The following is a 235,736-nucleotide window of genomic DNA, read 5'->3' on the forward strand; positions in this document are numbered from 1 at the left end:
GGAATAGAAGAAGGAATGAAGGGGGGCGTGTCCAAGATGGCGACCGGAGCGGCCGCATAATCCTGAGCTCCGGCGCCGAAGTGTTCAATCCGCTGTCATCCGTGCAGCAGCGGATCACGGAGAGGCAGCGGAGATCCCTGGGGACATCTCCTAGACCTGGGAGAGGGGCTCCGGGTAATATTTCTGCCCTCCGTGGCGGCGGATATCTGCGGCCTGGTGCGGCCGCGTGGGCCGGGGCTCCGACGCCTCACATCCACACCCGCTGCCATCCGGGTGGTGGGGGATCGTCCAGGGACATCCGAGGCGCCCTCTGCATCAGCTGGATCTGTGAGAGGGCGCCGCTCAGTGTTGCCACTCCCCACTGCGGCGGGCAGCTGTGGCCTGCACCATCTGACGGGGCCTTCCTCTCATCCGGTCACAGTGAGTAAGGGGGGACGGGCTGACAGTCCTCAGGTCCCCCCATTGTGATTTGGGGACTGGGTTTCACAGCTGCGGCCCCAGACGCCATCTGCCTCCGTTGCAGCGGCCCCTGTCGGGCTCCGTGGCCTACTGGAGCCCTGATACTGCTCCGAGGGGTGTTTTTTTGGATTTGCCCTGGAGGGCCCTGTGCTTGATATTGGGGGCCCTCTGCTCCACACTCTGCATCCCTCTCAGGCCCTGGGGTGGGACCTGGTGCTGTGACCCTGCTCCTGCAAGATATAAAGTGGTTACTGCGGCCTGTGTCCTCTCTGCCTTTTTACGGCCTGCTAAATATTTTTACAATATAACGTCTTCGCGGATGACCCCGACAGCATTCATGTAACTACAACCTTTAATCTATTTTGGGCGTTATAGGTCTCCTGGGGTTATTTTCTCCATTTCTTATCCAATTTACAGCTGATCACCCCCAGGAGACTCCCTGTATGCCGTCCACCAAGAAAAAAAAGGGACAAGCTCAAAAGTCCCTCACGACATACCTACTTAAGGCACAAGAGCTTTGCAGCATGTCTCCAGTCACTACAGAACGAGCATCCCTGTCCGATCCCACACAGGATACCATAGCTCCTTCCTTAGCCCTCGTCAGTGAAAATACACAGCAACTCACAAAGGGGGATCTGGAGTCTTGTCTGGAATCTATGTACACCAAGTTGGCCACCAAATTCCAATCAGAATTGCATAAAAGCACTAATGTTCTCTCTCAGGAAATAGCCACATTGGGCTCCAGGACCGACCGCTTAGAAACCAAACACGATGAACTTAGCTTAGCCTATGGTGAACTATCCAGAGAGCATGACCATCTACAAACGGCTTTTTTACAATTGCAGGCGCAGGTAGAGGACCTAGATAATCGCAACCGCAGGAATAATTTGCGAATCAGGGGAATTCCGGAGTCTATATCTGACCTCTCATTAACCACAACCAAGTTATTCAAGTCACTCCTTCCGGATCGCGACCCTGGGTCTTTTGCCTGTGACCGCATCCATAGAGCCCTGCGCCCTAAACCTCCTAATGACAAGCCGCCTAGAGATATTGTCCTGTGTATGAAGGATTTCCTGACCAAAGAAGACATACTTAGAGCTGCTCGTAATACCCCAACAATCTCCTTCGATGGCTCGGTTCTACAAATCTTTCCAGATGTTTCCCCGGCCACGTTGGAGAAACGTAGAAAAATGAAGGAAGTTACCACTGCCCTGTTCTCAGCTCGTATCCGCTACAAGTGGGGCTTCCCTTTTAAGCTGATAGTTCCACATAATGGGAGCACATATATAGCCACATCCCTTCTTGAAGGTAGGGAAATTTTGGCCAAATTGGGCCTGGCGGATGCCCCATCGCCTCGGCGTCCACCCTCCACCCCTCGTGTTTCTCCCATTTGGCATACTCCATCTCCACGAAGGGATAGAAGGAGAGTCAGACAAGCACCGGGCTGACAGGACCATTTTCACATGCCTGATACCCATTGTTTTGACGGTCCTTGGTCCTGCCTATTGTATATTATGACTTTGACAGGAACTGGGACACAGGGATTTGCTCTTTATCTCTTACACTGTCAGGATATGCATTTTTGTGGTCGCTGCTCTGATATCTTTGTGGTTCTGCGAACTATGTGTGCCTTGTATTAATAGCTGGACGAGTTAAGTTGTACAAGGGTCTGCGGGCCCTCTTAATTACGCCCATTAAACCATGGTCTCACAACTCTTGGACACGTTTCCCCACCCTGCCTCCTGACATGGCCGGAGGTGTTGCCGCCCGATTGAGGGGTGACGGCTCCGTTTTCCATGTTTTACGGAGACAGGGTCTGGGCCCATTTGGCCCGTTAATGTCTGAATTTTTTGTTTTATCGGGTATGGTAAATTTCCTGCCTGATCCATGTTCTTTAGTTACCCTCTCAACTGTAGGAGCTATTAAAGCTTCGTTTCTATTGTTTTTTGCTCATTCTCTTCACAAAACTTTAGTGTATGACGTTGGTATTGTGCTGGTCTGTGGACGTCACGACCCCCATGTTGGGGTCTGGGGGTCCCCTAGGCTGGTACTGCTGCAGGTAGATCTGTCTGATGTGGACCTGTGGGTCATCATGTCTAGCCAAATAATTTTAGGAGATATCTCTCCAGTGTGTATTTTTACGCTGATAGTGTCAAACTTTGTTTACTATGGTAATTCAATGTATCTCGCATAATGTCCAGGGTTTCAATTCGCCAAATAAGCGCAAAACAGCCTTTCTTCAATATAAGCGTCTAGGAGCTAAAATTATATTATTACAGGAAACACATTTTGCAGCCGCAAAACACCCAACATATTTTCATAAATCCTATAGGCAGGGGTATTATACCCTACATTCCTCCAAGAGTAGGGGAGTAGCCATCTTTCTACATAACTCATTCCCCTTTGAGGTTCAACATGTGTATCGTGATCCGGACAGTAGGTTTATCATTCTTAAAGGCACCCTTTCCGGTCGAGAACTTACGATTGCTAATCTTTATGCACCGAACTCGGCACAATCTTCCTTCTTTTCTAAATTTTTTGGTGCTCTGGATAGGTTTTTATCCCCTCATCTATTGGTGGGTGGTGATTTTAATCTAGTGGCAAACCCTCTTTTGGATCGTAGCTCCTCCTCACACTCTTCCCAAGCTTTCCCAAAATCCCTTACCAGGAGACTGGATGCCCTCCAGTTGGTGGATGCCTGGAGAGCGCACAACATGGGAGCCAGGGATTACACATTTTATTCTCACCCACATGACTCTTATGCCAGATTAGACTATATCTATTGTACCCCAATTTTACTAGCTAATTCTAAGACAGCTTGTATTCACTTGAGCCCCTGGTCGGATCACAATATCTTGGCTTTATCTATCACATTTATAGGATTGGCACCTACTCCCTTCTCTTGGAGACTTAATGACTCTATGCTAACTGATGTTGACTCTCGTCAAGAGGTGGTTACATCTATCCGGGAATATTTTCAATCTAATTCAACCCCTGATATATCCTCGTCCACACTATGGGTAGCCCATAAGGCGGTCCTACGAGGCCGACTTATCTCCATGGCTTCATCCAGAAATAGAAAACATTGGCAGCAAGTACTACTTCTTACCCGAGAATTAGAAGCACACTATAGAAGTCATGTTGCTAATCCATCTCTCCTCAATAAACAGTTATTGTCCCAAAAACGCTTAGAACTGAATACCCTGCTTTCTCAAAAGACTGAAAAGGCCCTCCGCTGGTCGAAGGCCTCGTTCCTATTACATAGCAACTCAGCATCTACCATGTTTGCAAGGAAATTGAACCACTCTCTGCGCCCCCCACATGTGTATAAGCTACGCACTAATTCGGGTACTATCTCATCTCTACCTCAGGAAGTCTTAGGTATTTTTGAAAACTTTTATTCTAATCTACTAGCTTCTCCGCAGTCAGATTCTGTTCCTCCATCAGACTCATGGCTGGATTCTATATCCCTCCCTGCTCTTACACCTTCTCAGATTGCCTCCCTTAATGCCCCCTGCACTTTGGAGGAAATAACTTGTGCGATTAGTGCGCTAAAACGCTCTACTGCACCGGGTCCAGATGGATTTACCGCTAGTTATTATAAGCATTTTGCCCCCACGCTGGCTCCCTATTTGATAACTTTATTCAATGATGTTTTGCAGGGGGGTAGGTTCCCTGAGGAGATGCTATTGGCTAATATGTCCCTAATACCTAAACCGCAGAAAGACCACTGTTTGCCACAAAACTATAGACCAATCTCAGTAATGAATAACGATCTGAAGATATTTAGCCGTATTTTGGCGAACAGGTTGGCCCCTATCATCTCCTCTTTGGTTTCTCCAGACCAGTCGGGTTTTATTCCCGACAGATTTATTACTGATAACATTCGCCTCACTCTAAATGTTATTCAAGATGCTAATTTACATTCCAAAGAGGTTCTGTTGATGAGTTTAGATATAAACAAGGCCTTTGACAGTGTTCTTTGGCCATATTTATTCTCCCTGCTAGGGAAAATGGGCTTTAGTGACGGGTTTTTGGCAGGCGTGCACGCCCTATACGACTCTCCTAAAACAAGAATAAGGCTTCCTGGTTGTAACTCTGACTTTTTTACATTGGGTAGAGGCACCCGCCAGGGTTGTCCTCTTTCACCCCTTCTATTTGCGCTGGTGTTGGAACCTTTGGCATTGGCGATCAGATCACATTCGGATATTTCTGGTTACTCATTATTAGTTTCACATTTTAAAATGAGCATGTATGCCGATGATGTTATGCTTTTTCTTACTAACCCATTGACTTCATTGCCTAATTTATGTGCTGTATTGAACGATTTTGCCTTAGTGTCAGGTCTCACCGTTAATTTTACCAAATCGGTGATTATGCCGGTTAATGTTCCTGACTCCCTAAGTGCATCTCTCCGTAGCTCTTTCCCATTTCGTTGGGTCAAGGACAGGATCTCCTATCTGGGGATTAATCTCACCCCTAGATACTCGGATATGTTTACTGCTAATTATCCATCATGTGTATCACGTCTCTCTACTCTATTGAAGATTTGGCATGGTTATCATATTTCCTTTCTGGGTAGAGTCACGGCGGTTAAAATTAATATTTTGCCCAAACTGCTTTATCTTTTTAGATCACTGCCAGTTCCAGTTTCAAAAACGTTTTTGGATCACTTTCAGCGGACTGTTAATAATTTTATTTGGGGAAATAAGCATCCACGTTTTGCTTCATCCATTTTGTACCGCTCACAACGGACGGGAGGTCTTGGCCTCCCCAACTTTTGGCTATATTACCTCTCTGCTCGTTTTGCGCAATTATCACAATGGGCTACTATTAATTCTCAAATCCCATGGATCAAGTTTGAGTCTCAATCAATACGCCCATTTTATTTACCGGGAATTCTATGGTCTAAAATTTCCCCCCGATCGCTTACTTTTCATAACTCCATAGTGACTCATTCGCTGACTCTCTGGTCCAAATACAAATCTAAATTGAATCTAGTCTCTCTTACCCCCCCAGGTGTTTCATTTTTTGGTGACCCCACTTTTGTTGTAGCTTTTTCTTCCCCTCAACAGTTTCGTTGGTGGTATGATCGATCCTTTATCAGATTATCGGATTTTCAAAGAGGAGGATCGTATATTACCTTTGATATGCTACGTGTGTTGTTTGATGTTCCTCTTCGCGAGTACCTTCGCTACCGACAGATTAGACATTTTTTTAATTCACACTTTGGCCTTATGCCATCTTCCCCGATTTCTTTTTTTGAACGTATCAGCCGTGACTCTCCTAGGGGTAGGGGTCTTATCTCAGATCTTTATCACCAATTTTTGATCTGCCTTTTTCATACACCCCCCTCTTATCGACAAAAATGGGAGGAGGATTGTGGTATCACTTTTTCAGAGGGGGATTGGGATTCCATGGTGGATAATATATGCAAGAGTTCTAGATCTCTTTCAGTTCGTGAGACAGCCCTTAAGGTTTTAACCAGATGGTATTACACCCCATCGAGACTACATGTATTGTTCCCACAAACGTCCCCTTTATGTTTCCGGGGCTGTGGCCTCACAGGTACTTTGGTTCATATATTCTGGGATTGCCCGACCATATCTTTGATTTGGTGTAAGATATCTGAGGTGGCTACCTCACTGTCGGGTACCCCGATACGATTGTCCATACAGACCTGTTTATTGGGGGCCACTATCCCAGGGGTCTCTGATGCCAATCTGAGATTGATACATACATTATGTATTGCCACCTTATGGTCTATTGCCTTACACTGGAGGTCCAATGCTGTACCCTTGGACTCCGTTTTACACAGAATTGATACTGTAATGCTCATGGACCGCATTCATTATACCCTACTGGATGAGATGCACTTATATGATAAAAAATGGGAGTCATGGAGAGATTGTAGACACTTATTGCATGTTTAACAATATTCTCAGTAAAAGTTGCCTGACATGTACTGTTGACGGATGTATCTTTAACTTATCTTATTGTTCACGTATTTCATGCACTCGTAATTTACTCTTTTCCTTTTTTTTTTTTTTTTCTCTCTTTCTTATGTTAATATACTTTTCTGTATTGTACATTTCAAAAGTGCCTTGTTTTCGTTGAAAATAACACTTGAAAGTGTGCTGTTGTTTTACAGTCTACTTATATTCAATAAAATCGTTTGTAAACAAAAAAAAAAGAAGAAGGAATGAAGGTAAGGAAGAAAAGGAAGGGAGAGAATGGAAGACAGAAGGAAGGAAGAAAATGGATGGAGGAAGGGGAGGGAAGGAACGTAGAAAAAGGAGGGATGAAATGGGAAAAAAGTAAAGAACGGGAGGGAGAGCGAAAGGAAAGAAAGGAGGGAGGGAGGGAAGGAAAGAATGGAGGGGATGGAGGAAGGAAGAAAAGGGAGGGAGGGAGGGAATGGATGGAGGAAGGGGGGGAATGGATGGAAGGAAGGAAGGAAATGGATGGAAGAAGGAATGAAGGAAGGGGAGGGAAGGAAGGGAGGAAGGAAGAAAAGGGAGGGAGGGAGGGAATGAATTAAGGAAGGAAGGAAGGAAGGAAAGAAGGGTGGGAAGGAAGAAAAGGAAGGGAGAGAATGGAGGAAGGAAGGAAGGAAGGAAGGAAGGAAGGAAGGAAGGAAGGAAGGAAGGAAGAAAATGGATGGATGAAGGGGAGGAAAGGAACGAAGAAAAAGGAGGGATGAAATGGATTAAAGAAAAAAGTAAAGAACGGGAGGAAGGGAAAGCGAAAGGAAAGAAAGGAGAGAGTGAGGGAGGGAAGGAAAGAATGAAGGAGGGGATGGAGGAAGGAAGAAAAGGGAGGGAGGGAATGGATGGAGAAAGGAAGGAAATGAATGAAGGAAGGGGAGGGAAGGGAGGAAGGAAGGATGGAAGAAAAGGGAGGGAGGGAGAGAATGGATGAAGGAAGGAAGGAAAGAAGGGAGGGAAGGAAGTAAGAAAAGGGAGGGAATGGATGGAGGAAGGAAGGAATGAAGGAGGGTGAGGGAAGGAGGAAGGAAGGAATGAAGGAAGGGGAGGGAAGGAAAGAAGGAAGGGAGGAAGGAAGGAAATGAAAGAAGGGGGGAGGGAAGGATGAAAGAATGTAGGGAAGGGATGGAGGAAGGAAGAGGAGGGAGGGAATGAATGGAGGAAGGAAAGAATGGATGGAAGAAGGGATGAAGGAAGAGGAGGGAAGGAAGGAGGGGAGGGAGGAAGGAAGGAAGAAAAGGGAATGGATAGAGAAAGGAAGGAAGGGAAGAGAAGGGAAGGGAAGGAAGAAAAGGGATGGAGGGAATGGGTGTAGGAAGGAAGGAAATGGATGGAGAAAAGAATGAAGGAAAGGGAGGGAAGGAAGGAGGGGAGGGAGGAAGGGAAGGAAATGAAAGGAGGGGAGGGAGGCAGGAAGGAAGTAATGAAGGGAGGGAGGAAGAGAGAAAGGAAGGATTGAAGGAAGGGGAGGGAAGGGGGAAAAAAGAATGAAGGACGAGGAGGAAGGGAATAGAAGAAGGAATGAAGGTAAGGAAAAAAAGGAAGGGAGAGAATGGAAGACAGAAGGAAGGAAGAAAATGGATGGAGGAAGGGGAGGGAAGGAACGTAGAAAAAGGAGGGATGAAATGGGAAAAAAGTAAAGAACGGGAGGGAGAGCGAAAGGAAAGAAAGGAGAGAGGGAGGGAGGGAAGGAAAGAAATGGAGGGGATGGAGGAAGGAAGAAAAGGGAGGAAGGGAGGGAATGGATGGAGGAAGGGGGGGAATGGATGGAAGGAAGGAAGGAAATGGATGGAAGAAGGAATGAAGGAAGGGGAGGGAAGGAAGGGAGGAAGGAAGAAAAGAGAGGGAGGGAATGAATTAAGGAAGGAAGGAAGGAAAGAAGGGTGGGAAGGAAGAAAAGGAAGGGAGAGAATGGAGGAAGGAAGGAAGGAAGGAAGGAAGGAAGGAAGGAAGGAAGGAAGGAAGAAATGGATGGATGAAGGGGAGGAAAGGAACGAAGAAAAAGGAGGGATGAAATGGATTAAAGAAAAAAGTAAAGAACGGGAGGAAGGGAAAGCGAAAGGAAAGAAAGGAGAGAGTGAGGGAGGGAAGGAAAGAATGAAGGAGGGGATGGGAGGAAGGAAGAAAAGGGAGGGAGGGAATGGATGGAGGAAGGAAGGAAATGGATGGAGGAACGAATGAAGGAAGGGGAGGGAAGGAAGGAAAGAAGGAAAGGGAGGAATGGATTAAGGAAGGAAGGAAGGAAAGAAGGGTGGAAAGGAAGAAAAGGGAGGGAAGGAATGGATGGAGGAAGGGAGGGTGGGAATGGATGGAGGAAGGAAGGAATGGATGGGGGAGAGAGAGAGGGAGGGGGAGAGAGATAGAGGGGGAGGGAGAGAAGGGAGGGGTGGAAGAGAGAGAGGAAAAAAAAAAGAAAGAAAGAGAAGCACTGACCTAGTACATTCATCTGGACAGGAGAGGCAGAGCAGATCCTCTCTCCTCTGCTCTGCCGTGGAGGATGGGGGGAGGGGCTGAACACTGTCAGAGAAGACGAGGCATCAGAGACCTGTGGGGGGGGGGGGGTTGGGGCCTGAGGAGCATAGAGGAGGGGGCCCCAGGAGGGAAATCCGATGCGCAGTAAGGAATGAACGGTGCAGAGGAGGGCCAGTGACAGCACCGATCTCCCTGCATGGATTGCAGTGAGGCAGCTGGAAGCCTCTCCCTCCCGCAGCTTTCATTGAAATCCATGCAGAGAGTTCGGTGCTGTCACTGGCCCTCCACTGAACTGATCACCTCCGACTTTGTTCCTGATACATATTATCCATGGTGGGGTGTGTGCAGGGTGTGTGCGGTGAACACCCCACACCCATGGATGATATGCCTCTCACCTTCCCACTGCCCACCGACTCCATCACCAGCACAGTGTCCAGACCCATCACCCGACTCACTCTGCCCCCACGTGAAGTGACAGGTGAGCTACTTCTGGATTTGAGACTGCCTCCTTCTCTGCTCCCCACACTGTCACTGGACAGTGATCCTCTCACGGGCCCCCTACTGATCGGGCATGAATGCCCGAATGGTCAGTCCACCCCTGCCCGTGAGTGTGTGCCATCTGGCTCAGGTGCTTTAGTCACCTTTATTCTGTCTAAATATGTCTGCACCATATCAATTGTGAGCCAAGGTGGATCATCTGGAGCTGTGTCAATACCATGCCCATTATGGACAAGAGCTCCCCCATGCGCCTTTGTATACACAGAGCTGAAGAAGGTATTTAACAAATTTGCCTTCTCTTTCTCCCCACTCACCTGCTCTAGATTATTTTGTAAAGGGCCTACATGCTCAGACCTGACCTTTTTACTATTAATATATTTGAAGAATTTTTGGGGGTTTGTTTTGCAATCTGTCATTCGTTTTCACTTTTTGCGGCCTTGATTTCCTTTTTACATATTCTATTATATTCTTTGTAAAGTTTAAATGGTGATAGCGTTCCTTCATTTTTATATTTTATAAAAGCTCTTTTCTTATTATTTATAGCTTTTTTACCTTTGGCCATAAGCCACATAAGTTTTAAACTTGTTACCCATGGGAACATGTTTTGAGTGTTCACTTACAGCCTTTTTGAAGAACTCCCATTTCTGTGTTGTGTTCATCAATGCTAATATTCCCTCCCAGTCTAAGTCTTAGAGAGCAGTTCTCAGCTTTGGAAAATTAGCTCTCTTAAAGTTGAGCATTTTTCCTGTATGTGGTTGTTGTTTACAGCTAGCAATAAATGAAATCATGTTATTGTCACTGCTACCCAGATGTTCTTTTATAAGGACGTTAGCAATAACCTCTGCATAGCTTGAGATTACCAGGTCCAGCAGAGCGTCATTCCTAGTTGGGGCCTCTATGATACCAGCACAATATGACAAAGCCCCTGGAGTTCAGCTTTTAAAGAGAATTAAACTACACTATAAAAAGTTATTGCATGGGCCCCCAGGGGCTTTGTCATATTGTGCTGGTATATAATGCATATAAGCACATTATGGCAGACTTACTTGTCAAATCATGCTCCCCAGTGCTGCGCTGTCAGTGCGTGCTCTCTAATGTTGTGGGTGCTTCCATTTTCTCCCAGTCTTCCTTACAGGTTGGATCTGTTTGGCCATGATGACATCACTTGCGTAATTCTTGGGAGTCACAACATCATAACACAGAGGAGGGCTGTAAATGTATGCTGAACTGCACATGTGCACTGAGAGGCAGGGAGAAGCATTTAAGACAGAAAAGAGTCTCTTCTGTCATAAAAATGCTACCTGTCATTAATCCAGCAGACTGTGATAGAATATTGGCATCCAAGCACCACTCTTGTTAGCATACTGCTAAGCCAATTAAGATCCATCCTGTAAACAAAATGTCACCTTCCCGGAAAACAACCAGATGGTTCCAACAGATCAATCACATGACCATATAGTTATAATATTTTTTGAACCACTGTGTTTCTTTTGGTAATAACCTTAACCTTTTTTTTTTTTTATGGTGTCTCAAAACCACAATGTGATCAAGAATCTGAATTTGTTATTTAAATACCATATAGCCCTGTTCTATAAAATGCTGTGGTGTGGCCTGGTCTGTTAACTTCCAAATCACTGGTCTGGTCCTTCACTCTTTGAATTACTATATCTCCTTTACATAAACTGCCCGAGCATACCTTTTAAACAATATACAACTTGCTTAACTTGAATGTCGTGTAATTTTACTTGATAAAATGTTTACCATTCATACAGTAAAGAACCACAACACTCGATATTCATTCTTACATTTTGCACATCAGAAACATGAAAATGTGCCCCTTTTTCTATTAACTAGTATGTCATACTTGTACCATTCTTCCTTGTGTCTTTTTCAACCCAAATTATTGTATCTTCTATTAGGGGAACACTTTTGTTTAACCATTTTCAATGTTCCACAATAATATTACTATTAGTTGATACTGTGTAACACATGGAATATGATGAGTTTGTGTATTTTTTTTATTTATCCCTCTTGAACTTTCAAATGATTAATGAAATTCTCAGTAGTTTTTTTGCAAGTGTTTTATAGGATTCTATATGTGATTTTCTCTGCAAACCTGGAATTTTGGTAAGCCCTCTTTGAGCTAGATGAGAAAAAAATATTACAATTTCTATCAATAGGCTTGGTGTATAAATCTGTAGTCTATTACAATCACAGTATACTAAAGTACACAACAAAATAAGTCCTTACTGTTGGAGAGATTGATAAGTGTATACAAAAACTGATTCCTCGTACATTTCCCTAAATAAATTGGTATAGGATGGTGTCACATTCAACCCCATCACTGGTCAAGTCTGTTCAAAAATTCTCAAAAAAATCCATTTAGCTACAATCTTCAAAAGTTAACCAAATAAATTTCTCTTAATGTGATAAATCAGATCTTCTATGATACAATTGTGTGGAATCAAAGTATGTAAAATCTTCACATTGAGTGTGGCTAATAAGCATGTTTTTGTGGTAACATCAACTGCTCTATAAAGGTCAGAAATATCTCAGTAGTTCAACTTCAAATACTTTTTTAAATTAAGAAAATCGATAGGCTTGGAGTTTGTTACTTTGGACCTCAAATGTTATTTCTTTCTTAATTTGTTTCCTCTGATAGATTGGTTTACAGAGAAATGTAAGACTCGGTTCCAACTCCCAATCTTAATTGTGGGACAACCTAATGTAATTAAAATAATTTGGATGCCCAATGTCTATACATATTGCGAAATACTTGTGTGGATTACTTGGACCGGATTTAAAAAAAAAAAAAAAAAAAAAAGTACTCACTTTTTAGAAATCTGGTGTGGGGGAAAAAAGGGCAGGCTAGAATTCAACTCAAAAATATGAGTGGTTCAGCATTACCTCACCACTGGAGTTATTTAGGGACCCGGTTGCAACACCCGAGTGAATGAATTATATTTAATCCACGTGGTTAACTTGTATTCCTCATACTATCTATTGTAGATGCACTGGAGGCAGATTCTCTCCAAGTCCTCTAACAGTCCAACTATACCCCTATTAACAAAATTGTGGGCAACCACCTGTTCTGTTTATTGAAATACATTGCATTTACTGTATATTCCCCTCTCTAGGATAATAATCTCCAGGAGCTCAAGGTGTTTTTGTCACTTGTAAGACCCTTGCAATTGCAAGACTAGAACAATTGCACACTGACACCATGTTGAAATTCTTTCAGGAACTCAAAGAAATATTCCTTGCTTAACCAAGCCTGTTATAAACATCTGCAGTTAAGACACGCTTTGTCCACACAGTGTAGTTCTTTCCCTTCAGTACAGAACTCTGCTCCACTCATAAGCGCATGCTAGTTCTGCAAAAGGTCTCATTTTCAATCTCAAATTAATTTTTCTTCCAGCAGCCAGATACTACTGTGGACATCCCATACAAATCACACTGGGAAGAAGACTTAGGGGAGCTGACAGAGGAGCAATGGACTTGTACACTCACCAGCCACTTTATTAGGTACATCTGTTCTATTGCTTGGAAACACAAATTGCTGATCAGCCAATCACATGGCAGCAACGCAATGCATTTAGGCATCTAGATGTGGTGTAATGACTTGCTGAAGTTCAAACCAAGCATCAGACTGGGGAAGAAAGGGTATTTAAGTGACTTTGAATGTGGCATGGTTGTTGGTGCCAGACAGGCTGATCTGAGTATTAAAAAAAACTGCTGATCTAAGGGGATTTTTGCGCACAATCATCTCTAGGGAAATCGAGACTCCCCAGACCAGGCAACATTTTCCAGTCATCTGTTGTCCAATTTTGGTGAGCCTGTGTGAATTGTAGCCTTTGCTTCCTGTAATTAGATGACAGGAGTGGCACCCGGTGTTGTCTTCTGCTGCTGTAGCCCATCTACTTGAAGGTTCAATGTGTTGTTTGTTCAGAGATGGTATTCTGCATACCTTGGTTGTAATGAGTGGTCATTTGAGCTACTGTTACCTATCATCTCAAACTCATCTGCCCATTCTCCTCTGACATCAACAAGGCATTTTCGTCCATACAACTGCCGTTCACTTGATATTTTCTCTTTTTTCGGACCATTCCCTGTAAACCCTAGAGATGGTTGTACGTGAAAATCCCAGTTGATCGTTTTTGAAATACTCAGATCAGCCCATCTGGCAACAACAACCATGCCACGTGCAAAGTCACTGAAATCCCCTTTCTTCCCCATTTTTATGCTCAGTTTGAACTTCAGCAAGTCTTCTTCACCACATCTAGATGCCTAAATGCATTGAGTTGCTGCCATGTGATTGGCTGATTAGCAATTTGTGTTACCAAGCAATTGAACAGGTGTAACAAATAAAGTGGCTGATGAGTATATGTGTTGTACTAAAATCTCTTCCCCTAATCTCTGTCAGTCATCCTGGTATAACCACTAAAGGTCCAGTGATGTACCAGTATGTCGCTAGTCCTTGTTGAGTGTATATGCTATGGTCTTTATTTTTTTTATGCAGCATGTGGGCTGAATGAAAAAGAGAAGAAATCTCTGCCAGAAAAAGTGTGTGGTATGCCCACCATTAGAATATACCGCGCTGCATCCACCCACTTCTAATGGTGGGCACACATGAAATGTTTTCAGTTAAGCCCCAGATTCCCCTATTCACATCAGTTGATGTGGATGAAGAAATTTCTGCCAAAAGTTTTTGTTTTAAATATATACCGAAGCATAGGAGCCATCTATCCACTGGCTCCCATGCTTCAGGAAATATATGTTTTTTTTTTTTTTTGTTTTTTTTTAACTGCGGATGAAAAATCTCATCCAACAGCACTGCACACACTGACTTATGTATATTCTGAGAGCAAGTTCCTGTTGATGTCAGAATAAACAGGTCAGTGCTGCAGCAATGGTTAACAATAAAACAGTAAAATTGTAACAGTAGAACAGTAATTCGACAACAACTATTTTTGGTTTAAAATTTAAAAATTTTTTTTGTACTTGTACTTTTTATTTTTATTTTTTTATTTTTTTTAACTTGAACTTAACAAGACTGTAGGGTCTCTCAAAATGCGATAGCCAGGTTTCCCGACTACCGAACATCTTTCGAGACCCTGTGCAAATATGTGCCCTGAACTGTGCCATGCTGTACCCTATAATACTCCACTAGTGTGTGGTAACGACGGAAGCAGTCCTTGAGGCAGAGTCCAGGTTAGCCAGGACAGGAAGGACAAAAAAAAAGTGGGTGTCTTGCCTAATTCCAGGTCTGCTACAGACACTTCTTTTTTGGGGTGTCCTTTGGGTTGGGGTACCAGAAATGGTATCAGGAAAATGCTTCTCATGCAGCCGGCTAACTGCGTCTGTGTTGGGAGTTTGGGCCATAGCACCTTCTGGATACAAAAGGGCCGTGATGATCTCTTCCTGGAATTTTATGAAGGAGTCACTTCGTCCAATTGCTTTGTAAAGCACAAAAGCATTATATAGAGCCAATTGAAATAAATAGAAACTTTTTTGTACCAGCGTCTGGCTTTTCAGGAAACTAAATATGGCTTGATCATCTGGTCATTGAAGTCCACCACTCCCATGTTAATGTTATAGTCATGAACACAGAGGGGCTTCTCAACACTAGCTGCCGTGGCAATTTGGATGGTCGTGTCTGCGTGAATGGAAGACAGGACGAAAACATCCCATTTGTCCTTCCACTTCACTGTGAGCAATTCCTTATTTCTCAAGCAGGCTTCCCCCCCTTTCTAAGATGGGTATTTACAAGCCGTTGGGGGAAGCCCTGGTGATTAGGTCACACTGTGCCACATGCACCAATTCCAAGTTTGTACAAATGTCTAAATAGTGGCATGCTTGAATAAAAATTGTCCACTGTGGTACCCCATATGGAAAAAGGATGACACCAAGTCCCAAACTATCTTGCCACTGCAATTCTTGAGGGCTGTGGGACAATAGTTGTGCTCACGACCGCACCAGCTTGTACTGCACTTATGGGACTCGCCAGGTCACAAAGTGAAACTGCAGTGCTGGTATGTATAAGACCAGGATGTACTAGGCCGCTGGTACTCGCCAGTTAATGAAAAGGTAGAGCAGCACTAGTACTGGAACTCTGCTGCATATGAACATCATCATGCGATTGTAACATCTCAGCAACCTGGGAACGGGGTCGGGTACGCCTGACCTTAGCAGGGACCTCTTCTCCATGGTCTGAGTTATCCGTCAGGGTGCTGCTTTCTACAGGTTCGTATCCTGAGGCTGATTGTGTCAGTGAGTCTTCCTGTTTGCTCTCACCTGACATGCTCAGAATCCTGTAGGCCTCTTCACTAGAGTACCTTTCGTTTGACATTTTGGCCACTAAATTTATAGGTACCTAGTGCGACTCATGGGGAAAAAAAAAAGAGCACCTGGCTGTCAGGGACTGCTTGAACTGCTACAAAAAAAATTTACTGGCAAGTGCCAACAGAGATTAGGCCTGATTCTGCAAACATTGCTGTTTGCAATGTATCAAGTGACAGTGACCTACTGACACTGCACTTGCTGGGGGGAGGAGGAGGGATAAGCGTAGGGGCTAAACACAGGTGCTGGGGCTGATTCCGCTAAAGTTTTTGGGGACACTATACTAATGTGAATGCTGGCATAGTGCTGATCTGATCAAAGATATTGATCCGTTCAGACACTATACCAGCAATGCAGGTTTATTGTGTATGTGAGCGTGTTCCTGGCAATCAAGGGGTTAAATGTGATGACTGGTGTAATGACAGGCAATCAGACGCTAACACTATCTGAAGTCGCCGGCGACACTGTACAGATTTTTTTTTTTGCTGATCACTGTATTACTGTACTAATGACACTGGTGACAGGGCAATGAAGGGGTTTACGGGGGGGGGGGGGGGCGATCAAGGGGTTAAATGTGACCTGAAAGTGTTCTGTGTGCAAGTGTGCTGCTTGTACTCACGGTCTTGTTTCTTATCTCTCTGGGACGGAATGTGCCCAGAGAGAAGATTTCATCATTTCCTGTACCTGTGTAAGTGTAAACATAGGTACAAGAAGATCCCTGCCAGGGCAGGGATCGATCAACCGATTTAGGCCAAACATCACTGGCCTAAATCAGATGATTCATCCCTTGGGCACAGCACCTGCGGGTCCGCAGGGGCGTAACCCCCTCCCCCCGGCCCGTGAACACTGCGGGCGTGCAAATTTTGATGAGAGAAAAACTGACATAACAGGTATGGTTGTCCTGCCAAGTTTAACAAATTATGGGGTGATTGGCTTAGTACTCCAGGCATAGCTTCAACAGCATTAAAGGCCAAGTAGGGCCAAAGGTTCTTTTTGGGTGGAGTACAGGGTAATTTTAAGGTTTTTAGATGAACACGTGAGAAAATTCAGCTCAGTGTTAGGTAACCCTTTTTTGTTGTTTGACATGTGCTCCTTGCTGTGAAGGCCAGTTTTAGACTGGGGCAATGGCCAATTTTTGTACTGTTGAATTGTTGGTCAAGGGGGCGCACTGGACACCTTAGCTGCCATTGTGCTACATGCTGGGTGTCCAATGCACTCCTGTACCTTTAACCACTTGCCGAATGCAGATAGCAGAATGACAGCTTCACTGAGGCTGGCCAGTACTGGGAGGGCATTATGACGTCCTCTCAGAACGTGTGCTACGGACATAGCGGATCACGTGAGGTGGTAAAAGGCCAATCACAGCGGCCTTTTACCATGTGATCAGCCATGTCCAATGACACAGATCACAGGTAAATGCAGTTGCCAATAACACAGGTAAATGCAGTTGCCAATAACCAGCAATTGTCAGAGGAGGGATCGGCACCGATCATCAGGGCACTGATGACCAGTGCCACCCACCTGTGCCACCTATCAGTGCCAGCTCATCAACGCATATCAAGGAGAAAAATTACCTGTTTGCAACATTTTATAATAGAAACAAAGAAAAATTAGGGGTCTCCATTATTGATAAGGGAGACACGATCCCTGATACGCTCAAAGAACTGACGTTTTGTTCTGTCCACATAAAAGCAGCCACAATAACATTTCATTAAGTAAACTATAACTGGTGTTTGACAAATGATCCTACATTTAATGCGATGAGCTAAACCATGAGGAAGATATACCTTTATGGCAGTTGGACATAAGACAACAAAAGTTACATTTGTTGCAGGAATAGGTACCTGTTCTTCCAGTTGGATTCAACTTGACTTCGGATCAATCGGTCCTTAAATCGAACATGGTCGTTTATAGGTGATAGTTTCGAAGATAAAGTATTTACTAGCTGTAGAATCGGCCAACAGAAGTGGCCAATATTTTTGCTTACTATCCCTTTTATTTGTAGATGTTGTTTGGAATAAGTAGTTCATTAACCGTACAGTACGGTCATCCTGCAAATTTTCTGTAAAGACTGGCGTTCCTGTTTTTTAACTTTATTATACGCTTTTTGTAGGCAGCTATGACTATAGCCTCTGTGTCCTAACCGAGCATAGAGAGAGCCAGCCTCCCTTACAAAATCATCATCTTTGGTGCAGTTCCGCCTTAAGCACACGTTCACATCAAGCCTGATTTTGAAATCATGCGACTTACAGTGAAGTCACCCGATTTCAAAGTTGGGTGGCTTGCCGATTTCAGGTGCGATTTGCAAGACATCTGACACAGATGTCTATGCAAATCGCACCAAAAGCAGTGCATGCACTACTTTAGAAAATCGGTGTGGCTCTGACCAAGTCGGAACTGCACCGATATGACCACTCTAATAGCGGACAATAGGGTGCAACTTGGCATACAATTCGCAAGTGTATAATAATTAAATGGTATATGTAATAACCATGTCTGATTGATCTAGGTCTTTGATATACTTGTAGACTGTACTGCGGATAACTTCTCTTCCCCTGAGGAAGCCCAGGTTGGGTGAAGCATGTAGGGAGGCACAATCTTTATGCCCCATAAAACAGCTAAGCCTGTTATGAATGTCAATTTACTGTAGTACTTGTACTCAATATAATTTGTAACAAATTGGGAAAAAAACCCTTTTAAATATTTGTATTTTTATGCACCTTCAAAATCCCATATTCTATTTTTCTTGGTCTGATTAAAGTAGTTATCCATGGCATGAATTGTAAAGGGATTTCAGAGCATACCATTGGTTTTCATCATAGTTATGGGGGGGGGGGGGGGCGCAGAGATGGCCATCATTTTATGGATTGGATCATCTCCAATACAGATTTGTTGTAGAATAGATTCAAGAAAAGGCCACCTAACTTGTTCCAATCTTAATTTGGTGTCCATTGTAAGCAAATGTAGGGGGATCAAACATTTATGGGTGATAACATTTGGTCTTTGTGGCTTTTGTGTTTTTGTTACTCACCATAAAATCCATGAGTACAGTGACAGACACAGTTTCTCTTCTTAATCCATGACCAAACAGTAATTTGTGCCTGTTTGGTCATGGATTAGGAAGAGATGCTGTGTCCATCAATGAACAGAGAGAAAACTGGCATTCATGTTACAGAAAAGTGGCTGGTAACTTCCTCACTTTGTCAGTTCTTTCCTAGGTTTAAGAATTAAAGCGATATGGGCCTCAAGTCAAGTATATATTTTATATGGGATAAAGCATGCTGGTGATCTGGACGGTATTTGGTGCGGATACCTATCAAAATTAGATACCCGCTCTACCCCCCCCCCCCAAAAAAAAACCCCCAAAAAAACAAAAACAAAATTTCCAAAAGTGGTAGTGAGGGGATTGAAGGAGAAAGTGGAAAAGGAGAACTTCCCCTTTAATACTATGCCTCCATGTTTAAGCTTTAGGGATACCCACATTCTTGATCAAAGTATATCTTCCACTGGAAAAAATTACAAGTAATTGTGACCTCTAACTTATGCTGTAATCATTTTTCATGCCCGATTGCCATGGTAGCATAAGTTGAAGTTTCTACTAAAACTTAAAAAGTACCAAAACAGCATATTGAATAATTTGCGGATCCCAAAGACTAACTTTGGAACACCAATTGGTGCCCCTACCTACAGGCCACATACATTTACCCTTGATTATGTGAGATATTCTGTATGAGGGAAAAAAAACAAAACAAAACACATGCTAGAATCATCTGGTTAATAGGTTTTATTTTTACACAATACAGAAATAAGTCTAAATATTTTACAAGTTTTATATATATATGCTTACATATAAAAAAATAATAGAGGCAGCTTTTCTTAATACACATTTACAGTCTACATTTGACTCTAGTGTTCTGGATACAAGGGTCAAAACACTCAAATTAAGAGCACGTTGACACATTAGTAACACTTCCACTTCATCTTTGATAACTACAAAAATAAATCAACATGACAAAGGGTTCTCTCAAGTACTTATTGGTAAAATTAGTTGTCTTATCGACTTCTAAAAGGACCCTTTCAACAGCTTTACAAACCTTCCAATCGAAGATCACAGTCATATCAATACAAAAATATAAAAAACACACTTGCTTAAAAGTAGAGTAGGAAACAAATGTTTCTTCTGCTCAGCTAACCTCAGCATCACCACTGCAGTCACCAAGGAAGCTGGTCAGTCTGCTCTTATCACAGTCTGACCAATGCTCTTGCAAAAGCCATTCTAGGATTAGTGGATTCCCATGCAAGTCTAAGGACCCAACACAGGCAGCTTGACCTTTTGTTCTGCATTAATCAGCAGAGGATTCAACCTAGGTGTGCATTGCTACTACCTATTTTTGCAACTCCTTTAAAAAGTAAGTTTATTTTATTTACATTTTTTTTGAATGCTGCATAAACAGTTTATGGAAAAAAGGTCACCTTACACTTCATAAAGACAACATAATGAGTTACAGTATATACAGAACTGAAAATATCAGATATAAAAAGTAAAAGGCAACTTTATGTTTTGGCTAGAGTTTTTATTGCGGTCTGTGCCAGTTAGGGAGATTTACCCTCACTATTTGGCTTTTTTACGATTATCGAAAGTGAAACTAAAAGAAAAGTTCCAAGTTTTGGGTTGACATAAAAATATTAGGGGGAAAAAAAATGCCAATAGGGATACTAGTTTTGGAGACCCTGGTGCCATGCAGGGATTCCCTCGCTATTGGACAGTAAGGAAAATCTCCCCAATGAGACACAGATGGTAAAACTGGCAGGGGTTATAACCCTTCTTTACTCTATCCAAAATGAAAAAAGTTTTGACTTTAGTTACACTTTAATTTTAGAGTTAGTTTTAAGCCATATATTAGTAGAAAACTAAACACTCACAATTTATAGCACTGGTACTAAACAGAATTAACTGAATTAAAAAGCAGCTGGTAGGCTATAATGTGCTGTGAAATGTTCAGTTCTTTTGACATTAACTGAATATAGAATGAAGGCATATGGAGCAAATGCTACATTAGAGTTAATTGAATGTGGAATGAAGGCATATGGAGTAAGTGCTAACTTTGTACATACACACGTAAATACGTTTCAAAAGCAAATGCAGTTTTGGAAGCCCTCAGGTCCTCTCTTCAAAATACATACAAATGATATACACAGTATATCACATTAGCTTTTGAATTCAGCCAACAAAAGCGTGCATAGTTGTATAGAGGTGGTATATTTAAAAGTTTTCATTACTGGAAATACACAGCTGTTGCACTAGAATTGAGCCCAAAATACATTAAGGCCTCGTTCACAATACTTGAAGAAAAAATGACGCGTAGATTTCACTTGCAGAGACATCAGTTTTCATGCGCGCTTCAATGAATTTAATACACATTGCAGATTCTTGCGCAGAAAAAAATCCGCTTATGATACTAGTGTTGTGGTGTGAACAGGGCACATAGAGAACAATTGATTTTGTAGTGCCCTGGCAGAAAAACGGATGTCTCTGCACCATGGTGTGAACAAGCCCAAAGACATTAGGCTTGATTTCAAAAGGACTTTGCAGTAACTTTGCAAGTCTGCATGAATTCCTTACATGTCACAACAGCAACAAAATAAGATTTTAAAAACAGTTATAGGGTGCAGTTTAACACTATATGGCTGCTTTTTATTAAAAAAGCGGTCTTTTTAGCTCCAAATTGCTTTGATAGGCTAAATAAATATCAGTCTGCTGCTCAGTCTCCTCTACCTCATTTATCACTCAAAGTGTAGTATTGTAAATTTTAGTGTCACAAAAAAAAAAAAAAACCTCAAACTGCAAAGGCACCAGGACTTGCATAACCGAGTCAACATCACACAATCTAGAAGTAGACTCTGGATAATACTCAAAGAAAGATGGTTTCATCCTTCTGAAGAGAACAGCAGATGAAATGCATTGTCTTTGGAACTCATTACTGGGCATGCAAGCACATATGAATATATATATATATATATATATATATATATATATATATATATATATCTATCTTTATCAGTCTCGTGTTTTTCGTAAATTTTTTTAGGTGCACTACACCAAAAAAAAAAAAAAAAAAAAAAAAACCCTGTTGGGGGTGGGGGGAAATAGAAGCCATACAGATAAACACTTTTTTTTTCAAATTTAGAATTAGACCATTCTCTGGACATTTTACAAGCTACACATCCATACCATGAAGTTACTATCACGGTGGAAACCAGGATTTATCAGATCAAACATTGCCTTACCTAATCAATAACTGTTAAGTGCTAATATTTGTTAGTCCACCCAAGGTGTTTGGTGGCGTAACAAGCACAGAAGTACCCTGTAAGGCAACTACCATTATACTCTTTATAAACCATAAGGGCAATGCATTGTTGGTTCAGATCTTGGTCACAGTTATTTGGAATTGTATTGTGATATTGATCGCTGCACTGAGAATAGCCAATTTGCAATTATGGGCACAGTGCCTCGAGCTCTAGTTCATTAACTGCAGTTTTGAAATAACCAACCTCAAAAATCCCAAATATTTTTCCCCAACACAGACACGAACCATTTTTCCAAAAACTCAAAATCATGCTTTTAGCCCACTCTCTAATCTGTATAATATACAAGTATAGAGTGGATATACTTGTGCATGGTTCTGTTTATGTAGTTCTATGTATGCAAAAGAGCAGTACCACTTTGAAAGATCATTTCTTCTCTCTCTCTCCTCCCTAATTATTTGTCATGCTAGTTTGAATTGAAGTTTTTTTAAAGGCACCTTTTACTTGTCTAAATCTGTAATATTGTGACAGGTATTTGCTCTTCTTCACTGCACAGTGGGATAATGCTTCAAGTGCCCATGTCACTGCCCAGGTGAGGTGTTCTGCGGCAGGGTCCTCTCAGAACCTGAAGACTGCAGCAGCATATTGTCACAAGGGGAAGAGTCAGCAAGGACACAGAGGGCAGCATGGGATGATCACTCCGGGCAACAGTACAGGCAAGGGACACATGACAGCAGACTTAGGCACGTATGAAAAATCAACTGAGCTATTCAAGCTGCAGGAACACGGAGGTGGGTTAAAACCAATTAAAATGTATGACAAACCAAAATGGTTTTTGAAGTTTTGGATAGAGTGGGGAAGGGCGAGAATCCCAAGGTTTTTACTGCTAGGTTTACTCGCACTTCTCAAAACTTTTCTTTATTACAGCAGGGCTAGATCTTTATTTCTGTGTCCCCATTTGGTTTCATTACACAGAAAGTGAGGGGAAATCTGCAAAGTCATCAGGACAAAGAGGAATTCCTCTAACACTTTGTTCAGACCTAGGCATGTGCATTTGTGCATGCATGCATGCATGCTGCTTGTAGGGCAGACTATTCACTTCAGTGGGCTTCCCTACACATGAGAAATGCAGGGAAAAGAAGTCCCTGGCCCTTTAAACTCTTGGCACTGGCTGCACGCAAATGTGCGGGGCCTCCCAGAATCTAGGCCTTGCCGCCGAGCAGCCGCACATTTGTGTGCAAGTAAGAAAAACTATGTGCTGAGAGCGTGCACCCTGCACGCTCCCAGCACACATCCTGTACGCACGAAAAGGTTCCGATCTCCTCTTTCGATCGGGACCTTTCCTGATCATGTGAGCGCCATGACAGTGAATCACAGCAGTCACATGACCCTAAACCGCCTCCCGGCTTCTGAAACCCTTAAAGGGCAGAGAGGCGCCGGCACCAAGGGGTTAAAATTGTGCTGCACTAAACCACCATGCAGTTTGATGTGCACAAAAACACAAAAGTACTTTGCTGATGGGTGTGGGTACCATTAAGAATTAATGGCATATCCACATGTCGCTAAAGAGCGAGTTTCTGTCTGGGTCAGGAACACATGATTTTGCGTGTGCTTCCAAGATGCACAGATCTGGACCAAGCCTAACAGAGCCTTGGATAGCAGTAAAAACCCTTCAGTGGTTCAAATTCTTCCTCACTCTATCAAAAACTATATAAAAGGGTTTTGGTTTGAAATACATACTAACAGATCAATTATGTGACACTAGAAAGAAAAATCCATGCCAAAGCCTATGGAACAATTTATAAGCTGTTACACTGCATTTCTTATCAAACCCTTTTCTGTTAGAATCACAATACATTTTAATTGAATATAAATTCTATAACTAATGCTGTAAACATGAATTCAGAGGTTTCAAAATCAGACATCTCCAGATGCGTAAAACCTAAAACACAGGTGCTTAAAACAAAAAAAAATATATACGAACAAAAAACAAAAAGTATGTAATTTATGCACTTCTAAGTATGCCTACAAATCTCTGAATGAGAAGACAGACATAGCTTGGTGACCCATAAACTACTACATGATCACTAGATCTGCTACTGAAAAAAACCAGGTGCATTGCTAACCCTGAGAATATTTACTAGCTGTATAGGGCTTATATACTAAATGCAACTCCATTCTTAAAATGTGTTGTGTTAAACATTCCTGATCTTAAGTCCCCTCAGAATGTTTAACTTGTGTGTATTTTTTAAACGATTATACATCTGACTGCCAACAGAGGACCTTACATGTTAAATTAATCAGAACCAAGCCACCTGGGGACCCCAGAAGCATATGCCATAGCATGCAAATATGCACCGCATACTTGCACAAAATGGCAAACTGACCACTTAAATTGTTACTAACCCCAGGATCCTGCATTCACTATACCTGGTCTCCCACAGTACACAGAACATGGGACATGCAATTATTTTAGTAAATATAAACTGCTAAATAGCTTTTCTCAGCAGTATATAGCAGTCTTGTGACTATCAGTGTCCAGTCGAGCACTGGTTAAAGCTTGTAGGAGGAGTTTTCATGAGGCTTCATGACCCCTGATCCTCTGTCTGGACAATGCTGATTGGACCTGTGCCAATCACATACACCCTCCCAAGAAAAGTCTAGCAATTCACATCAAAAGGAGCATGTGCAGAGTGCCTCCTAGGGCTCTGCACTATCAGCAGATAGATTGGAGACTGTGGAAGAAGGGGAGGATCAGAGGAGATGGCATCAAGCCACCTTTTTATAAAAAGGTGGAGGATTAACCCCTTAGGTTCCACAGTGAGTATAACAAGCATGCTTTACTGCATATACAGACTGATTTTACTGTTGTGGGTTTAGTAACAATTTAATTTGCCCTTTTCTTCATGGATTCTTCTTCTGGACCAATATCTCATTGCTTTGGCCAAGGGATAATTGAACTCCTACGCATGGTGGAATGACATCCCAGCGCTCAGCTGAACTCACAGATACCCAGAGTACACACTACACATGCTCCAAACAATCTACCTTCAAGCAATATTAATTTTTAGATATATTTAGTGTTTGATAATGACTATAAAGATAAACAAAGATCAGTCACCCAATGGCATTTGGGATGGCTATGCATTATGTAACATCTGTATCTTCACAATGTATGAATTGCCTCCTGGCAGAAAAGATGGACAAAACCACTTTCAGCTAAATGCAAGTTATGCACACTCACAGAAAGACTATGATTAAAGTCACTTTCTAGAATTGAAGCACCATTTTAAAATATTGCATGTCTTTCAGCATCACAATATAACCAATTTGCTGAAATTCAATTGTGCCATTCCCTGCCACTTCAGCCTTACGCTCTGCTTAGCATATATTTGTGGAACCTATTGTGATTTGTAAAAAAGCAGTCAACATTAATACCTTGAATGCCAGACAAATACTTGTATACACCTGTGTTTAAAAAAACCACCCCCAAAAAATACACACTGAATTTGTTCTATTGTGTTAAAGTACACCTGTACTAGCAGAATGAACATGAAAAGCATAATGCTTGGCTGTTACACTGGTCCATTGGCTTGAATACTAACTCTTAACAAATATTGCAGAAAAGTTAAAAATCCTTTTCTGTAAACGTTTTCCAAATCAGCCTGTAGCATAACAGCTAGGCAACTAACACTTTTAGCTAGAGGTAAACAATGGCAAAAAAAAATGTATCAAAAGCAAAAAAAAAAAAAAAAAAAAAAAAAAAAATGTTCTGGAGCAGTTAAGCTAGCCTTTTTTTAATAGGCATACTGCTTTGTGACAAAGCTCCTTATGCAAGATTCTGTACAAAAAAAGTAATAGAGTGTAGGGTGTTTTTACAGAAAGCAAGAAAACCAAGTTTAAATTCATTATACAGTACAAATAGGAAAAGGAGAAAAACCATCAGCTAATCCCCCCCCCCCCCCCAACCCAACTTCCCAGACCCACACATTCACTACCTTTGTAGTATGATTTTACCGTCACAATTCTACCCTGCATTTGAAACAATTGCCACCATATTTTTTGCTACAGTGCAGCTGTAACAATCTGTAAAATTCTTACCTTGTGTCACAGTAGGCATAGGAAAAGCAATGGAGCTAGTGCAGTTGGGGGCAGTTGTTAATGTGTTAAACCACTTCCTCCGCTTGACAGAAGAGGATTGTTTCATTTAATACTGTCAAAGGGATATGATTTTTCTATTGATTAGCAGCTGCAGCCAATGTCACAATACAATGTTCCGCCAAAGGTAGCGCCTTCTGCAGGCCATTCATGGGTCGAATTCTGAATTATTGTTCATTTTGTAATACAATGGTGTCACCATTGGTTTCAAAATTTGGCCAACCAAGCCTTCAATTTTTCCTAATGTTTCTACAGTAAAGAATTTTCATGGCTGGGAATCTTCTTTTCTTTCCAGGTCACAGCTCAAGCTCATTTCTTTTTTGATTATATTTCTCACATGATTACCTCATCATTGATTCAAAATTCATTCATTTTTCAAAAAATTTCCAACATGCCTAATCACTCAAATTCAATGCCCGCATGAAAATCATCCGATGATGTGGCCCACGGTGTGAAATTCTAAAGAAAATTTGTTTGGAATTCAACCCATGTATGGCCTGCACTACATTCCTCCATTCACCTCGTGAATGGAGGAGTCTCTTTTTTTTCCTTTCATTCAGCCAGCGGGTCAGCCCAACAGTGTAGGGCCAAATTTAGAAACTGCCTAATTTTGGACAAGGAGCTTATTTTGAACAAAGCATTGTAAGTTATCGTTTTAAACAGAAATATTAGTAGAATTAAAAACAAATGCAAATTCTATGTGTAAATAACATTAAAAAAAACATGCATGCATTTAAAAGTTTCAGCACCTTTAACATAAAGTACAAGGGACAAACATTTTTGATATAGAAGTGTTAACATGTTTTACACATCTTTTAAATATTTCAGCAATTCTTTTTGACTCACAAAAAATTACAGTGGCAACTGTTTCCTGGTGGGGGGCATGGCAGACTGCAATAAAACATTTGAGGGAAATGGCGACGGGCTTGGCAGAACACCAGGCACACAGATACTTACAAAGTTAGAGTAAACATATGTGAACTGTTTTACCAATCCATTGTACACTCCTACCAAACTGGAGAGCCAAAGTTAACTGTTCACAGATGCAAGTTCCTGTGTAACAGGTTTGCTCAGAGGACTAAGAAAGTACATGATGTTAAAGTGTTGTGTAATTCTAAAGAGCCTGACTGGCCTTGCAGTGCATATTTTCCTCCTCTCTGAGGATCAAATTTCTGTCATGTGGAGGAGTATAAAAAAAAAACACAAAACAAAAACAACAAACTAGCAATCGTTAGTGTTACTAAACCCAGGACCCTGCATTCATTATATCCGGTCTCCCACAGTACACACTACATGGAAAGGCAATTATTTTAGTAAATATAAACTGTTAAATACCTTTTCTCATCAGCAGTTAGAGCAGTCTGACTTCTATCAGTGTCCAACAGAGCACATGTTAAAGCTTGCAAGAGAAGTTTTCATTCTGCTCTAGGAGGATGCACAACCCCTGACATCTGTATGGAAAGTGCTGATTGGCCCTGTGCTGATCACATGAACTCTCCCAAGAAAAGAAAAAACAAAACAAAAACAACCTCTCTGGCAATACACACCATACTGAGCATGTGCAAAGTGACTCCATGTGATATGTCTCATCAGAGGATAAAAAGGGGGACACTGGAAGAAGGGGAGGATCAGAGAAGCCAGGATCAAACAGATTTTTTACACAATGCAGAGGATTAACCTCTTAGGTTTAACAGTGAGTATAACATGCATGCTTTACTGCATATACAGACTGATTTTACTCTTGTGGGTTTAGTAACCCTTTAAAAATTCATATATTTTCTAACTAAACGTGTAACTAAAGGGTTATTTTCAATATATTGACTTTAAACACTTTATTCCACAGTACTTTTTGTTGCATTGCAACTGCAGGAAAACATTAACACACCTTATTTACATTAGATGCTTTGTGCAGATTATGCTTGAAAAGACATACATACATGGCTTGTGTGCCACAGATATGCAACCTCATATTCAAGTCAATTAAAAAGGGTTCTTTCACAATGTGTCAAACCCATATAAAACACGACTAAAACATGAATGCATGAATTCACAAAACATAAATTTAAGACTGCATAATTTTGCAACTGGGTCCAATAGTTTCCTTAAAGTGGGGAAGAATAGGTTAGATCAAAAATATTCAATGTATCTGCATAAACCTTGTATAGCATGGAGTTCAGGCGTAGAGGAAAATAAATCAATGCAGAGAACCACCCATAAAAATACGAGTTTTATGCTGTGAGCACAAGCATTACAATAAAGTTCTCAAGGACTAGGTTATCAGACTCCTGAGCAAAATATACACTGTAAACATAAAAAGTCACTTCCTACAACACAGGAGAAGAATTTTACAGCCAAACTAAGCACGTAGCTGGCGGGAAGAACAAAATTGCCACCTTGTTGCTCAGAACAGTATGGCAAGTACAGCTAGCTAGAACTGTGCATATTAAAAAACATGCAAAAGGCAAAAAAAAAAAAAAAAAAAGAAAAAAGCCTAAGCTGTACAAAGTGTCCACCTCTCCATACAGTAGGGCTCAACAGTCTGATTCTCTGCCAACCTACAAATACAAGGTGGATGCCATCATGTGGAATCTTCCAATGCTTTGTTGGACTCTTGATTGCGACAAAGTCTGTCCATGATGCCTTGCAACATTGGCTGCACAATGCCCAAGAGAGGGCGTTGAGAGGGATCCCCATTCCAGCTTGCTTCCATCAGCTTCCAGCACTCCTCATCAAAGATAGCCAACCTCTCTGGACGCACACCTATGGCCAGGGATAAAAAAAAATATATATATATATCAGTTCCAAAGGCTTAAATTAAAAAATTAGTCACAAATCTGGGCAACTTAAACTTATATGATGAAATAATGCATAGGAGGATACCGTCTAAAAAATTTGACACAATGAACAGACCCAAACATATAAAGACAGCTAAAGTTATATACAAAATTTCAGATCTGCTTTAAGGGTTATGCTTGAACCCTTTCCCCTCCATTCCAAGGAGGTCATTGAGGTTAATGGTCACATTAACCACTTTAGGACCGTCCCATAGCAGATATACTGCTACAACAGGGTGGCCCTCCTGTGCAAAATCATGTATATAAATGTGATTGCGCACCTCCGCCTACGAGGCGTGCACGCGTGCTGCCAGCGGGTCACTTTTGCTGTGAATACTCACAACAAGAACCGATCAGTAGGTGCCGGTCAATGGATGTCTGCTGACATCCACTGATCACCAAAGACACAGAACAGAGCTCTGCCTATGTAAACAAGGCAGAGCTCCACTCTGACGGGGAGGGCAGGGGTGGGATTGAGGTAGTGATGGATCTATCTTGTGTCCCTGCGAAAAAGGGAATACAATCTATCACTTCTAGTAAAAGCAGCACATGCAGTACACACAACACATCTAGGGCAATCAAAGGGTTAACTGTGTGCCTAGCTATGTTTAACCCCTTCCAGGGGTTAAGTGCCATTAGTCCAGTGTCAGTGCATATTTTTAGCACTGATTACTATTAGTGTCACTGGTTCCCACAAAGTGTGTAAAAATGTCAGGCGAAATATCGCAGTCCCGCTATAAGATGCTGATCGCTGCCATTAATAGGAAGAAAAAAAAAATTAAAAAATAAAAAAATTCCAGTATATATCCCATAGTTCGTATATCGATTGGTCTGTACAAAAGTTACAGCGTCTACACTTATTGGGATTTTTGTTTACCAAAAGTATGTAGCAGAATACATACTGCCCTAAGTTATGAATAAATGCAATGTTTACATTTCTTGTTGGATATGCTTGATAGCAGGAAACAAAAAGTAGATTTGTTTACTTCCAACTGTCAAAAAACAAAAAGCAGTGGTGATCAAATACCACCAAAAGAAAACTATTTCTGTGAAAAAAAATGAAAAATTAAATTTATGTACAGCGATGCTTTCTCTGTGCAGCCATTGGCTCCCACTGTCAATCACAGCCAGAGAGTCAATGAGAAGAGAGAGGGCAGGTCCTAGCTATACAGTCAGGTTCATAAATATTGGGACATCGACACAATTCTAACATTTTTTCGCTCTATACACCACCACAATAGATTTGAAATGAAACGAACAAGATGTGCTTTAACTGCAGACTGTCAGCTTTAATTTGAGGGTATTTACATCCAGATCAGGTGAACGGTGTAGGAATTACAACAGTTTGCATATGTGCCTCCCACTTGTTAAGGGACCAAAAGTAATGGGACAATTGGCTTCTCAGCTGTTCCATGGCCAGGTGTGTGTTATTCCCTCATTATCCCAATTACAATGAGCAGATAAAAGGTCCAGAGTTCATTTCAAGTGTGCTATTTGCATTTGGAATCTGTTGCTGTCAACTCTCAAGATGAGATCCAAAGAGCTGTCACTATCAGTGAAGCAAGCCATCATTAGGCTTAAAAAACAATCCCATCAGAAAGATAGCAAAAACATTAGGCATGGCCAAAACAACTGTTTGGAACATTCTTAAAAAGAAGGAACGCACCGGTGAGCTCAGCAACACCAAAAGACCCGGAAGACCACGGAAAACAACTGTGGTGGATGACCGAAGAATTCTTTCCCTGGTGAAGAAAACACCCTTCACAACAGTTGGCCAGATCAAGAACACTCTCCAGGAGGTAGGTGTATGTGTGTCAAAGTCAACAATCAAGAGAAGACTTCACCAGAGTGAATACAGAGGGTTCACCACAAGATGTAAACCATTGGTGAGCCTCAAAAACAGGAAGGCCAGATTAGAGTTTGCCAAACGACATCTAAAAAAAGCCTTCACAGTTCTGGAACATCATCCTATGGACAGATAGAGACCGAGATCAACTTGTACCAGAGTGATGGGAAGAGAAGAGTATGGAGAAGGAAAGGAACTGCTCATGATCCTGAGCATACCACCTCATCAGTGAAGCATGGTGGTGGTAGTGTCATGGCGTGGGCATGTATGGCTGCCAATGGAACTGGTTCTCTTGTATTTATTGATGATGTGACTGCTGACAAAAGCAGCAGGATGAATTCTGAAGTGTTTCGGTCAATATTATCTGCTCATATTCAGCCAAATGCTTCAGAACTCATTGGACGCCGCTTCACAGTGCGGATGGACAATGACCCAAAGCATACTGCAAAAGCAACCAAAGAGTTTTTTAAGGGAAAGAAGTGGAATGTTATGCAATGGCCAAGTCAATCACCTGACCTGAATCTGATTGAGCATGCATTTCACTCGCTGAAGACAAAACTGAAGGGAAAATGCCCCAAGAACAAGCAGGAACTGAAGACAGTTGCAGTAGAGGCCTGGCAAAGCATCACCAGGGATGAAACCCAGCGTCTGGTGATGTCTATGTGTTCCAGACTTCAGGCTGTAATTGACTGCAAAGGATTTGCAACCAAGTATTAAAAAGTGAAAAGTTTGATTTATGATTATTATTCTGTCCCATTACTTTTGGTCCCTTAACAAGTGGGAGGCACATATGCAAACTGTTGTAATTCCTACACCGTTCACCTGATTTGGATGAAAATACCTTCAAATTAAAGCCGACAGTCTGCAATTAAAGCACATCTTGTTTGTTTCATTTCAAATCAATTGTGGTGGTGTATAGAGCCAAAAATATTAGAATTGTGTCGATGTCCCAATATTTATGCAGCTGACTGTAGCTCTGTGCGTAAATGGACACACGGAGCAGTGGCTGGGGAGTGTGCATGCTAGGGTGTCCCCATAGCAAGCTGCTTGCTGTGGTAGCACCTGACCGGAGGGAGGGGCCAGGAGCACCAGCACCGACAAGAGGAGGATCTGGGCTGCTCTGTGCAAAACCACTGCACACAGCAGGTAAGTATAGACTTTTTTTTTTTAATGTAAGCCTTTAGAATCACTTTAAGCTTGACATTTACAGTAATACTTGAGAGCTGTATACAATATAGCTGCCAATATGTGGATTATATGGACACATTGAATATGTGGACACTTTCACATATCATTAGGTTTATATACTACCCATTTGTGCCAGCTGCTTGGTATTATCAGTCAGCACAGGTATGCGCTTTTTTTATCTCTATTTTATTAATTTTATGTTTTCAGTATAGGTTACCTCCGTCTGCATTTTATTTCTTTTTTTTACTAGGTTCAGTTTGAATTGCCCACGTTTGGAAGATTCGTAGTCCAGACTAAAAACTTTAGTACTTGGAAATTTCATACACACAAGCATTAAAACACAAGTAACCAATTCACTATATAATTTTAGCTAAGCAACACAAAAAAAAAAAAAACAAAAAAAAAAAAAAAAACACATTTACCTTTTCTAACATTGTTCCATAGATGGTCTTTACTTGAACATCTTTCAAAAGCCTCTGGAAGTTTTATTGATCCTGAGCATATATACCAAAACAGAATCCCAAAAGCATAGACATCAACTGAATTGTCATATTTTCCTAAGAAACAAAACATAGAAAAGGTTTTAATATATACTGAACAAAATCATCATGTTTGGTTATCAGTTCAGTGTTTTAATAATGCTATATTTACCAGAGACACCAGTCAAGATCAATCAACTGCGGGTTCCAAAGGACTATGCATTAATCCTAGAAATGTTATCTTTTAGCATGCCAAAATATTTTTAATTATGTTAAAAGGAGAAGTACAGCCAAAGCTCTTTTGCCTGTACTCATGTGGATTACAGGAGTTCGCTGTCAGCTGACGTTACTCATCCAGTCCAGGCTGGGGAAAAATCCTGACATTAAAGTTGGGATACACCCCAAAGTCCGCTGAGAGCCTGAGCCAGCCACTCCCTCCCCCCCCACAGCCCAGCGCTCCAGCGTGGGGGGCAGAGCAGACAGCGGTGACTGACAGTCACTGTTCTCTGCTCACAGCAGCTTTCAGAACTCAGCAATTATGTGATCGCAGATTTCTAATCCTTAGATTCGGCATCAGACTGATGCTGCATCCACCTAGGTAAATATAATTTGGGGAAAGAAAAAAAAAACAAAAAAACACCACACTAGTGTTTTAAGTCGTGATTAATAAATTCTTCTAGTCTGCAAAGTGGTCAGACCGCCATGGTTCTTCAATCTGAAAGTTGTCAAAGCTCTAAAACTATAGAATACAAATTTAAGGCTAATTGGTGCTGCGCTCGCTCAAAGTCCTGAGGAACTCACGTGTTAGCGGGACGTAATGCGTAGGGACGTGGTGACGCAATTTCCGGCGTGGACGCCATATTGGTACTCCTATACACATCCATGCAAGTACACTCACAGCATGTAGTTCTCTGTGCTTATGTAAAGGTTTAATACATGTGAGTGGGCATTCGGTTTTACTTTAAATTAAATAACTACGGTATCACACTATGGGAGCATCTCCCTATTTTTTCTGGCTGCATGTGAATTTTCTGATCCTTTATTGTACTGCTCTGGAGAGGGTTCCTGTTGTGCCAGTATCCATCAGTGAAAAGGATTTATCCAATCGCTGTGCCGGATACTTCTGATGTGGGTCCTGGTTCCTGGTTGGTGCGATATTGTGTGAGAAAAACTTTTTGGCCCTGTAGGGTCACTCCATGGAGGTGAGGGGGCATTTTGCCTAGTTTCGGACCTCCTCCTTTTTGTGTGTAATCACCTTTTAAACACGTGCACCATTTAGAACTACAGAACACCTTCACCGTTTTACGGTGCATTGAATTTATGTTATTGGCTGCACTATATGGAGTTTATGCGATTCACTTTTTGTTGGGGCATTTATATATTTTGGGGGCTATTTCAAGTCCATATAAATCAGTCACCTATTCTATTATTTATTCATAAATCCCCGTTTTAGGGGGTCACTGTTTTTGGTTTTTCACTTCAATCCATTTGTCACTATTTTTACTTACAATCCGTAGGTTTTTTGATTATCTTCTTTAGCAACGGTTCTAGTTACATAAGTCTTGTGGCTTATTTTCACATTACAATAAGCACTGTATTTTTGGGATCCCATTTTATGGATCTTCTCACTTTTCATGTTGGCACGTTTTAATAGATATTAAGTAGTTTTATATTTTCACCCACAGTCCCCTATTTATTATCAGTGGTGTACCTAGGTTACGCCTTTGTTTAGCTGTTTTTTCACTTTTACTATCCACATTTTCAGATGTTTTAGGTCTATTCTATATTGAGATCTGGTGATAATTTCTGATTTGATATATATAACCACTTTATTTTAGTTTATATTTATGAATTCGTACATTGAGAGGGGTACGTTTTTAAAGCGATTATATTATATGTTCTTATACTTGGAGATAGCGTAGCACCAATTAGCCTTAAATTTGTACAATTTTTCCATGTGGTAATTTGTTTTGGGGGTCAGGAGCTCGGGAGGACCACATAGATAACTTTATATACAACCTTCCTGCCATCTAGACTCCTCATTCTATATTCTGCACAAAGCATTACCAAAAAGCTTTGCATTATCCTTTTCTTTCCTTTGCAACTAGGGGAGTCATTTGTGAGCCCAAAAGCCAAGTCAGAAACATTTAGTTCAAAGGTACTTTCAGATGTGAGATATCAGCTGCAGAACTTGGCTGTATTCAACTTGTATTGGAGACCATATTGGCTCAGGAACCACTCACAGATATGACTGCATAGTCCCTGCTGAGAACTAGTGAACAGAGGCAAGTTAGAATGTCTGTCCTAATTGCTACTGTCCATCCCTATAAGCTTGTGCTGGGAGAGGGAGTTTTAGAACACTCCCATATTTCCAGTTTGTATTGAAATTTATGTAGTTTAATGCCTCAATGTACTCTGAAAACAAAGCATAAAACAAACAATTGGGCATAAAAGAAATCATGGAATAATTTAGCAAAACGTAATTAAATTGAACTCAAACATTTTTGACAAATGTTTTGCAGATATAACAGCCAAACACATTTGTGGCATTCTTTCTACAGCAGATATTAAATATTTTTTGTAAACTTCTTCCCAACAATGTTGCAGAAGTTCCCACAAATATCTTGCACTTGTAGGCAGTTTTGCTTTTACCCTTCTGTCCAGTTCATCCCAAACCAGCTCAATGGGGGATAAGTCTGGAGACTGTGTTCGTTCTGACACAGCCTAGAGGTATATTTTGGGTCATCATCCTGCTGTAGGATGAACCCCTGACCAACTAGACATATTTCAGAGCATTGCATGACACTGCAAAATGCTGTGGTAGTAGTATTGATTCAGAGTACTGCATGACACTGCAGAATGCTATGGTAGTAATACTGATTGAAAGTGCCACCCACTCTGTGCAAATTGCTGACTCTGGATCCAGTAAGAGTCCCAGACCACCACTCTTCCTCCTCCATGTTTGACAGTTGGTGTCACACACTGAGGAACCATTCTTTCACCTACTCGACCGTGTATTTATAAAAAAAAAAAAAAAAAAAGAACCCATATGATGAAACAAAGTTCTCAAATTTTGACTCATCGCTCCTTAAGACCTCCTTCCAGTTTTCAGTAGTCCACTAGCAGTGCTTCATGGCCCATGGAAGCCTTTCTTATTTTGCCATCTTAGCAGAAGCTTTCTTACAGCCACTTGACATGTCACACCTGCAGCTCAAAGTCTTCTCTTCACAGCGGATACTGAGACTTGCTTACTTCAATCAGTGTTAAGCTGTGCTTGAAGCTGCTGTCCTGTGAGCCACCTGTCACACAAGCTGTTGATTCTCAGAAACTTGTCTTCTGATTCTGTTGTGGCATTGGGTCTGCCAGACGTCCTCCTGTGAGAATTTCCTCCAGTTTCCAAGTACCTTTTGATTACTTCCCTAAAAAAGGCCTTTTTTATACAACTCTAAAATGTACATTATTTTTCAGTTTTTGTTAAAGGATAAATTTCATCTTTGGAACAAGTTACATGCTCCACCCATATTTAGGGTGGAACATGTAACATGTTCCAGCTCCTGCCTTCTCTCCCCGGGATCCCCCCTCCCTATGACAGCTGGTGAGTGATCCTCTCCCTGTACCTGCTGTCAGAATTTAAAAACAGTGTGGCCATGCGGGGAATTCATTCAGCGCTCTGTGAATGAGCAAACTACAAATACTGTTGGCCGCCGCAGCCAACGGCTGTAGTTCTCAATAAACTACTTGGGCGCTGGTGAGTGCTCTTGTAGTCCACAAATTCTTCCTGTAATTCAGTAAATGTCTGCCAATATGGGAGGTACAAGCAGACCGCTGACAGTCGTCAGGAACCTGGCATAGCACGCACCAATGATCAGCAGATTGTGGATGCAATGCCCTGCAGTATACAAAAGGGAAAAAAAAAGCAAATTTTTATTGCCTGCAAAAAGATGTCCAGTTTTGTTTTTTTGTTTTTATTTTTAAATAAAAAGGTGAACTTCTCCTTTAACACTTTTTTCACCTCTGGCGGTTTACCTTTGCACCATTTCAGGTTATTCACGGGAGTTGAACTGTTTAAATTTCAACAAAACTGGAAAAATGGGGTTCTAAAACTTTTGAGGTGTAGGTGTGTGTGTGTGTGTGTGTGTGTGTGTGTGTGTGTGTGTGTGTGTATGTATGTATGTATGTATGTATGTATGTATGTATGTATGTGAATCTCCTTCCTGTCTATAGGGGCAGGAGATTCATTCCCATTGCCTGGAAAAAAAAAAAAAAAAAAAGAGTTTTGTATACAAGTAGTAAGTGAAAAGGGAGCAAGAGTAAATCCGATAAAAATACCTCAAACAAGTGCCATATGATACGGATACAGTTGATATGATCCTGGCTACAAAAAAGTGGTCTCTTTGAAACAACATTTTGAACATGATTCACAAGCCTATTGACTGTGTGATAGAAAGCAAAATACATGAAGCTTGGAGGAAAAGAGATTTAACCTTCATGTACAAAAACTGTAAGAGCTGTGGAAAATGTGAAAGACTCCTTCAAGAACCAGTTCTTGCCAGCTCAGTAGATGGGTTTAAAAAAAAAGTGCTGAATGCATTCTTAAATGCACAAAACATAACGGGATACTAAGTTTTAGAGACAATAACAGCAGGGGTAGTTAATCCAAAGAACACCATCTTGCCTCATGGGGGAAATGATCAGGAAGGATTTTTTTTTCCATCAATGGAGTGAATTGGATCATGCTATATTGGATTTCTTGCCTTCCTCTCTATCAATTGTGGATATATATATATATTTATTTTTTATTTTTTTTTTATTTCTTAGGCCCCATGTACACGGGACACTTCTGAACGATGGAAACGGACTGCTGGAAATCATAGGTTAAAAAACGTCTGTTTAGCTGCGTTTGCATAACGTGTTTACGTTTAGAAGAGCTTTTTTTTAAAGATAAGCACTTGAGAACCCCCCAAATGCACTGAAAAGTGGTAAAAAATTAGTAACTATTTCAGAGTAGAAGCAGAGAGAGCAGCATGTGTTGAGATTAGCTTAGGTGTGAGTTGCTCATTAACGTTTCTTTTGTTTCCAAGGGTGGGAAAGGTGTCTGGTGGAGTGAGTTTTGTCCATCTGAGTAACTTGAAAACGCTTTGCATGCATTTTTTCATGATGAAAAAAGGCTCTGGACAGCATCGGGAACTGGAAGAGTTAAAAAAAAAATTTCAAACGTTTATAAACGCGATTTGCCGCATTTACAAGCGGTTTTCGTTTGAAACGCTAATAAAATCGACGCTGAACACAAGTTTTCTGCATTCAAAAAAATTACTGTAAACTCAAATGCCTGTAAACGAAGATGTGTACATGGACACACAGGAAAACATTTGCAGTGTACACGAGCCCTTACCTGAAAAGAGTTCTGGTGCCATGTGTATAGGAGTTCCCACAATGCTGCCAGACATCATAGCCTCTGGCTTGCAGAAACCCAGGTCTGTGATCTTTGCTCTGTTCTTTTTGTCCAACTGTGAAAGGGAAAAAAAAAAAAAAAAAAAAAAAAAAAAAAAAGAAGAGTCAAGTACTACTACAACTCCAAAAACGTTGGGACGTTGTTTAAAGTCTACATAAAAACAGAATGCAAGGATTTGCAAATCTTATAAACCTTTATTTTATTCACAACATGTATGAAAAAAGGGGAACACTGGAGACTCTGGTGTAAAGGGGAACTCTGATTCTGGTCACCAGAGCCCCCTCACATCAGAGTCTGCAGCATTCCCCTTCACATCAGGGTTCACAGAGTTCCCTCTTGCACTGTAAGGGGTAATCTTGCAGATTCTGTAAGGGAAACTCTGTGGACTCTTGTGTAAAAGGGTGGGGGGGGGTGGTGCTCTGGTGACCATAGGCCCCCTTTACTTCAGAGTTTCCCTTAACACCAGAGTCCGCAGCATTCCCCTTTGCATCAGAGTCCACAGTGTTCCCTTTTACGTCAGGGTCCACAGAGTTCCCCCTTGCACTATAAATGGGAACACTTCAGACTTTGACGTAAGGGGTGACCCTGTGCTGGGTTAAAATAACCTGGTCTTCATGTAAAAGGATAAAAATGTTTTGCCTTTTGTTATACCTTAAGCACATTGCTAATTGCACTAGCTACAGGTTAGAAGCTAACATATTGATACTGCACTGAAAATGGTCATTTTTGCTAATTTTTGAACGGTCAGAAAAAAAAATGACTGTCAGTAAATTGTGTGACATGTCAGTAAAATTTCACTTCAGAAGGATGACAGGCCTGCTTGTCACCCAGCGGACATCTACCAAATGCAACCACATCAACCTTGTGAAAAGTAAAAAAAAAAAAAAATTCATAAAAAATGACCTGGTCAGTCTTAAAAACTAGAGACATCATGATTTGCTTTTGAAGCTCGACTTGCTTTTGCCTGCCCTAGCAGAATGAGCAAAAACTGAAAAGGGGAGTTTTAGATTTCACAGCATAAACATAGGAGATGACCCAGTAAATCCATTTAGGAATAGTAGAGGCGCAGGCTGCCATACCCTTAAAAGAACCTACTACAATGACAAACAATGAATATTTTTAGAGTTTCAGAAAACAGCAAGTACAATGTAGAAAGCAGCTTTTTTCTTCTATAGTTAGTCTATGTGAATGAGAACATAACAAATCTAAAGTGGAGGTTGACCTAATGTGGCTACAAAATTGGAAATACACTTTAAGGCAAGGTTGAGCTTTTCAGAAACAACACCATAATCCTCATTCGGGGAAAGAGCAGGCCAACAAGATTTTTCAAAAGTACGCTTCTGCAGGGCTGAAAAAACTACATTCAGATCACTAGAAGGAGGGACAGAATAAACTGGGGGAACCACACGAGTCACTCCTTCTATAAAACGTTTGACCAAGGAATGACTAGCTAAAGAATGTAGCGATAGTAACATCAGAGTAGACAACGCAACATGATAGCAAAAAAGTCTCAATGTAAGCATTGATAAACCTGTGCCTGTAAAAATGAAAAAATTCTAACACATGAAAGAGCCTGTTAATTCTCAGGGACTCACTCCAAACAAAGAAGGACCTTCCAGGTCCTAAGGAAGATTGCCCTATGTTCTTTTTACATCAATCACATAACCAATTCTGCTAGAATACCATTACTCTAAAGCTCAGCTTTAACAACAGACACCAGGGGGCATCTGTAAACAGACAGATTATATTTAATTACCAAGTGCTTTGTGTTCAATCTTAGGCTGCAAGAATAACGAGGGTATAACCCTATGAAGCAGAAGTCTCAGTATGTACATTAGACTGTACCTATGCCACACATGCACTACTCAGGCATCCATTACTTCCACTAACAAGACCTTTGTCTTTGCAAGAAAACCTGTCTCCTCTTTTCAGATGGGACACCATCAGATCTGCATCTGGTGTCCACTAGCGGACAGATCTAGTAAGATATTTCCTTGGGCAATTTTCTAGGATCCAGGGGCCACTAGCCTAGGCCCCAGGTGATCTACCTATTCATTCTCAACATGTGGTATGTACACAGCTCATAAAAGCTGGAACATGTTATTCTGCTCATAGAAGGATGTAATCAATGCAAGGAACAAAAGATTTATACAGGTTATAAAATTAAAAGAAGAAAAAAAAAGTCTGTTAAGATGAGATGTCAATATAAATTTTTAAGCGTTTTGTAGAGTAGTGAGCTTCAAACAGAACAGTGTACACACAAAGTAAATGTCCTTTAGCATCAACATAGGTATTATTGCTATTCTCACCAGAACATTCTTCAATTTGATGTCTCTATGGATCAGGCCCTGACTATGCAGAAAACGGATGCCTTCCACCACATCTAAACCAACTTGTAACCGTTCCTCTAAAGACAGACCAGCCTAGGAGAAAATGGAAGGTGGATAAGTTGCTTGTACAGTCACCAACACATTAAAAAGATATAGGACTTAAATTGTATTTTCCCAATAAACCTAAAATATATGTAACCTTCTAATAAAAAAAACATGCAACTGCTCTATGATATGCAAAATTGAAATCTAGAATTACTATGGTGGTGTCTTTTGAACAAAAAAAAATTGAAGAACACAATTTTAAAGCTGAACTCCAGGCTAAGGAAAAGTTACCCTTGCAGTGGGGCACATTTTGCCTAGGGAAAGAAATACATTTAAATACTTGCCTTATTCCTCACCACTGCAGACTTTGGCCCCTTTGTAAGATGGGGCCCCTAGGCTCCATGCACAATAGCTTAAAACACTCCTAGCAGCAGCATTTGCCATTCTCCATTTCCTGCCTCTAGAAGCAACTACTGTTATCCTACATGTCCATGCACACTTTGCAGTCTAGAGGCGTTTAAGCTCAGCATTTAGGAGCAGAAAAAAAACCTTATGGTTTGCGTTTCTGAGAGAGATTTTCTGACAGGAAAAAAAAAACAAACAAAAGACACCCTGAATGCTCCTAAATGCTGTCATGTGCTGTAAATAAAGGGTTAAGGAGCAGGCAGCTGCCGCGTCCTTAACAACCGAGGACTCATAAGCTGTCAGTGGGATTCCCAGCTGAATTATTATTATTATACAGTATTTATAAAGCGCCAATAGTTCGCTCAGCGCTGTACATTACAAAGGGAGACAGAACATGTGACAGAACAATACCAATACAATGCAAAACATGAGGGGATCAAGGGCCCTGCTCTTTCGAGCTTACAATCTAGGAGGGAGGGGGTGGTGGCACAGGAGGAGATAGCTGTGGGGGATGGAGTGGTAGGAAGAGTGGAGGAGGTCGGCAAGTTAGCAGGGGGTGGGGTAGGCTTCCCTGAAGAGATGGGTTTTCAGGGTGCGCCTAAAGGAGAGGAGAGTAGGTGATAATCTGATGGGTTGGGGCAGGGAGTTCCAGAAGGATGGGTGACACTCTGGAGAAGTCCTGGAGGCGGGCATGGGAGGAGGAGACCAGGGAACTAGAGAGAAGGAGGTCTTGTGAGGAGCGGAGTGTGCGTGTTGGGCGGTACTTGGATATTAGGTCAGAGATGTAGTACGGGGCAGTATGGTGGACAGCTTTGTACGTCAGCGTTAGGATTTTGAATTTGATCCGTTGCGCAATCGGAAGCCAGTGGAGGGATTGGCAGAGGGGGGTGGCGGAGACAGAGCGGTTGGAAAGGTGGATGAGTCTGGCAGCCGTGTTCAGGATGGACTGAAGAGGGGATAGCCAGCGGCGAGGCAGGCCAGTGAGGAGGGAGTTGCAGTAGTCGAGTCGTGATATGATGAGGGAGTGGATGAGCTGTTTAGTGGTTTCTGGGGTTAGGAACGTGCGGATTTTGGCGATGTTGCGGAGGTTGAGTCTGCACGAGTTTGTTAAAGATTGGACTTGGGGCTGGAAGGATAGGTTGGAGTCCAGAATGACACCCAGTACTCTGGCCTGCAGGGCGGGTTTGATGGTAGCGTTGTTGGATGTGACGGAGAAATCAATGGGGGGTGGTGTCCGGGCTGGGGGGGAAGACAAGAAACTCGGTTTTGGAGAGGTTCAATTTAAGGAAGTGGAGCGACATCCAGTCTGATATGTCGCTCAGTAGGTGTGTGATTCCGGCTGAGACCAAGGGGGTGAGGTGGGGGGTTGAGAGATAGATTTGTGTGTCGTCGGCATAGAGGTGTTAGTTGAAGCCGTGAGAGTGTATGAGTTGGCCAAGGGAGGAGGTATAGATGGAGAAGAGAAGGGGCCCGAGGACAGAGCCTTGAGGGACCCCAACAGAGAGGGGGAGTGAGGGGGAGGTGGTAGCATTATAGGTAACGCTGAAGGAGCGTTGTGACAGGTAGGATGAGAGCCAGGAGAGAGCAGAATCTCTGAGGCCGAGGGAGTGTAGTTTTTTGAGGAGGAGGGGGTGGTCGACTGTGTCGAAGGCCGCAGAGAGGTCAAGGAGTAGGAGCACTGAATAGTGGCCATTAGCTTTGGCGGTTAGCAGGTCGTTGGAGAGTTTGAGTAAGGCAGTTTCGGTGGAGTGTAGGGGACGGAAGCCGGACTGTAGGGGATCGAGGAGGTTGTTGTCGTTGAGGTGAGAGCATAGGCGGGTGTAGACGAGGCGCTCGAGGAGTTTAGATGTAAATGGGAGCAGGGAGATGGGTCTGAGGTTGTTCGGGTCATTGGGGTCCAGGGAGGGCTTTTTAAGTATGGGGGTGATGTGTGCATGTTTCAGAGGGGAGGGGAAAGTGCCTGAGGAGAGGGAGAGATTGAAGATGTGGGTGAGAGAGCATAGGATGGAGGAGGAGGAAGGTCGTAGGAGTTGTGAGGGGATAGGGTCGAGGGGGCAGGTGGTGAGGCGGGCATCAGAGAGGATCTTGGAGACTTCCTCGATGGTAGTAAGGTCAAAGGTGTGGAGTGATGGGGGAGCTTCAGTATGAGGAATGTAGGGTGGGGTGGAAGAGGAGGTCAGAGCAGTGGTGGGGCCGTGGGAGAGGGGTGATGAGGGGGTAGCTGAGTGAGGGTGAAGGGGGTTGGAGAGAGTTTGAGCAGCGACGAAGTCCCTGCGGGTTATGTCGAGGGGGAGGGGGGATAAGGGGGTAGCTGTGTGAGAGAGGACGGGTTGAAAGGGTGTGTGAGTTGCGGCAATGTCCTTGCGAATTGTGTCAATTTTGTTTTTGAAGTGATTGGCAATCTCAAGGGCAGTGAGTGAGGTGCTGGGTGGAGGTGGGGGTGGAGAGAGTAGAGAGTTGAAGGCAGAGAAGAGTCGGCGAGGATTGGAGGAGAGGGCCTTGATGAGGGTCAAGAAGTAGGCCTGTTTGGCAGCATGGAGGGAGGAGGTGTAGGTGCGGAAGGCAGATTTGTAGCGGATGAAGGCTTGTTGGGATTTGGTTTTGCGCCATAGTCGCTCCAGGGCACGACTTTGTCGTTTGAGGGTTTTGGTGTGATCAGTCTGCCAGGGCTGGAGCGGTCGGGGTCTGATGTTGCGTGTGGTTAAAGGCGCTAGTGAGTCGAGGGCTGTTGAGAGCGCATTGTTGTAGGCGGTCAAAGCCAAGTCGGGGCAGGACAGGGGGAGGATGCGGTCGTGGAGTTGATCAGCTGCGGAGTGGCGGGAGGCAGGGTTAAGGTTGCGGAGGTTACGGCTGGTAGTAGTGTGACATTTGGAGGGGTAGGCGTTGGAGGACGAGGAGATAGAGAAGGTGATCAGGTTGTGGTCAGAGAGAGGGAAGGGGGTGTTAGTGAGGTTGTGGGGAGCGCAGCGGTTGGAGAAGACAAGGTCCAGGATATTTCCGTCGGAGTGGGTGTTGGATTGTATGCACTGTGCAAGTGCAAAGGAGGAGGTTAGGTGGAGGAGACGGGCTGTGTCCGGGTTGTCGAGGTTGACAGGGATGTTGAAATCCCCAAGAATTATGGTGGGTAGCTCAGAGGAGAGGAAGAAGGGTAGCCAGGAGGAGAAGTCATCCAGGAAGCGGGGTATGGATCCAGGAGGCCGGTATATCACAGAAATCTTCAGGGGGGTTGGGGAGAATAGTCGGAGGCAGTGGGCCTCGAAGGAGGAGAAGGATAGGGAGGGGGGGTTTGGGAGGACTTGGAAGGTGCTCTGCGGTGACAGGAGCAGACCAACCCCGCCACCTTTACGACCGTTAGGCCTGGGTGAGTGGGTCCAGGTGAGACCTCCGTAGGAGAGTGCAGCAGGGGAGGTAGAATCAGTGGGCTGGATCCAGGTTTCCGTGATCGCTAGGATGTTGAGGGAGCGGGAAACAAAGAGGTCGTGGATGGCGGTAAGCTTGTTGCACACCGAACGGGCGTTCAGGAGTGCACATGAAAACGGGGGGGAGATTTTAGGGAGCAGGGGGACAGATACTAAGTTGTGGGGGTTGCAGTAGGACGTGGAGGTGGGAGGGTGTTGAGTGGGTGAGGGAGGTGGAGGGCCAGGATTCGGGGAGATGTCCCCCGCGGCTAGGAGGAGGAGAAGGGTGAGAAAGGTGGCATGGGAGCGGGATGTGCAGGAGCGTGAGAAACTCCTAGTGGAGGTGTTGGGGTCAGTGGGAGAGCGGAGTAATAGGAGGAGGTGGTGGGTGCCATAGAGGGGTGAGGGAAGCAGTGAGGACACGATATACAAATGTTTGGGAGGGGCAGAGGGATATAGTGAATGGATTTTGGGAACGGAGGAGAGGAAAATGAGAAGGAGGAGGAGTGGAAGAGACATTTTGGGGAGGTGAAGAGAGCAGTAGTAGGGAGATGATAGCAGTGAGGGGGAGATGTACAGGTTGTGAGGTGGAGCAGAGGGGTAAAGGAATGAGATTTGGGAACAGAGGGTAGTAATATGATAAGGAGAAGAGGGGTGTATTATATAAAGGTACACAGAGTGGGACTCAGGCATGTAAAAGGTTTCCCAAGGTGTTTGCTTGCAGTCTTCCAGCATGCAGTAGAGCTTCTTGCTGTTGTTGTGTCTTCCTGCTGCTTGAGTTCTCCCGCTTTAGTTCAACTGCTGCGTTTAACTGCTTCTTCTATGCACTCGTTCAAAGCCGCACTCAATCTGAAGCAGCACCCCATCAGAGACTGTGATGAAATCATGAGGCAGAACAGTGGCTAAGTGCCCAACCACAGGACTACCTGCCTTGGAGTTTGCATGTTCCCCCTATGTCTGTTTGGGTTTCCTCCTACACTGCAAAGACATGGCCATAAGTAATTGGATTCAGTCTAAATTGGCCCTAGTGTGTATGAATGCGAGTTAGCAAACTTTAGGCTGTACGTTCCTTGAGGGCAGAGACTGATGAAATTTGCAAAAAAATAAATAAAACACACACACACACACCTCACATTTTTGTAAATATTTTATTATATCTTTTCATGTGACAACACTGAAGAAATGACTAAACACACCTTCATGATGACCACTGCCATGCTAAAGAAGCTAAGGGTAAAGATGGACTGGCCAAGCATGTCTTCATGTGACAACACTGAAGAAATGACACTTTCCTACAATGTAAAAGTAGTGAGAGTGTACAGCTTGTATAACAGTGTAAATTTGCAGTCCCCTCAAACTAACTCAACACACAGCCATTAATGTCTAAACCGCTGGCAACAAAAGTGAGTACACCCCTAAGTTAAAATGTCCAAATTGGGCCCAAAGTGTCAATATTTTGTGTGGCCACCATTATTTCCCAGCACTGCCTTAACCCTCTTGGGCATGGAGTTCACCAGAGCTTCACAGGTTGCCACTAGAGTCCTCTTCCACTGGTGGATGTTAGAGACCTTGAGCTCCTCCACCTACCGTTTGAGGATGCCCCACAAATGCTCAATAGGGTTTAGGTCTGGAGACATGCTTGGCCAATCCATCACCTTTACCCTCAGCTTCTTTAGCAAGGCAATGGTCATCGTGACTGTGTGTTTAGTCTTTTCTTCAATGTTGTCACATGAAAAGATATAAAATATTTACAAAAATGTGAGGGGTGTACTCACGTCTGTGAGATACTGTATACACATACATACATACACATATATACACACACACACACACACACATATACATACACACACACTACCTAAAGTATTGAAAGATGCCTGCCTTTACACGCTCATGAACTTTAATGGCATCCCAGTCCGTCCGTAGGGTTTACCCACCCATTGCAGCTATAACAGCTTCAACTCTTCTAGGAAGCATGTCCACAAGGTTTAGGAGTGCCTATGGGAAGGTTTGACCATTCTTCCAGAAGCGCACTTGTGAGGTCAATGTCAGATGAGAAGGTCTACCTTGCAGACTCCGCTCTAATTCATCCTAAAAAGGTGTTGAGGTCAGGACTCTGGGGTGGAGAAACAGGACTGGCCTGCACAATTTCGCTTATCCATGTCTTTATGGACCTAGCTTTGTGCACTGGTGAGCAGTCATGTTGGAACAGGAAGGGGCCATCCACAAATGGTTCCCACAAAGTTGGGACAATGAAATTGTCCAAAATGTCTTGGCATGTCGACGCCTTAAGAGTTCCCTTCACTGGAACTAAGGGGCCAAGCCCAACCTCTGAAAAACAACCCCACATCACTATCCCCATACACCAAAACTTTACATTTGGCACAATGCAGTCAGGCTACTACCATTCTCCTAGCAACCACCAAACACAGACATGTCCATCAGACAGAGAAGCATGATTTGTCACTCCACAGAACACTTTTCCACTCCAGTGGCAGCGTGCTTTACGCCACTGCATCTGATGCTTTGCATTGCACTTGGTGATGTAAGTGCTTGGATGTACCTGCTTGGCCCTGGAAACCCATTCCATGAAGCTCTCTACACACGACTGTTTTGCTAATCTGAAGGCCACATAAAGTTTGGAGGTCTTTAGCTATTGACTCTGCAGACACTTGGCGACTTCTGCGCACTGTGCACTTCAGCATGCACTGAACCCCACTCTGTCATTTTACGTGGCCTACCACTTCCTGGCTGCGTTGTGGTTCCCAATTGCTCCCACTTTGTTATAAGACCACTAACAGTTGACCATGGAAAACTTGGTAGCAAGGAAAGTTCACGGACAGACTTATTGCACTAGTGGCAACCTATCATGGTACCATGCTTGAATTCACTGAGCTCCTGAGAGCGACCCATTCTTTCACAAATGTTTGTAAAAGCAGTCTGCATGCCTAGGTGCTTGATTTTATACACCTGTGGAGGTGATTAGAACATCTGAATCCAATGATTTGGAGGGGTGTACCAATACTTTTGGCAATATAGTGTTCATACAGCACAGTGTAAATTGACCGTGCTATACAAGTACTTGTAATAAATAAAAAAAATTAAAATAAAAGAATGCTACCAATAAAGTGTTACTAAACCCAGGACCCTGCATTCACTATTATCTGGTCTCCTACAGTAGAAAAAAATGGAAATGCAATTATTTTAGTAAATATAAACTGCTAAAAACCTTTTCTCATCAGCAGTGAATAGTAGTTTTGTGACTTCTATCAGGTCCATCGAGCACTGGTTAAAGCTTCTAGAAGTTTTCATTCTCCTCTGACTGTCCTATGAGGCTGCATGATCCCCGAAACTGTCTGGGCAGTGACGATCACATGTGCCCCCCCCAAAAAAAGAAAAACCCTCTAGCAATACACACCAAACTAAGCATGTGCAGAGTGCCTCCTAGGGCTCTGTACTATCAGCAGATAGATTGGGGAATGTGGAGGATAGAGAGGATCAGAGGAGACAGGATCAAACAGCCTTTTTTCCTACACAATGCAGAGAATTAAACCCTTAGGTTCCACAGTGTGTATAACAAGCATGTTTTACTGCATATACAGACTGATTTTACGGTTGTGGGTTTAGTTTAAAAAATAAAGCGTGGGAGGTCCTCTCGTTCAACCCCTCCTGTTGGCCTGTATGCTTGGATAAGGGTCTAGTAGGGATTTTGGAGGAGACCCCACTGTTTTGTTTACATTCAGCTGTTAGTGGGTAATCCTGCTGACAACGAGTCATTGGTTGCCAAGGACACGGTGGCCACTTGCTTCTTAAACCACTATTTGCTGCTATACACCGGCACAAAAACGCTAAATATGAAAATTTTTTAGTCTTTTTTTTTTTAAGCGCCTAGTGTGCATGGAGAGTCAAAGTCGCTTCTCTTCGCTACTGACCTGCTGCAGCTCTCAGATGTCAAAACAGTACCGCATTATACATGGAGATGTCGCCGTTGCTCCCCTCTACTCTCCAAGGAATGGGAAATAAGGTACGTATTGTGGTTGTTCCTATTCTAGACATAATGACTATTTAAAATACTCCTGCTTGTAGTTCAGCTTTAACGAAAGTCACAGTACAACTGATAAGACACCATCTTAATCTCCAGAGGAAACATTTTCTGTGGAGTTGAGACTACAAATGCATAAAATGCCCATCATCCTGACACTGCATCAAGCTAAAAAGGGCCACCAACTAGACTCCAAGGCTGTATTTACACCTTTGTGTCTTTTCCTTGATCATTGAAATCAAAAGCAAATGCATCTAAACAAAATGTGAAGGTACATGGACACACAAATGCACACTGACATGTGGTAATGGGCAATTTAATGTGCATTGTAACAAGTGTAAAAGCTCAGCAATTTGAGACAACACTCAACATGCAGTGAGAAGTGTTTTGATTTCTCATGAATATCAATGGAACAAACATCAGGCAAAAATCTGAATCAAGCAAAAAAGAGCACTTGGTGTCAGGGCCCAATCAAGCTAGGCATAAAGTATAACCTGCCTACCTTTAATGTGCAAAAAAAAAATAAAAAAATCATTTTATCATTTTTTTTTTTTTTTAGATGAATTTCGCATTTAAAGTAGAACTATAGGCATTGAGATGTGCAGGAAAATGGATGTAAAACGGAGGTCTATGCAAGTGAAATCTGCGCATCGGTTTTCTTGCGAGTATGTGAACGAGATCTAAAAAAACAAAAAAAAAAAACAAAAAACAAAAAAAAACACTTTCATGCAGTATATACTGTAATCTTTCGGCTGAGCATAGTGTTAACACAGCTTTTTTGTTTTCTTTAAGCCCGTGCAACTATTACTACCCGTTGTCAGTACAGCCTTTATTTTCCAGGCCAAACTGTTCAGCAAAAGTGGCAATTACTTAGGGTATTTACAAAGATTAGATTTTATCCATATGAATTAACCTTTTTTTTTTTTTTTAAACTGTAGCTGCAACTGCTTAAAAGTCATTAACCTGCTGTTGGGTTTAAACTTCTTCCAAATTCAAAATTTAATGTCTAATCAAAGATAACCCTGCTGAAAGTCTGAAGATTTTGCTGTGAGATTTCAATGCAAAACAAACATTATCACCTTGTAAGAAGACAGTATAAACAGGATCAGAAGCGGATGCATTTGCAGGAGCCACAAACCAAACTATGGTTTTGCCCTGATAAAATACCAGGAGGATTTTTTTCCTGCAAACAAATCCTGATCCCCACTTCATACACAACATATCTATACAGGGTACAAACAAGTCACAGTTTTTCTGAAGGCTGGAGCCAACTTTACACCTTTGTGCTGGTAAAGAAGTGAGCTGTGGCCAGAGAAGTGAACTGAAGTTGTCAGGTGCTAACTTTTTATGGGAACAACAATTTCTGCTATCCCCGAAAAATAGAAAAAGCAGTTAATCATAAAAACATTTTTCTTGCGATAGGGATCATCTCCATCTTGTAACAGGGAAATTGGTTGGTAAAGGCAAATCTAAAAGCTGAATGTGCCATTCTTGACTAGAAAACTTGAGAAACTAATATTTGTTTTGTCTCCTAGAAAGCACATGAAATGTCAAATGGTCATGAGTTTAAGACTCTAGTTTGTTAACTTGCGCAATAAAAGCTGACAATTACAGCTCAGTCTGTGTTCACTTGTTTTTTCTGGGTGTGTTCTGGAGCAATTCTCTCACATGGGTTCAGAGCTGCCTGTTAAAGTGTTACTAAACCCAGGAATCTGCATTCACTAAATCTGGTATCCCACAGTACAAAGAACATGGATGTGCAATTATTTTAGTAAATACAGGTGAAATTCGAAAAATTAGAATATCATGCAAAAGTTCATTTATTTCAGTAATGCAACTGAAAAGGTGAAACGAATATATGAGATAGACTCATTACATGCAAAGCAAGATAGTTCAAGCCATGATTTGTCATAATTGTGATGATTATGGCTTACAGCTCATGAAAACCCCAAATCCACAATCTCAGAAATTTAGAATATTGTGAAAAGGTGAAATATTCTAGGCTCAAAGTGTCCCACTCTAATCAACTAATTAAGCCATAACACCTGCAAAGGGTTCCTGAGCCTTTAAATGGTCTCTCAGTCTGGTTCAGTAGGAATCACAATCATGGGAAAGACTGCTGACCTGACAGTTGTGCAGAAAACCGTCATTGACACCCTCCATAAGGAGGGAAAGCCTCAAAAGGTAATTGCAAAAAAAGTTGGATGTTCCCGAAGTGCTGTATCAAAGCACATTAATAGAAATTATGTGGAAGGGAAAAGTGTGGAAGAAAAAGGTGCACAAGCAGCAGGGATGACCGCAGCCTGGAAAGGGTTGTCATGAAAGTCCCCAACACTTTTGAATGGTCTTTTCCTAAGGAGTGGACGGAGGCTGGTGTCAGTGCATCAAGAGCTACCACACACAGACGGATCCTGGACATGGGCTTCAAATGTCGTATTCCTCTTGTCAAGCTGTTCCTGAACAACAAACAACGTCAGAAACATCTTACTTGGACTAAAGAAAAACAGACCTGGTCTGTTACGCAGTGGTCCAAAGTCCTCTTTTCTGATGAGAGCAACTTTTGCATCTCATTTGGAAACCAAGGACCCAGAGTATGGAGGAAGAATGGAGATGCACACACTGCAAGATGCTTGAAGTCCAGTGTGAAGTTTCCACAGTCTGTGTTGATTTGGGGAGCAATGTCATCTGCTGGTGTTGGTCCACTGTGCTTCATTAAGTCCAGGGTCAACACAGCCGTCTACCAGGATTTTGGAGCACTTCATGCTTCCTTCCGCAGACGAACTTTATGGGGATGCGGACTTAATTTTCCAGCAGGACTTGGCACCTGCCCACACTGCCAAAAGCACCAAAACCTGGTTCAATGACCGTGGGATTACTGTGCTTGATTGGCCAGCAAACTTGCCTGACCTGAACCCCATAGAGAATCTATGGGGCATTGCCAAGAGAAAGATGAGAGACAGGAGACAGAACAATGCAGAAGAGCTGAATGCCGCTATTGAAGCATTCTGGTCTTCCATAACACCTCAGCAGTGCCACAGGCAGATAGCTTCCACATTGAGGCAGTAACTGCTGCAAAAGGGGCCCAAAGCAAGTACTGAGTACATATGCATGCTTATACTTTTCAGAGGTCCGATATTGTTCTATGTACAATCCTTGTTTTATTAATTGCATGTTTTATTCTAATTGTCTGAGATTGTGGATTTGGGATTTTCATGAGCTGTAAGCCATAACCACCACAATTCTGACAAATCATGGCTTGAACTATCTTGCTTTGCATGTAATGAGTCTATCTCATATGTTAGTTTCACCTTTTAAGTTGCATTACTGAAATAAATTAACTTTTGCACGATATTCTAATTTTTCGAGTTTCACCTGTATAAAATACCTTTTTTCATCATCCGTTAGAGCAGTCCTGTGACTATCAGTGTCCAGGTGAGCACATGTTAAAGTGTGTAGAAAGTTTTCATTTTGCTGTAAGAGGATGCAGAACCCCTGACCTCTGCATGGGATCAGCATAGGGCCAATCAGCACTTTCCAGACTCTCCCAGAAAAAGAAAAAAAAAAAAGAAAAATAAACAAAAACCCTCTAGCAACACACACCAAACTGAGCAAGTGCAGAGTGTCTCCACACAATATGTGTTACCAGGAGATAAGACTGGGACACTGGAAAAAGGGGAGGATAAGAGAAGTCAGGATCAAACCACGTTTTTACACAATGCAGAGGATTAAGGACCCTTAGGTTCCACAGTGATTATAACAAGCATGCTTTACTGCATATACAGACTGATTTTACTGTTGTGGGTTTAGTAACACTTTAATGTGATATAGTGGCTGGGGGTGAAAGAGAGGGCAGACAGGGTGAGAAGATTCCAACATACTCTAAAGAGACAATTTCTAATTTTATTTCCTGCATCTCTGCAAGTCAATTAAATAATTGCTCGTAGGGGCAAAAGAATGTACAAACTACTCTTATCAATAAAAATGTTTGGTTTGGCGACAGGGTCTCCAGAATTACAAAAAGGTAAAATGCTTATACTCTAACTTCTACTTCTGTTAATATAAAAACAGAACGTGCTTACCTTAAGTCCTGCGTAAAGATCTCTATGGAGACGTTCTGTGATTAGCAGAACTGCAATGCTGGAGCCTCCTCCATAATTATAGTCAATTACAGAGCCATGCAAATCGACCAAACGCTCGTGTTTAGGCAGGGACCTATAAGAGCATATTTGCACCAGTTATACATAAGTAAAGGCAGCAATCAAGCCATGATTACCAAAATCCAGAAAAATTATTTTTTTTTACCTCCTGAAATAGAGCTTGAAATCCATTATAGCTTTGCCTAGAATTCTAATTAATAAAAGCTACTCCAAAATCTACTTAGTAGAACACTCCATAAAGAGAAGCAAACTCAAAAGGGATATTTCAGTTACATGAGATATCTGGAATGTCAAGCAGTACCACTATAGTTTATTACGTTTCCCATCCTGCTTGTACTTCTGCCACGTTAGGGTTGTACCTTAATGTGTTACATTCTACCAAATATGAAATACAGGATAGGACTCCATTAGTACCATAACATATTTGGATTAAAAAAAAAAAAAAAAAACAAAAACAAAAAAAAAAAAACACATCTCCCCCTCTCACACCTACATACAGTAGGCATTCATGTTTATTTCTTTTGTTTGTATTGGTATGACACAAAGTGGAGAAACAAAAAGCCATATCAAATACATTCCACGCAAAACTGCAAGAATGGACTGGACAAAATTATTGGCACCCCCAATTTAATATTTGGTAGCATACCCCTTGGAAAAAATAACTGAAATCAAATTGCTTCCTATAACCATCAATGAGTTGTTTTTTTTTTAAATTCTTTATTTTTTTAGTAAAAGAATCTGGCAATGCGATACACAGCATAAGAGAATAAACATTAAAAAGTCCCATATGAAAAACGGATCACTGGGTACTCTAGATCATGGCATCATTGTTCAACATATACAAATAAAAGGGTGGATGGGTAACCCATGGCGATATTGTGCATGATACCTAGGAGCCGTGAACCACCAATAACAAACGTTGAATTCCAAGCCATGTTTTATATTTTACATGTAGAAAAAAAAACACAAACACACACTCTTAGATGAGTAGATTGAAAAAATAGAATACAGAGAATGCACAGTGGGGTCAGTTAGAAATAAGAATGAAAGGAAGGAAAATGCAGGAAGGAGAAAGGGGAAGAAAGAAAAAAAAAACCAAAAAAAAAAAACAGGGGTCCAAATCTTCTAATATTTGTCCTCTCTTTTCTTAAATATCATAAGATTTTCCATTTCTTGAATCTCTTCAATCCTCGCCTTCCAATAAGCTGTGGTGGTGGTGGGGCTCATACTTTTTTATAATGTTGGAATACAAGCCCTCGCAGCCATGAAGAGGTGTTTAAGTAAGGAGCGTTTGATTTTCTTATTGGATAGAGGGGTGGTATTAAGGAAGTAAGCAACTGGGTGTTTGTGGAGAGTCACTCCTTTTCGGGTCTGAATTGTGGTTTCTACCTCAAGTCCCCACAGAGCCAACAGGTATTATGGACCTGAGGAAACATACGGTTCACTTTAGCTGGAGTTCTGTATAACTGTGTGAGGACCTTACAGCTTCCCTCTTGGCATCTACTGTCAAAGGAAGCTTTAAAGGGAGAAGCGAAGGATAGTCTCCTTCTGGGCCTGCATAATGGAGGTATTGAGATCCCGTTCCCATTGATGTACGAAAGGAAGGTCGGACGCATTGCTCGAGTCAATTAAGAGAGTATAAAAAAAAAATATAAGTGTGATGGCGGTTGTCTATCCAGGCAGATCTGCTGAAAGTGGGTGGGTTGGCGTAATGTATGGTGATTGGCCGTGTAGTCAGTTGAGCACGGTGGAGGAAATCAAGTGAAGAGCGAAACTGATGTAACATCATGGATCGTCAGGAGTCTGTGATTAGAGGAGAAATGAAGGAGTCTATAATAATTACGTTTCAAAAGCACATCAAACTGAGTCTCCCATGCCCGGTGAAATGTCGGAGTGCCAAATACAGAAATTAGAGGGTTTGGGTAAAGTAAGGCGAGGGAGTGGAAGCTCAAAAAAAGATATAGCAACTCTTAGTGTCGCACCTATCATAGGGTGCTAAATAACCTCTGCAGGGCAGGAGTGAGAAGGAACCCAGGTGAGTCCCGCCAGCAGAAGGCTCACCGTACTCTGTTCCAGGTCAACCTTGTATGAGGTTATGTAACACACCATTCCATAAGTCTAGTCAGATGTGAAGCTTCATAGTATTTTACAAAGTCAGGGAAAGCAATCCCCCCTTATACTTGGGCAGTGACAATATGGATCCGCAAACTCTCAACGGTTTGTCAGCTCAAATAAAGCAAAGGAAGCATGCCCTCAAGGCCCAAATAAAGCGAAGGAAGCGTGCCCTTAAGTCTTTCAGGAAACTCTGCGGGAGTTTTACCGGCAGCGTTTGGAATAAAGAAGACGCGGCATCATGTGCATTTTAAAGACAATAGTTAGGCTGAACCAGGTAAGCGTCTACCTGTCCCAATGTTGGAGATCAGATTTGAGTTGGTTGAACATAGGAGAAAAATTAATTTCAAAAATCCTGTGAATAAAACGGAATATTCATCCCCAAGTACTGTATATGAGAAGTTGTCCATTTGAAGTTGAAGTGAGAGCTTAGTTGAAGTTGCATTGCAGGGGGTATTTCAATGCCTATCGCCTTGGACTTCTTGCAATTTATTTTAAAATTAGAGAGTTGGCCATATCTGTGTAATTCTATTAAAAGGAATGGGAGCGTAATAGTCAGGGAAGATATAGGAGAAAAAAAAAAAAAAAAAGATTAAATCATCAGCAGAAACGGCAAGCTTATGCTCCTGAGATTTGATGGCAATACCCCTTAATGTCAGGGTGGACCCGAATAGTTCTCTAGAAACAGCAGAAATATGAGCAGTGAAAGGGCACAGCCCTGGCGAGTGCCCTTATGGATTGAGAAGGTGTCCGAGAAAAAGTCATTAACCCAAACTATAGCTGAAGGAGTGGACTACAGCGATGTAATCCATCACTGCAGTCCCGCTCCAAGGCCTATAAATTCTAAAATGGTTTTCAGGAAAATCCAATCAACCCTATCAAATGCATTTTCCGCATCAAATGCCTTTTCTTTGTATAAAAGCGCCAAAGGCAAAATGATGAGTCTGGGAATAATAAATTGCAATCAGCACGTGTTGTGCATTTTCCCTGCCTTGAGTGAAACCAGACTGATCAGAGTGGACCGGGGAGGAGATATGAGGGATCAGCAGTCTGGAGGCCAAAATTTTTGAGAAGATTTTTAGATCAACGTTTAAAAGGAAAATTGTCCGCTAACTGGCTTAATGAGAAGGATCTTTCCTTCTTTCGGAATTACAGCCACATGGACGTGAAGTGTAACATCAGGGATATTTTGACAGTCTCTCAGTGAATTATAGGCGGCTACAAATAGTGGGGCCAAAGTAGCAGGGACAGTAATACAATAAAGGGGGAGAGGGGGGAGAGAGAGAGAGCGCGAGCGAGAGCGAGCGCGAGAGAGAGAGAGAGAGAGAGAGAGAGAGAGAGAGAGAGAGAGAGGGAGAGAGAGAGAGGGGGAGAGAGAGACCTACCCATGACCTCTGATGGAGACCCAACTTTCTGACACTGGACCCTACATTGCACCCCAGAATTCTTTGGTAGTCTTCAGATTTCCTAATGCCATGCACATGGTCAAGATATCCAGTGCCTGAAGCAGCAAAGCAACCCCAAAACATCAGTGAACCTCCACCATGTTTGACTGTAGGAACCATATTCTTTTCTTTAAAGGCCTCATTGTTTTTCCTGATGTACTTTTGTTTCGTCTGTCCACAGCACGTTCTCCCAAAAGGTTTTTGGCTTCCTCAGGTAAGTTTTGGCAAACTCAAAACTGGCTTTTTTAGGTTTCTGTGTCAGCAGTGGGGTCCTCCTGGGTCTCCTACCATAGCGTCCCTTTTCATTCAGGTGGCAACGTATAGTGCGAGCTAACACAGTTGTAACCTGTGCCTGAAGGTCAGCTTAAAATTTGTCTGGAAGTTGAGACCGCTTTCTTCACACAGCAAAAAACAGTGCAACAAAAAACAAACTGAAGGCAGGCTGAAACGCAACCCTTCCCTTTCAATTGTACACACCTGGATAACACTAGGACCAAGCTGAACCTCTGCTTAACAGACATAGCTGAAAGACAGAGTTCTACGCTCAAAGCAATAAACCCAACAATATGTGGGCTAGACAATTATAATGCTGTGAATACCTTGTCTCCCCGAAATGTCAGGCAACACTAGCAATCCTGTCAAAATCTTGGTAACAGCTGTCCCAGTTATATGCATAAATTCCCCCATTTTCTACTGTGAAAGATGATGCCTTCCTACAATTTCAATTTCCTACTCTCCCAACCCAATGCAAATCTACACTGAACACGGAAATTACTGAACAGGAAGTTGCTGAAGCCATTAAATCTCTTAAAACCAACAAATGGGCAGTCCCTGAGGGTTACTCCTTGCCCTTTCATAAAGTTTTTGGACATATTAGTAGCAAAACCTGAGGCATTTAATTATCTAAGAAAGGGGGGCATGGCCTGGTGCATGGAGCTGTAGCAGCGTTACCGCTGAGCTCCCAACCCGGTCCTCCATTACGGGCATCCTCTGGTCCCTCACAGGCTGCCAAGTCCACCCCATATGGGGAAGAACCATCTTCGGACCGCCCCCCCCCCCCGGTGGCAATATAAGCCGGTTTGTCACCCGAGCCAGGGCCAGGGCCTCGGGCGCCACGGCTGTCAAGATGGTGCCGGCACCTCTTCCCTCCTCATCCTCCGTGACTGCAGGGCACCTGACAGATGAAGGGCAGGTACACACAAAGCACACAGAGATCCCCGCAGCCCCTCCCCAGCATCTCTCTGCTCTGAGGATGGCTGAAATCTGCAGTCCCACATGAAATCCCTGCACTCCTACATAAATCCCTGCACTCCTACATAAAATCCCTTCCTACAAAGGCAGATTTTGAGCAATGTGTGAAACGTATTGAAAGCACATACAAGCAGGAAATTTCTGATCTTAAAAACGGGACATTTGTGAGCGCATGGAAGAGATGGAAAATACCGCTGACTGTCTGTGTAATGCTTTACAATCCCACGAGGAGACCCATACGGTTCTTATACAACAGCTCATGTACCAGCAGGATGACATTGAGAACAGGAACCGCCATAACAATATCCATATCAGGGGTATACCCGAATCTGTTGAACCTAAAGATTTGGCTGTGGCAGCTACCTCCATCTTCAATCAACTACTCCAGCAACCTAAAGACACCTACATTGAGCTAGACCGCATACATTGCACAATGGGCCCGAGACACCCTGATCCGTCTTTAGTCCGTGACACTCTCTGCAGGGTCCATTACTTTAAGGTCAAGGATGCTATTATGCGTGCGGCCAGCACGCAGGATACCATCCTATTCAAGGACGTACCAGTGATGCTCCTCCCTGATCTTTCCCTGCAGACTCTAGCCATGCATAGGGCTCTGCGTCCTCTCACTCAAATTTTGCAAGAGAGGCATATTCGCTACCAATGGCTGTTCCCATTCCAGCTTCATGCCTCACAGAACAGTAAATCTGCCCAATTCCACACTCGGAGATCTGTCCACATTTCTCAGAGTGCGCACCTGCCGCAAGTGTCCCTCCCGGACTGGCCCCTTCAACTTCCAACCCCTGGCCTCCCTCTATCCTCTTCCTGGCAGCGGTCCGACCGCAAGAAAAAGAAGCGTTCCGGATCCTCCTCTCAACAGATCCCGGAGGGATGACCCCTTATCAACATGCATTGGGGGGCTTCTCCCTTTACTCCTTTTTCTACAGTTTCTACACCTACTGATGGTTACCACTGCTGGTTCAGTATTTTATATTTGTGCCTGTTGGTTTTTTGATGTTTTCTGAGGCTGTGGCCTGTTGCTAATCCCTGGGTATCACCACTGCAGTTTTGCCGTGACGGACAGGGACGCCTTTGGCCCTAGCCTTAGGGGCTTTTCTTGTTTGTTTTATTCACACCACGTTTTTTGCCATATTTTGTTCATTTTTATTTGTTGGGGGCGGGGGTTTATTTACTTATGCCTGTTTGAGGGATTGTTGAATACGTTTTGTAAGAGGCGGTCGCCCTTATTTGTGGGTGATCTCCCTCATGTTATTTGCCTGTGGGAGGCCTGGGTCAGGATCAGATACGTGCGCCTTTGACGTTCCCCATCTGCGTAGTATTACACTGTATGTTATTTTGACAGCTTGCCTGTCTAGTAGTTTCTCTCTCTTCTTTTTCTTACTTTTATCTGCTCTTTTCTCTTGATTTTTCCCCTCTCCTCCCTTTTTTTTTTTTCCCTTTCTTTTCTGGGGTTGGGGGCGATTTGGCAGGGCTTTTTTAGTGTCACACTTTTTACCAATTTGTTCCCCTACAACCAAATTTGACTCCGATAAAATTTTCTTCTATTAATTGTAGGGGTTTTAACACTCCGGAGAAGCAAAGCCAGATGCTCTACCATTTCCATAAATATGGCACACAAATCTTACTACTTCAGGAGACTCATTTTCGCTCTGATGGTATCCCAGTCCTCCGTAATCGTTACTATACTCAGTGGTATCATAGTACTAATCCGCAGACTAAGTCTAGGGGAGTGTCGGTAGCCTTTCATCATACTTTCGACCCAGAGGTCTTGGACTCCCTAATTGACCCAACTGGTCATTACCTTTTCCTTAAATTGAAATACCAAGATTTAGTTTTTAAAGTTGCAAACATCTACACTCCCAACCTTAATCAGGCTCCGTTTCTTACATAGGTCCTTTCCCAGCTATCTGCTTTTGGGGGTTCCTGTCTCATTGTTGGAGGGGACTTCAATGTCGTACTTTCTCCAGATTTGGACACTTCAGCAGGTAAATCTCTCTCCTTCTCGACCTTATCCCAACTTAAGTCGTGCTTGCATGATTTATACCTAGTGGATATTTGGCGTATTCAACATCCTTCGGAGCGCGACTATAGATATTACTCTGCAGCTCATGCGTCATACAGTCGTATAGACTATTTCTATGTCTCGCAATCCTTGCTAGATTGCCCGACCTCATCCTCTCTTGGTCACTTCTTAGGGTCAGACCTTGCTCCGATCCATCTTGCGATTCAAGACAGGCCATCGTTGGTTTGCCTTTTTCGTGGCACCTAAGACACCCTACTCAAAGATTCTCTCTGTATCGCGGAGATAGAGAAGACTATCCAAGACTTTCTTGTTGATCACACAATGGACACTACTGGCCCTCTTACTCATTGGGAGACCCTCAAATGTGTTCTTAGAGGGGTTCTCATTAAACATGGCTCTTGCCTAAAAAAGGCTTGTACAGCGTAGATGCGGCGATTATTTTTTGCACGTTTGGAACAGTCTCACAAACGTACGTTAGACCCGGTGCTTGTGGTAGAACTAACGCTCACAGAGATTTACACCAACTTTTCCTCCCTCCCTTATTGCACGAGACAAAGCACGACATACCCATTATTCTTTAGCTAACAAATGTGGCCAACACTTGGCGCGTGTACTTCATCCCCGTCCAGTCCGCCGTCCGATTCAATGCATCCAGGCACCTGATCATTCTAAACTTTACCACAATAAGGACATCTGTTCTGCGTTTCAGCGCGATTATTCTCATTTGTATAACCTCTCCTCGACAAATCCTGATATCTCCCCCGTTTCCTCTCTGCCGGCTATGTCCCAATATATTGCGGAGACGGCGTTACCTGTCCTTGATGCCCAAGACGCTTTGGATCTAGAGGAGCCCTTCTCGGTTATGGAAGTTCTTGGGGCAATTAAGGCCCTGAAAAATGGCAAGTGCCCGGGTCCAGACAGATTCACCCCTCGCTTTTGCAAAACATTCGCCGCCCAATTAGCTCCGCTTCTGGCCCGAGCGTTTAATTCCATTGACGATTCAAGCGTGCCTTCATCAGCCTTTCTGTCCGCTACCATTTTGGTTATCACCAAACCAGATAAAGACCCCTCTCATTGCAGCAGCTATCGCCCGATTTCGCTAATTAACCTGAACGTTAAGCTTTTTGCTAAAATTTTAGGGAACAGACTCTCTCCTTTTCTACCAACCTTGATCCACCCTGACCAGGTCGGCTTTGTTCAGGGTCGCGAAGCACGGGATAATACTTCCAAAACGATCCATCTTATCTCTTACATCAAACACCACGGTTTAAAGGCTTGCCTACTATCATCTGACGCCAAGAAGGCGTTCGATCACGTCGACTGGCGCATTCTCAGTCTTACCTTGGAACAGATTGGCTTGGGACCGCAGACTCTCGCTCGGATTATGTCCCTCTACTCTCGCCCCTCAGCGTCTGTCCTGGCTAACGGTATGATGTCATCGTCCTTTCCTATATCGAATGGAACCAAACAAGGATGTCCCCTCTCCTCTTTGTTTTGGTAATGGAACATCTTGCGCGAGCCATACAAGCTAACGACTCTATACTGGGCATACTTACTCCTTCTGCGCGCCACAGGTTATCCCTATATGCCGACGACCTACTAGTTTACGTCCAACAACCACTTGTTTCCCTCCCCAGTCTTTTCCATGAATTCCGTAGATTTGGTTCCTTCAGTAACTTTAAAAACTTACTATGTCTAAAAACGGAGGCCCTCAATGTTTCTCTACCTGCCCATATCATGGCGAACCTTCGTCCACATTTTTCCTTTCAATGGCGACCTAAGGCCATTACATACCTGGGGGTCCAATTTCAGATGATCTTACTGCTTTATATTCTCTTAATCATTTACCCTTACTTTCACTGGGAATCTTGTGAAAATTGATGGCAAGATGCAGCATGTTTAAAATAATGGCAGACAATTAGCAATTTTCTGCGTGAAGCTGTGTATGGGCCACTCTTGGACTTTCCGACAATGACCCCAAGCACAAGGCCAAGTTCACTCTCCAGTGGTTACAGCATAAAAAAAAAAAAAAAAAAATAGATATACCGCTACAGGGTGGCATATATACACATTATTTTGCATCTCCAGGTAAGGGGTGTGCGTGGGCGCCATACATGCACCGCCATTCGCGGCTGTGGAAGTCAATCACCGGCGCCCGGTGATTACCGAGCATCTCCTATGGGAAGGAGGACTGCTTTGTTTACCAACAGTCCTCCTCCCCGTCAGCTCGGGCACACTGCTCTGGATTGTCAGTCTTTTTTTTTTCCAATAGCGCCAAAAATTAAAAAAAAAAAAAAAAAATTATATACAGATGATCAAATACCACCGAAAGAAAGCTCAATTCGTGGGGAAAAAAAAAGGACGTAAATTTCATTTGGGTGCAGCGTTGCATGACCGCACAATTGTCAGTTAAAGTAACGCAGCGCCGTAACGCATAAAATGGCCAGGTCAGGAAGGAGGGTAAATCCTCGGGGGCCAGTGGTAATATCATCGAGCCACTCTGGGGAGATCTCAAACTTGTGGTTTACGCAACATGACCAAAAACTTTGCATGACGTGAAGGCATTTTACCAAGATGAATGGGCAGCTATACCACCTTTAATAATATGGGGCCTCAAACAACTATTACAAAAGAATGCACAATGTCATTGATGCTAAGGGGGGAATATTTAATAACAAAGCCTTATAACAGTTACATAGTTAGTCTGGCTGCAAAAAAAAAAAAAAAAAAAAAAGAAAAGTTATAATCCTATACCCACAGTTGATCTAGAGGAAGGCAAAAATCATGATCCAATTTGCTCCTGCAGGGGAAAAAATTCCTTCCTGATCCCCCGAGCGGCAAATTGGATATTCCCTGGATCAATTTTACCTATAAATGTTAGTATCCAGTCATATTCTGTGTATCTAAGAAAGAATCCAAGCCTTTTTTAAAGCAATCCACTGAGCTGACCAGAACCAACTCTTGAGGGAGTCTATTCCACATTTTCACAGCTCTCACTGTGAAGCAACCTTTCCGTGTTTGGAGATTAAATTTCTTTTCCTCCAGACGTAAAGAGTGCCCCCTTAAATATTTAAAAATAAATCCTAGTGGCAATTAGAACATCTATCTTTATGAGGGTGCAGGTCTATGTACCAATGGCCAACTGATTAAAATACAAAATCTTTTTTAGGAATGAACATAAAATGATCTGTTCATGACTGTAAATATGTGTACCCATAGAGTAAGGAGGGCACACTTTATCAGTAACACGTGACCCTATTCAGCAGATATATGCATATCTTATTATTTCAGCCAGTCTAATTACATCTGTAGATATAAAGCCAAAATGACAAACCCCACAGAGGTTGATTACTGTTATGAAATGACCAACTCTTGTGATAAGTCACATATATGGAGGGGGCAGGTACACTGGTAGGGTGAAGTAACAAAAAACATTTTAACAGAAGCCGCCATTAGATCATCCTTCTTCCTTGTTGCATGGAAAATCCCTCCTAAATGTAACAAATCACACAGGCTGTCTTGCTACAGATATGTAATAGGAACACAATCATCCATGTGGCAATAACTTGAGCCACTAATGGATAAGCCAAATATATCACCAAATCCACAAAAAATTCCTCACCGGCAATAGGGAGCATCAAATTCTGCACAGATGTGTGCGCGTGCAATACTTCTTACCCCAGAAAATGTTTGGGGAGGAATAACCATGTGTTCTCAGAAAAACATGCTCCCAAAATTAAAGAAAATAAACCCTATATGTTTTGCTCCAAATCAGAGCTTCATCAGGGGTGAAGTAAAGTAAAAAGAAAATAGAGTGAGCAACAAAAATAGAATGATTTTCAGGTCACATGGTGTGGCAATGGTGTTGATCCTTTGTTTTCCCTTATTTATAGAATGGCCAGCCAAAATAGCCGCCACGCACATGATGCAATGACGTCATTAAACGAATGACATGACGCCATCATTTCCACACTAACTTCCACATATGCTCAGTGTGGAAGTAGATCACCATCTTGAGGATGAAAAATAAATACCAAATCCAGCATCACAATACAAATTCACTGGACTTGAACAAGTCTCAGGGGAGGGAGAAACAGGAAACAAGCCCCTTACATTTCTACTTACACAGATGTAATTTTCATAGGGTATTTCCACCATAATCCCATTATTTACTCTGACCACAGTTGATTACATCAGACCAGTGAATATTACAGTGATGTCAAGGATCATCCTCTAAAATTGTCAAACAGTTCATACAAATATCAAAAAACGGAAAATCAAGACTGCATTATCAGAAACACTAACCATATACAAAAGAGCAAAAAGGTAAAAACCCTAATTTAGCCCATACAGTGTCTGAATTTAGGCAAAAAATCCTCTTTGGCCTCAAGTTTAAAAAGGCATTTGTCTAGATCCCCCTAGGCCAAGGTTGAATTGCTCAATAATCCAGAACTGAACAATTCAACTCAACCACTGTTTTTTGCAAGCACATACCTAGCAAAAGATTTTTCCCTTTTTTGTCAGCCAATGTCAATGATGGTTTTGTTTTTTTTGTTTTTTTAAACGGCGGATACTGGAGCATGTCAAACGATAGTTTTCCCCACATACATTAGTGGAAAAACATTTCATAGTGTACACAATCCCCTCAGTACCACAATTCTAAAAAGCTCTTATTTTTATAATTTCTCCATTTCTTGGATTTTCAAAATTCCTTAATATTGGGGAAATAAGCGCAAACTACTCTATCCGACAAGTGTGCGTCGTATGTGTTCTTGGGATTTTATCCAGATGGTTGATTTTCTACAGAAGGGACATGTTGGTACGCAGAGTCTTGGGGAGAATCTGAGACCAATATCTATATTCATGCAAAACATTCCAAGATCTTGATAATAACAAATCTGGCCTGACTGACTAGAATAGGCCTATATTCTGGATTCTTGATTGGTCATCAATCTTCATTCTTTTTGGACCAAATAGGGATTCCCTCAAGACTGCATTCACTTTCTAAAATCACACACAATCGCCCCATATCCTAAATCTATCCACCAGCTTAGGCTAAGGGGGGAATACACAGTATTAAGAACTACGAGTATGAAGACTTTTGAACAGGGGTTATTTCATTTGTTCACCTGTTGCCAGTTGAATATGAATCCTATATCGGGGGAAAAAAAAAAAAAAAAAAAAAAAAAAAAAAAAAAAAAAAAAAAAAAAAAAAAAGAGTTTTGCCTGCTCACTCATGCTTTCTTTAAAAATGGTACATGCTGCATAAATTCTCCAAGGGTATGCAAACCTTTGAGCGCAACTGTATAAAGTTAACTACTCACCTTTATTTAGTGAGCTTTCACACTTACTTTCCACCTGGCATTCGTACCCACATTCTTGGTTTGGTAAAATATGCGCACTCAATGTCATACATCCCCAAATTGCTTTATTTCTTCAGGATCTTCCCAATCCCAGTTCCAGCACATGTCCTTAGAAGGAATATGCTGAAATTTGGGGGAGCCGTAGACCACATATTGCAGCCTATATTCTATACTGGAGGAAAACCCTGGGTGACTGCAATGTCCCCAACCTGTGTAAATATTACATGGCAGTACAAACTGGGCCGCTAACAAAGCTTCACACTACCACTGAACTCCCTCTAAGGGTCTGTGCGAACATTGTGTTTTGCTTACCTAGAGGCCGAGCATAACCCAATGGTCTAATGTGCAATGTCCTGTGACGTACGATTAGGAAAATGTAGCAGAAAGCAACATGGCACTGTAGGATGAGAGGGGTTATAGCCTTAAAGTAGAACTATAGGCAAAACTTTTTCTTGCCATTTTGGATACAGCAAGGGGGGTATAACCCCTATTGCAGTGGGAAAAAAAATTATTTGATACCCTGAAGATTTTGTAAACTTGCCCAGATATCAACCAAAAATCCAGAAAAAACACAATACAAATGTTAAAATTTGAGTTTCAGTTCAGTGAGTGAAATAAGCATTTCATCCCCCACCAACCAACAATAATTCTGGCTCCCACAGACTGGCTATGTGCTCATGTGGTACACAGATTAGTCCTGTCAATTTAAGAAGGTGCTCCTAACAACTTGTTATGTGTATAAAAGACACCTGCCCACAGAAATCTCTCTTCCATTCAAACCTCACCATTATGGGCAAGACCAAAGAGCTGTCAAGAATGTAAGGGACAAGATTGTAGACCTGCACAACACTGGAATGGGCTACAAGGCCATCAGCAAGAAGCTTGGTGAGAAGGACACAACTGTTGCAGCAGTTATTTGCAAATGGAAGAAATACAAAACAACCATCAATCGCCTTTGGTTTGGAGTTCCAAGCATGATTTTACCTCACTGGGTATGGCTGATCATGAGAAAAGTGAGGGATAAGCCCAGAACTACATGGGAGGAGCTTGTGAATGATCTCAAGTCAGTTGAGACCACAGTCACCAAACAAACCACTGGTAACACAACATGCCACCATGGACTGAAATCCTTCAGCCTGCAAGGTCCCCTTCCTCAAGAAGGCACAAGTACAGGCCCATCTGAAGTTTGCCAATGAACAAATGATTCCGTGAAGGATTGGAGGAAGTGCTGTAGTCAGATAAGACCAAAATTAAGCTCTTTTTGCATGAACTCGACTTGCCATGCATGGAGGAAGAAAAATGCTGACTATGACCCTAAGAACACCATCCCAACAGTCAAGCACAGACGTGAAAACATTATGCTTTGCGGCCATTTCTCTGCTAAAAACATACAGGCCGACTTCGCCGCATTGAGGATAGATGGGGCCATGTATTGTAAAATCTTGGATGAGAACCTTCCTCCCATAGCCAGAACACAGAGATGGGTCATGGATAGGTCTTCCAGCATGACAATGACACAAAACATACTGCCAAGGCAACAAAAGATGCGGCTCAAGAAGAAGCATATTAAGGTCATGGAGTGGCCTAGTCTCCAGAACTTAATCCTATAGAAATTTTATGGAGGGAGCTGTAACTTTGAGTTGCCAAGCAACAGCCAAGAAACCTTAAGGATTTAGAGAAGATCTGTAAAGAAGAGACCAAAATCCCTCCTGAGATGTGTGCAAACCTGGTAACGAACTACAAGAAACATCTTAACTCTGTGCTTGCCAACAAGAGTTTCTCCGCCAAGTACCAAGTCATGTTTTGCTTGGGGATCGAATACATATTTTACTCATTGAATTGCAAACTCAATTTATAACATTTGTATCTTGTGTTTTTCTGTATTTTTGGTTGATATTCTATCATGTAAAAGTGATGTTCTAGCATTTAAAAATACACCTATGATAAAAATGATAGACCTTTCATTTCTTTGTAAGTTGGCAAACTTACAAAAACTGCAGGGGATCAAATAATTATTTTCACCATTGTAAATTTTTTTTTCACATCTGTCTCATTTCAGAGATTTCCCTTCATTTCCTGTCCCATATCTAAACAGGAAGTGAAAGGACATTCCTACAAATTAAGGGAATCCCTTGGGAACCCCCAGCTCATCAGAATTAGTTCTTCCATTTAAAGATTTCCGCTTTATTACTTTTCCGGGGACAACCCAAAATTTGGGATTTTCTTTTACTTTCACGGATAACAGTAAACAGGACAAATACAGAGGGTGAATTTCCCTAAAGGAGGCACATAAAGCAATAAAAACTGACAGGGTTCTAAACCCTCTGCCCTCTGTGCAAACTAAAACAAAGGTCTGCCTTTAATTACACTTTAAGGGGGCTTGCCTTCTGTTTTCTATGTGCTTAGTGTCCATTTCTCTTGTTCGTGGCAGTAAAACCCTAGGTTAATTATTAAAGCGGGGTCCCTCAGAGCTATCACCAAAGTAATACTCTATAGCATTCCCTTTCACGCCTTCCAAGACAAATACATAAAGATTTATTCCATGGAGGTGAAGTGAGGGATGGAGTAGTTGGGCAAGTATGGCATGCCTCATTTTTTAACTTGGAAATCACTGGAATTCAGTGAAAAATATTAAATAAGCCAAAAACAAACATACAACCAACCACAAATACACTTCAAATAAGTTACAGATGCATGTAAACTTCCATGCAGAACCACACATTGAATACAAGGGGAAATAAGCCCTTAGGAAAAAACACTGCAAGTACAGTGAGGCATGATGCCAAGTATACTTAAAATAGAGTTTAGGTATCCTTCCCTTTGCAGTGTGTTACATGTTCTGCTGAGGGATTTAGCCAAATAGTTTTTCTTTCACAAATATTGTATTTCACATTTGGTCAACTGTTATTTAAATATCAATACGTTAAAAGGAGTGAACAAAAGCACAGTAGTAGTAAAGTTTTGATTTGGTAGTCACCTCATGTAGTGAAATTCTAGAGCAAGATCATTCCAGTGTTTTTCATCTGGAGGTACCACAGACTTCAAAGCACAGGGAAAGTGGCCACCCCAGCTGTCACACAGATAGACGACACCATACTGGCCCCTTCCTAGCTCACGTCCTAACTTTGGTTTTCCTGGCAAAGTGGGGGAAAAAAATGAATTAAAATAAGAAAGAAAAAAAAATGTATATTTATATACATACACAGCATAATAAATGGCATTCCAGTATCCCAGTCTTAGTCCGTAGGGGTAAATATTGTGTTGGCCCACCCTTTGCAGCTATAAGAGCTTCAACTGTCCTGGGAAGGCTGTCCACAAGGTTTAGGAGTGTCTATGGGAATGTTTGACCATTCTTCCAGAAGCACATTTGTGAGGTCAGGCACTGATGTCGGATGAGAAGGCCTGGCTCGCTCCTCTCCAATTCATCCCAAAGGTGTTCTATCGGGTTGAGGTCAGGACTCTGTGTAGGCCTCCACCCCAAGCTCATTCATCCATGTCTTTATGGACCTTACTCCGTGTACTGGTGTGTAGTTATGTTGGAACAGGAAGGGGCCATCTCCAAACTGTTCCCACAAAGTTGGGAGCACGAAATGGCCCAAAATATTTTGGTATGCTGACGGCTTAAGAGTTCCCTTCACTGGAACTAAGGGGCCAAGCCCAACCCTTGAATAACAACCCCACACCATAATACACCCCCCCCCTCCACAAAACTTTACACTTGGCACAATGCAATCAGGTTAGTACCGTTCTCCTGGTAACCGTCAAACCCAGACAAGGCCATTGGATTTTAGACAGAGAAGCATGATTCATTACTCCAGAGAACATTTCTCCACTGCTCTCGAGTTCAGTGGCAGAGTGCGTTACACCACTGCATTCAACTCTTTGCATTGCACTTGGTGATGTAAGGCTTGGATGCAGCTGCTTGGCCATGGAAACCAATACCATGAAGCTCTCTATGTATGGTTGTTGTGCTAATCTGAAGGCCACACGAAGTTTGGAGGTCTTTAGCTCTGGCCTCTGCAGACAGTTGGCGGCTTCTGCGCAGGTCAGCATGTATTGACCACATTCTATCATTTTACATGGCCTACCACTTAGTGGCGGAGTTGCTGCTGTTCCCAGTTTCTTCCACTTTGTTATAATACCATTAACAATTGACCATGGAATATTTAGTAGCAAGGAAATTTCACAAATGGACTTATTGCACAAGTGGCAACCTATCACGGTACCAAGCTTGAATTCATTGAGCTCCTCAGAGGGACCCATTCGGTCACAAATGTTTTTAGAAGCAGTCTGCATGCCTAGCTGCTTTAATACACCTGTGTCCAATGATTTGGAAGGGTGTCCCAATACATTTGGCAATAGAGTGTATGTACATACATAGAAATATAAGTTGACGTGACTGATGAGGAATGTTATTAGTACGAGAGTCATTCAGGGAGGGTTGGTGTCTGGCTAGGGAGGAAGGATAAGCATGTTGATGCTGTGTTAAGAAGGTTGTTGGGCAAGCATGGTACACGCACACACTATATATGTATAAGTATTATGTTCAGTCTTTTTAGTATCCTTTAATATCCCCAGGCATGATTCTTACCATGCAATAAAACATCCCTCAGAGATCTGCTCTCTAGTGACAGACGGGCCAGACGTGGTGCATGTTCTTTACGAACCTTTAGCCAAAGATCTTCAGTTTTCTCCAGCCTGCCAGAGTGACCAACTTCTAGCTAAAAGAAAGAAAATTAGTTGACTGTCAGCAATACATTGTGGCAATTATGGACTTTCCGTTAGCTTTTATTCTTGCTGCTTTGAACAATCATGGGTGCGCTGACACTTGCACTGGGCAAAAGGGAGTGGTCAAGAGCTCTGGCAGGGGGACCCAAGAAGAGGAGGATCGGGGCTGCTCTGTGAAAAACTACTGCACACAGTAAGTATAACACATTTGTAATTTTTTTTTTTATTGTCTTTAACCACTTCCTGACCAGGCCATTTTTTTGCAATACAGCGCTGCGTTACTTTAACTGACAATTGTGCAGTCATGCAATGCTGTACATAAATAAAATTTATGTCTTTTTACCCACAAACAGAGCTATATATAATCTTCATAAATTTAGGTCAAAATGTATTCTGCTACATGTCTTTGCTAACCCCCCCATAAGTGTATATTAATTGGTTTACGTGAAAATTATACCATCTACAAATGGCGGAATATATACACTGACATTTTTATTTATTTATACTAATAATGGTGGCGATTAGCAACTTATAGCGGGACTGCGGTGGGCATTCTGACATTGGGTAGGAACTGCTACTGACATCCCCAGTGACACTGTACTGACACTGGGCAGGAAGGGGTTAACATATGGAATGATCAAAGGGTTAACTGTGTGCGTATTACATTGTGTGCTGTTTTACTTGGGAGACATGCTGCTTTGTATCGCTTTGCTATGCAGAGATACAAACACAGCATGTCCATGCTGACAGGGGAGAGACCTGTGTTGTCCCCTGTCAACTTTTCCGACAATCACAGAGTCCCGGCCGGGACCCGGTGATTGACATCCCCAGCAGCCAATAGTGGCGCGGGTAGGGCGGCGTGCACGCCCCTACCTGGAAATACAAATCACGTGATTTTGCACAGCCATGCCACCCTGTAGCAGTACTTCTGCTATATGGCGGAGGGTAAGCATTTTTTAATAACATTAACTGATCCCCGCTCCATATAAATAGAGACCAAAGCAACCAAGTCAAAAATGAATGCATGATAAAAAGGCTGTATATTACACACATACTGTACATATATGCATACAATACATAAATTTAAAAGTAATAGGAACTATAGTTTACAAAAATATAGGTTTCTTAGATCATTTTTTGTCTAGATAAGATATTTATACAAAATAGTAACAAGTCACTTTCTAGTTAAAAACCAAGTTGTTTGTGTTTATGAGAAATACTGTATATCAAAACGTGCTTCCCTTTGAGACCAGCTGTCCAGGGCTTTTACAAGTTCACAAATACAGGAGGTGTAGAGTGCCACAAAATAGGTTTGGTGTCCTGTAGCATTTATTTCAATATAAAATGCAAAGTTAACAAGCCACCTTGTTTCAGGGGTCAAACTCCCCCTCCAGAGTTTTGTTTTTTTCTGTAAATGGTTGGAGTTGCACTTTTGAAAAACGGAGCTGTAATTTAGTCAAAATTATGGTACACACACTGCTGAGAAGTACAGGCAGATGCTTAACCATATATGCAGCACCTTTAGAAGTGTCTGACTCGTCCCAATTTCTTTTTGCAGCATGAAAACAAGGAACAAATGGCTAAATCAAAGAACTATGTGCAGGGCAGGAATTGTGAGGCAAAATGCTACATCTGTAACTAATAATCAGACTCCCTTAGCCCTCTAGTGAGCAGCTTCCATCAGGCAAAGAGGTAACATACTGTTCAGTCAGTGCCATTTTTTCACAGAAAAAAAAAAAAAAAAAACCTCCAAAAACAAAGACTTCAGAAAAGAAGAAGTCTAAGTGCCGGGTCACATATATGCAGATTAGATAGGGTTTGAACTGCATCCAATTTACACGACATGTGAAATAACATTGCGCCCTGTGGTGCCTGTTCACATGTGCGGTGCATTGGCAGTGTGGACTGAAAAAGTCATGTCCGATTGAGTGAGCCCCCCCCCCCCTTATGAACCATACCCAGGCCATATGCCCTCAACATGGGGGGGGGGGGGGGTTGCTTTGGGGCGGGGGGGTTGTTGATGGGGACATGGGCCTCTTCCCCACAACCCTGGCCAGTGGTTATGGGGGTCTGCGTGCCCCCAGATCTTGCCCCCTACCCCCATGTGAATGAGTATGGGGTACATGGTCTCGATACGCAATCACAAAAAACAAAAGTGTAGTGTGAATAAAGACAAAACATGGTCTTTGAGAAGTCCTTTATTAAAAAGAAAAAACTAAAAGAATGTCCCCCGCAGTAGGTCCAACGTCAATCATGATGCCCGGTGCCGACCAGAAAAAGAAAAAAAAAAAAAAAAGGTTCCGTTCACGACGATGGCTGCCATGTGACATCAATGTCACATGAGGCAGGGTCACTCAGGTGATGTCCCCGGGTGGCCCAGCCCCTTACCTATTTAAGAATTGGCAAAATCACCGAAGCAGGCAGAGGGCTGGCAGCCATCAGTGGGAACAGAACTTTTTTTTTTTTTTTTTTTCCGGGTTGGCAGCGGGCATCGTGTTTGACGTTGGAACTACTGTGGGGGACATTCTTTGAAAAGTCCTATATTAAAAGAAAAAACTAAAAGACAGTGTCCTGTCTTTTTCCACACTACACTGTTTTTTTGTGAATGAGTATCGGGACCTTGTTAACCTCCCTAACGGTATAATTATATGGGCAGCACAGTGGCTAAATGATTAGCACGTCCGCCTGGCAGTACTAGGGTCGTTGGTTCGAATCCCAGCCACGGCACCACCTGCCTGGAGCTTGCATGTTCTCCCTGTGCCTGCGTGGGTTTCCTCCGGGTACTCCGGTTTCCTCCCACACTCCAAAGACATGCTGGTAGGTGAATTGGTTCCTGTCTAAATTGGCCCTACTATGTGTATGTATGAATGCGAGTTAGGGATCTTAGATTGTACACCCCTTGAGGGTTAGGGACTGATGTGAATGTACAATAATATATATGTAAAGCGCTGCACAAATTGACGGCGCTATATAAGTACCTAAAATAAATAAATGTCAATATTTCTGTGCTCAAAGCGGTACATTTTTTTGAATGGAAATATGTAGTTTATTGTAGGCCTGTAATTTTTAGGAATAACTCACTGAAATCTGTCCGAGCAAGAGTTTAGTAAACATTCCGGGTAGGATAAAATTTGAAACACGAAATTATAAATTATAATATAACCATAAAAAATATAATAATTAATTTAATTCAATATAATAATAATAAAAAATAAAAAAAAACACTAAAATTTTAAATATAGCGCCAAGTTCGCACATCACTGAGCTTAATCGTAAAATCATTTTCAGTGTCTGATGACGAATTTCCCCACGAATCATTATTGCTCAATTCTGCAAGTGGTTCTGATTTACTAATCGCTGTATTCTAGCTGGTTTAAAACCGTCTTTGACATAAAGGGACGCTTTTTGGACGCCATGGACGTCTCAGTTTCAAGGCAGAAAGAACAGTAAAAATACAGCCTGCCTGCCTGTATTTCACATACATTTTGTCCCTAGTGCTTTGTCCTGTGCCCTGCGCACAGGACAAAGCACTAGGGACAAAATGTATGTGAAATGGTTTGATACAGTAATGTTTTACTATGTGATTTTAGTGTATTTAGTGAATGTCACTTTTTAAAATTTTCAAATTTCGGGGGGCGCATGCGCGGCCGGCTCGGGAATGGACGCGCTGTAACCAGAGCTCCGTCCACCCGCCAGCACTGAAGCGGCACACTACGACCCCAGGGAAAACCTACCGTACAAGGCAGCTCCCGGCAGGTACCCGCAGCCCACTGGACATGCCCCGCAGGAAAAAAAGCCCGTGGCAACCAGGGAAACTCACGAATTTCTTCCCGGCCGTTCAGCCGGGAATCCAAGATGGCGGCCGCCATGCGGACATACAGAGAGATGACAGAGGCCAGGAGGAGGACTACAGCTCCCAGCTTGTGGATCCCAGGCTGCAGCACCAGCTCTATCCAGGGGATCCTGGTGAGTTGTCACCCCCACTGTCACCCACATCCTGCAGCCCTGTTAAATCGCAGCCACGGCTAGACAGTGGCCCTGATGATGCATGCCAGGCCCTAAACCTTACGCCTCAGCCACCAATTCCCACCCTGCCTGATTTAGACGCATTTCCAGCATCTGATCAACCGCTGACTGAAATTTGCATGAAAAATATGCTAACGCTACTGCGCCAAACTTTGCATAATGATATTTCTGCGCCACTGACCCAAATTACTACTCTGGTGCAAAGACAGGAACGCAGGATCCGCCATATTGAAACCAACATAGCGGATATAGTAGAAGCCCATAATGATTTGATTGATGCTCATGCGGATCACGCGTCAGAAATCGAACAAATCAATCTGAAATTGGCCGATATAGAGGATAGATCGCGCCGTAATAACATCAAATTTAGAGGAATTCCAGAAACGGTGTCTAATGAAGCATTACTACCATATTTACATCACTTTAAGCTGCTAATCCCAACTCTCTCTGATGTAGAAGCCATAATCGATCGAGCACATCGACTACCTAAGCCTTCATTCCTGTCAGCAACCGTCCCTAGGGACGTGCTCGTCAGAATACACTTCTACCATATTAAGGAGAGAATTATGATGGCGGCCAGGAATTCACCTCCAATACCATCCTCACATGCAAATCTGCGCCTCTATGCCGATTTATCTAAGGCCACGCTTTCCAACAGGAAAAAAATGATACCAATCACGAAAGCGCTCAGAAATCACAATATGGCATATCAATGGGGATTCCCCACTAAAATAATAGTGCGTCATCAAGGCAGAATCTATACTATTAAAAACCTGGAGGCCGGCTTGGACTTCCTTAAGGCCTGGAGCATTTTACCAGTGGATACACAGAAGAACAACCCTGGTTCTGTTCAAAATATGGAAGCAACCTGAAGAGCTTAGCGGCATAAGCCGCGTTTATTTTTCCTTTTCTTTTTCCCTGGTTGCGCGGTCCACATACTCCGAATTCTGGCGATCAGCCCAAACCCAATGTTCTTTAATTGCAAGGTTTTGTATAGATATGACCCTATCGGAGGTCATATCCTGTTTGACTCCCCCTCCTTTGATGTAGCGATTCTGGCTACACCGTTTACTTGCTTTATGCGCAAGTGTTTTTCTATTGTTATTTTTCCCGCTTCACCCACTCCCTCCAATGGCACCAACAAATGTATATCCCTGACACAAGACTTCTCCCTTGTAACCATAACTACCACCAGACCAAACAACACCCCAAATATGTCGATACTCCGGAAATCCATTTACAAATGATTACTATCAAATCCTTTAATGTGCGAGGCCTCAACTCCCCTTTTAAGAGATCGATGTTAGCAAGAGAAATCCGAAAATCTCCAACAGATCTACTCTTCATACAAGAATCTCACTTCGCCACAGAAAAAACTCCTAAGCTCTATCTACATCGCTTCTCTCAACTATTCATGGCAACAAACATCAAAAAAAAAGAATGGAGTTATTATCGCTGTAAACGACGCCCTCTCTTTCAAACTTACTTCTACTATAATAGACCCACAAGGCCGCTATATTATCTTGCAATGCCAAATTAATGAAATCTCTCACACCTTGGTGAACGTATATGGCCCTAATAGGAAGCAACTTAAATTCTATCGGAAACTCTATAATCTCATCTCCCACCATCAGCAAGGCAGACTTATTATTGGCGGAGACTTTAATGTTCTCAGTGACTCACTCCTAGATTCTTCTTCTAATTAACAACCCAGCAATCTCAACTTCAACAGCTTCCTGCACAACCATGACCTATATGACATTTGGAGATGCCAACATGGTGCGGAAAGAGATTACACTTACTTTTCACCATCACATCTCTCATATTCTAGAACTGACATGTTCGTCACGGACAAATGGACTCTACAACATGTGACATCTTCTAACATCGGTACTATAACCTGGTCTGACCATGCACCGATCACCATATCCTTAGATGACACCCAGCGGTCAGCAATTCCACCTATTTGGAGACTCAACTCCACACTTTTGAATATCCCGGAAAATCGGAAATTTATTTTAGACGCACATGATCTCTTTTTTGAAACTAACATCTCCCCAGATATCTCTATTACCACACTTTGGTTGACATATAAGGCTTATATGAGAGGTATCCTCATCCAATTAAATTCTCGTGTTAAAAAGCAACGGTCGCAGCAAATTGACCAACTTCTCGCCTTTATACGCACAAACGAAGACATTAATAAACAAAATCCAAACGCTACCACAACCGCGGCTTTAAACCGAGATAGGGACAAACTACGCACTACTCTATTACACGCCTATGATACGAACCTCCAAAAAACAAAATCCCACTTCTATGCGCTTGGTAATAAAACTAGCTCCCTTCTTGCCAAAACCATTAAACAAAAACGGCTTAAAAACAAAATAGCCACGATTCAACATCCGATTTCAGGTGTTCCCGTGACTAACCCACAAGACATAGCTAATGCGTTTGCGTGTTACTATCAATCTCTATACAATATAAAAGATGACCCTAACACAACTCAACCAACAAACCCGTCGATCGAGAATTTCCTACGTCATACCGAACTTCCCCATATTACACCTACTCAATTAGCATCCCTCTCTGTGCCAATCTCGCCTTCAGAGATCGAGAAAACCATTAACAAGCTCCCCATGAACAAATCACCGGGAAACGACGGCTTTACCAATGAATTTTATAAAATGTTTGCGCCTAATCTCAAGCCATACCCATCTGAACTCTATAACTACGTTGCTTCTAAAAGGAGAATTTCCCCCTGACATGCTACAATCTGTAATCTCTACTATCCCGAAACCGGGTAAGGACCCCCGTTTAGTCCAGAATTATAGACCAATTTCACTACTAAACACGGATCTAAAAATATATGCCAAGATAATAGCCCAACGACTCCTCCCGTACCTTCCTACGCTAATTAAATCCGATCAAGTAGGATTTGTGCCAGGTAGGCAGGCCCCTGACGCGACTCGACGACTTATATCACTATTACACCACCTTGAATCACACAAACAACCCTCACTTCTCCTATCTCTTGACGCAGAAAAAGCATTCGATCGCATTCACTGGCGTTTCATGACACTTACTCTTCAAAAACTAGGAATTACGGACTGGATACTGTCAGCAATTTTATCGCTTTACTCCCAACCTTCAGCTAGAGTGCTCACCAATGGTACGCTCTCGCAGCCATTCCACATATCTAACGGTACTAGACAAGGCTGCCCTCTTTCCCCCATAATCTTTGCACTACTCATCGAACCACTAGCATCCACCCTTAGAAATGACCCTAATTTCTCGGGGATTAAACTTCTTCAGCACGAACATAAAATCAGCCTTTTTGCAGACGATATTATTCTAATGATTTTGAACCCCTACAAATCACTTACTTCAATACGTACACACATACAAAAATATGCAGATGTATCATATTACAAGCTCAACGAAACCAAATCCTCAATTTTAAACCTTCATACCCCTGCTCCAACCCAAAACTTCCTCACAAAACAATTCCCTTTTAAATGGGAAAAACATAGTATCCCATATTTGGGGATTAAACTTACTTCCAAAACCAACCTACTCTATATAGCTAACTTTAAACCGCTATTAGATACAATTCCCCAGGAGCTTAGGAGCCTGCGTACAACCACATTGTCAATGCTAGGTAGAGTAGCTACGATCAAAATGTGTATATTGCCTAAAATATTATATATCTTCCGTACATTGCCTATCCCTATACCCTCCTCCTTTTTCTCTGCGATGCAAAAAATTCTAAATAAATTCTTATGGAACTCTAAGCGGCCTAGATGTTCTACAAACCTTTTGATTCGCCCGCCATCTAGAGGGGGAGCCGGCCTCCCACATTTAAAATCCTATTATCAAGCGGCACTACTAGACCAGCTCTACTACTGGTGGCACCCTACCCAAGAAAAAACCTGGACTATTATAGAATCCTCCAAGTATCCGCCGAGTGCTTTAACAGATCTGCTTTTTATACCCCGTACAACACAGATTGGACATCCATACACGCACCCATGTATCCAGGCCTCTTTGACAGCTTGGCATGATTTCTTGACTTGCACTTATTCACAGAAGACTAATTTACAAATCCCGACTCCCATATCCTCGCTACAATTCTTATCTCCCCACTTGAACCTAATATCTTGGAATAAGTTGGGGATACATCATATCCAAGATATTTACAACAACCATGAACCCGAGTCATTCCAGACACTTCAGAAGAAATACCATCTTCCCGATACGGAACAATTCACTTTTATGCGAGTATTCCATTTGCTCCATAAAACGAATATACCATTTGAAATAGATCTCCCAGCTACTGCACACCATTTCTTTCACAAGACTATTTATCCAAAGAAAGGTATCTCTACCTTCTATACATTACTAACCGAAGCATATTTCACAACCCATACATCATCCCTCAATAACTGGGAGAAGAATCTCCTTCTCCCAACAACCCCACAATCATGGCAAATGACGTTTACCACTACATACAAAGCCTCAAAATGTAGCTCCCACTGGGAATCATATTTAAAAATTCTCCACCAATGCTACTTGACTCCTGCCAAATTATCCATCTATTATCCACAACAATCACAAACTTGCTGGAGACACTGTGGTGAAACTGGTTCGCTTTTCCATTTACTATGGTCCTGCAAATCCCTCAAGCCCTATTGGAATAAAGTGTTCCAATAAATTTCTTCAATCATAGAATCACCAACGACTCCTAATCCAGGGTTAGCCCTTCTACATCTAACAATAGAACAATTTCCTGTACGCTCACGCACCATTATCATACATATTCTAGCAGCAGCAAAGACTAACATTACAAGACTATGGCGATCTGCGTCGCCTCCCCTATTATCCCGACTACTTGCTGACCTCAATTTACAATGTGAAATGGAAAGAAGAACGGCCTTCCGAAACTCCTCCTACCATAAATTCACATTATACTGGTCTCGATGGCTAAAACACCCCAATTGCTCGATTACCTGATTACAAACACTAAACCTTATAAAATGATATATCGGTAGCTCATTGGTGCCCTCCTATCCCCCTCCCTCGCCTTCCTATACCCTCTTTCATCCCCTGTTTGGTTCCCTCATGGTTTTGCTCTCATCAGTACGGTCCACAATCCACTGAGAATACCTCTCTTATAAGTATGACTATGATGAATGAATTCCCAGCCGGATGGTGGGGGTTTATTATTTTATTACCTCACTTATCACTTCGTATATTGTTGCTCTGTTTATATGAACCGTTTACTTGATTGTATTCATATAATGACTTGTTTGTTTGGGAACCTTAAAATCTTTCAATAAAAACCATTTGAATATAAAATTTTCAAATTTCCTGCTGGTTCCAGCCCCCGTACGTCCCGACGCTCGCAGGGACTGGAACATGGAAGATGGATGCAGGCATCGGCCGGAGGAGATGGTCGGGGACGCTGCAGGGGACACATCGTGGGAGCGCAGGACAAGGTAAGTGAAACTGGGAATCCCTGAGCAATGCTGCAGTGTAATCCCGAGTGTAGCTCATGTTTACCGCTTTTGGCACTGATAATTAACCCCTACATTTAGGAATACCGCCAGGGAGGTTAAAGGGGACTTCCAGATTCCGAAAAGCCCTCTGCCCGCAGACCCCCACAACCACCGGCCAGAGTTGTGGGGAAGAGGCCCTTGTCCCCATCAACATATTGAGGGCATGTGGCCTGGAATGGCTCAGAAGAGGGGGGCGGGTTGTGCTCGTCCCCCCCCCCCCCTTCTTTCCTGACCTGCCGGACTGCATGCTCGGATAAGGGTCTAGTATGGATTTTGGAGGGGACCCCACCACCATTTTTTTTTTTTTTAATTTTGGCATGGGAGTTTCCTCAAAATCCATGTCAGACCCAAAGGGCTTGGTATGGATTGGAGGGGGGACCCCACGCCATTTTTTTTTTGTTTTAATTTATTATGGTGCTGTTTTTTAAATGTAGTTACCGCTTTTTTTTTTCTTCACTATAGATCAGAAATTCAGCTGTCACTTTCCCCCCAGCTAAAAGAGAGAACATTTTAGTTTATTTCCCCAAGTTTCCTTTTGGTTTCTTAAAAGAAACAAAGTTTCCCGTAACTTTAGGGAAAGTGACAGCTAATCTTGTGAGCTATAGTGAAGGAAAAAAAAAACGGTAATTGCATTTAAAAATCAGCACTGACAGACACTTCATTTTGCAAAAAAAGAATTTGCAAAAAACTCCTAAACCGAGGCATTATTTTCATTCATAAACCAAAAATTACATTAACTGAGGCATTCCTAAACCAAGCTATTACTGTACAATGTTGTCTTATTTGCATCCATAAGTCTTAGTGTGTGGGTAAACCCTCCAATAATATAGCTGTGGTCAACAGAACTAAAACAAAAACAAAGCACAGAGACTAAGCTACTTATTCAAGTCAAAGCTACAGCTGGAATCTGGTATATGAAGACCATCATTTAGATCAGATTTTCCCATCGGATCTTTTACTGATAAAAGCTGCTCAGAAACTCTTACATTAGTTCATGGGTGCACATACACTCCAGGTTACCTCTAAACAAAAAAAGTACAACAGATAAAAACACCCACCTGTTTGAGAGAAGCAGCAAAAGCTTCATGGGAACTTTTTAGACGCTTGCAGAACTGACTGCAAATACTCTTAGCAAGCTTGGATGCACTCAGGCTCTCAATTGCATCCTGAGCCACTTTGCGCTTCCACTCTGGTGTGATAGAAGGCGGACTGACCCATGTAATGCGCTGTATTATCTGTGAAAAAACACATATGTTCGCATTCAAATTTTTCATACTCACAGCTTTTTACCTTAGCAATAGGGAACTTCCACAGCTTGATTTTTTTTAACTTATATTTTCTAACTTAAACGTTATACATTTTTTTTTTCAAATTAAAAAAAAAAAAAAAAAAAAAAAAAAAAGGGAAGAGCATTTTCAGTTTCCTTCTTGAGCACATACAGTTTTGCACTCTCAATGAACATTTCAACTCCTCTCGTCATTGTTCACTAGCCTTGCATCCTGTCTGCTGCACTGGAGGAGAGGATTGCTATGCACATTCAGCTTCAGAGCTCCATGTTTTTCAAAGGGTTTATAGCTTTTAGCTGTACAGGCACGTATATACTTGAAGGGAAATCTGCTGAGAGCGCAGTTCCAATTGACACGCGTACACCCACAGAACTACATCTCCCAAGAGCCCTTTCACACAGTGGGTGACCAGACTCTTTGAAGTCAAGCCGGCAGCATTGTAATTACGACAAATATTTAATTTATTTATTTCAGGTACTATATAGCACGGTCAATTTACGAAGCGCTTTACTATATATATATATATATATATATATATATATATATATATATATATATATATATAGTACATTCACATCAATCCCTAACCCTCAAGAGGTGTACAATCTCGAATGTGATTGGAGTGTGGGAGGAAACCGGAGTATTTGTATGAATATTATGCTAAGGTTTTAAAAATCTCACCACTATATAGTTTGATTACATATTAATGTAGAGCAGCCATGTGTTGTTCAGTACATGTGTAGACTCAGCCATCTGCTATGCAGCACTACGAAATGGTTCTGTTTTACTAGTCACTTACATAATGCCAGTCAGTAAGTCAGTCACACTCATTAAAAAAACAAAACGACTCTTTGTGGAGCAGATATCGAATATGGAAAGTTGTTAAACATTTGGGCAGTTTTTCTGTAGTAGCTAATCTGCTCTGCCTATAGAGCCTTAAGGCTGGCCATACATGTAATTTCCTTTCAATCAACCATAGGTTGAAGGAGAGAGAGATCGCCCTATTCCCCACATCAACAATGTTAATGAGGGAAACCCCTGCCATTATGCTATTTTATTCCAACAATGAGATTTCTGGACCATCAGAATACAATGACCACAGCTGCTGGCTATAGCTAGCGGCAGTGATCATACAAAAAAAAGAAAGACTAGTGCATGAAACTCTTAAAAGAAACTGCAATCCTGTACGGACTGTATCTGCAGCTCTTTTAGTACCTGAATGTCTGCTAATATTTCTTTGGATTAAAATTAAGCATGTTTTCTTGAATACACAATAGCCTCAATTCACAATGCTAAAATGATGTATTTTACTACTTTATGATCATCTTTACACCAAAGTCCAAATCACAAAATACACTGCATTAGATTTAGAGTCGTTATTTTTCAGCATTAAATGAATTCGTAACTTTTAAAAAGCCTTATCTCATCAAGTGTTTTATTTTGCTCACTACAGGGCAATTTTATCACCATTTTAAAGGGCTCATCTTCTGACAAAACATTTCATTCAACATCCCTTATTTCTTTTTAACACCAAGCTTTCTTTTACCTGTACAATCTGCTCCCACACCATTCTGGTGACCGTGGATCCAGAATTAAAAGTGACCTCCACGTGGTATGCAGCATTCAATATCTAGTAAGAAGGAAGAAAAAAAAAAAAGAAAATACTACTTACATGAAACCTTAGCATGCAAACTGGTATTCATTTCTACAGGTTGTACAAATAGTACAGTGTTATAATTAAAAAGAAAAAAAAAAAAAAAAAAAAAAAAAAAAAAATTTACCCTTTCTTGGGAGTACAATAAAGAATATGTAAACCCGATGTGCCTGCTGTACAATGCACTTAAGAAAAAGGTATCCTATTCTCTTTGTATTGCTTCCTTTGTGTGAAATCCCTGGTGTTCCTGCCAGTCCCTCTACTTTGCCCATTAAAAACTGACCACGTAAAACAGAACACACCGTGATGGCTGCATTAGTTTTCTTTAGGCCTTATACAGACTGGACATTTTTACTATCTCACCTAGACGCTTTTCTTCCTGGTAGCAGTGTTTGGCTTTCTTTCCTTTATTTTCATCTGGTGATCTAACCAGTAATGCGGCTTTTCAGATGTATCAGTTACAGGGAAGAGAGGAACCAATTTATACTGGCAGGGTGCTTACAATGATCTGCTTTTATTTATGCAAAACCTTTATCCCAAAAAGGAAAAAAAAAAAAAAGAAAGTTTGCTGTAATTTATTATAAAGCATTAGCTAGAGTATGGCTTAACTTTCTTGGTTGCTGTTCAAATGTGCCCTTGTGCTCATTCATCCAGGTTGGGGGCATTCTAACATAAAGGAGGTATGTTACTGGCCAGATCACCAGGTGAAAGAAGAATGAAAAACAAAAATAAGAGTCTTTAGATGTGTTCCATGTTGACTTGGGTAATTGAGGAAGATGAGTTTTCTCATAAAACCATGTTGCTTGAGGTGATTGTAGCCCTATTAGTAAAACTGCTTGGACCTTGAAGAAGGGGACATACCCCAAAAGCTTGTCCTCAAAATTGTATGTTCGTGCAAATAAAAAAAAAAAAAAAAAGTATCACGGACAATACTAAATTGTTTCTCTCATAAAACTATGGAAACTTAGCTCGCCCTTCTCCCTCTAAAGCCTCGTACACACAATCAGAAAATGATATGAAAAATAAAGCTTTCGAGGCAACTGTACGATAATCTGAACATTCGTACACAGCTTTCGACAACCTATCACCCAAAATTATCCAAAGGGATAAACATGAAAATTTTTCTCATGTGATACCAGAGCGTACATTTTTCATTTACCCAGTACAGTTTTCATTTGAAAATACATCACATCACTTCCGAAATTCTATTTGGTCGTACGAGAACTTATGTACCGTATTTTCCGGCGTATAAGGCGACTGGGTGTATAAGACGACTCCCTAATTTTACAGTTAAAACATAGGTTTTGGCCTACACTCGCTGTATAAGACTACCCCCACTTCCAAGGCAACACCAGTTTTTTAAATACATTTTTATTGAATGACATTTTTCGAACATAATATACATTGATAAATAGAAAGCCAATCACAACAAGCCTGTTTAGATTGGCAAAGGTTGTAATAGACTGCCTCTCTGACTCTGGCCAATCTGAGCAGGCTTTTTACTAGAAGTGTATAAACATACCGTACATAATGTCCCCATTATTACATTTTAGCCCACTGGATATGCTTGTAGATTCGGCTACATACAGAATATAAGATCGTATTTACCTTTTGAAGCTGCTGGATGTGCACTATAATACTGTGGCTTCGGCTACAGAACATCCCTGTGCTGACACTGTATGAACTGCGCTGAGCCAATCACAGCAAACGGTGTATTTATAATTCGTATGCAAAAAAAGCCTGCTCGGATTGGCTGAGTTAGAGAGGCCGTCTATTCAACCTTTGCCAATCCGAGCAGGCTTGCCATGATTGGCTCAGTGCGGGACAGTGTCAGCACAGAGACGTTCTGAAGCCGAAGCTACATAGGGCTTCCAGCGGCACATCCAGCCGAAGATAAAGAAGCTACATCCAGCGGGGTAAATTATTTATTGATTAAATAAATTAATTATTGGCAATCTTTCACTTGGGGATGTTGAAGATGTGCCCTCCATATTACCTCAGCTCCCGGGATGGACAGTGTTCCGGCATATACCCGGTGTATAAGACGACCCCCGATTTTTGGGGGATTTTTTTTAGTGTGAAAAGTCGTCTTATACGCCGGAAAATACGGTAAGTTGAGTAACCTCTTCCATTTTTGATATGCAAAAAAAAAAAAAAAAAACCCCACACACACAACAAAAAAAACCCCACACACAATTATTTGTCCGATATTCTCAGTGTGTATGAAGCTTTACACACAAGATGCTTTCAGGTTTCATCTTGTTTTAACATCTCTGTATAGATCAGTTCTTACAGAAACAATGATTTTAAGTCTGCAATCTGCTGTGCATAATTTCTATAAAGGAATAACCTCATACCGGAATTGTATTTAATCATAATGATTCATTTCAACTTTCTCACCTGCTTTAAATGGTTGCTTGTGACATGCATAGATGACTCCTGCTGGGATTTTTCTAGGCTACGAAGGCACCTTTCTAATGTGCCAACAAAGCTTTCCCGTAGATAGTCCACTGAGTTAATAAGTTTGTTTACAACAGCTTGGTTAAGCCGTGAAATGATCAGGTCTTTAATCTGATAAATGCAGTTTTTGATTTCCTGTGCTCCAACAGGTTCTCCATTCTGCGGGATAGAAATATCTAAAAACAGACAGAGAAAAAGGAAAATTACTAAATAGAACTTGTTTGTTTGCACACTTCCATTAGATGAAGACTTCTAACCTAACCAGGCAGATTGAGGTGTACCTGAGATATTTGAAAAAAAAATACATATACATCATTCATACCAAGTGCTTGTATTTTTTTGCCCCCACCTCCTCCAAAAAACTATATATTGCCGTTCATGCAGCACTGCTCTCCAGAGTTTGTTTATAGATTTCCCACAAAGCTTCTTGGCACTGGCCAAACAAGCACAGTATCACCCTGATAGACTTCTATGGGGCCGTATCCTTAGACTGTAGATGCTTAGAGGCAGTCCAATTAATGGTTGTTAAATTAACCTGCCAAGCATTCAATCACACAAGTCAATGCAAAGCTATGTATTTAATCCTGGAGAGCACAAAGAGGCACATCTACAACAACTGATATGAAAGCTCTTCGCTACAGTTAAGTCCATATATATTTGGACACTGGCACAATTTTAGTTTTTTTCAGGTATTTACTAAAACGTATTCAAGCTATAGTTCTATAATGGATACGGGTTGAAAGTGCACACACTCAGGTATAATTTGAGGGTACGTACATCCAAACTGGAGGAAGGGTTTAGGAATTACAGCTCTTAAGAGTAGCCATCCTCCCTTTTTCAGGGGACCAAAAGTAATTGGACAATTGAATCAAAAGTGGTTTCATGGCCAGGTGTGGGCTACTCCATTATTTATTCATCAATTAAGCAGGTAAAAGGTCTGGAGTTGATTCTAAGTGTGGTATTTGCATTTGGAATCTATTGCTGTGAACCTAAATCATGCGTTCAAAGGAACTGTCCATGCAAGTGAAGCAGGCCATTGTAAGACTTCAAAAACTAAACAAATCCATCAGAGAGACAGCAGCAGAGAGACATTAGGAGTGGCCAATTCAACAATTTGGTACATTCTGGAGGAAAGAATGCACTGGTGAGCTCAGCAACATAAAAGGGCATGGACGTCCATGGAAGACAAAAAGTAGTGAATGATCACAGCATCCTCTCTATGGTAAATAAAAAACCATTCACAACATTTAGACAAGTGAAGGACACGCTCCAGGAAATGGGTGTGTCATAGTCAAAGTCTACAATCAAGAGATTTCAAAAAAAAAAAAAAAGTGTGGAGAAGGCTTGGAACAGCTCATGATCCAAAAGCACACAACGTCATCTGTAAAACATGGTGGAGGCAGTGTGATGGCAGGGGCATGCATGGCTTCCAGTGGCACTGGGTCATTGGTGTTTATTGATGATGTGACAGAAGCAGCCGGATGAATTCTGCAGTGTTTAGAGGTATACGGTCAGCCCAGATTCAGCCAAATGCAGCAAAGTTGATTGGACAGCGCTTCAAAGTACACATGGACAATGATCCAAAACACACTGCAAAAGCAACCCAGGAGCTTTTGAAGGAAAAGAAGTGGAATATTCTGCAATGGCTTAGTCAATCACCTGATCTCAACCCAACTGAGCATGCATTTCACTTGCTGAAGGCAAAACTAAAGGCAGAAAGACCCACAAACAAAAGAACAACTGAAGACCGCTACAGTTAGAGCCTGGCAAAGCATCAGAAAGGAGGAAACACAGTCTTTGGTAATGTCCATGGGTTCCAGACTTCAGGTAGTCATTGACAGTAAAGGATTCGCAACAAAATATTAAAAATGAACATTTTATTTATGATTATATTCATTTGTCCAATCACATTTGAACCCCTGAAAATGGAGGGACTGTGCATAAAAATGGTTGCAGTTCCAAAAATTTGTACTTGATAGTTAAGTTCAACCCCTTGAATTAAAGCTGAAAGTCTGCACTTCAAATTCATATGGGATTGTTTTAGCTCAGAATTCGGACATGAAAAAGGCACCATAGGAAGAAATGGTATTTTACATGTCATGCGGATTGGATGCGGTTCAAACCACATTCAATCTGCATATATGTGAACGGGAACTTAAAGTAGGTTTAATATCACTTTAAAACAGGACCTCCCACATTCACACCAGACTATAATACCATTGATTGAAATATTAATTTCTCCTTCAAATTAATTGTCTGAATCATTAGCCTCAAAACAAAACAAGTAGAATGTTTTGATTACTTTAATTGGTTAATTGACAAAAACTAAATAAAAACGACTGAACACATTTTAGGCTGTATTAATGAACATTCAAAAAAGTTCACAAAACTTTAAATAGCACCAGATCCATACTTCTCATTTGGCATTTCATAGCAGAATGTTCACCAATTGCAGCACTACACATCTGCTAAAACGGTGAGGCATTTCTAATTACTCACTCCTGAAGAATGACAAGCCTATTAAAATATTTGGTTTCATAAGAAGGCTTGTTTTCACCCTAGGTTCGCACCTAAGCATTTTTTGGAAAGGGTCAGGGACTTTTTTGAATGCAAAAAGTTGCATTTTTGGACCTATAGACCTCAATGGAAAAGCTGCAGAAAAGCATGTATTGCATTTTTGATGCATTTTACATTTGCCTAGCAACAAGAAAAATTAAAAACCCCCTGTAAAATGCATCAAATATGCAGCAAAAAATGAAATACCCAAAAATGCAGGTGCAAAATGCAAACGCAATGCAGAAACGGCTAAAACGCAACCTGCATAGGTGTGAACCTAACCTTAGTTTTGGAAAGAGTAGTAAATTGGGGGAAGTGCAGTTGTTTTTGGACAGGAGGCAGAGAAAGCAAGTATTTTAAGAATTTGTAATTCTTTTCATACTACTATAAAATGTGTTTACTGCCATTTGTAGATGCTGTATCTTTTGCGCAAACCAATCAATACACGCTTATTGGGATTTTTTTTTTACCAAAAATATGTAGCAGAATACACCTTGGCCTAAATTCATGACAAAAAGTTAATTTTTTTACTGGATAGGTTTTATAGCAGAAAGTAAAATATACAGTTGTGACCAAAATTATTCAACCCCCAATGCTGTAAAGGGGTTTAGGGACTATAGTGTACATTTGGAATTGTATTCAGAATCAAATCCTACAAGGACGTTGTAACTACCCAAATGCAACTAAAATGACATCAATTGTTTATGTAATACAGTAGTAAATGGTTCTTATGTGGTTTCTTCATTGCCACAATTATTCAACCCCTTAAAGACTACCACTCTGAAGAACAGAGGTTCATACAGGTGCTTTCCATCAGGTATTGAAAACACCTGTGGATGTCACCGAGCAGCAATCAAGCATAATAAGCACCAATTAGGCAGCTTTAAAATGACTGTGATACTCAGCTCCTTCTAGACATTTACTGGTGTGGTTACAAACATGGTGAAGGCAAGAGAATGGTCCAGGAAGACAAGAGAAGAGGTGATTTCTCTTCACAGGAAGGGCAATGGCTATAAGAAGATTGCAAAGATGTTAAACATACCAAGAGACACCTTAGGAAGCATCATTCGCAAATTCAAGGCAAAGGGCACTGTTGAAACGCTACCTGGTCGTGGCAGAAAGAAGATGCTGACTTCGACTGCTGTGCGCTACCTGAAGCGTAGAGTGGAGAGAAGTCCCCGTGTGACTGCTGAGGAACTGAGAAAAGATTTGTCAGATGTGGGTACAGAAGTTTCAGCCCAGACAATAAGACGCACACTGCGTAATGAAGGCCTCCGTGCCAGAACTCCCAGGCGTACCCCCTTGCTGTCTCCAAAGAATAAGAAGAGTCGACTGCAGTATGCCAAAAGCCATGTGGACAAACCACAAAAGTTGTGGGATAGTGTTCTGTGGACTGATGAAACAAAATTAGAACTGTTTGGGCCCATGGATCAACGCTATGTTTGGAGGAGGAAGAACAAGGCCTATGATGAAAAGAACACCTTGCCTACTGTGAAGCATGGTGGAGGGTCAATCATGCTTTGGGGCTGTTTTGCTTCTGCAGGTACAGGGAAGCTTCAGCGTGTGCAAGGTACCATGAATTCTCTTCAGTACCAGGAGATATTGGATGGAAACGTGATGCAGTCCGTCACACACCTGAGGCTTGGGAGACGTTGGACCTTTCAACAGGACAATGATCCCAAGCATACCTCCAAGTCCACTAGAGCATGGTTGCAGAGGAAAGGCTGGAACATTTTGGAGTGGCCATCGCAGTCACCAGACTTAAATCCGATTGAGAACCTCTGGTGGGACTTAAAGAAAGCAGTTGCAGTGCGCAAGCCTAAGAATGTGACTGAACTGGAGGCCTTTGCCCATGAAGAATGGGCGAAGATACCCGTAGATCGCTGCAAGACACTTGTGTCAAGCTATGCTTCACGTTTAAAAGCTGTTATAACTGTAAAAGGATGCTGTACTAAGTACTAAGATTGAATGTCACTTGGGGGTTGAATAAAACTGATAATGCTGTGAGCACAGAAAAGACATTTGTGGTTATTTCATTATAACTGTTATGTTATATTTGTCTGACCTACAAGTGCCTCTTTAATGTAAATGTAAGCAAGATGACTGAATGATCAAAAGCAATGTCAAACTGGCCAAAACACTCAATTTCAGTGGGGGTTGAATAATTTTGGTCACAACTGTAATTATTTTTTTTCTCTAATTTTAATAATAGTGTTTTTTTTGTTTATAGCGCAAAAAAAAAAAAAAAAAAAAGTGATCAAATACCACCAAAAGAAAGCTCTATTTGTCGATTTGTGGGAAAAAGACAAAAATATCATTTATCATATTATAGCTTTAAAATAAATAAATAAAAGAGGCCCTAGAGAATAACATGGTGGTGGTGCAGATTTTAATGTCGCATTTTTGCACAGTTTCTCAAACACAACTTCATTGGAAAAAATATACATTTTTATGAATTTTAGTGTACAAAACAAACCATACCCAAGGAGGAGGTTAATGCAAGGAAAGATACCAAATATAAGTCATGCTACAAAACTGCAAACGCCAATGGAATGACAAAAAAAAACAAAAAACAGTACATCAAATTATCCAGTTCAGAGGTACACCGGACGTCTGGTGCTATTGCTCTCATTCTGACAGTTTCGGCAATACCCTCCCGTGTGGTGCAAACGATGTTTACATAAGTGCGTGGGGCCTACGTGCATGTTCGTAAATGCGCATGAACACAGGGGCACTTACAAAAAAAAAAAAAAAAAACAAGTACTCCCCTCTGCTTCTGCACAGAGCAGGAAAGTTATCAGCTTCCAAGATTTCTGGCAGAATCAACAGATTTTGCATTTAAACTTATTGAACAGATAAAAACAAAAAATGCTTTCAAGAATATCTTTAATAGCTTAGTAGCCATAAATCACTCTATGCCTTAGTAAGCAACTGTTACAAACAATATACAGGGGGATTATAAAATCAGGCAAGAATTTGTGCCAGCGACATGGACATGTGTGGCAAATTCAGGTAGTTCTTACTACAACCACTTTATGAACCCACTGTTACTGGCAGCGATTAAGAAACTCTGAGCTGGAGAACAGAGGTACAAAAAAGTACTCAGAGTGGGACATGTCTATATTGGCAAGCCTTAGCAAATGTGACCGCTTCCCACACAGTTCTGTATCCCTAGACCCCATTTAGCGGTCAGCCAGGAGGTTCTCTGGCTAAAAACGGTCAATGTAAACAAGGAGACCAAATATGGTAATGGACATATTTGGAAAATTACTTGTCACTGGGTGGCCAGAGCATGATGGGAACCAGAAACTAATTCCATAGAAGGTCCACTTGAGTTTTGATTGACAGTGCACAGCAGTGGGCGTATTTCAAAACAGCGACTATCAATCTGCCCACTGCCATGTGTCGTCAGCGGACCTGATGGAGGGTGAGAGTTTACGGAGGAAGGGGTGTCCATTATGTAGTGCGGGCACAAACATATTCATATCCCTGGCTCTGATGCAAACACCATCACTCTCAGTGCTGGGTTCAGAAGGAATCCTAAAGGGTGTTTAAATACTGATTTCATAACTGTAAACAGGAAACTAGGATCTTAATACAGCATAACTAAGAACAACTGTTTTAAACGTCTCATTGGCAGCTTCTTAATTCTCAGTGTCTAATCATGACACAGATTTTTACCTTTAAACTCCATGCTGGCAGCATCCTCAAGAAGTTGTTCTCTCATGCTGTTTAGGGTTTCCACTATCATTTCCTTTAGTTCTTCTTGCTTACGATCAGCAATGCGCATTAGAGACTCATACAGTTCACTCTCCTTTTGGCGTGTGTACTCCAGTCTCTTCGGTGTAATTTGAAGGTCTCTCCTCATATCAAAAGCCTTATTAATGAATATGTCCAGACATCGACTGTGCACCATGTTAAGAACCATTGATGCATCAACCAGGTGCATTTGCAGAACTTGCCGAGAGAAGCTACTTAGTTGACGAAGCTTTTCAAACTGTTCAACTAAAACACTTGGAGCTGGGCTGCCTGACCCAGCAGCTCCACAGCTACAAATACCTTTCTTCAAATAACCAAGCTCTGTCAGCTGCTCATACAGTGCAGAATGACCACCTTCTGGACCACAGATCAGTTTATCCTTGGGGCTTGTTCGCATAAAAAACACAGGTAGTTTATATTTTGACTTAATATCATTAAGTTCTTCTTCATCTTGAGAATTTAAAAGGTCTTCATTTATTGCATACACAATGACAGACTGAACATGGTCAACATAATCTTCCAGAGTAGTTGCTGAAGGCTGGGAGCCCCGACATGGAGAAACCACTATGTCGACATCCTGTGTGGGAGGACAGAAGAACATGTGTAAACTATTTTTACTACACACACACACAATTTTCTACTATTTTACTTTTCTTATTTGTATGTCACTATAACAGCCCTATCACAACAAATATTCGTATAATGTTCCATATAACAGTTATATGAATGCAGTTTTTCACAGTAAAAATCCATTTAGTACTATACTTAGCAATTGTTTATGCCAAATATGCAAGGATACCTTTACAAACACGAATATTGGCTGCCTGTAGGCATAATTAGTACGGGACAGATGACTCTCTAAAAACGTACAAAGATCTAAGATCAGACTTGATCGGAGATTCCAACTCTGTACCTTTCAAAAATTGAAGCAAAAAAAAGGAAGCCTCCACATATGGAGACAAAAAAGGGGTTTACCTATGACAATGGTGACTGGATGGCATAAAAAGTACAGGTGTACCACGGTTTACGAATTTAATGCGGTTTCCGGGATGTTTCGTATTGCAAAAATAAAAACAAAAAAGCCGGCAATTGAATTTAAAAATCGACACCGACATACACTTTGAATTGTGAAAAAAAAAAATTTGTAAAAAATGTATTAGTAAACCGAGGTACACCTGTATTTCATTTAAAGTAGTTCTAAAGGCTCAAGGTTTTTTACTTTCATGTATTCTATGCAGGAAGGTAAAAAACCTTCTGTGTGCAGTGGTCCCCCCAATCTGTGCCTGAGCCCCCTCCAATCCAGCAAAGTTAGATAGCCTCTGCTGTCTGGAGACTTTTCCACCTCATTGGCTGACAGCAGTAGGAACCCATTGGCTCCTGCTGCCATCAATCACAACCAGCGAGCCAATGAGGAGAGAGCGGAGGCAGGTGAGGCCAAGCCACGACTTTGTGTCTTATGGTCACACACACAGCAGTGGCTTGGGGATGAGCACAGCAAGCGGCATTCCCTAGGGGCACTGCTCAAGTGAGAGGAGCCAGGAGCGCAGGTGGGGACCCAAAAAGGAGAATTGGGGTTGCTCTTTGCAAAACCACTAACAGAGCAAGTAAGTATACACTGGTTATAAAAAATTAAAAAAAAAAAAATGTCATTTTATATTCAGATCAAAAATTTCCATTATAAAATTAAAAATATACTACAAAGTGCCACTAGAATTGAGGAAACATTTACTAGCATGAAACATGTGCCTGGAAAACATTAAAACAAATAAGACACAGAAAGGTTCTAAAAAAAAAACATCCTGAAGCCCAAATGCTTCAGTGCAGAGCGTAATACTGCAGCAAGAGGCTGCATGTTAAACAAGAAATTTGGTAACATAGTATCTCCTATGCATGAATTTGTTGGGAATTCAGTAATGACCACTACACAGAGAATAGGCTACAATAACTCTTCGTAAAGAAAAATCTCTTCTTGATTGTTGCTAGAGTCTCCCATCCCTGAGTGTGTGGATAAGGAGGAATAGGAGTATTCTATACTGATGGAACAGTCAATTCAGTCTTTAACCACTTCCCGACCGGCCGTTGTATATAAACGGCCGGACGGTGGCACTGCAGGGTCGGGTGGCCGTCTATAAACGGCCTCCCCGCACCCTGCTTGTGCGCGCTCCCTGGGAGTGCGCAGCACCGCGATCCGGTGCCCGCTGTGTCCTCCGGACACAGTGAAACACCGATCGTCGGACGGGACCTCTGTACGAGGTCCCGATCATGTGATCACTGATTGGCCAATCAGTGATCACATGCAAAGTAGTAAGCAAGATGTCACTTCTGACATCATTGCTTACTATGTGTGAAATCTGTGAATGATCACAGAGGTCACATGGTACAAGGCTATTCACAAAAGCCTTGTACCATGTGACAAGCTGTGACCAATCACAGCTCACTCAGTTCTTCTCAATGAGTGCAAGAATGCACACAGAGAGAAAGAGAAATGATTGCTTTTACATCCTATATGGGTGTAAAAGCAATCAGTGTAAAAAAAAAAAAAAAATCTTCATCACCCCTCACAAGTAGTACAGTGTCACCATGGTGACACTGTACTGCTAGGGTGACAGTATGTAAAAAAAAAAAATAAAAATAAAAAATATAAAAAAATAAAATAAAAATGTAAGAAAAAATTTTTAAAAAATTATAATTTTTGCTTATAAACTAATTTGGATTTTTTTTTTTTACTAAAAAGATAACAGAATAAATTTTGGCTAAGATTTATAATGAAATATTATTTATTTGCAAAATTTTATAAAAAAAACCACTTTTTTTCAAAATTTTTGGACATTTCATTTACATAGCAAAAAAAATACAAATCCCAGTGGTGAATAAATACCACCAAAATAAAGCTTTATCTATCTCAAAAAAATGGTAAAAAATTCATTTGGGTACAGTGTTGCATGACCGCGCAATTGTCATTCAAAGTGTGATAGCGCTAAAAGCTGAAAATTGTCCTGGTCAGGAAGGGGGTAAAAGTGTCCGGTCTGGAAGTGGTTAAGGATCACAAACAAAAAAATAAAAAGTTCCTCCTTATGAGAGACAGCTCATCCCCACAAAATCATGCTGCATGGCTGTTATCTAAGCACGAATGTAGAAATCTGCAAATAGCTTAGTTAGTAAATGAAAGCATAGAGTCCTTTAGCTGCTACGGCAGGCAGTAGTAAGCATAAGCAAAGCAGTGAAGGCTGTTAGAAGCAGATTAATATATGCAGTATGCAAGCATAGAAAACGCTCCTTTACGAATCCATGCTTCCTCATATGCAAGTTGCTGTTTAAAGCTAGCAGAAGGACAGACTGTCACAATATTTATTTATTTCAGGTACTTATATAGCGCTGTCAATTTACGCAGTGCTTTACAATAAAAGGTCCACCCGTTTGTGTCACTTGTAAAGCAATGCTGTATACTTTACCACCTTCTGGGGCCACTCATTGGATCGTGGTTTGTGGGTATCTATGATCTGCAGTCCATGTGGGATTAGTTTACCCCTCTTTCCATGCACAGAGCAATTCCTGCTGCTAAAGCAAGGGACACTAAACAGTATCCTTATTCTCCAAAAATAATCTATACACATCCACTACAAGTTCACCTTTTATTAAAAAAAAAAAAAAAAAAAGTGAACACCCTACACATACCTTCGTGGGCGATTAGCTTTCACTGCTTACACAGCTGGTATAGTGGCCCAAAGACCTGAAAACCCTGCTCTTCTTCCCCTCCTTTCTGTAAGGCTTCCAGGACAGATTTGAATGATTTGGAATGGTCAGCACCAGCATGTGACCTCTTTGACTATTTGGAATCGCTCTGATCCATCTCCAAAGCCCTGTGTTTTTCTGCCTCTTTGTAACAAATCTCACTTTTTCCTCCCCTCACTTCTGTTTCTTTGGAACAAACGGTGCACACCAGTTGCAGTCGTACACTGCTCTGCACACTACAAATCCCACAGTCCATCTCGGAAGTGAGCAAGAGAGTGGTTACGCTCCTACATACAGTGGGACCATATAGAGCAAAAAAGTTACCCACCTCTAACAGGAAGTCAGATGGACTTTTATTAGCTTACAATTCCTTAAGTGCAAGATTCCTGGCACTTTACCATTCCCAGGTAGCAAGCGCCATGTACAGCCACCAGTACAAGTGAATTTCTATACGCAGCTGTACTTGTGCAAAATGTCAATCACTTCTAAATGTCTGCACAGTATATTTCCCGAAATGCGCCACTTTTTCATCTGGGGGAATATGTAAAACGTGCATGTGTTGGTACGGTACAATGCAGAAAAGCTCGGCATTTAGAAGAGTATTACTGTGTGCAGCCATTTACTTGTATTGGTGGCCTGGGGGGGGGGGGGGGCAGATATGGCCCTTTGCTTGCCTTTATCCTGCCCTTGGGGCACTGTTCCTCTCACTGAAACCAATAAGGGGGTACTATTCCTTCCACTACCAATAATGGAGTGCTATTTCTCCTACAGACACCAATGTACGGACTGCTCAAGTCTGAGGGACAGTAAACTGACCCTTTGTTTAGGAAGTTTAGAGACCCATGGTATACAGTATTCTTTGCAACTCCTTTCAGTAAGATTTTTTTTTCTTTGTGAATCAGATGTCTTGACTGGTGATCCTGCTAGTAAATAGCACTTTGTCAGGGAATGACAAAGACAACTCACTGCATCACAATAACAGCACTGTCAGCCTGACATGTGCACTCCCATTTGGTGGTTGGGCTGTCTACAAGGCCTACAAGAGGGGTTTCAAGGTCAAACCCAAACAAGTACTCAAATTGGGAGTTCCAACTTCACCTACTTGATACAGTAGGGTTTAAGGCCATAAACCATCTTAAAGTCAGCAATGGCAGTCTTTACATTTCTTTTAGTGTACCTTTAACTGAAAGTTTTACTCAATTAAAAGGGCAGTCTAAGCAGAGGCAAGCAGCTTAGAGTTTATTTTGTCATTAAACTCATGCAGAAGTAAAATGGCCAATGCCACTGAGTACTTAAAGTATAAATAAAAGGAGAAAAAAAAAAAAAAAAAAGAAATATCAGCCCAGGAATCAGACTCTGCTGTCTGGTAGAGCTGTGTACATCTCAGAAGTAGAGACAGAAACAAGTCTTGAAATGCATATTTGTGGTGGTTTACCTGCAAATTGTAACTTTGTATTAAGCCACTTGGGATTCTGCTTCAAAATAAAACTGACAACCCCCAAGGAATGCTATATCCATATAAGTTCCCTTTAACCCCGTATTACCTGAAGGCAAAAAAAGTCTTAATATCTGAACGCAGTTTTGCCACTTTGGCGTGTTAGTGAAACCATACATATCCAACTACTTAGGGTATTGAGATAAATTATACCCTGTTTTAGCGTTCATTCAGACATCCATCATGCAAGCAGGCTTCCTTTGTTATTGAACCTGCATACAACAGCCTATAGAGGGGATTACAGATGCACAGCTGCATGTCAATATTTGACACGCGGGCAGGAAAGTGTGCATGGGTATGAATGACATTACATGTGCCACCTACCTAAACAAATGTTGCTGACAAAGTACTCTCCTTTGTGAAAGCTGTATTCACAGGTGGCAGTGGCCTCTTTCAGCAGGACAATGCCCCCTTCCACTCTCAAAAATTGTTTAAGAATGGTTTAAGAAACACAAATAAGTTTGAGGGGTTGACTTGGCCTCCAAATTTTCCAGATCTCAATCCAATCGAGCATCTGTGGGATGTGCTTGAAAAACAAATCTATTCCATGGAGGTCCCACCTCGCAACTTACAGGAAATAAAGGATTTGCTATTGACGGCTTGGTGTCAGATACCGCAGCATACCCTTCATAGGTTTAGTGGCATCCATGCCTCAGTGGGTTTGTGCTGTCTTGCAGGCAAAAGGGTGACCTACTCCGTATTAGGAGAATGGCCATAATCTTATATCTGATCGGTGTAGGTTTATTCATCAGGCTGCAAATTAGAAGTGGGGGGAATTTTGCCAACAATTCCTACGCCACATTCTTGATGTTTCATGTTACATTTCTATTTAGTGTGTAAAAAGCATGATTGCATGTATCATCCTTAAAAGTCTACCTCTCTCTCCCAATGATGGTTTTCCAGTAAATTCCTTCACTTCCCATCTGCCAATATGGCAGAGGGACTATGCAGCATGCTGGCAATCCCCCCCTCCCTCAGTATGTCACCTCAGCTGCAGTTCAGCAGCATTTTCTCCAGTCCCACAACAAGAACAGGTCCTTACACCTGTACAAACCTGAGGCATGGGGAAAACACCAAAAGATCCCATACAAGGCACCCATGGTGCACTAAATCATCATGGGTGCAATGCACAGCAGGTTTCACTGCAAAAGAAAAAAAAAAAATTAGTAAACAGCACACGGTATTGGTCAATGGTACTGCATTTACTAGTTTAGAAGGTGGACTAAGCCTTTAAAGTGGCATTAAACCCAAAAAATAAAAAAATAATGATATTGAAGCTCACCTCATTTTAGGCTCCGTTAACACTATTGCGAGGTGCAATCTGCGTGTAGGCAGCCCATTTATTTCATTGGGTTGCTCTGCCCACAGAAATGTGACTAAAGTACTCCCTGATCCTTTTTTTCCCCCAAACGCACCACACCAAGCTGCATGGTGTTCTGGTACATTGTGGTTTGGCGCATGCAAAAACACAGTGCATTTGATGATGCGTGAGAGTGACCTTAATTTAAAAAGGCACCCATCCATGTCTGCAAAAATGCAGAGCTTTCTCTGCGGGTCAGGACATCCACAGATGTGAAACTAGGCTTAAATTGGTGACTGCATTAATTTTTGTTTTTAGGCTTTTTCCTATTTTCACCTGTGATACAGGTCAGTAAATCTGTTATTTTTCAACTTACTAAACCCAGGACCCTGCATTCACTATATCTGGTCTCCTACAGTACACAGGACATGGAAATGCAATTATTTTATTAAATATAAAAACGGCTAAATACCTTTTCTCATCAACAGTTAGAGCAATATTGTGACTTCTATCAATGTTCAGCAGAGCATTGGTTAAAGCTTGTAGGAGGAGTTTTCTTTCTGCTCTATGATGCAAAACTCCTGACCTGTCTGGACTGTGCAGATCACATGCACTAACCCAAGAAAAAAAAAAAAAAAACCCTCTCTAGCAATACACACTAAACTAAGCATGTGCAGAATGGCTACGGGTTCAGTCGGTCTTATCAGGAGGTAGGACATGGACATTTGAAGATGAGGGACAGAGAAGACCGAATCAAATGACCTTTTTACACAATGCAAAGGATTAACCCCTTAGGTTCCACAGTGAGTATAACAAGCATGCTTTACTGCATATACAGACTGATTTTTACTGTTGTGGGTTTAGTAACACTTTAAAGCAGAACTCCGCCCAAAAGGGGAAGTTCCACTTTAAGCCTTTGTCCCCTGCTCCCCATTAACCTTTGGGGAGGGGGTACCCACTCCCACTTACAGTGCGATCGCAAAGGCGATTGGAGATTAAATTTCTCCCCTCCCCCCCTCTGCCCGTAGTCTTCGGGGACACTTAACAGGTCACAGAAGACTACGGGGCCATTCACAAGGCGCAGCACTTCTCGCACATGCGCAGTGGGCACCTGGCTGTAAAGCTGCGTGCCCACACTGAAGATGCCGGAGAGAGAAGACGGCTGATGAAACCAGGGGTGGTGAGGACACCGCTGGACAGGTGTCTGTATTTTTAAAGTCAGCAGCTACAGTTTTTGTAGCTGCTGACTTTTTTTCAGCTGGAACTCAGTTTTAACGGATCAAGCTGTCCAGTAAAGTGACATTTGGAGGGTTGGGACAGCACTGACCAACTTTTATTCATTTATGTAAAATCTTTATCCTGAAAGGGGGACACACACACACACACACACACACACACACACACACACACACACACACACACACACACACACACACACTACTGAGTAAAAAGTGTAAGCTGGAGTTTGGCTCTGTTAGTCAAGTCCATTTAAATCTGCTGGTCCATCTAACACAACCCTCTCCCCAGACTGACAATGCTGTTGTCCAAAAAGGTGTCTGTTGCTCCTCCATCCAGAGGAGCCACCCTAAGACTGAAATTGTGTTAATGGCCGGATCACCAGGTAAAAATAAGGGAACAAGGGTTTAATACTGCTTTAATCAATAAAAATCTTGTATTCTGCAACAGTGAATATAACTTATTACAGCAAGCGCCGTCCACAAAATATATTGAGTAGCGGTTACTTTAAACATCTAACAAAACAAGTACAGTAAACCATGAGCAGCTGCACCACTCACAATGTCCCAAAAGGAAGCCCAATTCTTTGCTGCGGAGGGAGGGGAGGGAAGGGTGTGGATAAGAGCTGGAACAGATGAGTCAGACTCAGGACTTTAAAATTCAAAAGAGGAAGACATAGCTAAACTAAACTCACAACAACAGATGCAAGAAGGAAGAATCTGCAACAGCTACCACATACATAGGCAGCAGCAGACACAGGAAATTCAGCAATAATGATCTTAAGGAGCGGAGGGCTGGTTAAAGTAGGACAGCAAACTGGTCCTGTATTACAGCATTTCCAGCCTGCAAATCCTGTTAGCAATACTACCTTAAAACATGTACTAGAGGAGCATAAAATGGCCTAACCTTACATTTTCATGGTATTTTCATATCACCATGGATATCAGGTAATGAACCCAGGACACTAAAATCCCTCTGCTACATAAAAGTGTTAAACTGGCCATACAGGTAAAGAATTTTGTTTGAAAACTTTACTTTCAGGAACATGCATTTAATATTTGAATAGTTAACTCCTTGACATCAATGGTAAGCAAATATGTGGCCTCTTGGCAGCTGGGCCTTGACGCAGAGAGACCGCATATTTGAGTACCTGATGTAAATTGCTATTTGCGATTGGGAGCTTTCTGATGTGATAGCCAATCACAGTGGTCACATGACCCTAAACCCCACTTCCCAGCATCAGAGACCTCTTAAAAAGGGGGCAAAAAGGGGTTAAGGTGGCTGTAAACCCTCACAGATACCTTGTGAAGTGACTGGCCTCAGGTGATGCAGAGCTGAAACAGATCTTCCTACACAATTTGTGCCTGTGTAACCACAGCAGTCTTTCCCCTACATTCAAAGTGCAGAATTTACCCAGGCCCTCAGCTCTGACAAGCAGGAGGCGGAGAGCTGACATTACATCAGTGAGGAAAGCTCTGAGAGCTGATTGGCGGGAAGAGACAGCCAAAAGGAACAGATGAGGGCTGTCATTCACAGGCTGTGCCCTCGTCACCAGTTTTCTCTTGGTGTCATGAAAACTCATCAGAAGTGACTCATGCGTATAGCAGCAGAGGAATGAGGGAGTGAGCAGAAACACTTGGGGTTCTGGATTGAGATAAGCACACACTACAGAGGGATATGCTCTGTTCATATTTCATGTCTGAAACGTTTTACAAATTTACAATGGCTTTAATGGGGTCAAATTGAAGTTTGGTTTTGACCACAGTGATGAGAAAGTGTGAAGGAGTGGAATGTAATGCTTTTCTTGAACAAGCAAACTTTGGAAGTACTTTTGAACGACAATTATTAGAATTTTTGTACGAGCGTTTGTTTGAAATCTACTAGCGTATGTGCAACTTCAGTTGGCACCTACATTTTTTGCATTCTGGATGGGAAGTGGAGGTTGTCCTTACAAAAGTGACACCACAGGAGTTTTTTTTTTTTTACCTTTTTAATGCATTACGCTAAGAACCCTTCTGTCTTGCAGCTCCCCTAATACTCATCCGAGACTGATCTAGAGATGTGCAGAAGAGCCATGGCCCTCCCTTCTCACTGGCTCACACAGTAGCAGGGGCCACTAGCTCCTACTGCTGTCAATCGCAGCCACTGAACCAATGAGGCTCGGGAGCAAGCCTGCTCGAGTGCCCCCATAGCAAGTGGATTGCTATCGGGAGGGGGGCACTCAGGAAGAGGATTGGGGCTGCTCTATGTAAAACCATTGCACAGAGCAGGTAAGTATAACATGTTTGATATTTTATTTTAAATTACAACCTTCAGAATCACTTTAAGCCCAGTACTCATGGGCTTTGAATTGAAAATTTACAAAGTGGTGCAATAAATGCACCAAATTAAAAAATAAAATTACCTCCAGGTTTTTAGCCAATGAACCTAGAGATAATTAAGACCACATCTTAGCTGGCATACAATGTGGGCACAATTATTAGGTAAGTGAGTATTTTGACCAAATTATCATTTTTATGCATATTGCCCAACTTCAAGCTGTATAAACTTGAATGCTTATGGGATTTAAGCAGATCAGGTGATGCAGCTTCTTTTCCTCAGGCAAAAAAAAAAAAAAAAAAAAAACCCCAAAAAAAGGAAACAAAAATTACTCTGAAAAGTCAAATTGTAAAAAAATAAAAAATATATAAAGTCTCAGGGGGATGCAGCCCTCTTGAAATTATATCAAGATATTTGGGGCATGATCACAGAAAAAAAAATAGCAAATAGTCAACAGGGTCGCATGAAACGCGTTGAGAAAATAAACATGAAAATTAACTGCCAAAAGATTTGAGAATAATCAAAATGTGAAGCTACTAGGAACCCATGATCCTCCAGTGCGGTCATATTCCAGAATTGCAACCTTACGTTATTACGTACACATCAAATGTTGTAAAACAAATAAGCTCAACCAGCCTCATAACAGAGGAATAAAAAAAAAAAAAAGGGAACAGTATAAAGAAAAAAAATAAGGGAAAGCAGGAGAAGAAGAGGGTCACTTTGAGAAAGATCAAGGTATGGAAATATATTGAATGCATGGGTCCCATGTTATGCCAAATTTGGCAGTATTGTTATGTAGAATACAGGTCAGCCTGTCATTGATCATGATCCAGTTCAATTTCTTTTGTAACTTAGCAGCAAGAATTACTATAGCTAAACATTGGCAAACATCATATAGGTAAGCAATTTAATGGATTGTTTTGGTACTGTAGTTGTAAATTTATGGAAGAGGGCCATCTCTGAGATCCTACAGACATTCACACCCGCAACGCCGAAAGCACATTGAGGAAGCAGGCGGATGCATCTTCACAATCCAAGTTGGGACCAGGTACCACCTTAATAAAGTTTTATAGTTGGCTTCAATTAAGGTGGTGTTGATGATAGAAACCTTTGATAGTGCTAAGGCTAGATCTTGCCAATCTGATATATCATTAACGGATATTCAGGTCCCGTTCCCATTGGTCTATATAGGGAAGTTTACAACTCGGATCAGTAATAAGGGCATACACCATAAAAATACAACTTCTAGAAAGATTGTTACTTTGACAGAAGATTTCGAAAGTGGTAAGAATGGGTAGTCCATCCAGTAAACTAGTTTTCCAGAGGATAAGAGAGGAAATTGACAATCTAAAAATTTCAGTGGGAGGCATCTTTAGTTTGTCTTTCAAATATTGAAAAGGGTAAACTCGGATGCCCCAGAGGTAGTCTCCTATCCACAGTAACCCCTTAGTGATCCACCACTGCAGGGGGCTAAAGACATGCATAAAGAGGATTGAGTTTTACGATGGCGTACCCTATCACAGATAGACAGCGAGAAAGATAAAGTGGGACAGAATATAGGAGGGAAAGATCGACTAGTAGAGCACCAACCACCAAAGGATGACAGGAAAGAGCATCAATAGAAATCCAGAGGGGAGTAGATTACCTTGTGCAATTGGCCAATTGTGCAATTTGGGCAGCTTGCAAATATGCGTGAAGATTAGGGAGGCCAATCCCACCATGAGATTTTAAAGCATACAAACGTTTTCTGATTCATCTGGGGCCTTCTATTATTCCAAACAAAACAAAGTACCTCGGCTTGTAGATTTTGTAGCTCACGTCTCGGAATCGGTATTGGCAAGGTCCTACAAAAATATAATAGTCGGGGCAGAAACGTCATTTTAATAGTTGATCCTACCAAACCAAGATATAGAGTGAGAAGCTCAACGACAGAGGTCCTCCTTAAGGTGTTTGAAAAGAGGGATAGTTTGCTTGGTAAAGAGTCTCAATGGAAGTCATCAAATTAATCCCTAAATAGGGTAAAGAGCTGTTGGCCCACTGAAAATCATACCTATCCCTAAAGCATTTGTTCCATGGAAAAGGGCAACAAAACATTAAAGGGCTGTCGTCTTTTGAAAGGTTAAAGAAAGCCCAGAGAGTTCAGAAAAATTATGCAAAAGAGACGTTAGATTAGGTATGGTAGTCAGAGGGGAAAAGATATACATTATACATTACAAATAAAGCACATTTAATGTTCCTGTTGACTGCAGTGGACTCCGTGGATACCAGCGTGAGAGCAGATTGCAATAGCTAAGGGTTCTACAGCCAATGCAAAAAGTAATGGGGAGAGTAGACAACCCTGTTTGGTGCCGCATCGAATTGGGAATATGGGGGATCTGTAACCTCTAATGGACACTTGAGCTGAGGGAGCGTAGTATAATGACTGTAGTAGAGTAAGGAATGTAGGTCCAAATCCAAAAGCTCTCAGAATGGTAAACAAATAGTCCAAGTTAGGCTATCGAAAGCTTTATGAAGGTCTAAAGAGAAAAAAGTAACAATTCCCGAGAGAGGGGCATCCCAATTAGAATGGACAGAGGAAATCAAAACTATGGACCTACGAATTTAATCTAATGTTTGACGACCAGATATAAAACCCGATTGATATTTATCAATTTACTGTGCTAAAAAAGAATTAAAAAGGTGCAGGGCCAAGAGTTTAGTCAGGATTTTCAAGTCGCAATTAATAAGCAAGATAGACCTATAGTTAAGGATATCAGTAGTGTCCTTATTAGGTTTAGGGAGAATGGTAATATAAGCTTTGTTTTTGTCCAAAGGAATCACACTGTTCTCACTGAGGGAATTGAAGTAAACAGCCATATGGGGGAGAAGCTGTTTAGGAAAAGTTTTATAGTAAATATTTGGTAAATCGGGGCCTGGGGATTTATGCACGACTGTTTCAGAGGGGATCGAAGTCTAGTTGTAAGCGATTTATCATGCGTTTGATCTAAGGCTAGATTCGAATATCCCGCCAAAATTACATCGCCTTCCAACTCCAGAGAGAAGAGTTTGAAAACGGGATTGAAAAAAATGACAAATTGATTCACGTTGGGAGCAGAATAAAATCAGAAAAAGTCTTCACAATTTCCTCCCAAATGGCCTTTAACTAATAGATATCACCCTTCTTTGTCCCGTATCACCTTAGATTTGGTAAAGGATAATGGTCGTGCTAGAGCGCTACCCCTCGTTTTTTTTTCAGATGCATTAGTGAAAAAGCATACAGGGAAGTCCATATGGATATACCTTGGTGTAAAAGAGGAAGTCAAAATGGGTTTCTTGTAACGCCAATATATTGGCTCTTAAAGATTTATGAGAAAAAAAACCATGACAATTAGAGGGGGACACCAATCCTTGTACATTATGGGAAAGCAGATGAACAAACACAACTAGTAGGTCTTAGTGAGGACATTGAAAAAAAAAAAAAAGGCCAAAACAACGATATGACCCATATTTCCACCCACATAGATATCAGGGATCCCGGACCAAATAGAAGATTCCAAAATGACCCTCCAATAGAAACCGTGAGAAAAAAAGCGAGAAAAGAAAAGAAACAAAAGATTCTGAGCCAATCTAAATGGCCAATGAACAATATGCAACATAAAAACAACTGATAATCGAATTTACCGGACACAAGGTCAAGGAACGGAAGATATTCTCTCCTTCAGAGAGGAGGAGGAGGAGGAGAAACTACCTGCCCAGCGCCCGGAACTACATGTCCTGGGCGTCGAGCGATAGGAATTGGACATCCCTGCGTGCACTACTTAAAATGTGAAATGCACAACCACTACAACAGTCACAATCTCAAAAGGTGTTCAAATATAAAAAAATAAACTGGAAACAAAATATCACTTTAAGTGTGAAAGTGTACAACTACAATGACAGTAGCAATATAAAAATGTACTCAAATATACAGAAAGGGTAAGGACACAAAAGTAAATTTACTATTTACTTGCATTATACCTGGAAACTTTGCCAAATTCATATTAAATTACTACACTATCAAAGTACCTTTGTCTGGTGGCTTATTTTTGAGGCATTTAAAGGTGGAGGTGTGTGTGTGGAGGTGTGTGTGTGGAGGTGTGTGTGTGTGTGTGTGTGGAGGTGTGTGTGTGTGGAGGTGTGTGTGTGTGGAGGTGTGTGTGTGTGTGTGTGTGTGTGTGTGTGTGTGTGTGTGTGTGTGTGTGTCCCTGACCAGAACCCTGATGACCACCAGTGTTTCCCAGATATAAAATTGCATGCGCATTAATATTGCCCTACCGGTGAGTGCAAGCGCACTTCAATTTTATATCACAAGAAGTCACGAGCACGGAAGTTTGGTGCATCACCATTATTGGACTACCTATTTATAAAAGATATCTCCGATTGTCATCTACTTTATTGCAATATCTTTTACATTGATCACCACTATATACAGTACAGTTCACATATATTTGTCCAATTCATCCATTCACAGTTTTTCTCGTCACTTAGTTGACAACAATTTTTTGTTACACTTAGCGTATTTTTCGCCCCATAAGACGCACCTAGGTTTTAGAGGCAGAAAACAGGAAAAAAAATTTCTGAACTAATGGACTGCAGACAGCACAGGGATGACCAGAGACTGCGAACAGCACAGGGATGACCAGAGACTGCGAACAGCACAGGGATGACCAGAGACTGCGGACAGCACAGGGATGACCAGAGACTGCGGACAGCACAGGGATGACCAGAGACTGCGGACAGCACAGGGATGACCAGAGACTGCGGACAGCACAGGGATGACCAGAGACTGCGGACAGCACAGGGATGACCAGAGACTGCGGACAGCACAGGGATGACCAGAGACTGCGGACAGCACAGGGATGACCAGAGACTGCGGACAGCACAGGGATGACCAGAGACTGCGGACAGCACAGATGACTGCTGACCTTTGGGGAGGTGGGGAGCGGGTACCTGAATTTGACAGGTACCCGTTCTTACTTCCCAGAGTTTTTGTTTGATCTTACCTGTTCCTCGATCCAGCCGCGCGCTGTCTTCCCGGCTTCTGTAATGGCGCTCGGCATGACAGCCGGGTGCCCAGTGCGCATGAGCGAGAAGCACTTGCGCTTCGTGATTGGACCGGCGGCTTCTGGGATCTGTCATGTGTCCCAGGTACCGCCTTACCATTCACAAAAAGCACCGCTTCTTGCGCATGCGCACTTGGCACCCGGCTGTCATGCCCAGTGTCCACACTACAGAAGCTGGAAGACAGCGCGCCACTGGATAGAGGAACAGGTAAGATCAAAGAACAAAGAAGTAAGAGCGGGTACCTGTCAAATTCAGGTACCCGCTCCCCACCTCCCCAAAGGTCAGCAGTCATCTCCATAAGGTCCCGCTGCAGAGCTGAGCGGCCGGCCCGGTATTCTGACACGGCCGCGGTGGAAATGCTGGACGCTCCATATGACGCACTGACATTTTCCCCCCTTTTTTGGGGGGAAAAAAGTGCGTCTTATGTAGCGAAAAATACGGTACCTAGAGCATTCATTTGCACCTTATATGCACTTGTCACTTTCTTATTTAATATTTAGCGCTGCATTTTATGTTTCCAGCTTTTCTGAGGATACAGGGGTTCATCCTATATGCTTGCAGCCTATTTGTCTTGAGCACTCGCTTACCACACCTTTTAGGAATACAGCCATCACTATACTCCCATGCTGTGACAGGTGAGACTTTTCTCACACAGCAGAAGCTCTGTCCATCTCTCCCTTCACTGTCCATTTACAGAGGGCTTTCTATTTTGTGAACAGGTCCATAATACAAAGCAATCAGCGATTGGGCAGGAGGACACCACAGCTGCTGGAGTGGAGACCTGAAGAACTCAACCCATAGTAATCCGCCACATGTTGAAAAATGACTGAAATCCTGGAGGTCAGTTTTAAAAAAGATTTTATTTTCATAGGCATAAAAAAATGCTGCAGGTTAAAAAAGATAAGTTTACCTTTTGGAAAGGGTTACAAGTTCCAGCAGCTGCAGCCTTTCCCTGATCCGTTCTTCCAACAGTGAGCCAGGTGTCTTTCCCCGCACCTGTTGTCAACTTGAAAATAAACGCCCACACGGCCATATAATTCATTCACAGCTTCCTGTGAATGAACGCCTACAAATACCACAAGCCATTGCAGTTGACAGCTTGTAGATCTCACTTAACTGCAAGAGTGCTGGCGAGTGCTCTAGTAGTCCATTGATTCTGCCAGCTATCCAGTAACTGCCTGCCTGTACGAGGTACCTGCAGACAACTATGCAGAATGCACAGGGGCCTGAGACTGCACCTGCAATCTGATGCTCTGGAGGCTCCTTTTTTCTATAAGAATATGACTGCCTGAAGCCCAAGACTTACCCAATCCTCGGCTCCTCCCTGCAGCTTCTTCTCCCCTAAGCTCCAGGGTCCAAATGTCATCAAGGCCAAAGCAGGGTCCTTAGCCCTGCACTGGACCTGATGATGCCAATGAACAGTCCACAGCCAATGTGTAGGGGAGCGCCATCTGTCGAGGGAGCAGACGATCAGGTAAATAAAATGGTTTATTTTCTCCCCTAGACAAAACAAGCCATTAATCCATGCAATGCAGGCGCAGCCGCACTGCAAGGAATCATTTTAACTTTTCCCAAAGCTGGGCTTTAAGTGTCCGATACCTTTTATGCAAGGGTTTATTTCTATTTTTAAAAAAGTATTCATTTATACTATAAAAGAAAATTTCTCTAGGCTGTAAAAAAAAAACCACAAACTTATATAAGAACATATGCAGAAAACATCCAGACATTATGTACAGTGCAAAAAAAAAACAAAAAAAACAAAACCTGCCACCATGCAACTCTGTTATACAAGATGAAAATTAAAGCTAGAAATAGGTCGTTTCATGCTCAGATAACGTACCATTAAGTGTACTGGTTGCAGAGATATATCAGGAAAACACTGAAATAGCTTAAAGCCAGGATTTTATGAGAACAAGTTTAGTCCTATGGGAACAATGTGTCCTTTTGTCCACAGCTAAGGAAAAGTTTAGATGTAGGGACAGAAATGTAACCAACGCTTTTGCAAGCATGGGAGAGAAACTCCAAGCATGGTATTATGATGAACATGACCAAAGTATGGGATTAACAAAAGATAAAAAGTTAGTCAAAAAAAAGTCCACAAATATGGTAAATATTTTCATCTGCAAATACAGATTAAGAAATGTGATAAAATAATGACCAATTTTGCCACGTTTAGGGTGTTTTCACAGGTCATGTGACAAAAAAACCCAAAAAAAAAACCAAAAAAAAAAACAAAAAACACACCACACAACACGTGTGCGGTTTTGATGCATTTCAGGCCTGGTTCACACCAATGCAGTTTGCCAGTGTTGCAGTGCATTGTTTTTGCATGCACTTTTATTAATGCATTTTTTTCTCCAACTTGTTGGGCAGATTAACCGCTTCCCATCCGCCCTATAGCAGAAGTACTGCTACAGGGCTGCGCAAAATCATATTATATATACACACACACACACACACATACATACACACATATACACACACACACACACACATATATATATATACACACACACACATATATATATATATATATATACACACACACACACACATATATATATATATATATACACACACACACACACACACACACACACATATATACACACACACACACACACATATATACACACACACACACACACACACACACACACACACACACACACGAGTTTGCATTCCCAAGTAGGGGGCACGCGCCCCCTACCCACGACGTCAATCACCGGGTCCCGGGCGGTGATTACTCGCCAGTGCTCGGTGATTGTCTAGCATCTCCGAGGAGCGGAGAACTGTAAGCAAAACGGTTATTCTCCCAGCAGCTCATTTACTGTAAGCAGTGTGCTTATGGTAAAGTACTAACACTGCCCCTAGTAAAACAGCACACAGTTAACTGCCATTTGTAAATGCAATAACTTTCACATAAACCAAATTAATTTACACGTATTGGGATTTTTTTTTTTTTTAGCAAAAATTGTTTTTTTTTTCTTCACCGAAAGAAAGCTCCATTTGTGGGGGAAAAAAAAAATGCCACACAATTGTCAAGTTTAAGTAACGCAGAGCCGTAACGCAAAAAATGGCCTGGTCAGGAAGGTGGGGGGGGGGGGGGGTGTAAATCCTCTGGAGGGCAAGTGGTTAATAGCAAAAAGCCAAAAATAGTTTTTTCTAAAAAAAGGGACATAAAATTCGGGTGCAGAAAAATTTGCGACGTATCGCAGAAAATGGCCTGGTCAGGAAGGGGGGGGGGGGGGGGGTAAATCCTCTGGAGGGCAAGTGGTTAAAAACACAAAATGCATCAAAAACACAACACGTGTGCGTTTTTGAGGCATTTTAGGACTGGATCACACCAATGCAATTTGTGTTTTGCCCATTTTACATGCACATTGACGCATTTTGCACATAAAAACCACATCAAACACGCGAAAAACGTACTACATGCATTTTCTGTAGCGTCTCCATCGAAATCTATTGAACCAAAAAGACGCAACATTTTCCATTGAAAAAAAGTCCCTCTTTCCAAAAACGCAGCAGCTCAAAAAATCATAGATGTGAACATGTCCCATAGAAAATGGACTGTAGTGCGTTTCTGCTAAAAGCCCTAAAAAACGCATTGATGTGAACCACACCTCAATGGGGAGGTGCTTTTTTTTTTTTTTAATCCCCAGGTTCTTCCATGGGCCATAAGTGGGTAGAAGGCTAGCCGCCGGTCTCCTCCAAAAACCCCTGTCCCGGTTGGGTCTGTTACACCGTAATTGGGATTTGAACTGACAAACCTGATGGGATTCAATCCTGCTAGGCAAAAGTGCTAACCATTCAGCCACTATGCACTTGGCTGAAAGCAAAATGTAAAACAAAAGGGGAAGGGGATAGTGGCCATTTTGTGCCCCAAGCAAGGCAATGCCTATATTTGGTAAAGGACTTGTCCATAGGTGGTCACAGCTTAATGGGGAACCAAGCTACTAGATGCCCATCTTGTCTACTTGTCTGTCAATTGAGAGCATATAGCAGTGGGTGCATTCGAAAGCCACTACTGGCCTAAATAGTGGCTACAGATCTGTCCACTGCCATGTACGGTCAATCAACAGCCAAGTGGACCCAATAGGGAACTAGTCTCTGTTCCCCATCATGCTCCATCTCCCCCTACTGCTAAGAAGGGCAGATTAATGTACCTGACTGACAAGTACAGGAAATTGCTGGCCAAGGCACCAAAAGTTTTGGCGATTGTGGCCAGAGTGCTAAAAGGGTGTCTACAACACCCTTTATAAATTCCCCATACATGCTATTTCCAGTCCTCAGAGGAAAGGTCTGAAGTCCCAGGAGCACTAAAAAGAGGGTAGAATGTACTGCATTGATCAGTTTAGAAACAACTCTAATTAAATCTGAATTATATGGAATCTGCTCAAATACAGTCTTTTCATATGTAGACGGAGGACTCTGAATCAGATTGTAGTGGTGCACCGAAATGAAAAATTCCAGTGCCGAAAAAACGGAAAACTCAAAATCCACTTGGATGAAAATTTAAAAATTAAAATATTTTTTGAAACACACACTAAAAAAAAAACCCCAATTTTTTTGTAAAATATGAAAGAGGATGTTACAGCAAGTAAATAGATAGCCAACATTTCATGCTTTAAAATTGCGCACACAGTCACGGAATGGCATGAAACTGCGGTACTTAATCTCCATGGGTGATGCTTTAAAAATTTCTACAGGTTAGCAGTGTAAAGTTACAGAGGTCTAGTGTGAAAATGATTGCTCTTACGTTCGTGGCGATACCGCACGTTTGTGGTTTGAACACCATTTACATATGTGGGCATGGCCTACGTATGCGTTCACCACTATGTGCGAGCACTGGGGGGGGGGGGGGGGGGTGGAAAGGGCACTTTAAACTATTTTTTGGGTGGGGTTTTTTTGCACTGTCCCTTAAGAATAAAAGTTATTAAAACATTTTTTAAAATCACAAGAAATGCATGCATCTCTTGCGATAGGAATAATTAGTGACAGATCCTCTTTATGGAGAGATATGGGGACCCCACATCTCTCCTCTGCAATGTAAAGCATTGGATTTATCTAGTGCTTTAAAAAATAAAATAAAATAAAAATGGCTGGAACGAGAAGTGACATCGCTCCGGTTCTCCAAGGGCATAGAGGCGAGTGGCAGCCATCTCTCCTTCACTCATCTATGCCCAGCACCAGAATCAATGGTTTCTCAGGTAAGGCTGAGAACTACCAAGCGGTGGCCGGTGGCGGCAGCTGGGTTTTTTCGGTACTCTTTCGCTTCGGCCACCGAAATTTCGGTGCATCCCTGTCAGATTGCAATATGGGCCTCAGATACGCTTAGAAATGGATGTCTAGTAGGGTCAGAATTAGACTCAGCAGTGGTGAAGTGGACATAACAAGATTGTAGACACATGGCAGGTCCCAGCACCACCTTGCAAAGCTATAGGAGACTGATAAGGAAGCCTAATAACAGGGAACCCAGGACCTATGTTACAGGTGTCCGTTTCTTCTGGAGAAAAAACACCCCTAAAAGCACACACACTTTCGTTTCAAGAATATTAATTTTCGAAAGCAATGATGGTAAAATTCGAAGGGGCAGGAAAAAAAAAACTTAATCAAATGAATTTTTGGCCAGTGTATGTCGTTATCGTTCAGATATTACATTAGGTTTTAAAGTCAAATGTTAAAAGCAAAGAGACAGTTTTCAAACAACATTCGTCCATTCATCGAATGTTCAAAGAACTTTCGTTTAACTTTGCTTACGAATATTCTCATCCGAAAATTTACACGTGTATGGCCAGCCTTACTGTAGGTGGGCAATAATCCACAAGGAGCTTAAAAAGGTGGAACTTTTGGTCTAAAGGGCGAACAAGCAGCAATTTTAATGGAGAAGAGACATGTTCTTTACACGGCATATTTGGTAATTTTGCATATTGTATGATTAGCATTTAATTGAATTGCTCACATTATGGATCATGTTAATTTTATTTTCATTGTTTACAATCTAGTATTCAGGGTTCTCTAGTGCAGCAGTCTGGCACTATATAAAAATTCAGCAAGAGGATGTTTTATTATAAAAATAGCAACCCATCAATTAAACTGATCTGTCGCCAAGACTGCACAGCTTCAAGAAAACACTTCTGACAGTGACCTGCTGAACACTAAACTGTGGGAGTGCCAGCTAAAGACTACACCCACTACTTTATACTCTACTTAGGTTTACCTTTTACCACCTATGGGCCTCATTACGACATCCCAATCTGGCTGAAACCTTATACTGTGCTAATGGATATGTTCCTTACCTGAACACACAATAAGAATTCAAAAACAGCAGAAGGGTAGATTGCCACACCGTCATTTGTGTTGGTATGGCAATCCTAATTATTTTTCTGCTCAACCTGCTGGGCGAAAATAAATAAAATAGTGTGTACCCAGCTTTAGTATTAGTTCCATCTCCTTTTGCTATGAAGACTAGCACTAATCACGTGTCAAGATTAGGGATGCACCGAAATTTTGGCCACCGAAACACATCAGACGAAAATAGCCCTATCGGTATTTTGCCAATCGGATAACACAGGTGCCGATACAGGGGACTGTGTGTACTAGGGTTGAGCAGTGGAGAAAGGCAGGAGAGGAGCAGTGTATACAGTGGCTGGCTATCACTATATGCCAGTGTTGGTTTTTAAATGTAATTACCGGATTTTTTTTTTCCTTCACTGTAGCTCACATAATGAGCTGTCACTTTCCCCCTAGCTAAAAGAGTAGAAAAAAAAAATAAATAAATAAAAAAAAAGGTACAGCTCATTGGAGCTATAGTGAAGAAAGAAAAGAAAGAAAGAAAAAAAAAAAAAAAGCCAGCAATTGCATTTAAAAAGCAGCACTGATAGTGACAGCCAGTGAGGGAGCCTCTCTGTATACACCGATACACCGCTACCTCACTGTATAAACTTCTCCTCTCCTGCCCCCCTACAAAGATGGATTGTCACTCATATGCCATCATATAGGGGACTATGTGATAGCAATAAAGTCAGAAGTTAAAAAAAAAAAAAAAATTATTAATAATAATAATAATAATAATAATATTATTGTAAGCTCGAAAGAGCAGGGCCCTCGAACCCCTCATGTATTGTACTGTATTGTCTTATGTTCTGTCCCCCTCGCTAATGTACAGCACTGAGAAAACCCTTTGGCGCTATATAAACACTGTATAATAAGAATAATAATAAAAATATACATGATCGTAGGAAAAAAAAAAAAAAAAAAATTGGAGCCCCCACAAATGCAGACATTTCGGTTCGGTTTTTAGCCACATGCATTCTGAATTTTTAGTATCGGTTTCGGCACCAGAATTTTCTTTTCAGTGCACCACTAGTTAAGATATTATTGTAAGCACTCTTGTACCTTTTCTTCTTGCATGGTATTGAATCAAATGAGGCTTTTTTCTTGTTAAGAAACCAACAAAAAAAATAGTGCAAGGTAATTCTGTAGTGCAGAAAGAATTAGATGCACTTCACACCCAATTAACATAAGCAGGTGTAAGCACTGCAGTGGCATTATCTACTCTTCATTTAACCAGACTCTGGGCATTCTACACACGCCCCCCAAAAAAGTCATGTTTGTACACGGGATGTGTGTTAGCGTTCAGTCCTTCTGCCGGGATTTTTTTTTTTTTTTTTGCTGGTTTCTATTTTAATATAACAAAAGCAAAGAAAAAACAAAAAAACCAAAAAGAAGTTTATTAATATTTTCATACCTTTAATAGTTACATATTACATAGGAAAAAACGTATTTGTAAATAACTTGGAAATGCTTTGTACCAGAATTATAATTTTAGTGCAGTTTTAAACAGAACAAAATTACAGAATAAAATGCATAGCTTATGTGCAGTAACACTATTTATTTTTAAACTAACACTGCAAAAAAAAAAAAAAAATTTATTATTATTATTATTACATAGAGTTTATATAGCGCCAAAGGGTTTGCTCAGCGCTGTACAATAGAGGGGGGGACAATACATGAAACAGTACAACAACAAACAGCACACGAGGGGTTAGAGGGTCTTACTCTTTTGAGCTTACAATCTAGGAGATACGAGTAAAGTAACGTCAGTTATCGCCGAATAAACAGGCCAATAGCAGAAAAAGTAAAAAATTGCTCTGGTTCATAAAGGGTAAACAGGTGTGAGAGGCAAAGTTGTTAAAATGGGCCCCATAGTAGTTGCTCCTACAATTGTCAATCAGCATATGGGGAGGCATTTCAACTGTTATAAAAACATAGAGAGAGTGGTGTGAACATCCTGGCTTTTCTTTCTGGTAAAATGTGTATGAATCACAAATTGGCTGGACCATTCACTTTAATGCATTATACCTGTGTATTGAGCAGTTTTCTTAGAGACACGATTAAAGTAGTATTAAAACCTCAGCAATTGGCAAGATTAACACATTGAGCATTACAAAATCGGTATTCCCCAGTAAACAATTTGTTAACTTTCTTACCCTAGCACTTGCAGTTTACAACTTTCAATGCCGCTGGCTCCTGCTCTTCCATGAAGTTCAGGTCGGGAAGTGTGTATACAGAGTACCTCACAGGAAAGCGTTAACAGTGAACAAGGTAGCCTAGAGTCAGTTTGTTAGTTTGGAAAAGAGCAGAGGGAGGAGAACAGGAACGCCTTGCCATCCCAGGGCCATGTGCTTATAATGGCTCACACAACAACATAGGGAGACAGCTCTAACGAGCAACAAATGTAGCTCCATAGGACACTGATCATAGTACCAGCTTAAACTGGAACATAGACAAAAGATTTAAAGGATGATGAAACTGCATACCTAGCAATTTATTCAGATAGTGAAAGTGCTAAAAAAAAAAAAAAAAAAATCTGGGAGCGTTTAACATGGCTTTAGGGCCCTACTCACCTTTATCTTATGCACTGGTTTTTAATGTGCACTGATACACGTCTGTATGAATGTCACTAGAAAATGCACATCAATGCTCAAATTCAGACATTAAAGCCCAACTTCAGGCTCATCCTTCCCATATGTGAAATACTGTATCCGGAGCTTTTTTTTTTTTTTGGTGGGGGGGGGGGGGTTAAAGTTGAACTCCAGGCAGGAAAAAAAAAAAAAAAAAAAAAAGTAAGCACCAGAATTTGACCTGGCATCAGCCTTTTTGAAATTGTGAACAGCTCAGACTGGGGGAGGAAGAAGAAACATGAGGAGACAGCCAGCGGTGCTGCAAAGCAAGGAGGATGGGAACAGAGGGCAGAGAGTAACAGTTGACCTCATCAGACTGCAGTTGAGACTATGGAGATTTATTTCACGGTCTGCTGGAGAGGGGGCAAGACCTGTGCAGCAGAGAAAAACCCAGTCTCCAGGCTTGCTGTGCTGGACAGAAAGAACCAATCCCTTGCAGGGTAAAAGTTTTTATATATGCATTGCATCTGTGTATTTAGTAGTTTGTCTGCAGATCAGGCTTTAACACCATCTATGGGTTCTTGGAGAAAAAAAAACAAACAAAAAAAAAAAAAAACACAACTTCCCTGGATTCGGGTTTTAAAGTGTGAGATGAGCCTAAAGTATGGTAAAAGGCCTGAACTATTTGAAAAACCGATGCTTGTCAAGGTCAAGAATTATCTTGCTGTACTTCAAGACTAACCATGTATAGCTTACATAGATGAGTACTGGAGCGCTCTATACAGGACACACATCAAATATCCTGTTCCTCAAATATGTAGGCATAGAATGCCAATCTGCTGATGTAAAAACTGTTCAGTTTTTCCATTATTCTCTGATGTACTTTCAGCATATAAAATTACTTATCAGAAGAATCATGGGGTTTACTAAGAAACATCCAAAAATTATGGGTACCTTGGCTAAGGTCAGTTATAAAGAATGTTTAAAAATTCAGAAGGTCCCTGTTCATTACATAACAGATAAGTAACAGTAGAATGATGGCTTTTCTATGCACTAAAAGCAAAGACTGGCTGAAACGGGTCAATCCTACTTTACTCAATATGTTATCAAGCTGAAACACGAGACAGCGTGACCTTAGTTTTTATTTAATACTGTAACAACTATATCAGTTTACAGTATGCCAGTACTTTGCATCTAAAAAGGACAGTAATCAGAAACATCATCTAGAAATATACAGATTGATGTTACCTTTCTAGCTTTTCATCACATAAAGACTAGCTACAGATATATCTTACACAATATTTTATTCCATTTTTAAATAAAAATAACACATACCTGCAGCAATTGGTAGGGCAAGGTCACTTCCAGCTCTGCTAGTCTGTGTGCAGGGTCATCTTCATCCTCTGGTATATCCAAATCCTCTTCAGGAATGGTATCCCATTTACCTTGATGAGCTACCAGCTGATGAACTAGTTCATATTGCTCAGGCAGTGCCAAACTCACCAAAGTCTGTTTCCCATGTCTAAAACGAATGCGCCGTCGCTTACAGGTCTCTGGGTCACAGCATGTTCCAACTGGCAGAAGAGGATCACCCAGAAGTGCATTAACCACTTTGCCTCGGGCATTGCAGTTATGTCCCAGAACAAAGATACAGGGCCTGCAGCGTACAGTCAGTTTCAAATAATCTTCCTCTTGTCTATGAAAAGTAATGCTGTGCAGCTGGCCTGAAATGAAGAAGGCAAAGATAAAACATAATGCACAAGTCTAACCAAGTAGTTCTAAAGTGGGGGGGGGGGGGGGGGGAGAAAGAAAGAAGGATTTAACAATCACCAATTTCTTCCCTAAGAAGCTGGAATTTTAAAAATTGTCTGCAATAAATTTAATAAGCATTATAGCTTAAAATTCCATGAAATAGCACCAAAAGAGGAAATAAAATGGGGCATTTATAAAAAATTAACCTTTTTTCAAATCAGGAGGCATTTATAGCAAAACATATATTAAACTAAAGTAACTTTGACCAATTGCCCCCACAGCAAGCTGCAAAAAAAAAAAAAAAAGTTTTAAGAATGAATAAATCAACTTTGAATTAGTACGTTTTTGGGGGTTCTTTTTGGATTAACAATAGGATTTAGAGCAGAGAAGAAAAAAAAAAAAGCACAGAAATGCCAAGTAAACTTGAGCCCATTAGAGTCCCCTTCAACATTCCCCTTATATCAGTGTGCCCAATCAATGCACGCACGCACACACACTTTTAATATCTGCCAAAAAGGTTTTTAAAGACACATTTAGAATGATAAATCCAAATACAAGATACAAAAATATCAATTAAAAAAAACCCCCACAACTGTGGGATTACTTATCAACCGTAATTACTTCAATAATATTGTAAAGTTCAATGAATAGCTGAAAAAAAAAAAAAAAATCCAAAAATATAATTCCACGTGTTTCATTACTTATTGCTCAGGGGACCCCAGATAAAAGGAGTAACTAAAACTTGCACAAAGTAAGCATCAATATCGCAATACAGATCATTAGCAACTTTGGACAATGTCATAAATATACAATCTTTTTCCTCATAATATTGTAACTTGTTAATATTCACCAACCGGTGAACGCAGCTTTACCATATTCTAGGAACAAGTATGAGATAAACACTGATGTCTGGATACATATGAACCCCCTCCGGAATCTTTCCTGGGAGCTGTGGGGAAGGCGGAGACCCACATGACCAAAACCAACATACAGGACCCTTAAAGAGAAAACATCAAAGATAATTAACACTAAAGATCTTGGCGGAAAACCCAAAATAAGCACCTCTCAAAACACCAAAAAAAAGGACAGAACAAAACTCCCAAGTGATAAAGTCAAAACAAACCAAAAAAGGTAGTTAGTTACATCAGGGTACCCAGCAAAGTTTCCGCATATCATGGGAAGCAGATAAAATCTTGTAGTGGCCTGGATTTGGCCCACAAGCTGTAATTTGGAGAACCTGTTAAGGCATCAAGAGCGGAAAGTAACTGCTGTAATTCCTCAGTCAAGGTACAGTGCTGAAATACAGAATCATGTAGGTTCACTGTCAAAAGGTCCAACAACAGGGGTCCACTGGCCAAAACTCAGATTGCTGCTGGAAGATCCTTGTGGCCGAAAGCTGCACCTGCAGAAGAATGGATGTCCATCTGGTAAAACTTTGAAAAAGGCATGAACAGATGACCAGGTGGTGGCCTTAAAAAGCTGGGCTGTGAAGGCTCATTGCCAGAACGCATAGGAAACACCCACCAATCTGGTGGGGGTGTGTAAAAGCACAGGAGGCGGTTTTTCATTTACAGTGCCAGCTCTGGCGATGACAAGTCTTCTTCATCTAGCGGACTCTGAAACAGGACATACCTTGAGAGGTCCTGGGGAGTAGGGACAGATCTGGAGTCTGTCTTCCGGATAGAAGCTTTTGCTTTGAGGTAGATTCTGATGGCTCCGACTATGTCCAGGGAGCGAAGAGCAATTTCTTTTGGGAGCCTTGGTATAGGGCATAAAAGATGGAAGGCCTATGTGTTCACTGAGCCAGAAAATGGATACCACCTTAGGACAAAAGAACAGTCTTCGGCATAAGACAACCTTCTTTGTGAAGGAGGAAGAGCTCTTTACAAGAAGAGCCACAAACTCAGATACATCTGACAACTACCACAAAGGCCACTGTGCAGGACAGCTCTTGGGGCAGTTCCCTAATGACCAGAAAGGGTGGCTCCTGCAGGGCAGTGAGAACCAAGCTACGGTCCCAAAAGGAAACAAAAAGGTGCTGTAAGGTAGGCCCATTCAGAAATGCAATGTGAATAAAAATAGATGGGGGAGAGGCCAGAGGCTTTTGAAAATGGAGAAGGCCAAAACTTGTCCTTTCAAGAGTGATTAAGGCAAAGTTTTGGTCAAGTCACGATTGTAGGAAAGCCAGATTAAGGTAAAAAAAAATAAAAATATCTGTGGTTGAAGCATCTGTGTTTACACCAGGCAAAGAAGGATTTCCAGGTACAAATCAGATCTTTCTTGCTTTCAGTAATGTAGGAATGACAGACCTAAAAGACCCCTCTGTCCTTTATATTCCAGGCTTTAAAAGGAGACGTTCAAAAAATAAAATGCACTTTTTTAGCAGGTAAAAAAAAACAAAATAAAAATGAGATTATTTTTGGCCGCAGGAGCCTGGAAAGCATTGCACCAGCGATCAGTAGACACTGATGACATACAGATCTCCTGCTGACCGGTGAGAATATCTGCTTGCTGTACAGGATGTGCGGTCAAGCAGATATTTTGACAGGAAGAATGAATGAACTACCACGGCGCTTCACAACGCCATGGTATTTCATTAAGGACTACAAGCTGACAGCCACTAGGGCTGTCGGGACGTGTAGTCTCATTCACAGATGACTGGATTTTTTTAAAAATTTGACAGCTAAGGAGGGAGAGAAGAACCTCCGCTAATTGTCAAAAGTGGGGATCGGGGTCAGTCCATAGCGGGGGCCGGTTTGAACGCAACATAAGGTTGGGCTGGAAACATGGTTGTCTGGACAGGAGGCATGGGTAGGTCAAGAGAAAACCTGCTTGTGCCAAGTCAAAAGGTTATGTTGCAGAGGTCTTGAATAATGAAACAGCCTCTAAAAAAAGGAGACCACCGCAAGAACCTAGAACTCGCATGAAAAATCTCAAAGAGGTCATTTTGACACAAAGTCCTGAGCTCTGAGAGAAAGTTTCTTCTCTGAAAGGAATGTTTTTTGCTTGGTATGGGTCCAGGATCAGACCCATCTATTCCAAAAATATGCTCTCCAACATTTTCAGTTGGAAGATTACCCAAACGAAAGCCTACAGCAGCAGAATTATCCTGTGGACATTTGTAGATCATTCTAAAAGGGAGGCAAGTCATTCATAAGGTCACCTAGATAACCTTAGAAAGGAGCAGAGGAAAGGCCATATGACAGTGCGACAAACTGGAAGGGATAGTCTCCCTTGCAAAAAGGGAGAAAGTTCAAATGAGGTGGATAAATGGCATAATGCAGGTAGAAATGCTGGAACGGACATGGATTCCATGCCAAATTTTGGAATTTGAATCAGTTTGTTAAGGTATTTTAGGTCCAGGATAGGACGAATACTCTTTTAGATTTTGGTACTGTGAAAGGGTTTGAGTAGAAAACTTTGAACCTGTACTGGTACTCCCTAGGACAAGAGATGGATCAGAAATCACAGCAGGCTACAGAGCATCTCAAACTTCCCATCAGCTAAATCCTTGACTGAAGAAACATCAGTTGGTACAGTGAAAGGTTTAAGACTGAGATGGCAGGATATACCAGAACAGAACACTTTTCAGTGAACTTTTTCCACTGGTTAGAGTTCGGCAATGATTTTTCAGAGGGGATCCAAATGTAAAATTACCCATTCTATTTGTTCATTAACAGGGAATGTATTTTTAGATTTTTGTTTTTGACATAGTCAAGTGCATCAATGCTGAGGCATCTGTGTACAGCAGAAGTGAGCATGTCCACATTGGCAAGCATACTGCATTAAGCTGTAACATCAGGTGTATAGGAGTCTGGGGATGTTAAGTCTTCCGCAGCCTCCTAACACTACCTCCGGGTCCTCCTCATTCTGTTCTATTTATGTCTCTTCTAGACTGGGCATATCGGGAACAGAATCAGACAGTTGAGCTGGAGAAAGAGCTTGGTGTTTTGGAGCCCAATACAGCAATGGCTGCAGTAAAGCCATTAGTTGTGCGAGAAAATTACATTTGCAGAAAACCATACCTCAGTCTGGTATCTAGAATCAGATACAGAGACTGGAGCCTGTTCCAGTGCAAGGAAACATGGTCAGTCTAAGATTGAGTGTTGTGCAGGTCTTTAGGCAGAGAAAAAAAATTTGCCCAAGTTTTTCCCTCAGCTCCCTTTTGTCTGGTTTCCAATATAACTGTGGGTGAGGGTATTCCTGTGGGGTACTCACAGAGTAAGGTGAAAAATATAGGGTATGAGTGTCTGAGAAGGGATACACAGCAAACCAGGTGCAGACAGACCTTTAGCGAAGTCTTTGTGGCAAAAACAGCTGGAGGAAGCATCCTAATACCTTGTAAGTATTCTAGGTGGAAACAGCAGTAAAGTGTACGACCTGTGGCATGATGTACCACCTAGGGAGAATGTCACCAGAACACAGAGGATCACCAATATGGGTCGCAGGACCCCTTCATCAGGCATATGAGGTGAGGGGTCCTGCGAGACTTCAAAACGTTGCCTTGCTGTAACTATGTGATCACTCATTAAAACTTTTGGACCCATATTGGTGATCCTCTGTATGCTGGTGACATTCTCCCTTGCTGATTGTTTGGTTCAAGCCAACGGTCGCTGCAAGACCCAATTATACACACAGCCATTTTTAAAACACAGGAACGTGTGTGTTTGGATTGTACACTTGCATGATGTACCACTTGTCACCCAGATGAGATCAAGCTCTAAAGTGGTTGAGTTTTAGCTCAAAATTTGAAAGTTTACATTGTAAAAGTGAATACCGTATTTTTCGCTCCATAAGACGCACTTTTTTCCCCCCAAAAATGGGGGGGAAATGTCAGTGCGTCTTATGGAGCGAATATGGAGTGGCCGGTCCGGTATTTCCACTGCCGCCGTGTCAGAATACCGGGCCGGCCGCTCAGCTCTACAGCCGGACCTTATAGAGATGACTGCGGACACAGTACAGGAGATGACCAGAGACTGCGGACACAGTACAGGAGATGACCAGAGACTGCGGACACAGTACAGGAGATGACCAGAGACTGCGGACACAGTACAGGAGATGACCAGAGACTGCGGACACAGTACAGGAGATGACCAGAGACTGCGGACACAGTACAGGAGATGACCAGAGACTGCGGACACAGTACAGGAGATGACCAGAGACTGCGGACACAGTACAGGAGATGACCAGAGACTGCGGACACAGTACAGGAGATGACCAGAGACTGCGGACACAGTACAGGAGATGACCAGAGACTGCGGACACAGTACAGGAGATGACCAGAGACTGCGGACACAGTACAGGAGATGACCAGAGACTGCGGACACAGTACAGGAGATGACCAGAGACTGCGGACAGCACAGGGGATGACCAGAGACTGCGGACAGCACAGGGGATGACCAGAGACTGCGGACAGCACAGGGGATGACCAGAGACTGCGGACAGCACAGGGGATGACCAGAGACTGCGGACAGCACAGGGGATGACCAGAGACTGCGGACAGCACAGGGGATGACCAGAGACTGCGGACAGCACAGGGATGACCAGAGACTGCGGACAGCACAGGGATGACCAGAGACTGCGGACAGCACAGGGATGACCAGAGACTGCGGACAGTACAGGGGATGACCAGAGACTGCGGACAGCACAGGGGATGACCAGAGACTGCGGACAGCACAGGGATGACCAGAGACTGCGGACAGCACAGGGGATGACCAGAGACTGCGGACAGCACAGGGGATGACCAGAGACTGCGGACAGCACAGGGGATGACCAGAGACTGCGGACAGTACAGAAGATGACTGCTGACCTTTGGGGAGGGGGGGGAGCGGGTACCTGAATTTGACAGGTACCCGCTCCCACTTCCGCGGAGTTGTTCTTTCATCTTACCCGTTCCTCTATCCAGTGGCGCGGTCTTCCCGGCTTCTGTAGTGTGGGCATGACAGCCGGGTGCCAAATGCGCATGCGCAAGAAGCGGTGCTTTTTGTGAATGGTAAGGCGGAACCTGGGACACATGACAGATCCCAGAAGCCGCCGGACCAATCACAAAGCGCAAGTGCTTCTTGCTCATGCGCACTGGGCACCCGGCTGTCATGCTGAGCGCCATTACAGAAGCCGGGAAGACAGCGCGCGGTTGGATAGAGGAACAGGTAAGATGAAAGAACAACTCCGCGGAAGTGGGAGCGGGTACCTGTCAAATTCAGGTACCCGCTCCCCCCCTCCCCAAAGGACAGCAGTCATCTCCTGTACTGTGTCCGCAGTCTCTGGTCATCCCCTGTACTGTGTCCGCAGTCTCTGGTCATCCCCTGTACTGTGTCCGCAGTCTCTGGTCATCCCCTGTACTGTGTCCGCAGTCTCTGGTCATCCCCTGTACTGTGTCCGCAGTCTCTGGTCATCCCCTGTACTGTGTCCGCAGTCTCTGGTCATCCCCTGTACTGTGTCCGCAGTCTCTGGTCATCCCCTGTACTGTGTCCGCAGTCTCTGGTCATCCCCTGTACTGTGTCCGCAGTCTCTGGTCATCCCCTGTACTGTGTCCGCAGTCTCTGGTCATCCCCTGTACTGTGTCCGCAGTCTCTGGTCATCCCCTGTACTGTGTCCGCAGTCTCTGGTCATCCCCTGTACTGTGTCCGCAGTCTCTGGTCATCCCCTGTACTGTGTCCGCAGTCTCTGGTCATCCCCTGTACTGTGTCCGCAGTCTCTGGTCATCCCCTGTACTGTGTCCGCAGTCTCTGGTCATCCCCTGTACTGTGTCCGCAGTCTCTGGTCATCCCCTGTACTGTGTCCGCAGTCTCTGGTCATCTCCTGTACTGTGTCCGCAGTCTCTGGTCATCTCCTGTACTGTGTCCGCAGTCTCTGGTCATCTCCTGTACTGTGTCCGCAGTCTCTGGTCATCTCCTGTACTGTGTCCGCAGTCTCTGGTCATCTCCTGTACTGTGTCCGCAGTCTCTGGTCATCTCCTGTACTGTGTCTGCAGTCCATTAGTTCAGAATTTTTTTTTCCTGTTTTCTGCCTCTAAAACCTAGGTGCGTCTTATGGTCAGGTGCGTCTTATGATCAGGTGCGTCTTATGGAGCGAAAAATACGGTACATTCCAAAACAGACCCAGAGGTGCCCCCATCTTACCGGTCCATGTGACTGGTCCCAATATTTGGTCCAAACGTCACATGTAACAGTGGGCAAACCCATAAAGGGGTCTTCAGGGTCTGTGTTTCACAAGTAATTAAAGCTTAAAAAGCAACAGGAACCACTGCAATATTAATAATACCATGAAATTAGCTGCCGACTCACAATAATTAAGGGTGATGTTCTCGGGATCTAGACACATATGACTAAAATAATGCACGCTAAGGGCTCACACTTAAGGTCCGTAAGAGAATCAAACTGCAGTATAGAAAAAAACAAAAAACAAAACACATTTTACATCTGTTTATTAAAAATATTGCACTATCATGAAGGTAAAAAAAAAAAAAAAAAAAAAAACAAACCTTCACGCAACACTATTAAAATACAGATAGCGTTGTCATGTGGTAGGAAACATAGCCTGGGAACACACACACACACACACACTTATTAGCAGCAATGCAGATTAAGCAGCAGTCAAAGATAAATGGAAACCAGCAGCATCTAATTATGGAAACGATCCACAAGATATCAGTAGACAGTCATGAAAAGACAGCCACTAGGAAAGCACCCCAGGGACACAGCAGTATAGCGCACCCCACAAGGATTGTACCTGCTAATTAAGCCAACATGTTAAACACAAGGAGGAGAAAAAAAAATTGGGGGGGGGGGACCCCTCTAAATTCTTTATTGGGAGATATATATATATAAAAATAAATAAAAACAATAATTAATCACAAAAACATATAAACCCTCCCTCCTGAATGTCAAAATCACATTTCTTCAATTAGGCTCCCAAAATTTGTTCAGGTTATTTAAGACAACGTTGTCTTGTGTTATGGTTATTCCTATAGTGACAAAATGTGGTTTTGACATTTAGGGGAAAGGGTTTATATGTTTTATTTTGATATCCTAACAAAGAAATTAGAATTTTTCCTAATAAATTTTTTCCCCCTCTGACTACATGTTGGATTAATTAGCAGGTATAAGCCACGTAGGGTTCTATATACCACTGTCTCTGCGGTGCTCTCTTAGGGGCTGTTTTTTTATGGATTGTTCAACCCCTTTCTACCGATGTCACAAAATATGAGGCCTCACAGAACTAGACTTTTTTCCATGGGGCTGCATATTTGCGTACCTGTCTTTGTGCTGGGAGCACGCCGCACAGCACGATCCCAGCACAAAGACCAGGGCGTCACCGAGAGCCCCACATCCCGTTCTAACAATCGAGACCCGGGACTCCCGATTCCAGGTCACGTGATCGCCTCTGACTGGCTGTACAGCCTGCCCCCCTTGTTTTTTTCTTCTCTATGAATGGAGGAGAGAGACACACATCGTCTCTCTCCCTCCTTGCATAGAGGGGAAAAAAATAAAATCAATATTAAAAAAGAAAAAAATACCTAGATTCACGTTTAATCTAGTTCAGTGCCAGGGTTAGTGTTTGGGTCAAGATCAGGGGCAAAAGGTTGGGATTTAATTTTTATTTATTGGTATCAGTTACTGTCAGTGTGTTTTAAGTATAAAAAAAATGCGCGTTATTGTTTCTGGGCTGTACTGTGTGTACAAACCACAAACACATATGGTATCGCTGTGATCGTCAAGAGCTGGAAAATGTATTTTGGGTTGTTCTTTGGTGGTAGGTTGTGGTAGTAACAAGAATCACAGCTAAATTTTAAAAAATTCTTTTTTTTTTTTTTACTATTTTGGGCCAGATTTCCTTTGATAATAACTAAAATCAGCAGATATCCATTACCATTAAATGAAAGCCCAATTTGTCCTGAAAAAAAAAAAAAAAAAAAAAAAAAGAAGGGTATAATCCACCTGAATGTACAGATTGGTAAACACATAAACTCTGACATACTATAAAAGGCTTAAACCTCATAGTGATAGCGACCCTATTATATAAATTAATGTGGGAAAGAAAAGTGTAGTTCCAGAGTCCATGTCAGATCAATAATCTAGAGTCCATAATCAGCCAGGCATGCTGGAATTCAAGAGGATAGTAAGTCAACCATAACAGATGACCAGTAGTAGCAGTCAGTGGATCTACAGTGCTACACAGGCAACCATAATAGCAGTGCCACCGGGGAAACCACAGATCGCAGTAAGAATTGATTTGACATAGCAGAAGGAGCAAGCTGAAGGAATGTGTCAATGAATAGGTGAAAGGCAGCAGGAGCAGCACATGCATGACTTGCATACGCTGGGTGAGTTATGCCATAGCGCCATGTTCCTCAGAGTAGTCACAGTCCCGGGAACAACTCCCAATGTTGATGGCACTCAGATTATGCGGACTACAGCTCACCGCTCCAGACGCCGTGGGTCCAGTTCAGACAATTCTGGATGTTTGAGTTACAATGTCTGTGTGTGGCTCCGTCTGTGGCGTCTTGGTGTAGATCAATCGTGCTGTCCCGCACAAGCAACCGGAGTGAGGCAGCATGGTGGGAAGCCGCATTGTGCAGCCCAAAGTAGGGAAGTGAAGACATTGTGACGTCCACACGTTTCACTCACATAAGCTTCTTTAGGACGCTGCAGCTGTCATATTGAGGCTTCTATAGAGACCAAATGAATCACGAATTTCCCCTCCAGAAGCCGCAGTCAGGATATCATATCATCATCATTACTACAATGCACACTATATACAGCAAGTGAGTGAACTGGTTTAGAATATGCAAGGTAATAAAGCAGGTACCCAGCCAGGCACCCCTATATACCCCTGAGGCACCAGTGAACCAAATTAAGGTACAAATCAAATGCAGGCTCTCTATAGTTTAAAGTACAGCAGGCCAAATAGAATAATAGGCAGTTAGGAAAAAAAAAAAAAATGAGAGGCTACTGCAGAATCCACCTACCATAGAGACAGGGTTTGCATAAAGATAGACCCCATCCCTGGACCTATACAACACCCTGTGGCTAATTACACACTTTACAATAAGTGATGAAGTGAGAACCACATTACAGGCAGCCCTCACAGTGTGGGGGGTTTGTATACGGCTCCCTAAGTTTTACGAAAGTTGCACCAATCCAGATGCACCATTCTATTGTATTAGAGGACAGTGAAATGTTGATTTAAGAATCTGAAGTAAAATAAAATTTGTGTAGCTAAGAGTGATTACCATCTTAATACACTAGCAAAAAAAAAAAAAAAAAAAAAAAAGAAAGGACGACTCGCGTAGAGGGGGATGCCAAGGGGGCATGTTCAATTTTGGCTACCAGGACCAGTCATGGGTACACAAAAATTTCAGCCATGCTGTGGGAATGACAGCAGGCAAAAGGTGCAAGGAAAAATTGCAGAGGGTATGATAGTGGTCAGCAATTGCAGGTGGAGTAATACAAAGTATATGTGGATGCTGCTATGTAGGGTGCGTGCAGACAGAGAACAGTGTGGAAGTTGAAAAAAAGGAGATGCCAGAGAACGTACAAGGAGAGTTTTGAAGAGCTGAGACAGAAGCAGACACTGGGAAAATGTTACAGTACATGGATTTTGATTAGGATCACTGTTGCATCCAAAACAGTCATTCCTCCTCTTCACAGGAAGGGAGTAAATCACTACATGTACATTTTCCTCTAGGGTAGGGGTCTCCAAACTTTCTAAAAAAAAGGGGCCAGTTTACGGTCCTTCAGACTTTAGGGGGGCCAAATTGTGCACAGTGGGAGTAAACAATGCCCAATCTTTGGTATTGGGGGAGAAATAGTTGGTGGCAGTGGGAGGAATAGTGTCCCATTATAGTTGTCAGTGGAAGGAATTATGTCCCATCGTTGGTGTGAGTGAAAGGAATAGCGCCCTATTGTTGGTGTCAATGGTAGGAAGTATGCCCCACTGCTGGTGTAAGTGGCAAGAAAAATGCCTCAAGAGCCAGATAAAGACAAGCAAAGGGCCACAGTTTGGAGATCACTGCTCTAGGGGAAATCTGTAATAAGCACACTTTTAGTTTTGGATAAAAAAGGGAAGTTATATTTTGTCAGGAAATAGGCAGAATGGTTGTCTCTGGAATAGGAAAGACTAGACAAATAAAAATGCTGCAAGCAGCATCACTGTGGAACTTTATAAACTGGCTTTTGATTGTTGGACCAGTACCACAGTAGAGTTAAAGCAGATATACAGTCTAAAAATTATACAAATATGAAAGTAGCACAGGCAATTAAAAAAAAAACAAAATGTATAATCAGATCAACCAAAGCTGAAATGTTGCAAACAAGCTTGAACCAATGTTCTACAAGGCTGTGCATATAAATTACTGAAAATAAAAATCCTCCATTTACCTCTTGCCAAGATAAGTCAGACAAGCCATTTCATAAACCACATGTGATAAAGACTCATTGCCTTCTAGACTATAACATCTTTGCACTATTCATTACAAAAAGCAACAGTCTCGCCAAGGTTGTCTAAATTAGTTTCCATCAAGAAGAGGAAGAAAAAAAAAAAAAAAAAAAAAAAAGAGAAGGATTCACTTAACATGCCGTATTTAGACAATAAATTCTCACAAACAGGAGGTGGCTTTATAAACAAACAATTCCTGCAAAACAGACATGAACAACAACAAAAAAAAACAAAAACAAAAAAAAAAAAAAAAACACACACACATTCTCTTAGAAAGGGCGTTACTAAACTTCAAAGGACACCTTGACATTTTCAGTCCCTATCCGTGCACTGTAAAGCCACATGCACAGGTGGCTCAGCATCACATCCCAGTGCTTTCATGTACCTTGACCTCTGGTGCCAGCCACCCAAATCACAGGTTAAAATACAGAACACCTGAATGCTATACCGTGGGGTACTCACACTTTGAGCTGCATGCATTCAGGGACCATTGCCCCAAAAGCAGAATTTCTGCTTAAATTCAGAGACCTACATCCGTGCAGCAATTTATGCAAGTAACAAAGTATACCTGTGTAGAGCCACCTCCACCTGTTCAAGTCTACGGACAACTGTATGCAGCACCAGGGGGTCCTAGGCACCAAAATAGGAAACATGCTTAAGCTGTAAGGGGAAATGCACACATGTGCATGTGTAAAAATGGGTGGAAAATAAAAATGCTAGGGAGAGGAAAATTGGGGCCGAGAGCAGCAAGAGCGGGAACAGTTGCACCCTAAAAACAAATGGAACATATATGTTCCCAAAGATGAGCTTATCCTTTAACTTCCTATCCTAGGGTGACGATGCAGTGCAGTTGTCCTGTCCCATTAGCAGAAAAACACCCCCAAAGCAGAATGTTTCCACCACCATGTTTGACAGTTGGGATGGTGTTCTTGGGGTCATAGGCAGCATTCCTCCTCCTCCAAACACGGCGAGTTGAGTTGATGCCAAAGAGCTCGATTTTGGTCTCATCTGACCAAAACACTTTCAACCAGTCCTCCTCTGCATCATTCAGATGTTCGGTGGCAAACTGCAGACAGGCCTGGAGATGGCTTTCTTGAGCAGAGGGACCTTGCGGGCACTGCATGATTTCAATCCTTGTCGGCGTAGTGTGTTACCAATTGTTTTCTTGGTGACTGTGGTCCCAGCTGCATGGAGATCATTGACAAGATCCTCACATGTAGTTCTGGGATGACCCCTCACTGTTCTCATGATCATTGACACTCCACGAGGTGAGATCTTGCATGGTGCACCAGACCTAGGAAGACTGACAGTTGTTTTGTGTTTCTTCCATTTGCGAATGATTGCATCAATTGTTGTCACCTTCTCACCAAGCTGCTCGGCGATAGTTTGGTAGCCCAGTCCAGCCTTGTGTAGGTCCACAATCTTGTCCCTGACATCCTTGGACAGCTCTTTGGTGTTTGCCATGGTGGAGAGTTTGGAATCTGATTGTTTGATTGCTCCTGTGGACAGGTGTCTTTTATACAGGTAACAAAATGAGATTAGCAGCACTCCCTTTAAGAGACTGCTTCTAATCTCAGCTTGTTACCTGTATGAAAGACACCTGGTAGCCAGAAATCCTGCTGAATGATAGGGGATCAAATACTTGTTTCCCTCATGAACATGCAAATCATTGCATAATTTTTTAGACATGCATTTTTTTTTTATTTTTTGTTGCTATTCTCTTAGTGTTACAATACACCTACCATTTGATTTTTAGACTGATCATTTCTTTGTGAGTGGGCAAACATTCAAAAATCAGCAGGGGATCAAATACTTATTTCCTTCACTGCATCAGGTTGATATAACAACAGACTCTACCAGATATGATGGTCATGGATGGATCGAAATTTGGCCAGTTCAGCAGAGAGTCAGGAACCATCTAAAATTTTAATCTTTGGTCACTCCCACACAACAGAAGTCAATCCAACGATCGACTTTGATGATTGTGAATTTTGGAAAATTTCTCCAATCAGCAGGCTGCAGCTCTGATCGATGTATTTTGAGTCATTCCGCTGTCAGAATACTATAGCCTAGTGGGGAGGATTCCCTAACTCCCTGATTGAAAAGAAAAAAAAAAAAAAAAAAAAAAAAAAAAAAAAAAAAACCACACCACACACGAAAATATCACTGGAAACATACTAAAGATTTGTTAGTGGACTTCATGTTTGAGGAATTTAAGACAGGTATTAGAGATGGTTCACATTTTTCCTTTTGCACATATGAATGAGCTGGATTAAGTTGGAACACTTTACTATGTTAAAACGGTTGTAAACACTTCTATCCTGTGAAGTTACTGACCTCAGGCCGTACACAAATGAAATACGTACAACCTATGTAAGATTCATCTGCAGTCATCTATCCTGTATAGCCAAAGTACAGAATTCACCCAACATTTTTCAGCTTTGAAAATCATGGGGAAGGGAGCTGAAGTTTGGAGGGAAGGGACACGCCCCCTGTCACATAACAGAGCCAATGCCATTGTCAATCATAGGCTGTGTGGTGGAGCTCCCTCCCGTTACTTTTTTTTCTCTTGTCAAAATAGACTATGCTGATAACAGGGTACAAGGCAGCAGACAAAAAAAAAAAAAAAGCAATTAGTGCCCTGGTTTGACAGGTACACACTACAAAAGGGATATTGCTGTGTTCATATTTCATTTCAGAGATTTATATTCACTTTAAATTATTTTATTATTCACACTGATTACTTGATTATGCTAATGACTTTGTTGTTCACGCAATATAACACATTGATTCCATTCAAGCACTGCAACTATTTATATACATTTTGTTTTGGAAATACCTGTATCATTTCTTTTGCCAACCAGTTTTGGGGGTTTAGAATGTGCAAATCTAATTTTTACAGATCTAAATTTTTACCTCTCAACAAAACTGAAGTTTTGCTTTATACAGCAGTTATTAGAAATCAGCAATAGGCTCCTGATGCAGGCCGTCAGCCAAATCCTGTGCAGAGAGTAAAGGCTTTGATGAGGGTGCCTATGGACGCACAAAGCCTGGATCAGAAGTGTGTCCATGCAGGTGCCCCTTCAGCACACGGCTTGCTGAGAAGGCACACGCAGAAAAGGAGAGCATTAGCCGGGGCTCCAGAAGAGGAAGTAAGGGACTGCACAGAGCAGTTAAGTATAACCTCTTATTTTTCTTAAAAATGTGCCTTTACAATCACTTTGGCCTACAACCTATTTTTAAATAATTTGTGTTTTTCTGCCTCCATGAGTTTCCAGACCTCTCCTTTTCCACTCAATCCAATTTATTTGGAATGAGCAGTGCACATTAGTGTGGCCAAGTGTACTGCTTTATGCATACCACAAATCTCATAGTCCTAGTCCATCTTTAAATAAAAAAAAAAAAAAGTGTGCAAGAAAAAAAAATCCTACATACAGTGGGACCATACAGAATGAATGTAGCTGCTCTCTAACAGGAACTTGGATCACAGCAGTAAAAACAAAAAGGAATGAAAATATGTGATAGAGGTTGAGAGAAAAGAAAGTAATTTGAGTTAAAGTGGTAAACCAATTCTTAGACGTGATGGCTGTATTAGTTTTCTTTTTTAGGCTCTTATGCTAATCTGGTGATCCGGCCAGTTAGTCCTAAAAGGACCTCTACCCAGCAAAGGGAAGCTCCACTGTTAAGACCTCCTTCCCCCTCCTCTTTACCTAATGGCACTTTTTTTTTTTTGGGGGGGGGGGGGGGGGATTGTTAGCAGGTGCCTAGTTTTGACAGGTACCCACTCCCACTATGACCAACTAGGCGATCAGGGCCATTCCCAAAGCGCAGGGTGGCTCATGCATGTGCAGTGGGCTGCACACGGTCACAGCCCGGTGCCGACAGTTAGGATACCAGCGCTGGTGGGAACAGGTCAGCAATTTAAAGAATGGCTGGATCCAGGGAAAGGTAAGCGTATGTTTATTAAAAATCAGAACCAACCGTTTTTGTAGCTGTTGACTTTTAATAAACACCATTGTCTGGACAGCTTGGTCTGTTAAAAAGAAGTCAGAGGAGATCCAGTAAAAGTAGCCTTTAGGAGGGTTGAGACAGACCATTTACTACAGACTAGGGTGTTTATAATCAGCTTTTATTTATGTACGTGAAACCTTTATTCCAAAAGAAGAAAAAAACGGATGCAGCCACCACATCTAATGATTGGTAAGCTGCAATATAGTATAGCATTTTTAGTTTTGGGTTTATTAAACGCTTTAGGAATACAAACGTGAAAATCATCTTTTTAAAATCAGAATTTAGTGTCATTGTAAGACATTATACAGCTATTGATGCTTGAAGATAAGAAGCCTTCTGTCCTGTGTGCATTTTTTTTTTTTTTTTTTTTCGGTATGCTTTGCGAATTGGAACACAAACCTATGGTGGTATAGGGGTTCTCTCAACTTGTTTATGCACTGTGGTGCCACTCACTCATTCTGTGGTCTTTCCGGTGATATCCCACTTCCAGGGAGCCACAGGTGCCATGTACAGCCACTCATACAAGTGAATACGCTTGTAAACAGCGAGTGGGTAGGACAGACCAGGAGTGTGAGATGTGCAGATACTCCCCATTGTAGCAAGCAGCAATTTAAAAGGCCAAGTTCAACTTTAGTAACATGCTACTATGTACCAGTCCCACACCCCCTGATCCCCCTTTCCCGATGACAGCGGGTGGGGGTTTCCTCCCAGTACCCGCTTTCACAATTTAAAAACATCACAGCTGTGTGAGACTCCACCCACACAGCCTTGTCGTTCATTCACAGGAATCTGTGAATGAGTGAACTACAAGTCTCATCTATCACTGCAGCAAACAGCTTATAGTTCTCAATGAGCCCTCCCGTTCATTTACATTTCCTACAGCTTTCAAACAGAAAGCCCATACAGAGATAAAAGAGCTGCAAAAATAAATGCACTTTATCTGCAAAAACAAGCATTTTTTTTTTTTTTTTAAATTAAAAAAAAAAAAAAAAAAAAAAAAAAAAAAAAGGAAGAGGAAGATCATTAATAGTTCATACATTTCCAATGGCAACCAGTGTGGTAGTTCCAGAAAAAAGTAGAACATGCTGCATCTTTTCAGCACTGGAATGCAGTAGAACACATCAAAAATGCATCAAAATACACATCCTTAAATAAAAAAAAAATTAACTGGAATGCATAAGAAAAAAACGCACCTAAAAACGGGCATACAGAAAACCAGAGTTAGACTTGCTGGCAACTCTTTCCAGGACAGCCCATGAGACGTAGAGCTCCTCCCATGGGACAGAACACACGTTACCCCACAGAGAAAAAAAAGGCGGTCCTTCAGGCTCCAGCCTCAGTAAACCACGAGTACTGAAGGGCGGACCTGAAAAACATAAAATGCATCGAGCGGCAATCCGGCTGTCCTGGAAGACTCCTGGAAATAGAGTTAATCGGTAAGTCTAACTCCGGTTTTCCAAAGTCGTCTTCCAGGACAGCCCATGAGACGATAAGCAAGAACTTACCATCCTAGGGTGGGACCACTGCCTGGAGGACCTTATGCCCAAATGTTTGCTCCTGACTGTTTAGAAGATCCACCCGTTGGTGCTTGATAAATGTCAAGAAGCTCGACCACGTAGCCTCCTTACAAATTTGATCTGGGGAAGCACCAGCTCTCTGCCCAGAACGTGGATAAGGCCCTAGTAGAACGTGCATTAATGAAAGATACAAATAGCCCATTGGTCTGGTAGCAACAAGAAATGGCTTGCTTGATCCATCTGGCAATAGTTGTCTTAGAAGCCTGAAACCCTCGACGTTTGCCAAAAAAAAAAAAAAAAAAAAAAAAAGGAGGATAAAGAGCATTAGACCTTCTGAATTGTTTGTATACTCCTAAATAATGCAAGAGACATCTTATATCCAGCCGAGGCAGAGGCACAAAAGGAGAAGGAGGGTAACAGTCTTGTGACCTGTGAGAAGTCGTGGCTATTTTCGGCAAAAAACCGGGGTCTGTTTATAGAATATTCCTGTCATCAAAAACCGACAAGAATAGTTCTCTGATTGGTAGAGCTTGCAGCTCACCAATTCCACAAGCCATAGTAATAGCCATAAAAAAAACAAAAAACAAAAAAAAAACGGTCTTCCACATGACCAATTTAACAGAAGCCTCCATCAAAGGTTTAAACGGACTGGATGTCAAACACCTGTAAGACCAACAAAAGGTCCCAAGAAGGGCAGGACTTTGAAGGTCTCATTCTAGCCACCGAATAGGAAGTGGGAGTTTCCCTCCTGGGAGATCCTACAGTTTCCCGAGATCGTTGCCTGTACTTTTATGGTGCTGAGAGATAGGCCCTTGTCTACTCCTTCCTGAAAGAAATCTAAGATTGTCTGAATGGAAGTTTCTGCATGTCCCTTTTCAGTCATCCAAGAATTAAATTTCTTCCATATCTTAAAATGGATGGCCTAAGTAACCGGCTTACGATAGTTGATCAACGTTTGCACTACCCTATCGGAAAAACCTTCCTGTTTTAATAACTGCTCCTCAGGTGCCACGCTGAGAGGTTTAACATGTCCAAGTCTGGACACCAAACAGGCCCCTGTGACAAAAGATCCTCCCTTTTTGGGAGCAACACTGGAGGGCAACCTAATAAGGATTTCAAGAGGGGGAACCAATGGCTTTTTGGCCAATGTGAAACTATCAGGATGAGATTAAACTTCTGCTAAAATTTTTGTAATACTGCTGGGACTAATCTGAAGGGCCACTGCTGCATCCCCTGGATTCATGGAGAAAAATCTCAGAACCTGCGCTTGAGAGGCAAACTGGTCTATCTCCAGTTGGCCCTACATATCCCTGAGCCAAGAGAAAACCTCTTCCACAAGAGACCATTCTTCCTGGAGCACCGCCTGAGAAAATCTGCTAATACGTTCTGAGAAACCTTTAGGTATAAGGCCGAGATTGATGCTAGATTGACCTCTGCTCGCATCAAGATCCTCTTCGCGATTGCCTGCAGGAGCGGACTTCTGGTTCCTCCCTGCTTGTTGATATAAGCCACTGTCATGCTGTTGTTGGAGAGGATTTGAAAAATGATGACCCTTCAATTGCTCCTGAAACTTTCTTATTGCCTTTTTTTACAGCCAAGAGCTGCCTTTGGTTTGAGGAATACCTGGCCTCGTCCCTTGACAACTGGCCCTTGGTCAACCTTTATGTATGTGTGGAGGTATCTGTCGTTATCCTTCGGGAAACCGGCCAGATCCACTCTAGCCCCTTGGAGAGATGCGCCTCCGTTCTCCACCACCATAGAGACTGTTTGATCCTTCTCAGGAGAACTCTGAGGTGTCCCTCACCACATCCCAGGCTCTGAACAGAATGTGCTGTAGAGGTCTTCGGTGAAAATGGGCCCAAGGAACTGCTGGAAAACAGGCTGTCATGAGACCCAATACTGCAGAAATCTCCCTTAGGGAAACCAGAAGATTTGATTGCAACTACACTACCTGGTACCTAGTTTGTCTGCAGGGAGAAATACTTTTTTTGAACAGACGAATCTATGACGTACCCCAAGAATCTGATCTACTGACATGGCTCCAGATTCGATTTTTCCCAATTGATCATCCATCCTAATGCTTGAAGGAGACTCTGGGTAAACTCTAGATCCATCCGCAACTGCTGTTCAAAGGGAGCAGCTAACAGATCATAGTCTAAATAAGGCATAAACAAACTGCCATTTAATCTCAGAGCCAGAGCTTCTCCCAGGACGTTGGAAAAAAATCTGTGGGCCTGAAGACAGCCCGAAAGGGAGTGTTCTGCACTGCCAGTGCAGAACCTTCTCCTCCAACCTGATGGCCTTTCTCTGGTACTTTTAATAAAGAGGGATGAATGGGTGCATGAAGGTATGAATCCCTCAGATCTAAGGTCACCATAAAACATCCCTGCCTCAGAATGTTCCTGAGAGAGTATATTGACTCCATACGTAAAAGGTTTGTACTTTATGGATTTGTTGTGTGATCGCAAATTCAGTATCAGGCAAAATTTGCTTGAGGGTTTTCTCACCACAAAAATGTAAGAATAAAAACCCTGACCCCTGCCATCGGAACTGGGACTAAAACCCTCTGGATCTACCATCTCTCCTACAGTATTTGCCAACTCAATGCACTTGCTTTGTCCCAATCCCAAGGAAGATTCATGATCAAGAACCTTTGGCGGACCAAGGTATCAAACTCCAGCCTGTAACCCTGACTTATCAGAAGGATAAAAACGGACTGGAGATGATAGACTCCCAGGCTGGGAGGAAGGCCTCCAATCTTCCTCCCACTGGGAGGAAGGAGTCATTGGGTCTTCGAGGAGGGTTGAGGAATAAACAGGATTCCTCCTTTACCCTTACGTTTGTTGCCTGCCCAACGTTTCCTTGGCCTGGCCTCTTTACTTTGTTCGGCTTGCGGTCTTTGGCCACAAAAAAAAAAAAGGCCTAAAACCCATCGTCCTTTTATCTGGGAAAGCTTTTTCTCTCATCAGCTGTGCGCTCTAGCAACTGAGCCTTACCAGATTTACCAGAGCTGACGATCTAGCTGCCATTCTTACTGCTGTCGCAGAAGAATCTGCTGGAAACCCAACAGCTTTAAAGAGCATAGGGAATGAGTTAAAGATTTTCTAACTAGATGTACCACCACTTCAGCTGAGACAGCCAGAAGTCTAGATTTATGGCTACACAGGTAGAGGCAAGGGCTGGTTTGAGACTTAACAGTAGAATCCAAAGCCCTTTTGAGGCAGGCCTCCCCTTTCTTATCCATAGCATCCCTAAGGACTCCCATGTCCTCGAACGTAAGGTCAGATCTTTTAGAAACTTTTGACAAAGGCGTATCCAACTTAGTCTCTGAGGAAGGAGTTGAGCATCCCTGGAATAAAGGGGAATCTTCTTTTGAGGCTATTTGAGAAAAAAGGCTTGCGCCCTGGCTCCTTATATTCCAATTCAATAGTCTCCTTCAGGGATTTATGGAAAGGGAAGACCCTGTGCTTCTTAGCCTGAAAATCCTCTTACATTAAGTCATGTCTAGAGAGCTGGACCCTGTCTTCTATTTCGAAACGTTTCATAAATGGCCTTCAGCAAGTCATCTACTTCATCCAGAGAGAGCTTGTACCTAGATGACCTAGCACCAGAGTTCTCTCCCTCCTCTTCCTCTAAAGAATTCCCCTTATCCTCGCTTTCTGAAGAGGATGGGTTCACCCCCAAAGCCCAATCTAGGACCTCCCACCAGAGCTTAACAAGTGTATGGGTCATGGCTGTAGAAGGGCCGGCTTCCTCTGAGGAAGGAGGGAGGTGGGGAAGGATTTTTAAAAATTCTCCAACAGAGTCTTGAAGGAACTGGAAGTGGTTAGCAACTCGTTCTTTACCGACAACAGCAATTTACACAAGCTGAGGTAGAGTCCTCCTTTACAAGACTATTAATACAGGGAGTCATTAAGGGGAGGGGCCTAAACATGGTGCCGGAGGCCGAAGAATATAGGAGCTCCTGACACCCGCCTCGAGCATGCAACCTGTGCCAGTCTGCCCGACTGGTCACCCGTGAGCTTACCTGTGCTGGTTGGGGTCCAGGAACCGGTGGTGGGGCTGGAGAGGACGGCACAGTGGACAGCGACCTAGGGAGCTCGGTGAGCGGAGTGAGCTGTAGCAGTGGGAGGCTGAGATCCCTGGAGGAGAGTTAGGAGTCGGAGGTGCCTGAAGGAACCTGGGAGGGCAGCCAAACATGGGGCTGTGCCAACTAAGTGGCTAGATGCCCCACCAGCCTGGAGGAAAGCGGATAACCTGGGGGACTGAAAGAGAGACATTTGAAGTCAAGGTACTGCAAGCAACCACGCAGACTCCCCTCAGGACAAGAGTCTCAGAGCGGGATAGAAGAAGCGTACAGAGGCAGAGGGATCTGGGACTTCGGAAAGGGATGATGAGTTGCCATGTGTAATATGACTGAAGATGTAAATTCCTACTGTCTCTGTATTGGCAAATGTATACCCGAGTAGTGGGGCTGGGTGGTTGGAAGATCAAGAAATGTGAAGATTACAGCGGTTAAGCACTGATATAAAGAACGTAAGCACATGTAAAGCTATCCAGGACTGTACAAGCTCCCTAAGAGGAGTAGAAAGGAGGGACTCTCTCAGATCTGACAATACGGTTGCTTGAACTTAAGTTGAAATCGCTGGTTAGTCAAAATGAAGAACAGACCCCCGATAAAGGGGGGGGGGGGTCTTGTGTAAAAACCCTACAATCCAATGCAAACACTAGTACAATAAAGAAATATATGCCATTATAATAAAAAAGCCCAGAGTCACAAAGTATGGAGAAACAACAGGAAGGAAGTAGAAAATATGATTGTGAGCAATCTACATTGTCATCTGGAGCAAGGGAAGGGAATGAGAGCAATGAATCTACAATTGTCAATGTAAATGGTCAAAAAGTTTTGGAACAACAAAAGTAAAATGTCACAAATCCCTACAAGTTTAGAAATGGCGGAAATGTTTGCAAAATTAGAACTCTCCATGAAAAAATTTCACAAGGACTTAGGTCTATTGTTAACAAGGGTAGAGGAGAAAATGGAGATACAAGCCCAGCAGAATATTAATCTGGAGAAGCAGATAGAGGAGATGAAAAGGGAACAGAGGGTGCTCTTTCAAGCTGGAGTATCAAGAGAATAGGAGGGAGAAGAAACAACCTAAGGGTCTGAGGATTACCAGAAGATGCACACGAGGAGGACCTTCGAGGAAAAGAAAAAAAAAAAAACCCCTTCGGGAGAACCCTGTAATAACATTCGGAGAATCGAACTTGCAGGTCTTTGCAGACACTGCATTCGAGACATTAGCAAGAAGAAGATTGTTAAAACCTTGGATCAGATGAAGGAGAAAAGAGTTAGATATAACTGGGGGTTCCCAGCATTTCTAATAGGATGGAAGGATGGGAAGTTGGCAAGGCCAAGATTCCCAGAAGAACTTAATGACTTGTGAAAAACTAGAACTGTAGTATGTGGACATTGAGGGATGGTCAGAGGGGCCGAACAAAAGTGTAAGGCTGAGAAAAGAGAAAATGGCAGCCAGTTAACAAAAAGATCGGGGGGGGGGTGGGCAGTAAATCTTGTTCCTCTTCCCACCCTCCCCTTTTATTATTATTTTTTTTTCTCTCCCCACCTCCCAGTACTTCTGGGGAGTTATTGAGGAAGTAGCTAGAGTAGGTGGGGCGTCAGGAAGCAATATTGGTGATCAGATTTTAACCCCATGTCAAGAACTGGGGATAAATCCAGGTACACATGTTCAGAGTTATACCCCAGAATAGGAATCAGCAGTGAGGGATCCTCACATCAGATTCCAGGGCAAAATGTAGACCAGGGGTATTTTGGGAATATGATGGGGGAGGGAGGAAGGTTCATGATATTTGTGGTATATATTGCCTTCGAATAGAAATGTAGAACAAGAAAAGATTAAAATGGGTATGAGCTGGATTCATTTCATGACCTACAATGTAAAAGGTTTAAATTCTCCCACAAAAAGGCATAAGATACTTAGAGAAATTCATCAACATTCTATAGATGTAGTGTTCTTACAAGAGACACATTTAACATATGAATCCAACGTAAAGCTATACTCGAGGTATTATCCAACCTGGTGTTATACAGACTCACCAATAAAGAGGGCTAAGGGAGTAGCGATTGGGTTTTCGAGGAATGCAGGCGTTTATGTAGAGAAGAGATTGGTAGACCCAAGTGGTCGGTATTTGTATGTAAGAGGGAAAATGCAGGGACACAACTGTACATTAGCGAACATACTGCGTGAATCAAAATCCAGGAGGTATTTTTGCAGGGAGTGTTGGGGAAATGTATGGACTTTAGGAGGGGTAGTCTGATCCTGGCAGGGGACTTTAATGTATGTTTGGATCCATGGATGGATAAGACTTCAAAAGCGGCGAGAGGAGGGGGGGAGTGATATAAGAGGGAAAGGACAGGAATACCTAGAGGCAGCAGATCAGCCAAAAGTATCAGAGGAAAAGTTAATATCATTAGTAAGAGTAATCTCCCAAGAGATAAGTATGGTCCTGAAAAGTACAGCATGAGGAAAGAGCCCAAGATATGGTGGGCTATTATAAGAAGTTTAGGGATTTGATACCTGAACTGGGTTTATATATCAATGCACGAGGGGAAGAAATGGGAAGAAGAAGAAGAAGAATCTCTACAAGCATATGTAATGGTCATTATTAAAAAGGGAAGGATTGTTCACAATGCGCCAGTTATAGACCTATAGCACTATTAAATACAGACACAAAAGTATTAGCTACTAGATTAAAAGGAGTTGATGCCAGAATAGATACACTTAGGTCAGGTGGGCTTTGTCACAGGTAGAAGGAAGGGACAATGGTTTAAGATCACTACTCATACAAAAAGGAGAGAAAAAAAAAAGTTGCCAACAATCATCCTGTCGATCGATGCTGACAAAGTGTTTTGACAGAGTGGATTGGGGATTTATGAGGAGTACGCTGGAGATTTTAGGAATAGGGATTAGGATGATAAAATGGATAAAGGAGCTTTATAATGGTCCATCAGTGACTGTTAGGGTAAATGGATCCCTTTCAGGGTTTTTTTTTTTTTTTTAAATGTATAATGGCACAAGAGAGGGATGTCCACAATTCTCACGGTTATTTGTTATATCCCTATTAGCGACAGAAAGAAAAGCGTTTAGATGTTAGAGAAATTAAAAAATCGGAGATGTAGATCATAAAATTGCAGCGTCCACAGATGATATGCCGTTTTATATCATGAACCGCAGATTAACGTTACTCAAGCTAATGGGATTATTAAAACAATACATGAGCTTTCAAACCTGAAAGTAAACCCCACAAAGTCAGATTTTGAATGTGAACATTTCAAAGAAAGAAAAGCAGACCCTACAAAAGGACTTTCCATTTAGATGGAGAGAGAAGGAATTAGGTTACTTGGGAATAAAGTTAACTCCCTCAATAAAAAAAAAAAAAAAAAAAAAAAAAAAATTATAAAATCAGGCAAATTACATACCATTAATAAAATGAAATAAAAGAAGAGCTTCGAAGAATTTCAAGGGGCAGGATCTCTTGGATTGGCTGTACAAATCTAGTTAAGATGGTGATAGTTCCCAAAATCCTGTATAAATTTCATATGTTACCTGTTTATATACCGGGATCCTTTTTTAGGATAATAAAAAATGAATGCTTAAATATATCTGGACTAATAAAAATACGAGAATTAAAGAAGAAGTTATGTAAAGATAAAAGGAAAAAGGGAATTAAATGTGCCTAATATAAAAGGACATACATTGCGGTGATGTCACAAATAGATTGGACTTAAAATACCTTCCATTTTAACTTTTCTCTAGTGAATTATAAGTAATGCACATCTTGAGAAGATTTAGATACCACAAAAGTTTTTGCACTATGGATGAAACTAATAGCACGTTGACACGGGAGGCTTTGAGAGTGTGGGATGGAATACACAAGCATTTGGGGTGTTCGTATAATTCTTTATTGATGGCGTTGGTGGCAAAAAGGAGTTTTTCCCACCAGGGAATGACAATTTTAGGGAAATGGTTAAAAAAAAAAAAAAATGAAGATGCATGGTTAAGGAACATAGTAAATAATAGGGATGCACCGAAATGGCCGAAAACACCCCTTCTGGCTGTTGGACGAAATTTAAAAAAAAAAAAAAAAAAAAAAAAAGCACCGATACAGGTGCCGAAAAAACCCCGCCGCTCGGTAGTTCAGTTTTACCTGAGAAGCCATCGATCCCGATGCTTTTTTAAAAAAGGAACCGTGCACAAAAAAAAAAAAAAAAAAGAAAAAAAAAAAAAAGCATAAATACATTTTTTTTTTGTACGTTTAAAGTGCCCCCATCCCCCCATAGTTGTGAATGCATACGTAGGCCATGCCCACATATGTAAATTGTGTTCAAACCACACACGTGAGGCATCACCACGAATGTTGGAGCAAGAGCAATAATTCTCACACTAGATCTCCTCTGCAACTTTACACTGCTAACCTGTAGAAATTTTTAAAGTACTGCAGTTGCATGCCATTCCACGAGCGTGACATGTCGGGTATCTATTTACTCACCGTAACATCCTCTTAAATATTTTCCAAAACAATTGGGGTAAATATTTTTCTTTAATAGAAGTTTATTTTTTTCCAAAAAATAAACCGTATATACTAGAGTATAAGCAGAGTTTTTCAGCACATTTTTTGTGCTGAAAACGGCCCCCTCGGCTTATACTCGAGTCAACGTCTGCAGGGGGCTGCTGTCTTACCTGGCTCCGGTCCCACGACGATCCGGTCCAGGAAGCGCGGCTGCTCCTTCATTCGGTCCGTCCACTGGATGTTCGCGCGGCTGCTCGGCTCAGCCTTCTCACCAGTGATTGGCCGCCAGAACTGTAGCTCAGGAAAGGCACACAGGCAGCCAATCACCGGCGAGGAGGCGGAGCCGAGTGGCCCCGCGAAAATCGAGTGAAGGAGATGCAGGTAAGTGTGCCGTGCTTAGGTGCTGCTGCAACCACATATGCTAGCTGCAGCAGCACCATACTGGAAAAGGGGTCAGCAAGTGTCAGTGGGAGGAATAGTGCCCCATCATTGGTGTCACTGATACCAATGATGGGGCATTATTCCTCCCACTGACACCAATGATGGGGCACTTTTCCTCCCCCCCACTGACACCAACGATGGGGCACGATTCCTCCCCCCCCCCCCACTGACACCAACGATGGGGCACGATTCCTCCCCCCCCCCCACTGACACCAACGATGGGGCACGATTCCTCCCCCCCCCCCCACTGACACCAACGATGGGGCACGATTCCTCCCCCCCCCCCCACTGACACCAACGATGGGGCACTATTCCACCCCCCACTGACACCAATCATGGGATACAATTCCTCCCCCCCACTGACACCAACGATGGTGTACTATTCCTCCACCCCCCCACTGACACCAACGATGGTGTACTATTCCTCCACCCCCCCACTGACACCAATGACGGGATACCATTCCTCCCACTGACACCAATGACGGGATACCATTCCTCCCACTGACACCAATGACGGGATACCATTCCTCCCACTGACACCAATGACGGGGCACCATTCCTCCCACTGACACCAATGACGGGGCACCATTCCTCCCACTGACACCAATGACGGGGCACCATTCCTCCCACTGACACCAATGACGGGGCACCATTCCTCCCACTGACACCAATGACGGGGCACCATTCCTCCCACTGACACCAATGACGGGGCACCATTCCTCCCACTGACACCAATGACGGGGCACCATTCCTCCCACTGACACCAATGACGGGGCACCATTCCTCCCACTGACACCAATGACGGGGCACCATTCCTCCCACTGACACCAATGACGGGGCACCATTCCTCCCACTGACACCAATGACGGGGCACCATTCCTCCCACTGACACCAATGACGGGGCACCATTCCTCCCACTGACACCAATGACGGGGCACCATTCCTCCCACTGACACCAATGACGGGGCACCATTCCTCCCACTGACACCAATGACGGGGCACCATTCCTCCCACTGACACCAATGACGGGACACCATTCCTCCCACTGACACCAATGACGGGACACCATTCCTCCCACTGACACCAATGACGGGGCACCATTCCTCCCACTGACACCAATGACGGGGCACTATTCCTCCCACTGACACCAATGAGGGGGCACTATTCCTCCCACTGACACCAATGACGGGGCACTATTCCTCCCACTGACACCAATGACGGGGCACTATTCCTCCCACTGACACCAATGACGGGGCACTATTCCTCCCACTGACACCAATGATGAGGCACGATTCTTCCCACTGGTGTTCCCACCTTCGGCTTATACTCGAGTCAATAGTTTTTCCCAGTTTTTTGTGGTAAAATTAGGTAGGTCAGCTTATACTCGAGTATATACGGTATTAATTTTTAAAAACTGCACATTTCGGTTTTCAGCCAAATGTATTTTGAATTTTTGTTTTCGGTACCAGAATTTTCATTTCGGTGCACCACTAGCAAAAGGGAGAGTTGTACACTTGTCAGGATTTAAAAAAAAAACGTATTTGTTGTGTTAGATGTAATGAAGTATTATCAATTAAGGCATTTTGTTTTAAAGATTCCGCAGCCTCTGAAGATGCTGGAGGATATGCTCCCATTTGAGAAAATGCTGAGCTCTGATAGAAGTACTATGCTTTGGTGCTCTAAGATATACAAGATTCTTATCAAATTGATGGGAGCTGGCCCTCTGCTGTTCTTAAAGAAATGGGAAAAGGAGCTGGGAATGAAAATAAGTGAACAGCAGAAAGACAAAATGAACAAAATTGATACACGGGGCAATGAGCATGAGCACGGTTGAAATGAACTAGAAAATATTTAACTAGATGGTATTGTACATCGAATGTGGCACATAGATTGCTGGGAGAGGTATCACTGTTGTGTTGGAGGGGATGTGGAACTATGGCACATATGGTGGGATTGTCCCAAAATACAGATGTTTTGGCAGGATATTATACAAGTTATACAGGAAATTGTGGGGATCACTATGCAGAAAGAGCCATGGGGATGTCTGTTCTATGGAACAGAAATACCAGTGAAACAATATACTATATAATTTATTTAGTGCGGCCAAGGGACTTGTCCCCAAATTCTGGCAAGTACAGGATCCCCCTAACATTGAAGGGCTAGATAGAGAGTTTTGACTATATAAATAAGATGGAAGAGCTATACCACATAGATGAAGATAAAATTGAAAAGTTTAGAATTGAATGGGTTAGTTGGTATGAGTTTAAGACCTCTAAAAAAATATCTGGACGTGGCAGGAGCCTCAGTTGGATTGATGTAGGATAATTTAACTGAAGACTTAGAAAATTACAGGAGAGGAGGATTAACGGAAAGAGATATAGTGATGTACAGGAAGGGATGGGAAGATTTGGACAGAATTACATGGACCGGGAGAATTGGGTGGGATTTGGGAGGATGGGGGAACATAGGGGGAATGGTTTGTATTTCTTATGTGATAATGATGAAAGTGTATGGTTTTAAATTTGGGAATGGCAAAAAAAAAAAAAAAAAAATTATTATTAATACAGGACTGGCACAAGGGCTTGTTCCAAGTAGATTCCAATTCGACCACACAAACAGCACATTTCCTTCTCTTGGGGCCAGGGTCAGGACCTTTGTCCTGAGCTTTAGTCTGTAAACAAATCACAGCAGTAAAGAAGAGGACCCTCAGCCCCCCATAAATCTTACTAGACAACACACCCTGTGTTCGAGCAGAAGGAGGAAATGTGCTCGTCAGAAACAGCCTAACACCCAAGGAGCGGAATGCGACAGGAAAAAACCTACACAGGTATACATCTGGAAGCCCTCCCCATTGTTTTGGCCTGTGAGGAGCTGGTGCTTGCTTGCTTGCCTGGAATCAACCGCCAGAGTTGCAGCCGTGGGAGGATCCAAAGCCACCGGTCTCTCCAATGCAGCCTCTGCTGTAGCGTAGACCGCTGCACCAGCCACCCGAACAGTCAGCTCTGCTCCCTAAATCGGAATCAGAACCAGCGTCCCCGGCGCCAGGTGATGAAGTCACCTGCCACCCAGAAATTATGTCAATATAACTTCCGGAGTCAGCCTGGAACGCAGAAGCTCTGCCCCCCGCCACACGATGAGGAAGCCTGGGCAGGAGCGGAACACAGCCGCTCAATTTATTGGGCACGGGAAGCCAATGGAGGGATTGGCAGACATTGAACAGTTGATAAGGTGGATGAGCCTGGCAGCAGCATTCATGATAGACAGAAGAAGGGGTTGTAGCAATCATGCCCAGAGATGGATGCGGTCACCCATTTTGCTGAAAACCCCTCCATATTGTATCTCTCTCCCAAATCAGATTCCTCCGACATCCCCCCCCTCCCTCTCTGTTGAGTGACATGTGGTCCGTTTGTTGCAGAGATCACAGGCAGCAAACTCACTGGGAGGGCGTCATGGCTATAAAACCCTCAGCCGAGCTGGTGCCTAGATGCCTGTTAGCTCGCAATTTGGGATATCGTAAGACCATAAACCAAGCCCTCACGGAGCTTCAAAAGACATTCCCGGGAGTCGTAAAACAGACTTACATTTTAAAACCCAGTTTTCCATATAATTTTATATCTTTAAATAGCAAATAATTACACAAACATGGAGCACATATTCAGATGGCTCATTTTAAGACAAGTCGCCTGGTATATTACACCCCCTAGCTGGCATATACAGGAGAGCAGAAAATGATATCTCTTTAGACATCCAAGCAGGTATCTCATATTTCATATGTAGACGTTCCGCACAAGATTCTGGGTATTAATCTACTCGTGGATAGAATGTTATATGTACAGTTGTGACCAAAATTATTCAACCCCCAATGCTGTAAAGGGGTTTAGGGACTATAGTGTACATTTGGAATTGTATTCAGAATCAAATCCTACAAGGACGTTGTAACTACCCAAATGCAACTAAAATGACATCAATTGTTTATGTAATACAGTAGTAAATGGTTCTTATGTGGTTTCTTCATTGCCACAATTATTCAACCCCTTAAAGACTACCACTCTGAAGAACAGAGGTTCATACAGGTGCTTTCCATCAGGTATTGAAAACACCTGTGGATGTCACCGAGCAGCAATCAAGCATAATAAGCACCAATTAGGCAGCTTTAAAATGACTGTGATACTCAGCTCCTTCTAGACATTTACTGGTGTGGTTACAAACATGGTGAAGGCAAGAGAATGGTCCAGGAAGACAAGAGAAGAGGTGATTTCTCTTCACAGGAAGGGCAATGGCTATAAGAAGATTGCAAAGATGTTAAACATACCAAGAGACACCTTAGGAAGCATCATTCGCAAATTCAAGGCAAAGGGCACTGTTGAAACGCTACCTGGTCGTGGCAGAAAGAAGATGCTGACTTCGACTGCTGTGCGCTACCTGAAGCGTAGAGTGGAGAGAAGTCCCCGTGTGACTGCTGAGGAACTGAGAAAAGATTTGTCAGATGTGGGTACAGAAGTTTCAGCCCAGACAATAAGACGCACACTGCGTAATGAAGGCCTCCGTGCCAGAACTCCCAGGCGTACCCCCTTGCTGTCTCCAAAGAATAAGAAGAGTCGACTGCAGTATGCCAAAAGCCATGTGGACAAACCACAAAAGTTGTGGGATAGTGTTCTGTGGACTGATGAAACAAAATTAGAACTGTTTGGGCCCATGGATCAACGCTATGTTTGGAGGAGGAAGAACAAGGCCTATGATGAAAAGAACACCTTGCCTACTGTGAAGCATGGTGGAGGGTCAATCATGCTTTGGGGCTGTTTTGCTTCTGCAGGTACAGGGAAGCTTCAGCGTGTGCAAGGTACCATGAATTCTCTTCAGTACCAGGAGATATTGGATGGAAACGTGATGCAGTCCGTCACACACCTGAGGCTTGGGAGACGTTGGACCTTTCAACAGGACAATGATCCCAAGCATACCTCCAAGTCCACTAGAGCATGGTTGCAGAGGAAAGGCTGGAACATTTTGGAGTGGCCATCGCAGTCACCAGACTTAAATCCGATTGAGAACCTCTGGTGGGACTTAAAGAAAGCAGTTGCAGTGCGCAAGCCTAAGAATGTGACTGAACTGGAGGCCTTTGCCCATGAAGAATGGGCGAAGATACCCGTAGATCGCTGCAAGACACTTGTGTCAAGCTATGCTTCACGTTTAAAAGCTGTTATAACTGTAAAAGGATGCTGTACTAAGTACTAAGATTGAATGTCACTTGGGGGTTGAATAAAACTGATAATGCTGTGAGCACAGAAAAGACATTTGTGGTTATTTCATTATAACTGTTATGTTATATTTGTCTGACCTACAAGTGCCTCTTTAATGTAAATGTAAGCAAGATGACTGAATGATCAAAAGCAATGTCAAACTGGCCAAAACACTCAATTTCAGTGGGGGTTGAATAATTTTGGTCACAACTGTACCTAGGAAAAGTTATTGGCCATAGTATGATTTATAAAGGCTTTGGTCATAGCCTGAGCTCCCCGCCTACGCAACCCCCTCCCCTAGATAAAGGCTGTGGTGCTTGAAGTAAAGCTAAGCTGAGTTGAGCAAAGTTGAAGAATCTCTCTTTTTAACATCGGAACTAACTCTGGGAGACAAGACCCTTTTGGCTCTGAAACCTGATCTGCTTAACCCAAGGCGGACGGCAAGTACTTTGTCCCTCTAAACTTATCTCTTTGCTGTGCTAATGTTTTCTATGTATGTATACACATATGTATGTACACACACACATACATTATATAATATATACACACACCCACATATTATACATACACACACACACACACACACACATTATACATACACATACACACACACACACACACACACACACACACATAGGCTACATCTTTTTCTGTAAATATTTTTATTGCACCCTTTTGACCTTTTAGTAATAAATCTTACTTTCTGAAAGTGTTGAACTGTTTCTAAAGCTCTTTAATGCGAACTAAGAATCCCTGCCTCTGAAAAGTGCTTTAAACTTCGGTATATCTCTGCCTGCGGTGACAGTGGTATACCGACGACGATTATTCAAACATCATAGCGTTATTGCTGATAATGCCAAGTTTCCTCTTTCTCTGTACAAAAAGAAGGTGGTGGCAGTGTGAAGGGTTAATTGCGTAATTAACCTGAACCATTAACAATCGCTCTCAGGCTGCAGGTACACAGGTTGTGGTCCAATAGCTGGAAAATCTTTGTGCAGGGTGCAGCTGGGCGTGGCATTGTTACGCACGTGACAGTGCGGTTTTAGATTGGCTAGTCCTTCGGTCACGAGTTTGGTGAGAAGGGCTGGGGTCTGGTGCCACGATCGTCGCAGGGAAAGCCTGCGATTAAATAGGCCAATGAGGAGGAAGTTACAATAGTTAAGGCGAGAGATAACAAGGGAGTGAATAAGTTGCTTAGTGGTTTCAGTGGTTAAAAAGGGGTGTATATTGGAGATGTTGCAGGAGGTGAAGTCTACAAGATTTGGACAGTGATTGGATTTGGGGCTGAAAGGATGCATCGGAGTCCAGGATTACACCTAGTACCCTGGCATGAGGGGAGGGACTGATTGTTGTATTATTGATCTTGATGGAGTAGTCAGGGGAGGGGGCAAGGGCTGAAGGGAATATTAGGAGCTCAGTTTTAGAAAGATTGAGTTTGAGGAAGTGGTGTGACATCCATGCTGATATATCAGATAGTAATGCAAGAGGAGACTGAAGGACTGAGGAGAGGAGTAGAGAGATTTGTGTGTCATCAGCAAAGAGATGGTACTTGAAGCTATGGGGAGTTTATCAAATGACCAAGGGAGGAGGTGTAGATGGAGAAGTGAATGGGTCCAAGGACAGAACCTTGAGGGAACCCTACAGAAAGAGGTAGCGGAGAGGAGGAGACAGTTATAAATAACACTGAAGGAGAGCTGTGATAGGTAGGAGGAGAACCAGGAGAGAGTAGAGACTTGAAGGCCAAGAGTGGAGTTTTTTTGAGGAGGAGATGGTCAACAGGATCAAAAGCCGCAGAGAGGTCTAGTAGTACAAGTATGGCCATGGGTTTTAGCAGTAAATCATTAGTGAGTTTTTGTAGGGCAGTTTCAGTGGAGTATAACCGGTTTACTTCAACCAAACATTTCTGAGTAATATACATCTGGAAAAACTGCTTATGAACACGCTGGAAGTTTGCCATTAACAACCTTCAAAAAAATTTTTTAAAAAAATTAAAAAAAAACATGCCAACATACTTTGTCAAGTAGCAATATGAATTTATACTTCACTGTTCCCACTCAAGTTGCAGAAATGACAGCTACATGGACAATGCTGAAAAACCAACTTTATTTTTCTAAAATTGCTCACCAATAGAAATATACTAAAATATAATAATGGGATGCATAAATATATTTAAATGGATAATTGACAGTTTGTTGCAAGCATTACAGACTTCTGACATTTGAAGTGACTAGCAGAGCAAACAAACAAAATCCTGTCCTGGTTGTCCTATACAAGGCTCATGTTTTCAATTACTTCAAAGATTCTAAGCCAAGATCTGAAGTTCCACACACTTGGGTGAGATATGCAAGCAACTGACTATTCTCTTCACAAGCTGTTGGTAATATTACACAGTCTCGAAAATCAAGAAGAAGTAATCCTAATAAACCAAATTCACCATTTCACATTTTAGAAATAGAAGTGATCTCTTAAGTATTAAGAAAATAAAATTTTTGTAGTAAAAAAAGTTAAACTGCATTTTAATGCAAATTAAAAGAACTAAAATGCAAAAAACGTTTTTTTTTTTTAAGTTTTGGATAGAGTGGAGGAATTAAAAAACCTATTAGGTTTTTATTGCTGTCTGTGCCCATGTTTAACCACTTGCCTTCCAGAGGATTTACCCCCCTTCATTACCAAGCCATTTATTTGTGATACAGGTCTGCGTTACTTTAACGGACAATTGCAAAGTCATGCAATGTTGTACATAAATGAAATTTATGTCTTTTAGAGCTGTCAATCGGTGGTATTTGATCACAGCTGCATTTTACATTTTTTGCACCATAAAAAAAACACAAAAAAAAAAACCAATAGGTGTATATTAAATGTCTTGCATGATAGTTGTAGAGTCTGCACATGGCGGTATATAAACTGAAGTTGTTCTCTCTTTTATACCAGTAATGGCGGCAATCAGTGACTTACACCGGGACTACGACAGGCAATCTGACACTGGGTGGGAACTAACTGCCACTGACATCCCCAGCACCACCAATACAGTGATCAGTGCTAATAAAAAGCACTGACACTGTACTAATGACACTGGCCAACAAGGCGTTAACATCTTGGGCAAAGGGTTAAGTGTGTGCTCCGTGTGTTTCAAACTGTGTGCTGTGTTGTGTTTTACTAGGGAAACATGCTGCTTTGTATCTCTTTGCTGTGCAGGGAGATACAAAGCAGCATGTCCATGCTGAAAGGAGGTAGATCTGTGTTTACACAGATCTCTCCCCTACCAGCCCTACCATTGATCATCAGCCAGGACCAGGTGACTGACATCCCGATCAGCCAACAGCGGCGTGGGTAGGGCATGCGCCCCCTACCCAGAAATGCAAATCATGTTAGCGTTTGCGTAGCCATGCCACCCTGTAGCAGTACTTCTGCTATAGGGCGGAGGGCAAGTGGTTAAGGAGATTCGCCCTCTCCATTTGTCCTGTTTACCACTATCATTGAAAGTAAAAGAAAATCCCACATTATGGGTTGTCCCCAAGAAAAGTAATAGAGGAGAAATCGTCTAATGGGCACACTAGTTCTGGTGACCTGGGTGTCTCAAAGGATTCCCTTAAAATTGCAGGAATTTCCTCTCACTTCCTGTGTTGGCTATAGGACGCAGGAGGCGGAAAAAAAAGAAAAAAATTTGACAAGGGTTATAAGCCTTCCTTATGCCATCTAAAATGAAAAATAAATCTATCAATAAATAAAATGCTTATCGTTCTACTTTAAGTGCCATATTAAGTGGCCTTAAAACATGGCCATTTAAGTTCCCCATGGATACAACACTGGTCTGCTCAATGTCATATGGCAAAGCTGATTAAGGGCCCTTTCACACTAGAAAGTCGTGCGGGTATCCAGTACCGCATTCAGAACGCACCGCCCTTGTGATCTGCAGTGGGTGTCAGTACAACATTAACAACACCCCAAAAGCAGATCATAAACCCAGTGTGTTTGCCCACACTGGATTGTATGGTAAAAATTGTGCAGTCTGGTTCCAAAAGTAGTACATGCACTAGGCTGAAATCGCACAGGAAAGTGCAGCTCATTCCTGTGCAACTCCTAGTGTCAATGGGCCCTTTAACTCCTTCTGCCCACTCCAAGTCTAGGCTCATATTTGTGCAACACAGTAACATGCATAAAATAGCTCACGGTCCCACAATGCATACTCTTTTGGCCAATGTGCAACGGTGCATTAAATATAAATGGAGCACCTTGCCAACATGCACACAAAATCCCTCATCAAATGCACGGTAACAAAGTACCATGTATTTTCTACAATTAAGAAAAAAAAAATGCAGGTAGGGAAGCCCACTGAAATTAATGGATTGCCCCAAACACAACCCGCAAAAAACATGTGCACACAGTCACACCTGCATAGGTGTAGACAAAGCCTGACTTCTTGTAGTACCTCTTGCATCACAATTAAAATTGCAGAAAAAAGCAAGAATACAGTTAGGCATGAATCCATGGTCAAAACACACTCTTGAACTACAATGCAGACAAGCATCCAGACCCAACAAACCTAAGCCTGGAGCAGACGTACTTAAAGTACAGGAACCGCTGTCTGTTCGAATGCTGGTTCAGAAGCAAGGCTTTAGACCAGCTTCTGTTGATCAGTTCTTGGCATTATTGGCTGCCAACACTTATAAATGTATTCTGACGAGGGTGAGTTGTGGAGTCCTTGAATCGACTTGGGAACAACGAGCCTGTCGGATTTTTTTTTACATGTGATTACCGCTGATGGCTTTAGCTGCTGGCAGTACTCATTGTGTTCAGCCAGCAGGTTATGCTCCCTGGCAGCAGAACAGAATAGTGATGCGGGAGAAATGATAGGTATTGGTGATGGTAAACATAGCCTTGGATAGTGGAAAGGCATACAAATGCATTTTAAATCTTTTGTGAATTTAAACAAAAGAAAAATGTAGAAAGTGAAAACGTGATCAAAAGCAACATAAAAGCTGTTGTATTATTTTATGCAATACAAACATTCCCCCCCCCCATTTAATAACACTACCTACAGCAACGTTAATGGCTCTACATGAATCTGCAGCATGAAACAGTAGTGCCCCTTATGTTACAAAGGCATATTGCCTAGAAAAAGCTCCAATAACCAGCATCAAGTCATGTGCCAATTCATCATGGGACAGGAGGATGAAGGAGCAAGGCATTTTCTTTAGCCAACTATACTGACAGGTCGTCTTTCCTCTTTTTATGTTTTCTGATCAACAGAATATTCTTACCATAAACCTGGGTTCACATATATGCGGTTCAGTACATCGCATGTGATTCGCACAGGAACCGCACCGATTTCCTGTACAAATCACATGCGATTTGTGTGCGGTGCGATTGGAGCTGTACATTTTGTATGGATCTAATCACACCCCACCCGCACCAAAAAAGGTGCAGGACACTTTTTTTGGTCTGCACTGGAATCGGATCGCATGGGTATTCACACCTGTGAAATCCAATTCTGCACATCGCGGACCGCTTTTGGGGTGTTAACATACACACCCGCAGCGGTTCGCATGAACGGGGTGCGATTCTGATGTGCGAAATATTTACAGAAACCGCTGCAAATTCCACACCACATCAGAGTGAACCCAGGCTGAAAGTTGAGATGTTAACAGAACACAAATACATAGTAACAAAAAGGGTATTTCCATTAATATTAAAAATGTTTCCAGAACACAAGATTTGTATTGGTTGACTGAAATATTTTTTTAGAAAAATACTGAGCAAGCGTAAAACCCTTTGCCCTTTTTTACAATATTGATGCATTTGTCATTGTTTATTAAAACTGTATTTATGTGATAAAATGTAATGTAGCTTAACAAAGGTTCACTTTAAATACTTAAACCCCTTTAGTATCACTCCTCCTCCTCCTCCTCCTCCCTTCTGTGATAGCATTTGATTCCCTGCCAGTTTGTTTGTTTCTTTTGTTAGTTTATGTTTGTTTGCGAAGTTTTGTTTGGTGTGCGTAAATAACCTTTTTTTAATCCAGCCCCACACTTAAAGGGTAAGTTAACCCTTTTTAGGGTGGAATACATAACATGTTCCCAATCCAGAAGCTGCTGCCTGATCCATAAACACCCCCCCCCCCCTTCCCCCAGGACAGAAGTACGGGGAGAAGATCCCCGTACTGTCATTTTAAAAACAGCGCGGCCGTGCGGGGCTCCGCCTATATGGCTGCATCATTCATTCACAGTGTTCTGTGAATGAATGGACTACAAGTCCCAAAAGCCGATGAGGCAAGGCTTTACAGGCTCCTACTACAAAAAATAATAAATGCACTTTTTTACCTGCAAAAAAAAGTGCATTTTAGGGATGCACCAAAATTCCGGTGGCCAAAACATATCAGCTGAAAATTGCTCGATCGACATTTTGCAGATATGAAAAAGTGAGCCAATACAGGTACCAATAGGGGACTATTGGTCTCTTACGTGATAGAAATAAAATCAAAAGTTAATAAAAAACACATTAAAAGGAAAAAAAAAAAAAAAGAAATTTAAAAAATTATTTGAGCCTCCCCACCCCCAACATTTCAGTTTTGGGCCAAGGGCATCCTGGATTTTTCATTTCGATGCACCACCAGTGCATTTATTTTTTTTGCAGAAATGTGACCTTATCCTTCAAATCTAGTACACAATGAAAAAATAGGATAGAAAATACGGCTTTCAGAGCAACTGTCTGACAATTGAATTGTTAGTACACTGCTTTTGAGAGCAGGTCACAACAGTTCATGTGAAATTATCCGAAGGGACAAGCGAGAAAATTTCTTGTGCGATACCAGAACAAACATTTTTCATTTAATCAGTACAGTATTCGTCCCCTAAAAAGAACACAAAAACAAGAGTAACCAAGACTGCGCATGCTCGGACATGAAAGAATACATTACATCATTGCGGGAGTTGTATTCTGTCTTACGAGAATTTTCTTAATTCTAGTAACTTATTAGTTTTTGACAATAGCATGCAAAAAAATAAAATTAAAAAATTCTCATAGGCTTTACTGGCTTGCTCAACCATAGGAAGAATGACATTGGTGAGCTGCCTACAGCCTCCAGGGATATAACTATCAGTCACAGGAGGCTGCAGGGCCACCTACCACACACTACAACTGCACAGGAGTGCATCATCAGAGGGCTGTTACAAGAACCTGGAAGAAACAGCCGGCTCCCAATAATGTCACAACATAGATGACGGTCCAGGACAAAGCATGCAGCAGTTTAGCAGTGGCCAACATCAGACATCACTGTATGCACTGGGCACAAGTATGTTTTTTGTGGACAACCCAACAGACAAGGTACGATGGGACAACATAAGATTGTTCGATCACTTATCTATAGCACTGCTTATGGGTAAATATCTGTGGTTATATAACTTAAAGTGGTTGCTCCCTAAATACTTACCTGAGCCCAAGCAAACACTGCCTGAGAGCAGCAGCAGAGCTGGTTCTCTTTCTCCACTCTCACAGGCTCAGAGACAGCAGCAAGAACCATTGGCTCCTGCTGCTGTCAATCCTATCCTGAGGAGGGATCAGGGGGAGCCATGCTCTGTGTGCAAATAGACAAAACACATCCCAGCTTGAGGTCAAGTCTGTACAAGTGCCCTTATAGAAAGTGGCTTACTATGGGGGCACTCTGGAGGAGGAGGAGGAGTCAGAAGCACTGGCAGGGGGCCCAAAACCATTGCAAAGAGCAAGTATGACATTAAAAAAAAAAAAATCAAAGCTTCAGAATCATTCTAAACAATGACTAACCAATTCCGCAAATCACATCCTTCCTCTTTTATAAGCAGAAATACAGCATGCCTTGAAGTGTAAATATCAATAAAGTTACATTTGTGTGTAAATTCCATCAAATGTATCGCCATTTACTCCCATTTGGTGTGAAATATACCATTGAAAGTATTTTTTTTATATCTGCTTACTAAGCGTAAAAATAAAAAAATTGCGGTGTGCAGCCAGAAATCCCATGAGTGCATTACTTCCTATACTCTCTTCCTCTGGACTGATATTAGCATTGTACCATGCTATCTTCAAGGACTACAAAACACTTCACCCAGCCAAGAGAGGTGCTCTGTAGCCCTAACAACTTCCCTGTCCTAGGACAACAACACTGCTCATTACGGTTGTCACGCTAGGCAGGAAGCAAGTAAAAAACGGCAGATTAACAGATGAAAATACTGAGGAAAAAAAAAAGTGCGAAAAAGGAAAAATGAGCACAGCCACTTCATCTATGGAACAGAACTGGGGGGAAAAAAAAGGATGGATGTGTATGTGTGTGTTTGGGGGCAGTCAACTCACTGAGGCCCCATTCACACCTGATCTTAGATTGTAAGCTTCCAGGATCAGGCCCTCCTAATCCTCTTGTATTGAACTATATAGTTGCTGTATTGTCTCCATTTATATTGTAAAGCGCTGAACAAACTGTTGGCGCTATATAAATCATGTATAATAATAATAATTTTGAAGCTCAAAAAAAAAAAAAAAAAAACCAAACACAAACACTCAACATCCAAAATCCCAAGGCTTTGATTTGGGTCTGTTCATCCCCTGTGAAGTGTTGCTTGAAGCCTGTAGTTTAGAACAGTACATGACCTACAAGCTTCAAGCATGTGTGGTCCACGTAGCCTTTAATGGAAAGCTGGTTACTTGTGTAAACACAAAACAAACAAACACACACACCACTCTGAACTATCACTTCTACAGTTGCAAGAAAAAGTATGTGAACCCCTTGGGATTACGTGGAGTTTTGCATGAATTGGGCATAAAATGTGCTCTGAACGTCATCTAAGTCACAACAATAGAAGAACAGTCTGCTGAACATAATACTACACAAACATTAGATGTTGCCATGGTTTAATTGCACATAACATGTAAACATTCACAGTGCAGGGAGGAAAAAGTATGTGAGGCCCTAGCTTAATGACTTCTCCCAGAGCTAATTGGAGCCAGGAGTGAGCCAACCTTGACTCCAATCAGTGTGATGATATTGGATGTGTTGCTGACAGCTGTCCTGCCCTTAAAAAACACACACCTGTTTTGGGTTTACTGGTTTCAAGAAGCACTGTCTGATGTGAACCATGCCTCGCAGAAAAGAGCTCTCAGAAGACCTACGATCAAGAATTGTTGACTTGCATGAAGCTGGAAAGGGTTACAAAAGTATCTCCAAAAGCCTTGATGTTCATGTGTCCACGGTAAGACAGACTGTCTACAAATGGAGAAAGTTTAGCACTGTTGCTACTCTCCCTAGGCGTGGTCGTCCTGTAAAAATGACTGCAAGAGCACAGCGCAGAATGCTGCATGAGGTAAAGAAGAATCCCAGAGTGTCAGCTAAAGACCTACAGAAATCTCTGGCACATGCTAACATTTTTGTTGACACATCTACAACAAGGAAGACATTAAACAAGAATGGAGTACATGGGAGGACACCACGGAGGAAGCCATTGCTGTCCAAAAAGAATATTGCAGCATGTTTGAAGTTTGCAAAAGAGCACCTGAATGTTCCACAGCACTACTGGCAAAATATACTGTGGACAGATGAAACCAAGATTGAGTTGTTTGGGAAGAACACACAACATGTGTGGAGAAAAAAAAGGCACAGCACACCAACATCAAAACCTCATCCCTACTGTAAAACATGGCGGAGGGAGCATCATGGTTTGGGGCTGCTTTGCTGCCTCAGGGCCTGGACAGATTGTTGTCATTGATGGGAAAATGAATTCCAGAGTTTATCAAGACATTTTGCAGGAAAACGTATGACCATCTCTCCGCCAACTGAAGCTCCGCAGAGGATGGGTGATGCAACAGGACAATGACCCAAAGCATACAAGTAATTCAACAAAACAATGGCTACAACAGCACTGAATGCGCCTTCTGGAGTGGCCCAGTCAGAGTCCTGACCTCAACCCCATTGAAATGCCGTGGCATGACCTTAAGACAGCGATTCACACCAGACATCCCAAGAATATTGCTACACTGAAACAGTTTTGTGAAGAGGAGTGGTCCAAAATTACTCCAGATCGTTGTGCAGGTCTGATCTGTAACTACAGGAAACGTTTGGTTGAGGCTATTGCTGCCAAAGGAGGGTCAACCAGTTATTAAGTCCAAAGGTTCACATACTTTTTCCTCCCTGCACTGTGAATGTTTACATGTTATGTGCAATAAACCATGGCAACATCTAATGTTTGTGTAGTATTATGTTCAGCAGACTGTGTTCTTCTATTGTTTTGACTTAGATGACGTTCAGAGCACATTTTATGCCCAATTCATGCAAAACTCCACGTAATCCCAAGGGGTTCACATACTTTTTCTTGCAACTGTATATACGGAGCACCAACATGTTATCAACTTGCCCCATAGCTGTGCAAGGACTTGCTTACACCATCTCCAGCTGAACACGGTTTTAATTATGATGCCAAAAAAAAAAAAAATATAAATAAAATGATTTTTTTCACACACACACACAAAAAAAAAAAAAAAAAAAAAAAAAAAAAAGTACCACAAAAACCTTTTCCATTTTTATGCAGACATAAAAGAATGTTGTTATCTGTTTAGGTCCGTTCTCTTTACTGCCATTGTTAGGCTCTGTTCACACTTATGCAACTTTGGACACAAAAAGTCACATGACAAGTCGCAGGCCCATGTATTGCAATGGAAGCCATCCAACTCTATGCAACTTAAAGTCGCAGGTTCATGCACTACTTTGTCATGACTTTCATGCAACTTGAGTGCAACAGTCAAAGCCACAGTCAACTGCCAAAGTTGCATTCATCCAAACTTGCAGCACAGTAAAACACACAACTTTGGAGTTGCACAAGTACAAATGGAGCCTTAAGAAAACATGTTTTGTTTATACTGTTACCAATCTAGGACTATAAAAAAAAAAAAAAAAACAAACACACACACACACACAAAAAGAAAGCAATGAAAGGGAAACCAGATATATACTGATACAATTTTTGTAGAAACAGATGTAAAAGGATTACATTTTCATGTTTTGCACAGCAGTCCCGTGTGAAGCGTCGCATCTATTTTTTCCTGCATTCATAATGTGTTTGGGGTGCATTTTTTTCACTAATTCTTTTGTGACTGAACTGATGACAATCATGTGAAAAGACCCCAAAAAGAACATAAATCATGCCAAAATGCACCCCAAACAGATTACAAATACAGGAAAATACACATGTGGAGCTGCACACTGAAGGCAGGAGTTGCAGTTTAAAGGCCCCTCCACCAGTTGTCACAGTTGGTCTGTGGAGCAAACACACCTCTGCCCATTGGAACAGGACTCCCCCATCACACCTGACACATCCCAGGGCTCCATACACATACAACACCTCCTTACCAAGGTCTCCAACTTTAATGTCGGACTCAGGGGAGCTGTAAGTATGTTTGATGTCCCGGAAGAATTTCTTGGTTTCCCGCAGGTTCTGGTGCAGTTTCGTTAGGTGTTTGTTGTAATATGCGAAGCAGCGGCCTAGCTCGCGTTGGAAGGAGCCGGATCCCCCAGAAGACCCGTTCCGGCGACCCCCTTCCATTCCCGCTCAGCTCTTCTCCTAGACCCCGAACACAGACCAGTCACACAGCGATACCAAAACAAGCAGAGCGCACTGCGCATAGGATGGAACCTTTATCATGAGCGCCCGGGGGAGAGGCGGACAGCAACAACACGGCGCGCATGCGTTAGAGCCACTCTACGTCCGACGGGAAATGTAGTTCAGGGCTGATGTGGCCTTGAGTTTAATCATCGCGAGAGGAGCGGCACGGGACGGTGCCGTGTCAGTTTTTCCAGAGACGTGCAGTGTCCGGTGAACATGTGAGATCAGACTGTTGTGGGTTCTTGTTCTGAGATGTTGGCGATGTTACCTGTACAGTGATATGTTCCTCTGGTTTGGTTCTTTGTATGTTAAAGTAGTACTGAAGGATGTTTTTTTACACAATTACATCGATCTTTTCCAATTCAGCATTGAAGAACTCTTCCCAAAAGGAAAATGTAGCCCTACATAGAAAATTCTATGCATGTATTACATTAAAGTGTTACCCCAACGTATTACATTAAAGTGTTTGTTACTCCAACGTTTCATATTCCTGGTATGTGCCTGCTGTACCATGTACTTGTATGAAAAAGTATCCTGTTCTCTTTGTATTGCTTCCTTTGTGTGAAATCGCCAGTGTGCCTGCCAGTCCCTCTGCTTTCCTAATAAAAAGTGACCACACTAGGCAAGTGACCACACTAGGCAAGGGAGCACATCCACCCCAGTGTGGTCAGTTTTCTGACCGTGTTGGAAGAACAGCCTGCTTGTCCTCCAGTAATCAGACTTGTGCTGACACCCTCCCTCCACAGTTCTTCACTGGGAAGATAAGTGTACTGCTGTCTCTCAATAGTGCCTTGAAAAAGTATTCATACCCTTTATTATTAACGCCCCTTCAAATTTTCCACATTTTGTCATGTTACAACCAAAAAACGTAAATGTTTTTTATTGGGATTTTATGTGATAGACCAACACAAAGTGGCACATCATTGTGAAGTGGAAGGAAAACGATAAACGGTTTTCAACATTTTTTAAAAGTAAATATCTGAAAAGTGTGGCATGCATTGTATTCAGCCCCCTTTACTCTGATACCCCTAACTAAAATCTAGTGGAATCAATTGCCTTCAGAATTCACCTAATTAGTAAATAGAGTCCACCTGTGTGTAATTTAATCTTAGCATAAATACAGCTGTTCTGTAAAGCGTTCAGAGGTTTGTTAGAGAACATTAGTGAACAAATATGTCAGGGTCCTATCCACAGCAGAAGTCCTGGGAAACCAGGCATTTCCGCCAGTACCCTACATGGCCGCAGAAATACACGCATCAGGCCCTGTTTTGGGAGGCTCTTCACTTCCTCAAGTTGCTGGATGATCTCTAGCTCTCCATACCTTGTTCCTGGTTCCTGTTTCCTGTAGTATCGTGACCTGTGACTTCCTGATACTGACTCGGCTTGCTCTTGGACCTGTCTACTTTGCTTAACCCCTGATCTGACATCGGATTAGCTAATGGATACTCTCTGACCTTGGCTTGAACCGGCTATCCAGTAATACTCTATTCCCGGAAGGGCTTGCATACCTCGCACAGGCGCCATCTGTCTGCAGACCTCATCTCCGTGCATCAGCTGTGCTCCTGGGTGGACCACCAACAAGCACTCCTACAGGCGACCTGTGCTACTTTGGGCCTGACTCCCGCTGTCCCACTCTCAGGGGAGTCTGGAACTTAGCCACAAGGGAAGCCCTCTCTCCATTGGCCTCCATCACCAGGTACCTGATAAAATAGCATCATGAAGGCCAAGGAACACATCAGACAGGTCAGGGATAAAATTGTGGATAAATTTAAAGCAGGGTAAGGTTATAAAAAAATATCCCAAGCTTTGAACATCTTACAGAGCATTGTTCAATCCATCATCCGAAAACGAAAAGAGTATGGCACAACTGTAAACCTACCAAGACATGGCCATCCACCTAAACTGACAGGCCGGGCAAGGAGAGCATTAATCAGAGAAGCAGCCAAGAGGCCCATGGTGACTCTTGATGAGCTGCAGAGATCCACAGCTCAGGTGGGAGAATCTGTCCACAAGACAACTATTAGTCCTGCACTCCACAAATCTGGCCTTTATAGAAGAGTGGCAAGAAGAAAGCCATTGTTGAAAGAAAGCCATAGGAAGTCCTGTTTGCAGTTTGCAAGAAGCCATGTGGGGGACACAGCAAACTTGGAAGATGGTGCTCTGGTCAGATGAGACCAACATTGAACTTTTTGACGCTATGTGTGGTGGAAAACTAACACTGCATATCATCCTGAACACACCATCCCCACCGTGAAACATGGTGGTGGCAGCACCATGTTGTAAGGATGCTTTTCTTCAGCAGGGACAGGGAAGCTGGTCAGAGTTGATGGGAAGATGGATGGAGCCAAATACAGGGCAATTTTAGAAGAAAACCTGTTAGAGTCTGCAAAAGACTTGAGACTGGGGTGAAGGTTCACCTTCTAGCAGGACAATGACCCTAAACATACAGCCAGAGCTACAATGGATCGGTTTAGATCAAAGCATATTCGTGTGTTAGAATGGCCCAGTCAATGTCCAGACCTAAATCCAATCGAGAATCTGTTGCAAGACTTGAAAATTGCTGTTCATGGATACTTTCCATCTAATCTGACAGAGCTTGAGCTATTTTGCAAAGAGGAATGGGCAAAAAGTTCACTCTCTAGATGTGCAAAGCTGGTAAGAGACATCCCCAAAAAGACATGCAGCTGTATTTGCAGAGTAAAGTGGTTCTACAAAGTATTGACTCGGGGGCTGAATACAAATGCACGCCACACTTTTCACATATTTATTTGTAAACAATTTTGAAAACCATTTATCATTTTCCTTCCACTTCACAATTATGTGCCACTTTGTGTTGGTCTATCACATAAAATCCCAATAAAATACATTTACGTTTTTGGTTGTAACATGACAAAATGTGGAAAATTTCAAGGAGTATGAATCCTTTTTCAAGGCACTGTACACACAAGATGTGACAATTTAACTCCTAGAATGCCCACAGTGAAGCACTATGATGGTGAGTCACACAGCCATGTTCTAACTTACACTCGCCGTGGTCACAGACCAGATGTTAGTGGAAAATGAGTGACAGGAATCTGGAGCAGCAGACTAAGGCCCCATTCGCATCTGAGCATTTTGTAGCTCTCAGCTCAAAGCTCCAAAATGCTTAGGGAGAAAAAAAATCAATATTACTCTATGGAGATGGTTCTCATCTCCACTCCAAGTCACCTGAAGCTCATAAAAGTTTTGTAGCTCGTTTTTGGGGCATTTTCACTCCCATAAAAGAACATGAAAACCCACAAATCGAACATTTTCATGTGCTTTAGCACATTTTGCCACGCGACCAAGAGTGTTTTTTCTGGCATGGCAACAATTGATGTCACAGATTCATTTTTTTTTCTATTTGCTAACACAAAAATGCCAGAACTCAAAAAGCCCAAAAACGCCCAAATAAATCGCAAATAAACTTTTGCAAATGTACATAAAAATGCTCAACAGAACATAAGAAAAAAATGCACAAAAAAGCTATGCTCAGATGTGAATGGGGTCTAACATCAAATTTTGCTTGAAAATTGGCAAAAGTGATAGTGAAACTTTAGCTCTGTTACAAGTCAATAAAATCAAATGTTTTAAAATGGCATAGGTGGTTCAAGGAGGGGCAGGAAGATGTGCACGATGACACAAGAATTGGGCAGCCAAAAATGCAAAGGATAAATACAAATGTGGACAAAGTGTGAACCCTCATACAGTCAGATCGAAGATTGAGTGTGCCAATGATGGCAGAGGAATTGAACATGAACATGGAAACAGTGTGGCAGATTCTAACGGAGCATTTGGGAATGAGAAATGTTTCCGTAATCTTCCGCAAATTTCTCAGATCTTAACAGAAGATCAGAAAGAACATTGCCTTCGAATTTCTAATTTCTTTTCAAGAATGCAGAGGTGTTTGATATGGTTATTATCTGTCCATTTGGGGAGTTAAATTGTCGAATGAATGTGTTGTTTTAACAGGTAAGGGTTCACATATACTTTAACCCTTTTGCTGCCAGGTTCATACATCGTAAGGACCTGAGAGTGGGGGGTTGGTTTACACACACTCCAAGCAGCTGCAGCCTCCGAGAGTGTGTGTATATCTAACAAGCCAACTGTCAGATGGAGACAATCCGGCATCTGCTCCCCCCCCCCATTTTTATTGCTGACCCTAGCAGCAACATGTAAAACATCACTTCTAGGTGTCCCATTAAAGGGGAAGTATGGCCAAAGCTCTGATTTAGTTCTGCACTTCTGTGAGGCTCTGTGCACTCCTTTGGTCCAGGCTCTGGAGGGATCCGACTATAATGTCCACTGCTCCCGCCCCTGCACAGTACAGCGCTCCAGTGGGTGTTGGAGGGGCAGAGCACAGAGACTAATAGTCACCGCTCAGTGCTCAGAGTGGACCTGAAAACTGAGGGATCAGTGATCTTTGATCGCACAGTTCTCGATGCAGAGCCAGTGGGGGACATGTTTGTTTTTTTATTCCCGCACTTCTCTTTTAACCACTTACCTGCCACCGTATAGCAAATATGCTGCAATACGGTGGCACAGGTGCGCAAAATCACGTATATATATATATATATATATATATATATATATATGTGATTTTGCATTTACGGGTAGGGAGCACACGCCCTACCCATGCCGCCATTCGCGGCCGCGGATGTCAACCACCGGGTCCCGTCCAGTGATTACCCGTCGGCGCCCGGTGATTACCGACAATCACCGACAGGTGACCTGTCAGCTCGAGCACACTGCTCAGGATGGCTGTGCACAGCGTGATTCTGAAGCTTCAAGCTACAAATTGCTCAAGTGTGAATGCAACCTCAGACCACTGATGTCTCTTTAAAGAGAACTGTAACCAAAAAATGCATCACATAGGTGACTTTATGTCCCCTGTGAGATGAAAAAAATCAAGTTTAGGTGGAAAAAATAAAGTGTAAAAAATTTAAGTTACGTCCAGGTGTTTAAAATCCCCCCTAAAATATGTTTTGAGACCCCCACATGCACACAGAAATGCACACATCAGGGCTCTATGCTCAAAACCAACAATTGCAGTACAAATGTTACATCACTGCGCACACTGAAGTTAGATCAATAATTTTTAGGCCCATTACTTACGGTTAACTCCAAACTGAAGACTTGTAGGGTCTTTTAAAGCATCATCTATAGAAAATATAGGGTACTGAAGTGTTTGCCATTTCATGGACACATGCAATTTTAAGGCTTAACATGTTGGGTATCTATTTACTCTGTGCAACCTCATCTTTTATATTTTACCAAAAAATTAAGTAATATATTGCAATATGTGACCTAAAATTAATTTTAGTATTTTATTGTGAACATTTGCGTTCCACTGTTGCTGTAATATTGTGTGACATAAAAAATTGGAACTACTACTATTTTCTTCTCTAAGGTGCCTGCTTTCAGATAATATATGTTTGGAGTTTTACATAATCTTCTGGTCTGAAAAGATTTATGTGCAAAAAAATGGAAAAACTGCTCTGGTGGCCAAAGGGTTATTAAGGGTTATCAGGAGCTCTCATCAAGGGTACAGGTTCTACAAACGACACAGTATCTATGAATGGAGGGGGCATAGATATCGATTATATGTCCCCCAATGTAGAGAGTCTTTGTCATTCATAGAAGTTGTAGTATTGCTTCTATGAATGGCAGACAAGGTATGTCAGGAAAAGGGCAGACATACAGTAGAGAAGCTTTCTTGACGACAGCTTCTGACAGCCCCTCAAAGTGATATTAAAGGCAATTTAAAATGAAAATAAATAATAAACATGCCATATTTACCTGCTCTGTGCAGTGGTTTTGCACAGAGCAGCCCTGATCCTCCTTGTGCCCCCCTCCCCCACCCCGCTGGCACTCCTAGCCCCTCCTTTCTGCCAAGTGCCCCCAGCACATGCAGCTTGCTACAACGGACTTGGGGCTCGTTCACACTTGACTGTTTTACCAACGCTTGCCAAACGCCCCTATAGCGTTTGGCAAGCGTTGGTCCAGCATTTGCGGAGCGTTTTTTAACGCTCGGCAAATGCCCCGCAAATGCCGCATGCGCGGTTTAGCGGCGGTTGCAAGGCATTTGCCGAGTGTTAAAAACGCCCTAAAAACGCCTATAATGAAGTTTGAATGGTGTTACCGTTCCGCAACCGTGTCGCAACCGCACCACAAACGCCGGCCAGGCGTTTGCTGAGCGGCACCATAGACTAGAATAGGAGGCTTCAACGCCTCCTGACTCGACCAGAGGCGTCCGTTTTGCTGCGACGCGATGCTAACGCTCCCGTTAGAACAGCACCATGTGCTGCAATGTGCAGAATTGTCAGAGGCGTTTGGGAAAAAACGCTTCCCAAACGCGCCTCTGCCACCTGCACACAACGCTAGTGTGAACGTAGCCTAATGCAACTCAAGTCCTAGCGACTTGATGAATAGGAGCTCTAAAAAGTTTACTTTGTGCTAGTCTTGCCAGATCTTTCAGTGGCATCCCCACAGCTGTAGTCAATGTGTCCAACCACCTAGTAGTCAGTCTCCCTGTTCGCCTGGTTCCTTAGATCTTTCAAAACATTATTGCCTTCTCCAGTGATCTCTGCCTTCTTAGTCCTCATGCGCACTTGACGTTTTTACATCTGCTGTTGACATATTTTTCTACAGCCACTAAACCCCCAGCATGTTATCCTGTGTCCATGCACACATAGACTGTAATCAACATGCAAAATGTAAAAAGCCGCAAACCGGCGTTTTTGGACTTTTTTTTACCCAAAAAAATATTTTTTTCTGGTTAAAAAATAAACGCTAAAAAACACAAACGTGGGAAAACGCCACTAAATGCTCCAAAAAGCTGTTGAACTCTTATGCAAAAAGGCTTAAAAAAGCATGACTACACAGCTAACGTTACCAGCATTATCAAAATGTCCAGTGTGCATGAGGACTAAGAGTTCTATCCACAGCATAAAATCCTTCTCCAGCAGCAAAGCTCAATGGGGTCGATCTATTTTCTGCATACTAGCACATTATGATTAGACCTTACATGAAGAAATTTTTTTTTTCTAACATTACTACCGCTTTAAGCGTAAAATTGTTCTCATTTTCTGTGTTCATGATCTTCATCTTGTTAATATTCAGTTCTAATCCCATGTTATGACTTTCAACTTTTAACTTTTCTTAGTAGATATAGCATATCTTCTTTACTTCTGGTGATGAGCATTGTGTCATCTGTATAGCACAGATTGTTTAAGTTTTGGCTGCCAAGTTTATTACTGACATACAAACATTTCTGAATATGGCCTCACTGTATAGGTTGAACAGGTAAGGTGACTAGATACATCCCTGCCATGATACCACATTTTATTGGAAACCAGTCAGTGTTGCCATATTCAGTTCTCACTGCAGCTTCTTGATTTTTGTATAGGTTCTTTATTAATTGTGTTATGTGTTTAGCTCAGCCTTTCTCATGTTTTCTAATGTTTTCTTTTATGCGCTCAGCCAGATATCCTTGAAATATCTTTCTTTATCTGTCAGAAACTTGGCATTGAAACATTCGATTCACCTGAGATACTTTTACTCTATCATCAGAAATTTTGGTTTGCCTTCTCTGTTCTGCTACTTTTCTAGTTTCTTCAGAAATCCAAGGTGACTTTTTGGCTTTTTTCTTCATCTGTAAGGTGCTTTCAGCTTCTTCACTAATTATGGTTTTGATAATGTTCCATAACTCTTCAGGCTCTCTAGCTCCTATATCCATAACGGAAAATCTTTTATTTAGATCCAGTAAGCTTGTTGAATATTTTCAATATCATACAGTATCTTGGAAGGCCTCTAATGATCTTTTGCATGTGAAGCTTTACCTTGATCTTGCATGTCAAAGCTTGTGGTCACTGCCACAATCAGCTCCTGGTTTAGTCTTTGCTGTCAAAACTGCAGACTTCCACCTTTGTCCCATGCAGATGTAATCAATTTGATTACGACGCATGCCATTTGGAAAGGTCCATGTGTATAGTTGACACTTGTGGTGCTGGAATTGTGTATTCATGATTGACAGTTGGTTAGTTTTACAAAACTGTACGAAGTTATCACTGGCCTCATTTCTTTCAACTAAGCCATACTTTCTAACCACTGCATCTTCGGATTTACATCCTACTTTTGCATTGAAGTCCCCCACGATGATTGAAGTTCAAGTTGTTCATAAATCAATTCTACATCATGATCTTCTGCATCTGTTGTTGGAGCATACACTTGGATCAGGGTGACAATGATCGGCCTTCCCTGTAGACAGATTGAGATGACTTTCTCACTGATAGTATTGTGTTTTAGTACCATATTTGAGCGCTTACTGTTCAGGATAAATCCCACACCATTTTTCCTATGTTTTGTGACCAGAGTAGCATATCCAATGTTCATTTGATTGAAAGTGTCCCTGTCCTGTCCATTTGAGTTCACTGACTCCTAATAAATCAATGTTGGCATTATCCATCTGATCTTTAACAATTTATAATTTTTCTTGGTTCATACCATGTATGTTCCATGTTCCTATAATGATAAGGTCTTTACAGCTTTTGATCTCCTTTTTCTGTCTAGCAACATCAACATCATGACGTCCCTTAGGCTTTGCTCCATCAGCTTCATAACTACCAGGCTTACTCTTGGTGACCATCAGTTCTTCCCTAGTAGCATGATGAGTGCCTTCCGACCTTGGGGACCATATTTCAGCACTATACGACAGCTCTCTTAGTTTTCTCATCACCATCAAGTTTTCTTGGCATAATACAGAAGTAGATTTACAGGCCTCTCTTCTCGTCAGTGTAAGTTCAATGTTGTCACCTTTGTCATGTCAGACAACCACCACCCATCTGCCTTCAACTGCTGCTCAGATGGGTGGTACATCATTAGTCTTATATCTCTGCCAGATCCTGTCTGCCTTGGGAGGCCCTGCTTGTAGTAAAAGTACTGATGGCATAGCTTCATAGATACATGCAAGCCCGACAAGCCAATGTACCATGGTGGAGATGCTATATTTTTGAAAAATACCTGGTGATCTACCCAAGTCCTCTTGGTTTTCATTTTCAAACTAGACTCAGAAGCAGATCTATCCTAGTGTGGTCAGTTTCTCCTGACTAGGGAACTGTAGTCAGATTCAGTTGCCATGCCCCCATCAAGCCATAGTTTTATTGACAGGTAAAGCGGCCATGCTGTTTATTCAGCATCTTCGGGTTTCCTGTGTAGCTCCTGTTATGATGTCAGCAGAAGCAGCTGAGCTTCTTCGGCAGGCTATTCCCACTGCCCTCCAAATCCTCATGTAGGCTGCAGTATAACCCAGTTGTCTCTGAATCCTGTATCTCTCAGTGATTGGGAAAGACATTACATTTTTTTCTGCAAATTATTTGTTGTATACAGGTGCAGGGGGAAGTTATTTGTCATTTGACTAAACCATTTATTTTGACCAAAACATGTCTAGCTAACTTATTTAATTGTAGTATGTGGTTAAAGTGAGATCACAAAGGTGCTTTATTTATTTTTGGTGTATATGTTTATACTGGGCTTATGAAAATTAAACCCAGAGCAAGTATCTGCAGGAGCTGATCTATTGAAAAAGTTAGCTGTCTTGCTGCCCATAGATCCTATGGCTTAAATAGCTTTGAAATAATGGAGCTCAACTTCTAAAGGACCCTTGGGTGTAAGCTATCTGGTCCACGTGTTTGATTCACCTTTATTCTGTCTAAATGTTTCTGAACCATATCAGTTTTGAGCCAATGTGGATCATAAGGGGCTATGTCAATACTATCCCTATTAAAGTGGTTCCAAAGGCAAAAGCTTTTTAACTTTCATGCATTCTCCCACAGCCCCCTGTTTTCTGAGTCCATTCTCCATCTAGTGCTGTGCCTGTCTGCTACAGCTCTTGCTCCTGCTGCTGTCAGTCAAAACCACATCCCACACACATCCCAGCTCAGGGGTGTGCCAGCACAAATGCCCCATAGCAAATGGCCTGCTATGTGGACACTCGCAGAAGAGGAGGAGCAGAGAGCACCAGTGGGGGACCCTAGAAGAGGAGGTTCAGAGCCACTCTGTGCAATACCTTTGCATAGGTATATAAACCTGTTTTATAGTTTAGGATAAAAATAGGATTTAAAACTGCTTCAAGTCACTGTTCTGTCTTGGCAGGAGTTTTTTCCAGGTCAGTGACTTGAATTTATTGAATTCAATATTAAATGAACAAGCAGAAAACTAATATTTTTGAAGAGAGGTTACATAGTTACAAAGTTAGGTTGAAAAAAAAAGATATCTATTTCAAGCAATAGAAATAAAAACAAAAAACCACCATATACACAATCCTATACCCACAGTTAATCTACACGAAGGAAAAAAACCCAACAATAAATCGGGCAAAAAAAATTCCTTCCTGGAGGCAATCAGGCATTAAAAACAGAAACAACACCTCCTGTGCTCAGGGACCCTGATCAAGGGTGGATTAATGGATCAACCACTAGGAAGTTCGTCCACCAATGGATCAAAGGTTGTGCAGCTCTTAACAAGGCTGGGGAAGCCCGACCAGTACTGCAAATGAAAACAAAAAGAAAGCACACCAACCTTGCGCATTAACCCAATAAAAAGCTATAATTTTATTAAAATGAGATGTATACTCTCAAACATTTGTGAGAATACATCTCATTTAAAAAAATTAAAGCTTTTTATTGAGGTAATGCGCAAGGTTGGTGCTCTTTTTTTTTGTTTTCATTTGCAGCAATCAGACATTCTCTGGGTCATCAATTCTGGGTGTTATTACCTGTAATTGTTAGTATTCAGTTATATTTTGTGCATTTTGAAATGCATCAAGCTCTTTTTAAATAAAAATATACTGAGCTGGCCAGAACTAGTTCTTGAGGGAGTCTTTTCTGCATTTTCATAGCCTTTCCGTATGTAAAGGTTAAATCTCTTTTCCTCCATATGTAGAGTGCCCTTTGTCCTCTGTAATGACCTGAAAGTGAATAACTTAGAACCAAGTTCACTATATGGACCACTTATGTATTTATACGTGGTGATCACAGGGGTGTGGACATTTTTGAAAAAACTACTTGTCCAGGGATTAAATCGGTGCCCCAATCTACTTGTTCCTCATGATAATCTACTTGTCAGATAAAAAAAATGAAATTTGAACCAAAATTGTATTTAAATCTGAGGTGCTTTTAGGAATGTCTGGGGCTTTTAAAATCAAAACGGGTTTTATGGTGAAATAAACGTGTAATACTTTTAACATTGCTCTGTACATCTCCTCCTCACTTCCCTGCCTGTCTCCAGTACTGCACCCAGGGACTAACAGGGAGAGGAGAGACCAAGTCCAGTGTAATGAGCACTGATTGGGTGCTTGTCATGAAAGGGGAGTGTCCGACTTATCCTTTATCCCTTTCGCTTCCAGGATAATTTTTGCATTTTTTGCACAAGTTGAAAAAATAATTTTAGGCCTGAAGATTACACAAAACCCCCAAACATTATATATTTTTTGAAAGTAGAGACCTTAGAGAATAAAATATTGGTAGTTCCAATTTTTTATGTCGCATGATATTGCCGCAAAATTTCAGTAAATAATACAAGTTAATTTTAGGGCACAAAAAAAGCAATAAATTACTCTATTTTTTGCAACATATAAAAGACGAGGTTGCAGTGAGTAAATAGATAACCAACATGTCAAACCTTAAATTTGCGTGCACCTGTGAAATGGCGACAAACTTTAGTACCCCATATTTTCTATAGGCGACACTTTTAAAGCCCCTTATAGGTAATCAGTATAGTGTACAGAGGAGGTCTCATGCTAGAATTATTGTTCCCATTCTGCCGTGTGCGGAGATATGTAACATGTGTATCGCAATTGACGTTTTTATGCGTAGCAGCCCCAGCATGTGCTTTTATGTTTGTACGTTCGTATATGTGGGGGGGCCTAATTTTTTTTGGGGGGGGTGTTATGTGCTTGCGTGTTACACCAAAAGTTACTTTCAAAACAAACTTCATAATGTCACTTCCGGGTTAGGACATGAAGGGGAAGGGAGTGGATGTGTCTGTCTCCTCCCTCCCATCTAGCTGACGGCAGTGAGCCGGTCCCAGGCCCGCAGATGGGCAAGCAGAGCCCAGGAGACAGTAGGCTGGAAGCTGGCATTGTGTGGAAGCAATCGGCGGCAGTGCTGCCGCCCAAATGCTTCCACCTGACAGGGCTTAAGGATAAAAAAAACTACCTGCCTGGTGCCCGGAACTACATGTCCCGGGGGTCGGGCAATATAAATTCAACATACCTGTGATCATATACCTCCTTATCCCCCTCCAACCAGAGGCAGGCATGCCGCTCATGTGACCGCTGTGATTGGCTGTCACAGCGGTCACATGATCAGAAAACTCCCAATCGCAAGTATGTATCCATAGCTTTCTGGTCACTGTGCTGGGCGTTCGTAGGGTGCGCGCTCTCAGCATAGAAAAGTGTTTACATATATGCGTACCTCTGGTGGGAAGTGGTTAATCCCATCTTCTTAGAGAGAATAAAATTCAGTACAGCTAATATTTCCTCATGGTTGACCTTCTGCATGCTTCTTATCAATTTTGTTGCCCCTCTCTGCACTTTCTCAAGTTCGCCAATATTCTTTTTTTGTGACTTGGTGCCTAAAATAGAACTGCATATTCCAGATGAGGTGTCACTAAAGATTTGTATGAGAACAAAATGATGTCTCTCTCCCTGGAGCCCTGGAGTCTATACTTCTTTTAATACAATAAATTATTTTGCTTGCTTTAGAAACTGCAGCTTGGCATTGCAATTATTAAGTCTATGACCTGCCTGAACACCCAGATCCTTCTCCACCGTCGATTCCCCCAGCTGTTCTCTCCGAGAATGTATCATTTAAGTGATATTAAAGCTTATTTTTTTATCAAAATAATAAGCATGCTATACTTACCGTACTTACCTGCTCTGTGCAATGGTTTTGCACAGAGCAGCCTTGATCCTACTCTTCTTGTGTCCCCCCTCATCTCTCCTGGCCTCTCCTCTTCAGTGAGTGCCCCCCATAGGAAGCTGCTTCCTACAGGGGCATTCGTGTGGCTCACTCCCGATCCACACTGTCTGCGTCTATTGACACAGACAGGGCTGCTCGGTTCAGTCCCTGCTCCCTCCTTACAGGATTTGATTGACAGCAGCGGGAGCCAATCAATCTGCCCAGAGAGGAGAGAAAGAGCCAGGAGATCCTCTGCTCTCATGCACACTGCTGGATCGGGAATGGGCTAAGGTACGTATAAGGGGGGGATTCTGTTACACAGAAGGTTTTTACCTTTATGCTGGGAATGCATTAAGGTAAAAAATCTTTAGACTTTAGAACCACTTTACTGCATATTTTTAGCCCTGAAGTGCATGACTAATTGCCCAATTAAATAGTACATTGAGGTCGGCTTGTAAGTTGGAGACATCCTGTAAGGACGTTATTCCACTGCATAGCTTGGTGTCATCTGCAAAGACTGAAGTGGTACTTTAATTCCCAAGCTCTATGTCATTTATAAGTATGGTAAAAAGTAAGGGTGCAAACACTAAACCTCGGGGTACACCACTAATAACCTTAGACCATTCAGAATATGAATCATTAAACACTACTCTCTGAATACCATTGTTTAGCCAGTCTTCTATCCATTTACAAACTGAATTTTTTAAGCCTGTAGACTTACACATTAGCAGTGTGTGGGGAACTGTGTAAAACACTTTTGCAAAATGCAAGTATGCTGTATCCACAGCCACTCCTTCGTCAAAGTTTTTGCTTACTTCCCCCTAAAAAGAAATCAGATTTGTTTGGTAACTTTGGTCATTCATTAATCCATGATGATTATTCTTAAAATATTGTTTTCTAGCAAAAACTCTTCTGTGTGACCTTTTATTAAACTCTCCAGTATCTTCCCAGCTATAGACGTTAAAATAACCCATTTGTAGTTACTTGGTTAAGATTTTAAATATTGGTCTTACATTGGCCTTATGCCAATCAAGTGGTACTATGCCAGTCATTAAAAAGTCTCTAAACATTTGAAAAAATGGCTTTGAATTAACAGAGCTCAATTATTTGAGGACACATGGGTGTAAACTATCTGGTCCAAGTCCTTGATTCACCTTTATTTTGTCTAAATGTTTCTGGACCATATCAATTTTGAGCCATTGTGGATCATTAGGGGCTACTGTATGTCAATACTGTCCCCATTAAAGTGATTTTAGACACAAAAGGCTTTTTTAATGCATTCTCTGCATTTGGGGTAAAAAACCTGTATGCAGCTCCCCCCCAGCTCCCCTTACACTTACTTGATCCCTCTCTGTACCCGAGAACAGCGGCTCTCGCTCTACTCTCTCCTCCAGCAATTGGTTCCTGCTGCTGCCAATCACAGCAAGTGAGCAGAGAGCAAGGGGTGGGGCAAGGATTTATTTTTAACATATTCCATGATATTCCTTGTAACTTTTACATAATGATAGTGTTCCTTCATTTGTATATCTTTTAAATGCTCTTTTCATGTTCTTCATAACATTTTCATCTTTGGACGCAAGCCACATAAGTTTTATTTTTAGCCTTTTAAATTTATTACCCATGAGAATATATTTTGCAGTGTGTTTACATACAGTATATTTGAAGCATTCTCATTTCTGTTCTGTGTTCTTTAGTGATAACCTCCACTCTCAGTCTAATCTAATCTTGCAGTATTTTTTGCCTTTTTCCATTCTTTGGATCTTGCATTACTGTGTACTGTTACAATGAATATTTCCTCCCAGCCTTGATGTGGCACTGTCAGAAAGGTTGCTGACATCTGGAATCAGGGAACCCTGACATCAGCGGCTCCTTCAGGGGTAAGCCTTACACACTTATTTATTATCATCTAGCTGACCAAAGTGCTGATCAAAATGCTGATCAATGTATGGCCAGCTTAACCACTTGCCTACCGGACACTTATACCCCCTTCCTTACCAGGCCAATTTTCAGCTTTCAGCACTGTCGCATTTTGAATGACAATTGCGCAGTCATGCAGCACTGTACCCATATGAAATTATTATCATTTTTTTCTCACAAATAGAGCTTTCTTTTGGTGGTATTTACTTGCTGCTGGGTGTTTTACATTTTGCGCTATAAACAAAAAAAGAGCAAAAAATTTGAAAAAAAAGGTTTCTTTGTTTCTATTATAAAATTTTGCAAACAGGTAATTTTTCTCCTTCACTGATGTGCGTTGATGAGGCTGCACTGATAGGCAGCACTGATGGGCACTGATAGGCAGCACTAAAGGGCATTGATAGGCAGCACTAATGAGGTGGCACAGATAGGCGGCACTGGTAGGTGGAACTGATAGGTTGCACTGATGATGGGTACTGATAGTCAGCACTGATAGGTGGCACTGCTGGGCACTGACTGGTGGCACTGCTGGGCACTGACTGGCTGCACTGCTGGGAATTGACTGACACAACTGCTGGGCACTGACTGGCAGCACTGATGGGCACAGGTGGGTGGTACTGATGGGCACAGGTGGGTGGCACTGATGGGCAGAGTTGGGTGACACAGGTGGGTGGCACTGATGGGCACAGGTGGGTGACACAGGTGGGTGGCACTGATGGGCACAGGTGGGTGGCACTGCTGGGCACTGGTGGTTTGCACCACTGGGCACAGGTGGGCGGCACTGCTGGGCACAGGTGGGTGGAACTGGTGGGTGGCACTGCTGGGCACCGATCATCAGGGCACTGATCATCAGTGTAGAAGAAGATGAAAGAAAGAGCGCACAAACCTTGCGCATTACCTCAATAAATACTGACTAATTTTATTATTAGGGAAATATACTGACAAAGTGATGGTATAACAGGCATAAGTAACCATAATCCACACAGGGTTAGGTAAATCCAAAAGGGGGGGGTGAAGGCTAACGCGTTTCGAAGGGTGCTCCCTTCATCAGAGCTGGGTTGAGCGGATAGAGACTTCAGTATGGCAGAGTTCCCATGGCAAGGAGACATTCAGCCACTGAGTGTCAGTATCACAGCAGTTCACTAAACAGGCTGAACTACTGTAATACTGAGACTCAGTGGCTGAATGTCTCCTTGCCATGGGAACTCTGCCATACTGAAGTCTCTATCTGCTCAACCCAGCTCTGATGAAGAAGGGAGCACCCTTCAAAACGCGTTAGCCTTCATTCCCCCCCCCCCCCTTTTGGATTTACCTGTAACCCTGTGTGGATTATGTTTACTTATGCCTGTTATATCATCACTTTGTGAGTATATTTCCTTAATAATAAAATTAGTCACTATTTATTGAGGTAATGCACAAAGTTTGTGCGCTCTTTCTTTCATCTTCTACAGTTTTATCAAGCTTCCCAAGCTTCATGATAGAGCTGCACAACCTCTGATCACCAGCGGATGAACACGCTGCTTGTTACTAACGCCCGTTTGATCTGAGTCTTTGAGCGCAGGAGATAATGGATCTTTGGTCACTGATCATCAGTGCCTTGGTAATCGGTGCTGATCCCTGCTCTGACAACTGCCAGTTCTCGGCAGTACTTTCCCCACGTTCTGACAGTGTGAGGAAAGTGCAGCTGAGAACCGGCAATTGCATTTCCCTGTGATCAGCGTGTCATTGGACATGGCTGATCATGTGGTAAAAAGCCGCTGTGATTGGCCTTTTACCACATCACACGATTAGCTGTGTCCGTAGGACACAACGGTCATGGAGATCGCCAGGTGCGCTACCCGGGGGGCTCGCAGGAGAGCGTGTTCTGGGAGGACGTCATTTGACGCCCTCCCAGAACTGGCCGGCCGCAGTGTAGCCGTCATTTGGCTATCTGCGGTCGGCAATTGGTTAAAGTAAAGCTCCACCCAAAAGGGGAAGTTCCGCTTTTAGCCTTTGTCCGCTTCCTCATTAAGGATTGGCACCTTTGAGGAGTGGGGGGGAGCGAGTACCTGAATTTGACACTTCAAAGCGATTGGAAGTGGAAATTGTCCTCCCCCCTCTCTCCCCGTAGTCTTCTGGGACATGTGACAGGTCCCAGAAGACTGCAGGGCCATTCACAAAGTGCAGCACTTCTCGCGCATGCGCAGTGGGCACCCGGCTGTGAAGCCGCAAGCTGTCACACCCGGGTGCTCACACTGAAGATGCCGGCGCAAGGGAGAGAAGACAGCTGGTGAAACCTGCCGTGGTGAGGACACCGCTGGACCAAGGGACAGGTAAGTGCCTGTATTTTAAAAGTCAGCAGCTACAGTTTTTGTAGCTTTTTTTTCAGCTGGAACTCCACTTTAAGTAAACAGCCTCCAATCCTTTAAAAAACAAACCCCATTGTTTTCCTGGATAAAAACAATGAACTCACTGAAGTCTCTAATGACATGAAAAACCCATAATAAAACTGATTTGTTTGCATTAGGCAGAGATGGCTTAAAACAATTGCATATCTAGACCTTTGACTATTTGATACACAAACCATGACAACCATGCTTGTTCTGCATACTCTTTTGGATAGGATATTGAAAGTTTTACAAGAGAAAAACCTGTATGGTAAACTTGGCTAGTTTAAGGCACTGGTTCAGTTTGTATAAAACTGCATGGTATTTCTTCACTTTAGAAATTTGGTAGGGTGGAATAAAACAATATTAGTTTCTATTAGGTATAGGGTGAACTTCTTACTATTGTATACATATTTATTGGCATTTGCTTATAAAGTGATTCTTCATGTGGAGCTTGGATGTCATAAACCAACCCTTTAGAGACCTGAGTAATATTTTCTATAGATTTGGGCTATTTTATGGGGGTATTAAGTGAGAGAGCGTTGTTGATTACAAATTGTATAGGTAGAGCCCGAAAGGGCCTTCTGTTTTGCCCCAAATTCTTTTCCCAAACTAGTGCTGCAGCCGCCAGGCACACATTAGCAGCCACTCTTTCGGCTTAATGTACAGTCTAGGGCAGGGGTGGGCAATTGTGGCCCTCCAGCTGTTGGTGAACTACAAGTCCCATCACGCCTCTGCCTTTGGGAGTCATGCTTGTAACTGTCATTTTTGCAATGCCTCATGGGACTCGTAGTTCTACAGCAGCTGGAGGGCCACAGTTGCCCACCCCTGGTCGAGGGTATCTTTTTGATGCTTTATTGAAAGCTGAACTTGGATAAGGTGCAGGGAAGCTATGGGATACTCCAGTAGCACAATGTAGTATCTCGAGGACACTTACTTTGTCAAAGCTTTTTAGTACAGTCCCTCTAGCGACAATCAGCAGCTTGAGCAACACTGAAACACCATAAGAAAGAAGCACTGACACTGATGCACAAGGGATAGTAGCAGCACACAGTCACTAGGATTCTGCACACAGGTCTGCACTAACAATGTTCCTGAAAACTTTAATGCCTCCTTGCAAAATCAACCAGACAGTTCTCCCGTGAACTCTCCAGACAAGATCCTCTGTGAGTTTCAGCAAGTTTCAGTACACAGGACCCCCCCCCCAGCTCTAGCATAGCTGGGACCTCGATGAGCTGGGAACTTCTCCTCCTGGACAAGAAAAGGGCTTCCTCAGGTCCCAGACTATTTATATACTTTCCAGCCATCTACTGGGCATCCTTCCCCAATGATTGGCTGAAACCACATTAATATTCAGGCTGTGGGTTTGCTTCTTGCAGTCCACTATATTCTAGAATCTTCCAGAAGGCAGGGGGAGGCAATTAAACCTGCAGCCAGTGAAGCCTGAAACAGCTCAAAGCAGTGGCTCCTAATTCTTTTGATTGCACCAGTGGTTCCTGCAACATTTAAATAGGCAGCCATAATTGTGAGCCATGATGAGGGATTTGATTAGCAACAAAATCCCTCTGGTGTTACACACTAGAGCACACATTGCATTGTGTTATAGAGAGGGAACTGGATTGTAGGTTTGGAGTGTTGGTGGTAAAGAGGAGTATTGGAGTGGTGGCGGTGAGTAGAAAGAATACATTTAGGAAGGCTTCAAAGTTCCCACTCTGAGGTAGCATGGCAAAGAACTTCTTTGCTGCATCTCCTGATGGTGGCTGGATCCAATGATGGCTGGATTACAGTGTATTGTTTCAGTAATGAATGCACAGTACAAAGGCACATACACAGGTTTATTGGGCTCCAGTTTAACAGAAACAGACCAGACATGTTTTATTATGAAAAAATTGCTGTATTATTTCAGAAACAAGACCTATAAATATTGTACTAACTCCATGCACAGTATGTAAGCAGGTTTCACTAGATTTAGGGTGAGAAAACAGGCAGAAATCAACATTAGAATGTATTATTTCTGAGAAATAAGCCATAGAAATATTGAAACGACTCCATATACAGTATTAAAGCATTTTAACCCTGAACTGTTAAAACTTTACGTTTTTTGCACACATATTTTAAAAAAATATTTTGGCCTAAAAGTAGACAACCTGGAGAAGAAAATAGTGGTAGTTCCAATTTTTTTTATATGACATGATATTAGCACAATTTATCAAGTGATACATTTCAGTAAAAAATATAGCAGTTAATTTTAGGGCACAAAACACAATATACAGTGTTACTCAATTTCTTGGTAAAAAAACAAGGTGAGGTTGTAGATAGACGCCCATCATGTGAAGCTGTGAAATTTTGTCTGTTTGTGAAAATGATGACAAATTTTAGTGCCCTAAATTTTTCACAGGCAAAACTTTAAAAGCCCCTACAGGTATTCAGTTTTAAGTTTCCCTGAATAATGGGGCTATAATTATTGCTCTCACTCCAGCATATGTGGCGATATGTAACCTGTAGCATAATCAACGTTTCTATGCATAGGTGCCCACAAAGCATGATGTCTAAGAAGGTAGTCCCTCCAAGCCCCTCTAAGGAGGCGCGGTTCCAAATTTTTTTTGAGAGGGGAGGAGTTGTGCTTGGGTATAGCTTATTTACACTCTTTTCACTATACTTTATTTTTTTTATCACATGGGGGGGGCTGTGATAAATGTTCCTGTGTTCCTGGGGGGCTGTGAAAGTGATTGGGTAAGTGAACAGCTGCCTTCCATCTGACAGCTGGTTTGTCAGATTTAAACACAGCCAAGATCGGTGGCAGCAAAAGGGTTAATAGGTCAATCACCAGCAGTGCCCTGCAAACACTCCTTAACCTGTTCTTTATACATTACAAGGATGTCCAACATACTGTGAGTGTATTTGTGACTCAATGTAAACTGTAGACTTTTTCAGCAGTCAGCAGCAGCACCTAGCTTTCCGTGCTAACACCCTCTGATCAATTATTCAACCATGACTAAAGAAAAGCAGTGTTATATGCGTAACGTGTAAACAGACATACCCATTTGAGATTGCTACATTTTCCTTTGCCAATAAAAACCAATACTTTACAATACAGCCTGATCTACAATCATACTTGGTCAGCATGATATTAATGCCATAATTCCTAGTATTAAGGCAGGCTGCTGTCAGTTACATCACCAAGGAAATAAAAGAGAATAGAAAGAGGAAATAACAAGAGTTGCCATGAAAAAGGAAGAAAACTGAAAGACAAGAGAAGTGAAACATGCCATCTTCCAGCCTGTGTGCCCTGTCTAACTCAGGTCCTCAACCACCACAGCCCTCAAGGAAAGATATCCCAAAAAAGAGAGCGTCATGCTTCTACCAAACTCAAGGCCAACGTTAGATATATTAGTCCAGGGTTTTCATGTCCTCTTAAAGACTGCATGTTTATTTTTCATGAAGTGTGAGCCAAAATAATTTATCTTCAAAATTTTTAAGCTTATTATGAAAGTTTTCATACCTTAGTAATGTCTATCTTGCCAACTAAGAGAACAAAGAGTATGAGTCTCTGAGAGGACTCTGGGATATCTGGAATAGATTTATTAAGATAGGGAGTGTATATGCACCTTTGGGTATTGCCACCACACATGAAACCCCTTTGGCCACTCTGTTGAAGGCAGTAGAGAGAGAAGATACATTTTTGTGAGTCTTGATAGTACCCTGTACATCTAGAGAACACTTTAAAATATACAAATTTTAAAGGATAAGTTCACTGTTAGTAACATGTTACGTGTTACTCCTGTATAAAGTTTTTTTTTAATATTATATCTTTTATTAAGTTTTTATTCATTACAAAAGTCATCATTATAATAAACCTTTCACAAAAAAAACAAAAACAATAATAAAAACAACACCCCCCCCTTAGCCTCCTCCCCCCCCCCTCCATAACTCTCTTCACCTTTCTCCTTACTATCTTCTCTTGCTGTAAGTTCCTTTCATATTTTTGCTCTCTGGTTCCTTCCTTCCATCCCCCATTCCTATACCCTCTTACGAGATCTTACTTCTTTCAAAAGCTTACCCATCTCTTTAAGCTTCTACTGCTTCTAAATAGCACTTTGATATTTTAAAATCATCACATCTTCTCCAGCTTTTCCTAAACTTTTCTGTTTTATCTTCGTCTATGTAATATAGCTCCTCCATCTTATAAATGTACTCAATCCTATTTATCCAATCTTTAATTTGGGAGGTTCTTGTGCTTGCCAATATTTAGGGATAAGTCTTTTTGCTGCATTTATTAAATGGTACAACATCATATTTTTATATTAATTCACAGGGACCTCTAAGTTATGAAATAGATACACCCATGGATCCCTCCGAATACAAACCCCCAATATCTCCTCTATATATTGGATTATTTCTTGGAAAAACTTCTGTATTTTGGGACAGTACCACCAAATGTGTACCATTGTTCCCTTAATCCCACATCCCCTCCAACACAAAGGTGAAATGTCAGCTCATTGCTTATGTGCCACACTAGGTGTAATATATCATCTAGCTATACTTTTATAATTAATTTCTATTGCGTTCACATTTACCGCTCCATGTGTTAACTTAAACATTTTATTTTTTTGTTGTTCGTTCAATTTTGTTCCTAGCTCCTTTTCCCATTTCTCTAGGAATGGTGGGTAATCAAACCCCATTATCTTAGTGACATGTTTTTGGGTTGTATTTAAACTAAACATTTGTTTCAGTGCATACATATCTTCCACTGTCTTTAGAGGTTGCGGGAGCGTAGCCACAAAATGTCCTAATTGATAGGCGTTATTATCAATTAGGACATTTTGTGGCTACGCTCCGCAACCTCTAAGGACGGTGGAAAATATTCATCTAATGTGAAAAATAAGCCTTCTTTCTTTTTTAATTATTGATAGGGACATAATTTTCTATTGTCTACAATATCATTCAATCATGCATTTCTATCTTTTATCCATTTCCCTGAGACCCTGAGATGCTATCATTCCCCGGTGGAAAAAACTCTGTTCCCGTTCATGGTATTAGCAATGAGTGATACTTCCAACCAATATGCTTATACAATGTGTCATAACCCTCAGTACATTTCATGTCAGAGTGCTTGTATTTTCATCCAGTGTACAAAACTTATGTGTAAGCCAAATAATTCTATCTAATTGTGACTTACTAAGTATATTTTCAATTTTTACCCAACTTTTCCTTGGCAGATCTTGGCAAATATATTGGGAGCATATGAAACTTATATAGGATTTTTGGTAATATTACCATCTTAATCAAATTTATACGACCCATCCATGACAGCTGTCCTATAGACATTCTGTACAGTTGTTCCTTTATCTCATTTATTAATGGCATGTAATTTACCTGGTATAGGTTTTTTATTGACGGAGTTAACTTTATTCCTAAGTATTATTCCTAAGTATTTTAATTCCTTTTCCCTCCATGTAAAGGGGAAATCTGATTGTAGGTTCTGTTTCTCTATTTTTGATATGTTGATATTTAATATTTCTGACTTGGAGGGATTCATTTTTAAGTTTGATAGTTCTCCATAATGTTTTAATGTTCTCATTAAGTTGGGAAGCGTTAATTTAGGATTTGTGATATAGAACATATCGTCGGCATATGTCGTGACCTTGTGCACTACATCACCCATCCAGATTTCCTTTAGATCTACACACTTTTTTGTATTGTTGCAAATAAGGATATTACAAACAACAAGGGAGAAAGTGGGCACTCCTGCCTCATTCCATTTTACATTTTAAAGAACTGTGAGAGAGACCCATTAACCTGTATTAAGGTTATAACATATTACTATTTGCCAACCCCCCCCCCCCGTAACAGCGAGCAGGGGTTCCTTCCCCTTCCACATCCACTGCCCCCACCCCTATTCTGTCATATTGTAAAATCAGCACAGCTGTGTGGGGCTATACCCACACAGCAGCGTCATTCATTCACAAGAATCTGGGAATGAAAAAACTATAAGTACCGCTTTATTTCTATATGAACTGCAAGGGCGCTGATGCCCTCAAAGTTCATTGACACTTCTTCCAGCTAACAGAAAGTCTGTACGGAGGTATGAGCAAGAAAGCTGGGGTATGTGTCTGTAGGAGCCTTACATTCCAGCCACAATCCACTGTTCACAGATGCAATGCTCTGTAGGCTCCTGTGAAAAAAAACAATATTATTAATATTATTTTTCTTTCAAAAAGGAGAACTAGGCCTTTAAAATTCCCTTTTAAATTCAACTCACCTGGACCAGTTCTTTGGCTCTACAACTTTATCCAAATCCTGCTCCCATGCCAAAAGGTGAGCTTATTGGGAAATACCGTATTTGCCGGCGTATAAGACGACTGGGCGTATAAGACGACCCCCCTACTTTTCCTGCTAAAATGTAGTGTTTGGTCTATACTCGCCGTATAAGACTACCCCTTTTCCAATGCACACCAGTGGGAGGAATAGTGCCCCATCATTGGTATCAGTGGGGGGAATAGTGCCCCATCATTGGTATTAGTGGCAGGAATAGTGCCCCATCATTGATGTCAGTGGGAGGAATAGTGCCCCATCATTGGTATTAGTGGCAGGAATAGTGCCCCATCATTGGCATTAGTGGCAGGAATAGTGCCCTATCATTAGTATCAGTGGAGGAATAGTGCTCCATCATTGGTGTCAGTGGGAGGAACAGTGCCCCATCATTGGTGTCAGTGGGAGGAATAGTGCCCCATCATTGGTATCAGTGGGGGGAATAGTGCCCCATCATTGGTATCAGTGGGGGGAATAGGTGCCCCATCATTGGTATCAGTGGCAGGAATGGTGCCCCATCATTGGTATCAGTGGCAGGAATAGTGCCCCATCATTGGTGTCAGTGGGAGGAATAGTGCCCCATCATTGATGTCAGTGGGAGGAATGGTGTCCCATCATTGGTGTCAGTGAGGGGTGGAATAGTGCCCCATCATTGGTGTCAGTGGGGGGAATAGTGCCCCATCATTGGTGTCAGTGGGGGGAATAGTGCCCCATCATTGGTGTCAGTGGGGGGGAGGAATAGTGCCCCATCGTTGGTGTCAGTGGGAGGAATAGTGCCCCATCATTGGTATCAGTGACACCAATGATGGGGCACTATTCCTCCCACTGAGACTTGCTGACCCTGTTCTCGTATGGTGCTGCTGCAGCCAGCATATGTGGTTGCAGCAGCACCTCTACACAGAACACTTACCTGCTGCTCCGGCACTCAATTTTCGCGGGGCCGCTCGGCTCCGCCCCCTCGCCGGTGATTGGCCGCCTGTGTGCCTTTCCTGAGCTACAGTTCTGGCGGCCAATCACCGGTGAGGAGGCGGAGCCAAGCAGCCGCACGAACATCCAGTGGCCGAACTGAAGGAGACGCCGCGCTTCCTGGACCGGATCGTCGTGGGACTGGATCCAGGTAAGAGACATCAGCCCCTGCAAACCCCTGTACTTAATGCCGCAGCCCCCCTAAACATGTGTACCGGCGTATAAGACGACCCCCGACTTTTGAGAAGATTTTCAAGGGTCAAAAAGTCGTCTTATACGCCGGCAAATACGGTAGTTTACTGGGAAAATCAACTATATGGGTATATAGTGTGGAGATGCTTCCCATACGACCACACCAGTATTCAAATGCTGTAATACAAAAGCATACTAAACCTTTTAAACTAGGCATTGTAGTTAGTGTGGCAATTTATTCCAGTAGTACAATTTCACTACTGCCATGGCCAGTTTGTTAAATAGGTATGTGCTGTCCACTAGGCCTGACTGGTCTTAATAAATGGTGTAGTCTTATCACAATTAATAAAAAAAATACCCCATAGTCTGTTCTATATAAGAATTATTTCTTGAAGTGAAGAAAATGACATATGAGTGCATTTGCTAAATATGTTCATATATATTTATTTTATTTTTGAAAATAAATATGAACTTTTTGCTTCTTTTCAAACAAGTAAATCCTCCTGAATAGTACGAGGGGAGTTTGTATAATAAAAGAACAAATTTCAAGGAGTGGAAACTGCATTTATTTTTTGACTTACTCTCCTGCTACATTTATACACTTATCCCAGCGTATGCCTTGAAGGTTTCGGCATAGAATGATTTGTCAGTACACCTGAACCATCCTACGACAGCTTGTTTCACTTTGTTATCATTGTGTTTACCACTTCCACAGAAAGATTTGTCTCTTGTACAATTTCATTACAAGTCATGCGTCAATTATCCAGGATCAGGTGATCCACGCCCTGAATGTTCACAGGAATGACTGCTGTGGGCTGGGAGCCACTATGGCAGGGATCACCACTGATGGAAGTATGGTTATCTTTGAAATGTTTACACCATTCAAATGTCTTACTGCTGCTGAGCGTCACATCACTGTACTATACTTGAAGTCTTTTGTAGATATCCACGGGTTTTATGCCTTCCTTCACAATAAACTTCATCACCATGCTCTGTCCCATGCACTCACTAACACTGTTGTTCCCATTTTGATTAACGGTCTCTGGACTGGCCCGTGGCATGTGCACCTCCTATCAGTAAGAGGACTCACTTGGCATTTACTACTGCATGTAGTACCACCACGCTAGCATCCCTGTAAAATTAAAAGCCCCGGTTTGACTTGAATGCCCCTTGTATGTACCTCAAGGTGTATCCCAAGAGGGGTGTATAAGAATAAGCATTTGCCCCTTTGATGGAACATCAGATAAGATGGAAAGTCCCTGGGAGGCAGTTAGAAGATAACATGGGGTATTACACAAATAGCAAGTCCCAAAAGGGCTAAACACAAAACATCTTGGGGTACAGACATGCAAAGTCCCACAGTGGTGTACCATAAACTTGGATCTGATTGGAGAAGGTTTTCAGAAAGGCCAATTAGGCAAAAGTCTGACTGATTGGATGACAAATGAATAAAATCACCTTAAACACAGCAAACATTGTCACCCAAACCAAGGAGGACTATGTGCCAAATCCATTCCATTACCTAGACAAAATGGAAATGTCTAATGAGGAACCTACTTGGAGATGTCCTTATTTGTTGTGATTGAAGGAGGGTTCGCATAATAACTCACTGGTGGCTCAGAGATTAAACTGAATAAAACTTGAAGTATTTTAGTTATGGTTCACTGAGTCCACCAGCATTTAAGCACCCAGAGACACTGAGTGAGTTTGTTCTTTTGTGTAGCCAAGAATCAATAGTACTCCAGTGGACTGAGGCACTATTTCATCCACTTCTGTTTTTTTTTGTTTGCCTTTCCTGCACTATATTGCCAAAAATCTCCCACACAAGCCATAGTAATAGCTGCACTACAACTTAAAGTGATTATTCAGCTAAACACCAGCACATACAGTATCTTCACATTAATTCATTAAAAGAATTCTCTCATAAATAAATACATCACTGCTGAATGGCATGCCCAGGTTGAGGATTATCCTCTGCTAGAATAAATGATGATGGTATATTCAGGGATATCTGTTTGATACTTTTGAATTAGTTAGACTATGCAAAGAATTCTGCTGTTTGTCTGGACATTTTGTTTGCTGGGAACATATACCACGTGCGATTGATCAAGGTTCGTTTACCTCCCATCACACATGCTGGTGCCTGCATAGCAACACATTTACAGACAGACTGTAAATAAAAGGTATTATCCAGTGTCAGAAAGATAATCTTTAAGACTGAATCCCTCCATTGATATCATTGTCATGACTTGATTGTAAATAAGACTTTTATAGATCTACTTGTGTCTATGACGTTCTGGAGTGTGTTTAGCCGGAGGGGTGGTATCAGAATGGGTTTGTAGGAGTTTGTTTAGAAACCCTCTCATTGCTCTTTTGGGTCACCTTTAAATTTGTTTTAAGTGAAATGAGATCTCAGAACATTAAACTGAGTAGACCAAATCTCATAAGAACATTCCCCTGTGCTGTGTTTGATTTTGCCAGATGGATGGTGACATCACCCCCTTCAGTACAAAGCCAGGAGGGGGAAAAATTTTATTTACTAACTTTATCCCTTACAGATTTTTTTTTTATGCAGTATTTTGCCATGCAAGGAGTTTGAGGGCAATATTAATAGGTGAACTTTACTTGTAGTGCATGGAATCCTGCATAGCCCTAATGCTGAATAGTATCTGCTAAGCTGGAAACTGTAATCTGTCCCTGCATTTCTCAATCGAAAAATAAAATAACAATTTTGACATTAGTTATACTTTAGTACTATAACAATCTGAAATCTATCCACAGCTGAACTGAGTTAGCTTTTACACTTTATTAAAGACATTCTATATGAGAATTGCTAAGTGGTTGTAAACCTCAGACGTGAAATATGAACAAAGCATATTCCTCTATAGTGTGTGCTTGTCTCTTTCCAGAGTACTAAATGTATTGTTTGTCTGCTGCTTCTTTCCCCTGCTATATGCATGAGTCACTTTTGACAAGTTTTCCTGACAGCAAGAAAATAAAGGTAACTGGGAGGAAACTCCAGCAGACTGACAGGCTCAGCTCTGTTTCTGTGTAAACGGTGTGTGTCTCTTCCCTCCAATCAGCTCTCAGAGCACTTCTCACTGATGTAACTTCAGCCCCTCACCCCCTGCTTTTCAGAACTGAGAGATCCTGTGGAAATTCTGCACTTTGAATGACTGTATGGGACAGGCTGCTGCAGATAAACAGGTACAACTTATATAGGAGGATTTGTTTAATCTCTGTGTATCACCTGAGGTCAGTCACTTCACTGGGTATATGTAAGGCTGTACAACCACTTATACATTATCAATTATTGTGTAATCAGTCCTGCCTAATTTTTAATTCAAGCCCAAAGATTCCTGTATTCATGTACCAGTTGCCTCAAACAAGATGATCACTGGTATTTATAGATGAGGTTTGCTACTACCATGCGTGAATCCTGCATGTTAGGTTCATAGACTTGACAAAACAATGCATACGTTTGTCATAATAACCATAAAGCTTTGCCTTGCCTCGATGGGGATAGCACAGGGAGTGCTGCTGCCAGAAGTGAATAGGGAAGGATAACTGTAAGGTAGTATTGGACTAGATGTTCGAGTCGAACATAAGTGGTAAGGGCGTCCAGCAGAATATCTCCTAAACAGTCCATCTTGCCTGTGATTGACAGTGGATGGCAGTGGCCATATTCCAAAGCTGCTACTGAACTGAATATATGCTATGAATCCATCCACTATCTACTATTGTCAATCAGAGGCAAAGGGGACCTGTTGGGGAACTAATCTCAGTCAGGCTCTGCCTACTGTCATTTTACAAATTCGAAGAAGCCCTCTTTCCCCTGTAAAGTCTTGTTCACCTGGCCTTACTTAAAGTGGTTGCAATGGCTGAATGTTTTTCACCTTCATGCATTCTATGCATGAAGGTAAAAAATCTTCAGTGTGCAGCAGCCTCATCGTGATCCAGCAAGTTGAATGAAAGCCTTGGCTGTTCCAGGTCTCTGCCTCCTCATTGCCTGAGACAGTGAGCAGGAGCCATTGGCTCCCACTGCTGTCAATCACAGCTAGTGAGCCAATGAGGAGAGGGGGGGGAGGGGGGTAAGACACTGCTCTGTGTGTGAATGGACACATGGAGCAGCGGGTGCCTCCATAGCAAGCTACTTGCTGTGGGGGCACCCAACAGACAGCAGGAGCCAGGAGACCCGAGAAGAGGAGTATCCAGGCTGCTCTGTGCAAAACCACTGCACACAGTAGGTAAGTATAGACATACAGTATTTGTTATTTTACAAAAAATAAAAATTAACCTTTAGAATCGCTTTAAGCGTACACCTGTGTAAGAGCTGTGTTTTGTGCATCCAAGTCCAGGCAGTTGCATTTATGTGCATTCATGTGCAACAGGGGCTGGATGGACAGAGCTCTTGCTCCAATTTGACATCGATGTGGGTGTGAATGCTGGTCCCTGAAGGCATACAGTATGAGTTCAGAGACATGACATGCACCAAGACACACCTGCACCCACACAGATGTCAAATTGGGAGCAGCCACTGCACCCTAGAGGACATAAATGGGACTGACTGAACCCAGATGCATGGAACACCTGTGTATCCTATGCGGGCAATACACGGCCCTTTACTCAGGTGTAAGCTTAACTACTCCGGTGTGAATAAGGCCTAAATCACATACAGAAATTTCATATTAAAGTGTGCAGGAACGTGCTACTCTTGAAGGAGCTGCTGATTAGAATTGATCCTCTGTTCCTGGCCTCGACCTTCTCAAAGACCTCAGCCCTCTGACACACCAAGCTGATTACACCAACGCACACAATATCACAAGAACTTACTGGCAGTAACACTGAGTACCCAGTAAAATTGCTATTTCATAGAACACAGGCACCAAATCAATTAGTAAAAACAAACTTAATATATTTTCACCCAACAGAGTTGGTAATAGGCAAGCAAAGATAAAGCGTAAAATGAATAAAAATGGTAATAATACACTTTAGTATACAGAGTAATTAGCAATAAGGACAAGTCACAGGATGACACTGGCCATCCAGATCAGCATACACAGTAACAACGCCACCTGAAGTGCAGCAGTGAGCAGTAAAAAGACTAATTATAAGGCTAGGTTCATACCTCTGCAGGTGTCATTTGAACTGCATTGCATTTTGCGTTGCATTTTTGCCGCGTTTTTGATGCATTTTGTGTTTTTGTCTTTTTCTTGTTGTTACGCAGATTTAAAACACAAAACGCATCAAAAATTTATCAAAAACATGGCAAAACACATAAAACAAAACAGTAAAAATGCAATACATGCTGTTCTGCTTTCCATTGAAGTCTATAGAACTAAAAACGCAACTTATTGCATTAAAAAAAGTCCCTAACCCTTTCCAAAAAATGCATCAGGTGAAAACGTGCAGATGTGAACATGTCCCATAGGAAATCGTGTTAAATGGACTGTACTGAGTTTCTTCAAAATGCAAAAGGCTGCAGAAAATGCTTAGGTGTGAACCTAGGGTTAACCACCGAAGCTGAACTGCCAGAGTGCACTAATGGCAGAATTATGCTAGGCCTAAAACTGTCTGTACTTGAGATGGCGGGGATGGCTTTATGGAGACGTTGGGGATTTGTGGACAGGTTGAGATATATGGGCACTCTTTAGGATGATTCTTCTGCCAACTATCATTGAGGCCCTTGTTGGTGTCCTTAAAGACAGTCCTGCTGAACCTGCATGCAGTTAATATATACTATAGTGGTGGTATAGTCTTTGTACAGATTCAAGGCTGGTGTAGGTGTGGTATGTGAGGGGTGCAGTTGGAGTCTGGCCCTCAGCAACTCTGTCTCTATTAACAGTGGCAGTAACTAGAGATGAGCGAAGAAATGAAAAATTCGATTCGACTGATTCGGCGAATTCGTGGACAATATTCGATTCGAGTCGAATAAATTCGCTGTGAATTTAACTTAAAAAAGGGTGTTTCTAGGCTTCAGAGAGACTTAATATTAGTGCAGAACACTGTACCTTTAATTTAAATGCCCTTGGAGTCTGCTGGGGAAGAGAAATAATACTGTCTGTCAGTATGGCATGCAGATGAGTGCCGTCGATCTTAGAATCACTGCACACTTCACTCCTTTGGCCAGTCACGGGGCCAAAACCAGTGTTTGGAGCCACAGTGTGGCGGTGGAGGCAGCAGCAATGGGAGGCCATACAGCAACCTATGACAAAATGGAAACCAGCAGGAGCGTGAGGAGACCTGAAAGTGGCACATGGCAGAGTGGGAGCAATGGGAGGCGGTACAGGGACCCAGGTCACACTGTGGGCCCAGCAGCAGCGTGACCAGGCGGTACGGGGGCCCATGGCCGATATGGGGCTTGGTGGCACCTATGGAAGGCCTGTAATCTGCCAGCAACCTATGACAAAATGGACAACCGCAGGAGTGTGAGGAGATTTCAAAGTGGCACATGGCAGAGTGGAAGCAATGGGAGGCCGTACAGGGACCCAGGTCACACTGTGGGCTCAGCAGCAGCGTGACCAGGAGGTACGGGGGCCCATGGTCGATATGGGGCCTGGCGGCACCTATGGAAGGCCGCTAATCTGCCAGCAACCTATGACAAAATGGACAACCGCAGGAGTGTGAGGAGATTTCAAAGAGGTACATGGCAGAGTGGAAGCAATGGGAGGCCGTACAGGGACCCAGGTCACACTGTGGGACCAGCATCAGCGTGAACAGGCGGTACGGGGGCCCATGGCCGATTTGACCTCATTCATCCCATAGTCCTGCCGACTCACGAATAGCGTGGCCTCCTCAAAGGGCCTGAGCAAGCGCAGGTGTCACACATGAGCTGACAATGGCTGACATCTAAGTTACACAGGGAGTACCTTTATCCGCTTTTAACATCAGGAAATCTGTGATGGCCTTTAGCTGTTCGTAAAGGCGGTCTAACATATGTAGGGTTGAATTACACCTTGTTGCAACGTCACAGCATGAGGAGTCGGTACGGGGGCCCATGGCAGATTACATGTCTGGCAGCAGCAATGGGAGGCCCGTAATCTGCCAGCACCCTATGTCAAAAAATTTAACACACCAGCAGTGTGAAGAGACCTGAAAGTGGCACATGGCAGCAGAGTGTGGCGATGGAGACAGCAGCAATGGGAGGCCGTACAGGGACCCATGAGAGACTCTGGACTTGGCAGCAGCATGAGGAGGCGGTATATAGGGGCCCATGGCAGATTAGGGGCCTGGCAGCAGCTATGTGAGGCCCGTAATCTGCCTGCACCCTATGTCAAAAAATTAAACACACCAGCAGTGTGAAGAGACCTGAAAGTGGCACATGGCAGCAGAGTGTGGCGATGGAGACAGCAGCAATGGGAGGCCGTACAGGGACCCATGAGAGACTCTAGACTTGGCAGCAGCATGAGGAGGCGGTATATAGGGGCCCATGGCAGATTAGGGGCCTGGCAGCAGCTATGTGAGGCCCGTAATCTGCCTGCACCCTATGTCAAAAAATTAAACACACCAGCAGTGTGAAGAGACCTGAAAGTGGCACATGGCAGCAGAGTGTGGCGATGGAGACAGCAGCAATGGGAGGCCGTACAGGGACCCATGAGAGACTCTAGACTTGGCAGCAGCATGAGGAGGCGGTATATAGGGGCCCATGGCAGATTAGGGGCCTGGCAGCAGCTATGTGAGGCCCGTAATCTGCCTGCACCCTATGTCAAAAAATTTAACACACCAGCAGTGTGAAGAGACCTGAAAGTGGCACATGGCAGCAGAGTGTGGCGATGGAGACAGCAGCAATGGGAGGCCGTACAGGGACCCATGAGAGACTCTGGACTTGGCAGCAGCATGAGGAGGCGGTATATAGGGGCCCATGGCAGATTAGGGGCCTGGCAGCAGCTATGTGAGGCCCGTAATCTGCCTGCACCCTATGTCAAAAAATTAAACACACCAGCAGTGTGAAGAGACCTGAAAGTGGCACATGGCAGCAGAGTGTGGCGATGGAGACAGCAGCAATGGGAGGCCGTACAGGGACCCATGAGAGACTCTGGACTTGGCAGCAGCATGAGGAGGCGGTATATAGGGGCCCATGGCAGATTAGGGGCCTGGCAGCAGCTATGTGAGGCCCGTAATCTGCCTGCACCCTATGTCAAAAAATTAAACACACCAGCAGTGTGAAGAGACCTGAAAGTGGCACATGGCAGAGTGTGGCGATGGAGACATCAGCAATGGGAGGCCGTACAGGGACCCATGACAGACTCTAGACTTGGCAGCAGCATGAGGAGGCGGTTTATAGGGGCCCATGGCAGATTAGGGGCCTGGCAGCAGCTATGTGAGGCCCGTAATCTGCCTGCACCCTATGTCAAAAAATTTAACACACCAGCAGTGTGAAGAGACCTGAAAGTGGCACATGGCAGCAGAGTGTGGCGATGGAGACAGCAGCAATGGGAGGCCGTACAGGGACCCATGAGAGACTCTGGACTTGGCAGCAGCATGAGGAGGCGGTATATAGGGGCCCATGGCAGATTAGGGGCCTGGCAGCAGCTATGTGAGGCCCGTTATCTTGCAGCACCCTATGTCAAAAAATTAAACACACCAGCAGTGTGAAGAGACCTGAAAGTGGCACATGGCAGCAGAGTGTGGCGATGGAGACAGCAGCAATGGGAGGCCGTACAGGGACCCATGAGAGACTCTGGACTTGGCAGCAGCATGAGGAGGCGGTATATAGGGGCCCATGGCAGATTAGGGGCCTGGCAGCAGCTATGTGAGGCCCGTAATCTGCCTGCACCCTATGTCAAAAAATTTAACACACCAGCAGTGTGAAGAGACCTGAAAGTGGCACATGGCAGCAGAGTGTGGCGATGGAGACAGCAGCAATGGGAGGCCGTACAGGGACCCATGAGAGACTCTAGACTTGGCAGCAGCATGAGGAGGCGGTATATAGGGGCCCATGGCAGATTAGGGGCCTGGCAGCAGCTATGTGAGGCCCGTAATCTGCCTGCACCCTATGTCAAAAAATTAAACACACCAGCAGTGTGAAGAGACCTGAAAGTGGCACATGGCAGCAGAGTGTGGCGATGGAGACAGCAGCAATGGGAGGCCGTACAGGGACCCATGAGAGACTCTGGACTTGGCAGCAGCATGAGAAGGCGGTATATAGGGGCCCATGGCAGATTAGGGGCCTGGCAGCAGCTATGTGAGGCCCGTAATCTGCCTGCACCCTATGTCAAAAAATTAAACACACCAGCAGTGTGAAGAGACCTGAAAGTGGCACATGGCAGAGTGTGGCGATGGAGACAGCAGCAATGGGAGGCCGTACAGGGACCCATGACAGACTCTAGACTTGGCAGCAGCATGAGGAGGCGGTATATAGGGGCCCATGGCAGATTAGGGGCCTGGCAGCAGCTATGTGAGGCCCGTAATCTGCCTGCACCCTATGTCAAAAAATTTAACACACCAGCAGTGTGAAGAGACCTGAAAGTGGCACATGGCAGCAGAGTGTGGCGATGGAGACAGCAGCAATGGGAGGCCGTACAGGGACCCATGAGAGACTCTGGACTTGGCAGCAGCATGAGGAGGCGGTATATAGGGGCCCATGGCAGATTAGGGGCCTGGCAGCAGCTATGTGAGGCCCGTTATCTTGCAGCACCCTATGTCAAAAAATTAAACACACCAGCAGTGTGAAGAGACCTGAAAGTGGCACATGGCAGCAGAGTGTGGCGATGGAGACAGCAGCAATGGGAGGCCGTACAGGGACCCATGAGAGACTCTAGACTTGGCAGCAGCATGAGGAGGCGGTATATAGGGGCCCATGGCAGATTAGGGGCCTGGCAGCAGCTATGTGAGGCCCGTAATCTGCCTGCACCCTATGTCAAAAAATTAAACACACCAGCAGTGTGAAGAGACCTGAAAGTGGCACATGGCAGCAGAGTGTGGCGATGGAGACAGCAGCAATGGGAGGCCGTACAGGGACCCATGAGAGACTCTGGACTTGGCAGCAGCATGAGGAGGCGGTATATAGGGGCCCATGGCAGATTAGGGGCCTGGCAGCAGCTATGTGAGGCCCGTAATCTGCCTGCACCCTATGTCAAAAAATTAAACACACCAGCAGTGTGAAGAGACCTGAAAGTGGCACATGGCAGCAGAGTGTGGCGATGGAGACAGCAGCAATGGGAGGCCGTACAGGGACCCATGAGAGACTCTAGACTTGGCAGCAGCATGAGGAGGCGGTATATAGGGGCCCATGGCAGATTAGGGGCCTGGCAGCAGCTATGTGAGGCCCGTAATCTGCCTGCACCCTATGTCAAAAAATTTAACACACCAGCAGTGTGAAGAGACCTGAAAGTGGCACATGGCAGCAGAGTGTGGCGATGGAGACAGCAACAATGGGAGGCCGTACAGGGACCCATGAGAGACTCTGGACTTGGCAGCAGCATGAGGAGGCGGTATATAGGGGCCCATGGCAGATTAGGGGCCTGGCAGCAGCTATGTGAGGCCCGTAATCTGCCTGCACCCTATGTCAAAAAATTAAACACACCAGCAGTGTGAAGAGACCTGAAAGTGGCACATGGCAGAGTGTGGCGATGGAGACAGCAGCAATGGGAGGCCGTACAGGGACCCATGACAGACTCTAGACTTGGCAGCAGCATGAGGAGGCGGTATATAGGGGCCCATGGCAGATTAGGGGCCTGGCAGCAGCTATGTGAGGCCCGTAATCTGCCTGCACCCTATGTCAAAAAATTTAACACACCAGCAGTGTGAAGAGACCTGAAAGTGGCACATGGCAGCAGAGTGTGGCGATGGAGACAGCAGCAATGGGAGGCCGTACAGGGACCCATGAGAGACTCTGGACTTGGCAGCAGCATGAGGAGGCGGTATATAGGGGCCCATGGCAGATTAGGGGCCTGGCAGCAGCTATGTGAGGCCCGTTATCTTGCAGCACCCTATGTCAAAAAATTAAACACACCAGCAGTGTGAAGAGACCTGAAAGTGGCACATGGCAGCAGAGTGTGGCGATGGAGACAGCAGCAATGGGAGGCCGTACAGGGACCCATGAGAGACTCTAGACTTGGCAGCAGCATGAGGAGGCGGTATATAGGGGCCCATGGCAGATTAGGGGCCTGGCAGCAGCTATGTGAGGCCCGTAATCTGCCTGCACCCTATGTCAAAAAATTAAACACACCAGCAGTGTGAAGAGACCTGAAAGTGGCACATGGCAGCAGAGTGTGGCGATGGAGACAGCAGCAATGGGAGGCCGTACAGGGACCCATGAGAGACTCTGGACTTGGCAGCAGCATGAGGAGGCGGTATATAGGGGCCCATGGCAGATTAGGGGCCTGGCAGCAGCTATGTGAGGCCCGTAATCTGCCTGCACCCTATGTCAAAAAATTAAACACACCAGCAGTGTGAAGAGACCTGAAAGTGGCACATGGCAGCAGAGTGTGGCGATGGAGACAGCAGCAATGGGAGGCCGTACAGGGACCCATGAGAGACTCTAGACTTGGCAGCAGCATGAGGAGGCGGTATATAGGGGCCCATGGCAGATTAGGGGCCTGGCAGCAGCTATGTGAGGCCCGTAATCTGCCTGCACCCTATGTCAAAAAATTAAACACACCAGCAGTGTGAAGAGACCTGAAAGTGGCACATGGCAGCAGAGTGTGGCGATGGAGACAGCAGCAATGGGAGGCCGTACAGGGACCCATGAGAGACTCTGGACTTGGCAGCAGCATGAGGAGGCGGTATATAGGGGCCCATGGCAGATTAGGGGCCTGGCAGCAGCTATGTGAGGCCCGTAATCTGCCTGCACCCTATGTCAAAAAATTAAACACACCAGCAGTGTGAAGAGACCTGAAAGTGGCACATGGCAGCAGAGTGTGGCGATGGAGACAGCAGCAATGGGAGGCCGTACAGGGACCCATGAGAGACTCTAGACTTGGCAGCAGCATGAGGAGGCGGTATATAGGGGCCCATGGCAGATTAGGGGCCTGGCAGCAGCTATGTGAGGCCCGTAATCTGCCTGCACCCTATGTCAAAAAATTTAACACACCAGCAGTGTGAAGAGACCTGAAAGTGGCACATGGCAGCAGAGTGTGGCGATGGAGACAGCAGCAATGGGAGGCCGTACAGGGACCCATGAGAGACTCTGGACTTGGCAGCAGCATGAGGAGGCGGTATATAGGGGCCCATGGCAGATTAGGGGCCTGGCAGCAGCTATGTGAGGCCCGTAATCTGCCTGCACCCTATGTCAAAAAATTTAACACACCAGCAGTGTGAAGAGACCTGAAAGTGGCACATGGCAGCAGAGTGTGGCGATGGAGACAGCAGCAATGGGAGGCCGTACAGGGACCCATGAGAGACTCTGGACTTGGCAGCAGCATGAGGAGGCGGTATATAGGGGCCCATGGCAGATTAGGGGCCTGGCAGCAGCTATGTGAGGCCCGTAATCTGCCTGCACCCTATGTCAAAAAATTTAACACACCAGCAGTGTGAAGAGACCTGAAAGTGGCACATGGCAGCAGAGTGTGGCGATGGAGACAGCAACAATGGGAGGCCGTACAGGGACCCATGAGAGACTCTGGACCTAGCAGCAGCATGAGGAGGCGGTATATAGGGGCCCATGGCAGATTAGGGGCCTGGCAGCAGCTATGTGAGGCCCGTAATCTGCCTGCACCCTATGTCAAAAAATTAAACACACCAGCAGTGTGAAGAGACCTGAAAGTGGCACATGGCAGAGTGTGGCGATGGAGACAGCAGCAATGGGAGGCCGTACAGGGACCCATGACAGACTCTAGACTTGGCAGCAGCATGAGGAGGCGGTATATAGGGGCCCATGGCAGATTAGGGGCCTGGCAGCAGCTATGTGAGGCCCGTAATCTGCCTGCACCCTATGTCAAAAAATTAAACACACCAGCAGTGTGAAGAGACCTGAAAGTGGCACATGGCAGCAGAGTGTAACGATGGAGACAGCAGCAATGGGAGGCCGTACAGGGACCCATGAGAGACTCTGGACTTGGCAGCAGCATGAGGAGGCGGTATATAGGGGCCCATGGCAGATTAGGGGCCTGGCAGCAGCTATGTGAGGCCCGTAATCTGCCTGCACCCTATGTCAAAAAATTAAACACACCAGCAGTGTGAAGAGACCTGAAAGTGGCACATGGCAGCAGAGTGTGGCGATGGAGACAGCAGCAATGGGAGGCCGTACAGGGACCCATGACAGACTCTAGACTTGGCAGCAGCATGAGGAGGCGGTATATAGGGGCCCATGGCAGATTAGGGGCCTGGCAGCAGCTATGTGAGGCCCGTAATCTGCCTGCACCCTATGTCAAAAAATTTAACACACCAGCAGTGTGAAGAGACCTGAAAGTGGCACATGGCAGCAGAGTGTGGCGATGGAGACAGCAGCAATGGGAGGCCGTACAGGGACCCATGAGAGACTCTGGACCTAGCAGCAGCATGAGGAGGCGGTATATAGGGGCCTATGGCAGATTAGGGGCCTGGCAGCAGCTATAGGAGGCCCGTAATCTGCCAGCACCCTATGTCAAAAAATTAAACACACCAGCAGTGTGAGGAGACCTGAAAGTGGCACATGTTTGAGGCATGATTCATGGCGGATTTAGTCAGTTGTGTCAGGAACTGGTGGTTTGAAATCCAGACTAATCCACGCCTGATTCATTTTCACAAACGTGAGTCTCTCCACACTTTGGGTGGACAGTCGTGTCCTCCGCGGAGTTACAATACCTCCTGCCGCACTAAACACGCGCTCCGATGCCACGCTACTGGCCGGGCATGACAGCCTTTCAAGGGCAAATTCAGCTAGTTGGGGCCAAAGGTCAAGTTTCGTTGCCCAGTAGTCAAGGGGATTGTCTACCTCGGTTGGCAGGGTGCTGTCCAAGTAGGCCCAAGCCTGTTGTTTGAGCTCCTGCTCCAGGTCCACCTGATGCTGCTGCTGCTGCTGCGGCTGGTTAGTAGTTTCCTCACTGCGCTGGTGAAGAAAGCTACTCATCATCGACTGCAGACTGAGGCAGCCGCTGCTGGTGGAGCTGCCACTGCTCCTACCACCCCACCCCTCCCCTGCTGCCATGCCAGCGGAACGCGAGCGCACAGGGCCCACAGTGTCTGAGGATGGACGTTGGCGCACAAAGGCAGAGACCAACTGACTACATAGGTGGTTTTTATAGTACGTAATTTTGGCCTCCCTCTCAGCAGGTGTGAAAAAGGCCACCATTTTGGACCAGTAGCGAGGGTCCAACAAGGTGGACAGCCAAAAGTCATCCCTCTGTCTGATGGTTATTATTCGGCTGTCGCTACGCAAGCAACCGAGCATGCTATGGGCCATTTGTGCCAAGGAATGCGAGGGACTCCCTGCCTCCATCTCCACAGCATACTGCCACGGTGCGTCTGGGTCCTCTGTCTCCTCCTCCTCCTCCTCTACCAGATGCTCCTGCTCCTCCACTCCTGTCCGCTGAGTGGAAAAACCACCCATTTCACTCAATAATTCCTGAGCACAAATGTCCTCCTCTACCTCCTCCTCTTCTTCCTGTCCTGCCCCCACAGGGGTCATGTGGCGTTGAGATCTGTGCGCCACGTCTACCGCACCCTGACCAGCCATTGTTAACAGCATTTGTTCCAGGACGTGCAACAGAGGAATGACGTCGTTCATCCCATAGTCCTGCCGACTCACGAATAGCGTGGCCTCCTCAAAGGGCCTGAGCAAGCGGCAGGTGTCACGCATGAGCTGCCAATGGCTGACATCTAAGTTACACAGGGGAGTACCTTTATCCGCTTGTAACATCAGGAAATCGGTGATGGCCTTTCGCTGCTCGTAAAGGCGGTCTAACATGTGTAGGGTTGAATTCCACCTTGTTGCAACGTCGCAGATCAGGCGATGCTGTGGAATTCCGTTCTGCCGCTGCAGCTCAATGAGGGTGTTCTTTGCGGTGTAGGAATGGCTGAAATGCATGCACAGTTTACGTGACATTTTAAGGATGTCTTGCAGTGGGATGGTGGATTTTAGGAACCGCTTGACAACCAGATTGAACACGTGAGCCATGCATGGCGCATGGCACAACCTTCCTTGACGCAGAGCAGACACCATGTTCTTTCCGTTGTCAGTCAACATGGTTCCGATTTTTAGTTTGCGCGGAGACAGCCATCTGTCGATTTCTCTGTTCATTACACTCAGCAGTTCCTCCCCTGTGTGACTACGTTCGCCAAGGCATACCAGGTGCAGCACAGCGTGACACCGTTGCGCCCTGCACATGTGATATGCGGACACGGCGGAAAAAGAGGTGGTAGAGGCGGACATGCTTGCTGGACCAAGGACGTGCAAACGTGGAGGCAAAAGCGTCGTGACCTGTCCAAGTTGCTGGTGCGGCTGTGCCGGCACCACGTTCACCCAGTGGGCCGTAAATGACATGTACTGTCCCTGACCGTAGTTACAGCTCCACACGTCGGCGCTGCCGTGCACTTTGGCAGAGACCGACATGCTCAAAGACTGGCCCACCATCTCTTCTACATGTGAATGCAGGGCTGGCACTGCCTTTTGGGCAAAGAAATGACGGCTTGGCACTCTCCACCGCGGCGCGGCACAAGCCATCATTTCTCGGAAAGGTGCTGAGTCCACCAGTTGGAAAGGGAGGGACTGCAGCACCAGCAACTTGGACAGGAGGACGTTCAGCTTTTGCACCGTCGGGTGCGTGCTCGCAAACTGTTGTCTCTTGGATACGGATTCCAAGAAAGACTGTTGACGGAATCCGAGAAGAGGAGTAGCAGGAGAAGGAGCATCTGAACGAGCGGAAGATGCCAACGAGCGACAACTCCCCTCAGCAGAGGTGTTGGAGCCTTGACTGGCTGATAGAGGGCGATTGACGACGTCGGGTGACGGAGCAAGTAACGGAGCGGGTGATGGAGCGGGGGCTGGGGCAGGCAGAACCGCCGTATGTTTATCACGGTTTTCCCAGGCCACCGAATGGTGACGCTGCATATGCTGACGCAACGCTGTAGTCCCAACATGGGCCCCCTGGCCACGCTTGCATTTCTGGCCACATAGTCGACATACGGCTACGTTTACTTCCTCGGGCGGCTTGAGGAAAAATTGCCACACCACCGAGTAGGAAACTTTGCCCCCGCTACTCTTCACTGGCTGACTGCTACTTCCTCCGTGCGCACCGGCACCACTACTGGCCGTGGTGGTAGGCTGCAGTGGAGCTGGTGCTCTACTCCGTGGACGTTTGGCTCCACTGACACTGATGCGACCCTGCTGCTGTCTCCTGTGCAACCCACCGACTGTTTTGCTCGCTGCCAAGCTGCCACCCTCTTCTCCTGATGATGCGGAAGAAATTGCCTGATGACGACGAGGCTGCCAAGTGCGATCAACCTCCTCATCATCAAGTAGGGTCTCCGCCTCACTACTAGCCCCCTCGGCTGCGTCTGGGTCAGGAGACAGACCTGTCTCTAGACCGGCTACCGAGCCACTCTCCTCGTCAGTACTTGTTCGCTTGGCTGCTGAAAAGGCCGATGTCTCCCCCCGTTCCTGACCGCCCTCTGTTAGCTCTTCCTCACTGTACAGTGGGGCTGAGCCCACAGCATGCGATACTTCGCTTGGTGAGGGAACAGCAAAGGACAGGGGCAGGTAGAGGACACGTGATTTCAGTGGGCTTGCTCCCGGGCCATGCCAACTAACGGTTGTGTCTGACGTACCCACCGACCGTTGGCTGTAGGTGTCAGAGGTGACCTGGGAAGAGGAAGACGACCGAGCCAACCAATCAATGACGGCAGGGTTGTCGGTGGAGACACGACCGCTGGATGACACCGGGAGCACTGGCCTCTGGCTGCGAATACTGCTGCCTCGACCCCTTCCTCTGCTGCCACGTCTGCTCGCTCCTAAAACATTGCCTCCTCTGCCACTCCTCTGCATGTTGTCTGACATACTATTTAATTCAACGATTAGGTGTCCCTGAGTAACAATTCTCTGGCACTCAGTAACAATTCTGTCTGTCCCTGAGTATGAATTCTGTGGCCCTGAGTAACAATTCTGTGTCTGTGCGAGTAACAATTCTGTGTCTGTGCGAGTAACAATTCTGTGTCTGTGCAAGTAACAATTTTGTGTCTGTGCGAGTAACAATTCTCTGGCACTCAGTAACAATTCTGTCTGTCCCTGAGTAACAATTCTCTGGCACTCAGTAACAATTCTGTCTGTCCCTGAGTAACAATTCTCTGGCACTCAGTAACAATTCTGTCTGTCCCTGAGTATGAATTCTGTGGCCCTGAGTAACAATTCTGTGTCTGTGCGAGTAACAATTCTGTGTCTGTGCAAGTAACAATTTTGTGTCTGTGCGAGTAACAATTCTCTGGCACTCAGTAACAATTCTGTCTGTCCCTGAGTAACAATTCTCTGGCACTCAGTAACAATTCTGTCTGTCCCTGAGTATGAATTCTGTGGCCCTGAGTAACAATTCTGTGTCTGTGCGAGTAACAATTCTGTGTCTGTGCAAGTAACAATTTTGTGTCTGTGCGAGTAACAATTCTCTGGCACTCAGTAACAATTCTGTCTGTCCCTGAGTAACAATTCTCTGGCACTCAGTAACAATTCTGTCTGTCCCTGAGTAACAATTCTCTGGCACTCAGTAACAATTCTGTCTGTCCCTGAGTAACAATTCTCTGGCACTCAGTAACAATTCTGTGTCTGTGCGAGTAACAATTCTGTGTCTGTGCAAGTAACAATTTTGTGTCTGTGCGAGTAACAATTCTCTGGCACTCAGTAACAATTCTGTCTGTCCCTGAGTAACAATTCTCTGGCACTCAGTAACAATTCTGTCTGTCCCTGAGTAACAATTCTCTGGCACTCAGTAACAATTCTGTCTGTCCCTGAGTATGAATTCTGTGGCCCTGAGTAACAATTCTGTGTCTGTGCGAGTAACAATTCTGTGTCTGTGCAAGTAACAATTTTGTGTCTGTGCGAGTAACAATTCTCTGGCACTCAGTAACAATTCTGTCTGTCCCTGAGTAACAATTCTCTGGCACTCAGTAACAATTCTGTCTGTCCCTGAGTAACAATTCTCTGGCACTCAGTAACAATTCTGTCTGTCCCTGAGTAACAATTCTCTGGCACTCAGTAACAATTCTGTCTGTCCCTGAGTAACAATTCTCTGGCACTCAGTAACAATTCTGTCTGTCCCTGAGTATGAATTCTGTGGCCCTGAGTAACAATTCTGTGTCTGTGCGAGTAACAATTCTGTGTCTGTGCAAGTAACAATTTTGTGTCTGTGCGAGTAACAATTCTCTGGCACTCAGTAACAATTCTGTCTGTCCCTGAGTAACAATTCTCTGGCACTCAGTAACAATTCTGTCTGTCCCTGAGTAACAATTCTCTGGCACTCAGTAACAATTCTGTCTGTCCCTGAGTATGAATTCTGTGGCCCTGAGTAACAATTCTGTGTCTGTGCGAGTAACAATTCTGTGTCTGTGCAAGTAACAATTTTGTGTCTGTGCGAGTAACAATTCTCTGGCACTCAGTAACAATTCTGTCTGTCCCTGAGTAACAATTCTCTGGCACTCAGTAACAATTCTGTCTGTCCCTAAGTAACAATTCTCTGGCACTCAGTAACAATTCTGTCTGTCCCTGAGTATGAATTCTGTGGCCCTGAGTAACAATTCTGTGTCTGTGCGAGTAACAATTCTGTGTCTGTGCAAGTAACAATTTTGTGTCTGTGCGAGTAACAATTCTCTGGCACTCAGTAACAATTCTGTCTGTCCCTGAGTAACAATTCTCTGGCACTCAGTAACAATTCTGTCTGTCCCTGAGTAACAATTCTCTGGCACTCAGTAACAATTCTGTCTGTCCCTGAGTAACAATTCTCTGGCACTCAGTAACAATTCTGTCTGTCCCTGAGTAACAATTCTCTGGCACTCAGTAACAATTCTGTCTGTCCCTGAGTATGAATTCTGTGGCCCTGAGTAACAATTCTGTGTCTGTGCGAGTAACAATTCTGTGTCTGTGCAAGTAACAATTTTGTGTCTGTGCGAGTAACAATTCTCTGGCACTCAGTAACAATTCTGTCTGTCCCTGAGTAACAATTCTCTGGCACTCAGTAACAATTCTGTCTGTCCCTGAGTAACAATTCTCTGGCACTCAGTAACAATTCTGTCTGTCCCTGAGTATGAATTCTGTGGCCCTGAGTAACAATTCTGTGTCTGTGCGAGTAACAATTCTGTGTCTGTGCAAGTAACAATTTTGTGTCTGTGCGAGTAACAATTCTCTGGCACTCAGTAACAATTCTGTCTGTCCCTGAGTAACAATTCTCTGGCACTCAGTAACAATTCTGTCTGTCCCTAAGTAACAATTCTCTGGCACTCAGTAACAATTCTGTCTGTCCCTGAGTATGAATTCTGTGGCCCTGAGTAACAATTCTGTGTCTGTGCGAGTAACAATTCTGTGTCTGTGCAAGTAACAATTTTGTGTCTGTGCGAGTAACAATTCTCTGGCACTCAGTAACAATTCTGTCTGTCCCTGAGTAACAATTCTCTGGCACTCAGTAACAATTCTGTCTGTCCCTGAGTAACAATTCTCTGGCACTCAGTAACAATTCTGTCTGTCCCTGAGTATGAATTCTGTGGCCCTGAGTAACAATTCTGTGTCTGTGCGAGTAACAATTCTGTGTCTGTGCAAGTAACAATTTTGTGTCTGTGCGAGTAACAATTCTCTGGCACTCAGTAACAATTCTGTCTGTCCCTGAGTAACAATTCTCTGGCACTCAGTAACAATTCTGTCTGTCCCTGAGTAACAATTCTCTGGCACTCAGTAACAATTCTGTCTGTCCCTGAGTAACAATTCTCTGGCACTCAGTAACAATTCTGTGTCTGTGCGAGTAACAATTCTGTGTCTGTGCAAGTAACAATTTTGTGTCTGTGCGAGTAACAATTCTCTGGCACTCAGTAACAATTCTGTCTGTCCCTGAGTAACAATTCTCTGGCACTCAGTAACAATTCTGTCTGTCCCTGAGTAACAATTCTCTGGCACTCAGTAACAATTCTGTCTGTCCCTGAGTATGAATTCTGTGGCCCTGAGTAACAATTCTGTGTCTGTGCGAGTAACAATTCTGTGTCTGTGCAAGTAACAATTTTGTGTCTGTGCGAGTAACAATTCTCTGGCACTCAGTAACAATTCTGTCTGTCCCTGAGTAACAATTCTCTGGCACTCAGTAACAATTCTGTCTGTCCCTGAGTAACAATTCTCTGGCACTCAGTAACAATTCTGTCTGTCCCTGAGTAACAATTCTCTGGCACTCAGTAACAATTCTGTGTCTGTGCGAGTAACAATTCTGTGTCTGTGCAAGTAACAATTTTGTGTCTGTGCGAGTAACAATTCTCTGGCACTCAGTAACAATTCTGTCTGTCCCTGAGTAACAATTCTCTGGCACTCAGTAACAATTCTGTCTGTCCCTGAGTAACAATTCTCTGGCACTCAGTAACAATTCTGTCTGTCCCTGAGTATGAATTCTGTGGCCCTGAGTAACAATTCTGTGTCTGTGCGAGTAACAATTCTGTGTCTGTGCAAGTAACAATTTTGTGTCTGTGCGAGTAACAATTCTCTGGCACTCAGTAACAATTCTGTCTGTCCCTGAGTAACAATTCTCTGGCACTCAGTAACAATTCTGTCTGTCCCTGAGTAACAATTCTCTGGCACTCAGTAACAATTCTGTCTGTCCCTGAGTAACAATTCTCTGGCACTCAGTAACAATTCTGTCTGTCCCTGAGTAACAATTCTCTGGCACTCAGTAACAATTCTGTCTGTCCCTGAGTAACAATTCTGTCTGTCCCTGAGTAACAATTCTCTGGCACTCAGTAACAATTCTGTCTGTCCCTGAGTAACAATTCTCTGGCACTCAGTAACAATTCTGTCTGTCCCTGAGTAACAATTCTCTGGCACTCAGTAACAATTCTGTCTGTCCCTGAGTAACAATTCTGTCTGTCCCTGAGAATGAATTCTGTGGCCCTGAGTAAGAATTCTCTGGCACTCAGTAACAATTCTGTCTGTCCCTGAGTAACAATTCTCTGGCACTCAGTAACAATTCTGTCTGTCCCTGAGTAAAAATTCTGTGGCCCTAATAACGTTTCTGTGGCCCTAAGTAACAATTCTCTGGCACTGAGTGAAAATTCTGTCTGTCCCTGAGTATGAATTCTGTGGCCCTAACTAGCGTTTCTTTGTCCCTAAATAACGATTCTGTGGCCCTCATTAACAAGTCTGTGTCCCTGAGTAATGGTTCTCTGTCCCTAAGTAACTTCTCTCTGTCCCCAATTCTCGTTTCTGTGGCCCTAACTCTGTCCCTGTCCCTAGTACAGAGCGGTCTGCCTCTGTTCAATGACTGCAGGCAAATGAAGATTTCCAAAATGGCCGCTATATATACCTCGACCATTACACAGTGCTGGCTGGCTGGCTGCTGATTGGCTGATGCGATCACATGTCGTTGAGGAATGCATTATGGGGCAGCGCGCCTTGTCTGCGCGCCTTCCCCGACATCCCCGCTCCGTCGCCGCACATGTCAGCCGCCATTTTCGGAAAAATTTCGATTCGCGCGTCCGAATTAGGCTGTTTTTCGGATTCGGCACGAATCGAAATTTTTCCGATATTCGACTCGAATTCCACTTCGGATACTTCGATTCGCTCATCTCTAGCAGTAACGTGCAGGTAGCCCTCACACCAGTACTCAGAATACAGCTGCAGACATCAACGGAGGAAGCTGCCCCTTGGTCTCTATCTGAAGCTTCCAAGGAACCTTGGTGGAAGCCAATGACAGACAAATGCTTCAGTCTCCTGCTGGTAGTGGTGCAAGTGCTCCTGGTGTGGCTGATACCACTCTACAACAGATGTCCTCAACTCTCAGTCACAGGATCAGGTCTCCTCCAGCCAGACCTCTAGTGAGCCAGGAGCACTCAGGTCCTCTCTTTTCCAGACACTGGGCATCAAAAACCTCAAACATTTCCAGGCAGTATAATATAAATCCTCCCTCTAACTCCTCTTGAGTCTATAGGGATTGGTAGCCCACAAAAATCAATTTCTGCATTACAGAGCTGTTGTTTTGGACTATACCTTCCATGATTCTGCTATGAAAAAGAGCTTGCTTGGTTAGGTCTTCTGCTCCCTGGTTGGTCCTTTGCTCTGCTGCCAAGAAAGGAAAGGGCGAGTGGGGGTTGGGTGAATCCACACAGAACATGCTTGGCACAGCATGCACAGTGAGGAGAAGAAGGAAGAGAGAAAAAAGGGAAAAACATATCCTGCTCTGCAGACAGCAGCCTGGCGGGGGACCATAACTGGCGGCACTGACTACATGTGGAAAATGCATAAACTGCAATGAATTAATAAGCAATTTAAGTGTATCAAAAAAAAATATTTTCTTAGCTTTTTTTTTTTTTCTTTTTTTTTTCTAATCACTGCTGAGCCTCTGGCTGACTGCTAAACCCCCGCTCCAGAGCACAGCCCTATTTTCTATTTTAGTTTTGAATAACGTTCATGTCGATCTTCATACAACTCACTGATTCCTTCTGCTGACCTATTATTACAGGATGTAGTAATGACATCAAGGTCAGCAAGAGTAACAAGTGGGAGTTGCAGGGGAGCCAGGAGAATGACCCTCCAGGAAATGTCAGTTTCCTGATTTCACAGAATCAGACTGGCAATTGATTGTGTAGGCAGTGGAATAGGTAACTATTTGCACTCTTCTTAGGCTTTGTTTACATTTATGGTGCTCACTTTAAAGCAATGTGCATTCAGATCGCTCTTCAGAGAGCATTTGACAGACAGTAAGTGGGTATTGTATAGCTCTTCACTGCCTGTTTTACCCCCTAAATGCTGGACTACCAAATTGCAACCATGTGCATTGCATACTGTTGCAGGACAGTTGCAGTGTGGCCCCATTCATGTCATTTCTGCCTCAGCTGTGAAGCAAAGCATTGTGGCGAAGGCATGCATACACACCTGCTTTTGCAGCTAAAGCAGGAATGAATGAAAAGTCTTTTCTGATTGGAGCTTGACGTCACCATCGTGCCTCTCCAAACAGTCCAATCAGAGAATGCTTTGCATTCTTTCAGAACATGCAAAGCATTCTCCGAAAGGCACCCATGCTGAGCAGCCTACTGCCTATGTTCACAATGCATGAGGCTGGCCACTAAGCAGGGGACCCAGAGACAAGTGGAGAACACTAGAGTAGTGGTGTCTTCTTCAATGATTGCCAGCTTCCAGGGGTGTCAGCTAGGTATGGTATATACTTAGTTACATTGGTCCAAGCTGGACCAATGTACAGTAACTATCTAAAAAAATATACTATACCTGGAATTTTTCTTTAAGTGTGTCTTTACCCCAAAGTTTTTTTTTTGTGCTTCTTATCAAGTCGCTTACGGTTAAATCATGTTACTTTATGTTTGCTCTATGTATTCTATCGGAATTTACCTTAAAGTGATTGTAAAGGAAGACACGTAATTTTCTGCTTGTGTGATTGGCCCAGTGATTTTCTCAGAAATCTGTACTAAGATTCAAATCAGATTTTGAGCATCCCCTGCAACAAAAAATGAAATTTTTGGTGAGATACTCCCAAAGGGAAATCAAACGGATGCTGACCGTATAGTTTTTCTCATTAGAGCCCTGTAGGTGCAGCAGCTGATAGATAATTATGAAATAAAGCGATTATAAAGTTTCTTTTTTTTTTTTCAATAACAAACATGTCATACATACCTGCTGTGTGCAGTGGTTTTGCATAGAGCAGCCCGATTCTCCTCTTCTCAGGTCCCTCGCCGGCACTCCTGGTCCCTCCCTTCTGCCAAGTGCTCCAACAACAAGCAGTTTGCTATCGGGACCCCTACTCTCTCCTCATTTACTCACTGGCTGTTTGATTTACAGTAGCTTAAGCCAATGGCTCCCGCTGCTGTCTCAGCCATTGAGGAGGGGCAGACTGGAGACAGCTGAAGTTCTAGTGCACATCGCAGGATAGAGATGGAGCTCAGGTAGGTACTGGGGTAGCTGTTGCACACAGAAGGTTCTTACCTGCATGCATAGAATGAGCCTTTACAACCACTTTAACTCCCCATCATTGAGACACAATAGGAAACAAGAGGAAATCTCATTAGGTCAGTAGGGGGAAATCTCAAGTTAGTAACCCTGATCTAGCACTTTTTATTTTCCAATAGTTTTTATTGAAGGTTTTTCAAATTACAAATAGTGCAATAGACAAATGATATGTCATAAAAGTAAATGTCAAACAGCGCAAAAAACACATGATTTAACAAACAGAGGACATACATTAGGAAACCAGAGAATCTGTGTGAAAACATCTGGGTAATTCGAATGAAAAGTTTCCAGCATTAATCCAACCATTTACAGGTAATGAAGGTAGTGTTAGGGCAAGGGGGAAAGGAAGGCTAGAGAGGGACAGAAAGGGAAGGTCAGGGGTCAAGATAAAGGGGGAAAGGAGAAAACCAGCGTTCATAAACCCAAGAAGCACACAAAACAAGTGTTGTTGAAAACATGACAAATGTAGAGCGAATAGGGAATAGTCTCAACTAGCACTGGAGAACAGAAAAAAAGAAAAAAAAAAGGGGGGGATTGTAAAAAGTAAGAAAAAGAAGTAGACAGGAACGAGAAAAGGAGAGGGTCAAATCTTGAAATATCAAGGCACGGAAATGTATTCAATCCACAGGTCCCATGTTTTATCAAATTTGTTAGTATCATTGTGTGGAATACAGATGAGCCTGTCGTTAATCATGATCCAGTTCAATTTATTCTTAACATACTCAAGCGGGATAATTGATCTCTTCCAATGTCTAGCAATAGGGATTCTCGCTGCCAACAACATGTAAGTGAGCAATTTAAGGGATTTTTTTTTACTGTATTTAAGAATTTATGAAAAAGGGCCGTCTCCGGGGATCTACGAACATTCACCCCCGTCACCGTGTAGATAAAGTTAAACATGCGGATCCAAAATCTGGTTGCTATCAGACATTGCCACCAGACGTGATACATAGAGCCTGTCTGGCTGCAACTTCGAAAGCACATCGGTGAGACAAATGAATGCATCCTCGCAGTCCGGGTTGGGACCAAATACCATCGCAAAAGTGTTTTATAATTTGCTTCAATTAAGGTGGTATTGATGGAAACTTTAGATAATGCCAAGGCTATGTCTTGCCAATCAGATAGATCATAATTAACATTCAGGTCCCGTTCCCATTGATCCATACAGGGAAGTTTACAACTCGGATCAGTAAGAACACTGTAGAAATACGGCCTATACAGAAATTTTTATTCTGGCATGAAAGTTCGAAATTGGTAAGAATGGGTGGTCCATCTAATAAAACAATTTTCGAGCGGATAAAAGAGATGATTTGATTGTATCTAAAGAGTTTGGTAGGAGGCATCTGCAATTCCTTTTTAAAATGTTCAAAAGAGTAAGTTCGATCACCCTGGAAGTAGTATCCTATCCGTAATAACCCCTTATTAATCCACCATTGGAATAGGGCAGGAACTAGACTGGGTACAAATTCAGGATTACAAAAAACAGGCGTTAAAGACGTGTGTGAAGAAGCTAATGGTTTACGATGGCGTACTCTATCCCAGACTGTCAATGAGAAAGACATAATATAGGAGGGCAAGATCAATTAGGAGCCAAAGTAAGGAACCGACAGCTAACGGATGGCAGCAGAGAGCATAGAAACCCAGAGGGGAGCAGATGCTTTAGCGGTAGTAAAGGCCAATTGAGCAATTTGGGCAGCTTGGAAATATGCTTGAAGATTAGGGAGGCCTAGCCTACCTTGTGATTTTAAAGCGTATAGTGTCTTCTGGTTTATCCGAGGTCTACTATTGTTCCAAATGAAAAAGCACCTCAGCTTGTAGGTGTTGCAACTCACGTCTCAAAATTGGTATCAGTAAGGTCCTAAAAAAATACAGCAATCGGGGCAAAAACGTCATTTTAATCGAATTGATCCTGCCAAACCAAGATATAGAATAAGCAGCCCAAAGACGAAGATCATCTTTAAGTTGTTTAAAAAGGGTGGGGATAGTTTGCTTGATATAGGGTCTCAATAGAAGCAGTCAAATTAATCCCTAAATAGGGGAAAGAATTGAGTGCCTATTGAAAGTTATATGTAGTTTTAAGCTGTTGTTCTATAAAAGAGGGTAACGAAAGGACTGTAATTTTTTGAGAACTTAAGGAGAGCCCAGAAAGGTCAGAGAATTGGCACAAAAGAGATAGTAGATTAGGTGGTGGTCAAAGGGGAGGTAATATACATAAGGACATCGTCAGCAAATAAAGCGCATTTATGTTCCTGACGTCCATAGTGGACACCATGGATTCCGGGATGAGAACGGATCGCCATAGGTAAGAGTTCAATCGCCAATGCAAAGAGCATTGGGGAGAGTGGACAACCTTGTCTAGATCTATACCCTCTAATGGAAACTTGAGTCGAGAGAATATTGTATAGTGACTGCAATAGTGTGAGAAATGCAGGATCAAATCCGAAAACTTGCAAAGTAGTAAATAAATATTCCCAGGTTAATGAAGGCTTTATGAAGGTCCAAAGAAAGAAGCAACAACTTCCGAGAGAGGAGGGCATCCCATTTAGAGTGGACAACTTAAATCAACGCTATGGACCGACGTTTGGAGACCAGATATGAAACCCGATTGGTCTATGTGAACATTCTGCACCAAAAAGGAATTAAGACGCAGGGCCAAAAGTTTTGCCAGAATTTTCATTTCACAATTAATTAGAGAAATAGGCAGATAATTGAGGATATCGGTAGAGTCCTTATTAGGTTTAGTAATGATGCTAATATAGGCTTTGTTTTCATCTGAAGGGATCACACCAACCTCTCTCAAAGAATTGAAGTAAAGGGCCATATGAGGAAGCAGTTGTTCAGGAAAGGCTTTATAGTAAATATTCCGATCTCCCTAAAACCCTATTTCAGGTCAGAGACCAATTTAGTGGTAGCTTTCTCCAATTCCCTCTGAAGTAAATCAGCAAAACAAGCAATAAGAAATGAATCCCCTGAATAGTGCAGGGGCACAGATGGATAAGCAGGATAGTCCACTGGACAATCAGGAGCTGAATCATGGCCGCTGATTTGGATGATGAATATACTGTATCAGCCATTTCCCTATCCAGCAAGGAAGAAGTCTGGGAATCATGGTCTGGTGACAGGGCCACAGCCTGAGAGGGAGACCTGGCAGGGTTAGAGAGAGACTTTGTGTCCCAGGACTGGAGGAGGAGAGTTGGGCCTGCTGTGGTGTTGGCTGCGATCCCAGCTTAAGAGCTCTGGGATTCAGTGCCAGTCACGATCTTGCAGTACCTTCCCTTCTTTACCATGGCAGCGCAGGAGCAGCCCGCAGACTTTTCGGCCGGTCGGGTGGGCTTCGGGAGGTCCCCCACCTCCGCCACAGTTAGGCCAGGTAAGTGGCGGGGAGGAGTGGGGTAGCTATAATGCTACCACCTCCCCCTCACTCTGTTGGGATCCCTCAAGGCTCTGTCCTTGGGCCCCTTCTCTTCTCCATCTACACCTCCTCCCTTGGCCAACTCATACACTCTCACGGCTTCAACTACCACCTCTATGCCGACGACACACAAATCTATCTCTCAACCCCCCACCTCACCCCCTCGGTCTCTGCCCGAATCACACACCTACTGAGCGACATATCAGATTGGATGTCGCTCCACTTCCTTAAACTGAACCTCTCCAAAACCAAGTTTCTTGTCTTCCCCCCAGCCCGGACCCCACCCCCCATTGACTTCTCCATCACATCCAACAACGCCAATATCAAACCCGCCCTGCAGGCCAGAGTACTTGGTGTCATTCTGGACTCCAACCTATCCTTCCAGCCCCAAGTCCAATCTTTAACAAACTCGTGCAGACTCCACCTCCGCAACATCGCCAAAATACGCGAGTTCCTAACCCCAGAAACCACTAAACAGCTCATCCACTCCCTCATCGTATCACGACTCGACTACTGCAACTCCCTCCTCACTGGCCTGCCTCGCCGCTGGCTATCCCCGCTTCAGTCGATCCTGAATACGGCTGCCAGACTCATTCACCTTTCCAACCGCTCCGTTTCCGCCACCCCCCTCTGCCAATCCCTCCACTGGCTTCCGATTGTGCAACGGATCAAATTCAAAATCCTAACATTGACGTACAAAGCCATCCACCATACTGCCCTGAACTACATCACTGACCTAATATCCAAGTACCGCCCAGCACGCACACTCCGCTCCTCACAAGACCTCCTTCTCTCTAGTTCCCTGGTCTCCTCCTCCCATGCCCGCCTCCAGGACTTCTCCAGGGTGTCACCCATCCTCTGGAACTCCCTGCCCCAACCCATCAGATTATCACCTACTCTCCTCTCCTTTAGGCGCACCCTGAAAACCCATCTCTTCAGGGAAGCCTACCCTACCGCCTGCTAACTTGACCGACCTCCTCCACTCTCCACTCCATCCCTCACAGCTATCTCCTCCTGTACCACTATCCCCTCCCTCCTAGATTGTAAGCTCCAAAGAGCAGGGCCCTCAATTCCCTCATGTTTTGCATTGTATTGGTATTGTTCTGTCACATGTTCTGTCCCCCTTTGTAATGTACAGCGCTGAGCGAACTATTGGCGCTTTATAAATACTGTATAATAATAATAATCTACACTTCGTACAGTTACTAACTGAACTAGCACCTGGTTTTTGGGCAGATAAAAATTGACCAATCTGGAGCAGTGTTGTATATTGTTTGTCAAGCTGTCATCTGTAATGGGCCAATCCTCTGCAGCGGGGGTATTCCCCGGCCGCAGCTGCCCGCATACTAAGGACATTTAAAAATGTGGCTGTAAGGCAGGCAATGCCTCCACCACAAATGATTGGCCCATTACCGGTGACAGCTTCATGGTGGGTTCGCCACATGGGTTTGGAAGAGCATTCAAACATTCCAAAGCTCATCTCTAAACCTGAGTTGTCACATGCCAATTAACAGCTAAAAGCAGGCTTGCAGTGGGAGTGCCTGCATAATAAGCTGGAATGGGAGGTAGGTGACATTCCAGTTAATGCAGGGAGGTGGCAGTCACTCAGCATGTTACTTGTTTGGCCAGGCTTTGCATAAACACAAAGGTAGGTCATTTAAGAAAGAATTTCAGGTATGGCATTTTTAACATAGTTGCATTGGTCAAGCCTGGCCATCACCACTTGACCTCGCCACCTTGTCCAGTCAGAGAACACTTTGCATTCCTTGAGAACATGCAAAGCATTTGCTGAATGGTGCCTCTCCGAGTGGCTGACCGAGTGGCATGGGACCTGGAAGCAAGTGGAGATCTTTGGAGTAGTCTAAATCACATTAATACTTATGTTGGTCCATGCTGGAACAATGCAGCTGTGTGAATGTGCCATACCTGTAATTCTGCTTTAAAGGAAGCTCGATTTCCCGACTAGGGCCTCTTGATTGCACTGCAAATTTTATTATAAGGAGAACTGACCCTTTAAATCCATGTTACATTAGCAATTCTGATGTTGGCATCAACTCACCAATGACAAAAGAGCAAGGCAGGTAAAGAAACCACTCACCTGTTTCTACAACTTCACACCCTTGCTGGCCAGACTAGCTTGGCATTGCTCCATCGTTGCTCTCTGCAGAATAGAAACAGGTACGTGTTTTATAAGGCCATCTTCTTGCAGGATTGTTACCCTTAGCACCAGGATCACTTATCTGACATCTGTCATTGGCTATATGCTGTGCAGCCGTACTGTGCAACAGTAGTAGTGGGTGGATCTCAACTACATTGTAAGCTCTAACGAGCCAGGCCCTCTGTTTCCTCTTGTACCGAATTGTATTGTAACTGTTATGTCTATCTTCATTTTGTAAAGCGCTGCGCAAACTGTTGGCGCTATATAAATCCTGTATAAAAAAAATAATAATAAAGCTGGCCAGTGAGCTGCACAAAAGAAAAAAAAAGAAAAAGAAAAAAGAAATTGCCATTGTCCTATCCATACATTCGATGTGAATGGGGGAATCCTCCCACTGTGCTATTATTGGGAGTTGTTGGGAGCCTTCCCCACTTGCAGAATACAATGATCAGTGTTGTCGGTTATAGCCAACAGCAAGGGTTGTTTGGGAAAACCCTGACAGGCTGGTTCTACACAAGTGGATCAACAGATCCACTTGCGTACAACCAGCTAGCCCATACATGGATTAAAATTTGGCCGGTCCCTGCTGAACCAGCCATGTATGGTCAGCTTAAGTGGATAAGGAAAAAAAAAAAGAAAGAAAAATTTTACCATAGGTGAAATTGTCCTTTAAAATTGATATGATAAAGGAAAGGGTAGAATAAAAAGAAACAAATCCCAATGAGGCTGCAGTAGATAAGCAACAAACAAATCAAACAAACTGCTGAACTAAAATGGTGTGTAACAGAGTAAATAAACACATGGAAAGCCACACAGAACTGTTACAAAGGAAAAATATTGGATATTTACCTTACAAACACTCAAACTGAAGGTTTGAATGAGGCATTGTTACATAAATGCTTACCTTTATATTGCACCTGTTTACTGTTTGCCTTTTTTGTGTTGTTGCCTTTTGGAATGTGAGAGAGATGACTGCTTCAATCTATATGACTTTTGGGTAAATTCATATGCTGCACATTCAGCTGATTTTACTTACACTGTGCACCGAATGAAGAACAAAAAATGGTGATATTGAAGCTTACTGGTCCTTAGATGTATTGGCTACATTTGTTTGTTATTTTACTTTTTGTCTTTAATTTAACCTGGTAGTCCTGTCATTAACTCACTTTCTGTCATGACAACTATACTGTGCACTGTTGCCACCCTAGGACAGGCAGTATGCTAGGGCTACTTAACACCTCCCTCTCTCCTCCATAATTGGGGATGTTTTGTAGTCCATATATATAACTAGTGTAGCCCTCTTTGGGGGGGGTTAAGACAAATGACCCCCCCTCCCCAAACAGAATATTGTGCTAAATCTGTAGGTAATGTAGCACTACCCCCTTAGAAGTCGCTAGAAATTTGGGTCCCCCTATTGTCCTTCACAGCCAGGCAACATGCATTTTCCTCAGTCCTTGCGCATAGAAGACAGTAAACAGTCCAGGAGCTTGTTTTTTTTTTTTTAATTAAGGGGTATTGAACATGGAAGGGGTTGAGGGGTGTATGGGATGTCCAGGGGAACTGTGAACTGAGGACAAACTCCTTAGCAACTATGTACAAGTACATTAGAGAAAAATCCTCTTCTTGGAGAGCTCTCAAGCCTCTCCTGGAGTACCACCTCAGACCCCAGATGAAATCTCCACCCAGTTGCCTGAGGAAATCCTTGGGCAAAGGGACCCAGAACCTGCCACTTTAGAATCAGCAGTCCCAGATGGGGGCTAGTCAGGTTTCCCACCAGAATGTCCTCTCCCCTTATCTGGCCCAAGAGGTGTGGGATTACTTAGTCTCTCCTGCAAGCCTGTAGGTTGGTGGGTGCCTTCAGGCCTTATGCTGGGCTGGTCCCTTCCCTGCTTCCCAGACCATCCTCTCTCAGGGGACGGTTGAGGCTGAAAAATTCTCCCTTCCAGTTCCTCCACCTGTAGGCAGGCCCATCTTCTGAACCCCCTTCCAGACTCCACACTTCATCCTGCTCACTCCATCTTCCACCTGAACTCTCCTGCTGCTGAGCAAGCTCTAGCACACTTAAAGGCTGCCCTGGCCCCATGCCAGGCCTCCTACATGGGGATTGGCCAGGATCCCCTAAGTGTGAAGGCCATCCTCTCCTCACCTACTGCATCTAGAATCTTCTCCAAGATTCTAAAGCAGGGGAAGGTACAAGGGAACTGACCTTCAAAGCCTCTCAGCCCTGACCTAAATAACCCTCTGACTCAGCCCAGTTTGCTATTCAGCCTTCCTAGCTGAAAACCTAAGCTAGCTCCCCCTAGCTGCCTAGGAGGGTGTTACAGTAATTAAGAGAATCAGAACCTTCAAGTGGAAGAGTGGGCTTAATATTAAAGTTGGCAGTGCCTTCACTCAGAACAGGGCCTCTGTGAACAGAGGGCATTTCTTTCCAGGGAAATTAATGAGTAATCTAATCAAAGTAATTTGGAGCAGAGGAACTACTGCAACCAGCATATAACATTAAAGCGGAAATAAAAGCAGGGGCTAAAAAAGAACCCCGAGGTGGAGTATTTTTTTGCTGCTGCTGCTGCTGCTGCTGCTTGTGTGGGCGGGATGTTTATTGTGCCAATCACAGAGGATGAATAGAGGAGGGTCAGCAGAGATTGGTGTAGTACACATCCTGCCCACACAAGCAGGAACAGTAGTAAGATGCTCTGCCTTGGGGTTCTTCCTTAACCTTTGCAAAAAATGGGGTGGGATGAGGCTGGGAACTATGGAGTAAGGGAGAAGGGGAGGAGGGATAGGTACTAGGTGAGGGATACGTAGAGAACTGGACTGAAGCTGTGAGATCCTGGTCTGTATAAGGATAAAAAAGGAAGAGGATTTGTGCTGGCATGAGGGAAGGGGGAGGAGAAGCAAATAGATGGGGGGTCAAGGGGACTGGAGAGGGATGGTCAAGGATGGACATGGGGAATACTGCTGGTCGGTGAGGAATAGCCACAGTATAGTTATAGCAAATGGGCTGTCTAGGAGAGAGGGAGTGATCTTTATTGAATAATACAGAGACTGTGTTGGGGGTGTGCAGGGTTGGGGATTCCAGCCATTTGTAATGTTTGTGTATGGGATATACACACACCTGTGTGAAGGTGAAGTTGCTCCACAAAAGAAGCAGATACACGTGGAGGGAGGGGAGTGAACTGGAAGGACTCTTGTTGAGAAAGTGTCAGGAACAGAATTTCAGCCGTTTGGGGGATGTGAATTAGCAGGACTGCTAGGCTGGGAGAACGGAGTGAGGGTTAACAACAATCTGAGAGAGGCAGTGTGCCAGGCAGAGATGGATGGATCTGTGTGAGGATGAAGGGAGCAGGACAGGTAGTGGCTGAAGTGGGGAGGAAGATGCCAGGAAGGGAGGGACGACAGCTGGAGATGTGAGAGGCCTATAACAGAACTGACCTGAACTGAAAGTGAAGGAACTGTGGGCAGGACACTGCAAGGGCCCTCCCAATGCACTTAAGGCCCCTGGGCAGTTCCCAGCGATGCCTGGGCATTATGACAGCCCTAGGAAGGGGCCCTCTCTCAGTCCTGACACATCACCCTGTTTTCCTGCGGCGCCCGGCAGGAGATTCTGCTGTAAGGAGAAACACATACACAGGGCATTGTTCCTGTAACTGCCAAACCACACCAATCCAACTCCCTGTCCAGGCTCCCTGTGTGCCTGGGCCCCCTACAGAAGGACCGGTGGTCCCCCCCCCCCTGCATTAACGTATGTGTCTCTTGCTCTCTACTACAGCTCCAATTTTACAAGTAGTTTCTCTGCATTGCACACTGCACGCTCTGGGATGGCGTGTCAGCAAGCCCAGACTGAGATCTACCAGTCACCTGGCCAAGATCTAATGGTAGATCACGATCTATTGGTTGCTGACCGCCGATCTAGTTCAACCAATAAAAGGGAAAAGCATTTTAAATCCTAAATACACAATCTTATACACACACTTGATCCAGAGGAAGGCAAAAAAAAACCCAATCAAGCTTGATCCATTTTGCTCCAGCAAGGGAAAAAAAAGCCTTCCTGATCCCCCAAGAGGCAATCGGACATTCCCTGGATCAACTTTAGTATCCAGTTATATTGTGCAAAATTAGGAAAGAATCCAGGCCTTTTTTAAAACAATCTACTGAGCTGTCCAGAACCACCTCTTGAGGGAGTCTATTCCACATTTTCACCACTCTTACTGTGAAGAAGCCTGTGAAGAAGTGGTGTTAAAGTGGCACTCTCCATAATGAACTGCACTTCTCCACACAGATAGTTGTGTAACTCTTTGGATTTTGTAACACATTTCTTTAGCTTTAAACTATGTACACTATAAAAAACTGTTCTCATTACTCTTCTCTTCCTTCCGTGCAGCATTTCTGAGCTAGTACTGCGTGACGTGAACCGGACTCCACCAGCTCAGTTACCTGTCAACTCATCCCACTAACACTGATCCATCCATTTAAGACCTGACTCTACTTGTGATTAAACTGAAATCCCAGGAAGTTGACTCTGTACAAAACCTGTGCTTATTCCCCTTTGAAGCCTCAATCCATCTTCCGTGACATACAGGCTAGGATGTCCTTAGGATGCTCCAAACCACAAGTTGGACCCAAAACTGGGGTACTGATTGCTATGGAAGAAACCTAAATAAACAAGCTCCTTTACTATCAGAGCCTACCATCACCTATGCCAAGTCACCACCGCTTCCGGACTGGCTGGCTGCTATATGCTCATAGACATTAATACTGTAGTCGTTGGTAATGGCAATATAGCCTTCTCTGTTTAGCTTGACCATTCATTAGACACTTTGTACTACATCTTCTCTCATTTTGTCTTGTCCTCTGGTGTGAACCATATGTGTGATAAGCCATGCATGCACCCCTTTCAGTATGTCCTCTAGTAACTTCAGACAAGGCAAAGATATGTAATAACAAAATTCTTTTACTAAAAGGTATTTAAGTATAAATAAACAGATAGCTTGCTTGCTTCACAGACATTCATTTCTAATACAAATGCTTTCTTAGTTCTTCCTGGTGCCCCTGCCCATTGAGGTAGTCATTCCTTATTAATAGTAGAAAATGTCCTTAAAATGCTTGCTCAAGTCTGTTAGTTCATATCCTGGAATTCTGACTGGGTTCCAATGTTGCCAACCTCCTGAAGAGAAATTTACTGACAGGACACCAAAAATTTACAGATATGGACAAAACTCATTCAATTTACTAACAGAGCCAATTTGTTTTACTGACACTTCAAAAAGTACACAAATGGCTGTTAACAGTGTAAATATCAATATTTTAGCGACAAACATGTAGCTAGTGATATTATCAATGAGTTTAATGTACAACAAAAAGGCAAAAAAACATATTTCTTCATTTACATGAAGGCCAGGTAATATAACCCAGCACAGAGTTCCCCCTTACATCAGAGTCTAAAGGTTCTCCTTTACAGTGCAAGGAAGAGCTCTGCAGACCCTGCTGTAAAAAGGGAATGGTGCAGACCCTGAAGTAATGGTGAACTTTGAGGACTCTGATGTAAGAACAAATGCTGCAGACTCTGGTGTAAAGGGGAACTCTGATGTAAGTGGGTTTCTGGTCACCGGAACACCCCCCCATCCTTACATTCACAGAGCTCCACTTAACAGCAGGCTTCACAGAGGTCCACTTTACCCCACAGTCCACAAAGTTCTTCCTTACATCAGAGTCCGCAGAGTGAAAACACTGAGGTAGGGGAGAGTTACTAATATAGGAGGGAACCTACAGTGCCTTAAAAAAGTATTCATACTCATTGAAATGTTCCACATTTTATCATGTTACAACCAAAAGCATAAATGTATTTTATTGGGATTTTATGTGATACAAAACAAAGGGGCACATAATTGTGAAGTGGAAGGAAAATGATAAATGGTTTTCAACATTTTTTACAAATAAATATCTGAAAAGTGCAGCGTGCATTTGTATTCAGCTAAGTCAATACTTTGTAGAACCACCTTTCACTGCAATTACAGCTGCAAGTCTTTTTGGGGATGTCCCTACCAGCTTTGCACAGCTAGAGAGTGACATTTTTGCCCATTCTTCTTTGCAAAATAGCTCAAGCTCTGTCAGATTGGATGGAGAGTGTCTGTGAACAGCAATTTTCATGTCTTGCCACAGATTCTCAATTAGATTTAGGTCTTGACTTTGACTGGACCATTCTAACACATGAATATGCTCTGATCTAAACCATTTCACTGTAGCTCTGGCTGTATGTTTAGGGTCATTGTCCTGCTGTAAGGTGAACCTCCACCCCAGTCTCAAGCACGGGCGGACTGACCATTTGGAAACTCGAGCAATGCCCAAGGGCTCGGGGTCAGTAGGGGGCCCCATGAGATGCCCTTGGTACCTTTTTCATAGGCTTTTTTGAGTTTGGGCAAGGACACAGGGTCCCATGATCCCCTATTGCCCAGGGGCCCCATGAGTTGTCAGTCCGCCGCTGGTCTCAAGTCTTTTGCAGACTCTAACAGGTTTTCTTCTAAGATTGCCCTGTATTTGGCTCCATCCATCTTCCCATCAACTCTGACCAGCTTTCTTGTCCCTCCCTATTGAAGAAAAGCATCCCCACAACATGATGCTGCCATCACCATGTTTCATGGTGGGGATGGTGTGTTCAGGGTAATGTGCAGTGTTAGTTTTCCGCCACACATAGTGTTTTACTTTTAGGCCAAAAAGTAAAATTTTGGTCTCATCTGACCAGAGAACTTTCTTCCACATGTTTGTTGTGTCCCCCACATGGCTTCTCGCAAACTGCAAACGGGACTTCTTATGGGTTTCTTTCAACAATGGCTTTATTCTTGCCACTCTTCCATAAAGGCCAGATTTGTGGAGTGCACGACTAAAAGTTGTCTTGTGGACAGATTCTCCCACCTGAGCTGTGGATCTCTGCAGCTCCTCCAGAGTTACCATGGGCCTCTTGGCTGCTTCTCTGATTAATGCTCTCCTTGCCCAGCCTGTCAGTTTAGGTGGACGGCCATGTTTTGGTAGGTTTGCAGTTGTGTCATACTCTTTCCATTTTCGGAGGATGGAGTGAACAGTAACTCAGTTAGATGATAAAAGCTTGTGATTTTTTTTTATAACCTAACCCTGTTTTAAACTTCTCCACAACTTTATCCATGACCTGTCTGGTGTGTTCCTTGGCCTTTGTGATGCTGTTTGTTCACTAATGTTCTCTAAAAAACCTCTAAGGGTTTCACAGAACAGCTGTATTTATACTGAGAATACATTACACACAGGTGGACTTTATTTACTAATTACTAATTCTGAAGGCAATTGGTTCCACTTAATTTTAGTTAGGGTATCAGAGTAAAGAGGGCTGAATACAAATACACGCCACACTTTTCAGATAAAATTTCAAGGGGTATGAGTACTTTTTCAGGGCACTATATATATCAGTACCCCCCCTTACCTTAATGTATTCATCCCCCCTACATCAGTGACTACCCCCAACCTCTGCAGACTTTGTGTGGCCATTGCATGTTGGCGCTAACTGTCAATGACCTCCTCCATTGCTATCATGCAGGAAAGGCAGACACTGTCTTCTGGGTAGCTCCTCTAATCAATACCTCTGTCCTCTTCTCGAAGTTCTCCTCCAGAGTCCATGTCCAGTCCTCCAGTGAGTGACACAGTCCCAGACGGGGTGGGTTATGGGCCTTACCCCCCATTCTGTCACTCATCTCTGCACCCCTCCCCCCATTTCATCATGTACCTCTGCACCCCCCATTCCATCACTCATTTCTGCAACCCCCCATTCCATTACTTATATCTGTACTCCCCATTCTTCCACTCACCACTGCACCCCCTAATTCCACCACTTACCTCTAGAGGCATCTTCCCGTTAATGGAGGGTCTTCCTCCCCCTCCATGGACTTTCACTGCTCTTCCTTCTCTTTGTCTGCCCCACCCCAATCTCACCCCAGCAAAGAGTACAGAAGGAGACAAAATTATTATATAACACCCCAAAATACCTCCCCATACCCAACCTGTGCTAATACAGTAAATCAGATATATTCCATCAACTCCATCCTCTATATTCTACCACCATCTCCATTCTCTGTGTGTATTCTACCATCCTCTCCATCCTCTGTATTCTACCATTATATCCATTCTCTGTATTCCACCATCAACTCCATCTGTATTCTACCATCATCTAAATCATCTGCATTCCCCATGTGCATTTTGCCATTGTGTCTATCCTCTGTGTGCATTCTACCATCATCTTCACTCCATCCTCTGCATTCTCCCACTCTCCATCCTCTATATTATGCCATCATCTCAACTCTATCCTCTGTATTATACCATCACCTTCAGTCTTCATGTGTATTCTGCCATCATCTCTATCCTCTGTGTGTATCATTATCTCCACTTCATCCTCTGTATTTTCCCGATTCCCAAACAGCTTCTGTTCTTCCTATACATGCAACGACCTAGGACCAGCTCCAACTAGAGATGGTTCCTACTTTTATACAGCTGCCCCAGCAGAGGGTGGTACCACCACAAGCCCAGGAAAACCTGACTAGCAGTGTTAACCGTTGACTCCCAGGTGGCACCAGCTCAGCAGGGCAACATTATCCAAACAGTGCAACATTCATTACATAATAGAAAACACATAACACAATAACCTTTTTGGAAGCACCTGCTTACAAGTATATAGATGCACACCATTATGGAAATAATATAAACTTTATATAAAAAAAACAAACAATTGTGCATACATACATATAATGCACACACAGGTATTACCAGGTGCCACATTAGGACAGCCAAACTGGCTGTCAAATATCTATAGCGTAGGGGGGGCTGATCTCTGATGTGTAGCGCCACCCATGCATACACCCCCATACACATACTAGGTAAGATTGGGTTTTACTGATGGCTGAGATTAAGATGGGAGCAGGTGGCTGATCTGGTTATACACATTATGAAGGCTTATTACTCCTTTTATGCTTATACTTCTTATTCATTTGATATTGGACACCATGTCCTTTGCAGGGGATTTACACTGGTCCCTACTTTACCATAACTTTTTCTTTATTCCCTTTCCTTTTTTGCTGATAGGGTCACCCATACACCTATATTTGGAATCATGGTAATCACTTGCCTCATTTGAGCAGCTGTCACTGATGGCTTTAATGAGCACACCTATATATACAGTACACTAGGTAAGGCTGGGTTCACTCATGGCTGACATCAAGATGGGAGTGGGTGTCTGCTCTGTCTTACACATGGTATGAAGGTTCAGTATTTTTCTATGTCGATATTACTTTCTTTCTTTCCACTTATTTGAATGTTTTACTTTCTTTCCCCTTTGTGGGGAATTTTACATCAGTTTTACATCAGTCCTTACATTATCATCACTCGCTTTTTATGCTGATGGAAGCATCTATATATTAACATTTAGAGTCATGGCAACCACTTGCTTGTCCCTTTTTATAAGAGGTTTATATCTATAATATATTTTTACTATGAATTTTTCATTTGTATTGCCTATAGGATTTTATCTTCTTTGAGTAAATTGATCTTTTACATCCCCTCCTTTTCACCTAAAGCTCTTTCATGTTTCATCCATGTGATTGGTGTAGATCCCTGTTGTGTCTCCCTCTGTCACCCACCAGGTAGCCCCAGTGGAAGTGTGTTAGCCCTTGGGATGTATCACCATCGGGGTCTGGGGTGGAAAAGCATTGTGTTGGCAGCCCTATTTCTGCAACCATCTGTATTCAACTCTTATTTATATGTCGTTGATCTATTATGTAATTATAACATGGACTTCCTGATATGACAGTGTGTTGATACTATATTGGTACTATCTGGATAATGTGATTGATATACTAAATAATATGATCCCTTCCTAGACATGGCATACTCACCTAAGCCCCCTCTCAATCCAGCGATGTGCTTTGAAGTCTGCTTTCTTGGGACTGTCGCTCCTCATTGGCTGAGACAGCAGTGCAAGCCATTGGCTCCTGCTGCTGTCAATCATAGCCAGTGAGCCAATGAGAAGAGAGAGGGGGCAGGGCTGAGCTGTGGCTCCGTGTGTGAATGGACACAAGGAGCAGGGGGAGTGTGCATTCTCGGTTGCCCCCATAGCAAGCTGCTGCCAGAAGCACCAGTGGGGGACTGGAGAAGAGGAGGAACCACTGCAAAACCATTGTAAGACATGTTTGTTTTTTTTCATTTAAGCCTTTAGAATCACTTTAAAGGCTTACCTGTAGATAAAAGATACAAAATTGGGTTTACTTCCACTTTTGCTACTTGCCTACCTCATTCCTGCCCAGTCCAATTTTCAGCTTTCAGCGCTATCGCACTTAAGGAGGCAGACAGTTGCGCTGTACCCAAACTACATTTTTATAATTGTTTTGAGACAGATAGAGATTTCTTTTGGTGGTATTTAATCACCACTGGGGTTTTTTATTTTTTGCTAAACAAACTAAAAAAAGACTGAAAATTAAAAAAAAAAAGTTTTTTCTTAGTTTCTGTTAAAAAATTTTGTAAGTAAGTAATTTTTCTCCTTCACTGATGTGCGCGAATGAGGCTGCAGTGATTGAAACTGTTAGGCGGTACTGATGGGCACTGATAGGTGGCACTGACAAACAATGATAGGCGGTACTGACTGGCACTGATAGGTGGAACTGACTGGCACTAATAGATGGCACTGATAGGCAGCACTGACTGGCACTGATAGTTGCCATTGAAAGGCAGCTCTGATGGGCATTGATGTTCATTGATATGTGGCATTGATGCGTACTGATGGGCACTGGTATGTGGCATTGATGGGCACTGACAGGTGGCAATTATCGGCACTGACAGGTAACACTGATGGGGCTACACTGATCATCAGGGCACATGTTCGTGATAATCGTGATAATCAGTGTACATGTTCGCTCTGTGGAATGCCGATTACCGGCTCTCCTCTCCTCACGCGCTGTCAGCGATAACCAGCATTTCCTATTTACATGCCATCAGCTGTGATTGGACACAGCTGATCACTCAATAGAGCCTACGACATCGGCTCTCTACTGCGATCGGTGATGCTCTCCGTCCCAGGGACACAACGCACTACCGATCGCCCCGCTGCGCATCCCTGGGGGCTCACATGCGCAGCTAGGGTGGGAGGACGTCATATGACAGGTGCATATGACGTCATATGACGTCCTCCCAGAACGAGAGAACCGTCGCCCAACTGGAGATCAGGAGACTGCACTCTCTAATGAATCTGATGGGGAAAAATCTGTGTTGAACTTTCCTGTTAAATTTTCAACCTAAGACAAACAACTTGTGCTTAAATAAACATCACAGAGAACAATGCGAAAAGACAGTAAAATAAATATACAGTCATGTGAAACGAAAAGTCTAATAAACGTATCCAGTGAAAAACTTCATGAAATTCCAATAAGCACGTGTCCAGTGAAAAAATGACATGTGCTGATCAATACTCCAAACATGCCAACGCCAGTGCATCACTACTGAGAGACAAGAGCCTCTTGCCAGAAATACATGACCCCCACCAAAGGAGGTCATGCATGCTTGCATGTACTGAAACTGTCCACAGGACTTTGATGGCCAGCTTAGTACAGATCACAGCCCAGACCCTAATCAGCGCAGCTTGCGTTGGCTCATGAGAGTGGACTTTGAGCTTGTTTCATTTATTGTCATACCTTTCATTTATTGTCTTGTGAGTACCCTCTATACTGAATAAATGCAGGGGGTTTTATACAGTGCTACACTATCTGGTCTGTTTTGTTTCTCTCCTCATGCCTCCTGGTGCCCTCATTTCATTGCTGAGCCGATTGCGGTCTGGGCTGTGATTTGTACTAAGCTATATATCTCCATCCTGTGGAGACTTTCTGTATATGCAAGCATACATGACCTCAGTTGGTAGGGTTCATGTACAGTATTTCTGGTAAGACATGTCTCTCTCGATGGTGGTGCACTGGTGCTGGCACATTTGGAGTATTACTCTGAACATGTAATTTTTTTTCACTGAACACATGATTATTGGACTTTTGTTTCACATGACTGTATATTTAATGCAAAAGGGTTTCTCCACTATATTCACTGTGATGTTTGAGAACACAAGCAATTTAGGGTAAAAATTTAAAGGGGGAGCACAACAGATTTTTTTTCTAAAAGCAATACATACCAGATGAAGCAAAAACAGGCAACATTTTGACTAAACTGGAGATTGGTCCTATCTGAGCATGATACAAGTAGGCCGAATGGGGTCCCCCAAATTATCATCATTCAAAACAGTTGGGGGATGTCTGAGGTAATCCTGTGTTTTCAGGCACACAACTCAGGGCTATTAATCATGAACAGGGATGGCATTGCCTGTATAGAAGGACTGGCTCTCTGAGTAGATATGCTCACTGAGGCACAAACTGTGAAGATTCACGGTTCAGTGGCTCTCTTGGAGGAGAAAGTTCTGTTGGGCTGGAGACCTAAGGAACTACAGCCCAATTGCTCTCCTGAGTATCGGAAGATCAGATGAGAGGTCTGCTTGAAGCTGGGGTGAGTTACACTCTTAAGTGTCTTCTGAGCCATCTTCATCACTGACTTGAGGAAAAGGCAGCAAATTATTCCTATTCTAGGCTTTGATCCTACCTTGTGGTCCATTTATCTTGTATACTGGAATACTGGACAATTTATTCACAGTTGTAAAAATCTCCTTCCACCATTGGTCAGCCAGCTTCTGTTTTCTGGAGTCTCCCAAGTTCCATAGCAAGATTCAGTTGCCTGGTTTCAGATCCCTGTATCTCACTTGATTATCAAACCTTCTTTTATTTCCTTCATTTATTTTAGCTGCATTTTCTTCAGCTAAATGGTAAGCGGACTTGAGGGTATCTTTCAAGTGAAGGGACGGACGCCTCTCAGACCGACCCAAATAGTCAGATGCATAAGATGGCCTCAGCCCCCGCTCCAGCCACGCCCTCTGATGCATTTCTCCCCTCCCAGAGAATATATTTGCACCATTGGCTGTACAGAGGATGAATGTGAAAATAAATTGTGTGTGTGTGTGTATAAAGGAAGAAAGCCAGAGCAGAGGCCATCCTACATATCTGACTCTTTGGGTCGGTCTGAGCGGCATCTGTACCTTCATTGCACTGGAATCGCTAGAACTGTTCTGGGACGCTGTTCCCTCCTTTCCATATGCCAGTGGGGTGACTTTCTTTTACTTTCAGCTTGGAGAGGTGCCATAAGGGTTTCTCCACTACAGTAAATTTCAAGTGAGCTACATACTGTATAGCACCCCGCCCTAGGCTGGATAAATGTAGTTTTAGTTTTTAAGTTTTAGTTTTTAGCTGTACACAGCTGAGCAGAAATTTATATTATAGGCTTGATTAGGTCTATCCCTAAATGTGGTGGTTGAAGAAGCTTCCATACATAGCATAGCAAGATCAATCTCTGGGCTATGAATGTTTATCTGAATATTTATAGCTGGGGAGAAGATGAATGTTTGGGAGGATCTGTTCAGATCCTCTATTTCTTCTGTGACCTCCGCATCTGGCAGGCAGCCAGTGTTAATGAATAATTGTTGGTATTTTTGTTTTCAAGCCTCAGCATGTACAAGGCTGGAGGAATTTGGACTCGAAGAAATTTGCTGGAGGACGTTATCTTAGGAAGCTGGGCTGGAGAAGGACTCCTTTCACTGAAGAGTGTTGCAGGGAAGCTGGTTTCGATTTCTGGACATTGTGTTTGTCAGGAATGGACTGGCCAGCAATGGTGGGACTCACCTGCCTTTTGATCTGCAGTACCAGGGCTGGCCAGCGGGTGCTCCCAGCAATCAGAGACTCAACCTTTCAGCCAGCTAACACCTGGAACTGATGATACTGGTGTATTTAAGGGATGGCCAGACTTGCAGACTCTGCCATGGTGTTGTGTTTGTCCTGGGCCCTGTATCTGTCCTGCATCCTGTTTCTGTTCCTTTGCTGACCCTGCCTGATCTGAACCGCTGCTAACTGAGGCTGGGTGCAACAAGTCTGTCCATGTCTGCAGTATGGGTTGAACAAAGCTGAGCTTACACAAAGCCTGTCTGACCAAAGACTGCACTGCGTTTATACAATCTCTTAGTATCTGTGGTGAACATGTGGAATAACGCTCCAGAAAGTAACCCACATCATCCTCTAATAACCACACCAGGGACTCTACCTGGTCTGCACTAAATGGTGGCAAAAATTCATCCCTGCATTCGGGGAAACCAGATGAAACCAACTCAACACAAACCTTAATCAATGGCTGCACCATAGAGAAATCTGTGCCCTGATCTACTAGAATATGAGCGAGCCGTATACATTCTAGCAGTTCATCCCGGGTATACTCCTTCAGAGTCTGATAAGCATATTTTCTGTCATCAAGCACTAGCAGAGATAAATACTCAACCTCATCCAGATCCATCCTTCCCAGCAACAAGCCAAGATGGCTTCCCTGTGCAGCCACTTCTGGTCAGGATTGGGCTTGGTGTAATGTCAGGGCTCCCAGGTGTGACCAGAGGTGTGTGACTGACGCAGGGAAACGCAGACTTCAGATATGTGATAAACAATATAATTTATTAACACTAACCATACAAACATAAACGCAGTGCAATACTAAAACATAATACAGTGCAAACAAACCAACCACCCACAGATAACAGTACATACAAGCAAGCGTCGTCAGGCAGGCCGGGTCAATATCAATAGGGCAGGTAGGTACAAGGGGAGCAAGCGGAGATGGGTCGGGGTCACAGGCCAGGTTCAGCAGGTAGCTAGCAGCGTAGTACAGAGGGTCAGGCAGAGGGATGGTCAGGGTCACAAGCCAGGGATCAGAACAGGTAGCAAGCAGCGTGGTACAGAGGGTCAGGCAGAGGGATGGTCAGGAGCGAGCCGGGATCAGAGCAGGAGAAGTCAGCAGCGGTTCAGATCAGGCAGGGTCAGCAAAGGAACAGAAACAGGATGCAGGACAGATACAGGGCCCAGGACAAACACAACACCAAGGCAGAGTCTGCAAGTCTGGCCATCCCTTAAATACACCAGTATCATCAGTTCCAGGTGTTAGCTGGCTGAAAGGTTGAGTCTCTGATTGCTGGGAGCACCCGCTGGCCAGCCCTGGTACTGCAGATCACAAGGCAGCTGAGTCCCACCATTATTGGTGAATTCATTCCTGAGAGAGGGTGTGTTGCACTTGTCTGCTGAGCTCCAGAAAGGCCCGAGAAGCCTGGGGCTAAAGTGCCCTGCCCAGCCCAGGCAGGATGGCGGATCCTGGGCCTGGGTCCAGCGGGGAGAAGGCCCTGGAGGGGCCTAGTACCGGCCTCTCTTTTCCACCAGTAGAGGACCTGGGAATGGCCCCTAGGAAGGGGGAAGTTTATTCTGCCTACCGGGACCGTGTGGCCGCTCGGGCCAGGTTAATAGAGAAGGAGGAAGCCAAGCTCCAGAAGCTGACTCTGGAGCTAAAGAAGCTCCGGTCATCCTACGACCGTGTATGGTCTACTAAGCGGCAGGCCATGAAACCAGACCTGGAGGCGCTGGAACTTCGTGTGTCAAAGCAGGGGAGGTATGTGGCGGCGCTGCAGCGCCAGAGCGGCGTCCTAAGCGAGAAGTATCTGAATGAAGCGAGATTTAAGGCTGCAAGAAGCCGCAGTGTTGCGGCGATGCGGGGTCCGGTGGAGGAGGCCTCTTCGGTGGAGGAATTGTCGGGGGAGTTGCTGGTGGAAGGCGAGCAGGGGCAGGTTGAGCCCACAGCACCCTCAGAGGAAATGGCGTCTATCATGGAAGACAGCGTGGTGGCAGGATCATCAGAGTCCCTCCCCCCTGGGCAGCTGCCTGTGGATTGGGGGACCCAGGTGGAGGAGGAGGAGATAGTGGGCGGATTGCAGTTCCTGGCAGAGGCGATTGCAGAGCTGCGTGGAGCCGACTTCAGGTTTACGTCCGAGGACTCAGAGGAAGAAGCTAAAAGTGATGTCATCCCCCGCAAGCCGGCTAAGCCGGTGGTGAAAGAGCATGCTGCCTTTGTCATGCTGCAACGCATCCCCAAGGACGTGTTGGCAAAGGCAGGGGAGCCACTGGAAGGGGAGAAGGACTCTGCTGATTGTGTTGGTGAGATGGTTCTGGACACTGGGGTAGCGGGTATAATGCCTGCAAAATTGTCTGAGCTGCAGGTTAGCCCTACAGTCCTGGCTAAGGGTGTTTCCCCTCCGGTGGTGGTCCCACTGGGCCCCGCCCCTTTGGGGGGCATGGTGGCCTCTGGTGTGCAACCAGCAGGTCCCCCGGTTTCTCCTCAGGGGGCTCCAGGTTCTCAGGTCCAGGCTCCTGCGGGTCCGGCTCAGGTGGGTTCTCCTGCTGGTATGGGTGGTCCCCAGCCCCGGGTTCCCCCAGGTCATGGCTCATCAGCATCTGCCCCTTCAGTTGCTGCTGCTGGTGTGGCGGCTTCCCCTGGTCATGCCCCCTTGATGTTGAGTGCCCCTGGGGCTGGATCGGGGCTCAGTTACTCTGCTGCAGTTAGGGGAGGTCAGGGGTCAGTGGGATCGGCCCGGGCAAGGGCAGGTAACCTACCCACTTCCGCCGCAAGGCGAAATGTTGTTCAGCTGAAATGGTCAGGGGAGGGCCCCCCCCTTAGCAGGAGAGAGGTCATAGACCGCATATTAGAAATGGGCTTCCATGCCGCAGATATTTTTGCGTTTATTGCTCCAGTTGGTACTGGAGAATATGACGTGTCCTTCATGCGGCCAGAATTGTTGGACCTCTTTTGGCAGAGGTATGAGGCCACCTTTGTCACCAGCCCTAGGTGGGTGGGCCTAACCCCGAGGCTCGTCTCTCGCCAGTCCCTGATTAAAAAAATAACGGTGCTGGTGAGAAATGAATCCATCCCTGCATCAGATATTGTGGTCTGGCTAAGCAGATATGGGGATGTGATGGGGCCCCTTGGGAAGATCAAGGATGAGAGGGGAATATGGACAGGTGGGTGGACGACCACCGTCCGCTTAAAGGTGGTTGGAAATGTGCTCCAGCACATTCCCTCTTCCGCTTTTCTAGGGAAGGACCGCCTGATAATTTTTTATGCGGGTCAGCCGAGGGTCTGCCACCGGTGTGGGGGCAAGGGGCATTTTGCGGCCACCTGCCCCGTCATTAGATGTTCCCTGTGTCAGGAAATAGGACACCTGGCCAGGGACTGCAATGTTGTCCGATGCAATCTCTGCGGGGAGCTTGGGCATTCATACAACCAGTGCCCGGAGGCCCTCCACAACCTTCCGGTGGGGGAGCTTGAAGCAGAGTTGGATCGGGTAGATGCTGAAGAGGCGGAGGCGGCATTGGAGAGAGCGGCTTCGGTTGCTGTGGCGGCCCTTGTGAGGGAAGGGGAGGTTTCTGTGGCCCCTCCTGTCTCTGTCCCCCCTGTTTCGTCTACCCCTTTGGAGTCCCCTGTTGTTCCCCCTTGTGTGCCGGTTCCTCCTCCCAGGACTAAGAAACAGCTGAGGGAGGCTGCTAAAGGGGCCGGGATGGTTGAGGCTAGGTCTAGTCCCTCAGTGTCTGCTCCCCCCTTGCTCTTGCCGCTGCGGCGGAGTAGGAGGCCCGGTAGGGAGTCCCGTGAGTCCCAAGGTTCTGCTCCGGTAGGGGCTCGGGTGGAGGAGGGGTGGTCCCTGGTGGGTAGGCGGAGTAAGCCAGTTTTGTCCTCAGCAGGGTCGGTGTCCTCTTTAGAGGCGGGGGAGGTGGCCCTGGGGAATAGGTTTGGGGCTTTGTCGGGGGAGGAGGAGGGGTCAAGTGATCCCGCTTCCCTGATGGAGGACGAGGATGCTGGGGGGTCTCTTAAGAGAGTGAGGGACCCTGCCAAGAAAGTCAAGAGGAGGATTAAGAAACGTCCCTCTCAATTATCTTAATGGCAGTTCCCGCTCCGATAAAGGTGGCAACCATTAATATTGCCAGCATAAAGTCTGTAAGTGCTAGAGAAACAGCCTTATTTTTGATCAGTGGGATGGAAGCTGATATTTTCTTTTTGCAGGAGACCAGGTTGCCCACCTTGGCTGATGTCCATCTAGCCAAGCGTGAGTGGAGGCGTGGGCCCTCCTACTGGTCTCTTGCGGCTGAGCTTTACAGCGGAGTTGCGGTGCTTTTTACCGGCATGGTAACGTGTCGGCGGATAATTGAGGTAGAGATCGGAAGATGTCTGATTCTGGATGTTCTCGTAAGGGGGCATGAGCTCCGTCTCATTAATATCTATGGCCCACAGTCCAAGTGGGACAGGAAGAACCTCTTTGCGAGGATTAAACCTTACCTCTTTACATCCCGGCTGGTAGTCTTTGGAGGTGATTTTAACACCATTACTAGGCCCAAGGACAGGAGAGGCTGGGATATGATAGCAATTTTCTAAATGCTATAGTCAGGGAGGCAGGTCTGGTTGACGCTTGGATTCAAAGTGTCCCAGACGGCACGGGTTTCACCTTTAGGAGAGGTAATAGCCAGAGTAGGATAGACAGGTTTTTTTTGAAGGAGAACTCTGCCTTCTCGGCACCTGAGTGTCAGGCGGTGGAGTTTTCCGATCACCTTATGCTATCTGTCACCTTGAATATTTCAGACACGCCGCTGAGAGGAAAGGGCATCTGGAGGATGAATTCGTCTCTGCTGGAGGACGAGGAGGTGAGACAATCTTTCGAGGAGTTCTTTCAGGCGCAGGAGACGGTGCTGGATTTCTGCGGCAGTAAGTCTGAGTGGTGGGAGCTCACCAAAGTGCAGATCAGCAGGTTTTTCAAGGCTATTGGTAAGAGACGGCAGTTTAAACAGTATAACGCCTACCAGCGGTTGCGGAGGAAGCTCGACCGCCTTGTTTCTAGCGGTGGAGATTCGGGGGCAATCTCGGAGGTGAAGCTTCTCCTTAGGGAACTCCAGTATGATCGGCGTGCCTCTTTGGTTCTGGAGAGGGATTATGGGAAATACCACTCGCCTGACCCTTTCCAGAATTGCAAACAGAGTGCAGCAGTTAAGACGATCTCTGCTCTGAGGGATAGTACAGGGTCCCTGGCTAAATCCAGGTCTGGGATTCTGGAGGTCTCCAGGTCCTTTTATGCGGATTTACTGAGTGAGAAACACCTTGACCGGACAGGGATGTCGAGCTTTTTGGAATCCACGCCTGGTCTGGACAGTGATGTTCCTCTGGCGAGTTTGACTGGGGAGATTACTGCAGAAGAGGTGTCCAGAGCGATTGATAGTCTGGCCATTAAAAAGACTCCTGGGCCAGACGGTCTGACTGCCAAATTTTTTAAGGCTTTTAAATCCCGCCTGGCACCTCGTCTCGCGGAAGTGTATAACAGCTGTCTGGATGAGGGATCTCCTCCTTCCATGAGACAGTCTGCAGTTATTCTCCTGTCAAAGGGTAAAGATCCTTCGGCTATTGAGAACTGGCGCCCCATCAGCCTCCTCAATGTCGATAGAAAGGTTCTGGCGAAGATCTTGTTCTGGCGCTTGTCGTCAGTGGCAGACAGTTTGCTTTCTCGTCAGCAGCATTGCTCGGTCCAGGGCAGGAGTACCTTCACAGCGGTGTTAGCTGTCCGGGAGGCTCTGGAGCGATGTAAGGCTGAAGGATGGGGAAAGTACTTGCTGGCGGTGGATCAGGCAAAGGCCTTTGATCGAGTTGATCACAAGTACCTCTGGCATCTCCTGGACCGGTATGGTTTGGAGGGGAGGTTCATCGGCTGGTTGAAGACATTGTACCAAGGGGCGGAGAGCTTCATGTTGGTGAATGGTTGGGTTGGGCAGCCCTTTGAGGTTGGATCTGGGGTGCGCCAGGGGTGCCCGCTGAGTCCCTTGCTCTATGCCTTTGCCATTGACCCCTTCGTCAGGAGGCTAGATGGCGGGGCGGTGAGTGGGGTGCTGGTGGGTGCCACTGGAGATCCGCCTTTGAGAGTTGTGGCTTATGCTGATGACGTTTCTGTTTTCATTTCTGGACCGGAGGAGGCGCAGGAGGTGGTTTCAGTAATGGATCAGTATGCCGAGGCATCAGGTTCCAAGGTCAATCAGGACAAATGTGAAGTTCTCTGGATGGGTAGGGAGGGTGAGAGCTTCTCACTCCCGGACGCCTTCCTGGTGCCTCAGCCGAACATCAAAGTGTTGGGCATCAATTTTGGCTCTGCTGATTACAGCAAGCAAAATTGGGAATCCAAGCTGTCGGATGCCGAGGTCAAAGTGAGATGTTGGAAGGGGTGGCAGCTCTCCTTGAGGGAAAGGGTTGATTTGATCAAGACTTTCCTGCTCCCAGTCTTTTTGTACGTCAGCTTCGTTTGCCTCTTGCCAGAATCGCTCTATACGAGGATCTATAGCTGTTTCTTCCAGATGTTATGGGGGAATCGGCTGAACCTCGTCAAGAGGGACGTGACTTACTCATCCAGGTGGGAGGGTGGCCTAGGTATGGTCAACCCGGTGGTCTTTTTCTCTCTGATGTTCTTGAAACATAACTTTGGTAATATGCTGGCAGAGAGACCGCCTGCATGGGTAGGACTGTTCCGGATCTGGTTTGGACCCTTTCTGCACAGTTGGGAGAGTGGCGGGCCAGTGAGAAGCCTGCGGGTCAAGCATGGTAAGCTCCCGGCTTATGTGGCCCCGTGCCTGAAGTTACTCCGGCGGTGGCATGTGACTGCGGAGGAGGTCCGGTCCCTCCCCAGGAGGCTCCTGGGTGAGAGGATTGTGGCATCTGCTTTCCATGCGCCGCTGGCCTTGAGAGATTGCCTGGGCCATGTTATGAGGGAGGGTTTGCGGTTGATAAATCTGGAGCGGATCCCCCTGAAGTTGCGGGACCAGGCCTGGCTCGCCTTCCATGGCAGGCTCTACGTGAGGGGTAACCTGAAGTACCGTCCTGCGGATGACCGTGGTTGTCCGAGGTCGGAGTGTGGGGGTGAAGTGGAGACTATGGACCACTTCTTGCTTCAGTGCCCCTTTAACGTAGAGGTGTATAAACAGGTGGGAGGGGCTCTGGGTGTTCCTTTCCTCCATCGCATGTCGTATGCGGAGTGGGTGTACGGAGCATTCGAGAGTCGCATGGGTTTTAATTTGGACACCCTGTTTTTAGTCAGCTTAGTTGTCCGTTATTACACTTGGATGGCACGGTGTCAGGTCTCCATTCGGCAGAAGGTCCTCCCTGTTCAGGTGGTGGCGAGTGACATCCTTGGTAAGGTGGGGAAAATTCGGGGTCTTGAGAAAGACAGGCTGCGACGCAGAGCTTGGATGGAGGCGTGGAGGAACATCAAGCCTGTTGCTGCGGTCTGTTGATCTCGGGTGGTGGGATCTGTCCCTAGTTTCTGCCTTCAGCACTCCCTAGATTTTTGCGTTCGGATCTTTTTGGTAGCCTTTTGCATGGTAGGTTGTAGGGGTCAGACGTGGAAGATTTGCGGGTTCCTTAGCCCTCCCCTGTGGTGTATATAATAGTATGGTTAGGTCCTTTGTATATAGTTTAGGCCATATAGGCCGTAAGCAGCAGGTTTGAATATGGAAATTGCATATGGTTTATGTTTTTGTCTGAGCCATAAAGGCTCTTAGTCATGTGGTCTCGGCCATAAAGGCCTTGTACTGTAAATATTGTATATAGTTTCCGTTTTTTTCCTTTCAGGTTATGGACTTTTATTTATGAGCCGTTCAGGCTATGTTTGAGTTTTGTTTTTGTTTTTTTTTTTTGTTTTTTTGTTTTTTTTGTTTTTTTTCCCCAGGGACTGTTGGGACATTTTAGTTTCCTTTCTGTTGAGTTTTGTATTTATTTATTTATTTATTTATTTATATTTATACTTTTATGCATAAGTCTGATGGATATGTATGACATCAATACATAATAAAAAATCTCCATTCCTGACAGTGTTAAATTACAGTGTTCATGTATTTTTGTACAACAACTACATCAGTATGTCGCAGAGATATATTCTTCAGCAAGTATATGGCAGTGTTTATATATTTGAAGCTGCATCTATGGTTAAACTCTATGTTTTTTCTCTAAAATATAGTTCCTGTTTGCAGAGACGCATTAGATATACACGTGTACTGTGCATTGTCTGTTCTGTAGGACTATGTATAGAATTTCTAACAGGTTATGGGCCC

At 43.3% G+C, this 235,736-nt stretch overlaps 1 protein-coding gene across 1 annotated transcript; it reads right to left on the bottom strand.

Moving 5' to 3' along the window:
* Positions 1 to 28,433: 28,433 nt before the first annotated feature.
* Positions 28,434 to 159,383, bottom strand: DSTYK (dual serine/threonine and tyrosine protein kinase). The gene is made up of 13 exons (XM_089686345.1): positions 159,065 to 159,383; positions 116,043 to 116,431; positions 90,557 to 91,211; positions 84,260 to 84,495; positions 81,752 to 81,835; positions 79,978 to 80,154; positions 69,199 to 69,328; positions 67,585 to 67,741; positions 52,318 to 52,450; positions 40,328 to 40,441; positions 37,959 to 38,073; positions 32,510 to 32,644; positions 28,434 to 28,979 (listed from the first exon to the last, which is right to left on the bottom strand). Exons 1-13 carry the CDS (start codon positions 159,255 to 159,257, stop codon positions 28,798 to 28,800), a joined length of 2,700 nt encoding a protein of 899 aa, XP_089542471.1. The 5' UTR covers positions 159,258 to 159,383; the 3' UTR covers positions 28,434 to 28,797.
* Positions 159,384 to 235,736: the final 76,353 nt, after the last annotated feature.

Source organism: Staurois parvus, unplaced genomic scaffold (genome assembly GCF_062004578.1).
Source record: "Staurois parvus isolate SC_StPar_1 unplaced genomic scaffold, SC_StPar_1.0 ptg000395l, whole genome shotgun sequence".
Classification (NCBI taxonomy): Eukaryota; Metazoa; Chordata; class Amphibia; order Anura; family Ranidae; genus Staurois; species Staurois parvus.

Coding starts and splice junctions, on each gene's coding strand:
- DSTYK (XM_089686345.1), bottom strand. CDS start 159,257: ATGGAAGGGGGTCGCCGGAACGGGTCTTCTGGGGGATCCGGCTCCTTC. Junction 67,742..69,198: donor GAGGGATGTTTTATTGCATG/GTAAGAATCATG, acceptor CCACTTTGCCAG/GAAAACCAAAGTTAGGACGT. Junction 40,442..52,317: donor ATCTTTACGCAGGACTTAAG/GTAAGCACGTTC, acceptor ATTTTCTCCTAG/GCTGGTCTGTCTTTAGAGGA.